At 39.3% G+C, this 288,358-nt stretch overlaps 1 protein-coding gene, 1 long non-coding RNA gene and 1 pseudogene across 6 annotated transcripts; 1 reads left to right on the plus strand and 2 right to left on the minus strand.

Annotated features, from left to right (window-relative positions):
* Nucleotides 1–36,021: 36,021 nt before the first annotated feature.
* Myh15 (myosin, heavy chain 15) lies at nt 36,022–178,185 on the plus strand. Of its 2 annotated transcripts, XM_030249245.1 has the most exons (42): nt 36,108–36,192; nt 40,104–40,210; nt 43,578–43,721; nt 48,006–48,162; nt 48,785–48,812; nt 49,662–49,751; nt 51,391–51,412; nt 57,251–57,343; nt 59,793–59,856; nt 59,940–60,035; nt 69,697–69,800; nt 71,276–71,414; nt 75,052–75,170; nt 78,702–78,851; nt 80,095–80,265; nt 87,886–88,062; nt 89,015–89,147; nt 91,687–91,754; nt 92,623–92,710; nt 94,833–94,950; nt 95,795–95,918; nt 98,570–98,706; nt 110,587–110,842; nt 116,096–116,338; nt 117,284–117,460; nt 120,004–120,149; nt 121,538–121,628; nt 123,665–124,054; nt 131,690–131,816; nt 132,077–132,195; nt 134,138–134,334; nt 138,281–138,630; nt 141,638–141,762; nt 144,408–144,523; nt 150,520–150,712; nt 151,552–151,755; nt 155,573–155,698; nt 161,458–161,628; nt 165,617–165,721; nt 174,117–174,212; nt 175,378–175,512; nt 177,150–178,185. In XM_030249245.1, exons 1-42 carry the CDS (start codon nt 36,108–36,110, stop codon nt 177,162–177,164), a joined length of 5,796 nt encoding a protein of 1,931 aa, XP_030105105.1. In that variant the 3' UTR covers nt 177,165–178,185. The 2 variants fall into 2 exon arrangements, with proteins under 2 accessions (NP_001159682.1, XP_030105105.1); NM_001166210.2 differs by lacking the exon at nt 51,391–51,412 and having other exon boundaries at nt 36,022–36,192; nt 49,662–49,755; nt 177,150–178,183.
* Nucleotides 178,186–189,261: 11,076 nt separating this feature from the next.
* Nucleotides 189,262–234,394, minus strand: 1700026J12Rik (RIKEN cDNA 1700026J12 gene). Of its 4 annotated transcripts, NR_166907.1 has the most exons (10): nt 234,321–234,394; nt 217,350–217,694; nt 214,724–214,803; nt 206,423–206,512; nt 203,567–203,674; nt 202,272–202,364; nt 200,113–200,208; nt 198,137–198,229; nt 195,456–195,545; nt 189,262–189,521 (listed from the first exon to the last, which is right to left on the minus strand). It is a non-coding gene; the product is annotated as an RIKEN cDNA 1700026J12 gene (long non-coding RNA). The 4 variants fall into 4 exon arrangements; NR_166908.1 differs by lacking the exon at nt 214,724–214,803; NR_166909.1 differs by lacking the exon at nt 202,272–202,364.
* Nucleotides 234,395–275,018: 40,624 nt separating this feature from the next.
* Nucleotides 275,019–277,223, minus strand: Gm5407 (annotated as a pseudogene).
* Between the last annotated feature and the right edge of the window lie 11,135 nt (nt 277,224–288,358).

Below are 288,358 nucleotides of genomic sequence, written 5' to 3' on the forward strand. Positions count from 1 at the left end.
CTATTTATACTTAACAACTTGAACAAATTCTTCTGTGGTAGTTTGCATAAAAATGGCCCCATAGGCTCAGGGACTGTTACTACTGGGAGGTGTGACCTTGTTGGTGTAGGTGTGGTATTGTTGAAGTGTGTTGTAGTGAGTAGCCTTTGAGGTCTCAGTTGCTCCAGCCATGCCAGTGGCTCGGGATCTCTTCCTGCTGTTTGCAAGTCCTGATGTGGAACTCCAGCACCTTGTCTGCTTGCATGCTGCCATCCTTCCCACTATGATGATAAGGGAATAAAACTGAAGAAACCACTAAGAAATCTCTTTGGGAATCCTCCAGTGATCTGTTTTGTTTCCTAATAGTTGCTACTTAATTTTGGTATTTTCTCTTGACCTCTGAAATGTTTTTCTATATGAGTTGCCATGGTCATGGTGTTTCTTCACAGCAATAGAAACCCTAAGACAGTGCTCTTAAAACGTGATTGATTAAAGTTTATTCTATGCTGCTTATTTATTTAGTGTGAGTATAAAGAGAAGATGGAAGGTTATGCCATATCTTAAAAAAGAAATCAGATTGGTGTTTCTTTGGATCTTAATGTCATAAAGAGTATGTGATGCTTGGAAGAAGTTTGTATCATAGGATAAGTTTGTTATTTTAGAGTGTAGGAGACAGAGTCACAAGTCACAACTATTAAACCCTGCAATAGTAGCAGAAAAGAAGCCTTGGACAGTCCATTAATAAATATTCCCAGCTGGGTTCTAAAAAACTTATTCACAAGACTGTCAATGATTTGTTAGTAAATGTTGAATTTACCCACTAAGAAATCTCTTTGGGAATCCTTCTGTGATCTGTTTTGTTTCCTAATAGTTGCTACTTAATTTTGGTATTTTCTCTTGACCTATCTTGTCTGGTGTCATTTACTTTTGTGTATTTATATACTGCATAACTTGTTAATACTGTATAACTAGGGCTGACTTATTCAATTCTGACAAATTATTTTAATTTCATTCTCCACTTAAGTATAATAGTTGTGGTCATGGTGTTTCTTCACAGCAATGAAACCCTAAGACACTGAACATTATGATATAGAATGCAAACCTTAACTTCAACTGACATCATTGTTTATGTTATAGTTGACCATGTATGCACATAAATAGTTCCTGTACAGTTTAGCTATATTTCCATTAAGTAGATAAGTGGAAAAACTCCACTTATCATCAACATTTTTATCTATTTGCATGTAGTTATTCAGAGTTGTTTTTTAATACCATGATTTGTGGATTTAGGAATAATAATCAAGTTGTAGGCAGAGTCAGCCAATATCTTCTTCCAGGTTTTATATATTTAGATTAAACTTTCTGTTTCTAAATCGATTATAAAACTGATGGTTACCAAATTTTCCCTTACTTTTTAATGTCTGCAATTGAACATGGTTCAACGTACGTAAGTAGATAAATGTAATACACCACATAAACAAACTGAAAGATAAAAACCAGTTGATCTTGCACTAGATGCTAAAAATTCCTTTGACAAAATTGAAGACCCCTTCATGGTAAAAGTCCTGAAGATTAAGAACATATTTCAACATGATAAAGGCAGTTTACAGCCAGCCGATAGCCAACATCAACATAAATGGAGAAAAACTCAAAGCAATTCCACTAAATCAGGAACAAGGCAAGGTTGTTCACTCTTCTCCATACTTATTCAATATAGTGCTTGAAATCTTGGCTAAAGCAATAAAAAATTGAAGGAGGTCAAGGGGATGCAAATTGGAAAGGAAGAAGTTAAAGTATCTTTAGTTGTAGATGATATAATAGTGGCATAGTGTCCTGGAACTACAGCTGATAAACAGTTTCAAGAAAAAAGCTGGGTACAAAACGCTCAAGAATTAATAGCTCATATACAAATGACAAACACTGTTACAGAAATTAGAGAAACAGCATGTTTCACGGTAACCTCAAATAGCATAAAGTATCTTGGGGTAACTAACCAAGTGAAAGACTTGTATGATAAAAAAAATACAGAGCTAATATCTTTCATGTATAAAGGAATCAAGAAAACAACCCATTTTTAAAAATGGAGTATAATATAAACAATCTCAGAAGAGGACACTCAAATGGCTGAGAAACACTTAATGAAATGTTCAACATTTTTAGCCATCAGGGAAATGCAAGTCAGTTGCTTTGAGATTTCATCTTACACCTGTCATAATGGCTAAGAGCATAAAACAAATGAGAGCTCATGCTGGTGGAAATGTGAAGGAAGGGGAATAGTCATCCATTGCTGATGAGAGTGCAAACTTGTACAACCATTATGTAAATCACAGTGGCAGTTTCTCAGAAAGAGGAGAATAGATATACCTCAAGATTGTGCTGGCATAGGATGCTTCATCCATGGTTGAGCAAAGATACCTGCTCAGCCATGTTCATTACTGCTCTATTCATAATAGCTACATATTGGAAACAACCTCGGTGTCCCTCAGGAGAAGACTGGTTTAAGAAAATGTTCCAGCCGGGCAGTGGTGGCGCACACCTTTAATCCCAGCACTTGGGAGGCAGAGGCCGGCAGATTTCTGAGTTCAAGGCCAGCCTAGTCTACAGAGTGAGTTCCAGGAGAGCCAGAGATAATACAGAGAAACCTTGTCTCAAAAACCAAAAGAAAATATTCCATTTACACAATGAATCATTACTCAGCTCTAAATTATAAAAAATAAATAAAAATTTAAAAGGTGGCACATGCCTTTAGTCCAGCACTCAGGAAGAAGAGGCTGGCAGATCTCTGAATCTGAGGCCGTCCAGGTCTGGCTGGTCTTGTTTACATCCTGGTCTACAAAGCAAGTTTCAGGACAGCCAAGGCTACACAGAGAAACAGTCACAAAGACAAAACAGAACAACAAAACAGCAGAACCCCCCCCCCCAAAAAAAAAACAGTAAAGAAATTACCAGATAAATGGATGGAACTAGGGGGAAAAATTATCCTGAGTGAGGTAACAGAAAGACAAAGATGGTATGTACCCTTTTATATGTGGATATTAGGTATAAAACCAATGATATCCAAGCTACAATCCATAGAAGCACAAGTATAGAATAAAGGACTAGAAGAGACAGATTTGCCTAGGAAGAGAAATAGATAGTTATGGTTTGATTGGTGGTGAGGACTGGAACTGGAGAATCAAGTGAAGAGGGGGAAGATGGAACACGAGGGAAGTAATACAGGCTGAGACAGCTAAAATTAAGGACCATTTAAGGGGTAGCCTAGGCACCTAATAAAGCTTCCAAAAATATATATGTGTACTCATAGTTCAGTGCCTTTTTCAGCCATCATTAAAGTACCTTTTCCTGCCTCCTGCAGGTGATGGGAACAAAGGCAGATACCCAGATAAGATGCAGAAAGTGATAGTCACTTTCAAAACACTCACTGATAAATGGGAAGTCTTCACCAGGTCCCGTACCACCCACCCCCACCCGCCATATCTCAAGGATCCCTGTAATAGAAGAGGCAGAAGTGTCAGTGCCAGAGGGGATAGAGGACACCAACACAACAAGGTCCTCTAAATCAACAGGATGGATACACATAAATCCACAGAGACTGTGGCAATACACATAGAGCCTGCATGGATCTGTACCAGATGGAGTACTAGAGCTGAAAGAAGTGGGCACATGTGGGAAGCCACATGTGCCGTTGCTGAGTGGCACTGACTACTGCTGGCCACCACGCATAAGATTGGACAAACAACCAATGTGTACATATGCAGTAAAGTTTTTTGCAAAGACACTGCCTGGCCCAGGCATGATAATGAGGTTCTGTAAGGTACTGAGAGTATAACCAATCAGATGTGAGACATGCAAATGAGGTATGATAATGAGGTTCTGTAAGGTACTGAGAGTATAACCAATCAGATGTGAGACATGCAAATGAGGTATGATAATGAGGTTCTGTAAGGTACTGAGAGAGAGTAGTCAATCAGATGAGGAACATGCAAATGAGGCTTAGTGCATAACCAATCCGGGTGTGAGACACGCCCCTCCTAGGCCTATAAAAGCAGCACCAGTTCTGGGCTCGAGGTCTTTTCGCCTCTACAATCAAGCTCTCCCAATAAACGTGTGCAGAAGGATCCTGTTGCAGCATCGTTCTTCCTGGCCAGTGGAGCGCGCGCAAGAAGTGGTGCCGAAAACCCGGGACAAGAAACATCTTCAGGCACGAGCGAAGACCCCCTGCTACAGGGAGGATTCAGAACTGCATCACGGGGAAGGAGCAGTTAATAAAGGTTCCCGCAAAACAGACTGCTGAGAAGGATCCAGCGTGGATTCAGAACTCTTCAGCTGAGGAACGGTGGTACCGGTGAGTAGAAAGAAATTAATGTGAGAGGCATGCTCTCCTACAAAATAGATCTGATAATTGTTGCTGGGGTTGCTATCTTTCTTGCCTTGATCTTATATCATGGCTTTAATTGTCAACTCCCAAAATGTAAAGATACAAAAAATAGTATAAAAAATAATAAAAAGCAGAAAATTAAGTCAATTTACCCTCCTCTCGAGGACTCTGAGTCGTTAGAATTGTCTAGCTCAGAGGATTCCGAATTATCAACAGGAGAGGAGGAAGATTTGAAGGAGGCTGCTGCGGAGTATGAAGCAGAAAGATCTGGTCCAATAGGGAGGAGTTTCAGTGCTCCCCCACCTACTCTGCCTTATGCAGATAAAAAAGCAATTGGCAATGGTCACTCTTTTTGCACTCCTAAAGGGTTGCAAAAAATATGGCAGGCTTTTCCTGTTTTTCAGGATCATGCTCAACAGCGATATTATGAGCCAATATCGCATAAACAAGTAAAAGAGCTAGCAGACTCAGTAAGGACCTATGGAGTTAATGCCTCATTTACTCAGTCCCAAATTGATAGATTGGCTCACAATGCCATGACTCCTTTTGACTGGATGAGTGTGGTAAAGGCATGTCTTACGATGGGACAGTATCTAGATTAGAAGTCTATATGGCATGATCTGTGTTTGAGTCAGGCCTGTGCTAATGCTACTGCAGGGCAACAAGCATGGAGCTTTGAAATGCTTACAGGTCAGGGTATATGGACAAACAATCAATTAGGATACCCAGTGCAGGTCTATGATCAAATTAATCAGACAGCAGTGAAAGCTTGGAAAGCATTGCCTAATCGAGGAGAGATATCTGGTAACTTGACAAAAATTATTCAGGGAACTAATGAGCTGTTCTCTGAATTTGTGGCTTGCATGATGGAAGCGGCAGGACGTATATTTGGTGATGCTGAGGCCGCAATGCCATTAATTGAACAATTAGTTTATGAGCAATGTACCAAAGAATGTAGAAATGCTATCACACCATGGAAAGGGAAAGGGCTACAAGCATGGATGAAAGCCTGTAGAGAAATAGGAGGACCTCTTTCAAATGCAGGGCTGGCTGCCGCAGTTTTGATGGTGCAAGCAAAAGAAATAACCTGCTATAATTGTGGACAAACAGGTCATATGCAAAAGCAGTGTACAAAGGGTAGAAAGAGTAGGTTTGAAAAGACAGAACCAGGTACTTGCCCAAAATGTGGGAAAGGAAGACATTGGGCAAATGAATGTAGATCAGTCAGAGATATAAAAGGAAGGCCAATACCTCAGTTTAAAGTGCAACAGCCAAAAAACGGGGTGAGGGGCCCCCGTCCCCAGGGCCCCCAAATGTATGGGGCATTTCAGACCACAGTGTCCATGAGGCCTCTGAGGAGCCTTTGCCCATTCCATGGCGTACAGAGGACACAGTGTGGGTGCCTCAGTGGCCTTTACCCTTTGAGAAGTTAAAAGCAGCTAAAGAATTAGTACAAAAACAATTAGACCTGGGACATGTGGAACCCACTCAATCACCCTGGAACACCCCTATTTTCGTTGTAAAGAAGAAGTCAGGTAAATGGAGATTGTTACATGACCTAAGAGCCATTAATGCACAAATGCAAGTTATGGGTCCTGTACAAAGAGGACTCCCCCTACTCTCAGCTCTACCTAAGGATTGGAGAATTATAGTAGTAGATATTAAGGATTGTTTCTTTTCCATTCCATTAAATAAGAAAGATAAACCTAGATTTGCATTTACCTTGCCTTCTATTAATCATATGGAGCCTGATAAAAGGTACCAATGGCGGGTATTACCCCAAGGAATGGCAAATAGCCCTACAATATGTCAGTTATATGTAGGAAAAGCTTTACAACCGGTTAGGGATGGTTTCCCCTCCTTAAAAATTTGTCATTATATGGACGATATAGTGATTTGTGGACCTGAAGAAGAAAGTATACAGCAAGCTTATGGCTTGCTTAATGAAACTTTAAAAAATAATGGCTTGATTATTGCACCAGAAAAAGTACAGCAGTCTAATGTTAGTCATTTTTTAGGAGCCACTATTACTTTACGATGTGTCACCCCACAAAAGATTAGTATAAGAAAAGATCATCTAAAGACATTAAATGATTTTCAAAAATTATTAGGAGATATAAAATGGATTAGACCTTATTTAAGGATCCCTACTTTGGAATTAAAACCTTTATTTCAAATTTTAGAAGGAGACTCACATATTACCTCATTGAGACAATTAACACCTGAGGCTTCTGATGTTCTTAGGAAAGTGGAAAAGGCGATCCAAGCAGCACAGTTAAATCGTATAAATGAGCAAGAACCTTTGTACCTATGCATATTAAGAACCATAAATTTGCCAACTGCTGTGTTATGGCAAGATGGTCCTTTAGTATGGATACATCCACATATATCCCCTAATAAGACTATAGAGCATTATCCCACCATGGTAGCAAACATGGCACACAAAGGGATAAAAACTTCAATTACTCACTTTGGAAAAATGCCTGATAGCATAATTGTCCCTTATACTGTCGCACAAATGCAAATACTGTGTGCTACTATAGATGAATGGGTCATTCTTAGATGCAGTTTTTCTGGTTTAATTGATAATCATTATCCTAAACATCCGTTATTACATTTTATGTTATTATATCCAGTAATATTTCCAAAGGTAACGGCTAATACCCCTATAAAGGGAGCCATTGATATTTATACAGATGGATCAAAAACAGGAGTTGGAAGTTATGTAATCAATGAAAAGGCTGTAAGGTTGCAATTTACACCAGGAGCCCCTCAATTGGTAGAATGTTTGGTGGTTTTAGAAGTTTTTAAAAGATTTTCTATGCCCATAAATATTATCTCTGATTCTGTTTATGTAGTTAATGCGGTTCTAGCATTAGAGACTGCCGGAAATTTTAAGCAGTCTAGTTCAGTATCTGAAATTTTGAGGAAAATACAAAATTGTATTTTGATGCGTGAGCATCCCTTTTATATTCAACATATTAGAGCACATACATCATTACCTGGACCTATGGTTAAGGGAAATGCAATTGCTGACTCAGCCACCAGAGACATGGTTTTTCTATTACAAAGTTCTATAGAAAGTGCAAAAAAATTTCATCAACTTTATCATGTCCCTGCTTCTACATTACGGCAAAAGTTTAAGCTCACACGAACAGAAGCCCGAGATATTGTCCTACAGTGTGGTAAATGTGTAGAATTTATTAATGCACCTTCTGTGGGTGTTAATCCTCGCGGATTGCGACCCCTAGATGTTTGGCAAATGGACGTCACGCATATCCCATCTTTTGGGAAATTACAATATGTACATGTATCCATCGATACCAGTTCTGGTGTCCTACATGCCTCTCCCTTGACAGGGGAAAAAGCAGTTCATGTCATATCTCACTGCTTAGAGGCTTGGGCTGCATGGGGCAAGCCCCTAGTGTTAAAGACAGATAATGGTCCTGCATATACTTCTTCTAAATTTAGCCAATTTTGCAAACAAATGCAAGTAAAACATATTACTGGATTACCCTATAATCCACAGGGCCAAGGCATCATTGAGAGAGCCCACCACACTCTGAAACAATATTTGCAAAAACAGAAAGGGGGAATAGAGGCTATGACGCCAAAGATGGCTCTATCCCTTGCAATATTTACTCTTAATTTTCTAAAATTAGATGATGCTGGAAGATCACCAGCTGAAAGGCATGGACAATGGCCTCAATCGCCAAATGAAATGGTCAAATGGAAAAATGTCCTTGATAATAAATGGTATGGCCCGGATCCTATCTTAATCAGGTCCCGGGGAGCTATTTGTGTTTTTCCACAGGGTGAAGAAAATCCACTTTGGGTCCCGACGCGACTGACAAGGACCATGAAAGAGCAAGATGAACCCCAAGATGATTCTCCTGCTCCTGATGATTGAAACCAGGATAAGTATACCTTTATGGGCCATAGTAAGATCATGGCCAGTACCTTTACCGGTACATTCCAATTCTTCTACCTAGCCTTTGTTTTTTGGAAAGGAATGTTTTTTGGATGTGCCTTATGCACGACAAACTCCTCAAGAGCCACGGGTGTATAAGAGTACTAGTTTTCATTTAAATTATACATTATGCTTTGTGCATAATGTGGATAAACCTTTTACACCCTGTATATTTTTTAAGAAAAAGATTATCTCTAATTGGGCAGATCAAATTAATACTGCTGACACTATAAGTCAGATAGCAGAAAAAATGTCTGAGGCATTGCTTACCCTGCAAAGGGTGGATTCTCATATCACCTCAGGGTTAATGTTAGTGAATCAGAGAGTGGATATTTTACAACATGACATGGAACAGATGATGGATGTCATACAAATGAGTTGTGTGGCATCCACTTTGCATGTGTGCATTACTCCCAATAGGTACATTAATAATTCTTTTATTAAAAGTACAGACCTATCGAATTACCTGAAGGGGAACTGGTCGCAGGAGCTGGAAAGGTTGCAGACGAGACTGCAGATGCAGATCCTGAACCTTAATGGGACCAGAGTGGAACCAGTGACCCTTGGAGACTTTACCTCTTGGCTTACCTCTGCTTTTTCTTACTTTAAGGAATGGGTGGGAGTGATTTTGTTTGGTGCTGCCATATGCTGTGGACTGGTGTTCATGCTCTGGTTGGTATGCAAATTCAGAACCCAACAAAAACGTGACAAGGTGATTATAACTCAGGCACTTTTAGCTATTGAAAATGGCTCCTCCCCTGAAATTTGGTTATCTATGCTCAAGAATTAGTCAGCATGAGATGGGATGAGAGAGACTCAATGATCATTGATCAGCCCTTGCTCATCAATAGGGTGATCATGATTTCCCCACTAATTCATTTTTTGGCTGGCCTCTTTTGCAGAGTTCGCCCTAGGTCATTTAGCAGTTATTGTCACACAGCACTGCGGTATCCAGAGACGGGCAACTTTCCTCGTGCACAGTCCAACCTAAGACATGGGGCCCGGTGGCGATAGGGTTACCCTATGACGGGTAAGGCTGTGACATTAGAGGAACGACCTAAAACAGGAGCCACGGCGGATGGGCATAATTGCACAGGCCTATTCCAGCCTCATTTTATTAAAACAAACAGGGGGAGATGTGGGAAGCCACATGTGCCGTTGCTGAGTGGCACTGACTACTGCTGGCCACCACGCATAAGATTGGACAAACAACCAATGTGTACATATGCAGTAAAGTTTTTTGCAAAGACACTGCCTGGCCCAGGCATGATAATGAGGTTCTGTAAGGTACTGAGAGTATAACCAATCAGATGTGAGACATGCAAATGAGGTATGATAATGAGGTTCTGTAAGGTACTGAGAGTATAACCAATCAGATGTGAGACATGCAAATGAGGTATGATAATGAGGTTCTGTAAGGTACTGAGAGAGAGTAGTCAATCAGATAAGGAACATGCAAATGAGGCTTAGTGCATAACCAATCCGGGTGTGAGACACGCCCCTCCTAGGCCTATAAAAGCAGCACCAGTTCTGGGCTCGAGGTCTTTTCGCCTCTACAATCAAGCTCTCCCAATAAACGTGTGCAGAAGGATCCTGTTGCAGCGTCGTTCTTCCTGGCCAGTCGAGCGCGCGCAAGAGGCACAGGTCTCCATCTCTAACCCACAAGACATCTTCAATTGATAGTCACTTACAAATGAAATTTTACTACTCTCCAAGGGAGTCTCCCTGAGGTAACAATCTACTCTTAATGGTAGATGGCATACCCAACAGCAGATGGCCAACAGTAAACAAACTCAATGGCTTCTTTAGAAGTTTCTTATCTCATAACGCTCTGTCAGGATATGTTTTTTCTTTATATTTATTTTTCTTTTTTTACTCTTCATGCCTTTGTCTATATCTTAAAGCTTCAATCTTAGCATTTTTATGAGATAGCTGAGTGTGCAAACAAGTGGGTCTGTACATCTACATCAGTTTAATTGTTCCTTTTTTTTAGTTCCTTTCCTTCTGCTTGTTTGTCCTAGTCCAATGTGTTAGTGCTAGTTCTATCTTATTTTATTGTTTTTTTTAGAGGCTCATTTGTTTTCTAATGAAAAACAGAATTGTGAAGGTCCTAGATGGAAGAGAGGTGGGGTGACGGAGGAGTAGAGGAAGTGGTAAACATAATATGGATAAGTGTATGAAAACAGTATCTATTTACAAAAAGAAAAAATTGAATGTTAATGACATTTTGATTTTCAAAACCATGCTGTCCACAGTGTATTTTTTCACACTTTCTAGTTTAAGGATTATTAAAACACGAGGTTTTATATATTTAGGTATCACATTCCTTTGTTTCTCAATGATTACCAATAATTATTAAATGTGTATTTCCTCTCTTGTAGATTAAGAAAATAATGATACCTTTTTAGCTTGCATTGAACTTAAATTCAAAATAATTGCTTTTTAAAGTTTGTACAATATAACTGGGTATTTTAGTTATGTAATTTTCCAATAACCCAATCTTTACAGGGTCTTACTATTTCAAAAGAAGATAGATAATCCTATAATACATTTAAAAGGGCTTCTAATGTGAATCTGATAAGAGAGTGACATTTTCAAAGTTAATAGAGAAGATTGGATCAGTTTCATTGTGTTATTAAAAACTAATTTTCCAGTAGCAGCATCATATTTGGCAGTGCGTTGCTAGTCAATATGAGTTTACTCTGTGGTACTTTCTAGAGATATTTTAAGAGTTGTGTTTCATTTTAATCTCTACAAGCCAAAAGATTTAAAGTATTAGATAGTGTATCTAGCCTTATCCTTTCCTCTGACTTCAAATAGGACAGCTTATGATTAAGCCCTAGGAAAAAACAACACTGTCCCTGCTCAATTATACCCACAAAGCCTATATAATTTGTGAAATGCCCATAGAAAGGGTTCAAAGAAAATAGTGTGTCCGAGCTTCTTGTGTCAGGAAAAGATCGTTAATGCTCATTTTGTGTTTAAGGAAAAATACTCCTATAATTTAAATACAAAGTACTGAATGCTCAAAATGTTATGAATATTCATTAGTTATAGGTATTTATTTTGAAATAGAATGTCCACTAAAATTTAGTCACAGTAGTATTCATTACAAATATTTTTATGGTAATTTAATAGTATATATATATATATATATATATATAAGGAAATTGATCAGTGTTAAATACAGTAACCTAGATTTTTGCAATATATGTGGATACATAAAATTGTTATGGCATATGGAACAAATAATAAATCAAGCTTTTTGAAAATTATATATATAACAGATATACATTTATATAAGTACATAATAAACAGTGGTAGATTCTTATTAATGACTGACTTTTGTCTATGTTCTAAATATTTGTAATACTTAAATCTTCAAAACTAATATAAATTTAAAACATATTTTGTAGTCATGTGTATTTGACAATTATGAAATAAAAATATTGACTAGTTCTGAAAAATATAGAATACTTTTATATTTTGGCATATCTAACACTCAGCCAAGATTTCATTTTTCTTGTAAAACTAAGAATGTATATCCATCTCACTAATAATCAAATTTTCCTTAATCTTTAATAAATGGTAAGGTTATATGTGTACCAAATATTTATCTCAAAATGAATTTCTTAATGAATTATTACTGCTAAATTTTTTGTTTGTATACTTGTTTTTAAAAAGTTGATTCCCTTATGAGAGTGAGACTGGAATGGGGCAACATTTCTTCAAGGTTCAAACAGTACAAAACAATTTTCGGCCTCTACCGATTAACCCAATCATAGCAAAGGCTTTGCTGAAACATTTCACTGAATGCCAGACACAAAGGCTTTACTATACATTTCATTTAAAGCCAGACATAAAGTTTTTAGTTTGCATGTACTTCATGAATAGATAAAGAAAATGTGGTGCATTTACACAATGGAGTATTACTCAGCCCTGAAAAAAATATGAAATCCATTAGTAAATAGTTGAAGCTAGAAAAAAAAAAAGGCATTATGAGTGAGGTATCCCAGGCACAGGACAGATATGGTATATGTTTGCTTATGTGAGGATATTGGCTATTATGTAGATGATAAACAAGCTGCAATCTGTGGAATCAATAGCATAGGTACAGAGTAAGAGATTCAATAGGTCTAAGGGAAGGGAAATAGAATAGACAATTATGTATGGATTCGGGCTGGGGACTGGAACTGGGGGATCAAGTGGGTAGGGGTAAGGCAGAGGGTATGAAGAAAATAATACAGACAGAGCGAAAAGTAAGGGCCATTTGAGAGGTGGTATGGAAACCTAATACAGAAGAAACTTCCTAAAATAAATACACATGTGATGGCAATCTAAATGAAATCTCCAAGTAATGAAGAAGACTGCCCCAACTGGGCATCTCATGTCACCAAATAAAGCCTCCAATCTCACCATTAGGTTATATCTAATTGAGTTGCAAGTCACAGGCATCCCATGGGAACATCCAAACAGCCCAAATTGTTTCCAGGATGTTGCTCTTCACAAACTGAGGGCAAGCTCCCATTGCTAAAGACAACACCTACACAGCTCACGCACGGAACATGAATTCAAACTGGTGCCTATATCTTCATGTGCTATCATTTTTGGTACAGGAATGTACTCTGTATGCTATCAAAAGGCAGCAAACAGCTTAGCCACACACCCTTTGATCTACCGTGGTGTCCTGCCTGAAGTACATGCTAGAGCAATGGTTGCTCAAAGCTTGTGGGAGTAAGCAGCTAATATCTGATTTGACTGACAGCTCACTCCATGAGATAGAATCCATACCCAATACTACTTGGGTGACCAAGAACCTGTGACTAGATAGCTCTGGGACCTAGGGTCAAACTAGGGAAAGTATAAATACATATTGCTAAGTGGAAAAGTATACAATGGAGGTGCAATCTAGGAGTCCAATTCTATGACATTCTGGAGAAGCCAAATCTATAGCAAATTGGTAGGCTGTGAGGTGATGGAAAGGGAAAAGTCAAACTGTCCTGCACAGTAATATATTGTTTATACCTGACACCCTCTTGGCAAAGTGTACCTTAAGAAATTAGATTTTATATAACAACTGAAATTGTGAGAAATATTTCAAGTAATTTTATTTCATGGTAGAGGGTGCACATACAATGTTCGATATAAGTCAGTTACTTAGCATGGCCTTGATATAATCAGGGGACATAAAAAAGCTTTCTAAAACTCTTGGCATAACAAAAAGTGAAGTACCCACTAAAATCCCCACAGTATAATAGGTATATGCTATGCTTTTCTGTGACCAGCTATTCAGTAGGTTTGTTTGCATGGGGATCATCACAAGCAATATATTATGCAAAGCTATGGGGACTCTGATCTCACTAAGCAATAGAAAATTTCACCTATTATGGGACCCCATGATATATGAGGCCTGTTACTAACAAGATTGTGAGATGGAGTATCTACATTATGTAGCATGAATACTGATAATATGTCAATATTGGTTACCAATTATAACAGGCCGCACTCAAGAGTGAAGAACAGTAGCTAATATACAACTCTACCTGCTCAATTCTATGAAGTTAAAATTTGCAGTGTTTTCTATTGTAACCTGTGGATTTTTGGGTAACAAAGTCTGTCTATACTTATCAGCAACATATGCAGCACTATTTCAGGGGCTGTTGATAACGGAAGAAGCTAGGTATGAGTTGGGAGGAGAGATCTGGAGAACCTTTATACCTTCCCCCCAACTTTCTGCAGCCCTAAGACTGCTCTAGAACTTTTAAGATCTTAAGAAATAGTTACCAGGTGTTCAAAGAACCAGAAAAATGCACCACAAATCAACTAACCCCAAAAGACTTAGAAATGACAAAGATGCCAGAAAAAAAAAACGCATAGTAATTACAACTGTATTCTATGTATTGAAATGAAATAACATGACAGAGCCTGGGATTACTGTTCTCATTCATGAAATGTTGACTAAGGAACAAAAATCATAGCATTCAGTAGAATTCAGCTGAGTAGTTATTGCTATAGGTTCCTGGAAACAGTTAAAGGTTTTTTTTTTTTTTAGCAAAATTTAGCATGAAAATACTTTATTTTAGAAAGGCTGAAAGATAATGAGATACAAGATAAAACTGAAGAAGTGACCAAGAGCAATTACAGGCATGAGTTAATTAAGGCAGCAGGGAAATGAGATTTTTTTTTTTAACTCAAAGGTCGGTTGTGAGAACACGGAGAAATGTTTTTAATTGGTGTTTTATTATTAACAGTACCCATTAGTAGCAAGCTCATATTAAGAATTAAACCTTGGCACTGAGGAAGCTAATTATTCTAATAGTGCAATAGTATAGTAGAAACTAGAACAAGGGGGAACAATCAGAGTTGATAGGGGAGCTTCATTATCACAAGAAACTCAGAAACCTTCAAAGGGAATAGAGCACATGGAAAGCGTCCTTGGATTTTTTCCATGAAAGATGAAATGCCTAATGATATAGAACATTGTCTACCATCTGCAGAGCCTCGGGCATTGTCACCACCACAGCAGAGGAGGGATAGAAGAGCTAGAGATCAAAATTAAATGTGTTCTCTACTGATTCTAACCAAGAAGGTATAATGTGACATGTTTAGTATTTTTAATTGACTGAGCTTCTGTGTGCCTACATAGTTGGGCAAGCATTCTGACTATGCTTGTGAGGGCTTATAAAGTATATCCTCCAACCACACTTAAAAGTGTTTGGTGGAGCAGGAGTGTTATTAATAATAACTGCCAGTTTAACTTAGGAAATGTGCTGTGTGTGTGACTGAGGAAGTTTCTCAACTGGGTTAATCAAGATGGGAAGGTAAACCCTCAATGTGGGCAGTACCATTCCATGGGCTGGGGTCTCAGACTGAATAAGTAGGAGAAAAACAGACAAGTACTGGCATCCATCACGCTGCTTCCTGAGTGTAGTCATGATGCTCCCAGCCACCTGCCACTCCTGTCAACCATGCTTTCTGTGCGCATGATGAAATATATGAACTCAAACAAAACCCTTCCTTACTTAAATTACTTCTTGTCAGGTGTTGTCAACAGCAATAAAAAAAAATGTAAATAATACAACAGTTTGTTGTCGTGGTGTTGGTGGTTTGTTTTGTTTTGTTTTGTTTCTTTTTTGTTGGGTGGTGTTGGTGTTCTTGGTTTTGTTTTGTTTGATTTTGCCTGATTTTAGTGTCTTACGTAGCTGTGGTGAGCCTGGAGGTTGCATTTCTATTTCAGCCTTTTGAATGATGAGATTATAGGTGTGTGCCAATGCATCAATTTAACTTATATATAAACAAAAATTGAGCACACTTTAATTCATGTATACATTGTGTAATGTTTACCTCAGAGCACACATGTCTCTCAACATTATTTATGATAGAAGCATTCACAATCCTTCCTTCTGGGTTTCTTGAAATACACAATACATTGTCATTATCTATAATAGCCCTGATATTAAGTAGTTACCTCAGTTTCCTTCCCATTGCTGTAATAGAACAGTCTGACCAAACGCAACCTGGAAGAGGAAGGTGTTTTTTTCAGCTTTTACTTCCAGGCCATAATCCATCATTGACCTAAGTAAGGGCAGGAACTCAAGACAGAAGCTTGAAATGGAAATATAGAGGAATACTGCTTACTGGCTTATTTTGTGGCTGGGCTGTCCCACATCAATCGAGATAGTCAAGCCTCATGGCCACCATCAAATATTATTTGGGCAACTCCTCAGTTGAAGTGCCTTTTTTTTCCATGTGATTCTAGATCGCAACAATTAATACTTCCCTGGACAGAAGTGCACTAGAACTTCTAGCTCACATCAGTAACTTACTACCCATTGGCCAACTTTTCCATATTCAATCCTCCCTCTTACTCTTCCCAGTCTCTGATAACTCCCATCCATACAAATGACATGGTGCAGTACCTGTCTCTCTGTGCCTGGATAATTTATATAACCAAATTATCTTTGGTTCTTTCCACATGTTTGTGTATAATATGTAAAAAAAAAACCTGATTAATAATTTATTATATGCTACCGTCAGTATTGGGCTGGACATCTCAGCCTACTGATTGTATTTCCACATGATGAATCACGTAGGCTAGCTCAACTTTTAAGTGTTTGAGAAAGTGTCCTTACTGTGTTGTATTCTAGTTTTGTTCTCTCACATTCCCACTCCCAGTGCACTTGAGTTTCCTTTGTAGCATATATTCACTAGCATGTTTGTCTTTGGTCTCTTCAGTAACAGACTTCCTTAGTTGGAAAGTGACATTTCATTGTGATTTTGATTTCCCTTTATGGATAGTGATGCTCAGCATTTTTTCACGTATCTACCACCCACTTGCAGATCTTATTTTGGAATATCTATTTACGTCTAGAGCACATGCTTTATTTTTTTCCTTTTGAGTTTTGGCAGTCTCCTGCAGATCCTTGTTAGACAAATCGTTTCAAAATATTTCCCCCCATTCTGTAGGTTGTTTCTAGATTCTGTGGATTGTTTTCTTTGTCTGCAGAAGCTTTTTGATACAATATCCCACTTGTTTGAATTTGCTTTCATTCCATGTGATTCTGATGTCTTGTCCAAAAATTCCTTACTAATTTTAGTGTTTTGAAACATTTCACTTATGTTTTCTTTTACTGGTTTTGTACGTATGGTGACTTAAAGTTGTCATTAACTCTTTTAAGTTGTTTGGGATTTTTTGTTTTGTTTTGTTTTGTTTTGTTTTGTTTTTTGTTTTTGCAACTATTGGGAATACATGTCTACTTATCATTTTTCTGCATGTGAATATACAAGTTTCCTATCACTTATTGAAAAGACTATCCATTCTAAAATGTATGAAGACAGAGTAAGGAGTATTTTTCCTAAAAGACCTGGGTACTTTGCAAAGTCACAAACATGCAAGAGCTGGGGCTCTATGTGGGAAGATAGTAGGTATACATTTTATAGAAATTTCCTCTGAACTACAATATTCCATCCTGGACCACAGCACCCTAAGTTTCTGAAAGTTCTGGTGGGAGGCTCCTTAGGACTTAGGAAGAAAATAGCTCACAAATCTCAAGATATCGCTAATATTTAAGAGATCCCTCACTCTTCAAGATTTTGTACATAGTAGGTACTGCTACTGAAAGACCAACCTCTTGACCTGCCTGCAAGTTGTGCAGAGTGTTCTAGGTTTCCAGATTACATGAGTCATCACCCATATTGGGGTGAAGTTTTCTTCTTTGTTTGTTTGTATAAATAGGTGAATACTATTCCATTGTTGAATATGTACATCTTCACTATCTTTTCATCTATTTTAGGACATTTAGATTGTTTTGATTCCTTGGCTACTGTGAATTCCTAATCAAAGAACCATAGGCAATAATGACTTCTAGAAGGACAGTAAACATCTCCCATGACAGTCTCTGGATGGCCTTTTCTTCAGCTTCCGCTCCACACTTGGTCTCTGTAACTCCTCCCATGGATATTTTGATCCCCCTTCTAAGAAGGACCAAAGTATCCACACTTTCTTCTTCCTTCTTGAGCTTGAATTGAATCTTATTTTAGGTATTCCAAACCTCTGGGCTAATATCCACTTATCAGTGGATGCATACCATGTGGTTGTTTGTTTGTTTGTTTTGTGATTGGGTTACCTCACTCAGGATGATATTTTCTAGTTCCATCCATTTGCCTAAGAATTTCATGAAGTCATTGTTTTAATAGGTGAGTAGTACTCCATTGTGTAAATGTACCACATTTTCTGTATCCATTCCTCCATTGAGGGACATCTGGATTCTTTCCATCTTCTGGCTGTTATAAATAAGGCTGCTATGAACATAGTGGAGCATGTGTCCTTATTACATGTTGGAGCATATTCTGAGTATATATGCCCAGGGGTCCTTGGGTAGTAATATGTCCAGTTTTCTGAGGAACCACCAAACTGATTTCCAGACTGGTTGTACCAGGTTGCAAAATCTTGAAAGCACAGGTTGAAATATATCTCAATAGCTGAGTGATCATTGCTGTCCAGAGACCCAAGCTTCTGGTCCTTACTCCCACTCCAGGGGATCGAACACCTTCTTCTGCCCTCTGAGAATACATACATGTACTGGCTGTTTTTGTGTGTCAACTTGACACAAGCTGGAGTTATCACAGCAAAAGGAGCCTCCCTTGAGGAAATGCCTCCATGAGATCCAGCTGTGGGGCATTTTCTCAGTTGGTGATCAAGGGGGCAGGGCCCATTGTGGGTGATGCCATCGCTGGGCTGGTAGTCTTGAGTTCTATAAGAGAGCAAGCTGAGCAAGCCATGGGAATCAAGCCAGTAAGTAACATCCCTCCGTGGCCTCTGCATCAGCTCCTGCTTCATGACCTGCTTTAGTTCTAGTCCTGACTTCCTTTGGTGATGAACATCAGTGTGAAAGTGTAAGCTGAATAAACCCTTTCCTCCCCAACTTGCTTCTTGGTCATGATGTTTGTGCAGGAATAGAAACCCTGATTAAGACAATACGTGAGCACACACTTACACAAACATTGCCTTAGTTACCTTTGCAATGCAATGAAGAGACACCCTAACCAAAGCAACTTATAAAACAAAGCACTTAATTTCAGTTTTGCTTACAGCTTGAGACCATTAGTCCATGACCATTGTGGCAGGGAGCAAGGCAACAAGAATGGTGCTTAAGCAAAAGCTTATTCAAAAGTGCGGGGAGGGGGAGAAGAGAGGGGCAGGGAGAGGCTATATGATGTCTGGGTCTGATATGGGTTTTTGTAACCTCAATGCCCACCCCAGTGATAGCTCCTTGAACAATGCCATACTGTCAATGAAGTCACATACCTTTCCAAACACGTTCCACTAACTATTGACCAAGAATTCAAATATCCAAACCTAATTAGAGCCCATTCTCATCTAACCACACAAGTGAAAATATTTAAAGCTATGCTATTTTTCAAAGAGTACTTGTCTAATTTGCTACTCTAGCAATCCAGGAGAAGAGAAGTGGGGCTCTGTTGTTTATGACATCATGTTGTTCCTATACTACACTGACAATGTCTATTTATTGCAATATCTGAAGCTCGTGGGGTTCTCATTGTGCCAGAAAAAAAATAAGTTTCTAGTTTAGTCTGCAGCATTGCATCTGAGAAAACTATTGCCTGTCCTCAAAAGCCTTGAAGGACTTGGCCTCTGTTTGAAGATCAATTCTTTCAGGCATCCATTTCTGGAAAGACGGAGATTTTGTCTACTTGGAAGATTTTTTTTTCCTCTGTCAAGTGATTTTCCTCTACAATCACATAATTTAGACTTTCTAAAACTTGGCTGCATTCATTACAGCATGTGAAGACTCATCACTAACTCTCACATCGTGATATGAGTGATGCTTGAATTGTTTAAGTCACCCACAGTTAGCAATATGGTCTCCTCTGCAGCTGTGTCTGGCCATGAGTGTCCTGATGGAGAGAGAAGTCCATTTCTGTATCTGGCCATTGTAAGTTTCTGTAGTATCTAATAAAGGCTCTACTTGATATTTTGTTGTAATCTCTCAATGCTAAGGAAGAAAAAATGTATGTTATAAAAAGACAAATCTACTTAACTTCGTTACAATATAAAACAAAACCTAAATAAATTGAGAAGGTAAATAATAGAGTTGGTAAATTAAAATAATACTACTAATAGAGATAGGATTAGGATACAAAATGGGGCTGGAGAGATGGATGGTTGGGCTGTTAAGAGCACTCGCTGCTCTTGTATAGGACCCAAGTTAATTCCAAGCATTACCACCAGAAAGTTCAAACCTGGCTGGAACCCCAGCTTCAGGAACCCTGACACATGTTCTGGCCTCTTGGGCAATGCAAGCATGTGCACATACATAGAAACATATGTGCACTTGAATAATAACAACAATTTTAGAAAAAAATACAAAATTGGTAAGGGACAATTGTATTTGAAAAATATAAAGCAATACTCTAATAGAAAAAAAAATGAAGAAAATAAACAGGTGACTCAAGCAAGAGAAACAAGTAGCAATCCATATAACTGATAAGTATTTTAAAATATTAGTAGGAAAATAAAATTAAAGTAATAATGAGATATTATTATTATTATTATCTGAAGTACCAAAAAGTTTTAAACAATGTCACCTCAGATGCCATGTCCTAAATCTGAACATCTCAGCCTTCTTGAAATAGAAGAAATAATTTTCTGTTCTTTAAAAATTACTCAAGTGGACTATTTTGTACAGAAGTATTAAGGAGGCTCAACCAGAGGCATGATCTGGATGAGAAAGCGACATTACAGAGATAGCAAAGTATACCACCAAGTTCAAGAAGAAAAAGTGAGATTTATACCTAAGGAGTCTAGCTTCCAAGGCTATCTGCTTTCTCATAAGTCAGCATAAAATTTATCTAGTGACATAGTTTTATAGCCCTTCCCCAAAGAATGTAATGTACATATTGAGAAATTCTGAGATATGTTCAACACAGATATGTTCAACAAAATAGTAGTAATGAAATATACCTCATGAGTTGCATAGGTATGGGACAGAGAACACATAAATACTATTTAGAGCAACATAAAAGCATAATCTTTCTCAATAAAACTGGCTCAACAGTTGAGATTTTTTTTTTTTTTTTTTTTTTTTTTTTGCAAAGAGTAGGCCGTAGAAATATTATCATGGAGAACTAGGCTAGGAAAAGAGGTACATGAGGGGAAAGCTTTGCCTCTTTTGGAATGTGATGAAGTGCTGGAAAGTATCACTTCCTAGCTCACTGGTAAATGGCTAAACAGGGCAGGCTGTCTAGATGGATATAATGCGACTTACTAGGAGTCACTTGCTTAATGGGATCTCTTTGCCTTCTTATTAGAGGAAACACCTCTACTCTAGCGTAGTTCAGAGTGCAATTGCTGAGAAGAAATGTGAACTAATTTTGATTCACTGCATTTGATCTATTTTCTAAATCTTCTTGATGAAGTAAAGGAACCAGAAACCTCAGCCCTCACCTTTCCCTCAGCTGCATAATTATGCTCCTTGACATCAAAGCAAAGCACTTTGGGATAGATCAGACGGCCTAGAATTTTTGACTAGGTGTCAGCAAATTCCTTCCACTAGAGAAATTCGAGCAAGGAGGGCAAGTACTGTGTTGACACGTGAGTAATTCAAACTGTGCTCTAATATTTTTTTCTAATTAGCTGGAAAATGTGAGCACTGCAATTATCAGCCTGTTTCAAGTAATTTGTAGAAGGGTTGAGTTCAGAGCTAGGTATTTCTGCTCTGGAGGTTGGTTTTCCTAAGGATGCCTTCTATGATGGCTTTCTGTCACTGAGACAAAATGCTTCTGAAACTAAAAGAATTGACTCAAAGCTACAGACAATTCAGTCCATGGTTAAGTAGCTCAGTGCCTTTTGGGCCAATGATAACACAGTCTACCATGGCAGAAGTATGTAATAGAATATGCTCATTTCATAGCGGCCAGAAAACAAAAGGAAAGGAAGGGGCCGGGGACAAAATGTACCTTTCAAAAGAACACAATAAGCAGCTTGTTCCAAAGTGGGCCCATCTCCTAAATTTTCTACAACTTCCCACTATCCCAGTAAATTATGAATATATAAATCAACGTCAGACCCTGAATGATCCAGTCCCCCTTGCTAAGGCCCACCTATGATTATGGCTCCTGATATTAGCTAGGACCCTCTCTCCAACACATAAGCGTCTGGGGTATTAGAGCTATAAAGCAAAACAGACACTTGCCTTATTTACTAGTGTTCATCGTGAGACAGGATAAGCACTAGCTACTCAACAAAAGGATCACACATTAAGACGAGAGAATATTAACTACACAAGAGAATGGAAATAGAAGACAGAGACGAAAGAAAAATATAGAAGAGGAACATTATTTCCAGACTTCAAACATAACCTTGTTGCTTAGTATACTCTATGCATTAAATACAAATAAAAATACTGTATCGTACTATATGCCTTGCAGCATAATTGGGGTACCTGATTTGTGTGTGTTAAAATTTAAATGTACTTGTTGGTGGCACCACACATTGATTAATAAATCAACTCTCTTGTGGAGAGTTACTCAACAAGGCTTTGCTGAGTGAGAATCTATATGGCCCATTCCTCCATTGGTGTTCAACTTCATCATGAGGAAAGAAGTCCTCTTGCTGCATGACATTTTTGAGAGATGCTTGAAATGGTAATGAGCAGCAGACATTGGTGAAATCTAATGTGAAAATCATCTTTTAGATCCAAAGACAGATAACAGCCCACATTATAACCCATGACATATGTGTCTTATATCTTTATTTCTTGAAGATAAATCTAACTCTTTTTATTTATCAATTTGTAAAGTTATTAGATGGGCATGAAAACATTTACCAAATTACTCCTTCACATCATACCACTCATTTAAAAAATATCTAGCAGCATCAACCCTTCTAGCTGAAAAGTGGATTTTTGCTGTTATTTTGTTTTCTCCAAGCAAGCTCTTCTTTCGATAATTCTACCCATTTCTCAATTGCTGAGATCACCGAGTTGTAGTTTGGACAATTGACATTTGCTATCTATGAGACAATAGAGAGCAGAAGGACTTTCTTCTGTTTATAGTGGCTCTGGTTTACTTGTGTTTGATACTTTCCAAGTAAGCAAGCAAGCAACACCTATTAAGACATTTCGCCTACCTGACTGTAGAAAACAAGAGGCTAAGAGAAGTAAATAAACTCAGGAAAATACTTTAAAGATAGCTCAAGGAGTCTCTCTCTGTCTCTCTCTGTCTCTCTCTCTGTCTCTCTGTCTCTCTCTGTCTCTCTGTCTCTCTCTCTCTCTCTCTCTCTCTATATATATATATATATATATATATATATACATATATATATATTTCATAAAACATAATGTCATGAAAACTTATATACATGTTTTACACCAAATCATTAGTCTGAAAATTATCACTTTGAAATTTTTTTGCAATGACACAATTAATTTTCCTCATTTTCTAAACAATTTCCTCACATTAAAATAAGTTTAAGGTCAGCTGGGATTAGGCCTGCCTCTATCAACCAGAGGCATATAAGCATCCTTTTTGTGTATATGATATTAACACAATTCGTGGACAGATGCTGGGCAATATAGCCTTGGAAGGCTCGGCTCCTTTTAGTCTTGTTTTTCTAAGTGTAAGTAGACAAAACGCCTGGATCACCAACAGAATTTGAACTGTAACTTTATCCTGGGGAATGGAAGCCATGATTATAGATCATCAAGATAGAAGATACTTGACCCCACATACACTTAAGAGCCCTGGATTATCTCCTTCCAGATTTCATAAAATAAATAAACTTCTGTCCTATTTGAGTCATTGTTATTTTGGGGATTTCAATTCTTGTGTACTGGCAAACAGCAATTCTGTTATTGTTAGCCTTGGTAACTAATACTGGGCTATCCACAACCACTGACTAAATATAACCATACATAATCCCCCAAGGATAAAGAGGAAAAAAATTACACCATAAAAAGCTAGATGTGCTTAAATTTTATTGATATGAAACAAACAAATTCAAATGATAAATGATAGAGTTGGTTAGTTAAAACAATAATGACAGAGATAGGGTTAAGAGGCAGAATTGGGGTTGAAGGGATAGTTTAGCAGGTAAGAGCACTTACTGCTCTTACAGAGCACCCAAGCTGAATCCAAGTGCCCACATCAGGCACCTGCTTATAACTCCATCTCAGGAACCCTGACACTTGTCTGGCATCTTTTAGCACTGCAAACATGTGCACATACAGAGACAGATGTGTGCATTTAAATAAATAATAACACTTTTAGAAAACATACAAAACAAACAAGGGACAATTGCATTTGGAAAAACAAAATCAAAGGAATACCCTCATAAGAAAGGAACAAAATAAGCAGGCAACTCAAGTCACATAGACAACAGACATGCCTGAAAGCAATCCACATGACTGATAAGCATTTGATAAATGTTTAAAACTATTCATAGGAAATTGAAATTAAAGTAACAATGAAACATTACTATTGAAATGCCCCAAACAATATTCCAATGATGTTACTTCTCAGCACTTTGGCTCAGATCAAGTGCAGTTTTTGTTGTTGTTTGTCACAACACTGGGCTAGCTAGGAGGCTCAGTGGGTAAAGGGGCCTGATGACGAACTGACTTCCTGAAACCTGTGTGACTCAAAGAGTGAGTGGAACTGACTCCTGCAAATTTTCCTCTTATTTTCACACAGGGGCCATGGTAAATGAGTATTCACAACCACACACACGCACACACACACACACACATGCACACACATGCACACAATTCACACACTTATATATATTCACATACTCACATATAATATATGATTTAAAAATTTGAATGAGAATGCCTATCACTACTAACAACAGAAGAATAACTTTGTGTGATGTACTACCTAGATATAGAAGTGTGACTAAAAGTACTGAGGACCAAGGGCCTCTCCTCCCATTGATGACTGACTAGGCCATCCTCTACTACATATGTAGCTTGAGCCATGAGTCCCACCATGTGTACTTTGGTTGATGGCTTAGGACCTGGGAGCTCTGGGGTTACTGGTTAGTTCATATTGTTGTTCCTCCAATGGAGCTGTAAACCCCTTCAACTCCTTGGGTCCTTTCTCTAGCTCCTTCATTGGGGACCCTGTGCTCAGTCCAATGGGTGGCTGTGAGCATCTCCTTCTGTATTTGTCAGAGCCTCTCAGGGAACAGCTATATTGGGCTCCTTCCAGCAAGCACTTGTTGGCATCCACAGTAGTGTCTGGGTTTGGTGATTGTATATGGGATGGATCTCCAGGTGGGGCAGTCTCTGGATAGTAATTCATTCCTTCAGTCTCTGCTCCACACTTTGTCTCTGTAACTCCTTCCATGGGTGTATTGTTCCTCCTTCTAAGAAGGATCAAAGTATCCATACTTTGATCTTCCTTCTTCTTGAGTTTCATGTTGTTTTTTGAATTGTATCTTGAATATTCCGAGATTCTGAGCTAATATCTACTTATCAGTGAGTGTATATCATGTGTGTTCTTTTGTGATTGGGTTACCTCTCTCAGAATAATAACCTCTATGCCTCAGGGGAATTTCAGGGCCAGGAAGTGGAAGTGATTGGGTTGGTGAGCAGGGGGAGGGGTGATAAGGGGAGGGGGCTTTTGGAGGGAGACCAGGAAAGGGGATACATTTGAAATGTAAATAAAGAAAATATCTAATAAAAATATTCAAAAAATAAATAATTGTTTAATTGGGAAAAAATAAAAAAATAAACTGCAATGTGGAAGTATAAGCTGAATAAACCCTTCCTCAACCCCCCCACCCACAAAAGTATTGAGGAAATCATTCTAACTGATTCACTGGAGGATAGGAGGGTCAGTAGTGTAGTGGGGTGCTTGCTTAGTACATGCAAGACCCTAGAATCTACTCTCATTAACACAAAATAAAGTGGTTAACTGAATTCCTCTATAGGAGGGGGTAACATATGATAATCTTCATGGAAGGCTCAAAGAACACAAGATTTGCTTTGGGTTGTCGCAAGAGAACAAAACCAAGGAGCCTTGAGTTTTAGAATGTGTCTGTCTTAGTTCCATGTAAAATTTCTAAGTAAATTTTAACAGGATTGATTTGTGCTCATTAATATATGAAAAAACTTCCCGTGGACTTCTATGTTAGCGGCATATTAAATTTTACTGTCAAATAAAATCTGGGGTTTTGATTATTTGAATATGGCAATTTGAGAGAATTTAGCTTTCCTAAGATTGTTAAAAAAAGATTTGATATACAAGCTCTTGTTTTATTATTAATCTCTATTCAGACCAAGGACAAAGTACCCATCCTCACACCCTCCTGGGGTTGGCATAATGATCTAGTAGGTCAAATCTGAATTTCCAATTCCATTACATGACTACCTATCCCATAGACATGGCAATTACCAAATACCAACTATTCACAGCACTATCTCACAGATTTCGTCTTGCTTGGGATATGTTTTCTAGACAAAGCCACCCACACCGCCATCACTATGTATTCTTCCCCTGTGACTTCAGAATCCTGGCTGATATCTCTCCTGACTGGTCAGAAATGGAAACAGGCTTACAATCTTTTAACAGCTGTCTCTCATCCATTTCAAATTAAACCCTTCTCAAAACCAGTCTGGTTAGTTTCCTCTGCATTTTGAATCATCAGCTCACTGAGGGTTGATGTAAGTCAAGTTGTTGTGTCTGTTTTATCTGGATTAATTCTTTTTTTAAAACATCCAAACACAGCACACCCCTCTTTTTTATTTCCAGCCTCAAGCACACATTACAATGGTTTCTGATCTTCCAAAGGTCAAATGGGGAACTTTAGTGTCTGTACCTTTCAAATCAGCAGCCAGCCAGAAGGGGCTTTCTCAATGCTCCATCCTGTCTATCCTGGGTTTCCGTGAGGTTTTTGCTGCCAGCTTATTCATTCTAATTAAATTACATTTCTGTTAAAAGAAACAAAGTTCATCTCAGCTAGAATGCTGTATTGGCTCATTTTCTGTCTAACTGGTCCTTTACAATGTGCAGGGTTTCAACATTTATTATTTGCTTGTTTCTTCTCCCTACACTTCCATACTAGGAAGGCTTCAGCCCAGCGTCTCTCTACTATCTTCTTTACCCCCTCAATGGTAAATGGTTAGTTCATTGGTTTTAGGGATTGAATAGTTTTGTAGAACTGGCCCACCATTAGTAAGAACTGGTTACATGAACTATTGTCTATTCAGGGTTTCACTTTTCAATCCCATTTCTACAACGTTATTTTAAATGTAGTTCAGAAAAATCTTTTGCTCCAGAAACCATTTCAGATTTCAAGAAACACTTTCAAATCTTGGAAGAGTGACTGGAAGTCAAGGACATTTGTAGCCTAATTTATTATTATTATTATGATTTTTTTTATCAGAACCACTAGATAACTGCTTCCCCTAGAGACTGAAGAAGAGGGTCCTACATGTTGGAAGAGACATAAATAGCAATGAATTTCCTTGGATGGATAAAGTCTTTTTAGAAGCTGAAATTTTGGTTGGGGGGGGGGGAGAAAACAAAAATAAAAATTTTATATGATCATTGAGTTGATAATTATACACCATAGTGGTTAGAAAAGAGAAAGTTTGACTTTCAAAATTTTTGATTCTGATCTTTTCTCATCAGCTCAGTTGAGCATAGTGGCACCCACTAGCAATCTTAACTACTTGAGGTTCAGACAGGAGAATCACAGGTTACAGGCCAAGTTATGCAATATAGTGAGAGCTGGTTTCAGAATTTAAACATAGAGTCCTTGTGTGTATCTCTGTGGTGGATCACTTGCTGAGTCTTGGTGAGATCCCAGTGTCAGTCAATTGTCACACTGAAGAAGTAAGTGAGTAAATAGTTATTAGTTTATCATCTTTACCTGTTTCTTTATTTGTAAACTAGGAAATAACAAAACCTTCCTTGTACTTTGTTTTGGGGTTGAAGTGAATGAGGCCACACATGCAGCATAGAATAGAAATTTGATATAGTGTACCATTAATACATTTTATTTCCTAGTATTCCCAATATGATCAAAATAAGTAGTACAGAATTGCTAGTATTTTCTTGCAAGGATTAAAAATGTTGAGACCATTAAGTGTTGGGCACACTAGAAGAGGCAACTCTAAAGCCAGGGACTCTCTTGTTGCTTCTCTTTTTAATATTGCCTAATCTCATTATGCAGCAAACATTTGGAGAATGGGTCAAATTAGCCTGTGGGTTTCATTTCTCTAAATGGAATTGTTTTCTGGCATCTCACAGACTTGTCTTAGAGACATTTTGGGTGCCAAATTCATATCCATGGGTTCAACTTCTCAAAAACCAGTAGACAAATTTAGAAACAATGTCAGAATTGACTGAGGTTGTCACTGTTGACCTTGACAGAAGTGTATAAAGTCTGGCTTAGCCCTGGGTATGTATTTCTTTTGCTTTCTGAAAGGTAGGTTTTTGTCTCTACACCAGGATATTAAGTAGCAGGTATGAAGGTTTGCTTTACTTACTAGTCTTTTACCCATGGCATTATTCATTATATGCAACATAAAATGTTAATACAGATGTTTTACAAAATGGTATGGTTAATCTGAGGTAAGAATTTTAACAACACAATTTGTTTTCAGTTATTACAATGTGAAGAATCAACCCATCATTGTACATATACTGAGGGCTATCTGTTGACAAGTTTCATCTTCTACTAAACTTAAATATGGAAAACAGAAGTCAAATGTTGATAGTTCTGGTACTCTAAGTATTATTTTTTAACTCTTAACATTTGATAAATATTATTAAAAGTGCTTGCTGAATTTCATTGGAATTAATTACATAATACCCTACTCTACGAGAAGTAATTGTATCATTAAATATCTGTGAAGATATGGATTACAGCTTTACTTAATTTTTAAAAAATCCCATAATTATAGTGAAATGAGGTCACAGCATTGATAATACATTCAAATAAAGAAAATGATACAAATAATAACATAGGTTTACATGAGCCTTTAAATTCACTAAAGATACCTAATGTGTGTCTTTTTGTGCTGAATAATAATATCAGCAGCTATACTACGCAGATTATGAGTTCTTGTTCTTCAGGCATATCATCATATTCTATTACGACCAAAATTTACTTATTTACTAATTGGTGCTTTGTGAGGGGGGAGAGAGTATATTTGGCTGCTGTGAAGAACAGACTTAAAAACACCCTGAGTCTTACTATTCCCTATGTTTTGTTTTTACTATATTTAAAATATTTTTTTTTCTGAATGACGTGGATACTTTCAACTTGGCTCTACCGCTGCTGGATGGTGAATTTGTGGGCAATAGTTTATTTGCTAGTCTTTTTTTTTTTTTTTGCTTACTTGTAAATTATAGAGCACTGCTCTAGCTGATATTAAAATTGAACCATGAAAAATCCTGAGATAAAACTGACTCTGAGGTTAGATTTCTGATATAGCTGTACTTGAGAGGCTGAAACAAGAAGATGGTGAGGTCCAGGGTTGCCTGGGAAATACAGTGAAACCCTGTCTGGAAGGGAAAAAGGGAACCTTTGGGTAATTCAATGCATCTTTCTTGGGCTGAATATATTTATTTAAAAATGAAGCTACATGCTTAAATATGTTATTCCAATTCAGTTTTCCTGGTGCAACCAAACAGTTGATTTTATCTTTTTAAAATTTATATTTATTTATTCATTTTACGTCCAATACCAGCTCCACCTCTTTCCAATACTCCCTCATGTATGTAAATCCTCCACCAGTTCCACCCTCACCTTGATGCTATCTTTAGACTTACTTTGAGTAATTGAATCATAGATCTAAAAATATTTTTTCATTTTTTATTTTTTATCTAAAAAATGAGATGGTGATACTTTTCAAATGTATTCGTGCATATGTGTGTGTGTGTGTACTGTGTGTACACATGTGTGTGTGCACATGTGTGATTATGTGTGTGGGGAGGTGTCATGGCTTCCAAGTCACATACGTAGAGGTCAGACACCTCTGCATGTCCTTGCCTTCCACTGTGTTCTCTTTTCTTGATTTTCTGTTGTGTGCTTGGAGCTAGCTGGCCTTGAAGAGTCTAAGCATTCTCTTGCTCCTGCTTCTAAGCTCCCTGCAGGAGTTCTGGTTTTTACAGAAGTTTATGCCCATGGGTCTGGCTTTCATGAGAGCTTTGGATTTAGATAGGTTACAGAATTGAAACTCAGGTTCTACTGTTTGTGAAATGAAAGCTTTTATCCAATGACTTGTTTTCTACCCCTCTCCACTTTTAAACTAAACACATCTTGCCTGTCTGCACAGGTTAGATCTTGTTTAGAGTCTTTGGAACCAAGAGCATGAGCACTTCTTGCCATGGCTATGGGCAACCCAGAGACCGGAAGAAGAGAGTAATTGGACACAGAAACACAAGACACTGGGTCCTCTTCAGGAATGAACATTTTGAATTTTTCTTCTGCTGTTTATGTGTCAGTTAGCCAGCTACTAAATATAGGCCTGCAAACAGAGCTGAAGAAAATCATCTTTTTTGACCTTTTTTCTGAGTTCCTTCTTCAGCACTTTCCTGTCCTTGGAGTCATATCCTTCACCCACCCTCCTTAAACATTATCTCAAGCCTACAGTTTCTGAGTCATATAGCCAAATTCAAAAGAGGTTTGTACCTAGGAAAGGAACAGCTGACCATTTAGACCCCAACACCACCTGAACTATATTTTGGCTAGGAGACACTAAAGTGTGGTGTTGAGAGATGGATTAATCTTTATTAGTTGGTTAATTTTCAGATGTTCATTAAGATCTTATCCTGTGAGAAAGGCTGCAATTTACTCTAAACATGTCTTACTATTGGATTCATAAGTTTCAGGCCAGGCTAGGCAATGTAAATTTAATATCTGACGAAATTTAATCAGAATTTTTCCCTACATAAATATTAAATTAGCACAGTACATGGACCTAAGATCTGAATGAGAGATGGAGAGATGAGGGAGTGTACAGAGACTGCACTGGATGGAAGACCCAGCAGAAGCTGGAAGAGGGGGACTAAAGGAGGGAATCAGCTGAACAGAAATGTCCACAACATCAATAGGGGTGGGTCCTGAATGTGCTAGACAGCGTTTTGTCACTGAGACAGAATACCTGAGAAAAATAATGTAAGGAATGAAGGACTTTTGTTTCATGGTTTCAAGGATTCAGACCGTGCCAGATGGTTCCATTGTCTCTGAGCCTATGGTGAGGGAATACAGCATAGCAGAACAGTATGATAGAGCTGAGCTGCTCTCTTCAAGGCAGCCTGGGAGTGGGGGTAGGGTGGGGAGTGGGGGTAGGGTAGGGAGTGGGGAGATAGTGGGGGGTAGGGGGAAGGGGAAGCAGAAAAAAAAGGCAGAATTTGAGAAGGGCGATCCTATAGGAGGACCAGCAGTCTCAATTAATCTGGACCCCCCAAGATCTTTCAAACACTAGACCACCAAACAGACCACATACACCAACTGATATGAGACCCCCAACACACATACAGTAGAGAACTTCCAGGTCTGTGTTCATTCAGAGATGATTCACCTAACCCTCAAGAGACTGGAGGCCACAGGGAGTTTGGAGGTCAGGTGGGGTGGGGGTGGGGGGTCATCCAGGTGGAGACTGGGTGTGGTGGGAAGGAGGTGTAGGATGTGGAGCAGTTGGAGGGTGGGAGGGGAGGAGTGGGGAATGGAATATGGAGTGTAAAAAATGAATTACAAATAAAATTAAATTATATATTTTTTAAAAAGGCATGTCTTTCAAGGGCATGTTCCCAATGATCTTCTTCCTCCTAGCAGGCTCTACCTCCTAGTAGTCCATTCAGCTAATTGAAGGTAACGTTTATCAATGGATTCATTCAAGGATAAAGTTATAGACTTCATATCCAATCACTGCTCAATGGCACCACCAACTGGAACCAAACCTTCAGCACATACACTTTTAAAGGCGTTTTTATACCCAAATCATAACGGTTAATTAGTACACCAATTACTTATTCAGAATTCTTTTTTTAAATTTTTAATATTTTTTATTACGCATTTTCCTCAATTATATTTCCAATGCTATCCCAAAAATCCCCCATACCCTCCCCGCCACTTCCCTACCCACCCATTCCTATTTTTTTGGCCCTGGCGTTCCCCTGTACTGGGGCATATAAAGTTTGCGTGTCTAATGGGCCTCTCTTTCCAGTGATGGCCGACTAGGCCATCTTTTGATACATATGCAGCTAAAGTCAAGAGCTCCGGGGTACTGGTTAGTTCATAATGTTGTTCCACCTATAGGGTTGCAGATCTCTTTAGCTCCTTGGATACTTTCTCTAGCTCCTCCATTGGGGGCCCTGTGATCCATCCAATAGCTGACTGTGAGCATCCACTTCTGTGTTTGCTAGGCCCCAGCATAGTCTCACAAGAGACAGCTATATCTGGGTCCTTTCAGCAAAATCTTGCTAGTGTATGCAATGGTGTCAGCATTTGGAAGCTGATTATGGGGTAGATCCCTGGATATGGCAGTCTCTAGATGGCCCATCCTTTCGTCACAGCTCCTAACTTTGTCTCTGTAACTCCTTCCATGGGTGTTTTGTTCCCAATTCTAAGAAGGGGCACAGTGTCCACACTTTGGTCTTCATTCTTCTTGAGTTTCATGCGTTTAGCAAATTGTATCTTATATCTTGGGTATCCTAAGTTTTGGGACTTACAATTCAACCACTTCCACGTTTCTCTTTAAGGAGATAACCTGCTGGAGGCACCTGCTTTTATTGAGATCCAAATTGCATATGAGTAAATATAATACAGGTATTATAGCTGCACGAAGAGGGTAGATTTGTTAATAAAGACTGAGTACTTATGGGTTTTCCATCCAGTAAATCTTTCTGAAGGAAGGCAAAAATGGGACTATTCAGCAGCATGAATATTAGCAGTCATCAACATTATTATTTTACACTGTACTGTCCCTAATTAAGAGCACTCCCCAGATTTGTAGTGTTCACTGGGCCTCATATTTCAAATGTGTTTCATTTCCTGCCTTGAGACATATACCCTAGCTTGTGTGGAATCATTTACATGCTTTAGTAATCCTCTTCTTCCTCTGTTGACATCTGGAGAAATCCATTCTCATTTCTTTTGGCATGTTGTCTTCCATGTGAAGAATCAAAGCAGCTTTGCTAAAAGATAATAGTGTTTACTCACAGGATGATTATTTAATTTTTTCTGCATTATTTGCAGCATGATTTCTTGGCACTGGAAACTTTAGAGGGAAACACACAGATCACAAATAAATCAAATTATGATAAAAGCAACATGGAAAACTATCACGGCAGCTGATATAAAACTCATTTGACTCTTTTATCAGTTTCTTAAGAGGTATCAAATAAATTTAGGCTCACAGTTAGGCACAGTTATGAAATTCTATCATTGTACACAGTTCTGCGTCCCCTTTCTATGAAACTTACTGCTCAGCTCCAATCAGGAGAGAGAGGAGTCACTATGGTTATCATCAGGAAGACTAAAGGGAATATAACCTAGGAAAGGGTACAATCCAAGAAGATTTTTGCTTTATTGTATTTACATCTACTCAACCGTAGCTGCCAGCTTTCAAATTTCCCTTTTTATTACTGCCATGGTTTAAATGTATGTGGAAAATAATTTTCAAGCTTATGATGATTGTACTCATGAATGAATTAACCCATTCATGGATTGTAGAGAAAGGTTTATTTATTTTTAATCACAAAAGCAGGGGTTTTACTTTTGGCATGTTTGTACTATCACATGATGAGTTTTTGTCATTTCAGGACATAGCAAGAAAACCCGTACTGAATGCTAATGATGATGACATCGTGTTCTTAAATTTCCAGATATCTAGAACCACAAACTAAGTAAATATGTATTTTCACTCTATGGGTTTGTGGTATATGCAGTTACAATAACAGAAAAGAAACTGAAACATCAATCTTTGCTACTATCCTCTGTTAATGATTTTATGTATCTTAAATCCGCAAAATAATTTAGGAAGTAAAGATACTCTCACATATTTAACATAGCACTCAGAAAATGCACAAATGTCTATTGAACAAGATTAATTAATTGATTAATTAATATTGTAAATTTTTATTGTGTGTGCATCTCTCTCTCTCTCTCTTTGTGTGTGTGTATGTGTGTGTGTGTGTAGATCTGATCTCTGTGGAAGCTAGAGAACAACTTAAAGAAGTATAGTCTTTTCTTCCATTATGTGGGCCTCAGGGATCAAACTCAGGTTGTCAGCTGTCAGTTGTCAGGGTTGTAAGCAAGTACCCCTACCACACACTGAGGCATCTTGCCGTTTACAAAATAATTATTGATAATAATGATGGATATTTATATGTATCAGACAATGTACTGACTCTTATAAATGTCCTACATTATTTAGGACAGAAAATGAGAACAAGGAAGTGTGACAATTACTTTATTTAAAGGTATTTTGATAGGAAATAAGAGAAACACACTCAGGATCACTTAAATTGAGGTTTAAAAAGGAGTTGATTGAGAGTTCATTGAATTTACAGGAAGCAAAACCAAGAACTGGACCTAAGTCTCACTAGGTTTCCTTGATAGGAAAGCTACCTCTCATTTTTTCCTTACTCTTGTGTGTTGCTTCTCCTCAGTATTGTGACTTCCTCCTTACCAATACCTCTAGATTAGAACACATGTGACCCTGATAATCACATTGGAGTGTCAACCTCAACCCTCAAGTTTGTATCTCTCCATTCAAGCAGGAGTTTGTCTTAGAGTGGCACCTAAGTTCCAAATCTACACTCTTGGAAATGTTATAGCTCTCCATTTGGAACATGTACTCAAGCATTATCCAATCATCTTGGCATAGACACACAGGCTGCATTACAGACATAGCTACATCTAGCCCATTAGTAAGGCCAGGCACTTCTCAGAGAATGGATAGGCACTGTGGTAATCTAAGCTGCCCCAAATAAAAGTGGATAAGGATTTGATAACTGTTGAAAAAAATACAATGTCGTGATTCATTGAGTATAGACAAGTAGAGGGGAAGAACCAGACATGACACCAAGGGTTCTACTTTTGGGAAATCAGAAAACCAAGGTCAAGGGAGGGACTCTTCCATTTGAATGTCAGGAAAGGATGGAGAGAAGGAGTATGTGTTAGAAGGTAGAGAGCAAAAATATTTTCAAGTATAAAGCAATCCCATCGAAAACATCTGCTCAGGACATGAGTTGGGGGTTTTGTCTTAATGAGTACACCTCTTCCTATTACTTAGTCTCCTTCCAGCCTCCTTCATTCTGACCTTGCTGCTCCTCATTCTATGGTGGGTGATTTCTGTATAAAAATTGCCTATAGTATAACCATGATTAAAGATGAAGGAATCGACAGACTTTAGGTTGACTTATTTGCCTGGCAATTTAGTCTTGCCAAATATTTCTTGACTCAGTAAACATTTTCACTCATACTTGCTCTAGCCTCTCACCCCAACCTCCTTCTCACTCCCAGATCTTGCTTTCTCTCTGCTTCTTTGTCAATCCTCCCTCCCCAGTGTCTACCAGCCTCTAGTTTTGTAAACTATCTGACCCAGATAGTCATCTCTGAGTGACTTTTTATTAGTTTATACTCACACTGAAAACAAATCTGAGTATCTCCCCTCCTTTGTCATCTTATTCTATGTATAATATTTGATATACCTAGAGGCCGTTAGAATCTATCCTCCATTCATATCAAGAGGTCTAGCGTCTGCAACTTGACATTTGTCAATTTCATCGATTTTGCCCCTTGCCGAAGTCAGAATTCTGTGGCCCAAGGTTATAATTTGACTTCTATCAGACTCAGAAACTTTGTCATTCTTGAGGCATTTCCTCTACAAAATTATTAAAATTTGGTTTTGAAATTTTGTTGGTATAAAGATAAAGAAAAGCTGGGCCGTGATTATTATATGTCAATATTTTATTTATATTTTTCTTCTGACATTTAAAGTCAGTCTATACATTTTCATAGATTCCTGAAAGAATGTTTTTGACTCTAGGCACTGAGCCTTCAATGCTTAATGAATGACCTGCCTTGATGGACTTAGATGTTCTTGAGATCAATTGTGCCATGACACAGACATAGAAGAAACATTCTTTGGTATATAATGAATGATTAATCATTTTAGAACAAGTGCCTCAATTATTTTTCTCCTCATATCTTTTTGCAGAACAAACCCTTTCACATTACCTGCAGCCCTACATTCCCCTGCCCTCCATCATCCCCCAGTGAATATTTTAAGAACGATGGATCTGTCTGAGTTTGGAGATGCCACAGCCTTCCTCAGAAGAAATAAAGCTGACCCTCTGTTCCAGCCACCAGCCTTTGATGGTAAGACTTTGTGGAAGCTGTTGCCTTGAGTTCATATTATTACTTCAAGATGGCAGAACTATTTGCTTGATTGCTATAAACCATCAGTTCTGGAGACTAACCTATTTAAATGGTGTGCCATTGCTATCAATCTAGGAACAATTAAAGCCATCAACGTGTCCAGGCCGGGAAGAGAAATTTCTAAGAATAAGAATTTTCTAAGAATAAGAAAAGTAGCTGGGAGTCCTCCCAGGCCCACACTACATTTATGTAGCCCTGAGACTAGTAGTCTCTTCTAGGTGTTGCCACAGGTCAAGGATTCCTTAGAAACCTATTAATTATCAGTGAGTACATATTTTAGCACTAAGAGGTCTGTAGCTTGGCTGAAAGTTGGTTTCTTTGTATACTGTGAAGGAAGGAAATGATGTTTGGCTGCAAGGCTGGAGGTGAGAGCTTGTCTACGTCTACAGACATTCCTGCTGTTGGAACCTGGTCTTTTGGCACAGGTCAGCAGGGTTTCTCAGCCAAAGTAAAAGAAAGATCAGTTAGGAGACTGACACTGGAATTCACAATTTCTTTGTGCTTCAAGCAAGGCCAAAGGTTAATGAGGCTTTAGCTTCAAATAAAAAGGCCAAGTTCTACATTAAAATTTCCAAATAAATTTAACCTTCACCCTCATTCTTTTTTTTATTTCTGGGCTGCATGATCATTCTCTAAATTTCAGCTAATTGGAGATTTGGAAGTCAGATTCACAGTGTGGTTTGGTATCAGGTCACCTACATGTCTTAATTCCAAAATTATTTAACAGTGCACTATAAAAACTGAAAATTGTTCTGGTACCCAGAATTAGTCAACATTAGATTTTAATGTGACCAATTATAATACAAGCCAATTATGAAGGAAATTGTATTTCCGTCACAGACCTACCAGCCCTGAGTCAGCTCCCAGTTTCCTGTCCTTGTATTTCATTAGTGAGATTGCATTTCAAAGTAGCTAATTATAATCCTTCAGATCAAATAGAATAACAGAAAACTCTCCAAAGTGTTCAGAAGTGGCCATGCAGAGGCATTTCACAGGCAGTTAGGCAACTAAGACGAGATGGTAATAGTGCTACCAGGGAGAAAAAAATCAAAATTGGGCCAACACAGTAGCAATAATTTCATCTATAGAGTCAACACTATAAATGAGTGCTTAAAATAGAGCAATCAATATAATCTTGATAAATTTTTAAACATACAATCCTTCTTTATAGACATTCACTGGCAGCAAATATTTTAAAAACAAATTACCAAAAGTTCTTAATCTCTCTGGGCTAGGTGACAGTAGGGTTTGTATTTAGAACTCAGGCCAAATGGAAACAATTTAATAATGAGTATTTGGCCAACTTGGATTTCAATTCCATGTTTGTGATCATCTATTACTTTATCAGTAGAACAAAGCATCTTGCTTTACTGAGTGTTCTTTTGTTCACCTGCCAAAGTTAGATAAACAAAACCACTTGTCCTGCCTACTTTCCTTCATTGCTGTTAGTACCAAATAGTGCTATAAGCTTGAAAATAAGTTTAAAGTAGTGTAATGATACCCAGAAAAGAAAACCAGGAGTGCTGGATGATAGGGAGGAAGACCAATGGTTTTCCAGGTGAACATTAAAAGAATGACACTCCAAAACCAAACCAATGATTTAATCCTAGAAGAGGTTAAGTTTTTATTTAAGATGACTATAAGTTTGAATATAATCTAACCCTAATTTTCTGTCATACCATAGAACAGAGCCCTGTAAGAAATGATACAGAGAAACAACATTGGTCACTTCTGAGCTTCTTTTGTTTGGTTTTAGTGTTTTAAAAATTTTTTTTATACATCTCAAATTTTTTCAATTAAATGTTGACCATCTTCATATTATATGAGATCTATAATTAGAGATGGTTAGCCAAAAGGAAATAATTTGGGGAAAATAACCTTCATTTATAGATGAGGAAACCAAGACTCCATAAGGTGAAATGGTTGCTAGACAACTCCTTAGTAGCAAGACCGGTACCAAAGTCTAGATGACCCAATTCAAATGCAGTGACATCTGTATCTGGTGTCTGCATTATTGATGGGCAGAAATAATTAAAAGTTGACTCATTTCATCTACTGTATTTTTTTTTTAAAGAAAAGTTGCTGTTATGGACTGTGTCTCTGGGAAAGACTTCTGAAAATTCCTCACTCCCACTGTTTCCTGAATGATGAAACAAAGAGCCTAACATGGGGTGGTAGGTGAGCCCTATTGAGAGAAACACAGGAGAGAATAGAGAAGCTAAGCACTTGTTAAAGGAAGCAGGAAATAAATGGAGTAAAACTAATTTAGGAGGCTGGTAATTTGATTTTTAGAGTCATTAGTCTAATCACTGCTCACAATTAGCTATGAATATGTTGGCACTGTGCTCAAGTCTTATTTTTCTTCCCAAGTTCAGAGACAGTCAGACAGACAGACAGACAGACAGACAGACAGACAGGAAGTGACAGAGAAAGACAGTAAGGGGTGGGGAGGAGAAAAACAGAAACACAGAAAGACAGAATCATCAAATTTCTTTTAAGTAATAATATGTTTTGAAATTCACAGCCTTTAATATGCTAAGGAAGTAATTTTAAAAATCAAATATATTTTCACATACTAAGATAAGAACATCAGTGATTCTTAAAAAGGAGTAAAATAATAAGTACAACACAAAAACCAGTATTCAAAAGCATAAAAAAGCAGAAAGGCAATGAGAACTGAGTTACAAGGGATTTTCACATCTGCTTACCACACAGTTTTCAGGGGAGAATTGTTTGTAGTTAGGGAAAGGGAGAACGCAGTGCATTGTAAATTATCACAGTAGGAAAATAGTGAGCAATGCATTTCTATGCAGAGACAATGGAGGGAGAAGAGGAGAGTGGTGCCCAGTTCATTTCCTCTTTGTATACTCTCATCAGCATGGCCCACAGCCCACCTTTAGGGAAAGCATCTGGTAAGGGCCACCTATCCTGCAGCACTACAAACCTGAAACATTGGTAACTCCTATTTTAGAGGTGGTGGCAGTAACCTAGTTGTCACTCCTGTTAGCATCATGGTCGAATGTAATTTTCATCAGTGCCCTCCCCTCACCCCTTTTCCTGTTTGGCTGAGAAACTCTCTTATAGAATGCCAAGACTCATTTTCTTTGAAGAACATATTTCCTATTCATCTTAAATGGCAAATTGCCCAAGGTGGACACCAATTTGGTAAGCATTTAAATGAACCTAGAGAAGTTTTTTTCTTGTATTCATAGGACTTCTAACTTATTTCACCTTAAGTATTTTATGGGTTACTTTTATGAAAGACTTCTTTACTTAGTGATAAAGCACTGATTAAGGGGACAGCAGGAGGAAAATAATATATGATGGGAAATATAAATCAATTTCATTATATAACAAAATAATGAATATTATCCTTCAATCTATTCAATTTAGCATGTCCTTCTCTTAACAAACTTTCATTCAAAGATTTAAATATAATATAAATAGAAACCCTTAAGGACAAATCCATTAACATACAGTTTTCCACAGATATAAATAGATCATTTTGGAATGAGCCTTTTGAGGGAATCTGGGAAAGAGTAGAATGACCAGGAGAGTATCCAGGGGTCCAGTATTATGGTAGGATGTGGAAGGTGAATTAGGTAGACAGTTTTCTTATAACCTAAGGGCCCATGAGGCTGGCAGAAATCTGTTTGCAGTGATTTATCTTGTTTCTTTACAAGCATGTATGAGTAAGCAGTCATGGTTAGCATTCTTTTATATATATATATATAACTTTTTGACTTATATTGATAGCTCCAAGACTTGGTAGAAACAACACTAGTTGGTATGAAAACGATCATTGGTGATACCCTTGAGTGCTGTAGTTATAACCCATCTTTTCTCTCTAGGGAAGAAGAAATGCTGGGTTCCCGATGGGAAGAATGCTTATATTGAGGCTGAGGTTAAAGAAAGCGGTGATGATGGACAAGTAATTGTAGAGACTAGAGATGGAGAGGTAAAGCCAGCCTTTTCCTCCTAGGGATGTCTGTGCTCTCTGCCTAATTGAGTCACTAAGTATATCCTTCTCTAATACGACACACCTAGCTAGGGTAAGGGATGTTGCTGATACACCTGGAGACCTCATTCATGTACTCTTTCCGTTACCATCAAAGACATTGAATGAATCTAAATAAGGTGGTTATGGTGAAAAATCTAAACTCTGGACTTCATGTTTTGTTAATATTTCAAGTTCCTTCTTTTTCCCCCGTGCCCTTCCTCTTCTTCTTTCCTTCTTCCCTTCCTCCCTTCTAGTAACTTCTGCTGCTTATTTTATTATTTTTTTTTAGGTATTTTCTTCATTTACATTTCCAATGCTATCCCAAAAGTCCCCCATACCCTCCCACCTACTCCCCAACCCACCCACTCACACTTCTTGGCCCTGATGTTCCCCTGTACTGAGGCATATAAAATTTGCAAGACCAATGGGCCTGCCTCTCTTTCCAATGATGGCCGACTAGGCCATCTTCTGATTCATATGCAGCTAGAGACACGAGCTCCTAGGGGTACTGGTTAGTTCATATTATTGTTCCACCTATAGGGTTGCAGATCCCTTTAGCTCCTTGGGTACTTTCTCTAGCTCCTCCATTGGGGGCCCTGTGATCCATCCACTAGCTGACTGTGAGCATTCACTTCTGTGTTTGCTAGGCCCCGGCATAGCCTCACAAGAGACAGCTATATCTGGGTCCTTTCAGCAAAATCTTGGTAGTGTATGCAATGGTGTCAGCGTTTGGAGGCTGATTATGGGATGGATCCCCGGATATGGCAGTCTCTAGATGGTCCATCCTTTCGTCTCAGCTCCAAACTTTGTCTCTGTAACTCCTTCCATGGGTGTTTTGTTCCCAATTCTAAGAAGGGGCAAAGTGTCCACACTTTGGTCTTCGTTCTTCTTGAGTTTCATGTGTTTTGCAAATTTTATCTTGTATCTTGGGTATTCTAAGTTTCTGGCCTAATATCCACTTATCAGTGAGTACTTATCATGTGAGTTCTTTTGTGATTGGGTTACCTCACTCAGGATGATGCCCTCTAGGTCCATCCATTTGCCTAGGAATTTCATAAATTCATTTTTTAATAGCTGAGTAGTACTCCATTGTGTAAATGTATCACATTTTCTGTATCCATTCCTCTGTTGAGGGATATCTGGGTTCTTTCTAGGTTCTGGCTATTATAAATAAGTCTGCTAAGAACATAGTGGAGCATGTGTCCTTCTTACCAGTTGGAAAATCTTCTGGAGATAGAAATCTGGAACCATAGATGCGAGCATCTGCTTATTTTTTTCTTGATATCCAGTGTTACTCTATGTTTTCTAGAGTGACCTCAAGCTCTGATCTGATATGATCCTTCTGTCTCCCAAGTGCCGAATCTAGCTGTGTGCAACATCAATGAAAAGGCAGAGTGGGGATGGAGCTCTTGCCTACGATGCATGAAGACTTAAATTTAATTTCTAGTACTTTCAATTTTTTTATTTGAAAAAAGATGTATGATGTTAATAGAATGTCATCATATCAGAATAACCGAGAGATAGGTAATGTCCAGCTAGGCTAAATAAAGGCTTAGATGGCAGAGGAAAGCTGTTTACCATACAACACCCAGGAAGCAAAGAGAAATAGAGACAAATAGTATATAGAGAAAATATATGCTTTCAAGTCATATATTCATATTCAATATTTCTAAGCTAGGCTCTATTAGCTATAGTACAAGCAGCTCAGAACTCCTCCAGAGAGCAATGTACTGATGAAATGATACTCTCGTAACCAAATTACCTCTCAATAGTGCTGCTAACCAGAGGCTAATTCTTCAAAAAAACCTTCTTCTTTTTTTCTTTTTCAAACTGTATCATGATTTTAATTATTTACAACTCTAAACATGTTCTCCGTGTTAGCTTAGCTGTGCTGAGAATCTTAATGGAAGGTGGCAACTAAATAGTGGGAGTGTGTGCGTAAGAGAGGCCTCACATAGCAAGATATGGAACAAAGAAGCTGGCCAAATGTCTGTCTGTCTGTCTGTCTGTCTTTCTCTCTTTTCTTTCTTTCTTTCTTTCTTTCTTTCTTTCTTTCTTTCTTTCTTTCTTTCTTTCTTTCTTTCTTTCTTTCTTTCCTTCCTTCCTTCCTTCCTTCCTTCCTTCCTTCCTTCCTTCCTTCCTTCCTTTCTCTCTCTCTCTCTCTTTCTTTCTTTCTTCCCTTCTTTCTCCCTTTCTTTTCATTTCATTTTCTTCATTTTATGTTTGTCTTTACATACTCACTTTACATTCTGCTCACTGACTCCTTCCCACTCACTGCTCCCACAATCCTTCCCTCTCCCCCTCCCCTCCCCCTCCCTTTCTCCTCTGAGAGAGTAGGTTTCCCCCTCCACCATATCCTCTGCCTGGCACTTCAAGTCTCTGCAATGCTAGATGCTTCTTCTCTCACTGAGGCCACACAAGAAACACAGTCACAGGGTATGGAACAGAGAGTGAGGAAATGGCCAACCAAATGTTTTTTTTTTTTTAAGTGATCTTTTCTTGAGAACTGACAGCCAGAAGAGAACTACTACCTAAGTCCACCCAAGTTCAGAATCCCAGTGTCCTAAACAAACCTTCTTTAGGTTGGACCTCTTCTGTGTCCCCTACTACCTCTCTATTTTGTTCTCCTGTAAATCAAGTTTCCAAAATATGTACTATTGGGGGAGATTCCCAAACTATATTCCAAACTGTAGCATTCTTTACCTAAAAGTTCATAAGGTTCTGATCTGGATTACAGTTCAAAGTGTACTAATTCAATAGTAGGAGTCACTTGGGTGGGGGCAGGACCAGGGCAGTACATTATGGTGAGAGCACCCACAGTCATAAACCTACCACTGTATGGTCTGTAGACAAAAGAGTGTGCGGTGGGAGCTGGGGCCCTACAATACCTTCAGTACCTAAAACTCTACAAGGGCATGTTTCCAATCACCTAAGAGCCTCTCTAGGCCACAATTTTTAAAGGTTTTACAACCTCTCCATAGAAGTGGGCATTTAGCATATGAGTCTTTGGGGAAACACTAAGGATTCAATGTGTAATAGCCTTGAAAACCATAAGGTGTATGGTTGTTTGTCTACTTTGAATAGTCTTTTCAAAAGCATATACATATATTCATAGGGGATATAGAAGAATAGATCTTTCCTTGTGTGTTGAAACAAGATCTCTTTATGTAGCCCTGGTTATCCTGGGATCACTAACACTATATAGACCAGGCTGGTCTTGAATTCATAGAAACTCCTCTTGCCTCTGCCTCTGCAGTATGGGATTAAAGGTGTGTGCTACAATATACTGTTAAGAACATACCCTTTCTTTTTCTATTTTTTTCAGATTATGAGAATTAAGGAGGACAAACTTCAACAGATGAACCCTGAAGAGCTTGAAATGATAGAAGATCTGTCAATGCTGCTTTACCTCAATGAAGCATCTGTACTGCACACCCTGAGGAGGCGATATGACCATTGGATGATCTATGTATGTATATAGACTTTACCAGGAAAAAAAAATCTCAGGTTGGAACTTGTATTAACTGCCTCAACTTCCTTCAGTGATATTTTACATTTAGTTATAATATCCTCATATGAACATTCATTCAGAAGTCACTCAACCTATTCTCTAGTTTCATCTTGTCAGCACACATGCCATTTCTCAGAGAATGCCACACTCCACCCCATAATCAGCATCCAAACGCTGACACCATTGCATACACTAGCAAGATTTTATCGAAAGGACCCAGATGTAGCTGTCTCTTGTGAGACTATGCCGGGGCCTAGCAAACACAGAAGTGGATGCTCACAGTCAGCTAATGGATGGATCACAGGGCTCCCAATGGAGGAGCTAGAGAAAGAACCCAAGGGGCTAAAGGGATCTGCAACCCTATAGGTGGAACAACATTATGAACTAACCAGTACCCCGGAGCTCTTGACTCTAGCTGCATATGTATCAAAAGATGGCCTAGTCGGCCATCACTGGAAAGAGAGGCCCATTGGACACGCAAAATTTATATGCCTCAGTACAGGGGAACGCCAGGGCCAAAAAGGGGGAGTGGGTGGGTAGGGGAGTGGGGGTGGGTGGGTATGGGGGACTTTTGGTATAGCATTGGAAATGTAAATGAGCTAATTACCTAATAAAAAATGGAAAAAAAAATAAAGTATGGAGAAAGTACCCAAGGAGCTAAAAGGGTCTGCAACCCTATAGGAGGAACAACAATATGAACGAACCAGTACCTTGTAGAGCTTGTGTCTCTAGTTGCATATGTAGCAGAGGATGGCCTAGTCGGCCATCAATGGAAGGAGAGGCCCTTGGTCTTGCAAAGATTATATGCCCCAGTACAGGGGAATGCCAGGGCCAGGAAGCAGGAGTGGGTGGGTTAGGAAGCAGGGCGGGGGAGGGTATAGGGGACTTTCAGAGAGGAAACTAGAAAAGGGGATAGCATTTTAAATGCAAATGAAGAAAATATCTAATTAAAAAACATAAAAAAAGAAAGTATGAAGCTTAGGAACTGATACAGTACACTCCATGTGCCAGCTCAGTTACTTATTAGTGTAGTTTTGTATAAAGATAAACCCAGGACACGCTTGTATTCATATACATGACACTTGTGTATTCTTACACAAATACGCTAGTGCTAGGAATGGATAAATCTATATCACATGCTCACATTCCTATCTGTCTAGAGACAGCTAGATAGTCATTGGGCATCTTCCATGTCATTCTGTGCCAGAGTTCTCAGGAAACAACAGCTGAGTGTCTTTGCATCCATGTCACAGTTGTTGCCATATGTGCCCTTTGAAGGAATGCTTGATTTTTCTATTCAGTACTCAATGAACCCTTGTATAATAAGTCAGTTAATGAAAAAGATAAAAAGGCTGGGTGTGGTGGTACAAATTTTTAATCCAGGCACTTGAGAGGTAAAGGTAGATGGGTTGTTGTGAATTTCTGCCCACCCTAGTCCACATTGTACATTTCCAGACAGCTAGGGCTATGTAGAGAGATGCTCTCAGAAAGCAAGCAAGCAAACAAGCAAACAAACAAAAGATAAAAATGCTCCATTTATGGGCCTGGAACACTGGTAAGTCCAGATATAGAGAAGAATTTGTTAAATACGGGCTTGAATTTGTATTCATGCGTATATACATACTGCTTTATGCATAGAGGTCCAAAAGCTTGTCCTGACACTGTGAAAGACACTTATTCTTAGAAGGACACTACAGCAAGCCCCTAGGGGAAGATGTGACTGTCTTCTTCAATGACAGCCTGTCCATGCTGCTGAGAAAGTATATGCAGTCCTAGGTGAAGATGGCTTTCTCTTCTCTCCATGTTTCCAGTCTTGTTAAACTCCTTGATGTTACCTTTCTATAAGAAAATGTGTTATTAATATTTGACTACACATAAAAGTTGAAGGATTACATTTAAAAAAAAACTAAGTAGAGCAGGTAATTCACCAGCACTTAGGAAACCATATTGGTCATTAAGTTCCAGATGGTTGGTTCCTCCTCTTTTTTCCAAACCGATGCATTAGAAGCAACACTGAGAACAGGCTGAGGTAGTGGCCATAGGGATCCAAGACTAGTCTTCAACTATCTGACTTACCAGAAGACTGTTTCAGTTTCTCTGAAGATTTGTCTCTCAACAAAATTGACATTGAATCGGTACTTTTTAAAAGTGTTTTCTTTTTTTTTTTTTTTTTTTTATTTTTTTTTTTCCATTTTTTATTAGGTATTTAGCTCATTTACATTTCCAATGTTATACCAAAAGTCCCCCTTACCCACCCACCCCCACTCCCCTACCCACCCACTCCCCCCCTTTGGCCCTGGCGTTCCCCTGTACCGGGGCACACAAAGTCTGCGTGTCCAATGGGCCTCTCTTTCCAGTGATGGCCGACTAGGCCATCTTTTGATACATATGCAGCTAGAGTCAAGAGCTCAGGGGTACTGGTTAGTTCATAATGTTGTTCCACTTATAGGGTTGAAGATCCCTTTAGCTCCTTGGGTACTTTCTCTAGCTCCTCCATTGGGAGCCCTGTGATCCATCCATTAGCTGACTGTGAGCATCCACTTCTGTGTTTGCTAGGCCCCGGCATAGTCTCACAAGAGACAGCTACATCTGGGTCCTTTCGATAAAATCTTGCTAGTATATGCAATGGTGTCAGCGTTTGGATGCTGATTATGGGGTGGATCCCTGGATATGGCAGTAAAAGTGTTTTCATTATTAATCAATTATTTATATTTCAACTGTTGCCCCCTTTCTGGTCCCCAATGGAGTTCTTCATCCAACCCTCTCTCCTTTGCCTCTTAGAGGGTACTTCCCCCACCCATCACCCACCCATCTACCCATCCTCACCTTAGTCCCCACCAACATCCCCCTTCCCTGGGGCATTAGGTCTTTACAGGATTAGCCCCATCCTCTCTCACTGAGGCCAGACAAGGCATTCCTCTGCTACACATGTGCCAGCAGCCACAGACAAGCCCATGTATGCTCTTTGGTTGGAGGTTTAGTCTCTGGGAGCTCAGAGGGTTCCATACTAGTTAATACGGTTGTTCTTCCTATGGGGTTGTCATCCCCTTCAGCTCCTTCAATCCTTTCCCTAACTCTACCTCTACCACAGGGGTCCTACCATCAGTCCGATGGTTGGCTGTAAGTGCCTGAATTTGTCTTGGTCAGCTGCTGGTGGAGCCTCTCAGAGGACAGCCATCTAGGCTCCTGTCTGCAAGGGCAACTTGAGATCAGTAATAGTGTCAGAATTTGGTGCCTGAACATGGGATGGATCGCAAGTTGTGCTGGTCATTGGATCTGCTCCATTTTTGTCCCTTCATTTCCTTTATATAGAAAAAATTCTGGGTCAAAAATTTTGAAGATGTGTGGGTGACCCCATCCTTCCACTGGAGATCCTGTCTACCTACTGGAGGTGGTCTCTTCAGGCTCCATCTCTGCACTGTTGGGCATTTTAGCTAAAGTCACTCCCATTGAGTCCTGGGAGCCTCTCACATCCAGGTCTCTGGGACTTTCTAGAGGTTCCACAATCCCACCCCCAGCTGCATTTTTCCACTAATTCTCCTGATCCTCTGACCTTCTCTCCTGGGTACTTTAAAGCAGTTTCAGTTCGCATAAAGTCCTGAAGGACATTCATCTCAAATAAAAAGAAAGCACTGGTGTTGTACTTCTTGTGAAAGTGCTAGAAGAAAAGGCTTTCTTGTCTTTTCAGACTTCTTAGCTACTGGTATTCATTGTATTTGTTTTTCCTCAGTCTCTCTTCAAGAGTTATATGTGGGAACTAGAGAAATGGCTCAGAGGTGGAGAACACTTGTGGATTTTGTAGAAGAGCCAGGTTTGGTTTCCAGTAACAATATGGAAATTCACGGCCATCTATACCTCCAGCTTAAGGAAATTTAGTATCCTCTTTTGGCCTCTGCTGGCACCAGGCACATAGGTATGCACATTCATACATGCATGCAGGCAAATGCTCATACACATAAAAATAAAAATCTTTTAAAGAAGAGACTTACACGTGTCAGATGTTTTAGCAGTTAGTTCATCTCCCAGAGATCAAGAGGCAATACGAGGTCTTGATGTCAGCTTAACCCAGATCTGTTGGCTTCTGTTAGAAATCACTTCTTTACAAGAATTCAAATCTCTCTCTCATCTTCCACGGTCTCTTACAAGCAAATAGTCAAGCCAGCATTGCATGACAGGGAAGCCCTGACAAACCTGGGAGTGTTGCTAGCCTATTTTCTGAAATCCACTCTGATCTCTCCTCAGACATATTCAGGTATCTTCTGTGTGGCTATAAACCCTTACAAGTGGCTCCCTGTGTATCAGAAAGAGGTCATGGCTGCCTATAAAAGGAAGAGGCGATCCGAGGTTCCCCCTCACATCTTTGCTGTGGCCAATCGTGCCTTTCAGGATATGCTTCGCAGTAAGTAGATGCCCTACAAAATGAAAAGGGAGAATCTCTGATCCAAGTTTTCTCCATGTCACTGAAGGATACTTAGGCATTGTGACAGAGCATGGCCTCACAGCTGCCTCATCTCTTGAAGCCTCTGTTTCCTTCCAGATAAAATGCAGGCAACATAGTATGGGCCTCCTATGGTTACAGGGACAATTAGCTTGTACCTCAGAGTGAAAGAATGCATTTGTAGTACTGGGACTGGAGGCTGGCCCAGATAATGCCCCCTGCAGATGTCTGCTCTCATTATACCAAGCATCTGCTATACTGTCTGACACAGAAGCCATTCTATAGCTGTTACTATGTGATGATTCTTAAAAGGCTAAAAATGTCAACCATTGGTTAGTTACTCTTTATATTTAGAGCTAGGAAATAGGCCTAGAATTAATATGTTCATAAGACTAGTGAAATAGGCATTTCTATTTTATACTGTAATTTTTAAAATGAGGGGTTTGCAAGTAGAGATGAAACAGATCCTTCTCCTTTTTTCTAAGTTGAAACTATTACTAAGAAAATTGTTAATAAATTCATGCCAGCATATAAGCTTCAAGTATAAATCTATCCCAGCATCTTCTTCCTTTTTTTTTTGTAGATGGAGAGAACCAGTCTATAGTCTTCACGTATGTGTTTGTTTCATTTTTCTTTTTGCCCTATGTGAAGTTTCATTGGAAATTGATACTTATGTTTCACTGAGAGTAAAACTTAAGTTTATCAAATTTGACTTGTTTAATCTTTAGATTAAAAAATGCATTTCAGGTAGGAAAAGATGCTCTGCAAAAGTCATACTGCTTTGGAGAGTTCTGTAAATATGATATAAGGAAGTCTGCCTCCGTCATTTAAAGAGACTCCTTATGAACTGTATTGTACAAGCTAGTTAATTCCTTCTCAGGGAAGAGCCCTTCAGTCTTGCGAATAGTCAACTTCAATGGTCTCCGTGCTCACTAATTAAGCAGAGAGGCTGACTGTCCATAGAGTTATGCCCATGAAACAGGCAACTTGCTGCTTTGAGAAGCCATGGCACAGTACACATAGTAATACATGCAGCCTTCAGACTTACTTATTGAAGGCTCATTTTGACGAAAAGAACGCCAAGTGGGCGTGTTATTGTGAGCAGGTGACTAAGATTCAAGGGGTAATGAGATGTTGTGTTATTGACTCTCTGTTGGTTTCTGTTATCTTAAAGGGAATGATAGGTTTTAGAATCTTAGAGCTAAGTGGCTAGTTCAAATTCAAATCTATGCTCTTTTTCAAATAGCAACTACTGGCATCTGAACTTCATTTACCTAAAGGCAGGCTTGAGCAAATGTAGTTGATTGTCGAAGGGAAAGGAGAAAAGTAAGGCACCGCTTCCTGGTGCAGTGATTGACAAGTCATTTTCTAAGAAAGGAGGCTGGGTATGACCAGAATTAGCTAATGTTCATTACATTGATCATCAGAAGCAGTTAACTATTTTCAACTTCAAACCACAGAGGAGAATCTGGTTCTGGAAAGACAGTGAACACCAAACTGATCATTCAGTATTTTGCCACCATGGCAGCCATAAGTGAGCCTAAGAAAAAGCTGGTAAGTGTCCATAAAACCATGAAAGGTGAGTTGGCCTCATCTACTGAGACATGGAACCTCTTCCGTGACCAGTATGGGGAATACAGAGGAGGAAAGAACCATAAAACAATTAGCAAAACTGTAGTAATTACTTTTCTCATTCTGTGACAAAATGTCTGATCCTGCAATTTAGGAAAAGAAAATTTTTTCTGCCACACCATTTGAGAAGATACATATTCATACATATATACATATATACATATATGTATACACACACACACACATATATGTTCAGCATGATCAGCATGATCTACAAGTGATGGAGGAAGTACCAGGAGCAGAAGGCTTGCTAGTCACATTGAATTATTGTAGTCATACTCAGGAAGCAGGAAACCAACAGGAACTGGAGCCAAGATAAGGCTATAAAATATTAAGGTCGGCCAATAGTGGCTCAGATTGAAGGATTTACAGCCAACTGAAACAGCACAACTAGCTTAGGATCACATTTCTAAATACATGAGCCTATGAACGCATTTCACGTTTATTCCACCACAAAAATATGGAAACCCAGAGCCAGATTCTGCCTGAGAGTGTCAACAGAGCATTCTAAACCAAACTAAAAGCACACATTTTTCATTTGCTTCAAAGAATAATTACTGGATGAGTCTCATTTGGTTTGCCCCTCTGGTCAATATTCCTTCAGGACCAAATCTTACACCAAGGGACCATAGCCTTCAATGTCCTCTTCTGATATTTCTAAATATCTTTAGCTACAATGCTATGTTAGACACACACACACACACACACACACACACACACAATCTATCTATCTATCTATCTATCTATCTATCTATCTATCTATCTATCTATCTATCTATCTATCTATGAAAGATGGCTTTCTTTGCCTAAACTCCTTTATCAGACCTCAAGTGCCCAATTAAAAATCCTCAACTTTAATCATGCAACATTGTTTCAAAGCTTTACCTTCTCTATTAAATGTTTTTAGCCATGGTCTCTTAATGTCATTTCTTGTTTGTGTGATAAAGTACTCTGACTAAAGTAACTTAGGGAGGAATGGATTTGGCTTATAATTCTAGGTTGTAGTCATTTTGAGGAAGTCAAGGTGCCAGGCACTTGAAATAGCTAGTCACATGACTCATTTATTTATTTATTTGTTTGTTTGTTTGTTTGTTTGTTTTTGCTGACTTCTTTTTTATTTATAGACATTTTCTTTATTTAGATTTTAATGTTTTCCCCTTGCCACCTGGTTTCCCCTCCGAAAATTCCCAATCCCCTCCCTGGCTCACCAACCCACCTATTCCTGCTTCCTGGCCTTAGCATTCTCCTACACTGGGGCGCAGAGCCTTCACAGGACCAAGGACCTTTCCTCCCATTAATGACCGACAATGCCATCCTCTGCTACATATGTAGCTGAAGCCATGAGTCCCTCCATGTGTACTCTTTAGTTGGTGGTTTAGTCCCTGGTAGCTCTGTGGGTATTAGTTGGTTCATATTGTTGTTCCTCCTGTGGGGCTGCAAACCCTCAGCTCTTTGGGTCCTTTCTCTAGCTCCTTCATTGGGGACCCTGTGCTCAGTCCAATGGTTGGCTGAGAGCATCCACCACTCTATTTGTCAGGCACTGGTAGATCCGCTCAGGAGACAGCCATATAAGGCTTCTGTCAGCAAGCACTTGTTGGCATCCACAATAGTGTCTGGGTTTGATAACTGTATATGGGATGGGTAGCCAGGTGGGGCAGTCTCTGGATGGCCTTTTCTTCAGTCTCTGCTGCATACTTTGTATCTGTAACTCCTTCCATGGATATTTTGTTCCCCCTTCTAAGAAGAACTGAAGTATCCACGCTTTGGTCTTCCTTCTACTTGAACTTCATGTGGTCTGTAAATTGCATCGTGGGTATTCCGAGCTTCTGGGCTAATATCCACTGATCAGTGAGTGCATGTGTGTTCTTTTGTGATTGGGTTACTTCATTCAGGATGATATTTTCTAAATTCATCCATTTGCCAAAGAATTTCATGAAGTCATTGTTTTTAATAGCTGAGTAGTACTCCATTGTATAATGTACCACATTTTCTGTATCCATTCCTCTGTTGAGGAATATCTGGATTCTTCCCAGTTTCTGGCTATTTTTAATAAGGCTGCTATGTACATAGTGGAACATGCGTCCTTACTACATGTTGGAGCATCTTCTGTGTATATGCCCAGCAGTGGTACTGCTGGGTCTTCAGGTAGTAATATGACTAATTTTCTGAGGAACCACCAAACTGATTTCCAGAGTGGTTGTACCAGCTTGCAATGGCACCAGTAATGGAGGAGTGTTCCTATTTCTCCACAACTGTGCTCATATCTGCTGTTACCTGAGTTTTTTATCTTAACCATTCTTACTGGTGTGAGATGGAATCTCAGGGTTGTTTTGACTTGCATTTCCCTGATGACTAAGGATGTTGAACATTTCTGTAGGTGCTTCTCAGCCATTTGGTATTCTTCAGCTGAGAATTCTTTGTTTAGCTCTGTACCTCCCCCCTTTTTTTATAGTGTTATTTGCTTCTCTGGAGTCTAACTTTTGTTTTTTTTGTTTGTTTGTTTGTTGTTGTTGTTTTTTTTTTTTTTTGGTTTTTTGAGACAGGGTTTCTCTGTGTAGCCCTGTCCTGGAACTCACTTTGTAGACCAGGCTGGCCTCGAACTCAGAAATCTGCCTGCCTCTGCCTCCCAAGTGCTGGGATTAAAGGCGTGCGCCACCACGCCCGGCTGGAGTCTAACTTTTGAGTTCTTTGTATATATTGGGTATTAGCCCTCTATCAGATGTACTATTGGTAAAGATCTTTTCCCAACCCACTGGTTGCTTTTTTGTCTTATTGACAGTGTCCTTTGTCTTTAGAAGCTTTTCAATTTTATGAGGTCCCATTTGTCGATTCTTGTTCTTAAAACAAAAGACATTGGTGTTCTGTTCAGGAATTTTTCCCCTGTGCCCATATGTCCGAGGCTCTTCCCCACTTTCTCCTCTATAAGTTTAAGTGTATCTGGTTTTATGTGGAGGACCATGATCCATTTCGACTTGAGCTTTGTACAAGGAGATAAGAATGAATTTATTTGCATTCTTCTACATGCTAACCACCAGTTGAGCCAGCACCTTTTGTTGAAAATGCTGTCTTTTTTTCCCACTGGATGTTATTAAGTACTTTGTCAAATATCAAGTGATCATAGGTGTGTGGGTTCATTTCTGGGTCTTCAGTTCTATTCCATTAATGTACCTGTCTGTCACTGTACCAATATCATGCAGGGTTTTTTTTTCTTTCACAATTGCTGTGTAGTACAGCTTCAGGTCAGGGATGGTGATTCCATCAGAAGTTCTTTTATTGTTGAGAATAGTTTTCACTATCCTAGGTTTTTGTTATTCCAGATGAATTTGCAAATTGCTCTTTCTAACTCTGTGAAGAATTGAGTTGGAATTTTGATGGAAATTGCATTGATTATCTAGATTGCTTTCAGCAGGATAGTCATTTTTACTATATTAGTCCTGCCAATCCATGTGCATGGGAGATCTTTCCATCTTCTGAGATCTTCGATTTCTTTCTTCAGAGACTTGAAGTTCTTATCATGCTTTTACTTGCTTACTTAGAGGCACACCAAGATATTTTTTATTACTTGTGACTATTGTGAAGGGTGTTGTTTCCCTAATTTCTTTATCAGCCTGTTTATCCTTTGTGTAGAGAAAGGCCACTGATTTGTTTGATTTGTTAATTTTATATCCAGTTACTTCACTGAAGTTGTTTATCAGGTTTAGGAGTTCTCTGGTGGAATTTTTGGGTTCACTTAAGTATACTACCATATCATCTGCAAATAGTTAGATTTTGACTTCTTCCTTAACGATTTGTGTCCCTTTGATCTCCTTTTGCTGTCCAATTGCTTTGGCTGAAACTTTGAGTACTATATTAAATAGGTATGGAGAGAGAGTGGGTAGCCTTGTCTAGTCCCTGATTTTAGTGCAATTGCTTCAAGTTTCTCTCATTTAGTTTGATGCTGGCTACTGGTTTGCTGTATATTACTTTTACTATGTTTAGGTATGGGCCTTGAATTCTTGATTCTTCCAAGACTTTTAGCATGAAGGGGTGTTAAATTTTGTCAAATGCTTTCTCAGCATCTAATGAGATGATCATATGTTATTTTCTTTGAGTTTCTTTATATAGTGGATTACTTTGATGGATTCCCATATATTGAACCATCTCTGCATCCCTGGGATGAAGCCTACTTGATCATGATGGATGATCATTTTAATGTGTTCTTGAATTTGGTTTGTGAGAATTTTATTGAGTATTTTTGCATCGATATTCATGAATTTGGTCTGAAGTTCTGTATCTTTGTTGGGTCTTTGTGTGGTTTAGGTATCAGAGTAATTGTGGCTTCATAGAATGAATTGAATAGTGTTCCTTCTGTTTTTATTTTGTGGAATATTTTGAGGAATATTGGTATTAGGTGTTCTTTGAAGTTCTGATAGCATTCTGCACTAAACCATCTGGTCCGGGACTTCTTTTTTTTTGGTTGGTAGACTATTAATAATTGTTTCTATTTCAGATTGTTAATCTGATCCTGATTTAACTTTGGTACCTAATATCTGTCTAGGCAATTGTCCATTTCATCCAGGTTTTCCAGTTTTGTTGCGTATAGGCTTTTGTAGTAGGATCTGATGACTTTTTTGATTTCCTGTTTCTTTTGTTATGTCTCCCTTTTCGTTTCTGATTTTGTTATTTATGATACTGTTGCTGTGCCCTCTAGTTAGTCTGGCTAAGGGTTTATCTATTTTTTTGATTTTTGTCAAAGAATCAGCTCCTGGTGTGGTTGATTCTTTGTATAGTTCTTTTTGTTTCCACTTGGTTGATTTCAGCCCTAAGTTTGATTATTTCTTGCCGCCTACTCCTATTGGGTGAATTTGCTTCTTTTTGTCCCAGAGCTTTCAGGTGTACTGTCAGGCTGCTAGTGTATGCTCTCTCTAGTTTTTTTTTTTTTTTTCTTTCTTTTTTTTTTTTTTTTGGAGGCCTTCAGCTCTATGAGTTTTTCTCTTAGTGCTGCTTTCATTGTGTCTCATAAGTTTGGGCATGTTTTGGTTTCATTTTCATTAAACTCTAAAAAGTCTTTAATTTCTTTCTTTCTTTCTTCCTTGACCAAGTTATTGTTGAGTAGAGTGTTGTTCAGCTTCCATGCATATGTGGACTTTCTATTATTTATGTTGTTATTGAAGATCAGCCTTAGTCAATAGTTATCTGATAGGATGCATGGGATTATTTCAATATTTTTGTATCTGTTGAGGTCTGTTTGTGACCAATTATATGGTCAATTTTGGAGAAGGTACAAGGTATTGAGAAGAAGGTATATCCTTCTGTTTTAGGATAAAATGTTCTGTAGATATTTGTAAAATCCATTTGTTTCATAACTTTGGTTAGTTTCCACGTATCTCTCTTTAGTTTCTGTTTCCATGATCTGTTCATTGATGAGAGTGGGGTGTTGAATTCTCCCATCATTATTGTGAGCAGTGCAATGTGTGCTTTGAGCTTTATTAAAGTTTCCTTTATGAATGTGGATACCCTTGCATTTGGAGCATAGATGTTCAGAATTAAGAGTTCATCTTGGTAGATTTTACCTTTGATGAGTGTGAAGTGTCCCTCCTTATCTTTTTTGATAGGCTTGTTTCTTGGGTCCATTTGCTTGGAAAATTGTTTTCCAGCCTTTTACTCTGAGGTAGTGTCTGTCTTTGCCATGAGGTGCATTTCTTGTATGCAACAAAATGTTGGGTCCTGTTTATGTAACCAGTCTGTTAGTCTATGTCTTTTTTTATAAGATTTATTTATTATTATATCTAAGTACACTGTAGCTGTCTTCAGATACACCAGAAGAGGGCGTCAAGTCTCATTACGGATGGTTGTGAGCCACCATGTGGTTGCTAGGATTTGAACTCATGACCTTCAGAAGAGCAGTTGGTGCTCTTAACCACTGAGCCATCTCTCCAGCTCAGTCTATGTCTTTTTATTGGGGAATTGAGTCCATTGATATTAAGAGATATTAGGGAAAAGTAATTGTTGTTTTCTGTTATTTTTGCTGTTAAAGTTGGAATACTGTTCATATGGCTATCTTTTTATAGGTTTGTCGAAAGATTACTTTTTTGCTTTTTGTAGGGTATACTTTCTTTCCTTCTGTTGGAGTTTTCCATTTATTAGCCTTTGAAGGGCTGGATTCATGGAAAGATATTGTGTAAAATTGGTTTTGTCATGGAATACCTTGTTTTTTTCCATCTATGGTAACTGAGAGTTTTGCTGGGTATAGTAGCCTGGGCTGGCATTTGTGTTCTTTTAGTGTCTGTATGACATATACCCAGGATCTTCTCCTCTCATAGTCTCTGGTGAGAAATCTCGTGTAATTCTGATAGGTCTGCCTGTATATGTTACTTGACTTTTTTCCCTCATTGCTTTTAATATTGGTTCTTTGTTTTGTGCATTTGGTGTTTAGATTATTATGTGACAGGAGAAATTTCTTTTCTGGTCCTATCTATTTAGAATTCTGTAGGCTTCTTGTATGTTCATGGACATCTCTTTCTTTAGATTAGGGAAGTTATCTTGTATAATTTTGTTGAAGATTTATACTGGCATTTAAGTTGGAAATCTTCACTCTTCTCTATACCTATTGTCTTTAGGGTTGGTCTTCTCATTGTGTCCTGGATTGTCTGGATGTGTTGGGTTAGGGTCTTTTTGCATTTTGCTTTTTCTTTGATGGTTGTGTCAATGTTTTCTATGATATTTTCTGTTCCTGAGATTCTCTTTTCTATGTCTTATATTCTGTTGGTGATGCTTGCATCTATGGCTCCTGATTTCTTTCCTAGCTTTTCTATCTCCAGAGTTGTCTCTCTTTATGATTTCTTTATTGTTTCTACTTCTACTTTTAGATCCTGGATGGTGTTGTTCAATTCCTTCACCTCTTTGGTTTTGTTTTCTTGTAATTCTTTAAGGGATTTTTGTGTTTCCTCTTTAAGGGCTTCTACCTGTTTACCTGTGTTCTCCTGTATTTCTTTAAGGGAGTTATTTATGTCCTTCTTAAAATCTTCCATCATCATCATGAGAAGTGACTTTAGATCCATATCTTGCTTTTCTGCTCTGATGTTGTATTCATGACTTGCTATGGTGGGAGAATTGGGTTCCAATGATGTCAAGTAACCTTGGTTTCTGTTGTTCCTGTTCTTATGCTTGCCTACTGCCATCTGATTAACTCAAGTGCTCCCTGGTCTCGATATATCTGATGGGAACCTGTCCTTCCTGTAATTCTGGTTGAGTCAGAACTCCTCAGAGTCCAGCTTCTATTTTTCTAAATTTTATGTCCCAAAGTAGTGCTTTATAAACTTTTTTTTTGGAAACTATAGGTCATTAGTTATTATTGTCAGGGATAGGGCTGGATATGCATTAGGGGAGTCTGCTTTAGTGAACGTAACCAGCTGTGCTTCTTTTCCATGATTTTTAGGGGAATTTAGAAGATCAAATTGTAAAAATGAATCCTCTCTTAGAAGCATTTGGAAATGCCAAAACTCAGAAAAATGACAACTCTTCGCGTTTTGTAAGTATCAACTTAGCACCTCAGAACTTAAAACTTTTAGGCTCTCATAGAATTCATGTCTGAGTACCTTGGTAACAGAATTCTAGAAGAAGGTTTTTGATTATATTCTAACATATTGTTACATCACTCAAAATGTTTTAATAGCTACAGCTGAGGGTAAGCTGCCTTTGTCTATGTATCTTCTGTTTGGAATAATACCTTCAGGAGGAATGTAGTTATCTTAAATCTCATTTCTTTACCTTGGTAGTAGAGAAGCACATCTAGTGAATGATAATAGTGTTTTATATATTTTACAGATTTGAAATTGTGCTCTTCTTAGTTTCCTGGATACTGAAGTCAATTTTGTAGTCACTTTCTAATTCTGTTAAGTATTCTTTCTGCTCTTATTTATGGACTCTTTCTTACTGCATATTTACAACTTTAACAGGAATTTTTTTTTTTTATTGAACAATGAGTTCCAATGTGTTTTTGATAACTATAAATCTTATAATAGAGGAAAATATTTGGATTTAAAAATCAAGTCTCATAAATCTATTTTGTACCAAGAATGAGTGGCAGGGATCCACTGTATAAGTTAAGGAAGACTGAAGGAAGAGTCATGTTTGACTATCTAAACTTACTTTAAAAAATAGACTCAGGTTAATTACGTAGATTCTGACCAAAGCCTAGTGATAAAGCATTAATGATTATATTTATTAACACATACTTTCACATTAACCAATTGTTACTTTAAACATTTTGTTAAGATATTGGTGCATGTTTTATGAAATATGAAAGACAGAAATATAGAATATTGAAGAAAAGTGAAAAATTAAAGAAAAGAGTAAAGGCTGGGGAGATAGATAAATGGTAGGCACTTGCCTTGTATGTGTTAGATCCTAAGATGAATCCCGGGTATGGAGGGACGAGAGAGAGAGAGAGAGAGAGAGAGAGAGAGAGAGAGAGAGAGAGAGAGAGAGAGAGAGAGAGAGGCAGAATAGGAGAATAAGAAATAAAATCAAATAACAAAGGAATGGGAAGGGCAGGAGAGGGGAGGAAAGAGGAAATTAAGGAGTGAACAAGAAACAGAGAGATGAAGAATAAAGAAAACTAGGATAAAGTTGGAAGAATAGGGACAGGAAGAAGCAGAGAAAATGAAAAGATTTTGTAAAGTGGGAGGAAAAAGACAAAAGGACATTCAATAAATCGAAGGCATCCAGATAAGTTTTCAATATTAATACTAGGTGTATCCATATTTACTTTCCACAACTATGTGTGCATAAAGGCATGTGTACAATTGTCTGTGTAGCAGACAGTGTGCTAGCTCAGTCCCTTGTTTCAGCCACTGTTTATCCCCTGGCATGTTGTTTTGCTGTGGTGCCTTCCTGGCAAGGAAGGACCTGAGCCAACCTTCAATTTTCACTCTCATCCTATAAAACATGGCTGCTATTGTACTTGGCATTTTGTCATGATACTGGCAGTCTTGGGAAGCCTTTATGCCTTGATAGAGTCTTCTTTTAGGCTTTAATAAAGAAGAACCCCTTGCCTTTTTGTTTATCTCCCAGTCTTGGTTTATAACCTCCCCCCCTTTACCTCCTAAACTACAGCAAAAGGGGCTCTTATTTTGATACAAAAACACTCCAAAATGTTCCCCTTGAATACATCATTAGGGTCAGGACCATGGTCTGTCTGTCTTTCTTTCTTTCTTTCTTTCTTTCTTTCTTTCTTTCTTTCTTTCTTTCTTTCTTTCTTTCTTCCTTCCTTCCTTCCTTCCTTCCTTCCTTCCTTCCTTCCTTCCTTCCTTTCTTTCTTTCTTTCTTTCTTTCTTTCTTTCTTTCTTTCTTTCTTTCTTTCTGTCTTTCTTTCTTTTTCTAAATAAGTTGCCTTTAATTTCTCAGGAGTTTCCTAGATTATGGCAGACAGCCATTGAATACTGAATGAGCATGCTGAGAAAATACTCTTTCTTCCTTTCCAAATAGGAGCACTGAGGTTCTCACAGATTCTACAGTGCACATAAAAACATACATACAGAAACTAGGAGTTGTGGCACTAGAAACTGCTGCAATCTTGCTAATCAATCGTAGTTCCCTCTGGCCCAGGTTCTCTACCTTTTTAATGATGCAACACTTTAATATTGCTGTCCATGTCATGGTGACTCCCATCTATAAAATTATTTTTTGTTGCTACTTCATAACTTTAATTTTGCAACTGTTATGAATCATAATGCAAATCCCCGATACACAGCATACCTGATACGCAGCCTCTGTATAAAGGTCGTTCAACCCTTAAAGGGGTCACTACCCACAGGTTGAGAACAGATGCTCTAGACATTATCTCATCTATCTCATTTCAAAAAACATCTTGCTTTTTATTTTTCAATCTTTGGGGTATGTAGTCACTTTGAGGATTATGCACATAAGGAGGCCTTTGCAACTGCTCAGCAGGGAACCTGTGTTCTGTTTTTACTTAGGGAAAACTCATCCGGATACATTTTGGTGCAAGAGGGACACTGTCATTTGCAGATATTCAGATCTGTAAGTAACCAATGAACTATATGGTTGCTTTTCTTCTAAGTTTTGCAAGTTTGTCGAAATATGAATCTTAATCCATTTCTTAGATTTTCTTGAAAAATCTCGAGTGGTTTATCAGCAGCCTGGAGAGAGGAACTACCATATCTTTTACCAAATTCTGTCTGGAAATCAAGAACTTCGGAGTAAGTACTAGACTGATTTATTCTATTAAAAGACAAATAGTTCTCAGTGAATTAAGAATACTTTTTTGTAAGTCTCTTAGTACTTTCAGACCATAGTTTATTCATCCCACAACAGGGAATTTGGACACTTGTATAACCAATGAGAGTAGAATAAATGGCAACTTTTTTTTTTAAATTTGAGATCAAAAGCAAGATGAGAATTTGCAGTGAATAAAATGATTTGGCAAGGTTAAGTGTCTGTGGGGGGTAGGGAGAGGGAGACAGGGATGGGAAGAGGAAGGAGGGAGGAAGGGAGAGAAAGGGGGAAGGAAAAAGGGAGAGAAAGAGGGAAGGATAGAGAAAAGGAGGGAAGGAGGGAGGTAGAGAGAGATATTAGATAATTTAAGGCCTTTACTGTTTAGAGCTATGTTGATGTCATAGGTAGGAGAACACAATAGAGTCACTGTTATATCCAATGGGAATTTTATAAAGAAAGGGTATATAGATTTGAATATGAAGACCAGATAGAGTCAAGAATCAAGGGTATTTTCTAAAACTATGTATACGAGGTCAGGTGAGGGCAGATGAAGAGCAGGAAAAGGATAAAAGCTGCTGGATTAGGAGATCTGCTTAGAGAAACACTGGGAAGTTATTGTGATAATTCTGCACATCCCGAGGTGAGTGTATGAATGGGTGTGTTTGGTGCTCCAAGAAGGTAGGTGGGATAATAGCAGGGTTCTGATTTTGTTGATGTCAGTGTGTAGAATGATTTAGCCCAGTATGGTGTTATGGAGGCATTAATATTAGAGAAGGGATTGCAGTAGTATTAGACTGAAAATGATAGGACTGTTACCCAAGATAGTGTCTATGGGGAATAAACTCATGTCTCATGGGTCTTGCCCATAAAAGTCTGCATGTGTGGCTGCTAGGCAACAGGCAGAGCTATTTAAGCTCCAGGGCTAAAGGGAACATAAGATTTCTTACCTTCTTTATCTTACATTCTGGACTGAAAGTTTAGCAACAATCAACATAGAAAGAAATACATAATTGCCAAATATTGGTAGGTCTAAAAATAAAGAACATCAAGGGTGAGAGAATGAGATTTTGTGGACCTGTAGGTGATTGGCTAGGATTAGATGAAGTAAACAGGAAACAAATATCTGGGGAGACACTATTCTGCAGCTGTATAAATGATGGAGTGATTGAGTATCCAGGCCGTTCCAGGAACCACATTCTCAGAGGAGGGAATGCTGAATGCAAAGGTCTCAAAGGCTAACGCTATATTGCTTATTAGAATAGGAGATGGCCAAGTGGAACAGCTGATATAAGGGGAGGTTGGCAGGGCCCAGATCGTGTGGCATTTATAGTTTATAGAGTTTAATTACTATTTTAAATGCCATGGGAAATCATTGTAAAGGAAGGATGACAAGCTGTTGTTGCATTTGAGGAAAACATCATGCATGCACCCATAGAAATGACTATGGATTGAGATAGCTGGTCCAGGTCAGCAAATTACTGGGAACAATTCCTCCATATTCAATCAGAATGGTATAAACTTGGAAGTGTTTTGACTACTTAGTCTTCAGCTTCTATGTGTTCCCAATCTGGGAAAAGATGTGTGAACTAGACAATTACACTCACCATGTGTTTGTTGGTGATAATGTAAGCAGCGAGTGTTTGCCAGAATTAACCTAAAACAAAATATGTGTGTGTGTGTGTTGTTGTTGTTGTTGCGCTGCTGTTGAGGATCAAATATGGAACCTCACATGTGCTAGGCAAGGCATCTTCCACTTTCATCTACCCCTCGCTGTGAGAGACATGACGCTTTAACCAGTGACAGGCATCTGACTCATCTTGTCTAATATAGGAAGCAGCTGAGGCATCCCAGGATATCCATGATTAATAATGTGCAGAACCATTTCAGGGCATCATGACAGTTATTATAAAAGAGAACCTCTGAGTAGGTCTCCTAAATTATGAGCATTTTCTTGTATTACAAAAAAAATTAAGCAGGAAAAAAAATCAGAGCAGAGCCTGGAAGAGCCTGAAAGTGAGGTGATGTATTAGCCCCAGTCAAGCACCATTTGATTTCTAAAGAGCATGGGGGCCCTTCTCCTCTGCTCCCAGTTGTACTTCTAGCACAAGTGCTTATCAAGTTCTAAAGGGTCACCAAGAGCAGTGGCAAGAGCTTATATCACTTTGGGGAGCCTCTAAGGCTTCCCTGAGCAACAAGGAGATATCCTACTCTGGCCCTGGGTTTCCTTTTAACTCTTGGCTTCAGGAAATTGTGCTCTCTAGTCATGTAAGGCAACTTTCCTTAATTTCTATTTAATCATTATAAACTATGCTTTTTAAAATTTGGTTATGAGATGGTGGGTTATGAGATAAGAGGCTTTTATGTATTTTATTCTCATAGCTATTTTGTTTAGGTGACCCATTTTCCATTCTCTTCTTTTCGTAGTCCTCTCACACATTCCTGCTTTCCAGTCCCCATGTATGCTCCCTCTCTACTTTTATATTCCAGACACTCTATTATCCCTCTCTTTTAAACTACACCCTCCACACGCCCTCTTTCCATCTTCCTGACTTTGTCTAAACTCCAATTTGAACATACAAAGTTAGCCATCCTAAGCTAGGATCCACCTAGGAAGGAGATCAAGCAACATTTGTTTTTCTGTACCTGTTTTACCTTTCAGAAAATACTTTCCCTAGTTCTATCCATTCATTTGAACGTTTAATTTTTAATTACAGTTAAACAAAATACCACTGTGTAACGTATATAACAATAATAGAGCAACAATAAACAAATAATGAGTTAAGTATCTGTGCCATAGGTTATTCGGCCTTTTGGCACATGCCCAGCTATGAGAGTGATGGAGCTGAGTAATGTGGTAATATCCTTACCTTTATAACACTCTCCATAGTGACTTCCATAGAGTGTACTGGTTTGCATTCCCACCAGCAGTGAATGAGGGTTCTTCTTTTTCCACATCCTCACCAGCATATGCTGTCATTTCCTTGATTATAGAGTCAGCCTCTCTGACTACAGTAAGATCAATTCTTGAAGTGGTTTTAATTTGCACTTCACGATGTCTGGGGATGTTGAGCACTCTTTAAAATAGTCTTATGACTCTGAATTTCTTGTTCTGTTATGTGATGGATTCCAACCAATCTCTAAATCCATTTATTTGGGTCCTCTCTTTTTTTGATATTGTTTTCTACTTGTTTGTTTCAATTTCATTAATCGGTGACCTACTTTTGATTATCTTCTCATAGGCTATTTTGAGTTTTATTGTTTACCAAACTCTTGAGGTACATTAAGTTATTTGTGATTTTTGTATTATTATTTCAATTTTATTCATTTATTTAACAATATTCCAATTGCTGTCCCCTCCCATAGTCCCTACAATTTTTCACTGAGAAGGTGGGCCTCCTAGGTTTCCCCCGACCTTGGGGCATCAAGTTTCTGCAGGATTGGGTGCATTCTCTCCCACTGAGACCATACAAGGCACCACTGAGACCATACAAGGCACCACTGAGACCATACAAGGCACCACTGAGACCATACAAGGCAGCCCAGTTAGGGGAATAGATTCCACAGACAGGCAACATCTTTAGGAATACCCCCACTCCAGTTGGTGAGGAACAACATGAAAAATGAGCTGTACCTCTGCTATGTGTTAAGGGGGGCCTTTGTCCAGTCCACGTATGCTCTTTGGTTCGTGGCTCAGTCTTTGGGAACTCCCAGGGTTGCAGGTTAGTTGATTCTGTTAGCCTTCCTGTGGAGTTCCTATTCCCTATAGGGCCTTCAATCTTTCACCCAACTCTTTCCTAAGGGTCCCCGGCCTCTCTCTAATGTTTGGCTGCAGGCATTTGCATCTGTGTCAGTCAGCAGCTGGGTAGAGCCTCTCAGAGGAGAGTTATGCTAGTCTCCTGTCTATAAGCATAACAGTATCATTTAGAGTGTCAGATACTGGTGCTTGCCCGTTTGAGTTGGGCTGGTTATTGGTTGGCCATTCTTTCAATCTCTGCTCCACCTTTGTCCCTGTATTCCTTTTAGACAGGACAAGTTTGGGTTGAAAGTTTTGTGAGTGGATTGGTGTCCTTATCCCTCCACTGGAGGTACTGCCTCAGTATAGGAATGGTTTCTTTAGGTTCTATATTCCCAAAGTTAGGCCTCTTGGCTAAGGTTACCTGCATTGACGCCACAGAGGCTCCCCCATCCCAGGTCTCTAGAACTTCCTAGAGATTCCCCCTATTCCCCTGCCTTCAACGGCTGTAGATTTCCATTCATTCTTATGACTCTCTGGCCCTCTCTCCTGTCTCTCCCCACACCTGATCCTGACACCTTCTTCTCCTCCTCACCCCCTTTCCCGCAAGTTCCCTCTCCCCCTTTGCCGCCTTCTTCTTCTTCTTCTTCTTCTTCTTCTTCTTCTTCTTCTTCTTCTTCTTCTTCTTCTTCTTCTTCTTCTTCTTCTTCTTCTTTTTTTAATATTTTTTATTAGGTATTTTCCTCATTTACAATTCCAATGCTATCCTAAAAGTCCCCCATACCCTCCCCCCAACTCCCCTACACACCCACTCCCACTTTTTGCCCTGGTGTTCCCCTGTACTGGGGCATATAAAGTTTGCATGTCCAATGGGCCTCTCTTTCCAGTGATGTCCGACATCTTTTGACACATATGCAGCTAGAGTCAAGAGCTCCGGGGTACTGGTTAGTTCATAATGTTGTTCCACCTATAGGGTTGCAGATCCCTTTAGCTCCTTGGGTACTTTCTCTAGCTCCTCCATTGGGAGCCCTGTGATCCATCCATTAGCTGATTGTGAGCATCCACTTCTGTGTTTGCTAGGCCCCGGCATAGTCTCACAAGAGACAGCTATATCTGGGTCCTTTCAGCAAAATCTTCCTAGTATATGCAATGGTGTCATCGTTTGGAGGCTGATTATGGGATGGATCCCCAGATATGGCAGTCTCTAGAAGGTCCATCCTTTCATCTCAGTTCCAAACTTTGTCTCTGTAAGCCTTCTATGACTATTTTATTCCTCATTCTAAATGAGATACAACCATCCTCGCTGGTTTTCTTCTTACTTCACTTCTTTGGGTTTGTGGGGTGTACTATGGGTATCCTGTACTTTATGGCTAATATCCACTTATCAGTGAGGACATACCATGCATGTCATTTTGGGTCTAGGTTACTTACTTAGGATAATATTTTCTAGTTCCATCCATTTACTTTCAAAACTCATGATGTCCTTGTTTTAATAGCTGAGTAGTGTTCCATTGTGTAAATGAACAACATTTTCTGAACCATTCTTAGGTTGAGGGACTTCTGGGTTGCTTTCAGTTTCTGGCTAATAAGAATAAAGATGCTATGAACATAATGGAACATGTTCCCCTGTGGCATGGTGGGGCATCTTTTGGGTATATTTCCAAGAGTGGTATAGCTGAGTCTTCAGGTAGAAATATTTCCAATTTTCTGAGAAACTATCAGATTGATTTCCAGAGTGGTTGTGCCACTTTGCAATCCCAGCAGCAGTGAGGGAGTATTCCCCTTGTTCTACATCCTTACCAGCATATGCTGTCCCTTGAGGTTTGTGTTTGTTTGTTTGTTTGTTTGTTTGTTTTTTATCTTAGTCATTCTGATGTAAGATAGAATCTCAAAGATGTTTTGATTTGCATTTCCCTGATGACAAAAGATGTTCAACATTTCTTTAAGTGCTTCTGGGCCATTTGCGATTCCTCTGTTAACAATTCTCTGTTTATCTTTGTACCCTACTTTTAAACTGGATAATTTTGTTTGTTATAACTCCTTGAGTTCTTTATACATTTTAGATATTAGCTCTCTATCAGGTGTAGGCTTAGTGAAGATTTTTCCTAATCTGTACTCTGCAGTTTTTTCCTATTAACAGTGTCTTTTGCCTTACAGAAGCTTTTCAGTTTCATGAGGTCCCATTTATCAATTGTTGATCTTAGAGCCTAAATCATAGGTGTTCTGTTCAGGAAATTGTCTCCTGTACCAGTGCATTCAAGGTTATTTCCCACTTTCTCTTCTATTAGATTCAGTATATCTGGTTTTATGCTGAGGTCCTTGGTGGATTAGGACCTGAGTTTTGTGCAAGGTGGTAAATATGGAATTATTTGAATTTTACTACATACTGACATCGAGTTAGATTAGCACCATTTGCTGAAGATGTAGAACTAGGGTACTAAAGTAATCTACTATTACTGTATTTGTATATTGTTGCTTAGTGCCTCATAGTGTGGGTTTTTGGTTTTGTTTTTAAGAAATTGAGCGTATCTAAGTTTGATGTGTATAGGTTTAGGATTATAATGTCTTCTTGGTGGATTGCTCCCTTGGTCAGAACTAGATGATCTTTATTGCCTCTTATTTGATTTGGGTTACAGTGTATTTTGTAAGACATTAGAATAGTAACACCTGTTTTTCTCTTGCTCCCATTTGCTTAGAATTTTATCCTTTCATTCTAAGGTAGTCTTCATCCATGAAGATGACATGTATCTTGTAGATAACATAGGGTTGGATCCTGTTATCAAATCTTATTGGCTATCTCTTGTCTTTTGATTGTTGTATTGAAACCATTAATAGTCAGACTTAATATTGAATTATATGCTTTAATTGCTGTCATTTTCATTGATTTTATAGAATTTGTTACCTTAGTCATACTTAGTCATACTAAATCATATTTTGCAAAAAATGCTATCCTGAAATCTTAGCCACTTCAGTGTACTCATCTTTTTCCTCAGTCTGAAATATTCTTCCACTACTCTCTGTAGAGTTTCTTTGGTCAGAAACTTCTTTAGTCATTTTTTTTCTCATAGAAAATCTTCATTTTCCTTTAATTATTATGGATAGCTTTACTGGTGGTAGTAGTAACCTTGGTTGATAGTCATGCTCTTTCTATACTTAAATTTATTGCTCTAATCTCTCCTGGCTTTCAAAGATTCTATTGAGAAATCAGCTGTTCTTCTGATGGGAAATGCTTTTATTTTATAAGTGACTTGGTTCTTCTCTCTTGATGTTTTTTAAATCCTTTTTGTTTGGTTTTTAATTTTTTTTTTAAATGTGACATGAAGATTTCTTTTGTGGTTCTGCCTATCTGATATTTTGTCTGTCTCTTACTCCTGAGTTGGCATCTCTTTCCTTAGATTTGGGAAGTTTCTTCTCTGATTTCCTTGAATACACTTTCTATGCATTTGAACAGGAATTAATTTTCTTCCATGCCTATAAATGCATGTCTTTGGATCTTTTCCCAAATGGTTTTCTGGAGATTCTGAATGCTCCCCTTATAAGTTTTAAAAACTTTATCATTTCCCTTGATTGAATGATCCAATTTTTCTACCTTGCTTTCAAGCTCTAATATTTTATCTTCTATATCATCTATGCTGTTGATGGTGCTTCCATTGAGATTTTTTTAAGACTTATAGATACTGTTATTTCCAGGTTTAGTTTGGATTTTCTTTAGTATCTTTAGTATTTCTATCTCTTGTATTTTCTTAAACTTCAATCAGGAATTTATTCATGTCCTCTTTAAATTTGTTCTTGTATTTGTTCATGTCATCTTTGAATCCCTTAAACACTTTGAAAATTCATTTGAGTTTTGTGTCTTAAGTTTGTCAAAGTTGTTCTCATTTAGGACAAAAATTATTGTATTGATAGTTTGGTGAAGAGACACATTCACTTTTTAAAATTATCATTGCTGTTTTTTTTTCAAACTGGGCATCTGGGTTAGGTTATTATTAGGTATATCTTTTGATGAGTTTTTCATCTGTCAAGCTAAAGTCCCCTGGCAGAGCAGCAAGCTTGGGCTAGTACTGTGGGGTAGAGCCTGTGGTAGTGGGTCTCTTTCAGGGTAGTGTAAACCACTCACTGCAGAATGTCCTGAAGGTGAGTAGTCTGGACAGCTTGGGAGCTTGGTGTGTGGGGGAGGACTGAGAATAATAATTCTGCTCCTGAGTCTAGCATAAATTATGGCCTGGGTGCCTCAAGAACATCTCAGATAGGAGAAGGCAGAGCCTAGGGTGAAACTGGGCTGTAGCCCTAGGTAGCATTCACATTACCTGAAGAGTCTATTGATTTCTTATAAAGGCAGGTGGGATTTGGAACACTCCAGGGAGGAAAAAGGCAGAGTGCCACATGTAGTATCCTAGTCTATGTTAGTTTAGGGGAGAACAGGCTGGAAGGGGTTTGGCAGCCCTGAAAACATGAAAGCAAAGGTTCTACCTGGCACTGCAGATCATATACATTCAATGTAAGGTAAGTATGCTTCATTTTATTTTTTAATCTTTATAAAATAGCTCAAAGCTAATCAGCTTCCTTCTTGGGCCACTCAACTTGCAACTAACCCCCCTCCCCCATTCTTTCCTAGGGCTTGTGCTTCTGGGTGGGTTCTTTTCCTTACTCCTTCTTAAGCCACCCACCAGGCTGCCTATCATATACTGAATCTATATGGGCAGCAGTGTCAGGTAGAATGAGCACTGGAGAGGTGGCTCAGCTATAAAAGCCTAGGCTTATAACAATAGTAGCTTTAAAGGAGAATCGTAATCTAAAGTTAGCTCCATGATTGAAATGCACATAATGCATATAATGCATATAATATACATGTATGCATAAGAAAGAATTACCACAAACACCACATACATCCATTGAAAAGTTTCCCAGGATAGTTTTCAATTTCTCTTTTCTTCCCTTTTGCATTGTTGGAACCCTTCTACCCTCATACGGACATGATAATTAGGTTGCATTTTCTATAATTTTATAATCCACAACATCATACACTGCATTCTCCTTTGGTCTGGCTGAATGTTTTGATTCTTTAATATTTTAATTTATTTCTTTATTTGATGAATAATAACTTAGTCTATGTAAACAATAGTTTTAGTAACACATTCAACACTCAGCATGCTAGCAAATAGAGCTGTTTATGAGCATTCCTGTAAGCCATTTTTGTTGTCCCTGAGATTTGTATTTCCACAAAGCAAATCTTCACTTCAATGGGTAATAAACAGAAAGTCAAGACCAGATTAAAAAAGCAAACAAATAACCAAAGGAACTAAGATCAAGTGTTAGGCAACATTCTATCAAGTCAGTTGATCTGTTGACAGCATTATGTTTCACAATTCATTGAATCATGTCAGAAGGGATAACCCACCAGTGGTACAATGACCACAATGTGTCTGATTTACGGATCCCTTGAATGAAGTGTCCTGTAAGTGAGCATATGAAGTAACAGGACTACATAGCTAATGTTCCCTGGTTGCTGATCTCAGACCTGGTTGTTCCCTATCTATAAACCTCAAGTCTGTTGTACTTATAATTTTACAGAACATTTTTATCCTCTGACGCTCTGTCATGAATCTAGGCCAAGTTCCTGCAATCATACTATCTACTTTTCCCTGCCAACCACCACCATTTTGTGCTGCTGCAATTGAATCTGCTTTTGAATTTGGCCAACTTGGTGATCTCTTGGAGGCCTTGACACATGACTGACTAGTTAAAAGAGGACAAAATAGTGATGATAGAGGTGTGCGTCTAGAATATAGAATTGGTTTTGGCATCTTTACAAGTATCTCATAAACTGTAAGAGTAACCTGAGTTTTGGTCAATTACTTTCTCAGGCCTTGTGTACTTCTCTAAGCTGTTTAATAAAGTATTTTCCATTCTAGACATGCTTCTGGTGTCCACAAATCCCTCTGACTTTCATATTTGCTCCTGTGGAGTGGTTGCTGTGGAGAGCCTGGATGATGCTAAAGAATTTCTGGCCACAGAAGTAAGACATAGTAGTTGTAGAAGTTAAGTCTGGTGAAGACAGTGAGAAATAAATCTAATATCAGACCACATCATCTGCAGGTCTGGAGACGTGGCCTTGCTCCTTTTGAAGGTGGAGGCTGCTTCTCTTCAAAGTTTACTAACAGTAGAAACGCATATTTTCAGTAGAGAGGCATTAAAACTGAAGAAATGTCAACAAATTTCAACTTAATAAGAAACTCTTTTTACTCTAAAGTATAAATTTTGCTCTCTATCTACATAGAGTTGCTTTGGTATTGTTATTTATTTATAACTACACTGTAAAACCATGTGGTCTATAGAGCTTGACTTTCCAATTTTATAAGCATTTTAGATAAAAACTCAATATTTTTTGGGTCAGGCATTTGTTCTATTGTTTATTGAACCATTCTTCCAAACTAGGTTTATCCTGTCAATATTTTAGAAACTCTTTTATGCATTATATTCATTCCCTTACATTTCTATAAATGAAGTTATTGAAAAAGAATATTGAATATAGACTCTTCCATTCTGTCTTTATATGTATTCTAAATTAGTTACTATAAAAACTACATTCTTCTGGGGCTAAATGCTTTGTCTTTTTAGGAAGAGGTGATATGGTGATATTGTTATGGAGGTAGAGAACATCTAGGGACCATCTGAACTCTATCCAGTTGTAATTAGCTGAATATTATTTCTTCTGGATCTGTCCTCAGTTACCATTGCTGGATTTGGGATTGAGGTCCGGGCTTTTAAAGTCAACTGTCACAAATACTTCATTTATGCAGAATTTACAGCTTTGTGAGGAATAGCCTCACTCCCCCAGTACACAGAGATAAGCAATCTTACATGAACCAGAGAAGTGGTTAATCCTTCCACAGCAGTCAAGCAGTTCTGGGGAGAGGGTGAGGAGTCAGGGCTGCCAAGTTAATCATTTCAGGAAGTAAGGTCAGAGACAAAGAGTTACTGAAATGTCTGCTTAGCACAAAATGGAGTTGCCCTTAGACATCACAAGATAACATGCTTTTCTTAACACCTTTCACCAGTTTCTAAAGTGAGCAGGCTCTGGAATAAAAGCAGTTGACCATGTGGGACAAGCCACCCACCCAGCAGATTCAGTGATAGCTTCTATAATCATGAAAGACAAAATAATGAGCCTCCTGTAGGCACCCAGTGACCTGTTGCTGGAAAAGAGCAGAGAGGAGCAGGGTGTTGAAGGAAACTCCTGGAGCTACTGGACACTAAATAAGTCAAATCCTAAGCTATCCTAACTCCCTTCTAAAGGACTGAGCAGACTCCTGGTGGCCAAGTGCCTACAAAGCCTATTTGTACTGCTTTGAGCCCAGCTGTCTCTGGGTCTGTGGTGTTCTGCCTCTCCTTCCTGTAGCCCACAGTCTAGTGCAGGGTTGTGTGACAAATGGCAGGTTTAGCCATCAGGCAAAGGAAGGCACAGTCAGCTATCTGTTTCTCTTCTCACAGAAAGCCATAGATGTCTTGGGATTTCTACCTGATGAGAAGTTTGGGTGCTATAAGCTCGTTGGAGCCATCATGCACTTTGGAAACCTGAAGTTTAAACGGAATCTCAGAGAGGAACAACTGGAGGCTGATGGCACAGAAAGTAAGACTTTATGAACACACAGCACATAATTTTGTTCAGACCTCACCTTCCAAGCTCACCTTATTTTATTTGCATTCACTTGATCTCTTTTTTTATTTGTTTGTTTGTTTGTTTTAGAGAATTTTGAGAATAATCAATACTATTTTCTTTAATTATTGTTACTTTTTTGATTTTTCATGTGGTGCTGCTGTGGTTGAATTTAGGGTTTCATCCCTATTTAGGCAAGCCCTCTACACCCAGCCCTCTATAACTGTGGCTAACTGCACTATGTCAGTCATTTTTCTATAGTATCTTCCTCTCACATACACGAAGCCTTTCTCTATTAATTACTGCTAATGTCAGTAGTTTTTTTTTTTTTTTTTTGAGCATTTGTGAAATATACTTTTAGCTTCTGGACTATTAAAAAAAAGGATGGAGCAAATTGTCCTAAAATTTATTGACTGGTATAAGGTAGGGTGGTCTGACCAAAGACCCTTGAAATTCCAAAGGCAAACTGACTCCATTCTGTTAAAACTATAATGCTTCATGTACTCGTCCTGCTTCCCATTAAAATAGCAAGTCAGAGTTCCAGCATGAATGAGAAAGGGGCTCTTAAGCACCCTACCCTTAGTGCAGGCCATTGGCAGTTAACTGTTGATGAGGGAGGCTCACTTTTCTTCGGGGAGGTGGCACCAAGTTAGTAATAAATGGGATCAGGGGGTGTATTTTAACAACAACAACAACAATAATAATAAAATTTTAAAAAGTTGTTGGTTCTCAATGGATATGGGGGGAGATGGATAAGATTAAAAGTATATGCATCTATGAAAACTTCAAAGAGTAAATAAAAATATGATGAAAAACTATGTACTTAATCGATTAGAAAGCATACAAGACAAATTACAATCAGTCATCTCTCTAAATTGATATAAAAGCAAAACATCACAATTATTAAAAAATCACAATGTTGCAATGATTACATTAAAATTTAAAATTTCATGTAAAAGAGAAGCTATATCCATTCAACACTTTCAAAGAAGAGTAGGTTTAGTTTTAAATTTGAATTGTGATAATATTTACAGAACAAAATTGATCACACCCGTCAAATCTGTGCATCTCTCTGAGATTAAGTATATTCACATTGTTATTTTCTGTCTCATTGAAAAGTAAATCACGTTAAGCTCTTTTCTTTATCTTCAGCTACTGAAGACCATAGTTGTAATTTCTATCTCTGTGAGTTTGACTAGTCTAGGTACTTTATGTAACTAGGACCACATACTATTTACATGTTTGTATCTGGTTTATTTTACTAAGCACCCTATCTTCAAGGTTGATATGTATTGTAGTATGTATCAGGATTGCACTTTTTTAAAAACATTAATTAATATTCTATTGTATGTATTTGTATTGTTTTCTGCATCCATTCATCAGTTGATGAAGATACAGGTTGCTTCCACTATTTGGCTGTTCTGAAGAAATGTTAATATAAAAGTATCGATTTCATTCCGTTTATTTCTTTTGTTTATCTATCTGTAAGTGGAATTTCTGGATTAAATGCTAATGCTGAGCTGCGCTTTTGAGGAGCAGCCACATTGTATTCTCAGTGGCTTCTTATAGTTCCACACACAACACACAAAGGCTCCCACTCAGATCTGTGCCTGAACTTGTCTTGCTTTTGATTTTATAATAACTATTCTGATAGAAATATAGTAGTGTCTCATTACTATTTTGATTTGAATTTTCCTCCTGATTAGTGGTGTTGAGCATTATTTTGTGTGTGTTTTTTAGGAATTAACATTTGTTAAGGCTCTTTTCTCAGTTTGTGTGACTGTGCTGGGTGTCCTTTTATTGTTTAGCCCAGTGCCAGGAATATTTTTGTCCTTGAGAATACATGGGTGAACAAGATATCATCTTGGCTCTGGGAGATACAGGTCAAACAAATATATATCTAGTGATAGTTCAGTGAAAGTACAACAGAATGAAAGAATAAGGTATATGAAGATATGGATGGGTGTGGTGTATACACTGGTCATGTGGTTTCTTCAGAAATGACAGCTTTGAACACATATGTGGATGAAACACGGAAAATGATATGAAGATCTGTACTCTTCATATGTTGTAGCACATCGGCTTTTGTTTTGCCCTGTTGCTTCTTTCATACTTGGAGACAAAGGAGTTATTATTCTTGCCCTGTTATCAGTTTCTGAGATTGAGCTCTCAACATGTAACTGCTTAAATTTCATGGCTCAAGTAAATTTTAAGCCTTCCAAGTAACTGGGACTACAGCTGTTTACCACTAAGGCTAGTAAGAAAAAGGCTACGTTGGCTTTGTTTTAAACACCTTTATTTATTAGTACATATTAATTGTATAAGATTCTAGGTTTTATTATGACATATTCATATTTTGAAGAGTTGTTCTTATTACAGAAGCCAGACATATTTACTAATAAACCAGAAATAATGATATTTCAAGTAACTAATCTTATCCACTCTGTCTGGTGACACATTTTCTAGTTCTTGCCATGTGTCTTTATCTTCCCAATTTGTACCTGTGTTAGGACTAAAAACAAACTTTCTATATAAAAATACAATTTGTGCATGTTTTCGCTAGTGTTAAGGACTTTCCCTCAATCTAGTTTTATCCACAAAGTTAATTCAAGTTCTCAGTATGCCATCCTACCTTAAAAGTTAAAGACAAAATAACATCCATTATTCTAGGGTTGCTTCTTAATCACATCAGAGAGCACCAAGTATTCCAAGATCCACCTTGGATTTATCTCAAATGTTTACATTATAGGTCACATGTGCACTCTGCTTTTTGGATGTGTCTGGAGAGAGGATAGTCAAGAGCAGAGGAGAAAATACAACAGTCGCACACACCTAAATATAAATTGTTTCACGTGCATTAAATTCTTAAAAGTCTTCAACAAAAAGGAGAAATATAATTCTACAAATAAATGTCCTTCTGATGTTTATAAAACATCTAGAAACATAGTGTTTGTGGCATTTATAAAAACGATTTCACCATTTTCTATAGTAGTTTTAGGAAGTTCCTACAACTCCCAATCATCTTCCTCAAGTCCTTGTGAATGAAGCCCTGTTGTACACTATGTCAGCCTTAATTTCTTTTTCATGTCATTTCTAATATATAAACATATTATATCTTATTTGTTTGCATCAGTTGATACGTATTTTCTACATTTTGACCACTATAATAATATTACTAGAAATACTGTGCACATTTTCTATAAATGTCTTCATTTTCTTAGATACATATGCAAGAGAGAAATTGCCAAGTCCTACGGTGACGCTGTGTTTAACCTCTAAGAAAGCATCAGACTGTTTTCTGTAAGGCCATGCAGCCCATGCATCTTCACCAATGCCTTTTACCAAGAGCCATTCTGAGCGACCTTTAAGTGGTGCTTCAGTGTGGTTCGATATGTATCTGCAAGAAGTAGATTCTTTCGTTTAGCAATCAACTATTTATTTAAAAGCTGCAATCTATATTTTTTATGTTGATCTAAATGTACTTCTGTCTTCTGGGCAGTGTATTTGGCCATGATGGAATCATTTCAACAGGGTTTTCTACCCTCTCTTACTCTTTGCCTCCTCTTTTCTTCTCTCCCTTATTGACATCTTTCCTTTCTTTTGTGAGCAGATGCTGACAAAGCTGCTTTCCTCATGGGAATTCACGCTTCTGAGTTGTTAAAAGGCCTAATATATCCTAGAATCAAAGTTGGTAATGAATATGTTACCAGAAGTCAAAACCTACAACAGGTAAGGTAAGACTTGAGGGCACTGTGATTGTGTGACCATGCACTTATTTTACACATATCATATTTACATATTTTCAACAACTGACAATGTTAGCAATAAGAGTTTCTGTGAAAGTAGTGAAGAGGGCTACTGTGATGAGTACTTCAAATGTTCTTAGGAAAGATGTTACAGTGTTAAGGAACTATGCTGAGTATTTTGACAATTTTCCCTTAGGTAACACTTGTTATTTATATATTGGTTGTCCAGCTAAGAAACTTTCAGAACTGTAGGGTATTGACATGAATCATATTGGAGCCAAAACACCTTTCCATTTTCACTTTCTTAGTCTAACTGGCATGCGGTTACATCAGTGGTGAAGAGGTTTCAGTGTGTATGTTGAAGATAACATTAGAAGGAACAAGAAGTTGAAAGCATACATAAAAGACATAAGTCTATGCTGATTTTGTTTGGTGTAAATGGCAAATGTTCTGAGAATAGCTGACTTTAGGCTTTTCCTCATGCACCAGAGCTGCTGAGTCGCAAGGCAATTTAAGCATACCAGCACATTTAAGAATAATTTATGTCTGTTTTATATATTAGTATGGTACAGGCTATGCTGTAGAAATGCATATACACCCAAATCTCAGTGCGAACAAAATTTTGTTCTCTTACCCAAGCCAAGTTTAATACCTATTGTAAGAAATTATTGCATTGAGTTCTTATGTTACTTTGGACCCACAGCCTGTGAAGTTGTGGACGGGAAAAAAAAGTCATTTGTGAAGGGAAGTTCTCCCACATCAACTTTGGGCAGTGGTGTTAGTACTTTCATTCATGTCCAGTGATGAGAATTTGTCAGATTGTCTCCTCACTATAGGAGAGGTGATGAATGCGGTTCTTCGGTAAAGAGAAATGGTATAGTAAAATCATAACCTTGTCTCTGTCACCCATAACACTCACGTATACACACATGTACACATACACAATATGCACACATACATACACATATGCACATGCTTACACACATGACACACACTCTCACACCCATACCCGCACACATACATACACATATGCACACATATATGCACATGCATATATACACTCATACACATTCACACACATACGTATATCCACATTTACACACATGAACACACACACATCCTAGTATTAGACATTGTTGATACTTAGGAATCACTCAGGTGGCAGGGGATTAGGAATCAGAATTCAAGATCATCTTTGGATGAATTAGTTTGAGGCTGTCCCCCCAACCACAAAAAGCAAAATACAAAAACAGTAACAAAAATACACTACATATAGTTGATAGACTGGATATGTGAAGGCTAGAGCAGGTTTGAACGTCATGAAATTACCTTCTGCCTCACTGAGAAAACTAGGACAGTGGCAGAGTTTACAAGGGGTAAGGAAAATGTTTCATCTACTTTACACTACTAATGCCATCTTTAAACTTAAGTCTAATAGTGAAAATGATGGTTTTGTAACTGTCTGTTTAACTTATCCATCTGGAGATGTGTCTCAGTAGTAGAATACTTGCCTAGCATAGATTTGTCAATGCCAACACACACACACACACACACACACACACACACACACACACACACACACACATACACACACACACACACACACACACACACACACACACACACACACATACACACACACACACACACACACACAGAGAGAGAGAGAGAGGCAGAGACAGAGAGACAAAGAGAGAGAGACAGAGAGAGATGTTTATCTTCTTCTAGTCTTACAGTGCTCAGAAGTAAGCAGACCAGGAATTTTATGACATTTTATTTGAGGAAACATTTAAGTTAACCTTGGTGACTTTTAAGGCCATAGATTATGTCCAGCATTTAGCATAGTGCTCTGTAACCTGGCAGGTGGTCTATAAGTATTAAAATAATTAACTTGGGTGGAAGTTGGGTCATATGATCGGAAGTATTTGAGCTACTTCCTAGCATTAGGATTAGATGTGTTTGCCAGTGTAATTGTTTCTTAGACATCCACCATAACATAGATGGGTGATATGCAGTGACTATAGATTAAGGTCTTTCTTCTTATACAGCTAATAAGCCTGTATGAAGACTGTAATTACATAGTCACCTCTTAAAATAATGTACTACAGGGAATTAATTTGCATCTCGGGTTTTACTCTAATAGAACTAGTTAAGAAAGCTAGTATGTAATTTTTCAAAATTAAAAACAAACTACCTCATCGTCTTTGAGACAGTAAAAGATAATTTTCTTAGCCTCACCATGACAGGAAAATCTATGCCAGGATGATTTCTCCCTGAGGGCATTCTTGATATACAAAGGTGAGGAACACACTGAGAATGAAAATAGTAAAACAGTTGGAAGTCAAAATTAGACAGAGTCTCCAAGAGCAATATTGGGATGGGACTGCTGGAAAGGTAGGTGGTGCAAGTAGTCATTCATTTTATCAACCAGCAGCATCAGCAATGGCCAAGCATATTTTAGGGATTATAGATGTTTAATATTAAATATTAACTCTTTAAAAACTTTATTGGACACAGTTCATTAAAAGAACGAAGTAGCCCAATATTTATTAGACAATGAGGGAGACTTTCTTCAGGACTATTGTAATAAAGATATTGCAACAGGAAGGTGACTTTGGACTCAGCTTTGCATGCAAGCCATGGCAAGTACAAATTTGTAGGTCAAGAATGGGAAAGGAGGGCACATTTCTAAGAGAAGATATCATGGAAAAGGGACCATGTTTGAAATGAATTAACAGATTTCTTGCTAAGGGCAGGCATTTATACATGACATGAGGAAAAGACACATCATCAGGTATTAAGGGCAGAAATGTTTCCATTAAATGACATAAAAGAATTTTATAGCAACTGGCTGGAGTGAATGTGGGAATAGTATTACTCTTCAGACTCAGTAGGTTGGGGGGCAGGGCCTGGGTCCTGATACCTTTTTTTTTTTTTTTAATTATTCCTCCAGATGATGCTAATGCTGACAGCAGGTCTTGAGATCACAATGTTCAGAACCAGGCTCTGGAGTATACCATCAAAACATACCTTGGGATGGTTAGCTAATTGTTAGTAATACCATCACTTCTATCATCTACACATTTGATAAGGAGGCATAGTGTTAACTTTTTCTAACCTTCTCATTTCCCCAACTCATTCTTGCTTTTTTTCTTCCTTTTTCTTCTCGTATTCACCAGACTTCTAAGACTATAGAAGATTAATAATCATACACTGGCTTGACTAGAAGATGTTTGCAGATATAAAATGCCAAGGATTAAATCAAACATTGTTGCAGGAACATGCTAAAGATTTACTTTTATTGTTTATCTGTATGAGTCTGTATATGGGTTGAGCACGTGAGACTAGAAGAGGGAATTGGATCCCCTGGAACGCGAGTTCTAAGCAGTTGTGAGCTGCCTGGGTGCTGGGAGAGTTGCAAGCAGTTCTAAACCACCTCGCCATCTCGCCACACCCCCTTTTCAAAGATTTATTTTTGTAATTTTTGAAGAAAACAATTAACTATGATTTCTAGGTAACCTATGCAGTCGGTGCACTGTCTCAGTCAATATATGAGAGGATGTTTCAGTGGCTAGTGGCACGCATGAACCAAGTCCTGGACGCCAAGCTGACAAGTCACTTCTTCGTTGGGATTCTTGACACCACTGGTTTTGAAATACTTGATGTAAGTATACGTGGTAAGAGTAAAATCAATGAATATTTCAAGGAGATTAGAAAATTCGAGTTTTGAAGGGGAACCATGGGAAAACATGATCAAAGCATGCTAAGAATAATTATACTTAATATCAATGGGCATGCTAATGTGGAAAGAGGAATATCTTGAATAACTTACAGGGTCTCATTCCTAGACAATAACTATAGGCAACTAAAGACTGCTCAAAGGAGAATTCATTTCTCCCAGGGATGAGTTTGGTATAGGTTGTCCATAAAACCATATACACAAGAGCAACAAAAACAGACTCTGCAGATTGTAATAATACATTTGTGCATACATATACACACATATGTATTTATTTAACAATAATAATCAGAGAAATAGAGGTGATCAACTTGAGAATGGGGGTGCATGCGAAGAATTGCAGGGAGGAAAAGGAGGGGAAAACTGATATAATTCTATTTCAATTAGAATATAGTAAGAAAACCAAATTAAAAAATAAAAAGAATCTTTATACCTAAATTCTAAGGACTATTTTTATTACAGAATAACTACAACTAGTAACATTTATTATTATTACAATTAGTGTTAACTATCTAATTTCTTAATCCATATTTAAGTCAAAGTAAATAGAAGGCTTCTGTGAATTTTTTTTTCAAGACAGGGTTTCTCTGTATAGCCCTGGCTGTCCTGGAACTCACTCTCTAGACCAGGCTGGCCTCGAACTCAGAAATCTCCCTGCCTTTGCCTCCCGAGTGCTGGGATTAAAGGCATGAGCCACCACGCCCGACTTCTGTGAATTTGTAATCATAGTTTAATTGAACATTACTTTATTGAAATAGTCATTGGTTTGGAGATATATCTGAAGGAGACAGGGACTTAGCTGAGCATTTTTAATGGTTAAGTATTCTTACCATGTTCCAGCTGCATATGTAGCAAAGGATGGCCTAGTTGGTCAACAATGGGAGGAGAAGCCCTTGGTCCTGTGAAGGCTCTTTGCCCCAGTATAGGGGAATTCCAGGGCCAGGAAGTGGGAGTGGGCAGGTTGGTGAGCCTGGGATGGGGGAAGCGGGTAGAAGGAAGGGACTTTCAGAGGGGGAAACCAGGAAAGGGGATAACATTTGAAATGTAAATAAAGAAAGTATCTAATAAAAAGTATTCTTGTCATCATGTGATAGTAACTATGATTTTTTCTCATTAACATGTATTCTTGCAAGTGGAGTTTTTAACCCTCTTTCCTACCTATTTATAGTATAATAGTCTTGAGCAACTCTGCATCAATTTTACCAATGAAAAGTTACAACAGTTTTTCAATCAGCAACTGTTTATTCTGGAGCAAGAAGAATACAGGAAAGAGGGCCTTGACTGGCTGTCCATTGACTATGGTCTGGATGTGCAAGCCTGCATAGATTTCATTGAGAAGGTACAGTATATATATATTTATCTTTCTTGTCCATTTTTATTTACAAACTATCACAGCTTATCATGATGATCCATCTCAGGAAGGGGCCTCTGTTAGGAGATGAGGAGTGGGTCTAGAAGGCTCCACCCATTCTCTCCTGGTGGCCTTTGTGTGCGAGATTCATGACATTGCAGCTAAACTTTCCTGTAACCTTCCATAATCCATCATGGGTAACACAGCCTGTCTGTACATTTGTATCTTATGCATGATCGCCATTGTTAAAATGCAAGGGGGCTTGTTTAAGATCAAATGGACAAGCTCTGTTTCTCTCAAGGGAAAGACATAGCTGAAAATGTGAACTCTGCAACATCTGCCTCATTAACAATGAGTATACCCCCATCCGGGAAAGCTTAAGGAAATTTGACAAATTAACTTGCAGGTAAACAACTGATCTAAATTCTTAAAGTTGATACCAAGCAGAATATTATTTGTTCATTTAATTGGGCCAGTACCAGTTAGTTTAAGTAATTTATGACAGTGTTTTCATGGCTTGTTAAATTAACTGTAGTATATGGTTTCTGAATTTTATGAGGTCTCCCTCTCCGCTATATGATATGGGTTTTGGTAGAAGGGTTCATGGTCTCTTTTCTGTTTCCTTGTCTACCAGAACAAGCATTGTCACATAGTAGGGACTCTGTGACTTGTTTTTATCAGGAGTTGCAGTACTCTTTGGAGACAAGTCTAAGCAGGTCAAAGACTTTGCCTTCCTGAAAGTTCTGATACTCTAACCTTTGATTGTCATCAGCCCTGTTAGGAAGGATTCAGAAATTAAATAAATGCAATGTTCTGTGCAGATAATCAAGGTTTTAGATAAAAAATCCTATTATTCTTAAAAGGAACATCACATTGATTTACTTTAGTCAGTGAACTTTCCAGTGGGGAGGAAAGGTTGAGTAAAAAAAAAATGGATTTCCAATATCACTTCAAACTTGTTAAAGTAATAGTAATAAACTAACCATACTACTTTAATGAATTGTGCGTGTGTTGATGTGTATATTTGTGTGTGTGTTGGTGTATGTTGGTATGTGTGCACATGTGTATGTTGGTGTGTGTGCATATGTGTTTGTTGATGTGTGTATGTGTGTGTGTGTGTGTGTGTGTGTATACACATGTATGTTGGCTTTCTGACTAGAGATAAAACAGAGCTTCAGACTGGCACAGAGAAAGAAAAGCTTAATTTTTTGCAAATGTCACTTCTGTCACCTGCTGACACTGCTGATAAGAAGGCACTATTTTCAAATAGAAAGGAGAGATGTAGAGAGCTTTTAGACCATGGTAGGTCAATGTCATTGACTTTCATTTGACCTGAGGTTATTGCCTCATTTATTCTGGCCTTGAGTCCTCCAAGAATATATTCTAGCAATGTCGATCTAATTTCTTGTTGGTTTTCTACTGGTTTGATAAAATGTGAAAAAATACTGACCAGGTGATAGAAAGCAAAGATAAGTCCTCAGCTACTTCAAAGAACTCAGGTCAGATTAATAGCAAGAACTCTTTTGAAAAATACAAAATTTTGAAAAGATCCAGCATATCAATTTGGAGAGAAAATTGTTTATATAATGGTAAAACAGTTCTTAATATAGAATAACTTATGGAATTTTTAAATTCAAAGTAACTACAGTACTTCAATATATACAAAATATGCTGTATTGTACATATGCTGAATATTTATAGGCAGAAGAATTTTCTTTTTTTCTCCCTAATTCATTTCTCTATGCTTTCAGAGACAGGCAAACCATGATCCTGCATCTCTGCCTCCTTCAGTTTTTCCTCTATGAACTTGAGATAAGGAGGTCAATGCAGTAAGGGTCATGCAACACAATGTGGAGTCAGACAGACTCGTTCTTTGTCCTTGCCATTGGCAGTTTAGCTTCACTATCAATTGGATAGTCTATGACCACCTCAAACTGTAGTTCCTTGGAACTATGATGAAGCCTATGTCAATTTCATGCACAGCATGAATATTTCTTTATTTCTTTATAACAGTTGTCTGGTCTCCCCTTCTTAGAAGGTTTCCAGACCACTACAACACAGAACAACCATGTTCTCCAGAAGGTATTGCTTTATATTGGTTTATTAACTCATTGGATGATATTACGGTTATTTTAAAGTGCATCAAGGTATTTTTTTTAGGTTATCTTATTTGTTTATTTTTAAGGCATTTTTAAATTAGATAGTTTCTTCATTTATATTTCAAATGCTATCCCCAAAGCCTCCTATACCCCCACTGCCCTGCTCCCTAACCCACCCACTCCTGTTTCCTGGCCCTGGCATCCCCTGTATTGGGACATATGATCTTCACAATACCAACAACAATATGAACTAAGCAGTACCCCCCCAGAGCTGTGTCTCTAGTTGCATAAGTAGCAGAGGATGACCTAGTCAGCCATCAATGGGAGGAGAGGCCCTTGGTATCTTTTAAAATATGAGTTTTTTACTTTTTAAAATATGAGTTTCTTGTGTTTTGCATTGGTTGTCAACCAATTAGCTGGACTTGAAAAGTTAATTTTCAAACATAAAAGTTGCATGTTTTTATGTTTACAAAAATATTTGACTCATACTGAATTTATCATATATTTTTAGTAGCAAGCTTAGCTATTAATTTATTTCTTCAAGCTTACAGTGACCTCCTTCCATGTAAATGCTGTGAACAAACCTATTATAGGATTAATTCACACTTGTTTTATTGCTGAAATATTGTAGTCCAGAAGTTAATTTACTTACTAAAGTATTATCATACAATTACATATTTATAGCTATGTATAAGGCTTCGTTAAAGAGATTATCCCTCTTATTTCTTGACAAATATTCCAAGTTTTGTGCTTGAGAGCTTGTTAGTCTTTCAGTATGTCTTTAAAGACTCTAATATTCTCCCGTAGGATTAAGATAAGGTTTTAGAATTATATTGGCTTCTAGAGAAAATTCACTTCAGGTTTTACCATCATAATAGATGCTGAGTGTGTTACACAGTGGATTATATTATTAACCTTACATGCCTCAGTTGGTCCAAATGAACATTTATTCTCCTACACTTGCCTATTTACCTTTTCATTAGTTCTTTGAAAGTCTTCTAGGATGTGTTTCGATCACACCCATCTCTCACCTAGCTCTTCCAGATCCACCATTCTTCCCTATCCACCCAAATTTTAAAATTTGTCTTGTGCTTTTTAACCCTTCAAGAGCAGTATGTGTTCCCAAACTATTCTTGAACAGGTGTTCTTCTGCTGGAACATAGTTGGCCTACCAGTGGCCACATTCTTACATAAAACTCATTGTCCCTTTCCCAGCTACTAACAATCTCAATAGGTCCACGGCGAGGGATGGATTAGCTTCTTTTTTGGAATAGTTCTGATTGCTGCTATATAGTGGTATGCTGTCAGACAATGACTTTCCATATCAGTAGGCAGCAAATATTCCAAAATTTTTCTTAAATATTTTAAACCCTGGTAATGTCCCAGCATTAAATAGATATTTCAGTCTCCAAAGAGGTATTCTTTGGTTACACTAATTTTGCTATTTTAGTATGAAATAATTAACATTAGTATCTGGTTATATCTTATTTGCCTGCAGATTTTTTAAAAAATATATAGCTTCGTGCTTTTTTTTTCCAGTTTGTCTATTGCTCCCAACCAAGTGGCCTAGGTTCCAGAATCTAAACTTCTCCACACTGAAGCATGTGTTCAGTGTTCACCCACTAATTAATTGTTCACTGGAAATGTCCTGAAGATTTAAACCAAGAGTGAGAAGGAGTATAGCCCTGGAAGGCATCATCTTTCTACTTAAGAAAATTCTCTTATAATTGAAAAGATGTCTTAGAACTAAGACTTTTCCCCACTACATAGATAAATCTACTATTCAGTTATATGTATCTTCACCTTGTTACTGAGGCATGAATAACCCTAGGTCATGTGGACAGATGAACATGCAGCTTCTAACACTGAGCAGAGTAGATCAACAACGTCTTTTTCATGGTGTTTGTATTTTCTTCATATTTTCAGGAATTTGACACCCCATACAGTTGAGGTCAGATGAAGGCTGCTGCTAGAACATAATGAGTAAGTAAGGAGTAATGAGTACTGAGGAAGGAAGGAAGGAAGGAAGGAAGGAAGGAAGGAAGGAAGGAAGGAAGGCAGGCAGGCTCTGAGGCAATAGGGTGATTTTCAATTTCTGCAGGAGGATGGGAAGATCATGTCTAATTACACTGCTAAGAAAGACTAGATGCTCAGGCCCTTTACCTGGTACATCTCATATAAAGGGTGATTTGCTAGGGGACCTAATCCGGGGTGTACAGTGGGAGAGGAACTTATGATTGGGGTACCTAAGCCCTTCTTGGTTTTCTCCAGCTGTCAAGGAACACAACTGTGGCAGATCTAAATTATCACACAGTAATGTGCAGATAATCAACCTAACTAATAAGTGCAAAATGGCTTTTAAAATTGCTAAATGTAAAATAACTATATTAAAAGACACAGAAAGAGAAAGGTCCACAATGGCCAGAAAATTGGAAGTTGCCTGTGCATGTAGGAATCGAAAGTCCAGACAAGAAAGGGGCAGTATTTAGGCTGGATCTTCAGGAATGGTTGTTAATTTCTGCAAGTTAAGATAGATAAATAGTGAGATGATGTGAGAACAGGCAAGCACAAACACATGGAGATAGGAAAGTTCTCCTCGGAAATGTCATGTCCCTACTTGGAGCCTCTAATATTCAAAATGAAATACCTAAGGGAAAAAAAAGGAAGGACAGGCGGTGAAGGGCTTTTAGTGAATTTATTTTTTACTTTAAGCAATGGAAGTAAAGATGGGTTCTGAGCCTAGCAATAGAGCAGTTGATATTTAATCTACTATAAAAGAGGAATGGTGGGAGGATACCTGAGAAATCAAAAGGTCTTGAGCCAGAGGCAGCAGAAATGCCTGTAATAAAACAATGATTTGTGAAAGATTTTTAAGAGAGAGAGAGAGAGACAGAGACAGAGACAGAGACAGAGAGAGACAGAGAGGCCATAGTACAAGCATTCTGAGTCATAGAAAGAGATTCAAACCATCTACTGTGAAATATAGGTGTAATATAATTTATTATCAACTTGATGCCTCAAAGCATATCTGTGAGGGATTATCTAGATTAACATTAACCTCTGAGAATGTCTGTGACAGGTTCTTTTGATTGGGTTAATTAATATGGAAAGAGCCATCTTAATTGTGAGTGATATAGCGTCTACGTAATACTCTCCCCTTCCTGACTTTGTGAGTAATGTCAGAAGCTGACTTAAGCTCATGCTGCTGTAACATCTCTACAGTGATGGACTGGAAAGTGGAACCCCTGATCTCCTAAGATGCTGTTATCTCAGGAGATTTCATTACAGTCACAGGAAAAAACAAAAAACAAAAAAACAAAAAAAAAAAACAAAAAACTAAGACAGTAATGAAGATGTTATGTGGTAGCAAATAATTATTCCTTTCCAACCCATTTGGAAGTTACTTTGTTGGAGAGCTCTGTATTCATTAGAAGTTCACACCTCTAGAGCAACGGAGAAATAAAGAAGACCTTGAAGACAGTAGTTTGCCCTTTTTCAGTGCTGTAAAACAATTACATTTTAAGCCAGGCTGTGGTGGTGCATGCCTTTAATCCCAGCATTTGGGAGGCAGAGAGAGGCAGGTGGATTTCTGAGTTCAAGGCCAGCCTGGTCTACAGTCCAGGACAGCCAGGGCTACACAGAGAAATCCTGTCTCAAACAAAACAAAACAAAACAAACAAACAAAAAACAAATAAAACCCCTAAAACAAAAACAAAACAAAGCAAAAGCATTACATTTTAAGGTGTAAATCTAGTTGGTTTACATCAACCTTCTGCTCACTAAGTCAGTTTTGACTTCACTAGGGACCAGAGCCTCTTCAGGTGTGGATACTGTGGGCAATGCCTGTTCTTATGAGGCTTTGCCATAGCTCTCTTGTTAACAGCCATCTTGTTAATTGTTAACAATGTTAAACATTGTTAAAACGTTTCTATTTTTTAAATGAGTCATCCCAGCCTTGGCTGTTGTTTGATAGGAAACTACACAGTATGAGATGGAGTTTGTTCTTCCAAATTTCCAAGTGATTGCATATGTGCATGAGTTCATCAGCTCTTTAAGTTATGGCATTCCACTTTTCTTTTCTCTTCTCCTGCTTTTCTTCATCATTCTTATTTTTCCTGTTACCAAGAACTCACAAAGCCAAGTATTGTATGTACAAGATGGGCATTTACTTTACATCGGATGCTTTGTGCTGACAACACCTCTTTTTTCACTGCTTTTCGTGTCTTGGAATAAATGGAAGAGACAAAAATTACTTTTGGAATGTCCAATGTACTATCTATAAAATGCATGCTGTGGGTCCATAAGAACAAAAAATGAAGGATAGAAAATCTGGGATCTGCTAGATGGCTTAGTGTATAAAAATGCTTGTCACAGAAGCCTGGCTATCCATTCTGATCTATGGACCCATTGAAGCCACACAATGTGGAATGAAAGAATCCACTCTACAAGGTTGTCCTACAGCCTACACACACACAGACACACACAGATACACACACACACACACACACAGTCACAGACAAACACACACACACACACACACACACACACACACACACACACACTGAGGTATGTGTATGTCTATCTCCCTGTCAAGCAAGTACACAATACTAACAATTTTTCAAGCTAAAGTATGGAAAACATTATACATATATTCATATGTGTGTGTATTAGAGCGACAAATAATTACAATTTCTATTTTCAAATATCTGATGAATTATTCTGTGGAATAAGAATGAAACTCATTCCTGTGGTTCCGGTGGTCTATTTAAAAGAAGGAATTTTAAGCATAAATAAAGTTTGTTTTAATACATTGTATCTCTGGAACCTTGACTCTGGTGTGATTTCTCTTTCTGAAAACACTTAAGCATAAGCTCTTGCCCTTAAAATGTAGCTCTGATGGGAATTCAAGGATCTATTAGGAAAGTTAGAACAGATCCGCAGTGTCTCCTCCAGACTCAAGAGGGAAAAGGGCTGGAGAGAGTCACAAGACCTGTGCTCTTGCAACAAGTAATCTTCAGCTTAGTGGTCATGGGCTCATATTGCACCTGTTTTCTAATGAGTTACGTATCTTTTTAGCTACATACTTCAGGGCTGGAGCCTATGTCTAAATCACACTGCCTTATCTCTAATCATCTGAAATAGTGAGGGATCTTGGAAAGCAATTCAAAGTTATTTAGATAGTGAATAGGCAAATGATATTAAATATATATTTTTCTACTTTACACAATTTCTTCAGAGCACATACATGGAACTAAGTTAATTCTTTCATAGTTATTTTCTCATTTTGCCTACTATCTCTGTTCCACATGAATATTATTATGGTGTGAAGCTCACTGCTGCCGCTGCTTGTGTCAGCATGACACTTCAGGTAACATATATTTACAGGACACATGGTGTGATTGGCTTGTTCTTTTCAACTGAGTTCTTTGTGATAGATTTATATCCACATACTACCGGAAACACTCTTTTCTGATGGTTTTTACAACTTACTCTTATTCCTCTCCCGCAGCCCATGGGCATCTTTTCCATCCTTGAAGAGGAATGTATGCTTCCTAAAGCTACTGACCAGATGTTCAAGACCAAACTCTTTGACCACCATTTTGGGAAGTCAGCTTACTTCCAGACACCCACATCTCCTGAGAAGAACTTTGAAGTTCACTTTGAACTTGCTCATTATGCAGGAGTGGTGAGTTAGTCCTACATTCCCAGGCCCACAGTTTCTGGTCTCTACAGCAAATGAATTTGTGTAAAATCCCTAGCTAATATTTTTTAGTATTGTTTAGATTAAATGATAAGATGAACAAGAACATCTCAGTGCCAGAAAAGAGGTGGTGTCTCTTTTAGTGCTCAGGAAATGGCATATTCATACTAAGATAGTTTTTACACAAATGTCAGAAATCTTAATGTAAACTCTGTCATCTGCTCTCAAAACATGGTAACTGTAGGAAGGCCTAGAGACCATTAAAGTCATGGGATATCTCTGCTTGTTTGTCTTTCTGTTAACTTGACATTGTGTTAGTCATTGCAGAAATTATGTTTTAAAAAATAGATAGTCTCTAAATATTTGCAAAAAACAATTTTTAATGATCCATCTTGACTCTCCAATGATTTTTCCTTTTTATTGCCAGTGATTGTAAGAGAGCAGATATATCTCCAGTGAATGATGACCATATACATCAACCTAAAATGATCTCCCAAGTGTTCTCAGAGAATTTTCTTCTTGATATCATGAAATATAGTTATAACAATATGTAAAATACCACTGTATTTGCTAACTTGGTCTGAGTATTCACTATATATCAGAGAGAATAGAATCATCTTTTTAGTGCTGCCTATAAAAGTTGCCAATATAAAACAGTTCTAATGGAGATAAAGGTCGACCCATTCTTCCTTGGTTCCTTTTTCTGTCCTTCCCTTTTTATCTGTCAGATCTTTTTATTTTATTTTCCTTTGAAAATGTAACATTCAAAAAAAATCTACTTGGGATACATGACAGCCTTCTGGAATGTTACTCAATATTGTTAATAAATTAATACAAAAGGATACAATTTGTGGAATTTTTTAAAGCAATGTACAATTTTCCATATTAATGTATACCTTTTCTTATTTTATTACCTGAAACCTGTGCCTTTCCAAAGGTCCCTTATAATATCAGTGGTTGGATTGGAAAGAACAAAGGGCTTCTTAATGAAACAGTGGTGGCTCTACTTCAGAAGTCTTCCAACAAAGTCCTGGCGAATCTCTTTACAAAGGACATCATTGCTGGTAGTGGTAAGTTAGTTTTCATACAAGTTTTACCTTCATCTCAGATTGATTGGTGGCCTGGCTTCTGCATGGGTCCTTTTTGCTTTCTCTTATAAGAATTTCTGTTTTCTGTGATGTCTTTCATGCCCTAGAGTGTTTATAACTAATCCATGCTTTTCTCTAGACTTACCTACAAAAGAGAAAAATGACAACATAGCTTGATGCATGGTTTGGGGTCAATAATTCTCAAATATATATCAAAGACCAATCTGGTTTTGTGAATCTTAGTTGGATTTATTGGTTGGCAGTCTAAAGCAGAACAAAATAAAAAAGATTCATGTTACACTAAACACAACATGAGTAAGAGGTGCTATTCATAGCCAGAGACAAAAAGATGATGTGCAAATTTGGAAGTTATTGAGACAGCCTTGTTAATTATACCTGGCATTTATTTTATTTGAACATGGTTTGAATAGTTGGCTGACTGTATTTGCCTAGGACTTGGCAACTTGCTCAGAGTTAGCTATAATTTGCTTTCTTATTAACTCACAGGCTACATCATACAGAGAAACATTTGAGCAAAATTCAAGAAGTTTTTAGGCAGCTTTGGGTCAAAGTTTGTGAGTGTGTGTGTGTGTGTGTATCTGTCTGTATTTCTATCTATCTATATATCTATGTATCTATGTATCATCTATCTATCTATCTATCTATCTATCTATCTATCTATCTATCTATCATCTTTGGTTTATACAGGTTGAAAAATCAAAATATTTCCCCAAGTCTCTGCATTAAAATGGAAACACTTGGTAAATATGAAATCTAGCAAGTTCACATTTCCTCCACACACATAGCGTGAAGTGTCTCTGCTCTTCTGTCAGTAGCACATGCACTGTCACTTCCTAACATTCTCACCTTTCTATTATTTTATACCCAGCTTTACATTAATTCCTGGTCTCTCTTATCCTGATCTAGGCCTCCTAGTTAACATGGTCAAGAAGCAGATGAAGAGTTTAGCTTTACTAGATTCTTCAGCACATGATGATATACTTAAGATGCAAGTCTGCTATACTTTTGGCTTTTATCAAGAGGAGATAAAAGTATTTAATTTCGATAATTTGGGGGAAGTACAGTTACCTTATTCTACTATTAGGTTTTTGTTATTGTTGTTTTCTGTCTTAAGGACCGTGTCTTGACAGTGGCTGGGCTCAAATGTCTTATCATTTTACTGCAGTCTCTGAGAAAACCAGGATGACTGAAACAGAATACTGTATTTACCTTTTGTCTCAGTCTTTTATGATGTCTAGAGTTGGTGAGATAGTAACTGCATAGTTTACAGTTCTTAGTTGGCTAATTGTCTGACAATTCATAAAAGAACCAGAGAGGAAGGATGGCCAGATAATTGGAAAGGAATTTGGAGTCTGTATGTTCAAGGTGTGCTGCATTCTTTTCATCCAGAAGGGAAGAATGGAAGGGAAAGGAGGATCTTTGAAAAAAAAAACTTATTCTAACACTTCTTGTAAATAATTGCTTCTAAAAATTCTAATTCATTCTCACATTAAATTGTCTACAAATATCCTTACGTTCTCATGACAAGTTGTTGTATTTTAGACCAAAGTTATAGTTTCAAAATGTTGTCAGGTCCCATTCAAAAACAGGTAAAATGGTGTACACAGAAGTCATGTGATCCACTTAAAGGACACGAGCCTCCCAAAAGGATATTCATGATTAAATTTTACGGCATATATCTCTACAGAGTTACTATTCAGATTCACAAAATATGTGTTTAAGCTTTCTCTACTAACTGGTGTCCTGTAGTGTCCAGATTGCCAGTGGCTTTTGTCTTTTCTGCTATTGTTGATCTGAGTGGGTTAGAGCTACAAAGCTGTTTGTTAGATATTTTAACTTAGTTTTGATTATTTTGCTTCAGTAGTAAGGAATGGGAAATAGATTTGCCTTTTTAATAAACCTTGAAAGCACTTGAGTGTTGGCATAAGCAGTCAATGTAGGAAAATTAAAAAGATCAACGTACAAGCACCTATCTTATCACACAGTAGGTAGCTATTAATAACATTTTGATTTGCAGGTCTCCCAAGATGTTTCATTCGCAGTCAATTATAACCTCACTGTGCTTAACACAACCAAGATAATGATATCTAGAATATATTCTGTAACTTCTTCTCTTAAAATAAAACTTAAAATATTTCCATATTTGTTATATGATCTACAAATTCATTTTCAAGCTTGGAGTATTCTACTGTATGCATATTTATTCATAATTTAACACATCTTAATAGACATTCCCTAAGTTCACTTTTGCTCAAAAATTTCCACAGTGACTAGATAATGGTTGAGTGAGGATCTGTATATAGATTTCTGACTATCTCTTTAGGGAGAAACATCATAGGCATTTTGTGAAGGATATACATGTTCCCAAAGCTTTTTGGTACATGTTATCATGTTTTAAAAACTTGTATGAATTTGTTTTTATCCAGACTATTATAACATTATATATTTTGGAAAAAAAAAAGAGTTTTAAATTTTTCTTTTTTCTTTTTTGCTTTTTAAGCTTCACAGTTTGGTGAGAAGACACACAAGAAAGGAACATCTTTCCACTTGATTACATCTCTTCATAAAGTAATTTACATCTTTTAAGTTGGTTAAGTAATTATCATTATTCTGTGTGTGTGTGTGTATGATGTGTGTGAACGTGCATGCCATAGCACTCATGCAGAGGTCTGAGAACAGTGCTGCGAACTCAGTTCTCTCCTATCATTATGTGGGTTCTGGGGATCAAGCTAAGGTGACTAGGCTTTCATGGAAAGGACATTTTCACTAAGGTGGAAAAGATGGAGCCACCTTGGTATTGTGAAGGGCTTTAGAAGTCACTAGTGGTGCACTGACTTGGTGCTTTGGTCAGCCCTGCACTATTCCTGTGTCTGGTGTGATTCTTGACTCATAGTGACTCCCACTGGGTGGAACTGTTCTTGGGCAATAGGAAGCTAAGGTACCTTAGCATCTACCTCTCCAGAGTTTGGGTCTCCAGTGCCTCAAGAGAGGACCAACTCTGGTGGTGCTGGGTGTATAGAACCAAGCCAAGGCTGAATCAGCACCACAGCCTTTTCTTCCCTTTCTCTATGCTGCTTTCTCCACTCTTTCAAATAAGTGCTTTCAATAATCTTGATTGTGATTTTGAAGAATCTGACCTAGAATAAAGGCTTTCAAAATAGAAAAGTGGAGAAATGACTTCTTTTGTAAAGAAATCTCATTTCTTAGCTTCAAAAGCTACAGCATTCAAATTCAAAGCAGGTGGAAATGATTCACAATGGAACTATGTCTGTTGGGTAAGTATTGACTTGCCACAGGGAAGAAATAATGTGTTTGGTAAGCATGTAATACTATTGAATTCATGTTGTGTATCAGATTCAACTGACAGATTTAGACTTTCTGGGGTTATTTTACAGCTTGAAAAGTGATTTTGTGTTTATTATGGCTTTTATTTTAGGAGAACATAAATAAATTGATGACAGATTTGAAATCAACAGCACCTCATTTTGTGAGATGTATAAATCCTAATAAGAACAAAATTCCAGGTAAGAACTAGACATCTTTACACTTTGCAATAGAGAATGTATTTTGGTTCAGCCCTGTTGAATGTATTTTGAAGAATTATTTACTATTTCCTTTATATATGAGTAGATTTTCTCATGGAAAGATGAGAGAAACTGAAATATGAGGTCTCTGGACCCTCATCCAGGCTTATTGAACTCAATTCTGGGTTGTTATACACAAAGATTTCCCAAAGTATGCTCCAAATTAAATTTTTCTTTGAATTTTAGGTTAAAACGTGGATGTGCTCCTATTTAATTCATTAAAAATAGAAACTATTTTTAAAGGGATTGAATATTAAATCAGGATGATATTTTAGCACATGAATAGCACTTGCTCTTCATTTTCTAAACTGACCAAAAAGATCATTTCAGAAAAATGTTGAACATTTTCTCTAGTAATCTTTCCAATATTATCTTCCTTAGCATGCCTATTTACGTAATTATGTACTTCTGGATGGTAGATACTTTTGCAGTGAGTTAATGACGGAAGGATATTAATGAGAGAATGGTGGTAATTTTCCCATTTGTAAATCTCAAAAAAAATTCAAATTAAACTATCTGGACCACAGTCCTGAGGTCATAATTTAAAGCTTTTCAGCAAACTCTTTGGAATAATAATATTCTTAGAGCTTTAGTCTGAGGTGCTTAAAGGAACCTATATATAACAAGCACTGTGTCTTTGGAGCATCAGATACTCTTGGAACTCATATCATAATAGTGCTGATTATGATTTGTGTGGGTCTACACTAGCTTGTATTTTTATTAATATACTATAATTAAGAAACTAATCTTGAAAGACTATGATCTAATTAGGTAGACTGTGATTTCAAACAATGTTACTGGAATTTTTATATGGAGACATTTCAACATTATAAGTTCATTTGTGTGTGTGTGTGGGTGTATGTGTGTGTTTGTATACATATCTATAGCTTCATTAGTTCTTATAAGTTGTTTTTTTTATTGGCATGTGATTCTGAGTGTGTGTGTGTGTGTGTGTATGTGTGTGTGTGTGTGTGTGTGTGGTATTAGGACTTCCACACATTCTAAATAAAGATGCCATATTTGAGCCACATTCCCAGACCTCAGCTAGGTTTCTGAATGCATCTAAGGGTCCTGCTTTGGTCTAGCAAAGAACACAATCAGCTGCCTCTGAATTTTGGCACAATTCTGCTACCTATTAACTGAATTCTATTAAATCAATGAGAATTTCATCAAGCTTTCAACAAAATCTTTATGCTATAAAACAATCCTTCGTATGTAATAAAGGGGATGAGTGGGTTTGATCTTAAAGTGTCAGAAGCTTCTAACCACCCATGACTTATTATAAAAGATCTAGTCCTTACCATGAGGATTGGAGTACTGACATATGGTTTAGCTTAGGTCTGTGATCTAAGATACAGAGACATAGCAGACCTTTTGTACAGGGAATGGTCCTTGGTTTTGTCCAAAGTACTTGATGAAGGTCACATATACTGGTCCCTTGGAAGGGTTTTCAAAGGCTTCCATCAGAGATTCGAACCAACAGCATAGAAGGGCTGCTCTTTTTGAATAAAGTGGTGATAGAGGAATGCTCACACTATAGAATAAATGAAGACACTGGCAATATAATAAGGGGAAAAGGAAGGCCAAATGTGGCCAAATTCAGTCTAGGCATAAATGTAAACAGAATTCTGTTGTTAGTCCACCATCCCCTTTCATTTCACATATCCCGCCTGTATTCCCTACCTCCTCCTGCTGGAAACAGCAGCTCACTTTTGTGCTCTGATCACCCTCTTTGGCTGCTTTTAGTCATAAAACGCCTGGCTTAAATATATGATGTCAGCCATTACAAATAGCCAAATATGTGATCTTTTTTATGTTCCTTGAGAAATTGCCTATGATGTCTTCTATATCAGTATGTTGTACATTAGAAAAAATTGTAGGTAAATCATGTCTATAGGATCCTTCCTAGTAGAACGAGTACTGTAGGTGTCATTGGGATGGGAGTTAGTGAAGTCCTGTGGATACTCACACCCAGAGCACTGAATTCAAATGTTTTTATACCTGAGATGTAGCAATGAAGGTAATATCTGGTATGATAGATGTTTGTATACCCCTCTTTTAGGTGTAATGGATCCTTTCTTGGTTCTCCAGCAGCTGCGCTGTAATGGTGTCTTAGAAGGCATTAGAGTATGCTGTGAAGCATTCCCAAGTTGGATGCTATATGATGACTTTAAGCAAAGGTAGACATATATTGGAGGTTCCAAAATTCTAAAGCTGTCTCTTCTGTTTCCTCTGCATGGAGTGTTTATGCCTACATTGTTTATTTGCTTGGTGTACTCCACTCTATAAACTGATTTTTTTTTGTGGTGGTGGTGGTGGTGAGATAGATACATGCTAACATAGTTCCATATTATTTGTTCTTAATACCGATATCTATATAGCTTTGGTGCCTTTAAATCTCCTTTAGTGGATATTGCACACATATATAGAAGAAATATATATGAAAGGAAGATGGAGAGCCTGCAATGCATCTTGGAAGTGTACATGCTTAGTGGTAGCTGCCACCCAGTCATGCCAGTGCTGTTTTAGCAGCTCTGAAAAGAAGGATGCCAGCAATGCCAGTCAGTAGGTGGTAGCAGGCAGGGGAGACATCTCTACTTTCTATGTCCTGAATTTGAAAAGTGAAAACCATCATGTTTGTCAAGGAAACTTGAGCAAAATATGATAGAGCAAAAAGAGCACCTGTCTGGAAACTGAAAGATATGTGCCTACAGTTCATCATCAGGGTGAAAAGCATTTACAAAAGTCAACTAAACCTTTCAGTTTCCCCGTCAATATAATAAAGATCCTTACACGCTGCCCATTCCTCTCTTCTAACCCAGTAAATTAAGTTGATCACCACAACACTGTAAAAATACAAACTGACCCATTGGACCGATCACTGATACCATTTTCACTAATTGTGACCAGGAGTTTTGTTATAGTTGAGTGTATAGGAAGGTGAGATAGACATCTGTACTAGCATTTTCTCACTCATTTCCGCATTACTCCCTGTGGTATGACCCTGGTTCCATCTCATACTAGGTACTGGATTCTAAACCCAAGAATCTTTTCAAAGAGCAAGTTTGTGAGCAGCAGAAAAGCAACTGAAGAAGTGCTTGACTTCTTGGAGATAGACCATCCCCATTACCAGTGTGGAGTCACCAAGGTAACCCAGAATGTCCAAGAAGGTATTTGGAGGGAAGTGGGAGGAAATGTTGAATATTTCAAAATATAGGTAAATGCTTCATTATTAAATAAGTTCTTTAGCTCCTGTGAAGAGAAATAATCAAAATAGAGGCAAATTCACAAACTTCAATTCTGTTTGAGAAAGATAATCCATATTTGGTTAAACAAGTCAAGATTTCATTTACTTTATTTATTTCAGCCTTCAGGGTTAAATCTAGGACCTTGAACATTCTAGGCAAGCACACTGTAGCTGAGCTACACTCTGTGTTGCAAATAAATTTGTATAACTAATTGTCTAGCCAAATTTGTGCCAATCTATAAAACACTGAATTGACCTTTCCGAGATATAAAACAGAGTAAGAGAGTGTAAACCAGGTTCTCAGAGATAATGCTTGCCTATGTGAAATGTCTTACATAGTCTGCTGCATCGGAAAAGTGTATTACTTGAATGATTTAGTAACTTCAAAAAATCATTTATAAACCAAAACCAATTTATTGGAAACATGATTATATAAATTCTACATTGCCCAAGAAACCCACATATTTTTGGAAATTGCTGGGTAATAGGCTTGATCTTATATGGTAGTCAATACCATGTTGTTCTTAATAACATCCATGTAAGACTATTTTTCTTTTGAAGGAGAATGGGAGAATACAGGATGAAGAGTTTTCCATCTGTCTAGTTTCTGTCTATCCATCCTCTCGGAGCTTTGCCATATCAGCATCCTGCCTCAGCCCCCTGAGTTGCTAGGATTTTAAGTGTGTGTAACCAAACCAACCCCTGCAGTATAGTTTTATGAGTGTTACTTGATATTTTGAATGTTACTTATGTTTTCAGTATCTAGGCATCCTGTTAATTCATGGTTTCTTCTTTATAGCTCATTGTTTTGTCATATGCCACTCACCAGGGCTAAAGTTCACATGAGCTAATGAGAATCCTAAGTGACCTACATTTAGAAGGGTTTCATCATGGATGGGCAAATGAAAGTGAGAGGGACCTACTGGCAAGAGGGAACATATTTTAAGCAAAGATTCACTTTTACAACTAACTGTTCAAAGTACCTCTAAAGAAGGGCCACACGTTTTCTTCTATGAAATTTGTGTCTTAAGTAGCTGTTTACCTCACATTTTTTTCTTACTGATTATTCACAGGAATTTCCAAGTTTCTCATGTGTGGGACAAAAGTATCTTCTAGTGCATGAGTCAGTAAACTGTGGTGCTACAACTATATGGGCAGTTTAAAAATCACTTCCAGTATGCTGGTATCCCTTTCTCATTTAGTACCATGGTCCCTTTATGTGTACCTGGTTTCTGTGATTACTCCATTCTGTAAACTCACATTGGAGAATCTGGAGCTAAGAACTGCAGATGAGAGAGAACATGTGACTTTTGTTTTTCTGGGTCTGGGTTACCTCACTCAATATAATCTTCAGTAGGTCCACCAATTGTTTTTACAAATCTCATGATTTCATTTTTTCTTTATAGCAGAACAGTATTCCATTGTGGTACACATCACACTTTCATTATCCACACATCTGTTGAAGGACATTAGGGTTCTATTTCCTGGAAATAGTAATATCAATGGACATATTATTACAGAATGAATAATTTCATGGGGTTCCACTCATACCCAGAGAACCACTGGCAACTAACCACTGTCAGATGAAACGAGGCTTTCCTAGGGATAAGCCCTCTTATTGGTTATAGAGGGGATGTCTTCTCTGAAGCAATATATACACAAACAAGAATAGTGTATGTAATAGGATATATCTATATCTATCTATATCTATATCTATATCTATCTATATCTATATCTATATCTATATCTATATCTATATCTATATCTATATCTATATCTATATCTATATCTATATCTATATCTATATCTATATCCATATCCATATCCATATCCATATCCATATCCATATCCATATCCATATCCATATCCATATCTATATCTATATCTATATCGGTGTATATGTGTGTGTATGTGTGTACTCATGGGTACATGAGTGCATACATATGGAGAAGGAGAGGAAGAGGTAGTGAGAGAGAGAGAAAAATATGCTATCAGTTTGGAGGGGAATATTGGAAAGATTCAAAGGAGGACAGCTAGAAGGAAAGGGATGGGAAGAGGCATCTAATTTCCTTTTAATTAAAACATATTGAAAAAATAAAATCCACTGCCAGCATACTAAAATAATTTTATATTTTAAAAACCAGACAAGTGTTCAACATAACTGTTGATGACTCACCATCCCAGAAATATTTTTTGCCCTGTCCTTCACAGAGATAATTGTAGATTCTGCCACGTCCTTTGGAGTGCTGTGTGCCTGAGTCCATTTTAAAAGTTAAATCATGTTCTTTAAACATTATTATTATTAATCAAGGGGAAGTACAGAGGAAATGATCACGTTGCCAATGTATCCAATATACAATGTCCTTTAAAACCTTTAAAGTTAGAAAATGAAATTCCCTGGGATAGAAATTTTACACAATGAATAAACATGTACAAAGACATAGGATTGGTACATAGCTCTCCCAGAGACTATGCCAGTTGTCCATGGCATCTTTCAAAAGACTGCCAAATTCATCTGATAAGTGAAATTGTATATGATTGACTTCTTTTAGGTGTTTTTTAAAGCTTTCATCCTGGACCAGTTAGAAGAAAGAAGGGATGAAAAAATATCTAAAGTCTTCACTTTGTTCCAAGCCAGAGCACGAGGAAAACTTATGCGCATCACATTCCAGAAGATTCTAGAAGAAAGGTATTAACTCTCCCTGCTCTTATTCTACTTCAATTCATACCTCAACCAATACGACTTTATTTCAGTGCCCTATAATAGTTTGTGGTACATAGCCTAGTCTACTGAGTCTGAGTGTTGAAAATCTCCATACCAAAAAAAAAAAAGACAGTATAAAGGACCTTTCTGTCTTCCCAATGATCTAGACATTAATGCTGTTTCTTCCTATCTTCACTTTGGGAAGGATAGTTAATGTTTAGGATTATGGGCTTTGGAAAGGGAATGTGTTTCACAGTTATGCCAGTAGCACACCTGAAAATATGGGCACTCACCCAAACAAGACTAAACAATGGTAAATTTGATAGACATGCCGATGTGGAAGGAAAAAAAGATCTGGGGACCTCACCCTAAACAATAATAGGCAACTATCAATTGCTGAGACAGTGGGAATTATTTGTCTTTCCCAAGGATAGGCCCCATAAATGGATATCCAATATAGAACAGTCAGCTCTAAAATCATATCTATACAATCAGACTCAGCAGGCTGTATTTGTATATTCATGCATATACATGTAACAGCAATAATTAAAGAAAAATAGACAAACAACTTGAGAGAGAGAGAGAGAGAGAGAGAGAGAGAGAGAGAGCGCAAATATGATAGAGATTGGCTGGAGGGAGAAAAGAGATGGTGAGATGTGATATAATTGTATTCTAATAAAAATACATTTAAAAAATTGGTACACATGCACTAAACTAGCACAGTAGAAGTAAAGTCCCTATGTGTGTGTGCATGTGCACACGCGCACGTGTGTGTGTGTGTGCTATGCATGCTCACACATGTGCACACATATGTCCTCTGGCCACTCTTACTTTCACTTTATCAGCAACTATGGATCTTAATGACTTATAATTGTAGCTCTCTTGTTTCATTTCAGGCATGTTGAATAGAAACATTTACGATTATACTTGGACAATTTGGTGTCAGGTCTTTTTTTTTTTTTCTAATTTTTTTAGTAGAACCATGCAAACAAAGCTAATTAATTCTTTAAATGAACAAATCATGAACAAAAAATTCAATATTGGTTATAATTTTTCCTTAGTATAGTTTAACATCTGGAAGAAAGCTCACAAGGCTTGGTATAAGTGGTTTGGTTTATATTTTGTTAATTCTTTTTGTCCAAAGATGATCAAGACCATAAAAATTATTAGTGAGGCAACTCCTGAGGATCTTTTGCAACTCTCTTATCAGTGTAGCATAGGAATTTAATTGCAAGGAACATGTATTTTAAATTATTTTTGTTTGCTTAGTTTTGTTGTTACTTGAGAGAGAGTATTATGTCAGCCCTGGCTAGCCTAGACCTCAATGTGTAGACCAAGCTGGCCTTGAAATCCTAGTAATCCTTTATCTCTGAACCTCTTAAGAATGCTGGGATTGCAGGGAAGGAGGGATGGTTCAATATATGGAAAAACACCAATATAGTCCACTATATAAGCAAACTCAAAGGAAAAAAAATATATGATCATCTCATTAGATGCTGAGAAAGCATTTGACAAAATTCAATATCCGTTCATGATAAAAGTCTTAGAAAGATCAGGAGTTCAAGGCCCATAAATAAACATAGTAAAAGCAATATACAGCAAACCAGTAGCCAACATTTAACTAAATGGAGAGAAACTTGAAGCAATCCCACTAAAATTAGGGTCTAGACAAGGCTGCCCACTCTCTCCCTATCTATTTAATATAGATACTTAAAGTCCTAGCCAGGGCAATTAGACAACAAAAGGACATCAAAGGGATACAAATTGGAAAGGAAGAAGTCAAAATATCACTATTTGTAGATGATATAATAGTATAATTAAGTGACCCCAAAAATTCCACTAGAGAACTCCTAAACCTGATAAACAGATTCAGCACAGTAGCTGGATATAAAATTAACTCAAACAAATCAGTGGTCTCTCTCTACACAAAGGATAAGCAGGTTGAGAAAGAAATTAAGGAAACAACACCCTTCACAATAGTTACAAATAATATAAAATACCTTGTTGTGACTCTGACTAAGCAAGTGAAAGATCTGTATGATAAGAACTTCAAGTCTCTGAAGAAAGTAATCAAAGAAGATCTAAAAGATGGAAAGATCTACCATGCTCATGGATTGGCAGGGTTAATATAGTAAAAATAGCCCTCTTGCAGAAAGCAATATACAGATTCAACGTAATTCCCATCAAAATTCCAACTCAATTCTTCACAGAGTTAGAAATGGCAATTTGCAAATTCATCTGGAATAACAAAAACCCAAGACAGCGCAAACTGTTCCCAACAATAAAAGAACTTCTGGTGGAATCACCATCCCTGACCTCAAGTTGTACTACAGAGAAATTGTAATAAAAACTGCATGGTACTGGTGCAATGACAGACAGGTAGATCAATGGAATAGAATTGAACCAGAAATGAACCCACAAACCTATGGTCACTTGATCTTTGACAAAGGAACCAAAACCATCCAGTGGAAAAAAGATAGCATTTCAACAAATGGTGCTGGTTCAACTGGCGGTTAGCATGTAGAAGAATGCAAATTGATCTATTTTTATCTACTTGTACAAAGCTCAAGTTCAAGTGGATCAAGGACCTCAACATAAAACCAGAGACACTGAAACTGATAGAGGAAAATTTCCTGAACAGAACACCAATGTCTTGTACTGTAAGATCAAGAATCAACAAATGGGACCTCATAACATTTCAAAGCTTCTGTAAGTCAAAGGACACTGTCAATAAGACAAAAAGGCAACCAACAGATTGGGAAAAGATCTTTACCAATCCTAAATATAATAGGGGGCTAATATACAATATATACAAAGAACTCAACAAGTTAGACTCCAGAAAACCAAATAACCCTATTAAAAACTGAGGTGCAGAGCTAAACAAAGAATTCTCAACTGAGGAATATTGAATGGCTGAGAAGCACCTAAAAAATGTTCAACATCCTTAATCATCAGGGAAATGCAAATCAAAACAATCCTGAGATTCCACCTCACACCAGTCAGAATGGCTAGGATCAAAAACTCATGTGACAGCAGATGCTGGCGAGGATGTGGAGAAAGAGGAACATTCCTCCATTGCTGGTGGGATTGCAAGCTTGCACAACCACTCTGGAAATCAGTTTGGCAGTTCCTCAGAAAATTGGACATAGTACTACCTGAAGACCCAGCAATACCACTTCTGGGCATATACCCAGAAGATGCTCCAAGATGTTCATAGCAGCCTCATTTATAATAGCCAGAGGCTGGAAAGAAATCAGATGTCCCTCAACAGAGGAATGGAAACAGAAAATGTGGTACATTTACTCAGCTATTAAAACCAATGAATTTATGAAATTCTTAGACAAATGGATGGATCTGGAGGATGTCATCCTAATTGAGATAACCCAATCACAAAAGAACATGCATGATATACACTCATTGATAAGTGGATATTAGTCCAGAAGTTCAGAATACCCAAGATACAATTTGCAAAACACATGAAACTCAAGAAAGAAAACCAAAGTGTGGATACTTTGATCCTTCTTAGAAGGAAGAACAAAATACCCATGGAAGGAGTTACAGAGACAAAGTTCAGAACAGAGACTGAAGGAATGACCATCCTGAGAATGCCCCACCTGGGGATCCATCCCATAAACAACCACCAAACCCAGACACTATTCTGGATGCCAACAAGAGCTGGTTGACAGGAGCCTGATAAAGCTGTCTCCTGAGGGGCTCTGCCAGTGCCTGACAAATGCAGAATTGGATGCTTGCAGCCATCCATTGGATGAAACACAGGGTCCCCAGTGAAGGAGCTAGAAAAAGTACCCAAGGAGCTAAAGGGGTTTGCAGCCCCATAGGTGGAACAACAATAAGAACTAATCAGTACCCCAGAGCTCCCTGGGACTAAACCACCAATCAAAGAAAACACATCGTGAGACTCATGGCTCTAGCTGCATATGTAGCAGAGAATGGCCTAGTTGGTCATTAATGGAAGGAGAGGCCCTTGGTCTTGTGAAGACTATATGTCCCAGAATAGGGGAATTCCAGGGGCAGGAAGGGAGAGTGGGTGGGTTGGAAAACAGGGGGAGGAGAGAGGGGGTAGGGGATTTTTGGAGAGGAAACTAGGAAAGGGGATAACATTTGAAATGTAAATAAAGAAAATTTCTAATAAAAAAAAGAATGCTGGGATTGGTGATGTGTACTGCCACACCTGGTTCCAGTTATGCATAAAGTTTTCAATTTCTCCATATTTATTTCATTTATTTATAAAACGAGGCCATTAAAACCCATTGTTTCTAAACCATTTATCAGAAATTATTGTGAATTGTATAAGATTCATAAAATACAGATAATATAGTACATTGTCATGGCACCATCATCAAGGAATACTGGTTCCCAACTTTTTTATATAATTGCTGACAATTTAAAAATTAACTGCCACCATTGAAGCCCTTGAATATTTTCATCCTTGATGCAAATCTATTTTCCCCAGATCACAAATTGTTTATTATTTTCTGTCACATGTATAAATATATAATTCATGTAAAACTATAATTGCATTCTTTAGTATGTAGAGAGCTATTTTTCTTTTTCTCAAGACAGGGTTTCTCTGTGTCAGATATCCTTAACTTGCTGAATGTTTTTACATACTTACCTCATGTAAATAATTTTCCTTATGACATTTTTTGTCTGTTCTCAAAGCCCCCTTTGAAGTAAATCTGTGTTGATGAATGTAGGACTCATAAAATCAAGATCATTAGTTTTAATTGCCATAGAGTAGCCCATTGCTTACATATACCACCATGTATTCCTTAAATAGCACAAACTAAATTTGTGCTATTTAAAATGTCATGTGCCATTACAGTGTGTTGCAGTTTTCCAGTGATATTTTATTATTTCCCCATTCTTTACATAGATATTCTGAAGATGATATAACTTACAGTGTTCTATCCTCTGATTAGTTAATGACAAAGCACAGATAGGGACGGCAATTCTCAGGGTTTTAGGTTGCCTCCAATTTTGACTTTGTAGGATACTGTTTTCTGATTTACAGTTCAGCAATTGTCCATAAGATTCCCCTTGCCATATACTTTCACATATGTGGTATATTTCTGACATTGGCAAAAGCTATCATTTGCATTTAATAAATGATATTAAAATTTTTGATGTATTGTTTAAAGAGTATTGCCGTTTGTTTCATTTTCTCTTGTAGAGCATTTAATTTTCTTTTTTACATAAGGAACTGATTAAATTTTTTATCTGTATCTGTTAACACATTGTCTCCCTAAATTAACCTATAAATGTGTTGAGTTTTGATAAATCTTTACAACACTTAACCTACTTTGATTCACACTGATACATTTTGTTATAATTTTACAATTAAATTTTTAAAAATGAGTTTACTGGCCTGAAATTTTATTTAATCTATATTGTGCTATATAAGCTTAAACAAATATTATTCTAAATCTGTAAAAGAATTAGAGAATGTTTTCTTTTCCCATACAGAATTTTTTTCTAATTTCATGTTGCAATTATCTAGTCATTTACCCTTAGAAACATTTGCCTTTAAAATAATACGAATTTAATGTTTTTTGGTGGATTTCATAATTCTCAATGTGCTCAACATATTACATTTTGAGTCAGATTATAAATTATTATTGAAAGAGGCCCCTTGGTCTTGCACACTTTATATGCCCCAGTATAGGGGAATGCCAGGACCAAGAAGTGGGAGTGAGTGGGTAGGGGAGCAGGGCAGGGGGAGGGTATAGGGGACTTTTGGGATAGCATGTGAAATGTAAATGAAGAAAATATCTAATAAAAAGTTAACGCATGAAACTCAAGAAGAACGAAGACCAAAGTGTGGACACTTTGCTCCTTCTGAGAATTGGGAACAAAACACCCATGGAAGGAGTTACAGAGACAAAGTTTGGAGCTGAGACGAAAGGATGGACCATCTATAGACTGCCATATTTGGGGATCCATCCCATAATCAGCTTCCAAAAGCTGACACCATTGCATACAGTAGCAAGATTTTGCTGAAAGGACCCAGATATGGCTGTCTCTTGTGAGACTATGCCGGGGCCTGGCAAACATAGAAGTGGATGCTCACAGTCAGCTAATGGATGGATCACAGGGCCCCCAATGGAGGAGCTAGAGAAAGTACCCAAGGAGCTGAAGGGATCTGCAATCCTATAGGTAGAACAGCAATATGAACTAACCAACCCCCCCTCCCCCCCCAGAGCTCGTGTCTCTAGCTGCATATGAATCAGAAGATGACCTAGTCGGCCATCAGTGAAAAGAGAGGCTCATTGGTTGTGCAAACTTTATATGCCTCAGGACAGGGAAATGCCAGGGCCAAGAAGTGGGAGTGGGTAGGTGGGGGAGTGGGTGGGGGAGCATGTTGGGGACTTTTGGGATAGCATTGGAAATGTAAATGAAATAAATACCCAATTAAAAAATAATAAAAAATTTAAAAAAATTTAAAAATTATTATTGATTGAATAACTGTGTAATATTATCAATTATTTGTTTATATCATACATTAATCAATTATAACTCGTAAGTATTTATTATATCTATAATTGTAATCCCAGAAAATAATCCTCAATAATTCCTAAGTCATTATTCCTAGTATTGCTTATTTTGTTCTCCTCCCTCCCTCCCTCCCTCCCTCCCTCCCTCCCTCCCTCCCTCCCTCCCTCCCTCCCTCCCTCCCTTCCTTCCTTCCTTTCTTTCTTCCTTTCTTTCTTTTATGGTATGTATGTATATGTATACATATATACATATATATATATTTAGTGTATCACATGATAACTTTCATTCCATTTTCTTTTTCCCCTTAACTTCATTAATTTGTTACCTCATGTTTGTGAGATGTATTCGTTTTCAATGTACTTGGTTCTTTTTTTCTGGTGTTTTTGAAGGTTTATTGAAAAATTATATGTTTATAGTATATAATCTGATGTTTTCATATGTATGCATTTTGTGCAATGATTGCTGCAATCAGGATAATTATCATATCACCTTATATAGATATATTTTGTGTGTGCTGAGAACATTTAAGATCAACTGCATTTAACTAGGCAAGATATTGCATGCCTGCAATTTCAGTATTGGGGGAATGGAGACAGAAGGAAAGATCAGGACTTCAAATACAGTCTGGGTTATATGACATGCATTTCTTCCATAATATGTATTTATAATATATTCTCCTCATCAGCTACTCTTCTCATTGCTGTGATTAAATATCTGAGTAAAAAAAGTTAATGAAAGGAAGGGTCTACTTTGGGTTGTTTCTAGAGAGGTTTCATGGAGTAGGGGCAATCCACCCTGAATGGGTGGAGCAACACCATAGGGGCTGAAGTTCTACACCCTCTGCTTCCTGCCCTCAAAGAAAGTGTGACCCTCTCCCCACCTCATGATCCTGCTTCTTAGAGTTCCATCATTATGAACTCTAAATCCCCAAACAAAAGTGATACTCTAGTATTTTTTCAATTTATAAGTGTGTGATTTTTTTCTATGTATTTGAATCTTCTACAGTTCATTTCATTAATATTTTAATTTTCTGTGTACAGATATTTTTACTGTTTTATGATACAGCTATAAATGGAATTGCTTTCTTAATTTCTCTCTTTTCCTTGTTCCATAAATCTATTTATATAACTGTTCTGATTGCGTTTGTTAAAATTCTCATTATTTTATATATCAGGTAGAGTAACTTCACTTTAGTTTTAATTATGGTCTGTATTCTGAGGACCAATTTTCAGCCCATCTATGGTTTGGAAGATAAACCACTTTGTCACAGGCTACCTTCATTCATTAGTAGTGGAAGTAGAATTAAAGTCTTAAATCATTCTGCTTTTTCTATTGGGTGCAGTGTTAAAAACGATGTTATTTTTAGGTCTAAGTTATGGTTACTGTCCTTTGTCAATATTGATGTCAAAGCCCTTGAGTTTAGATGAAAAAGAATCCAAGTTTTCTCTGTAAATCCTAGTAATACAGGGCAGAAACTATTTTTCTAGGATCTTTTGCAAGCCTGAGTTTTAAGGAAGTTTGCAGACTTCTGGCAGTAAACGTTTACAACCTCCTGGCTGTAAAAATCCTGTATTTCCAGTCTGCATGGCTCTAAAGCTTCTCTCTAGCTAACCCAGTGCTTTCTGTGCTGGTATGAGATCACCTTCTCTCACTGAGTTTCTTGGTCCTTAAGGCTTTCTGGGTCTAAGTGTTCTTCTCTTAGTGGCATGTCATAAATTTCTTCTTGAGCATGCTTTCTTCTTCTTCATTGTTTTAAAGAAATATATGATGGTCTTGTTTCAAAAGACTCATCTTCAGTTTTACAAAGCACCCTTTTCTCTTTGGCTTAATGCGTTGCTAAAGCCAACCAGTTTTAGTTTAGATTATTTTTAACTTTTATTTTTATTTTTATTTATTTTTTTTTAACAATCCAGTCGTTGCCTTCCCCCCCATCTTCTCTCCCATAGTTCCTTATGCCACTCCTCCTGTCCCCTGTCTCCAAGAGGATGCCCTCCACCCTCACCTGGCCTCCTTACTCCCTGTGTCCTTAAGTCTCTCCAGGGTTAGGTAAGTCTTCTCCCACTGAGGCCAGACCAGGTGGTCCTCTGTTGTTTATGTGTCAGGACCCTCGGACCAGCTGCCTGATTGGTGGCTTAGTGTTTGAGAGATCTCAGGGAGGTCTGATTAGTGGAGACTGCTGGTCTTCCTATGGGCTTGCCCTCCTCTTCAGCTTCTTCCAGCCTCTCTTAATGATTAAGTTCCTCACTGCCAAGACTTCTGTTTAGGGACTTCTTTCTGTGAAAATTCTCATTCAGCTCACGAATTATTTTCTTTTTTTATTGGTTATTTTATCTATTTACATTTTAAATGTTATCCCCCTTCCCAGCTTAAGCCCCCATTCCCCCTCCCATCCCCCTGCTTCAATGAGGGTGTTCCCCCACCTACCCCCTCCTGCCTCAGCACACTAGCATTCCCCTAGGTTGGGGCATCAGGCCTCCACAGGACCAAGGGGCTACCATTGATGCCAGATAAGGTAATCCTTTGCTACATATGCAGCTGGAGCCATGGGTCTCTCCATGTGTACTCTTTGGTTGGTGGTTTAGTTCCTGAGAGCTTTGAGGGGGAAGGATTGGTTGGTTGATAGTGTTGTTCTTCCTGAGGGGTTGCTAACCACTTCAGCTCCTTCAGTCCTTTCCTAACTCCTTTATTCATGTTCCCAGGCTTAGTCAGACGGTTGGCTACATGCATCTGTATCTGTATTGGTCAGGTTCTGGCAAAGCACCTCAGAAGACAGCTATACCAGGCTCCTATCAGCTAGCTCTTGTTGGCATCCACAATAGTTTCTGGGTTTGGTGGTTGTTTATGGGATGGATCCCCAGGTGGGGTGGTCTCTGGATGGCCTTTCCTTCAGTCTCTGCTCCATTCTTTGTCCCTCATTTCCTTTTGGCAGGAATAATTCTGCATTGATATTTTTGAGATGGGTGGATGGCCCCATCCCTTAACTGGGAGCCGTGACTATCCACTGGATATGGTCTCCAGTAGGTTCTTCTCCCCCTTGTTGGGTATTTCAGCTAATGTAATCCCTGTTGGGTCCTGGGAACCTCTTGGGTCCCTGGCATTTGGAACTTCTTAGTGGCTACCACCAGTTCCCCATCCCTAACTGCTACACACCTCCATTCAATTTCCTGACCCTCTGTACTTCTGCCCCCATCTCTTCCCACACCTGATCCTGATCTCATTTTTCCCTTCCCCACTTCTCTCCCTCCTAGAACTCTCCCACCCTTTACCTCCTTTGATTATTTTTCCCCCTTTCTGAGTAAGACTGAAACATCCACACTTTGGTCTTTGTTCTTCTTGGACTTCATATGGTCTGTGACTTGTATTGTGGGTATTCTGAGCTCTTTTTTTTTCTGATATCCACTTATCAGTGAGTGTATACCATGTGTGTTCTATTGTGACTGGGTTACCTCACTCAAGATGTTATTTGCTAGTTCTATCCATTTGCCTGAGAATTTCATAAAGTCATTGTTTTTAACAGCTAAGTAGTACTCAATTGTGTAAATGTACCACATTTTCTGTATCCATTACTCTGTTGAGGGGTATTTGTATTGTTTACATCTTCTGGCTATTATAAATAAGGCTGCTATGAACATAGTGGATCATGTGTCCTTGATATATGTTGAGCATCTTCTGGGTATATACCCAATAATGGTATAATTGGGTTCTCAGGTGGTACTATGTCCGATTTTCTGAGGAACTGCCAAACTGATTTCTACAGTGGTTGTACCAGCTTGCAATCCCACCAGCAATGTGGATTGGCAGGGTTAACATAGCAAAAATGGCCATCTTACCAAAAGCAATCTACAGATTCAATGCAATCCCTATCAAAATCCCAACTCAATTCTTCACATGGATAGAAAGAGCAGTTCTCAAATTCATCTGGAATAACAAAAAACCTAGGATATTGAAAACCATTCTCAACAATAATAGAACTTCTGGAGGAATTACCATCCCTGACCTCAAGTTGTACTAGAGAGCAATAGTGATTTATTTCACCAAATGGTCTTGGTACAGGGACAGGCCAGTAGATCAATGAAATAGAATTGAAGATCCAGAAATTAACCCACACACCTATGGTCACTTGATCTTTGACAAAGAAGCCAAAACCATCCAGTGGGAAAAAAGCATTTTCAACAAATGGTGCTGGTTCAACTGTTGGTCAGCATGTAGAAGAATGCAAATTGTCTTATTTTTATCTCCTTGTACAAAGCTCAAGTCCAAGTGGATCAAGGATCTCCACATAAAACCAGATACACTGAAACTATTAGAGGAGAAAGTGAGAAAGAACCTCAAACACATTGGCACAGGGGAGAATTTCCTGAACAGAGCCCAATGGCTTATGCTCTAAGATCAACAATTGACAAATGGGACCTTATAAAATTGAAAAGCTTCTGTAAGGCAAAGGTCACTATCAATAAGACTAAATGGCAACCAACACATTGGGAAAAGATCTTTACCAACTCTACATTCTATAGAGGGCTATTATTTAATATATACAAAGAACTCAAGAAGTTAGACTCCAGAGAACCAAATAACCCTATTAAAAATGGGGTACAGAGCTAAAAAAGAATTCTCAACTGAGGCATCTCTAATGGGCATGAAGCACTTAAAGAAATGTTCAACATCCCTAGTCATCAGAGAAATGCAAATCAAAATGACCCTGAAATTACACCAGTCAGAATGCCTAAGATCAAAAACTCATGTGACTGCAGAGGATGTGGAGAAAAAGAAACACTCCTCCATTGCTGGTGGGACGAATTTTTTTTTTTTAATTTTACTAAACTCTTCTGTATCCCACTGACTACCCTTGGAGTATTTTGAATTCCTCCTTAGGAATTTAATAATCCCTTGATGTTGAGCTGCATTTCTGGCTGTGTCACATTTTTTTTTCATAGCTGTGAGAAAGTACTTGAGCTAAGTAACTTATAAAGAGGATATATTTATTTTAGCACATAGTTTCAGTTTCTTCAGTCTATAATTAGTTTTTTTTATCTCAGGCCATGAAGCTGGGTGATAAATGATGATAAGTAGCCTATTGTAAATGGCACTATTCAAATCATGGAAAGAGAAAGGAAGGTGCAAGCATCTCATCATATCCACACAACCTGACTTTGTTGACTCTGTGTCTAGAAATAAATAAAGTTCTTCTAGAGTATCATATGTTTAGTTTATAAATGTTCATAGCAGTCTTTATATCCCTTATAATTCTTTGGGGTCACTTGTGATATTTTCTACTTTATTTATAATTTTACTGGCATTTATTTCTATAGTCTGTCTTAACTTCTTTTTCTTTTTTCAATCATACTTTAGGGATGCCCTTGCTTTGATCCAAGAGAACATAAGAGCTTTCATTGCTGTGAAGAACTGTCCCTGGATGGGGCTCTTCTTCAAGATCAAGCCCCTTGCTAAGTCTGTAGGAGCTGGAGAGGAGATAGCTGGCCTGAAAGAAGAGTGTGCACAACTACAAAAAGCTTTGGAGAGTTCAGAATCCCAGAGGGAGGAGCTGAAAACAAAGCAAGTCTCCCTTGTCCAAGAAAAGAATGATCTACGTCTTCAGTTGCAGGCTGTGAGTGCTCCCCACCCCTTCTTTATAGCTAGCTTTCAATTTGACTAAATAGTTCCATCACCATTGCCCAGTTGAGAAATATATCAGAAGCATGCACTAGTTTTTTCCTTTTTAAAGAGTGTAAATGCTTATTAAACAGAGACGGTGGAAACATGTAAACAAACAAACAAAAAAAACCCTTTGTATCAAAATGAAGTGATTTTATTGGTAGCACATCTTAGAAATAGAGTAAACCGGGGCTGGGGAGATGCTCAGTTGACAAAGCACTTGCCACAAGTGTGATGACAGGGATTTATATACCTATGGACTATGAAAAAGCTTAGCAAGTAGAGTGGCCAGCAGTATCTCCATAATAAATTCAGAACACTGAGATGAGAGATACCTGTGGCAAATAGTCTAGTTAGTTTAGTTGATTTACGATCTCTGGGTTCAACTGAGAGACCCTGACTTAATTAATAAAGAAAAAAAATCTAGGAAGGCACTGATGTCGGCGTCTGACCTCCACATATATGTACAGGTGCCTACTACACTCATATATACATGAAAAACAAAAAGAAGGAAGAAGAAGAGAAGAAAGAAATGACAAGTTACCAGTGGGTATTTTGTGCACAATATTATCACAAGCTCTTATGAGACCAGGGAGATCTAGGTCTTTGATTTTGAGAGAAAGTCTTTCTCTGTGGCTCAGGTTGGCCTGGAACTTACTATGCAACACAAGCAGGACTTGAACTCATGGCATTCCTCCTACATCAACCTCCTAAGTCCAGGGATTAAAAAAATGAGCCATTATATCCTACTGTTGCTCTGGATCTTAACTGACAGTGACCCATTAGCAAGTCAGCAGATGGGATTTTAGTTGGTCACCCAGAAGTTTGACAGATCTCCACAGGTTTTTGGTATATAATACAAGTCATATCTCCTCAATTTTATCTTCTGCTTCCTCCCCTATATGATAAGTCATTACTAATTAGCTTAGTTCTTTAAAGATCCTTCTCAACCTAGATATAGTAACAAACACACCTGTGAAGTGTAGATGGAGAGAAGATACTAAGGCCTTATTCTCAGATATTTTGGTTAAGTAGAGGATATATGGATGTAAAGAACCTGCATATATGATTCTGATTTTGCCAGGAATATGAACCACCATTTTAAAGAAGACATGCTGTGTTCCTTCTGAGGTTCCTTCTGCTCCTGTAACAGGTGCATTTTAGTTTCTAAATTCCCATTCCAGGCACACCAGCCTTCATTTTTAATCTGACACCTCTATACAATTTCCAGTCTCCTCTCACATTCTTTCTCTATAGTACTTCGGATTACTGTGACCCCAAATACCCACAAGGGCAGGGATGCAATTTTACCTTTATTAAACTCTGCAAACCACAGTGCTAGGCTGAATAATCCTGGGTTCAAATACAATTATGTGTAGTTTGATTTGAAGATCTTGCTACTCCAATCTACAGAAAACAAAACTAACTGAAAACAAATATAAATAATTACTTTCAGAAAGAGGCCATCTATTATTTTGTTTTGGGATATTATTTGCCAATGCACTCATCAGGCTGTATCATAAGTAACACTTTATATCCAAACTGACATTTCTGAAATGTATTAAGCAGAACAGTTATTCTAGAATTTTAGTGTGTGCCAGCCACATTTTTTTTTAAAAAATAGGAATTCCTGGTTCCCATTCCAAATCTACTTATTGATCCATACTGTTAAGAAAAAAAAAACCCTGCCATTTTGTATCATTTTTAGAAGAAATCTGATGCATTAGTTAATTTTGCACCACTGTTGTGATAGAACACCTCTGACCAAGAGCAATTTGGAGAAGAAGAGATGCATTTTGGCTTATAGTTCCAGGGGGGATAATGTTCTTTACTTCAGGGAAAGGTAATAGGAGCAATGAGGCAGTCCTAGCATCCCAGAAGTTCCCTGATCACATTTTATCTACACATGATAAACAGAAAGAGAAGGCAGGAAGTGGAAGCTAGACACTAAAACCCCCAAAGTCTCTAGACATATTTCCTCCAGCAAGGCTCTGTTTCCTAAAGGTTTTATAGCCTTCCCAAACAGTACCATTAGCTGGAGACCAAGTGTTCAAACACAGGAGCCTAAGGGAGATGTTACTTTTCCAATCCATGTATCCAGCTTCTCAGTTTGTATCTGAGAGATCTAGAATGGTCTGTGAGACCTAGGGAAATGCAAGAGATAAAAGGGCACAGCTTGTGTAAGGGAGTAGTGAGCAAAAGAGTTGAGACACATCTTACTGGCCATTGTGGGTGACATTGAAAACATATGGAAGCAAATTCCAAGGAAGCCACATAAGTCTGCTCGAGGTCATGTTGTAACTGACAATATAATGTATTGGCAGGTCTATGGGATATTTTGTCATCATTTATTTTTAAAGGATACAGATAGACAAAATGGTACAAAAAGACAAAGATTTTTTTTAATCCATTACTTACTCACACTACAAGAGAACTAAGGGAACTGTTTACCAATTTATAATGGTTTCATAGGAGAGAATATGAACAGAAAGAAGAAAAGTGCTCCAAACGGTTAAGCTGCCATATAGTTGCCAAGGTGCCCCTCCTTTCTCCTTAACAAGGGAGTAGTGATCAGTGGACCGACCTCCTTCTTTAGTGTTGAGTGCCACATCCAGGGCCTGTTCACATGCTGAATGGACAGAAGAAAACATATGTTTTTCATGTCAGCCTGAGGTGGGGAGATGAGATGTTCTCAATATTTCCCAAACACTGCAAGCTTCTCTTGTTTTGTTTTGGCAATTACTAAGTGACCTGGTGATGTTTTCTAAATTGGCTTTATGCTTTGATTCTTGGTAAAGGTTTAGGTTTATTATTTTATCCTTTCAATATGTGCCCTTTGAGCCCTATTTTTTTAGCTGGAGTTGTCAAGTTAGGAGCTACACGACATTAAAAAAATCGATTTTTATCTCTATGCTGTTTTTTAATCTTCTTAACTGACATGACTTGGGTGTTGTAAATGAATAGCTAATAAATTTCCAAAACTGTCACTTCAGTTTAAGATGCATAGTGAGGTCTGAAGATGAAAGATGAAGCAGATGGTAATGGCTTCCTTTGACTATAATTAGATACCCAAGATGATTAACTTAGGAATAGAAAAAATTTTCTTTTAGCTCATTTTTAGGGGTTCAAGTCAATGCTCAGAAGACCTACTGCCTCTGGGCTTCTGCTGGTGGCTTGGGTGAAAGTGTCAGGGTGTTCAAGTAAACCAGTGTAACAAAAGACAAAGGAAGAGATGGGCACATAGATTGCCCTTGGGAGAACAGCCTTGGGGACCAGAGGGTCTTTCATTAGACTCTACTGAAAGTTCTAGCTAATAGTTCCTACCAAGTTACATCTCCATTGCTGTGAAAAACACTATCTAAAAGCAACTTGAGGGAATAAAGTTTTTGTTTTCTTCAGAGTACTCAAAAAAGTCTTTCTGGCCCAAAACTTCAAAATATGTCCATAACTGTTCCCCCCACACACCCAAATATAATCAGGCCTAGACTCCAGGTACCAGTCTTGCTTCTGGTTTGCTTCTTTGTAGCAATGACAAAATACTGAACAAAATCGGCTTGAGGGAGGGAAGACAGTCTATTGCATCTTAGAGGTAAGAGCCAGTCATCACCGGAATCAAGGCTGGAGCCAAAGGCCAGATAGGACTAAAACCGACACCAGGGAGGAATGCTGCTTCTGTGCTTGCTTCCAGGCTCATCTTCAACTACGTTCACAGTATTCTATTAAACATAGTACTTACTAGTTATTTACCTATTTATTTATAGTTTATTCTATGTTGTGAGTGTTTTATCTACATGTATATATGTTCACCACATGTATGTCTGGTACCCATGAAGTCAAGATGAGGACATTGGATTCTATGGTACTGGAGTTATAGACAGTTATGAGCTGTCATGTGGATTCTGGGAACTGAATGTGGGTCCTCTGCAAGAGCAGATGTCTACTCCTCCTAAGTCTTACAATATTTTCTCCCTCTTTTCCATAATAATCTCTAAACCTTGCAAGGAGTGTGATATAGACGTCCCATTTATAGATCAGCACTCTAGTCTCTTATTTGCTGCCTGTTGACCAATAGTCGGTGTCTGTATTAATATATACTTCAAGAAGAACTTCCTCTGATGAAGGCTGAGACATGCACTAATTTATGGGTACAACGAATTTAGGGGGAAGTTTATTACTACACTCATTTAGCAAAATAACAGTACTAGGCTCTCCCATAGAGCCTATGATCTGGCCAGCAACAGGTTTTTGGTCTAGTTAATGGCACCAGGTGTGGGTTACATCTTACAAAATGGGCTATAAATTCAACCAGAAACTGTTTGGTTATTCTCATAGTATTTGTGCCACTATTGTGCCCTTTGGGTGTAGCTTTCCAGGCCAGTCATTATTATAGCTTCTAGTGGTCACAGCTTGGCAAGAGTGTACATGACCTTCCTCTCTCTGGTAGTACTCATAGAACCTTCCAGAAGCCTCCTCATCTTTACTTGATGTAAAACATAGGAATAATGAGAAACAGTGATATTTGGTGACAGTACATTTGAGATATGAAAAATAAGCAAGACTTATGTTCTATGTGTATAATTTGTGGAATTTGCTGCTGACAGAGTCAATGAAGCAAAAATTTTAGTTGGAATTAATAGTAAAAGTTAATGACTTGTAAATAAATTTATGAGTTCTAAATTCAACCTATGCATAAAAATGTACTGCTTAGCCCAGTTTATAGAAATGTATACTAAACAAAATACATCAGGGCATTTATAATGATGTTATAAATATAATAGTGTTATAAATATTATATTGTACAATATCTCTTAGATAGTATTCTAAGCAGTTGTCAGTCTGTGCACCCACACCAGTACTTCTAGGTGCTTGATTTAAATAGTACACTTTTTGCTTTTGATAGCACACTTTTTGCTTTTGGAAGCATGCTAATTCTCTCAGGCCACCAGGCTTCTATTAAGTGCCTTAGAAGAGCTCACTTAATTTACTAAATGGGCTTGAAATATGGAAAGCTCTTCCAAACACAAACAACACATCTCTACTTTTCAACAACAGGGTTAGGAACCTGGAAATGATATTTCAGCTGCCCATGAAAGTCCTGGGCGGAGGGCAGGCAATTATCTCCTTACTGTGGCAAGCAGCACTGTCACCAGCTGATGGATGACTTCTAGTTTGCTGGCAACAATTTTCTCCTCATCTCTCGTGGCAGGAACAAGAAACCCTGGCAAATTCCGAAGAGCAGTGTGAATCACTGATTAAATCCAAGGTAGAGCTAGAAGTCAAAATCAAGGAGCTCTCTAGGCAGGTGGAGGAAGAAGAGGAGATCAATTCTGAGCTGACTGCCAGGGGCCGGAAACTGGAAGATGAATGTTCTGAGTTGAAGAAGGAAATCTACGACCTGGAAGCAATACTGGCGAAGTCAGAGAAGGGGAAGTGTGCAGCGGAGCACAAGGTACTCATTCTGTGGTGTCAGGAAGACTTGGTTCTTTGGTACCAGAAGTGTTTTATTTATTAGCACAGCGGCCTGCAAATTTATAGTGATGGGAACTGGAATCATCAAAAAGTAAAGGGTCTGATGAATTGTATAGTTCCTATTCAGACTTCCAGTTTGAATGCATGGGACCCCTTTAATGTCCTGAATGAACTATTATTGCACCCACAATCTAATAGAGTGAACTGTTTTCATTGGGCCTCTGAGCATCACTTTTGGAATGAGACTGAAAATAATAGCCTTTGCTAAAAGGTAATTTGGGATAGTTCTAAATCCCCAGCTTTAGCAATGATTCTGAGCCTGGCCTTGAAGCCATCTCCTTAATTCCAGTTAAAGACTTGGGCTTTTTGCTTTAGCCGTGGGCTTTAGTTTGTGTGTCTACATGTGGATTGACTTGTGAGGAGTCTGAATGAAACCTTTGACAAGCAGCTAATCTCCAAGATGGAACTGTCCTTTGCGGATAGTTCAACAATCCCAGCGGGGAAGCCAACTTTTTCCTTCACATGTACTGTTTGCTGGAACTCTTCTTGAACAGCTACACTATGGGGACATGGAGGCATGATGTGCCAGCACATGTTCCCCCAGATCCTCAATGATCATTAATAATATCATTATACAATAATAAGATCCAAAATAGCTTACAAATTGTGCTTTAGTGACCAGAATATTCCACTTCCTGACCATGGTAGATTAAGGATTTACTTATTTTTGTGGGAAAATTGAATTTAGAGATTTTTTTAAATGGTTACTGATGACATTAGATTGATGACATTAGATATCTCATGAGTATTTTCAGCTATGAGAGAGAGAGAGAGAGAGAGAGAGAGAGAGAGAGAGAGATCTGTGGTGCTACATCAGCTTTCCAGGGGTGACTCTAATGACATTGCCTTTGTCATCTTCCCACAGGTCAGAAACCTGACAGAGGAGGTGCACTCTCTAAATGAGGAAGTCAGTAAACTTAGTAGAGTAGTGAAGGATGCTCAGGAGACCCAGCAACAAACCCAGGAGCAACTTCACATAGAGGAGGAAAAACTCAGCAACATGAGCAAAGCAAACCTGAAGCTGGCCCAGCAAATTGATGTGGTAAGCAACAGTGGGCTGTCTGTCTGTCTGTCTGTCTGTCTGTCTTTTTGTCTATATATGTTACATATGTGCAGTGAACAGCAGTGGGCTGGCCAGAAGTCTGTCTTCATATATGCATCTCTAATTTTTACGTATTAATTTATCCTAAGCGTTACATAAAAACTCAGTAATACAGTGAACTCCTTTTATTATTTACCAATAGAGGATTGTTTTATTCTTTCTATTATTTATTTGTTTATTTTTGATTTTTTTTTTTTTTTTTTGAGACAGGGTTTTTCTGTATATCCCAGGCTGCCCAAGAACTCACTCTATGGACCAGGTTGGCCTCAAACTCAGAAATCCATCTGCCTCTGCTTTCTAAATTCTGGGATTAAAGACATGTGCTACCGTGCATAAATGTTTTATTTTATTTTAAACATGTACTTGTATTTTAAACATGTGGTGTCAGGAAGACTTGATTCTTTTGTACCAGAAGTGTTTTATTTATTAACACAGTGGCCTGCAAATTTATAGTGATGGGAACCAGCATCATCAAAAAGTAACACTACAGTGTGAGTTTAAGATACTTAAATGCAGGCTTAGTTCAATTCTGAAAAACGGGAGAAAAACATTGGGGTAATTAATTAAAAGTGGTGTATTTCATTGATTGATTCGTCCCCATGATTCTTGGGAAGTTTATTATTATGTTCAATTTTGTGTGTGTATGTCTATAGGGTCTATGTTAAGTATATGGAGATGTTTCCAAAGGCCAGACAAAGGTATCAAACCCCTGGAGCTAGAATTATAGGTAGATTTTAAACACCACACATGGGTGCTGTAAATTGAACTCAGGTATTACAGAAGAACAGAAAATGCTCTTAGTCACTGAGCCACCTCTCCAGCCTGAGAACTTGTTTAGTAAAACTGGTGATTTATTAAAGACCATGTTGTTTCCATGAGTGTGCTGAGACCAATCTTCTATTAAAAGGTTATATAAGTCCATGTAGTCTTCTATCTATACATACACTTCTGACAAATTCTTGTCCGATTTGAAAGGAGATGTGTTCTGCCAAGTACACCACAAAATTAGAAGTTTAGGCCAGTATTTTTAATTTCTTTTTTATTTTCATTTTTTATTTTTCTCTCATACATTACATCCTGGCTGCAACTTCCTCTCCCTCCCCTTCCCCCCACCTCCCCTCTGCCCCATATCAACTCCTCCTTTGTTTAGTTTTAAAATGAAAGGTTGTAAGGAAGAAAAAAGGGAGAGAGAAAGGAAGAAAGAAAGAAAAAAAGGAGAGAGAAAAAAAAGAGAGCATTCCTCCCAGGGATATGCACCTAACATGGCCTAACTAGACATAATAAGACAGGGAAAACCCCTCATATCATGGCATGGCCCAATAGGAAGAAAGAGGTCCTAAGCACAGGCAAAAACATCAGAAACATTCTTCATTCCCATTGTTGGGCGTCCCACAAGAACACCAAGCTATACAATCATAAGGTGCTTGCAGAAGACCTAGCTCAGACCCATAGAGGGTCGATATTTGTTCCTTTAGGTTCTGTGAGAATCTCTGAACTTTGTTTAGTTGTTTCTGTAGGCCATGTTCTCATGGTGTCCTTGTCCCCCCTGGATCCTGCTTTCCTCTCCCACTGGCTCTGCCTCATGTTTGGCGTTGGGTCTTGTTATCTGCTCCCATCAGTTGCTGGGTGATGTATATATTCACAGTTCTTCCTTTACCCAAGCTGACAGAGTATATGCAACCACTCTCTCACTAATCTGTATAGCTTGGTCTCTACAAAACTGCCGATAGGAGTCCTTTGGCTTTTGTATTCATCTACTTTTTTCCTGTTATTTTTCTCTATCACTTGTTCCTTGTTTCCCTTCTCTATTTTTATGGTTTCCCTGACTCATACAACCTTAATGTAAGAAATTACAGATATTTGTGTGTGCACATGAGCAAACACATGCACACTCATGTGGCCCAGTCCATTTCAGTTGCTTTAGCATATTTGCATAGACTTCAGGCTTATCAATGAAAGAGATTAGTTTCCCACACTTCTGGTGTCTTGGAACTCAAATCAACATGTTGTGTCTGGGCAAACTGGTCACTCGATATTGGTTGTTATTCTAGGACAGATCTTATCTATAATCTGTGGAACTTTCACCCACTATTGATTTCTCAATTTTCTTCGTAACCTACTTGTGTAATTTTTATTTAACTCCTTAAATTTTTAAAATGATGCTTACCCATTGATTTATTTGGTTTCTGTGTGGTGGTGGTAGTGTACATTCATGCATGGGGTACATGCAGAGCTCAGATTATAATTTATGAGAATTGATCCTTTCCTTCTAGCACATGGATCCTGGGGAATTGAACTCAGTAGATTTGTCTCAGCAGACTTTGCCAAGCCCTGTTTGGATCCCTAAAAATGCTTCTATGCATCAGTTGCAGAATTTGTTCTTATACTTTTCCTTTTCCTTAAAGAAAGTGGTTAATTTAAACACCTCCAATGTGGTATAAACTCTGCCTTCTATTTGGTTAAACAGTCTTTCTTTCCAACAGTTGGAAGGTGACCTTGAACGGGAGAGGAAAGCCAGAATGAAGTGTGAGAGGGAGAAGCGCAAGCTGCAAGATGAGTTAAAGATGAACCAGGAGGGTGCTGAGAATCTGGAGAGCAGCCGGCAGAAGCTGGCAGAGCAGCTGAGGAAGTAAGCATCTTTCCACTAACTGCCAAGGGATTCTGGGAAAATCTCAGCGCTGGGAGGAGCAAGGCTCTCATTTCATTTAGCAATAGGTTTCTAGGCCAGAGCCAGATAGCTCAACAGCCAAGACAGTGACTAGAAGGTTGGAAAATGGAGAGGTTTTACTTGGTGGACTCTATTACATAGTAGCAAAAATAAAGACATAATCCACAGGATATAACAAAAAGAAACCACCTAGAAGATGAGAATTTTGGAAGGTATAAGGCATGTGAGAGGTGAATTATGGGTATAATTGAGTGTACAAAAATTGGTTGATTGCTTTTACTTGTGATAAGACCAATAGCAACATGAACATGCCCAAATCCTGAAGCTTGAAAAGCTGTATGGTCACTTAAATAATATCACCTTTTTGTTAGATACACCTCCATTAATACTTATGTTGGGTACTCATTTCCAAAATATGTAAACATTGATTCCTAAAACCTAAAATTATAATTACACAAAGTGATAAAAGTTATGGAAAATTTCAATAAGTTCCCTTGCATTTCTTGTACCATATGGAAGTGATGGGAAGATGACTTCCTGTTTGGATAATACTTAAAGGTTTAGATTCTACCAAAAATAGGAAAAGTGATTTTAAGATACAAGGTTAAGACTGTAAAACATATAAAAATTGGGGTCAACTGAGCAGCTTGAGTTTTTAGCTGCGTTTGCATGCATGCATTGGCCTCAAGCCTGTTCTTGGTGATGCCTGACTAATAGTCTCCTCTTAATTTAGTATACATGACATGTGTCTGGGCTTACCTTAAGAGTGTAATGGAACAGTATGATAGAAGATGATGACAGTGTTTTCTTTGCCATCAGTTTTGAAAATTATGTCAGTTTGGCAAAGTGACGATTATACTCCATGCCTCTGTAGGCAGTATGTCAGTGTTTGAAAATGTTGAATATGTTTCATAGGCTTATTATAAAGCAATTTCCATGTGGGACCATGTAGAAGCATGCCCCTTAGATTGTTTGGGTCTTGTTATGCTATATATCTGTACATAAAATTCATCCAATATTATAGATTCTACAGTAAAGAAAATGGAAGTATCTCTAGTATTACACAGACATACACATAGAAACACACACACACACACACACACACACACACACACACACACACCATTTGTTGAGTACCTAGGGAAAAGTTCAGAAGGACACACACCAAACATGTGATCATGGTTTGTAGAAAGAGATCAGGAATTATGTAGTACTCATGATGACTTCAGATGTACATGGAATGATTATATTTTTTAAAGTAGGAATTCATATGTTATTCCATAACTTCAAAGTATATAAATATGTTTTATTATTCTGATAGATTATCTTTGTCATATTTCTCAAAACAGGAAGGAGTTTGAAATGGGTCAGATGAATTCAAAAGTGGAGAATGAGAAGAACCAGGTGTCTCAGCTTCAGAAGATGGTGAAAGAGCTTCAGGTAACCAACTATTAGATAACTCTGTATGTACACCACTGTTTAGATCCATGAAGGATGGTTTGCACTCCACAACCCATACCCTTGGCAGCAGCAGACAGGGAGTAAAGAGCAGCAATTAAGAAGGCAAAAGGCATCCCACCATGCATGACTCCAGAGGGATAATTACCTCTTAAGCTTAAATTCCTTTCTACTTAGAATAATAAGAAATAGCTTGTTCTTTGAACTTTTGCCATGAACTATGCATTGTGCTAAGTCCCAACCATATAATTTTTAATGTATTAATCTGGACAACATTGAGCTCAAATTATTAAATTCAACAAGATGTTTGTGTGGGAAAAACAGTACATGATCCGCTGTGTCATTAGTTTAGTGTTTGAATTTTTATGGTTAGAAGCAATTAATTTAAAATTCAGTAGATTCTATAGCTATGCATAAACCAAAGCACTATTTGATAATGGATAGCAATGTGGAAGTTTTAAACTAAGTGGTTATTTTATACTACATCACCATGTTATAAAGCAACTAAAAACACTGTTATGGCTATACACATATACATACATGGTGTTACATATACATACATATAAATGTTTTTATGTCACATTAACATCTCAATAATGCTTTTTTGCTGCTGACCATCTGGTATATTTTAAGCCCAATAAGAAAGTTATTCTCATTGAGAATGTTGCTTTGTTTTCTTAAACAACACTAAGCATTGGGCTTTCTGGGCATATCTTCACATGACACTTGACTTTACCCCAAATAAAATAAAGTAAAATAAAATAAAATAAAACAAAACTTTCAATTTATCCAAAAGAAACATTCTTGTACCTTAGTGACTCTCTGAAGGTTATTTAGGAAGAAATGCTTCTGATGTTTTTGAGCCAAGCATAGTATTATTTGAGATTAACATTTCAGATTCAATAACCACTTTTCAAGAACCACATTTACTTGTAGGTAGAAATTGAAGCTTTTTAAGTACTCTCCCTGAGAAACCTTGACTACAAAAGTGGTGGATGGCTTAGCTGGTATGACCCAGAGAAATAGCTTTCTCTAAGCCAATTTATTTAATGTAAAGGGAAATATTTTCTAAATAGTCTTCTCCACTAACCTGAACCTAATTATGTAAGACATTGCCATTGAACATCACTGGCCTCACTGCCCTGAATACACTGGCTCTATGAAGATTTCCAGAACTTTTTACCACTGGAGGGTCCAGAGTTCTGAAAAATTTATCAATACTTTTCTTTTCTAATAACCCTGTCTGGAATAGTATCCAAGGTCACTGTTCATTCACTTTAGTAATCCCCACTCCTTCACCAGTTCTAATTCACCACTGTGAATCTACTACTTGGAATCTGAAAACTAAGAAGCCAATGGACTATGCCTGACATGTGTGTAGGGCAGAGTAGATGCTATTTCTTAAGGGCAAGTTGCTTAAATGGGCAGTTATTCTGTGATCAGAGTTTTGAAGACTTTAGTTATTAAGATGGTTAAACAAATTCCAGATGGAAAGATTTTTTTTGCATACATGAGTCACTATGATATATTTTTATAAGCCCCTTTTAAAATTTCTTCTTGGCATATGAAAGAAGTTTTTTAAGTGTTTCTTTTTATGAGAAACCTGTTTCCTTTTTATTGAAAATAGATTTTGTTTATCCAATATATTTTCATCACAGGTTCCCTTCCCCCAATTTCTTCCAGATCCCTTCTTACATCCTTACTGCACTTGCCCTTTTTTTGGAGGGGGGCTCTCTTAGTAAGAATCTCCCCCCATGTGCACAATTTAAAGATTCTGGTTATAATTTAGGGCTGGGGAATCTGGAAGTACTGAAAATTGTAATTATGCTTCTTGGTATTGATTTGGAGAAAAAAAATCACTTAATTTCAAGGTGTTCAATTTCCTTTAGTTATAAATTAGGAGTGAAAAATGTCATGTTTGCTTTTGAAGTTGAGACAAAAATTAATGTAATAACCTTGTTGCATATAGAATTATGTTACAAGTAATTATTTCATGTCATAATTATTTATTTTCCCAGACTCATATATTAAATTTGAAGGAGGAACTGGAAAGTGAAAGGACCATTAGAGCCAAGGTGGAAAGAGAGAAAGGTGACCTTGTCCAAGACCTAGAAGATTTGAATGAGAGGCTTGAGGAGGCAGGGGGGACCAGTTTGGCTCAGATGGAGATAACTAAGCAACAGGAAGCAAGATTTCAGAAGCTTCACCATGACATGGAAGAGACCACAAGACACTTTGAGGCAACCTCTGCCTCTTTGAAAAAGAGACACGCAGAGAACCTGGCTGAGCTTGAGGGCCAGGTAGAACATTTACAGCAGGTCAGGCTGGTGCTAGAACAAGACAAGAGTGACCTGCAGCTTCAAGTGGATGACCTCCTGAACCGCGTTGATCAGATGGCCAGAGCTAAGGTAGAAATTTCTAAACTTTCCTTATCGAAATCTTGATATAGAAGTAGTAGAGTAGGGGAAGGCAGAGAAAAGTCAGGTTAACTGAAAATGCTTACTAATGGACAGTGCAAGTTTTTCCTCTGCAACATTGTAGGGATTAAACATGCCTGCTTCACAGGCAATGCAAGTTTTCTTTTGCTGGGTAGAAACTCCAGCCATATTGGTATAGCTAAATTTTGAGATTAGGTCTCATCAAGTTGCCTAGGATGGACTGTAGCTCAAAAGGGCTTTGAAATCACAACTGGTCTGAAGTCATGGTGGTTTCTCTGCCCAAGCAACTCTTGTAAGCATTACTAATTATGGAGAATCAAAATTTTCAGCTGCAGCAAAGCTCATGCTGTTCTCTCTGAACTTCAAAGCTCTCCAAAACACACTTTTAATTTAACGTGGATATAACTACATCCACATAGTTCTTGTATTGTGATCCTATACAGTAAATACTGTGTGGATGCCATCAAAGAGTGCCTGCTGAGTTGTTGGTTTGAGCCACATATGGGACGACAGGAGAAAAAAGCATTGGCCTGCAGGCTGCAGACACTTGGAATATCCCGAGTCCTGAAGAGGACTTCCAACAGAGGCTTCCTCTCTGAGCTTCTTGCCACTGGAGGCCTTCACATTCTGGACTTGTAGATGAAGAAACAAATAAGAGGCCAATGCACTAGCTATTTTAATTGGCTATACAATGAAATATGCTTAAATTCGTGAACACGATGGTTACCGAGAATTAGCAAATACATAAACAAATGAATTTGTTCACCTAGAACATGAGAAGCTGCTGAAAATATCAGATAACTACTTTGAAAACTCAAATCACATTAAAACATTTGTGCTACTTTTTTTTTTCCTTTCCAAGTGGGATACATATACAGCATCCATTACATCCCCTGGATCTGTCTTTATTTCCCCTGTCTCTTTTGAAAGTGTTGCCTTAAGTGGTTCTCTCAAAGATCCTTACTGGCCATATTTTCAACAAGTCAACATATGTAAAATCAAGCCCACCACTTTCACCTGCAGCAGGGCACTCCCTTTGTGCATTTCTGTCAGGGACACCCAGTTCTTCTCATCAGCCAGGCACTAGGTCTGAGTCACTTGCTTTTTCTACTGTTCTTTGCTTTCCATTTCAACATTGCAGCAAGTCAATGCTTCCCCATCTTTTTCCTCCCCCCCACCATTCTCATGTTGGTTTCTTACCTTGCAACTAGACTATCACAGTTTCCCAGATTGTTGTTTTTGTTTCCAATCTTTCACGATGCCAATCCATCCTACACAATATCTATACCATACTTTTCTAAACTATGAATTTATGGAATTATGTCCCTACTGACAAATTAACTCCACATGGCTGCTTTCAAGATAACTCATGGACTGTCATTAGGTTCAGCTTCCATTGCCACCAGTTCAATATTTCATTAATTTGAACTATTTTTGTTCAAATATAAACGTTTATCTTTCACCAAAGTATCAATTTCCCCATCAGATTCTCAATCTCTCTCTCTCTCTCTCTCTCTCTCTCTCTCTCTCTCTCTCTCTCTCTCCTCTCCTCTCCTCTCCTCCCCTCCCCTCTCCCTCTCTCCCTCCCTCCCTCTCTCGTTATTTCATTTTTATTTTGTTTTGAGATGGGCTCTCATCATGTAACTCTGGCTTTCCTGAAACTCAATTACTCAGTATATAGACCAGGCATTGAACTCACAGAGATCTACTTGCCTTAGCTTCTCAAGTACTTCAGACAAAGATGTGCGCCACCTCACTCAGCCACCCATTTTTCTATAGTAATTTTCTTCTCTGGAACGCTCAAATTCTTTTTCTGTTTTAAAATTTTACCTGTTCTAGAATTCTAGTAGCACTTTGGATATTTCTTACACTGTTTCAAACCCCTTTTTTTTTTTTTGGTTTTGGTTTTGGTTTTTTCAAGACAGGGTTTCTCTGTACAGTCCTGGCTGTCCTGGAACTCACTCTGTAGACCAGGTTGGCCTTGAACTCAGAAATCCGACTGCCTCTGTCTCCCAAGTCCTGGGGTTACAGGCATGAGCCACCACTGCCCGGTTCTAACCTTTCTTAAAGGAAAAACTTCTCTAAAGTAGAAAGCAAATCTTATTTTGTTCATATTTACAGTGATTTGAACATTTTCTGCAGTTGCTGGCATTAGCATCCACATATCCCCTTTGCCCAAAATATCACATTTAGACAGAAGAGATAGACTTCATCTCCTAATTATATGCATGCATGCACATGATCACATTCTGTTGATGCTGTAACTAATTTTGATAAAAATATATTGGTTCTGGAGCTGACAAAGTAGCTCTCTAGGTAAAGGTGCTTGCTGTCTGCCCTGGTGACTTGAGTTCAGACTCTGGGGCTCACATACTGGAAAAAGAGAACTGACTTCAGCAAGCTTTTCTCTGACCTCCACATGAGCTCTGTGGCAGTTGTGCCTATGTGTGTTCACATGCCTGTGTGGGTATGCACACATGCACGCACAATTTAAATTGTGTTCACTCTTCCAGACATAAATATTATGCTGAACTTTTATATGAGTTGTTTTCCCAAGTTATAATAGCAAGAATGCCATTGATCAATGAAAGCTAAAGCATTTTCAAATGCAAGGGATTCTGATAGAAATTCTCACACTATTTTGCATTACCATTGTTTTTTTTGTTTTTTTTTTTTTTTTTTTTTTTTGCATTTTCTGGGCTATAGCATTTTTAGTCATCTTAAGAAAGAGAATTAAGGTGATCATAAATCCCATTAGCTTCCTCTTCCCCCAAATCAAAGTTTAGTATTTATCTTTAGGTTTAAAATGAAGTTCTTTTGAAGCTATAATTCTTTTGCAAGCTATATTTCTGTGTGGGCAACTTGTAGATACATATCCATATGGTCTATTGCAAATCCTGCTTATAAAGTGCTTTATTAGTTAAAATACCATTTGTCTTAGTCAGGGTTTCTATTCCTGCACAAACATCATGACCAAGAAGCAAGTTGGGGAGGAAGGGGTTTATTCGGCTTACATTTCCATACTGCTGTTGATCACCAAAGGATGCAGGACTGGAACTCAAGCAGGTCAGAAAGCAGGAGCTGATGCAGAGGCCATGGAGGGATGTTCTTTACTGGCTTGCTTCACCTGGCTTGCTCAGCCTGCTCTCTTATAAAACCCAAGACTACCAGCCCAGAGATGGTCCCACCCACAAGGGGCCTTTCCCCCTTGATCACTAATTGAGAAAATGCCTTACAGTTGGATCTCATGGAGGCATTTCCTCAACTGAAGCTCCTTTCTCTGTGATAACTCCAGCTGTGTCAAGTTGACACAAAACTAGCCAGTACAATTGACCCCTTGTCAACTTGACACACAAAAACATCACTAGTAAGCCTCAACCCTTACAATCTTATTCATCCCCAAGATCTAAATAACTTTAAAAGTCCCACAGCATTTCCATATTCTTAAAATTTCAATCTCTTTAAAATATCCATCCTTTTTAAAATCCAAAGTCTTTTTATAATTAAAAGTCTCTTAACTGTGGGCTCCACTAAAACAGTTTCTTCCTTCAAGAGGGAAAATATCAGGGCACAGTCACAATCAAAAGCAAAAGTCAATCTCCAACTGTCCAATGTCTGGGATCCAACTCACGATCTTCTGGGCTCCTCCAAGGGCTTGGGTCACTTCCAGCCATGCCCTATGTAGCACACACATCATCCTCTAGGCTCCAGATGCCTCTACCCCACTGCTGCTGCTGCTCTTGGTGGTCATCTCATGGTACTGGCATCTCCAAAACACTGCATGACCCCTTCAGTCCTGGGCCTTCAATTGCAACTGAGGCTGCACCTTCACCAATGGCCTTCCATGGCCTCTCACAGTACCGAGCCTCAGCTGCTTTGCGTGACCCCTTCATGCCTTCAAAACCAGTACCACCTGGGTGACCCTTACATATTACCAAGTCCCGCTGCAGCAGGAGTACAACCTTGGCCATCTCTGGAACACAGCATCTTTGTGCTTTCACAAAACACTTCCCAGAAGATGTCACCTCAATGATGCTGGTCTCTTCTTAATCACCGCTAATTTCTTAGCTCCAGCTAACCAGCATCAATAGTCCCAGTAATGCAAAGTTTTTGCTTTGGTAGTTCTGGTATCTTGTTAATCACAGCTGATTCTTCAGCCCCAGCTAACCAGAACTACAGAATCTTCACAATCAAAACAGCAATGGCCCTGAAAAGAGTCTTTAATTTTCCCTCTGAAATTTCACAAACAAGAGCTCCATCTTCTGCGGTGTTCTCAACATTATCTTCCAAGCTCCTACACGACATCCGACAGAGCTCTTAACAATGGATGGATCTTCAAGCCCAAAGTTCCAAAGTCCTTCCACAGTCCTCCCCAAAACATGGTCAGATTGTCACAGGAATACCCCACTCTGCTGGTACCAATTTGTCTTAGTCAGGGTTTCTATTCCTGCACAAACATCATGACCAAGAAGCAAGTTGAGGAGGAAAGGGTTTATTCGGCTTACATTTCCATACTGCTGTTGATCACCAAAGGATGCAGGACTGGAACTCAAGCAGGTCAGAAAGCAGGAGCTGATGCAGAGGCCATGGAGGGATGTTCTTTACTGGCTTGCTTCACCTGGCTTGCTCAGCCTGCTCTCTTATAAAACCCAAGACTACCAGCCCAGAGATGGTCCCACCCACAAGGGGCCTTTCCCCCTTGATCACTAATTGAGAAAATGCCTTACAGTTGGATCTCATGGAGGCATTTCCTCAACTGAAGCTCCTTTCTCTGTGATAACTCCAGCTGTGTCAAGTTGACACAAAACTAGCCAGTACACCATACTAGTTTCTAGCACTACTCCTAGGTACCCAGCATGTGAAGCTGTGTCTAAAGGAAGCAGTGCCTTTTTGTCTCCCCAGGTGGGTTGAAAATTTGCAAGTATGTACAGCTCAGCTACATGTCATCACATGAATGTATCCTAAAATACTACCACACTGTGGCTCATTTTCTTGCTTTTTTCCAGCAAGATATCTTATGGATATTCATCATTCTTCACTCTTTTAAGAGAGATATGTAACAGAGTATACTCCAAGGTATGACCAGAAGTGCATGTCACAACCCTCTCTGCTCTTCTTAAAAACAGTATCTTTTATACTCAGTAATATCTTATTTCTCATAAATCAGCACATGTGAATCTAAACCCATCACCTCCTCCTGAAGCAGCTGTTTCCTTTGGCACTTCTCTATCACCTGCTTCTTTCCTGGTCCCTTATTTGATTAGAGTCATTTCTCATTGGAGATTTTAAAATAGTATAGTTTATATAGTAATGCACTTATCTGTTCTTCTAAGTGCCCCAGGCTTTGGACAGCAAGTGTCATTTAGTACATCTAGTGATTTAATTTTTTACATCTCCTTTATGTGATAAATGTCTTACTTCTTCATGTGATAGATGTCTAAGAATTTAATATTTTATGTTTTCTTATATATTGTTTTCTTTGTAACTACATCCACACAGGCAATTTTAGTTCAAATTCTAATCTGACACTTACTATCCTTCTGAATGTGGGCAAGAAACTAAGCCTCTGGGATACTGTTTTCTTTCATAAAATGAAGCCATCTTCAACCTCTGAGGGAGATTGTGAGGAAAGAACGAAATGTATCAACTATAATTATCAAAATCATTTTTGGATATGTGAGAAAATATATTCCACACTTAAAATAAGTTTTACAATAGCCGGTGACCTAAAAATAGTTACATTAATCACGATTCCATCTTCTTTCATTGTGTGTAGTGTGTAGATAATTAAACACACCTGGGTATTTACCATGAAAGCTATGGCCACCATTATGTGGTAGTATTGTATGAGAACCTGGTTATTGAGTCTCTGCCAGGCTTGGCTTTCCTACTACCAACAAGCCTGTATGCACTTTACAAAATCCACGAGTTGGAACCTCATGGTGTTCTCTGTCAGCCTCCCAATAGGCATATGCTGGAATTCTGCTCCACCTCCTCCTCCCCCTGCTCCTCCTCCTTCTAGTTCATCTTTGTCTTCTTCATCTTCATCTTCCTCACCTTCTTCTTCCTCTACTTCTTCTTTGTCTTTGATAATCTGGAATATCCTATCCAAGTAAGAAAACCAATACTTGGGTTGTATTTTATGAGGAAAGTTTAAGCATGACTTCAGTCTGTAAACTCTTACTAAGCTCTACAATAGTTTGAATGTTGTAGGCATTTACTAAGTACCTATTTTATGCTAAGTATTCATTTGGTACAAGGTAAAAATTAGTAATTGGTTGTGAAAAGTTTAGAATACTAACTAGCATAAGCTTAAAGAGAGTAATCTATAACACCACAGAGGCTCCATCTGGAAATGTCTAAGAGTTTTGTTGGCTCAGAAGCTTCCCACTAGTTTTGCCCTGGGGTGCCTCTAAATTTGCCTGATGTTGACCAGTAGTGTTTTATAACAATTAAGCTAAAATTGCAACTATGAAGTTTACCGCCATCATTCACTGTTTCCCTGGGGCTAGGTGTTTCCTCAAAGGCCAGAGGAAACCATCTCTCTTTAGAGAGATAATGAATGTATGTGATTGTTACAGAAATTAAAATTTAACATATAATCTAAAGAGCCTAGTGAAGTGTTAACTTCTACTGTAGTTGTTTTTACTATTACTGTAATCAGTAGGGAAGACAGAAGGGTTTCACAAAACAAAACAACAAAAAACCCTCACAATTTAAAGTCTATAGAACCACAGAGCACACCAACATAATTTATCATCTCTAGTCATATTAATCATGAGAGTGCAAGCTATAATTAATTCTTAGGTGGCCGTCCCACTTCATTCTTGCATCTACTCCTCTCTGAGGATCATGAGAATCAAAATGACTTGCATCAGTTTCCAGATTGTGACAAGAATCTGGTGATTGGACTTGATTACTTGTTACTTACATCAGGGAAGAAGGCTGATGTATTCCTTTTACTGAGAATGAAAAGCCAATTCAGAGAAGCTAGAGTTGGAACCTGAAATGCTAGTCAGCAGGATTGTCTTGAACCTCAGCCCTCTAGGTGAGAGGCTACAGTTATTTACACAGATGTTGTACGGAGATATTGGAGCTCAGATCTATCCAGTTCCTCCTGTTAACCCTGCTCGCCCTTCTAAATTTTCTTCTATTCCTTTTCCCTCCCTATCCATTTTTTCTTTCTTTTTCTCCTCTAATACATTTAAGCTTTATTTTAAGAACCAAGTATCTAAGACTGAGCAGAACATTTATCCCCAGGAAACACAGATTATTGGAAGAGAAAGATGAATATTTAATACCGTATCATTATATGATTATATCTGACACTACATTGGCACATGACATGCTGCCTTTTCTAGAGGACTGTAGAATTCTAGAGAGGCTCTGAGAATCCAGGCAGTTGGATTTGAGTACTGAGAAGCTTTGGGGTTTATTTTTCAAGGTGTTTAATTTAAAAGATACATTTTCTTGAAGCTGGCTGTCGTCTTTACTCCAGAAGCAGAAGTCATACAGGTCCTGGAGAAAGCATTGCCACCCATCCTAAGTAGCTAATTTATTGTGGATCTTCTCTGCCAAGACTAACCCTTCTTTTGCAACTCACAGGCAAATGCTGAGAAACTCTGTGGTCTGTATGAGAGGCGCTTGAATGAAGCAAATACAAAACTGGATGAGGTGACTCAGTTGGCACATGATCTGACGACACAGAAAACAAAGCTACAGAGTGAGAGTGGTAAGAAGATGTGTTGCTGCCTCCCTAGTAATTTTCAACCAGAAAAACTGACTTACTGCTAAAGACCAGTTCTTTTAGGGTTCCCGTCTGTGTCAGGGAAAGGCTCATTGTCTTGGTTTTGATAGTATGCTCTTGGGTGTTCTCCAAATGTAAACAGTGTTTGTGTGGGAGTCCTTGTGATGGTCTTGAAAGTCAATAAACAGGAATAGCAATCACTGAGAAGGGCCATAATTAATTTATCTTATGGAATCTTTCCCTAGGTGAGTTCTTTAAAAGACTAGAAGAAAAGGAGGCCCTGATAAGCCAACTTTCCAGGGAAAAGAGCAACTTCACTCGGCAAGTTGAAGAACTGAGAGCACAGCTGGAGGAGGAGAGTAGGGTAATGTGGCAATCATGTCTCCCCAGTCAGGTGGCAGATGTTTAAGAAACAAAACAAAGCGAACCAAAAGCAGTGCTTGGATGGTGAGACTCAGTGTTTCCTCTTGAAAAGGAGCACGGGAGAAACACTCAGCACATAGTGGCCTGTTGGTCTTTGTGCCGGGAAGACCGCTGGTACCTGAAGGAGTTTCCATATTATTAAAATTACATCTGTAGTTTGTCAGATTTAGGTCAAGAAAGGTGTGTGGTTCTACCATGCTATTTGAGCTGAAAGTCCTCAAGTGTCAAGCATTTAATCGTCCATCTCCAAGTGGTACATTTCCAGTGAGTTTCCCTCTATGGATGTGTAAGAATTTACTCCTGTTTATTGGATTCTGATCATTTTATATATTCTCTGTCCCTTTCCATCTCTCTTCTGGTTTACTTTTGATGTTTGCTGATTTTCTGTTGTCATAAAGTTTTATTATTTTTAAAAAAATATTTTTGTAGACTTACATTACAATTGAGATTTATTATATATGTGCAACACATCATTTATCCCCCTGGAGAAAAGTAAAGAGACATCTATCCACCATATGTAGAGAGGGTACCAACATATCAAAGAGAAAAGTTCTTCCAGGTCCAGTATGATGGACCAATGAGTTTAATGTGACTACCTACAGGAACATGGGTGAGTGGAAGATACCACCAGGAAACCCTTGGGATGTGTCTGGACAGCTACACCATTGAAGCATACCTCTCACAAAAACATGCACCATTGAAAGTCATACCAGGTGACATACTGGCAGCTACACACCCCAAACTCCCTACCCTGAGACAACTTTCCATGTTCTTTATAACCTTAAGAAGTAGAGGAACCTTGTAAAGCTATCACAGAGTCATAAGCACAGTCACTCTAAGTCTCATAAGCCCATGGGCCTTTACTCTTCCTCTACAACATAATGCTAATAGGCCCAGGCTCTAGAGGGTCTCCTGAAAGTGATAATAGCTGCTCTCCTCCAAGATGGCAGTAGTCATGTCCTAATCAGACAAAACAGTTGCACCACTGTGTATGTGTGCTTTCATAATGGTACCACTGCTCTTCTATAACCACATATTTTCCTTCATAATGATGCTACTGTTCTCGGCTGTGTGGAGCTTCATTTCTCTGTAAGTCCTCTGTGCTTCCTATGGAACCAGTCTCACTCACAATGGTGAGTCCACTCCCCTTTGCTTACCTTGGATTGTCTTTATTTCTCTTTAATGGTTGATGGATTCTTTCCTCAGAACTTGATCATATCATTCCATTTCCTCCTGGCTTGTAAACGTTCTGCTAAGAGTCTGCTATTAGTGTAATTGGAGCTCCCACAACGTGAATTAGTACTGCTTTTCTAGATTTATAACTCTCCCTTTGCCTTGGATTTTTAACTTAGTTGAGTATGTTCTCATGCTACAGACTTGTATTGGCCAAAACTCTTAGGGATCTTTCAGAACCTCTTAGAACCTGGTGCCTGTTATCTTCATATTTCTCAAGACTGGTGAGATGCTACAGAAAAACTCATCATACCCCTGCCCCTTCAACCTGGATGCTTATGGAATTCTCATAATCTGAATATTTTTATTAAATGATATTTTATAAATCTCTAGAGTTTTCTTCAGAATTCTGTGCTCATCCTCTCAATATCATTTGGTGTTGTTGCTCCTCATTCACCATGGGGATATGTGGCAGAGGATGCCATTAGCTCATCCATGTGCTCCCAAATGGACCCTTGCCTAATAAAGTGCTTACCTCCCTGGGTTTAAGTTCAACTTGAATTTTATAGATAGTGTTGGCTTTACTTGAAAAGACTATGTCCCTTCCAAAGATTGCATTGCTAATGGTAAAACAGGCATGTGTGTGTGTGTGTCTGTGTGTCTCTGTGTGCCTCTGTGTGTGTGTGTGTGTGTGTGTGTGTGTTTTACAGTCTCAGAGTGCCCTGAGCCATGCCCTGCAGTCAGCCAAGCATGACTATGATCTTCTGAGAGAGCAGTATGAAGAAGAACAAGAAGTCAAGGCTGAGCTGCACCGGGCTCTATCTAAAGGCAACAAGGAAACAGTGCAGTGGAGAGCGAAGTATGAACATGATGCTATGCAGAGAACTGAAGACTTGGAGGAAGCCAAGTGAGTAGATCAAGGCTATGCTCAACCAAGAATTTGTCATGTACAGGAGAATGAGAGTAATGCCATGTCTCCTCATGATGTCGGCTTAACAAATCCTTCTTGAGATTTTTAATAAGCCCAAGACAAAAGCTGAAACAGTTACTTCTGGCAAGAAGCATATAATATAGAAAAGCTAAACTATTGTAATATAGGTTATTGAGGCTATAAAAAGGTCTTAGAAAAAGAAAAAGGCTCTTTCTAGGGGCATAATAAAAATACTTCTAGAGTTCTGGGACTTTGAGTTATGCTTTAAAAATTGGGCCACTAGCACTTGTTGCTGGGGACCAGCTCCAGTAGAATACAGGACCTGAGGAGGGTGGACATAACAGGTGACTCAAGGATTGCTCCAACAGCAGTCTGAATCTTTCCTGAGCTTCTGAGAATGTATCGTCGGTGTCTGTACTCGAGAGACAAATTACGGAGACTGAAGCTGCGTTCCCAGGGCCACAGGGTTCATTTATATTTCTTACAGCAATAATTACAACATTTCATATTTGCATTTCAAAGGATTTCTAATACATAGCTATTCAAGGAGAATGAAACAAAACATTTTTTAAGTGGTTATAGCCTAAAGTTCAATGGTCACATATCCTGTGCTAGCTAGACAAATTTTAGCTAAGGCAGGGAGGGAAGGCTTTAATCTCCGCCCCCCAACACCTCCCTCCCAGTCAAAGCTTTGTGGTTACCGGTGCTAAACTGTTTGAAGTCTGAGAAAAGTTAACCTTTTACATTTGATTTTAATAAGCAAAGCAAAAACTCAATAAGCAGAATTATAACCTATTTTAAGCCTTTTTATTTCTTATTTTCTTTCTAGTTCTTGTTTATGTCTTTCCATATACTTTTTAATCTCATCCCACCATTGTATGTGAGAAGAGTGTTTTAGGGCCTCCAAAACTTCTTTATACATTTGTTTTACTAAGGGTAATTTTTCTTCAGCTCTTCTACAAGTCTATGGGGCCAGGCAGTCTTGTGTACCAAGCCTTTCTATGAAGCTAGAAATTTATGCAAGCCATGTCCCTTTTTTTGTACCAAATCTTAGTCTCTCCAAAGTTACTATCCTTATTATTATAATATTCTCCAGTAAGATGCAGCAAGACTTCTAATGAATAGCCTAGCTTCCCTGATACTTGGTTTCCTAAACTCTTCTGAATATTATCTTTCTATAAGCTTACTCAGACTGACATTGTCACTACAGGATAAACAGGAAATGTTTCCAGATCTATTTGAGGGTTTTTACACATCCACCGTCCTGGTTTCTGTTCCAGTTTACAAGGGCAAGGTAAAGACTTCCTGCTTAATGGTTTAATTAAGTTTATTTTTGATCCAGGAATTAATTCCTGTTCTATTTCTCTTCTCCAGACCATCTCAGACCACTTGTGGTCTTATTTAAAAAGGAAACTTATTTAGAAACAAATAAGGAACACCAGAAAGTTATATACATTATTTTATCCCAAAACTCCCTAGGCCAGGCACCTCTCTGCTGAGAGCCAGAACTTTGTCATTCTGTCTCATCTGCATGTAGAGGAATGGTTTTGCCACCTTGTAATCATACACTTTACTTGGTACAACAAATAATTGATTTCATATATGTATGTGTATCCATTATGAGGGGCACTGGGTCTTTGGTATCAGACTTGGATACTATGAAGCAGTCTGTAGAGATGGGACAACTAAAAACCTGGTAACATTTATTATCACATTTATCCTTTTGTCTTATGGATCAAAGGCCCCTTTTAAATAATCCATCCTTGGGATACTCCTAAAGTTAGAAGACTACATTTATAGCTAGGACACACAATAGTTTTGAAGGCTATTCTAAGAGTCTTTAGGAGCTGGGAGATCAGCTAGTCCAAAAATCCAGCACCAAAGAGTGCTTATTGGCTTATGGATTGAGTAACCGCGTGTGTTTGAGAGAAATCATAAAACTGACTCTCCAGCTTACAGCCATTAAAGGTTTCATCTAAAGAACATGGTTTGGTAACTTGGCAAAGATCCAAGAATGATCAATACAATTCTTTTTTTGCATCAACCGGAAAATAATGTTCAATTCCTCACCTGAATTGCGCGCACACTTACAGCATAGCTGTTATGCTGTCTCCCAGAAGGAAACCAAGTAATCCACCCTCTATCCCCGGTAGCTCAAGAAGGGCTTAGGAGTGACAGGTACTAAAAATACCCACAGTAGGTGTTTACAAAATCCTGGATCCCAGAAAAGTGGAGAGCTGACTGGAAAAAACCGATTTATATCCAAATCTGGCATTCACTTCTAAATAAGCTATTCTTATTTTCTTGTTAGTGACTGAAGATCCCAGGTGAAAGTGTCTACTCATCATTGTAGCTGATAGCTGGTTCTTTGTATGTTAGGAGGGAAGGAAGGAATGTAGATAATGCGTCTGACCACATGTGTTTGTAGTAATTGATTTCATAGTAGGTGATGGACAAAGAAAAATTCTGGGTAACATGCTAATATTTGCATGGTATTGTTTTTGCATTATTTGAATACTAAATAAATATACTTTTCCTCCTAATAACCCCAGGAAGGCAAGCAGCTATAGAGAAGTGAAAAGTCCTGGGATTTTCAGTTGGAGAGTGAAAGATCCTCTCTTCTGTGCCTGTTTTCTGTTTCAGCTCTGAGAATAACATTTTTAATTTCTTATTCTCTCACATCTCTTTTTATAAGGTAGGCAGATGAGTAAGCATGTGCTGTTGGAAAGTTAAAGCACAAAACAGGAATAGTTGCTATTAAACATACAGCAAATTATCAATACAATAAAGCGGTCAGTGTGTCCAGTTTGCTCTGGGATTTCTCAGACGTTATATTAAATGTCTCCAGTCTTACTAAAAACTCTCAGTCCTGAGAAAACCAGAATAGTTGGTCTCCAAACCAGAGCAGTTTTCTGGTACCAGTCATAGTAGGCATAATTAAAATACATATGATGATTTTAGCAGCCTACTCTTTCAGGCTGGTGTGCCAGAACTTCTTATATGAAAGTGTATAGAAGTATGACATTATGAAGCCAGTGAACACTGAAGGAGTAGAGCTCATGGCCTTCCAGATAACAAGCACAGACTGGATAGCTTTAGAATCCCCCACACAGGGAGCCATGTTACACTGCTATAGGGCTAATTGTGTGGTTCTTCTGAAATACTGAAGCCCTTTCTCATATAGTCACAGTGGTACCTACAGTTAGTTTCATGAAAGAAAAAAAAAATCTACTTATTTTAATGAAGGAGTCGAGTGGTGCAGCTGCATTTCTGCGGGACACTTGGGCAAGAAAATGTAGTCCATGCATTAGAATTCCCAAGAGTTTTGTGCCGCCTGGACAGAGGAGGTACGCTGAGCATGTCACTCTAACATGCAAAGTGTTGGAGGGAGGTTAAAACAATGAGACATGCTAAAGGAGCATTCTATCGGTGGATCTGGGATGGATGCAGATTTGGAAGTTCAAGATGCTGAGGAAATGACAGAGAAGGGGGAGTTGTAAGAACTGGAAAGCAAGTGATAACAGGAAGAGGCTGAGCAGGAGAACACAACAGAGTTCTCTGGAAGACACATCCAAGGAACGCTTTAGGGATTCTGCCAACATGCCTAAGTATTTGTAAGCAGCTTGTTGTTGGTAAGATGCTCAAAACAAACTTGTTTGTCCTATTTCTTAGGAAATATCAGTAATATTTTATAGCTATGAAAGTGTTAGGATAAGCAAATATTAGTAGGAGTCCAAAGAGAGTCCGAATTTCAGATCGGGGTGGTAAAGGACGGTAAGTAGCATCCCTGTGGACACAGAGGCCAGAGTCTGGGCATTGGTACGAAGCTGTCTCTGTGGACCAGACGCTTTGATGCTTGCACCATGCACATAGAATGCCCTGCGTTGGTCTCAGTCACCGAACCCTTTGGCTTTCTCCTCAGGAAGAAGCTGGCGATTCGATTGCAGGAGGCTGCAGAAGCCATGGAGGTGTCCAATGCCAAGAATGCCTCCCTGGAGCGGGCCAGGCACAGGCTCCAGCTGGAGCTGGGGGATGCCCTTTCTGACCTGGGGAAGGCTCGCTCTGTGGCAGCGGCTCTGGGGCAGAAACAGCAGCACTCTGACAAGGCACTGACTTCCTGGAAGCAGAAGCTGGACGAGACCCAAGAGCTGCTGCAGGCTTCTCAGAAGGAGACCCGGGCCCTCAGCTCTGAGGTCCTCACCTTCAGGCAAGCCTGTGAGGAGAGCACCGAGGCACAGGAGACCTTGAAGAGGCAGAACCAGGACCTTCAGGGTACTGTCATCTGGGCTCATAGCTAAAGCAAGACAAAGGTTTGGGGAGAGCCTGGCTTCAGGGCAAAGCTGTCTTCCTGGGGTGGGGAGCCTTGGCATTTTCATGTTCTCATCCATGTTTGACTTTCAAAGTTTTAATACTTCATTCTGAAAATAATACTGAAGATGTTATTTGTATTGAGTTAATTCTAAAGGTAATATTAGGGCCACACCTTTGATCTTATTCTTTACTATAAAGAAACCACTCTCAACAGTATCTTCATTTCCATAGCCTTATTGAGATTTCCCGCATACATATTCATAGGAATATATTGCCCAAATTATACGTTTTCTGTACCATTTATCTTTCACTTATCAATACATTTTGAATATATTTAAAATTTCCATAACCCATCTTGTATGTTAGGTTCATGTACATCCATTTATTCATAGTTCAACTGTGAGATTACTCTTCATTTTAATGTCCTTATCTGCAAAATACAAGGTTAGGTTACTTGTCTGAATTTACAGTTCATAAGTTATAGATCTGGGATTTGAGCCCAACCATCTGGGCTCCTGTCTATGTATACTTTACTGAGCTATGCTACTGTCCTATGCACCTTGTGGTTCTTAGCATGCCAGGCCTTGGAGACAAGCTACATTGTTAAAAAAAGAAACTGCATAATACTTCATAGTAAGTATAACTCACACCTAGTTAACTACATCTCATTAATTTTAAACCTGATTATACACAATTCTGAATAATTATATACTATACATTCCTACACATGTATTTATGCATATTTAAAATATTTCAACTGGATAGATCTCTAGAAGTGAAATTGATGAGTTTGAGGAAATAGACTTAAACTTTCTGATATATTGCCAAAGAGCAACTCAAAGAGACTGCCAAGTTATTTCAAAGCCTACAGTGATATGCAAGGAAACCCTGAAGTACCCTGGATGTAAATCAGTTACTCTCGGAGGCATGAGTGAGTCTTTTTGGTGGCCTTGTGCAGTCCACGATTAAGTCACTGATGGGTCTGTGATGGATCAGTGGCCACAAAGTTCAGTCGTGTTCCACCTGGGAACTGACAGCAACACCTGCTATAGAGCTCCTGATTCAGTGGATCTGAGGTAGAGCTTATGAATTTTCATTTTTAATAAGCTCTCATTGAGGCCAATGGATTCCATGTGTGGCCTGGGATGGGGCTTACATTACTTTTGGGCTTTCAATTTAAAGCTCTTAAGATGATCATACAGTTTAGTGAGAGTTGAAAAGAGCCTGCTTTGAGTTTTTTCTAACTATTATAATTCATATAATCTTCTACCTAATTTTTTTGCAAGAATTTTGGAATCCTTTAAATCATTGTTCTGTAATAATTTCAAGCATTTATGTAATATATTTTAATCATATACATCCAACATTATCTCCTCCCTTATCTCCCCTCTTTCTGTTGAAGCCTCTCTTTTCTGGAACCAGTTTGTCTCTTACATTTCTGCCTTTACAGTTGCTGTCGCTAATAGGCTGGGTTTCATTAGTGAAGCTCCCATGGGCATAGACTGGACATTTACTTAGCCATGGGCACAAAATCAGTGATCTATCGACATGACTCCTCATTCCCTTGTAGCCGTTGACTGCTTACAGATGGCCAGGACAGGTGGAGCCTTATAAACTCCTCCCCATCCATGATGGGTGGTCCCAGTCTTGTGCATGTCTTGTGGCAATGTAACAGCAAGTGCTTTAGCAAGGCAGCAGGGTCAGTTTTCTCACTGGGGCCTGTGATTGCCCCAACAGTTGACTTCTGACCAGGTTTATAGTACCAGATATGACTTTCCTATTGTAGAGTGAGCCTTAAATCAAATCAGCAAATGTTAGGTTACCCTCGTAACCGTCATGCCTCTGCTGTGCCAGTGAGTGTACTTTTCCTGGAAGGTCAGTATGAGATCATGCAAACTTCACAGTGAGAGCATTGATAATTTTCCTCCCAGAAATCTATAATACCACCTTCTGGAAATTTCCAGCCCATTTCCAGCTTGCTTCTCTATTTCCTGAAATGGGAGTGTTTAATGACTCCAGAAATAGGGTTTTAGAGTTCAGTTATGGTAGTGAGTCAAGACATATGTCAATAGCCTGTGTCTTGGGGAGATCTCCGGTCTCTCCACCAGCGTCTTATAGAGATATCGTTCACACCTGGCACTGAGACTGACTCATTTCATCTTAGGCCAGAACTGAGAACCGGAGGAACAGGTGATCTGTTGAGTTCTCTCCATGTCTTGGTAAATCCCCAAGCATACCGTATAACATTTAGGGCCTAAAGCCTCCCTCTGTGTGAATTGTCAGACCCAACCACAAGATAGTGTCAGGTAGTGGAGGTTCCTCACTGCTGTGACCTAATTTGTCACAGACTTTGCGTCCATGAAAGTCTAACCAGAACTGTCATTTGCCTGAGTGACAACTATTGTCTTCCCAGAGCCTCGTCTGCTTTTCTGACTGTTGTAGATGATAACCTGGTGTATGTTTAAGTGCTCTGTTCCGGTGTTGAGTGGTGTGGCTGGGACAATGGTAGCCAGTGGTGTTGACATTAAAACTTACCCACTGAAGGGCAGGGATTCCTGGTGTGTGTGTGTGTGTGTGTGTCTGTGTGTGTGTGTGTGTGTGTCTGTGTGTGTGTATGTGTCTGTGCGTGTTTGTATGTGTCTGTGTGTGTGCATGGGGGTGGTGAGTGGATCTCCAGGTGGACTCAGCCATGGTCCCAGCAAGCAGAAGCGCCTTGTCAAGTTACACAGGCTTTCCAATGTACAAGACCCCAAGAAGCACTGTGTTCACTAACTGTTGAGGTCAGCTTTTGGCAGAGGACAAAGGAATACACTGAAAAAGTGTTTTCTTTTGCCCTAATCCCAAATAAGGTTCTCTATAGATGAGAGTTAGCTTTCCCAGGGAATTGCCAAGGGCTACGTGGTCCCAGTAAAAAGAGATGTGTGTGAGAGTGGGTTTCCACTAACATACTTGATCTTCCTTCTTTCAGAACAGATTTGTAGTCTCACAAACCAGGTGAGAGAAGGGATCAAGAATTTGGCTGAAGTGGAAAAGGCCAAGAAGTTGATTGAACAAGAGAAGACTGAAGTCCAAGTGAGGCTGGAAGAAACAGAGGTAGATTCCCAGGGAGCATGAAGCTCTCATAGGGCAAAGCAGATCTGCCACGGTTAGAAATGTGGCACAGTGTGGCACTTACTCGGGTGTTTGCTATACGCAACATGCTTTAATCACACCATCAAACCCTTGTTTCCATTTTACAAAGGAAACAAACAGGCTTAGAGAGCAAGATAGGCACCTATAAATGCAAGTCCTCCAGTCACAGTGCAAACAACCACGATGTGTTTATTGACTTTGTCCCCCGCCTACACCCTCACAGACCATGTACATGAACATTTAGGGGCTTGTTAGACGTTCAGAATATCTTTCCTGTCCTCAACTTTATTGAATCAAAATCTACATTTAAACCAGGTCCCTTGGTGTTTTCTGGGATATATTCATGGAGATACATTTGCTGGAAGACTGTGGGCCCATAAGATACTCAGTAAATATTTATCCAAAGTTGCAAGTTTAAATTCACTTGTATGTAAGTGTGCCTTCTTAAAACAGTTAAATGCACCCTCCCCCACCCCATATCTGTTGGTAAGATGACACTCCACATGAAATGCTCAGACACTCCATCCTTGTAAGGCCATTTATGTATAGAATACTCAACAGAGGTGTTTTCTGCATTCTGGAAACATCTCGTGCTCTGTCCCTAGATGTGGACCAGGTGATTGACAGGGCCACTGAGAAGATTTGATGCTAAAGAAGATGGTGTGTTCCGCAAAGGAAGTCCCCCTTCCAGAGTCACTAGGTGGTCGATCCGTCGTGAGCTCTGGAGAGACTCTTTGCTCTCAGCTGCATTTCATCTTGAAGCAGCCCCTGAATGTCTATCTGGACATATTGAAATACATGTACCCTTCGCATGGAGGAAATGAGTTTTGAAAGATGTGGTGGACTGTTTTAGATGGGGCCTCTTGGGCAGTATGGTAGTAGAAAATTATGCTATGAGAACTTCTCCATCCAAGCAATTACTGCTCGAGCTGCCTCACCTCTCCATCTCAGTAAGAAACTGGCAAGGCAGATGTACCACACCTCGGTGTGCGCCATTGACGTAAGCGCACTTATTGCTCCTTCATGCATAAACATTTCCCGAGGATCTCTTCATTTTATTGACAAGCCCTTTAGTCGGCAGTGATACCCCCTTGGGAAGGTTGGTTTGTACAAAGTTGAGAACTTTGCTTAATTTACTTGTCTTTGCGTCTCTGGCTACTCTAGCTGGGGACTTTCTAAAACCACCACGTTAAATAAGAGAAATAACTTATTATATGTATTTAAACATTATAGCATTAAAATATGATTTGGGGGCAGTTTTATTTTTGTGTAATATATTGGGATAGTTGTACTTTAAAAGAACTAGAAACCATAGCAAAGCTGTATTGAGACCATAACACTTGTACCGCTCACTACCACTAGATGGCAGCACACCTCACTCTCCTCTTGTCCAGCTGTAACTTCAGCCTCACAGATGCATCACTTTCCACACATATTTGTAATTTGAGATTATTTCTTTTGGGGGCTGTGGCTTTATGAAAAACTCAATAATCCCTCCAAAGCCATAAGACTGAATTGATTTGAGGTCGGTTGTAATGATTTCACTTTCTCAGTACATTCTAGAGGGTGAGTTTCCCCTGAAAGAAACTCCTCATTCCCTCTGCAGAGATTGCTGCAGAGCATTTACGTTTGATTTATGTCTGTCAGGACATAAATATCCTTAATATCCCCAACAGCTCATTTTTGTTGTCATCGTTGCTGTTTAGCGGTGTCTACACAGTTCACTCTGCAGTAGATACAAAGCACTCCTCAGAGAAGGTGCAAGGCTATCCCTCAGTCTGGACTGTCCAGATTTGGCTGGCTGGCAGCTGGCAGTGCGGTGCATGCTGCTGCATATTCTTTGAGTATTTTGTCATTTGCTCATTTGCACTCCTTTGACACATATTTTCCTCAGAAAAGACTTTGAAGATTTTTTTAAACCAAATTTCTACTTTTAAAATTGAATGACTCTTTAAGAGCATTCTTGGAAATTAAGTCCCCTGGCCTTTATTATCTGAATACTCAGTCCCTGAAGACCTTCCTACACAGTAACACTCCCGTTTGTAGTAATAATAATAATTGCAATTAAGTGGCTCGCTTTGAGAACACTTTCCAGGTGTCCAAAATCAACAGTGACTCCGAGCAGGTGACAGCCCCGAGCAGGTGACAGCCCTGAGCAGGTGACAGCCCCTCTGCTATTCTAACACCGAAGCTTTCATTCACTCACCCCAAAAGATGGAGTGAACTAGAAATACCTGCGAGTATTGTCAGCAATTAAATAGCAAGTACAGTGACAGAGCTCATTGAGATTTTCTATTTAAAAATGCTTCGCCATTTTAGTTTTGGAGCTATGTATTTCTTCCCTAGTAGTACTGAGAATGGAACACAAGCCCTCACCTATACCAGGCAAAACCTTTATGATTGAGCTGTCTCTCTGCTCCAGCCATAGGCTAGATACAAAATGATGAATGCCTTGGCTTGTCCTACTGTAACCTCAGGGGCCTGACTTGAACCTAGATTTCATCCACTGACTCTAAAGAGAACTGCGTTCAGGGTATATAGGTTTTAATGGAAGAAGACACAATTTTTGTTCAAAAGGAGACTTCCTTGGGTGCTTTCTGTTACAGGGAGCTCTGGAACGGAATGAAAGCAAGATCCTTCGTTTCCAGCTCGAACTCTCAGAGGCGAAGGCAGAGCTGGAAAGGAAGCTGTCGGAGAAAGAGGAAGAAGCAGAGAGGCTGAGGTATTTAGGATTACGTTGCTGAACAACAGCCATATACGTCAACGTCCCAGAATGAACAGAAGTCATTGCGGGGCTGCTTTCATGACGCCTGCCAGACCACAGTCAGGGACACTCGGTCTATCTTGACATTAGAGTTTCCCATTAAGTGCATCACTGTTTAAGGAGGAATACTTACCTATAGACATTGCCTGCTCTTGTGGTTTTTCTGTTCTCTGGTGTGGGGAGGACTGTATTAGGAGAGACAACCTGTGATGTGTGGGTCAGTGTCTGGCAAATCCCATTCAGGGGCAGTTAGGAAACTGATATGCTGAACCATAGAAGCAAGGCCAGACTGTTTGGCCCTGAGCTTTTAAGCTGGTGTTGGATCTGAGAGAAGGAAGGCCTGTCCCCAGGATAAAAGCAGAGTTAGGAAAGAGCAAGGCTGTTTGTTGAGACTGCAGAGTTTCACCTGCCCAGTCTCTGAGTGAGACAAATCTCCAGTCCCTGGAACTTTTCTTTACTTTTTGGCTGATAGCGTTAGACACTCTACTGCTTAGATTTTCAGGGAAGGGAAAAATGGCCCCACATGCCACAGAAGGTGGTCGGGGTGATCAGAAAGCCGATGCTGGAAAAGTGCGTCTTATTCTACAGATCTACAATAAACACTCACAGTTAGGGATGACTAAATTACCTCTTTGGATCTTTTGTTCCCTTAACTCAATGTTTCTCAACCTTCCCAGCGCTGCAGCCCTTTAATACAGTTCTTCATGTTGTGACCCCCCCAAGCATAAAATGATTTTCATTGATACTTCATAACTGTAATTATGCTATTGTTATAAAACGTAGTATAAAAATCTGTGGTTTCCACTGGTCTTAGGTGACCCTTGTGAAAGGGCAGCTTCACGTTCAGAGGGGTCACAACCCACCAGTTAAGAACCAATGCCTTAACCAAGGCCATAAGTCTGCAGAGAAGATCATATATTGGACCAAGGCTCAACTGGCCACTTGTTTTCAATGTCTTTGTTAAACTAACAAAACAAGCCAATGCCATGTTAATGCTGTCTGTTGAACTAGGCTTTTCCCCCATAGCTTGTTTTCTATGTAAACTTCCAGATGGCCAATATTTAGGGAGGCTTTGGAGCCAAGTTTATTCTTCTGTGTGCTCTGAGTTAACTCAACCCTTATTCACAAGCATTTTCCTGGAACTGGCAGTAGTGAAAAAATCTGATGCACTTATGAGTATCTGAAATAATTCTTGGGTAAAGGGGAAAACAGATAAACCCCTAATATTTGTGCCATTTCTGTACAAAAGGAACAAACATGATCATTTCCTTTGGTAGTTAAAAAAAAAAAAAAGCTTTATTTCAGGTAACGTCAAACCTCAGCTATAAATAAACCCTATGAGGAAACTGAATCCGCAGAGAGTCTGTGTCGCATCAGGTACATCTGAATGTCGGAGAACAGTTCCCCAATTATAATCATCAGTGCAAAGGAAGTCAGAGATCCAAACAGCTAAGGATAAGAGGAGAAAGCTGAAGGGATCATGAGCTGTGATGGTCGGGAAAAGGAAGGGGCGGCTGAGGCTCTGGCATGAACTCAGTATACGAGCGTTAGCTGATGACTCACAGTGGCTATAATCGGTACATCCATAAAGGACAGATGAGCATCTCACAAAACAGTGCGCACCACCCCAGACCCTCCCTGCACTGTACGAGTGCAGATGGCAGCATTCGGGTGATTCAGTCTGAATCCAGGGCCGGAACGAAGTGGAGAATACAAGGGGAAATGTACTCCAAGCATAAATTTCCAGGTAACGAAGAATATTAAGTGTAAATTACAGACCTCATAAAAGTATCATCTGAGGGCAGGATGATGTTGAAGGTCCTATGTTAACATAAATCGTGTCCATCACCACAAAAGACTGAAGATGTCTATTAAGAGAGGAAGCAGGAAGTGGAAGGAGCTAAGAAGACCAAAGAGAAGGCCAGGATTTTATAATACAGCGCCTGTGGATTCTCCCCATGTAGTCGCCACTGCTGAGTCTTCTGTGAGTCTGGTGAGGAGGAACTCTGAGTGAGTCCCGGAGAGAGCCCCATCGGTGAGGAAAAGTCCAAGCAGCTGGCCCGAGAGATATTGACTTCTAACAAATATTTGAGCTCTCAGTGTTGGCAGGATGCTTTGCGTAGTGTTGTAGTCTGGCCAGCCAAACTCTAGGATGTTTTGGATCTCTTTTTATGTCTTTATTTTATAAGATAGAAATAACTCAGTTTTTAAAAAGTTCCATTGGCTTGGTAATATTGTTATAATAGACAGCCTTTAAGAAATCTATGATAATCTAAACACAGAAGCAACAGCCAAGATACTGAAAGCCCTGAGTTTCTTCAAGGATAATGTTGTTCACTGATTTATTTATTTTTAATTTTTAATTTATTTTTGAGGCTTTCATACACGAATGCTGTGTTTACATAACTCCCATCCTCTCTTCTTCCTCCAATTCTTCCATTTTACCCCTTGAATTCAACTGCCTTTTAAATTCACGATTATTATCTCCTCCTCTCCTTTTCTTCATTATCATTATCATTACCAGACAATGACTGAATCTTCTGTAGCTGGAGATACAGGAAGTCCTGAGCTGCCCAATGTGCTGGGAATCAAACTTGGTTCCTCTGCAAAAGAAGCAACAGCTCATAAACCATTGGTCTATCTGTGTAGCTATCAGTTTCTCTGTCTCTGTCTCTGTCTCTGTCTCTGTCTCTGTCTCTGTCTCTGTCTCTGTCTCTCTCTCTCTCTCTTTCTCTCTCTCTCTGTCTCTCTCTCTCTCTGTCTCTCTCTCTCTCTCTCAGCTATGCTTGGGGGTTTGTTTAACCCTGTTGAGTCATGTTGACTGTGTTGTAGTCTTCACTTAGGCCATTGTCATTGCCATTCTCCTTAAACCATAGAAGTTCTTGCTGCTCAGAAGCACTTATGAAGTTTTGCAGATAGCTACAGGAAAGCTAGCATTTGAAACCCCCTCAGTTTGCTGAAACAGGATGGATTTGTTGACAGAAGACTAACGGTAGGCCACAGAGGCTTCAGTGTTCCTGGTAAGGAGTGTTACCTGAAGCAAATCAGGGAGTTCCCCGTGGGGAAGCAGGGCAGCTTCTTCAGGACTTAAGTGATGTGGAGTATGCTTGTTATTAGTTTATTAGTTTGCAAAGGGTGCTGTCAAAATAAAAGAAAAACAAACAAAGAACAAAAAACAAAAATCCCACAGACTGGATGGTTTATACAATACAAATTCATGTTTTTCACAGTCTGGACACTATAAATTACAGATTGCAATGTAAACAAGGGAGTTTTCCCTAAGGCCTCTGTCCTCATCTTGAAGGCAGATGGTTGCTCTATATCCACATGGTATTTCTTCTGTGAGTATATATTCCTGCTGTCTTCTTACATCTTTGTGCTAGTGGAATAGGGCCCTTCCCCGGCAGCTTCATTTTACTTGCATTGCCTCTTTAAAGACACTTATATATGTCTGTGAAGCCTCATTCACAAGCACAGTATTGTGTTTCTGGGGCTTAAGGCTTTAGCATTATAATTTGGAGGCCACCCACATGATTTTTATATGTCTACAAGCTGACAGGACTCTAAACGGTGAGGTGTATGCACAATACCTAGGGATACGCACTAAATGTAAGACAAGGGACCAGCTTTAACACTAGGCTATGAAGTCAAAGTTACTTCCAATATTTTCTATAACTACTTCTGAGGCCCTTCCTTCCATAACGAAATGTGGTCATGTGAAGTAGAGTCCTCTACCTGAGAACCACTTGCAAACCCAGACATAACTCTACAAACAGTGGTGCTCTTCTGACTGACATGAGAGGTCTGGACACACTCTATGGCAATTCGGTGTGGAATCTAATTTGGACCCATAACAAACACATGTCTGCTGTTTGTTGTTACAGCCTCTATAAGGATAAAAAAAAATAAAAGAACTCTATCTTCTGCTTATCTATCTAGGACAAAGGTTCTGTTGCAATGGTGAGCTTCAGAGGACATGGATGTCTGATAGCTGTTGATATGTCTTGATGAACAACCATCAAATATGGAGGAGTTAAAACAGGAGAAGTTGGTGTTCTTTTTTGAAACTAGACTCTGAACTAGGGTAGAATGGGGAGTAAGTCACTAATCAAAGTTGTTCCAGAGACCAAAGTCTTTCCTACCCTGTGGTACTGCAGGTGAGGAGAAGTTGTAGATTCACACAGTCTGTGTGGTTTGACATCTTATGAGAGAGGCTTTTAATGGCCCACTGCACTACAGTCCCAATAAATGAATTAGCAGTTAGTCCTATGGTGCTGAACTATCTGCAAGTGTTGCCAAGGGAAAATTCCCAAGATTTGTTCAAATTTCTCTTTGCATTGTTGAAATCAAGGATATTAACTGAGCTGGTATCACTTTACAATTATAGTTTTGTACAGACCTTTTGTTTTTTACAAAAGGATATTGAAGTATTTCTATACTATATAGGATTTAGTTTTCTCAATTAACCACTGTCCTTCAAACTCCTAAGAAGATAAGGCAAAACAAGACAACACAAAATTCCATGCCATTATTGGAGGTTGTCTGTGCTGTAAAAAATTTTAATTCCAATCTAAGGTTTCTACCTCACCTTGATCATTTAGTTCCCAGATAAAAGACACACAACTTTTATTAGTTACAATAAGACTTAAACAGCACAAGAGCTTGGCATATATCTCTGTGGTATTAGAATCTACTTTCCTATCAATAACCCTGAGTTATTACTTACTGTGTTTCATCTGGGCTGCTCTTAACTCCAGTTGGCCACCCTCAGGGACACATTTTCATGAACTGACCTAATCTGTAGCAGGGTCTCCTTCCTTCTCACTTTCTCTCTTGTCCCGGTTCCCATCTGAACCCCAAAGCCTGGGAACCCTAAACCCCACCTATGTCTCTTCTGCCCTGGTATGGGCTGTCAGCATCTTTATTTACCAATCGGAAACAACTTGGGGGGGGGGCAAGTCCGATAGTGTCACTTGGGTCTATGTGTGGACTCTCTCATCTTGGAGCAACCAGGTCTTGGGGACCTGTACTTAGCATCACAATACACAGCAAAATCTCAACATGCCCATAGACCATTAGGGAATACAGCTGAATCTCTGGGCTTGTTTTAATCTCATCCTTGGTCTCTCTTTCCTGTGATGTTTAGACCTTTTTTTTTTTTTTTAACATTTGGAAGTAGTTTAAATATTATGGTTATCTAAAAGAACATATATTCTTCCTCTGTAGACTTCCAAGGTAATCTAGAATTTATCATCCTTGTCTTGTCTTGGTTAGGATTGCTATTGCTATGATAGAACTTCATGACCAAAGCAACTTGGGGAAGAAAAGATTTAGTTCACCTTACAGCTTCTAAGACTATCACTGAAGAAAGTAGGGGTAAGAACTCAGGACAGGGATTATAGTTAAAACTATGGAGGGATGCTACTTGCTAGCTTTCTCCTCATGGCTTTCTCAGCCTGCTTTCTTATACCAACCAGAACCACTAGCCAAAGGGTGACACCACCAACAGTGAGCAGTGCTTTCTCATATCAACTGTCAATAATAAAAGGAAATGCCTCACACCTTGCCCCTAGGCCAATCTGGTGGTGGCATTTTCTCAATTGAGGTTCTCTCTTCTATTCTACTTTGTGTAAAGCTGACATAAAACTACCCAGAACAATCTTTTAATGAGTCTTAGACAAAGCTAACACAGGACCCTTGAAATAATTCTAGTGTTTTTATAATTCTATGTCGAATCTAACCTCGAAGCCTTATTAGTCTGTTATAATGAGAACAGACTCATCAATCTAATGCCAACATTTCTGTTTATAAGATGAAAACCCTTTAAACTCATTTGTTTTTAACCTCTGAGAGTTATTTTTAATTTTAATGTGCTTCCCATAACTTGAAAATAAGAGATACCTGTTCCTAATTTGGGTGTGTGATGTTCTCCACACGTGTTACTCTGAAATCAGGGAGAAGCATCAGCAAGCTATGGGGTCCCTGCAGTCTAATTTGGATTTGGAAGCTTCCAGCAGAATTGAGGCCACCAGACTGAGGAAGAAGATGGAAGGGGACCTCAAGGAAATGGAGATCCAGCTTTGTGCTGCCAACCGGCAGGTGTCACAGATGACCAGAGCCTTGGGCCAGCTTCAGGGTCAAATGAAGGTACTTTGCAACAATACTAAAGGACCAAGATAGTCATAAGCTAAGTAGCAGAATCTACTGAACAGTGAAAGAGAAAACCACAAATTTCACCCTTCCAGAGAGGGAACATGCTTATCTGAAAATAAGTGAAGTCATGCCACAATGATGCAGGCACAGGGACACATCTGAATTTGTGAGCAGGTCATTAAATAAGAAAATGGAATGGACAGAGCCTTGGCAGCCATCTACTTCCAAGTCACCATTTGGGGTATGTCAGGATGACAGTTCCATTCAGAGCTTCCTCTTGGTGGAAACAATAGGTTGGGTAGCAGTGTTTGAGGCCAACAGCAGGGGATTTTTTTGTCAAACAGACTTCCTTGAAAGTAAATGCTCTCCTGTACTAAAGAAGATTGCGTTTGTATAACCTAAGGCCCAACCAAAGCCACTAGGCTAGAAGAAATTAATAAAAGTTAGAAACAAACTAAGGAGAAATAACTGACTCCTTAGTGAACCATGCAATACACATCCCCAAAGCTCTACCCTTCAGGACAGTTGCTTGGATGCTGTGCTGGTCCTGCCTGCTGTCTGACTTCTAACACAGAGAGTTTAGCTTCTTGGCCTTTTTTTTATATCCCAGTCCTGTTGGTGGTTGCTGAGATGAACAGCTTTCTGCCCTGTTGTTCAAGACACTTGGATTTCAGTAAACTATCCTAGAGCTGCCTTCCAGGGTTACTTAGAAAATCTTTTATCTCTGAGATGGAGAACTTGGAAACTTGTCTTTGTATGGTGGTCATCCCCCTGCCATGCTAACAGTTGAACTAAGAGGTATCCATGCCCCAGGCCCATGTTTTCTCTTGTAGGATCTTCACCAACAACTGGATGACAGCATTTACCAGAACAAAGACCTGAAGGAACAGGTGGCTCTGGCTGAGCAGCGCACCGTTCTTCTTCAGTCTGAACTTGAAGAGCTGAGGACCTTGCAGGAGCAGACAGAGCGCGGGAGAAAGCTGGCCGAAAAGGAGCTCCTAGAAGCCACAGAAAGAATCAATCTTTTCCACACCCAGGTAAGACCCTTGAGTTCTCTCCATTCGTGCAGTTGGCTGGTTGAAAGAAGCAGTTCCCAACCCTGAGTCAGGTAGGATAGGTACGGCAGCCATGTCGAGTCTTAGCTGTGACATAAGAGGCACAGAAAGCTGTGCAAACGAGGAGCTGGTCACACCTTTCATTCCAAACATTATGCTTCCAGAGCATGCGTAACAACGCGCCACCAACTGATGTCTTTAAACAAATTTATTTCTTCATAGATCTGGGTGCTAGTTACCTAAAATCAAGGTATTTTAAGAGCTATGCTCCCTCAGAAACCCACAGGAGACTCAGCTTGTGTTAGCGTCTGAGGGGTTTCCTGACTTTCTTTCTACTGATACCCTGTTTCAGTTCCTTGTTCTCACATGGTACTCCGCTTGCCTCTTTTCTCTTGTGAGTGTGTCTGTGTCCGAATTCATCCTTTATATACAGGTACACCATAAGGAATTATGGACAACCTTAGTGACCCAATCTTAACTTGATTAACTCATTTAAAGCCTTATTTTCGAATCAGGTTATATTTTGTAAAATATGGCTAAGGGGTTCAATATAAACTTTTGTGGACATGGTGGGAGTATAGTGCAATTGTAATGCTAAGTTTCTTCATGGAGAATGGACTGTCAGGGCATCCTCAGACAGGATGGCAGAGGACAGAAAGAACATTTCTTATTGGTCTAAAAGTATTTGTTGGCCCCTTATTCCCTTGTTCTCTGTCAGAGACTTGCTTCCTAGCACCCTGGAATATCTAATATCCCAAAGGGCTTCTGTCAATGTTCTGGCTTCTTTTGAAAGTGTATGTAAGTGAGAATTAGCAAGATTCCCAAATTATTCCTTGATCATTCGATCATCAATAACAGGGACAGATGCCTAGAGCAACTGTGTCAAGCACCAAGCATTTTTAGGGCACATGCTACAACTTAAATAAGTATTGCTCAATGTGATAAATAATGTCCTTACTGCTCCCAAAAGTAATGACAAAAGTAAATAAATCATAACTATACTGTTATGAGTCTATATGGAACATACAACACTACAGAATGTCCTTAGTGATCCTAGATAACTAATGTTATCCAGAGGCATAATAGTTTTCTTCCTAGTCCAGAAAGACATGGGAACGATGGGACAAGGTGGATGAAAGAAAAAGTAAGAAAGTGGATGGAGTCAGGGACTTTGGTGGCCATTGAGAAGGATAGACTAAAAGCAGTTGAGGACAGACTGACACTCTGCAGAGTGCTGAAAACATCTTGGGTCATTTTAATTGCTACATTGACTCAAAAGCGCCACTGGCATTTTGTAGGCAGGGTCTAGAGACCTCCTTTGAAATACCATATGATCCCATATCACAAAAGTACCATATGATTCCCACATCTTGGAGTCAATGTTCCCAGAATGTCAGTAGTGCCCTCAGGGTGTTACAATTAGTCCGTGTCTACATTAAGTTTATGCAATGACATCATGTTTCTGGGTGCCATGGTTTAAGAACAAATATGCTGTAGGGTATGTATGATTGTTAGCAGGTTAACAAATTTCAACACTTGACTTTGAGGGTCTTGGTCAGTGGTAGAGCACTTGACTTGCGTCTATGAAGCCTTGAATTCAACCCAGCTGCAATAGAGAAAATAAAAACAAAAACAAGAAACATCACGTTTTTTTTTCCTCCCTTAAAGTTTATCTCAATAATAAAATGTGGCATATTGGATCATTTTTTTAAAATTATATTATCCATTGTCTGCCATGCATAGTAACTACTGGTGACAAGCTATTTGATATGAACGTTGTAACTGATAATGTACTGTGCTCCATTGTGAAGAGGACAGAAGGAGAGGGGGAGAAAAGGTGGGGGGGGGGGGAAGGGAAGAAGAGAACACAAAGACAACAACAGGATATGGCTTGGAGGGAGGACACATGAAGCAGTGTATTATAGTATGTTGCTTAGGTTTTTTTTTTGTTTTTTTTTTTTTTAACATGACATAAACCAAAGTCACCTAGAAAAAAATACATCAGTTAAGAAATTGCTTCCTTTCGCTTGGCCTGTAGGCTAGGCAGTAGGACATTTTCTTGATTAATGATTGGTGTAATAGGGGCCATCCCACTTTAGGTCCTGGGCAGGTGGTTCTGGGTTATATAACACAGCAGGCTGAACAAGCCATACCCAGTAAGCAGCACTCAACCATGGCCTCTGTGACAGTTCCTGTCTCTGAGTTTCCTGGATTTCCTTGAAGACTGACAGTATAAGCTGAAACAAAATCTTTCCTCCCAAAGTTGCCTTTGTTCAGTGTTTTATCACAGCAACAAAGAAGCCAACTAGGACACTTAAATAATAGTGCCTTTGTCCTGAAACTTCAAAGAGTCATTAGCACGAGAGTTCCAGTACTCAGGTCTCACGTATCTATGAGATCCACAGCTCGGCAGTAGATCGCTCAACAAAATCTCAGGTGCTGCCCCTGGTCACAAGACACTTGTCTAGCATTAATCCAGCAGGCATGGCACTCCTCTTAAAACCCTCTTCCTTGGAACATACAACTGAGTATAACTCACAGAAAGGATCCTCTCCACATTATACCTTAAACCTCTTCCCTCTGAAAATGGAAGATGGGGAGGCATTAAACTTGCAGACATGATAAATGTCATTTCTGTAGGAAAGTTTAAGTGATTGGTAGGCAATTAAATCACATCAGTTAAATCAGTGTGTGGACTCGTGCAGTCCTTTGCACTGAGAGAGCACCTATGGAGTGGGCACCCGTAACACTCCAGGAATATACACTCCGTTCCCCCGGACCACACTGAAGGCAATGGAAATTCTGCAGAGCACAGGGCCTGCCCCTTCACAGGATGGAGAAAAGTATTCTTTATGGTGCCGGTACAGGGCAAGCAGAACCTGTGAGGCTGGGATGCCTTCTTTCTCTGTTTGAGGCTCAATCTGCCCTGAGAAAGGCTCTAAGCAGAGGGAAGGGAAAGGGCAGTGTAAAAGGGTGAACTGAAAGGAGAAACAAAAAGCGGGCAGCCCGTGCTTGTTACAGATGCTCTTTGTGCTAAGAGTTCCCATGCTCACAAAAGCTCTACTTCAAATGCAGGGCAGATGCTGCAGGGAGCTTGGCCTCCATAGAACAATCAGGAAGGAATTGGGGCAGTGAGGCTGTGGAGCACAAAGGCCCTTCCTTTAATAGAGTTCTAGGGACTGGGGCTGAGCTTTCTGCAGTCTGTTTATCCACCGCCATGACCACCTCATCTTCATCCTCCTCCTGCTCCTCCCCCTCTTTCTCCTCCTCTTTTTCCTCCTGCTCCTCCACCTCTTTCTCCTCCTCTTTTTCCTCCTGTTCCTCCTCTTCCTTCTCCTCCTTCTTGTCTTCCTCCTCTCCTGAGAGTGAGAAGGAAGGCAAGTAGGCAAAGAGGGGATTGGTTTTCCTCATGTAGCAGTGTACTGGAATCCTCCAGGTGGCTACAGGTGACTCTGACTTCTGCTCTAGGACCCTTGTTTCTATCACATTGAAAAAGGCAGAAAAACATTCTTCAGTAAGTTAGAAACTACATCCACGTTCTGGCTTTGTCATATTTCGAATCCTCCTTTCTGATCCAGGCATCCATCTCTTTTCTTCTGAGCCTCTAAATAAAACTCCTTTGTTTGATCTGCCTTTTGTGCCCAAGCTACCAGCCAGAGCTGGAGATCTTGCTTAACTGCCTAGGGCTAAGTGTGCTCAACTGTATAAGGCCGACTATGCTCAATCGCTCCTACCCAGAGCTGCTTGCCTGTGCTTTGCTGCCCTCAGGTTACCTAACTGGAATGCTGTCCCTCCTTAGAACACAAGCCTCCTCAGCCAGAAGAAGAAACTGGAGGCCGATGTTGCTCAGGTGCAGAAGGAAGCTGGAGAGATGTTGCAGGCATGTCAGAAGGCAGAAGAAAAGGCCAAAAAGACAGCTGCTGAGGTGGGTCTGTTGTCTGCCTGCCCACTTTTGGCCTATGGAGTTCACTCTAGCTACAAAGCTTACTATAGCTCACTGTAGCCCAAAGGCATGGCCTGCTGCAGCCCAAATGGATTCTATTGATTCCCTATACAATCAGGAGGGAGTTAGCTGACCTTGCGGTTTCTCCATTAGCTAGAACATTTAGGCCAATTGGCAGTTGTCTTCTAACCCACCTTGACAATGAGGAGGGATGATTGAATGGCTGAAAGCAAAATCCTGTGGGGGGAAAAGTCTTTCTTTTTAAGTTAGCTATTTTTCAATTGTGAATCAATATAGTCAGTTTTTAGAAAGAATTCTTCCTGTGCTTCCTTACAAATTTCCTTAAAAATTTCCATTTTTCTTCAGCATGTAAGGGTTTGATGATGATGGTGGTGATGATGGTGATGGTGATGATGATCTGAAAAGAGTGGCTAAGCCACTTACAGTTTACAATCTATACTACTCCTGGGGTAGCAAAAGCAGATGGGAAAGGAAGTGTTTGGGACTGGTGAACTGTATTTGTGAACAAAAAGTTGTTGTTGGTGTTACTTTTCCCAGTGGCACTAAGGGCAGTGCTAGTTGCCAAACCCAACAAGAAAAGCTCAAAAAATTGCATGCCCCCACCCCAACCTCTATGAGCGGATGCTATACTTCTATCAAAACATATAGCAAATGAACAGGTCAATTGAGAAAAAGCTATTAATGGAAAAAAGTGAAGTTTGTGTATTTAAGGACCCAGGGTGGGAAGTTTCAGGCTTATTAATTGGGCCTGAGCATGATTTCAGCCTCTGCTCACCCTCTGAGGTTAAGCTTTTCTGGAGTCTATCAAATGTGCAACTATATGCATCGTTCTAACCCTGCTTTATGACGGGAAGGCAATCATCTTGCTTAGAAAGTTGTGAGAACCAAAGAGACAGGACTTTCTGCTAGGTTTTACACCAACAATTATATTAATGATACAACTTTTCAGAAAAGTCAATGTTTGACTATGGAATGTCTCCCGCTGGCTTATGTTTTCAAACAATGGGTATATAGCTGATGGTGCTGTTTGGGGATGCTGGGAACCATTAGGAAGGGAGGCCTATCTGGAGTAAGTGAACTGCTGGGAGATGAGCATCCTGGACCATCCTGTTGCTTCCTGACTACCAAAGTGATGTAACCACCCTTCTGTTGTGACATACAAGTACCAAGGAGGGAGGCTTTAAGAAAGAGTTAGAAAACTCAACATTTTGGACAAATATTAAGGAAAGTGTCTTACCCGCGTTCTCGCGACCGGCCAGGAAAGACGCAGCAAACCGGAATCTTCTGCGGCAAGAGCTCTATTGCTTACATCTTTAGGAGCCAGAGAGCAAGAGAGCAAGAGCAAGAAAAAGAACAAGAGCAAGAAAGCAAGAGCAAGAGAGAGAAAAAGCAAGAACAAGAGAGAGAAAAAGAACAAGAGAGGGAGAGAGCAAGAACAAGAGAGAGAGAAAGCAAAACAAGAGAGAGAAAAAGAATGGCAAAACCCCGTCCCTTTTAAGGAGAATTATCCTCCGCCTAGGACGTATTACTCCCTGATTGGCTGCAGCCCATCGGCTCAGTTGTCATCACGAGAAAGGCAGAACACATGGCGGGAAAACTGCCCCTGCACGTGTGCAGATTATGTTTACTACTTAGAACACAGCTGTCAGCGCCATCTTGTAATGGCAAATGTGAGGGCGGCTCCCAACATCTCCCCCTTTTCTTTTAATAAGAGCAATAGGCCACCCATATTAATGAGAGTGGAGATAGAGGTCAAATCCCCAGTGTGCAGGTAAAGGAGCCATGTACAGGATTAGCTCTTAGGCTCACAGGCTTTTACCCAGAGCAACCCTGACCTGCTCCCGTGTCGTTTTTCCTGGGGGAAGGGAACTAGGACACTGAACCTTCATGAAAGATGACATGTCTCCCTAGAATAGGCTCATATATGCCGCAGAGCCCTTCTACTGCAGTGCTTAGCCGTGCAACTCTCTTGGGCTGCTGAAGCACACTCACTCTATCCCGTGCAATGAGACTAGCCTCGTGGGGTGCAAGAGCTGAATGGCCAGCGACCTATTGCTTAAGCATAGATATATCAGGGGAAGCACCATGTTCTAGTACTGCAAGTGCCTGGGCAATAACCACCTTGTCTCTCCTAGTTTGGGCCTTAAGCTTACAGACCAACCAGAGAAGCAACACTAATCCACAGCAAAGTGTATCTCCAAATAATATCAATCCCACCCATACCCATTCTTTAAAGAAGGAAAATGCTGAGGAGATCCAATTGAGTAATCCTTTGGTCAGGGACAGGTCCAAGCGCGTGGAGTTGACCTGAATGATGGCAATTCTCAATTCCCGAAGGGTCTGTTCAAATTCAGCCGTCCAATTCTGTAACATATACTGAGAAAGACTTTTTGACAAATTAGCTGCCCTAGTAAATTTCTCATACTGAATGGAAGTAACGCATAATGAGGGGTCCCCCAAGCTCCCGACAAACCCTGAGCCAGTCTTGTAAACCTTTGTTCTTTCTTGGGGCTATGGCCGCTCTGCATTCCTGCGTGGCTTGCTCATAAATAAGCTATTCTACCAGAGGTGCGGCTTGCTCTGAATCTCCAAAAATACGCTCTGCTGCCTCTGTCATTCTGGCCACAAAATCTGAGAAGGACTCCTGAGGTCCCTGGACGATCTTTGTTAGTTGTCCAGTGGCTTCACCTGCTCGGGAGAGCGCCTTCCAGGCCCTAATAGCCTTTTCATCTGATTCAGAACTATTAAGAACTGGCTCCTTGAGCTCACCTAGTGATGAGTATAGGCTTCTTCTCCTAGAAACCTCCGCTAATTGATCTTTTTTCTTTTCCTTCCTTCTAATCTCTCCCCAGGTATTCTTACCTGACCTAAACTTTTCCTCGGGTTCAAGACCCGTGGAAAAGCCTGTATACTTATTTTGTGCGCCATGTTTCCTCTTTGCTCCTACTCTCTCTCCCCGCTTTACTTCTGATAGATTGCCCTGAATTTCATCCAGAATTTTCAGCCCTGCCTTAACCACTTGATAACATGTGAAAAGGAACAAAAAGGCTAACACTAGAAAAAGTTCAAGGCCAAACATACCTTGTAAAGCTATTTCCCACTTTACTTCTGATAGACTGTCTTGAATTTCGTTAGAAAGTTCAAGACCAGACTTACCTTGTAAAGCTATACTTACGGGTACCCTGTTCCCCAGCTGAAGAGTTCTGAATTCACGCAGTTGAATCCTTCTCAACAGTCTGTTTTACGGGAACACTTCATTACCACCATTCCCCAGCTGAAGAGTTCTGAATTCACGCAGTTGAATCCTTCTCAACAGTCTGTTTTACGGGAACCTTTATGACCGTGACCCGCAGTTCTGGTTCCGGAATGAGGGATCTTCCTTGCGCCGGTGATGGTAACCATCCCAGGTCTTCTCGTCCCAGGTCTTCTCGTCCCAGGTCTTCTCGTCCCAGGTCTTCTCGTCCCGGGTTTTTTCGTCCCAGGTCTTCTTGTCCCAGGTCTTCTCGTCCCAGGTCTTCTCGTCCCGGGTCTCAGCACCAACTCTTACACGCTTTCACGCGACCGGCCAGGAAGAACGCAGCAAACCGGAATCTTCTGTGGCAAAACTTTATTGCTTACATCTTCAGGAGCCAGAGAGCAAGAGAGCAAGAGCTCTATTGCTTACATCTTTAGGAGCCAGAGTGCAAGAGCGCAAGAGCTCTATTGCTTACATCTTTAGGAGCCAGAGGCAAGAGCCAGAGCAAGAGAGCAAAAGAGCAAGAAAAGGAACAAGAACAAGAAAAGCAAGAGAGCAAGAATGAGAAAACAAGAGAGAGAAAAAGAATGGCAAAACCCCGTCCCTTTTAAGGAGAATTATCCTCCGCCTAGGACGTATTACTCCCTGATTGGCTGCAGCCCATCGGCTCAGTTGTCATCACGAGAAAGGCAGAACACATGGCGGGAAAACTGCCCCTGCACGTGTGCAGATTATGTTTACTACTTAGAACACAGCTGTCAGCGCCATCTTGTAATGGCAAATGTGAGGGCGGCTCCCAACAAAAGTGTACTGAGAAAAAAAAAACATAGAAAGAAGAAAAAGGAAAATGACACTTTTCTGAGCAATTCAGAAAAATGAGCAGATGTATGAAGTTGCATGGCTGTGGTATGGAAGTTACTGCCTAGGAACTCGATTCTTCCCAAGGGAGCCTGGGAAGGAAAGTATGGTATCTCATTAAAGAGAAAATTATTCTACTCATCTGCTCTTCATCATGACCTAGGACAAGTCTTCCATCTTAAAGGTTCTTCTCTTAGCCAGTGACTGATTCCACCCAGATGGACTGTTGAGTCTTCACCCAGGCCAGAGTCTATACTCTTAACCAGAAGACTATTTTACTCTCATCTAACACTGTCACAACTGCAAGTAGTTCCTGCCACCATGCCTTCTCACTATGTGGACCTGTCTTCCCTGAGCTATAAGCTATAATAACAACTTCATCATTTAACAGATATTTCTGTCAAATATTCTATCATGGCAACAAGGAAGTAACTAAAACAAATAGCAATTTCCTATTTTAGTCATGAACCTTGTTGCTCTAGAAAAATTATGATATTGTATGACTTTATAAAGCAAAGGAGATTTTTAGCTCATGGTCCTGAGAATTTTCAGAGGCTTGGTGCTAATTATGCTATGGAGAGGAATTTCTGGTGGAAAGCATTGCATTGGACAGAACACAGTGGGAAGAAGCTATAATTTTATCAGAAAATCAAAGAGCCACATTCCCACAATTCAATTTGAGATATCTCCAGTTTACCTAAGGATCTCTCGTTAGGTGCTAACTCTTAAAGATCTTAGCTCCCAATAGCACCGTACCCAAACCACACACAGAGGCAACAAGATAGGCAGAAAGGATTTGCTCTTGAATAAAGCACGCAAAAAGAGAAAACAGCTTGAGTTATATTAAGAAGCTAAGCCATTGTGCACAGAGCTAAAGACCAAAGGAGGAATCACAGCCTACCTTCTTTGTAAGTTTACTTGTAAGATTATTTGTACACAGAATATCCGATACTATCAAATTCTTGGAAACTACATATGTTTACAGTAGTGAATCAGAAAATACATATTTTATATGTATTTTAGTAGGTATTTTACTACATCTTTCCTGGTGTCTTATATGACAGCAGTTATTTGTACTCAGTTACATGCATTTTATGGTACTTTATTCAGTTAAAAGTCATTGCTTCACTTCGCCCTCTTGCTTGCCGCATATCTGCTGTCTTTATGTACATGACATTTCATCTTTGACTTTTTCCCATCACCACTCACCCAACTCTGCTTCCATGACTACTGACTGTTTTGACAAAGAAGCAGAGGGATTAGAGGGACCGGGGTGTAAAGAGGTTACACATATGGAGGCCAAGCAAAAAACCCCTCCCCCCATAAGATTTGGAACCAAAGCTCATTGGAATATGATAACTTTCCTACAGGATTAGCCAAGTCCATTTCCTTCCATTCTTCTTTTTAAAAGATTTATATATTTTTACTTTATGTGTACGATTCTTTGCCTGTGTGTGTATGCGATCCACAAGTGTCTAGTGCCCACAGAGCCTAGAAAGAGAGCATGGAACCCACCAAAGCTGGAGCCTTAGTATGGGTTCAAGGAACCAAGCCGGAATCAGATGAAGAACAGCAAGCACCCTAACCACTGAGCAAGCTCCCCTGTCCCTCTTTCTTCCTGTCTTAGGCAGCCAACATGTCAGAAGAGCTGAAGAAAGAACAAGACACTAATGCTCACTTGGAGAGGATGAGGAAGAACATGGAGCAGACAATTAAAGACTTGCAGAAAAGGCTGGATGAAGCAGAACAGACTGCTGTGCTGGGGAGCAAAAAGCAAATCCAGAAACTGGAATCCAGGGTAGGCATTTGCTTGGGTAATGGCGGGGGCCTAACAGCCTGCATTCAAGGCCTTAATGTCCTGGAACATCACAGCTCATCACGTTGTTTAATGGCACGTTCAGATGCTGGCAGCGTATGTTCTGAATACATGTGCTTATTATTGTTTGACCTTGGGCCTGCTGATAGGGTTTTTCTGGGTCTGGTTGGAAGTTGTCTTCCCTCTTACTGATGAATGACAAAGCATCTTCCCCCATTCACCACACCGGTTCTAGCCTCTTCACAGGGAGGATGGCCCACTCTACCCAAACACCCCCTTGCAGTCTTGCTCTTGCACTGATGTTCCCATCATTTTCTCTAAAGAGAACACCTCTTTCCTAACAGCTAATGGAAGGGGAGAAAAACAAACCCATGATCCAGACAGGCTCTGTGCAGATGCAGCAAAGGCTGGCATGAATGATATGAAATCTACCTTAAGGGACTTTAACAGCACTTAATGAAACCACCCTAAAAATGGGATTTTTTCGGATTATTAAATCAATTCCAGTGAATATGAGTATAGTAAACTTCACAAAAGTTAAAATACTATTCTGCAGGGATTTAATGGCTTAAAGGGGGCTCCAAAAAGAGATGTATACACTTAGGCGTATTTCTGGCACATCTCTATAATGGGATATCAATACAGACTCAATCAATACAGTGATATTGGCTAACAAAATGAGGAAGGTCTCAGTAATAGATTCTGGAGATCATAAGTAATAATATAAAGATAGTAAGAGTGTTACAAAGTGTTTATAATCTTCTGATCAAGAAAAATAGTAACAGGATAAAGACTAATAAAAATAACTAGCCCTAAGAAGAGATCCAAAGAGATGTAAGTTAGACCTTTGAAATTCACTGGTTTTGGTGTTTTGATGGAAGAACCATGTAATTTTTATGTTTCAAGTCAAATAAAAACCAAGTTTATTTCAAGTAGAAAAAAAAAAAACTGGGCTTGAGAGAAGGCTCTTCCAGAGGTCCTGAGTTCAATTCCCAGCAACCACATGGAGACTCAAAACCATCTACAATGGGATCTGATGCTCTCTTCTGGTGTGTCTGAAGACAGCTATAGTGTACTCATATAAATAAAATAGATTTTAAAAAATCCATCCTTAAAAATTAATACTAATTGTAAAAACAAATATATATGTGTGTCTATATATATATATACATATAATCAAGCATAAAATATAAACAAAGAATTATTCCCAGTGACCTTTTGCATATTGCTTTTTAGTATAGCCCTTATGGAATATGCCTTAGAGGTAAACAGGCAAAACTCAAATTCAAAGCAAAGCAAATAAGCAAACTATATGTTTCATTTCAAAGTAATGACTTTAAAAATATTTTATTTAATATTCATATATGCATATAATAATGTGTTTGGGTCAAATCCACCCCATCTCCTCTCTACCAATTCCTTCCCTATCTGCCTAGTACTTTCCCTTCCTAACTTCACATGTGCTCCCTCCCCTCTATCAAATGTTCACTGCATCCACTTGGTGTTGCCTCTATGGACATGGGTAGGGTCATCCTTTGGAGCATGGGTAGTCTCTCAGGATCTGTGTCCCTGTAGAAACAAAGTAACAACTTCAAATGGTAATGAAGTGAATATGATATTTAATCCATAGCATATACGGAACCAAGATTTTAGTAAAGAAGAAAAGCATTTAATTATGTTGTTCCCTTAAAAAAAATACATGAATTATACTGGCCTTTTCATCACCCATTTAATACAGTAGGTTTTTATTTTATTTCCACGTCTTAGCATTTTATTGCTGTGAAGAGAGCAGGAAAATTCTTATAAAGGAAAGCATTTAATTGGGGCTGATTTACAGTGTAGAGGTTTAGCGTATTGTTGTCATGGTGGGAAACATGGTGGCATGCAGGCAGACATGGTGCTGGAGAAGGAGTTGAGAGTTCTACATTGGATCTTCAGGTAGCAGGAAAGAGAAAGAGATACTGGGTCTGGATTGAGCATTTAAAACCTCAAAGCTCAACCCCAGTGATGCAAGGCCACGCCTCTTAATAGTGCCATTCCCTAAGAGGCCATGGGGGCCATTGTCATTCAAACTACCACACCCACAATTATTATTTGTTAACTCTTATCTTAAATCAATGACAACTAGCAGTGAGCTGATAACAGATGACACTGAAGAATTATAGACTTAAAAATATAATTAGAATATCATTTTTATCAATTTTCAGTCTTATAACAAACTATCTGAGATAAGCTGATTTATAAACAATAGAATTTTATTTGGCTCATGCCTTTCCAGTCAACAGCGTGTTTCTGGTAGCTATTTAGCTTCTAGCCTTCTAACCAGGGCCTTCTTGCCACAGAATAACATCGTAGGGGGCATCACACGACATGACAAGTCAAACAAGGTCTCTTGTACTAATGTCACAAGATGGGGTTGGTTTGGACCTTTATTTACCTCATCTAACTTTAGTAAACTTCAAAAGCGTCCCCCTCCCAATATACATGAAAATTGGGAGTTTAAATTTCAGACACATAGACTTTTGGAGGGATACACTCACACAATAATCATCATTACTCTTTAGAAATACATCGAAAGGTCATTACAAGTGAAAATAAATGGCAATTAGGATTCTCTTCAGTGAAGCACCCATTACTGTGAGGTGCTCTATGGATGTTTCACAACCAAACAAAAACCAAAATGCCTTAAACACATCCTTTTATAAAGAGTTCTGTTGGCCCGTATCCTTACAAATAGAACTGTGCAGATCCTTACTGGCTACCTGTCCAGAGCATCCCGAGCAGATGTACTGATGGTCTATCCACAAGGAAGCTGCACATCTGCTAACCTGCCTGCATCTTCCCAAGATGCAGCAAAGAGGGTAGCTTGGCTTAAATGGCTGCAAGAAGTCCTAGCAGGAAGAGGGATCAGCCTGAAGAAGCTTTTTCATGCCTCAGCAGGACAGACCTCAGTTCTAAGATGGCCATCAGACCTTATGAAGAGGTGGCATTTTGATCAAGGAGAAGCCAGGGAGTGAAGCATGAATGTCTGAGAGAACGTTCCATCAGCAGAAACAGCAGTTTGCAGCCTCTCAAACCAAGGCTCAGGCTGCTTGCCTGCTGATTTCTCTCCACAGCAGTTGACATCCTTCAACGGACTCTATTGTGATTTGTTGAGTTGGCTTTACCTCATGAGCAAGTATGCTTATTCACGGGAGAGATTTGTGCCTGTTTCCTTCATTGTTCTAGCACTGGGGTATAGTGAATAGTGGACACTGTTCTCAGTGAAAAACATGATAATTTTACTTGTACGACTTGATACACAGGAAGTTTCCTGCTGTACTTCTCCTGCAAAGCAGAATTGTAGGCCTGAACGTGGCATGGATGTGACAGAGACCAAGGGCAAGAATCTGAGAGGAAGATGGAGAAAGGACCCCAAGATAAGGAAGTGTGGGACAGAATCTTCAACACTAATGCAGGCAGCTTGCTGTTCGTGCTCACAGACAGCACCAGCCCTCTCCCCAACCCCGACACAGACAGGCACACAGACACAGAGCATGCATATACACACACAGAGAATACATGGACAGACAGACAGAGAGACAGACAGACACAGAGCATGCATACACACACACACACACGCACACACACACACACACACACACACAGCATACACAGACATACACACACAGGCACAATTACATGTGCACATACCCATACACACATTTTTGCAATGTTGCAATGTAAGAAGAGAGGCTTCTCCTTTAATTAGGGTTGTTTTTTTTTTTTTTTACCATGCTTTTATGAGCTCGCATATGTTAAGAGCCTCATCTTGGGTGACTTTGTTTGTTTTTGTTTTTCCAGAAAGATTTCTTATTTAGTCACTACCAGAAAGAAAACGGGCATACTTTCTTAAACTATTTCATTCTTTGGTATAACTGTAGGACAACCTTGTTACCATCCTGTGGGCTGAAGTTACCTCTTATTATAGGTGCGGGACCTGGAAGGTGAACTGGAGAGTGAAGTCAGGCGCAGTGCGGAAGCCCAGCGGGAAGCACGAAGACTGGAGAGAGGCATCAAAGAGCTGACCTATCAGGTACTCCAGGAAGCCATTGTCTAGGATATGGTTAGGGTCCTCCTGCAGCAGTATGAACCTTCATGACTGAAATGGCCTTCTGGGACTCTGCAGTTGTGTCAGTAGTGAACATTTTCTTGCCCTGTCTTTTTCTCTCCATGGCTCAGGTCTATCCATTCTCAGAGCTCATAGGGAGAGGCGGCAAGGTGCAATTGAGGTGAAAAGCTATTTATGCCATCTCTGTTTTTTTTTTTTCCAACATAGTGTTAGTGCACTGTCAGAAAGATGCTGATTGAAGATAACATGAAAGTGAAGTGATTGGCAGGCACTAAGAGTGACCACCTCACCTGCTGATTACATGGGATGCTAACTGGACTCGACTCTTTTGAGGAGTTTTATTCCTGGGGCCAGATGAAAACATCTGTAACGTGACATTTTTGCTGAGGCTTACTGGAGCAAACCTGTAAACTAACATTAACATATGCTTGAAGCAAATACTTGAGAGTGGGTAGACAAGTTTCCTACTTATAAGCAATGTAGTTCTAAGTCCACGACATTCTTCCTCATCTACACTCTGACTTCCCTTTCTCCCAAGACCTCTGCTGTTGAGTTGGAAGTCTGCTGTGCTAACCAGGCTGTCCTATACCTTATGCACTCCAGCAATCATACTGCCCCAGCCTCCCAAGTGTTGGGACCAGGGGACTGAGCCACCACATTCAGCTTTTCTTTCTAATGGAACAGAGCCCCTGATCTGATCAAGGCAGAGGGCATTGACTGTTCTCCACTCCAGGGCACAGCATCTTTCTAGCACCCAGTTGGGATGTATACATACTTGCGTTGCTAAAGGACAAGCATCTATTTTAAGAAGTAATGTTAGGGAACATGGCACTTTAGTGGTGATGTGAGGTTCAACAGAATATTACAAACCTAAAGCCTGTAGTCTAGCACACAGGGAAGTTGCTCTCACACTAAAACCTACACAGCATGATACTGTACTTAGTTTGTCACAATGTGCCACAGTGCTAAATAGATGTTTATAAGCACATCTAAGCTTAGAAGGCAAAGAAAAACATGATATAAAATGTTTTTATTTATTTATATAATTTAAATTATTTTATTTATTTACAGTCCAGTCATTACCACCTTCAGTCCCCCTCCCACAGTTCCTCATCCCATTCCTTCCTGTCTTGTCTCTGAGAGGGTGCTCCACCACTCAGACCTCCCCTGTCCCTGGGGCCTAAAGGCTTTTGAGGATTCGGTGTATTTTCTCCCATTGAGGCCAGACCAGGTAGACCTCGGCTACATTTGTGCCAGAGGCCTCAGACCAGTCCCTGTGTGCTCCTGGTTGGTGGAATCTCCTTGGGGTCTGGGTAAGTTGAGATTGCTGGTCTTCCTATGGGGTTGTTCTCCCTTTCAGCTTTTTCAATCCTTCCCCTAATTCAACTATAGCTGTCCCTGACTTCAGTATAATTTTGATGAAAGTATCTGCTTCTGTTTCAGTCAGCTGATGGTAGGTCTGCTCAGAGGGCAGCCATGCCAGGCTCCCACCTTAATTATATCATAGCCAAGTAGTGTCAGGCCTTGGTGTTCCCCCATGAATTGGATCCCAAGTTGGGTCAGTCATTGGACCACCTTTCCTTCAGTCTCTGCTCCAGTTTTGTCTCTGCAGTTGTTTCAGACAGGAACAATTCTGGGTCAGGAATTTTGACTGTGGATTAGGAACCCTGACCCTCCACATGAGGCCCTGTCCTTCTACTGGAGGTGGACTCTTAGAGTTCCCTTTTGCCAATGTTGGGCATTTTGGCTAAAGTCACCCTCAGTGGGACCTGACAGTGTCTTGATTCCTGGGTCTCTGGTACTCTGTAGAGGGTTCCCCACTCTTGGCCATCTGGGATTCTCTCCTGTCCCCTCCCCACATATCAGATTCTGTTCCCCTTTTCCTTTACCCCTCCACTCTCCTACCTGGGTCCTTCCCTCCCTCTGCCTCTGGTGATTATTTCTTTTCCCCTTCTAAGTGGAGTTGAGGCCTTCTCACTTGGTTATTTCTGTTTGTTACAGTTCTTACTGTCTGTAGGTTGTATCCTAAGTATTCTGTACTTTTTGGCTAATATCCACTTAGTGAGTACATATCATTAATGTCCTTTTGGGTGTGAGTATTCTCACTCAGGATGATATTTTCTCGTTCCATCCATTTGCCTGCAAAATTCATGATGTCCTCGTTTTAAATAGCTGAATAGTATTCTATTGTGTAAATGAACCACAGTTTCTGTATCTATTCTTCCATTTAGGGACATCTAGGTTGTTTACAGCTTCTGGCTATAACCAATAAGGCTGCTATGAGACTAGTGGAGCATGTGTCCTTGTGGTATGATGGAGCCACTTTTGGGTATATGCCCAAGGTGGTTTAACTGGGTCTTCAGGTAGAACTATTTTCAATTTTCTGAGGAACTGTCAGATTGAAAATATTTTTTAACGCCCTAAAAATGACATCCCTTATACATAGGGGATTATTATTAATGGATCTTAAAGAATTGAAAGTAACTTAGCTGAGAAAACATATGGGTTCTGGACATAACCACACAGTACTGTGAACTTAATCAGTACAGTATATTGGCTACCATGGATTTATGAAACAATATTTTTAGTTTTCCACAGCTTAATGATTTAGTTTATAAATTTTAAATATATTTTAATTTTTTGACTCCTAGTAACTCCCAGTTCGTAAGCACTGTATATTTCCTCTTTTATATCCGTTTTGTTTATTTTTTTCATTAGCATGCACAATAATCAGTTTCCTTATGGCATCTTCATACATAAGTTCTGCTTTGTTTTCTCCACCGTGTTTTTCCCCCACTCCATTTCCCATCCCCTAGCCCCACTCAGCTCTTCCATTCCAAATAGTCCCTTTCTGCTTTCCTATCACACATGTTCAGTTACTCTCTCCACCTGTCAACTAGTGCCTCTTTGTTCTCATTCCTACCTTCCTGGTCTCTACCTACTCAACCTCCACATAATCCATGAAGATTTATAGGTAGAAAATAATAAATATATCTCAGAAGCTAGCATCTGTGTATGAGGGAACATATGGTGTTTGGCTTTCTGTGCCTGGGTTTCCTCACTCATATAACACTGCCAGTTTCATCATTTTCCCGAAAATTTTATCTTCTTTATAGCTTAATACAGTTCTACTAAAAATATGTACTATACCTTTATTATCCATTCTTTTTGTTTTTGTTTCATAATTTTTTAATGTTCTTTATAAGCATATATTAAATTATACAGAGTATGAGGTCTCATTATGACATTTTCATACATGACCATAGAGGATTTTTACCTTATAATTATCTTGTTGTTAAGACACACATGTTAGGGGCTGGAGAGATGGTTCAGCAGTTAAGGACATGGGCTGCTCTTCCAGAGGACCAGAGGTCAATTCCCACCACTCTCGTGGCAGCTCTCAACTGTCTGTGACTCCAGTTCCAGGGTTCTGACCCCCACAGAGATATACATGCAGGCAAAACACCAATGGACATAAAATAAAAACAAATTATATAAGGAGAGAGAGAAGACACATGCATTAGCCTAGGCCTATATTGGGTCAGGCTTGTTAAATAAACTTGTACCTGCACATCTTGAACCACTCTGACACCATCAGAGGTTACACATGTGGACTTTCATCGCATGTGACTGTAACTGCTCCTTCTGAAATACTCTCTGCAAGGCTCCTTTTGATTTTCCACTTGAGGAGGGGCCTCTCTCTTCAGAAATCTGTCCATGGTGATTTTCTTGGCTTCTTTTTCTCATTATATATTTGCTCGTCTGCAGATAATGATCATGAACATTCTTTTGTGTTCACGTAAACCTTTGAGTGTTTCAAGCTTTGTAAGGAGCATGTTGAGGTCTCAAAAGCCTTTGTTAAATTCACAATGGCCTAGGAATTGTCTTAGGGCTCTTCTGCATTGGCCTCTTGCCCTACCTTTTCTTCAGTCACACAGTCAGTAGGAAATAACTTTTCAGCTCTGTTTTAACTGGTTGACTACCAGCATACCCACAGGATGTCGGTGACCAAGCGGTTCTTCAGTGTTTGACTGTTTTAGTGTTGAACACATACTCCCCAAGGTTCCTTCTACTTTTGTCACATTATGCAATATAGCTTATTCTGATAAAAGGCCAAACTCATTTTAGGCAGATTGTTAAAGCTCCTTTAACAATGCTAATGCAGGGGGTTAGGGTCCTGATTTTAGTTCTAGAACTGAATAGAAATGTCAACATCTTTTTCCCTACAGCAGGAAACAGTGTTCTGAAGAAGGTACCAAATAGTCTAAGCTAAAATTAAAACCACTTGGACACTTGTTTAAATCTCTCTCTCTCTCTCTCTCTCTCTCTCTCTCTCTCTCTCTCTCTCTCTCTCTACCTATCTATCTATCTATCTATCTATCTATCTATCTATCTATCTATCTATCTATCTATGTATCCTCTATCTATTTTTATTTTATGTGTTTTGAGAGTTATATCTGCATGTACATATATACACTGTGTGTATGCCTGGTGCCTGAGAATTTCTGAATAGGGAGTTGGATCCCCTCGAATTCTGGATAGTTCTGTACCATGTGGATGCTGAGACAGAATCTATGTCCTCTGCAAGAACAAAGAATGCTCATAAGCATTGGGACATCTCTCCAGCCACTTGGACAGTTGCTTTCTGAATACATGGTTCTTTTTCTGAGATGAGCTTGACATTGTTTTAAGCAATGATCTCTGGAAGTCAAAGAAATGTTCCAGAAACGCAAGGTCTAAGACCAGTAGCATGACTAAAAAAGTAACCATCTTAGAGACATGGTATTTTGTGACTCTGTACTACATTTGAGAAACTGCCAATTATGATGGAGTGGGACATCATTTGTTAATAATGTATTTTTTTCTTGTCCATGGGCTGTTTTTATTGTTTCCTTTGTAAATGTTTCATTATAGAACAGTGGTTCTCAGCCTTCCTAATGCTGTGACCCTTTAATAATTCCTCATGTTGTAGTGACCCCTAGCATTAAAAGTATTTTGTAGCTACTTCCTAACTATAATATTGATACTTTTATGAATCTTATGGCAAATATTTAATTTACAGGATGGTCTTAGCTGACCCCTATGAAAGAGTAGTTCAAGCACCCCCCCTTAAAGGGGTCGAGACCCACAGGTTGAGAACTGCTGTAATAGAACAAAGCACCAAACCTATATTTTATTTTCATTTCCATGGAGAGTGCATTTTTGCTCTGCTACAGATTAATTTGGTTGTTTTTTTTTTCTTCAACATTATTGATGTTTCTCATGCTCTATATTTTACAGTTGTGCTTTGTTTCCTTATTTTTTTCAACTCATGTTCTCATAAAGTAGCTTTCAGGCTCCGCTGTTCACACGTGCCCTGTGGCTAAGGTGAGAGTCCCAGGGATTCCATAGGGTGCATTTCTCGTTTTTCCTATGTGCCTTTGCAGTGCTTCAAGTGTACTCATTTAGTTGCAGATGCCTTCCCACCATGAAGTCAGACGATACCTACTGAGCAGTACTTCTGCACTAGAATAGAATCCTGGGAGTTGAAAGTGGTCTAGAAAGATCCTCACCCTGATTGATAGTCATGTCTGTTTTAGTAATACTCAGAGTTGATTCCAAGTCCATTTAGTTCCTTCTCTTAACACCAAGATACACTTTGGACTATAAGGCAGTATTTTTGTGACAGACCATTCACAGGTGTCACTTGGGGGTGGGGGTTGGGGGATGTCATTTTTAGAAGAATACAACTACGGTTCTCTTTTCCTAGTAAACTCCTCTGGGAAGAGTCTATAACTGTGTACTGGAAAAGCAACCCAGTGTGTTCTTATTCTAAAATAATGGCTGTCCTCAGTCTCCATTTGTTTTTTCTGTGTCTCTGGAATATAGAAACTTAACAGCCTACAGAAATGTTCCAGAAACGCAAGGTCTGAGACCAGTAGCATTTCAGTGTCTAGAATGTAAAGCTTGTCCCTGTCCCCTTCACTCCTCCCTCAGCTACCTCATTTTGTCTCTGACAACCCCCTATGTTCAGGAATCTGCGCATGCATGAGCATGGGTCCCACTTTAAATGTGTTAGTGGAAACACAGCATCTTTGTTTTTAGGGACAGAGAAGTAAAAGTTGGTAAAGTCACAGTGTTGGGTCTATGCTTAAGGCCAAGATGACAGGATGGATTTTCAAGTGCAAAGGGTTCTCTGATAGTTACAGCTCTGAAAAGTAAGATGGACTCCAAGCAGGTTCTGGCAGATGGAACCTCAAGGTGCAGGCTGACATCCACCAAGTGTGAAAGGAAGGGTGGCATAGAGCGAATGAGCTTCAGGTAGCTCCAGGAGGCTCTGGGTAAATACAGAGAACATTTCCAGCACAGAAATTGCCTAGAGAGGAGAATCATGTCGTGCAGAAATGGCCACACAGCAGTAGTTTCAGTTGGCTCATCTGTTCCTCTAAGTCCAGTTATTGCCTGGAGCTATTTGACTCTGTGCCATTGATGTGACTGAACCCAAAAGGCCCTATTTGTGATAGTTGTCATGTGATGGCCTTTTCTTCAGCTGAATGACAGGTTCTTTTCTGGAAGGGACACCCAATCCACAGTCGTGGCTACCACAGTTAGGTAATGTCTGAAAGGGGAGACATGAGCTCAAGTCTCATTATGAGGCTTAACCTTCGCAGTGAGATGAGAATCATTAGCATAAGCACCCATTTGTAGCTGATTTTCAGTTTACTTCTGCTTGATCTCCTTTATTGTGTCTGCCTCCTCAGTAAGTTAATGGGAACTAACTCTGTATTGGTTTTAGAATTCACTGTATACAGATAGTGTTGTAAAAATTTGAATTTCTTAAGGTTTCTAATGTAAGGCATGTGGTTGAAAATGGAGGAGAGATTTTATTTAAAACACAGGTTAGCCTCAGCCCCCTAACCAGGTTGAGCCCTATATGTTTCTTTGGGGTTTGACTAATCTTAAGATTCGTATCAAATTGTAGGGTCAGAAATAAAGTTTGTAGAGAGGTTGCTTTCAGCTATTGGAAGTATGCCAGGTAGAAATAGGTGGGTCTCTGTGAGTTTGAAGCCAGTCACATCTACAGAGTGAGTTCCAGGATAGCCAGGACTACACAAAGAAACCTTGTCTTGAAAAACAAGCAAACAATAAAAATGTGGTCAGGAGTAGGAAGTAGCTTAGTCAAACCAATACAAGAAAGAGCAGGCAGAATGCTGCGGGAGGGGGGACAATCCTATACACAGTGGGATTTTATGGGGTAGTAGAAGGACCAATGCCACACTCTAAAGTCAACTTGTCATCACTATGACAAAGTACTTTAATGATTCATGATGTTGTTCTTGTTGCTTTGGGGGACAGAGCAAAAAACTGCTAATCTCAAGGCTAGGAAAAGATCTGAGATCCACTGTTCTTTCAGAGATCCCATTTCCAATGACTTTCTATTAGAACCCCTCTCTTAAAGACCATCTTGTTCTAGCCTGGGCCCAAGTCTTTACCACTTGACTCTTATGTCTTTGGGAGAATATACTAGATAGAAGAAGTAAACTACGGCCAGTTTAAAAATGAGCTTAGAAGTGGATCTTGATTAGATTGGTCTCTCATTCTTCAGAAAAGGCACTTGATTTGAAAATCCTGCAGTGTTTCCAGGGGTGTGGGAAGATGGTCAGGAGGATGAAGAGTCCCACCCATGTGCTTTCTTAGAATGTCAAAGACTCCGTGGAGAACTGTTGAGAAACCCTACCTCCCCATGTCTCTTTTCTCCAGCTGGAGCCTAGACAATGACAGAGCTGAAGATGGTGGCCATGGTTTGCAGAATCCTGCTCACCATCTTTACTGATGCCCATGACATAATTCCAAGAAACGTAGCTTTCCTATAGTTTATTACATAAAGCCAAGCACCAATTCAGAAGCTCAGGGGTTCACTTGTTTTGACTGAGGGATTTTTGGATTTCCATTTTGCATAAATGGCTTTTGTAAAAATAAATTTCATTCCTAGTAAGAAATCCCAGGTAAGTGTAGCTTATCTGGAATGAAAAGACTGAAGAATATATTAAACCTAATGGTCTTGACTTCCATTTAAGCAAAGGGCTGGCTGTAAAGATCAAGAGAAAAGTTGTTGCCATTTCTCAGAGCCATCCATTACTGTCTCAAAACTCAGGATGAATGGGGTTAAATGTATCTTTTAATGCTCTGTTATCAGATTGTAATATATATAATATATATATATAATATATATATTATATATATATATACACACACTCATATATGTGTGTGTGTGTGTGTCTGTGTGTGTGTGTGTGTGTGTGTGTGTGTGTGAGTGTACATTTAGTGCACACTGTTGGATCCTCCAAATGACTTTCCTATGCATGCCTATGCATTTCAGGCAGAGGAAGACAAGAAAAATCTGAGCAGGATGCAGGCTCTGTCTGATAAACTTCAGCTGAAGGTGCAGAGTTACAAACAGCAAGTGGAAGCAGCGGTAAGTGCCAGTTGAGCATCGTGGAGTTCCTGGCCACTGCTTTTGGTTAATGCTCTGAGCTTGTGAAACTGCTCAGCAGAGGCACCAGCTGCATCTGCCCATTCTCTGCTTTTATATAAATTAGCACTACAGCTTACAGGAGGGGAAACAAGAGAGGAAAATTGTGCTGTTCTTCCCTGCAGGAAGCCAGACCCCTCTCCCTTGACCTGATGGCTAGACTCAAACATATACGTTAGCAGAAATGAGCCATGTATAAAATAAGGGTGCCATGCAGGATTAGATTGGCAAATTTTTTTTCAGAGTTTCATTTTAAATCTCCTTCAGCTTTAGACTTTGGGTGAACATAATTGAAACTTGTAATACATTTTTTTTCTGATGAATCTGGCAACAATGTGAGCAAAACCACTATCATCTAAATATCCTTCTTCTTACTCCTTAGCTAATTATTTTATTGGCCTCAGTTCAGATTTTCAATAACAAATATGTTAAAGGTTAAGTGGCATGTGTATTAGTTTACACATAATATTTTAAGAATTTTGAATTGTATGGCTTGCTATTGTGTCCAAGAATTATTGATGCATAATTTGAAAGGGCAGCCACCTGTTTCCAAGTGTAGGTAGAATATGAATCTGATATTAAACCAATAACTATGATTGCTCTAGTATATAAGTGTGAGAAAGTTATACAATTGGTGGAAAAGAACACCCATTCTGAATTCCCAGAGGACAACAGCTGTAAAATGAATCTCTGTTCCTATTCTTTAAAAAAAGTTCCTGATTTCATTCTTCTTTATATGTATTGGCACTTTGCTTATATGTATCACTACATAAAGTTTTTAATATAAAGCTTTATGTGATTTTCTGGTGCCTAGATTGGCCAGAAGAGGGCATTAGACACTCTGAAACTGTAGTTAACAGGCGGTTGTGAGCTGTATTCAAAGGGAAAGCCGGGTCTTCTGGAAGAGCAGTAAGGACTCTTAACTGTTGAGGCATCTCTCCAGCCTCCATCCCTACTCTTAAGTCTTGCTTGTATGTCTTAGACCAAAATGACACATTCGATCCAGTGCTGGGTTTCTCTCTTCTTCTGTTTTCAATTATTGTTTCAGAGCAGAGACTACTACTTAGGAGGGGCCGTATCTTCATGTTCTGTGCTTTCCATTTGACAGGAGGCACAGGCTAATCAATACCTTTCCAAGTATAAGAAGCAGCAACATGAGCTGAATGAAGCCAAGGAGAGGGCAGAGGCCGCAGAATCGCAAGTCAATAAACTCAGAGCTAAAGCAAAGGAACTTGAGAAAAAGGTACAATCCCTTTGAAATGCTGTACAGCCTGTTGCTTCGGGCCTTGGGGGCATCACATGGATTAGTATAGCAAGGAATGTCTTGCTTTTCTCTTTAAATCTTTTTTTTTTAATAGCCAAACAAGCTCAAATAAAGTTCTTCCCCCACTTATTAAATTCTACGTGTCCAGGGAGTATGGAATTGATAAACGCTTGAAGTGGAAAAGCATTCTAGATTTATATTTTTTTAAGCCCTTCATGCCAGGCTAACTTGTAAGCTCTGAGCGTTGGACCTTTAACTTATTAGTGCAGAATACTGAGCAATTCACGGAGCAAAGGGGATTTCAAAAGTACAAAGGGACCTTGGAATTTGGAGTGAATTCTTTCCACAGTAGCCAAGCAAGTGAGTTTGAATTAGGTCAAACTGAAAACTAGGAGGAAGGTGGTCAGAAGTGAGCCAGGGGTTGGTACCAAATTCTGGAGTCCTGCTTTCTAGGTCCCAGGATTCAACTTCTGGCTCCTCCCTGAAGCACAGAAAGGTCTTTCCATGTCTCTGTCAGGAGGCCAGTGCTGTATACAGAAACTGGAAGAAACAACAATGAACTCAGCCATGGATGCTGGGCAGGGACATCTCTGCTTCCTCACTGAGAGTTTCCTTGAAACATGGTTTGTAAATGGCATCTGCCTTTAGGACAAGGGAATTAGAAGAAATTGGATAATAGAAGTAGCTACCTTTTCTACAAGGCCGGAAAAGCAGTGAGCACGGCTCCCAGCACCGGTGCTCCATTTGCTCTCAAAACTTGGTTCATGTTGAGCCTGCTCATTTCTGGTAAATGAATTACTGGTAGCCCCTCAAGGTACGCTGATAGGATTGCCAATCATAAATATCGACCTTGTCGAAGGAGGCTAAAAATTGGCTACATGGAAGACACTGAGATCTAAGTCTGAGAAGGCTGAATCATTGGTAGCTCTGGAAAGATCCCACTGCTGCCTGGACAGCAGTCTCAATCATAAGGGCCAGTTGGAGGGCTCTAGGGAAGTGGTTTGACTGGTGGCCTCGGCTGGAGAAGTGTCACCCCACTGTTTCAGGGTGTCCTGTGCAGAGCCTGCCCAGCAAGGCCATAGAAAGGATTTTCTTAGGGAGGGGCCTCCCCTGTGCTTCAATTCTCAACTTCGGGAGGTCATGGGGCCTTCAAACCCCACCCACATTTCACCTTGTCACAGCTGTTTTTTAAGAACGAATAAAACAAGTGAGTCAGAAATTGCTTCTGGCAGGAAATGAATAGGGAAACCTTGCTGGGCAGTGTGATGACTCACTGCTCCCGATTCACAGAAGAAGAGCCTAAAATCCTTCAACTGCCATAAATACAGGGAAAGTTTCCTGATGCACTCTATGTCTAGAACAAACCAGTGATATGATTGCAGCATCTTTTCCAGTGGGGGAGGGGAGGCAGAAATGGAGAGTGACAAAGTATGTCCTTGGGGTGAGTCACCTGAGCCTGCTCTCTGCTAGCAGGTAATTAATTGCCTGACCCCCTTGCCTCCCTTTGAAGCCCATGGAGAGCTGCTGAGACCTGTTTCCCTCTGGAAAGGGCTCACATGGGTTTGGGACATCCCTGGAATGTCAGAGCACACACAGACATACATTCTGTTTTCCAGGTTCGAGAAGAATAAGGAGTTTCTCTTCATTAAAAAAAAAAAAGACAACTGGAAGCAAGCCTTTAAGAAATAAGTATGTGGCAAGAATAGCAGGCTAAGGAGATGATGAAGAAAATGTTCTGATCCAAAGGACTATAACCACCTCTTGGATTAATGGATGGCTTTTTGATTCTCAGTGGCATGAGACATCTCTCTACTACAATTTCACACAAAAGACTTAACAGATGTAAGAATCAATTTTGATGTTAGAAGCAGGCACACTTCTCCTTTCCTCCATTTCTTCATGCATAGCACTCAGAGAAGAGCCCTTAGTATATGCTTCATGGAGTCTGGTCCATGATGAGGAAGGGATATTCAAGTTATCTAACTTTGCTTAACTGGTCCCTGTATTTGGTGACAATTGACAAAAATGTCTCTTAGCACTGTGGAGCAGGCATTGCCATAGTTAGGTGCTTTGAACTTGTAGGTAGACTATCCTAATCAAGAAACATGTAGGATCCACGCTTATGTGGACTATAACCTGAGATGGGTTGTACAGTTGTGGCCATGGAGCTAAGGAAGATGAGCATGTTCTAGAATTTCTTTCCTTGGATGGTTCTAGACTAAAGTTGGGAACAAGCAAAAAAATCTGTCACAGAGTGAGTAGTTAAAACCAGAGGAGTTTCTACTTTATGTGCATAAGGTCACTATAGAGCCCCAAGCAGTAGGACAGTTGAAAACTATTACTTCAGGCCCAAGGTAAGTTCTCAGTAACCAGCTACCTTGGACCTTTTCTTCCCACTTCCTGCCAGTCTCCTTCAACTTGGCAGGCATGAATAAAGTTCTAAGGCAAGCAGCACCAGCTTCACCTGGCCATGGCCTAGAGACTGGGCACGAGGACAGTTTGGAAACAGTCTGTCCCTTACAGGATTGTTCCATCCTCATTGAAGGCAAAGCCCCCCACCCATCCCTGTGTGACTCACTGCAGCCACTTGAGGCACAGCGGCCACAACTGTGTAAAGATGATGTCTGACAATAAATCCTGTTCTGTGTGATTCTCGGTGGCTCTGCCTCTCTATCCAACCACACTCACACAGGGTGGGTCCAGCGCCACCAAAGGAGCAGGGCCTGCTCGTTTGGCATCCTCTGCATGTAGGCTTCAGCGTTTATATTCACCTCTCATTGTTGACAGAGAGCCTCAATGATCCTCAGAATTCTCTCCATGTCTATTCTCTCTCTTTTTAAAAACCAGAACTCTCCCCGAATCGCCATATAGGCTTCTTCCTATCCTATCATTCAGACTTCCTAGTCTTTCTGAGGCTCACCCTGTGTGTTGAGGCAGCAGGAGGTTAAGGGCTCTGGTTGGCTTAAACAAGTTCAGGCTGATCCTTCTGAATTCCGAGGTCATACCAAGCAAGGTAGACCAAATTAGAGTGTCGAGATATGAACATGCGGTCTGAGGAGTCAGTGAGTGAGGGACTAGAAAGCTTATTATGCTGGATATAAAGCAGTAAGTTCCTCACTACTGAGCACAGCCCTGTCAGAAAATGCTGCACATTTAACATGTGTCACAAGTACTCTGGAATAATATTTAAAATCACCTGTAAGACTAATTTTTAGAATTATATTGTAGTAAGCTAATATGCCATTTAGGAAACATCTCTGTGTCTTAAACCTGACAGTAGAGACTTCCCGTATCCACCCTGCCAATTCAAAAATATGATTATTAATTGTTTCTCCACACTTCACACACCACCAGAGGAAATCAGAGTATCATACAGTGTTCAGCTGGAGACGACTAGATGTCCATTTTTTTTTCCATTTTTTATTAGGTATTTAGCTCATTTACATTTCCAATGCTATCCCAAAAGTCCCCCATACCCTCCCCCCACTCCCCTACTCACCCACTCCCCCTTTTTGGCCCTGGCATTCCCCTGTACTGGGGCATATAAAGTTTGCAAGTCCAATGGGCCTCTCTTTGCAGTGATGGCCGACTAGGCCATCTTTTGATACATATGCAGCTAGACTCAAGAGCTCCAGGGTACTGCTTAGTTCATATTGTTGTTCCGCCTATAGGGTTGCAGTTCCCTTTAGTTCCTTGGGTGCTTTCTCTAGTTCCTCCATTGGGGGCCCTGTGGTCCATTCAATAGCTGACTGTGATCATCCACTTCTGTGTTTGCTAGGCCCTGGCATAGTCTCACAAGAGACAGGTATATCTGGGTCCTTTCAGCAAAATCTTGCTAGTGTATACAATGGTGTCAGCGTTTGGAAGCTGATCATGGGATGGATCTCTGGATATGGCAATCACTAGATGGTCCATCCTTTCGTCACACTTCCAGATTTTGTCTCTGTAACTCCTTCCATGGGTGTTTTGTTTCCTAATCTAAGAAGGGGCAAAGTGTCCACACTTTGGTCTTCGTTCTCTTGAGTTTAATGTTTTTAGCAAATTATATCTTTTATCTTGGGTATCCTAAGTTTCTGGGCTAATATCCACTTATCAGTGAGTACATATTGTGAGAGTTCCTTTGTGATTGGGTTACCTCACTCAGGATGATGCCCTCCAGGTCCATCCATTTGCCTAGGAATTTCATAAATTAATTCTTTTTAATAGCTGAGTAGTACACCATTGTGTAAATGTACCACATTTTCTGTATCCATTCCTCTGTTGAGGGGCATCTGGGTTCTTTCCAGCTTCTGGCTATTATAAATAAGGCTGCTATGAACATAGTGGAGCATGTGTCCTTCTTACCGGTTGGGGCATCTTCTGGATATATGCCCAGAAGAGGTATTGCTGGATCTTCCGGTAGTATTATGTCCAATTTTCTGAGGAACCGCCAGACTGATTTCCAGAGTGGTTGTACAAGCTTGCAATCCCACCAACAATGGAGGAGTGTTCCGCTTTCTCCACATCCTCGCCAGCATCTGCTGTCACCTGAATTTTTGATCTTAGCCATTCTGACTGGTGTGAGGTGGAATCTCAGGGTTGTTTTGATTTGCATTTCCCTGATGATTAAAGATGTTGAACATTTTTTCAGGTGCTTCTCTGCCATTCGGTATTCCTCGGGTCAGAAATCTTTGTTCAGTTCTGAGCCCCATTTTTAATGGGGTTATTTGATTTTATGGAGTCTACCTTCTTGAGTTCTTTATATATATTGGATATTAGTCCCCTATCCGATTTGGGATAGGTAAGATCCTTTCCTAATCTGTTGGTGGTCTTTTTGTCTTATTGACGATGTCTTTTGCCTTGCAGAAGCTTTGCAATTTTATGAGGTCCCATTTATCGATTCTTGATCTTACAGCACAAGCCATTGCTGTTCTATTCAGGAATTTTTCCCCTGTACCCATATCTTCGAGGCTTTTCCCTACTTTCTCCTCTATAAGTTTCAGTGTCTCTGGTTTTATGTGGAGATCCTTAATCCACTTAGATTTGACCTTAGTACAAGGAGATAGTACTGGATCAATTCGAAATCTTCTACATGATAACAGCCAGTTGTGCCAGCACCATTTGTTGAAAATGCTGTCTTTTTTCCACTGGATGGTTTTATCTCCCTTGTCAAAGATCAAGTGACCATAGGTGTGTGGGTTCATCTCTGGGTCTTCAATTCTGTTCCATTGGTCTACTTGTCTGTCATTATACCAGTACCATGCAGTTTTTATCACAATTGCTCTGTAGTACATCTTTAGGTCCGGCATGGTGATTCCACCAGAGGTTCTTTTATCCTTGAGAAGAGTTTTTGCTATCCTAGATTTTTTGTTATTCCAGATGAATCTGCCGATTGCCCTTTCTAATTCGTTGAAGAATTGAGTTGGAATTTTGATGGGGATTGCATTGAATCTGTAGATTGCTTTTGGCAAGATAGCCATTTTTACTATATTGATCCTGCCAATGCATGAGCATGGGAGATCTTTCCATCTTCTGAGATCTTCTTTAATTTCTTTCTTCAGAGACTTGAAGTTCTTGTCATAGAGATCTTTCACTTCCTTAGTTAGAGTCACGCCTAGGTATTTTATATTATTTGTGGCTATTGAGAAGGGTGTTGTTTCCCTAATTTCTTTCTCAGCCTGTTTGTCCTTTGTGTAGAGAAAGGCCATTGACTTGTTTGAGTTAATTTTATATCCAGCTACTTCACTGAAGCTGTTTATCAGGCTTAGGAGTTCTCTGGTGGAATTTTTAGGGTCACTTATATATACTATCATATCATCTGCAAAAAGTGATAATTTGACTTCTTCCTTTCCAATTTGTATCCCCTTGATCTCCTTTTGTTGTCTAATTGCTCTGGCTAGGACTTCAAGTACAATGTTGAATAGGTAGGGAGAGAGAGTGGACAGCCTTGTCTGGTCCCTGATTTTAGTGGGATTGCTTCAAGCTTCTCTCCATTTACTTTGATGTTGGCTACTGGTTTGCTGTAGATTGCTTTTATCATGTTTAGGTATGGGCCTTGAATTCCTGATCTTTCCAAGACTTTTATCATGAATGGGTGTTGGATTTTGTCAAATGCTTTCTCAGCATCTAACGAGATGATCATGTGGTTTTTGTCTTTGAGTTTGTTTATATACTGGATTACGTTGATGGATTTCCGTATATTGAACCATCCCTGCATCACTGGGATGAAACCTACTTGGTCAGGATGGATGATTGTTTTGATGTGTTCTTGGATTCGGTTAGCAAGAACTTTATTGAGGATTTTTGCATCAATATTCATAAGGGATATTGGTCTGAAGTTCTCTATCTTTGTGGGGTCTTTTTGTGGTTTAGGTATCAGAGTAATTGTGGCTTCATAGAATGAGTTGGGTAGAGTACCTTCTGTTTCTAGTTTGTGGAATAGTTTGTGAAGTACTGGGATTAGATCTTCTTTGAAGGTTTGATAGAACTCTGCACTAAACCCATCTGGTCCTGGGCTTTTTTTTGGTTGGGAGACTATTAATGACTGCTTCTATTTCTTTGGGGGATATCGGGCTGTTTAGATCATTAACCTGATCTTGATTCAACTTTGGTACCTGGTATCTGTCTAGAAACTTCTCCATTTCATCCAGGTTCTCCAGTTTTGTTGAGTATATCCTTTTGTAGAAGGATCTGATGGTGTTTTGGATTTCTTCAGGATCTGTTGTTATGTCTCCCATTTCATTTCTGATTTTGTTAATTAGAATGCTTTCCCTGTGCCCTCTAGTGAGTCTGGCTAATGGTTTGTCTATCTTGTTGATTTTCTCAAAGAACCAGCTCCTCAATTGGTTGATTCTCTGAATAGTTCTTCTTGTTTCCACTTGGTTGATTTCACCCCTGAGTTTGATTATTTCCTGCCATCTACTCCTCCTGGGTGAATTTGCTTCCTTTTCTTCTAGAGCTTTTAGGTGTGTTGTCAAGCTGCTAATGTATGCTCTGTCTAGTTTCTTTTTGGAGGCACTCAGAGCTATGAGTTTTCTTCTTAGAAATGCTTTCATTGTGTCCCATAAGTTTGGGTATGAAGTGGCTTCATTTTCATTAAACTCTAAGAAGTCCTTAATTTCTTTCTTTATTCCTTCCTTGACCAAAGTATCCTTGAGAAGAGTGTTGTTCAGTTTCCACGTGAATGTTGGCTTTCTGTCATTTATTTTGTTATTGAAAATCAGCCTTAGTGCATAATGATCTGATAGGATACATGGGACAATTTCAATATTTTTGAATCTGTTGAGGCCTGTTTTGTGACCTAATGTGTGGTCAATTTTGGAGAAGGTACCATGAGGTGCTGAGAAGAAGGTATATCCTTTTGTTTTAGGATAAAATGTTCTGTAGATATCTGTCAGATCCATTTGTTTCATCACTTCTGTTAGTTTCAGTGTGTCCCTGTTTAGTTTCTGTTTCCATGATCTGTCCATTGGTGAAAGTGGTGTGTTGAAGTCTCCCACTATTATTGTGTGAGGTGCAATGTGTGCTTTGAGCTTTACTAAAGTTTCTTTAATGAATGTGGCTGCCCTTGTATTTGGAGCATAGATATTCAGAATTGAGAGTTCCTCTTGGAGGATTTTACCTTTGATAAGAATGAAGTGCCCCTCCTTGTCTTTTTTGATGACTTTGGGTTGGAAGTCAATCTTATCAGATATTAGGATGGCTACTCCAGCTTGTTTCTTCATACCATTTGCTTGGAAAATTGTTTTCCAGCCTTTCATTCTGAGGTAGTGTCTATCTTTTTCTCTGAGATGGGTTTCCTGTAAGCAGCAAAATGTTGGGTCTTGTTTGTGTAGCCAGTTTGTTCGTGTATGTCTTTTTATTGGGGAGTTGAGACCATTGATGTTAAGAGATATTAAGGAAAAGTAATTGTTGCTTCCTGTTATTTTTGTTGTTAAAGTTGGCATTCTGTTCTTGTGGCTGTCTTCTTTTAGGTTTGTTGAGGGATTACCTTCTTGTTTTTTCCAGGGCGTTGTTCCCGTTCTTGTATTGGTTTTTTTCTGTTATTATCCTTTGAAGGGCTGGATTCATGGAGAGATAATGTGTGAAATTTGTTTTGTCGTGGAATACTTTGGTTTCTCCATCTATGGTAATTGAGAGTTTGGCTGGGTATAGTAGCCTGGGCTGGAATTTGTGTTCTCTTAGTGTCTGTATAACATCTGTCCAGGCTCTTCTGGCTTTCATAGTCTCTGGTGAAAAATCTGGTGTAATTCTGATAGGCTTGCCTTTATATGTTACTTGACCTTTTTCCCTTACTGCTTTTAGTATTCTATCTTTATTTAGTGCATTTGTTGTTCTGATTATTATGTGTCGGGAGGAATTTCTTTTCTGGTCCAGTCTATTTGGAGTTCTGTAGGCTTCTTGTATGTTCATAGGCATCTCTTTCTTTAGATTTGGGAAGTTTTCTTCAATAATTTTGTTGAAGATGTTTGCTGGTCCTTTGAGTTGAAAATCTTCATTCTCATCCACTCCTATTATCCGTAGGTTTGGTCTTCGCATTGTGTCCTGGATCCTGGATATTTTGAGTTAGGATCTTTTTGCATTTTCCATTTTCTTTGATTGTTGTACCAATGTTCTCTATGGAATCTTCTGCACCTGAGATTCTCTCTTCCATCTCTTGTATTCTGTTGCTGATGCTCAAATCTATGGTTCCAGATTTCTTTCCTAGGGTTCCTATCTCCAGTGTTGCCTCACTTTGAGTTTTCTTTATTGTGTCTACTTCCCTTTTTAGGTCTAGTATGGTTTTGTTCATTTCCATCACCTGTTTGTATGTTTTTTCATCTTTTTCTGTAAGGACTTCTACCTGTTTGTGTTTTCCTGTTTTTCTTTAAGGACTTGTAACTCTTTAGCAGTGTTCTCCTGTATTTCTTTAAGTGAGTTATTAAATTCCTTCTTTATGTCCTCTACCATCATCATGAGATATGCTTTTAAATCTGGGTCTAGGTTTTCGGGTGTGTTGGGGTGCCCTGGACTGGGCGAAGTGGGAGTGCTGGGTTCTGATGATGGTGAGTGGTCTTGGTTCCTGTTAGTAAGATTCCTACGTTTACCTTTCGCCATCTGGTAATCTCTGGAGTTAGTAGTTATTGTTGACTCTGTTTAGAGATTGTTCTTCTGGTGATTCTGTTACCATCTATCAGCAGACCTGGGAGACAGATTCTCTCCTCTGAGTTTCAGTGCTCAGAGCACTCTCTGCTGGCAAGCTCTCTTACAGGGAAGGTGCGCAGATATCTTGTGTTTGGACCTCCTCCTGGCCGAAGAAGAAGGCCCAAAACAGGACCTTTCTCAGAAGCTGTGTTGCTTTGGCAGGTCCCAGAAGCTGTCAGCTTCTGTGGTGCAGACTCTCACCTGTGCAGACTAATTTCCTAAGTTCCGCGGAGTCCAGGAACCAAAATGGCGACAGCTGCTGCTGAGGCTGAGGCCGCCTCCCGAGCCAGGCGGACACCTGTCCTCTGGTCCGGACGGTGGCCGGCTGTCTGAGGCCCGCTAAGGGTGCTGCCTCAGCGGCTCTGTGCTTCCGCCTGTCCCAGAAGCTGTCTGGTTCTCTGGCGCACCCTCTCACCTGTGCAGACTAAATTCCTAAGTTCTGCTGAGTCCCGGAACCAAGCTAGATGTCCATTTTTAAAAGTTTTACTCTTGTATGCGTGCATGTGTGTGACTAGAAAGGTGTAAGTCACGTGAGTGTGGACGGAGTCTAGAAGTCACTGAGTCCAATAGGCAGGCTTGGGACTAAAGTCCAGACCTCTAGAAGGTCAGCAAGTGCTTTTAACTGCTGATCCATTTCTCTACCCCCAAAGGCATTCCATTTTAATTTACTATTACCTATTCATTTATTAAAATTCATATGAAAAAAATTTAAGTAAAAGGAGCTAAGATTACTGAGAAACTTAAATGTTATCTCCTTGCAGTTTTTCTTTACCCAGAGGCTTTCATAGTTTACTGCTTATGAGCATTTACCACACATCTTAGTATTAGTGCGTAAGAATGAACAAACTGTGTACAAAGTACAAGACTGTGAATCTCCAGTCAGTTGATAGAAAACTTTAGACCAGTTGGCAATTACATCATATTTCAGGTTTTTTTTTTCTCATGAACTACAGAGTTAAAATCTTGAAAAGGTTACAGATAGCCTAGTCTCAGTAATGAGTTAATAAGCATTCACATTAGACACTTGCTTGCACATAAATTATATATATGCATATATATGTATATGTAGGTATATGTATGTAATAGCAATTAATTAGGAGGCCATAAATTTTTAACAGAAAAAAAAGGGTCTATGGGAGTGTTTTGAGGTAGGAAAGGAAATGGAGACATGGTATAATTATATTATAATCACAAAAATAAAAGAAAAACCCCTAAATTTAGGGGAATATCACATTGCCAATAGCTGACATATCTTTTCTCCCTATATAAAATGTATATGTAAACCTAAGCCGATAAGAGGGCTAATTACCATAGTGTCCATAATTCAGGTATTTATCATGGCTATGGTCACCAGGTTTGCTAGCGTTGCCTTTCCAGTTGTAACTCAACTCCAGACAAGTCAGTCTTTGAGTGGTCAGGTCTGTCCAGGGCATTCCTAGAGACACAGGCACTGATACTGTCTGGGATTCCCAACACTAACCATCCTAAATGTAATTGGTTATCCTGAAACAACCATGTATGCACCAAAGAGTAAAATACACCACTGAATCAACCTTTGCAATCTATGGCTATGGCCTTTCACCTTTTCCCTGGTGTGACTTTCATTTATTCTCACTAATTGTTGGATTTTTGAATCAGCCCATAGTAATATATTTCTTCTGGTGATGTACTTCTTCTGGATTCTAGGTCAAAACCTTAACATCGTTTCTCAAGAAAATCTTTGCTTCTTTTCCTTGCTAAGATGGAGCTCTTTGTCCATACCCTATGTCAAGGGCTTTTGAAAATACAGCAATTAAAAAGGGAGTAAAAGAAAAAAGAAAACCACAGAGCACATTACACATTGCACAGGAGACTAAATCCATGGCCCCCAGTAGGCTACACTGAGTTGGATTTCGTAAAATAGCTCTAAATGTAGGTTCAGCCCATCTAACTGTTGTTGTCCTACTCCGGCCAGCAACAGGAACGACACAGACACCAAGTTGGGTTCACGCAGCAACTTTACTTCGGGCCTTTTCTTGTACAGCTCTCTTCCCCAGCAGCTTCTTCTTAGGGCAAGGGCTAAACTACTCTTTTCTACTACTACTGGCTTCTACCTAGGGCAAGGGCTAAACAAACTCTCTTCACTACTACTGGCTTCTTTTACAACAGCTAGCTTCTACCACTTACAACAGCAGCTTCTACTACTCCACCCTTCTCACAGCAAGGGCTAAACTCTTATCCCTACTCTGGCTGACTCCTCTCCTTCTAGCTCCACCCCACCTCATCCAATCAGAATTCACACACACACACACACACACACACACACACACACACACACACACACACACACGCTCCAGGCACAAGCTTAGGTCATTCACAGATAGGCTGACAGGTCTGGATCACGAGGAGCTGTCCAGGCAGCCCATGCATGCAGCCTCATTGCGCATGCTCGGGCAAGGCAGTAAACAAGTGGGTTTCACGGGGCCTGCAGCCACACCTGCTTCCCGCATCTAACTACAAAATGTAGAATAGTGGTCTACTATTATTGTTGTTGTTGTTGCTGCTGCTGGTGTGATGGTGGTGGTATTGTTATTACCTGGGAAATATCCTTCATAGATTTTACCTTCATCTTCAGACTCATCCCCCAGATCCAGAGCCCTTTCTGCACATGGACTGAGAGGCTCACAGCATTGGCCTCTATCAGAGCATCTCTTTCCTTTGGCTCACAGTCTCAGGTTCCATTGGGTGTTGTTCTTCCAGCTCTTTCCCTTTAAGGTCACGTTGGTCTGGCTGATTTCTTTTACTGAATGTCACTGGCCTACCAGACAATGATGTTTCCATGATTCCCTCAATCCATATTATGGGAACTGCCCCTGATGTCCTTCTGACATTAAGTTTTAGTCCCCCTGATTCAGGTACTCTAGTCAGTTGAGGAAGATGGATGCTCTCTCTGTCTTCTGGTCTCACCTTGTAGTTTGCAACAATTCATGTGTTTCCTTTTGGACCCTAGCAATAGACTTCTAATATAACTATTCTTCTTAAGCTGTATATGACAGTAGATATTATTACATTAGACAAGAGGTGCCATTTGAAGACAGCTTAGAACCAACTATCTCTCACTGCTTTGCCCAGCTAGGGACAGAAGAAACAAGCAAGGAGACAAGTCCCCTATTTCACAAATGTTCACAAGGTCACACTGGTGAAATGCATCCTCCAGACTGTCATTGTTTCTCAGAAACCATAATCTCTCATTCTTCGGGGTGGGGGTGGTCAGGCTTTCATGATAGACAAATAAGAGCCAAGAAACCCATGGGAAGGACATGGAATGTTGGTTAATCCCCAGGACACCCTGGACCTTCTCAGGGAAGTGATGGAATAAAGACAAGTTCCTTGGAGAAAAGCCTCTGACACTAGTTGGCCTGGATGTACTTCAAGGTGCACAGACATCTTCATGGCCTTTCTCAGTACCTGAGCCACCTGACACTTAGATTTCCACTTCTTGAACAGTCAAGTGTGGAGATGAACCAGATCTCAGTTTTGTACAAGTTGCCTTACATTCAAATTTTGTTCCTAAACTCAAAAACTATTTCAAGTTCTCTAGTGACTATAGCATTTTAAGGTGTCCTTTTATATGCTAGTAAAAATTCCTAACATGCCATTTAGATGATTTTTTTAATGTTATAGATTATTAGAATAAACTAACTCACAAGAATTCTGCACCTTTAAGCAGCACCAAACAGACTAAGCTTGGAGACATACCTGTGCCAGAGGGTCTTATAGCAGTTGTTTCAAGACTCTCTTCTCTCCACATAGTTGTCAGTGTCGGGTGGAAGGAGCCTCATGCTACTTGTTATGATGCCTAATACATTTTTTTGTGGTTAAAAGCACATGTGATGCTTTAACATGAATCAGTTACTGTTTGTTATTTAGTGGCTACAATAGGAAAACTAAAAATGGTTGCTTGTGCTTAATACACTGTACTTGTACATAGCTTAGAAAATCTGACCATGCAGTCATGATCAGTTTTTAAAAGTAGGTTATGTAGAAATGTAGGACATTTGAAAAGATTTGATCAAAATTTGCAGATGACTTTTCAGGAGATCTGTGTACCCAGCAGCTTCATGTGTGTTGTCAAGATGTCATCTTTAGTACTAAGGACATGATGTACCTCTGGATAAAGTCTAAGCTCGGTGTTAATGTGAACTTCAGTGTATCATCTCGATATAAAGGAAAAGTTTATCATTAAAATCAGAAAAGTCAAATGGTCAAAGCCACCAAAGCTAGAAACAAAAGAATATGGAAGTAGTGTGTTGCCTCAGTTCTGTGTAGAATAGGATCAATGAATTGGAAGAAAACATAAGCAGTAGTTCTCGGGGAGGGGTTCAGATATCACATTTTTAGTTATTTTTGTGGAAGGCAGAACTCAACAAAACAAAATAAAACATAATAGAAATAACCTTCCTTCTAAGATAAAGCCAAGAGTCCAGACTAGACAGGAGTGCTTGTTGTGGACACCAAAGTCTCCCAGTTTCAGTGTCTTGGTTAAGGTGAAGGTCAAGAGGGAGGAGAGATTCAGTGAGGCTATTGTGGATTTTTAATGTTTTTATTGTTTTCTGTTACAATCAAGGAGTTGACACTTTTTACAAAGTAATACGTCTACAAACTAGCCTCTAGTCAATATTCTAGTTGAAACTTGAAGGAATGTCAAAGTCCACACTGCCTTGGGCAAAACAGTATCCTTGGAGAGCAATCAGCTGGCTTCAGCGATGAGAAAAGCAAGGTGACCCAGTGGCACTTGGAACGTCTGGCATCTTGCTCTGGACTAGAGATGGTTGGATTTAGTATTCCTAAAGGTAGACATTTGGAGATCTTGAGTTACTAAAGACACACTTAGCTCATCTTGCAATCTGTATTCTACCAGTTAGTAAGAACTACAGAGCATAGAGCTAATTCAGAATGAAAAGCTATTCCTGGGGTATTCTTTGAAATGAGTATCTCCATCTGCATAGAGACATCAGCTTTATGAATATGTTCTTATTACTTATGAAGTAGCATTTCATATGCCATGCAATATTGATCTGTCTGCTTTTTTGAGTCATTTTGAAATTCTTTACTCTAAAAGGAGTGACTAAGATGTTCTGCTGCCTTTCTAACCTTGGCATACCTTTCTACTGTAGGGCTGAGGGAAGCTCGCAAGGTTATAGGTGCCTCTCAGTTTCCCTTCATACTAAGCAATATCCCCAAGAAACAGGAAGGATTATTTAATCCATTTAGCATTACACCAGTTTGGCTGAGCAGATCTCTAGGCTCGTGTGTAGCTTTGTGGTTGCTCATTCTGGTCTCTGTCCCACTGGGTATGTTAATCTCATAGATTTGAGAAGAAAGACCACCTACTCAAATCATAATGGCCAAATTAATTAAAGTAAGTAATTAATTAATGCAAACTTTTCTTCATGTGTACACAGGCAGCATCTTTCTCTCTCTCTATTTCTATAGCTCAGGGATGGGGGGATTTCCAAATGTATTTGACATGAAAATATGTGGTGGGATTAGATTACAGAATCAGAACATAAGCATAATGCAAGCAAGGTTGTCATAAGGTAGTCATGATGTCATAAGGTAGTCATGGTACCATAAGGTAGTCATGATGTCATAAACTAGTCATGATGCCATAAGGTAGTCATGATGTCATAAGGTAGTCATAATGTCATAAGGTAATCATGATGTCATAAGGTAGTCTTAATAGTGGATGTTCATAATAGCAGGTGACACGGTTGTCGTTTCCTGGAATAGGCAGCACCAAACCATTTGTAATTAAGGTTTCAGGTGGAACATAACCAAACCCTTGAGAAACAGAGGTTGAATCATAAACAAGAATGAACCTGGTTTGTCTTTATTATAAGATGGCTTTCGGGCTCAAGATGGAGGCAGGCAAGTTTATTAGCTGCTCCCACTTCAGGCTTCATGGAGGGTTTGGGAAGACCTTCCTAGTCTGCATTGGCTCAGGTTTATTTGAGAATGAGAGGTTGTGTGGGAAAACCCTTTTCTTTTCTGATGAGATTGGAGGCTTAGACATCTCTCTGGGCAGGAGGTGGCATGACTTTCAACTAGCTTCTTCATGATACATTTCCTCCAGTCCAAAAAGAGTCTAATACAAGGCGGCCGTTTTCAGTGTACAATAGAGGCCTTGGCTGCATTTTGCCTAAACTGACACTTTCAGAGAGAGGCATGCACCTCATGGGCTTGATCCCCCCACAACCCCATCAGCACTTCCAAGCTCAGCCTCTCCTTGGAAAGCGTCCTGCCAAGGCTGTAGAGCTAGGCTCAGGGTTCTCATCACCTACGTACCACTTACTTATTCTCCTATGCACTCTTTCTTAATATATTTCAAAACTTTTAAAACATAATTACATCATGGTCTTTCCTTTTCCTCCCCCTTACCTCTTCCAAATGAAGGATTAAAAAATAAAATTAAAAACCTAAAGCATGATGAGGTCCAGCAAACTCAAGTATATTTATTGAGCAGATCTGCCAAGACATTCCTGGTGTCTCAGTGATGTGAGAGTTATAGGAGGCAAACAAGCCACCTAGGCAATCGACCTCACGGAACACTTTCAATCACTATCTAGTTAGGACTTATAGTTTAAAGAATGAATTTTGTTAACTATCAAGAGAGCAAAGATGAACAGGACCATGACTTCGACTTCAAATATCACATGGTGACTGTTTGCACCAAGTTAGTAGACATTGCCCTGTTTCTCAGCATTCCACAGGGCTCCAGTTCCATCTTCCCACTGTGCCTAGGCCTTAACTCCTAACCTGGGCTCTATAGCACATATACTACTACACAGTTGATTTTTGGCTCACAAATTGACTGAAACATAGGTTTCTCCTTATTTTTGAAATTCTAAAAAGGTAATTCTGTGGAAGTAACACCTTTTTTTTTCTTTGTTTTTTGTTTTTTTCCAAAACAAAAGTTGTGTGGTCAAAAGAAAGAAAGTTGTTGGCAATGAAGGCCCAAAGCATTTACTAAGATGCTGTTCAGGGGGCAGGGAGTAATAAAATATTCTTTTAAAATACCTAACTTCTTTTCCTCTTATCAAACTGGTGGTACAATAATCCCCATCTACACTCCCTGTGGCTTGTCTACACATGCAGTGTGTGTTCTTAGTAAAGAAATCAAACAAAGAGCCCCACTGTCTGAGGGAGGGGTTATGATCTATCAAAGTCACAGAGAAGTCCCTCTGAGTGGAGCCTTTTAATGGTTATGAGGAGCTTAAATAAGGAAAGGGGACATGTAGTTTTCATCCTGGCCCATGTAAGGCTGACATCTTGGTCGAGTATAGGAAAGGTGCCGACAACGTGATGTGGAATCAGAACATGTTCTCTTTGAGTTTACTAACAGCCATCCAACAACTGAATGGGAAAGAGAGCATGGGTGGGGGCAAAAGTGTCAAATGATTCTTCTAAGCTGCACGGAGAAGGGAACTGGGACTGTCAATAATGATGCCTTTTGATAGCCACTTCCTGGAAATTGATGAAGTATTTGTCCTGCGATTTCACAAAAAGAAGGATGCATGGTCTGTTTCAGTTTCTCCCCAAGACTACATTATGCCTTAGAGCAGGACAGCATGACATGCCTGCATAATAACCTTGATTCCATTCAGGATGTTGTCTTCAATGTGAATGTAATTTTTAATTACATTTATGTATTTGTGTGTGTGTGTGTGTGTGAGAGAGAGTGTGTGTTTATGTGTGTGTGTGTTCTCACTCATGCATGCAAATGCTTGTAGATGCCATAGAATGTGTGTGGATGCCAAAGAGCAACTTGTAAAAGTTGGTTTCTCTTTGGGCCATTTCACAAACATGATCAGTAGCCTTTAGTTGACTTCAAAAGGCAGTGTTCCTCAGGGATCCCATTCTTGTTATCCTGCCTGCTCCCCATGTCTTCCTTCCTTCCTTCCTTCCTTCCTTCCTTCCTTCCTTCCTTCCTTCCTTCCTTCCTTCCTTCCTCCCTCCCTCCCTCCCTCCCTCCCTCCCTCCCTCCCTCTCTCTCTCTCTCTCTCTCTCTCTCTCACACACACACACACACACTCTCTCTCTCACTCTCCCTCCCCCTCCCTCCCTCTCTCCCTCCCTCCCTCCCTCCCTCCCTCCTTCTCTCTCTCTCTCTCTCTCTCTCTCTCTTTCTTTCTTTCTTTTTTTTTCCTTTTTTTTTTTTTTGGTTTTTTGAGACTGCGTTTCTCTCTATAGCTCTGGCTGTCCTGGAACTCACCCTGTAGACCAGGCTGGCCCTGAACTCAGAAATCCACCTGCCTCTGCCTCCCAAGTCCTGGGATTAAAGGGGAATGCCACCACTGCTGGCATAAGTATTTCTTTATTGTATGGACTCAACTACTTGTCTATAGTTAGACAAGTTCTCCTTTCTTGCGTGTAAGTCACATAATGTGTGCAGACAATCCTGTTGGACTAGGTGTTTTACAAGAGGGGCTCGCTCTCAAGCTAAAAATTCTCAAGAAATTCCTTTTCCTAAAGTGAGAGCATTTAGACAAAAGCCACTATTCCCTTGGGGACTTAAGAAGATAGTTCCTACTTGCTAAAAGGCATAATTTTCCTTATCTCTGGCAAGAGGAACATATGGTTCCTCTATTAACCTATGCCTAAAGGTGCCTATTTAACAGAGCACAGCAAACTCTGGCTTTCCTTCTCTCTGGGCACCTCCAATACCTGTTTATGGAATCCTGGCTCCTCTCAGTACTTTTCACCTGGATCCCTGAAAGCTCCAGACCCCAAGCTTCAAGTCCCTTCCCTCAGCTTCTCTGATCCTTATATAACTTCAGCAATTTTGGCTACGTGTCCTTTTGCTCTCTTGACCTCATGTTTCTTGTTGGTTCTGCCAGTGGATCTCCCCTGATCCCCTCTCTTGTCCTCTCTTCTCTTCTTCCCTTTCTCCTCTCTCACTCTTTAATCCCACTCCCCTCCTCTCATGACCTGGTTAGTCCACTAATGGCATTCAGTCTTGATCCTTCCAAATGCCTCTGGCTGTGCTCTACCTCACGTCTATAGTAAACTTTCCCCTCAAGTCATAAATGTTGTCATTTTTCCCCTTCAATTCTTCAGCTTCTTCTGCCCTCTGCGTCCTGCAGGCTAAACTCTGTGGTCGGCTCCACATAATTTTCCTTGGATTAGTTTGCTTAGGAGGGTTAAGGATTTTGCCTCCTTTGGTCAAGTCCAATTCCCCAAACTACACAAGGCAGTCCAAATATCCAAAAATGAGAGCAACCTAGACTATAGGAGGATTTCTGGTTGTTAGATAAAAGCCAACATTCCTGGGGGACTTGTGAAAACATGTCCTATCTGCCCCAAAGAGTCATTTCCCTTAGCTCTGGTAGAAGGGACATATGGGTCTCCATGGACATGTACCTGTGGTCGAATATTGAACCCAATGGTGGCCTGCTGTCTTCCTCAGTATCACAAGCACTTATTATACATCTCAAAGTCTTCACTCTAGCATAATGGGTTCTCACTTCCTCAGGCTTCCCTCCTCCCAGATGCACATCTCCTCTCTTTATGAAAGCACTGTCATTGCTTTTGCAATTCACCATTCCCTGCTGCTACTACCTCTCTCACAGATAACCCTGGCTGTGTTCACTGTCCTTTCTGGTTTGTTTGTTTGTTTGTTTGTTGTTTGTTTGTTTTTGATTTTATTTAATATATTTGAGTACACAGTCACTGTCTTCACACACACCAGAAGAGGGCATCAGATCCCATTACAGATGGTTGTGAGCCACCATGTGGTAACTGCGAATTGAACTCAGGACCTCTGGAAGAACATTCAGTGCAATTCACTGCTGAGCCATCTCTCCAGCCCCTCAATGTCCATTCTCAGAGCTATGTTCAGTTTACTCCTTCCTCTTTTTGTTCCGGCCTCTTCTGAATGCCTCTGGTGGTTCTGTCATATATTTAGTAACCATATCATGGAATGGTCATGTCAGCAGTTTCTTTACTATCTCCTTTCTTTATACATACATCTTCATGTTATTATCTCCTCCTAAGATCATCCTCTTCTGCCTTCTCCTGTAAACCCCGGGCATTTCCCTCCTCTAGGCTAATGGGAGCTACCTTCCTGCTTTTCCCTGATTATTTTTTGACATTTTATATATTTTTATAATATATATTTATTTTGTGTGCACATGCAGCATATTTGTGCTGTGCCCAGGAGGTCAGAAGATGTTTGACTGTCTCCCTGCACGTAGACTAGACTTACAGATGTTTGTGAGCCACCTTGTGTGTAATTGGGATTAAACCTGGGTCCCTTTGAAAAGCAACAAGTACTCTTCACTGCAGAGCCATCCTAACTTTTTTTGGTTAAAATAGGGTGTCAGTTCCAGCACTCGGGAGGCAGAGGCAGGCAGATTTCTGAGTTCGAGGCCATCCTGGTCTACAAAGTGAGTTCCAGGACAGCCAGGGCTACACAGAGAAACTCTGTCTCGAAGAAAGAAAAGAAAAGAAAAGAAAAAGAAAAAAAGAAAGAAAATTGGGTGTCAGAGTTAGAAAAGATATCATAGAAATTTTTTCTTGTATAGGATCTTAGAGTTCAGGATGTAGCACCCACATCTGATGGGTCATCTGTAATTCTAGCTCCTAATGGTACTGACACTCTTGGAGATACATGGGCATTGGAACACACAACTTTTTATATACAGACACATAAACATATGCATAAATACAAGAAAATCATTTCTGTTTCATTTTAAAAATTAATATGCAATGACATTTACCTTGAGAGCCAGTGAGACAAAGTGTGAAACTCGGGAACAAAGACAGCGCTGCCTGCACTTTTGTGTCTTATGGAAACCCTATCATTGGGTCTGTCAAAGACAAGCAGAAAAGTCATGCTGTAAATTTTAAATGTATATAGAAATTAGGACTTAGTATCTGACTCCAGGAAATTAAATCATTGTACGTTTGTATCATTTCTTTTGTAAACATGAAACCTGCTATTATCTAGGCCCAGCATATGGAAATTCTTAATATGGAAAAAATATTAGATTATTCCAATTTTTAGATAGTGTAGTTTTTCTTTTAAGGCACACAGACTTTTTCACACAAGAGCCTTGAGAGGTTGATCACTATGTATACACTAGAATGTCAACTTTGCATGTGGGTCTCACTCACTCACATCTGGATCATTTCATATTGTATGGAAGCTACTAGAAATGGCTGCTAGCGAATACACACTTGGTATTGATTTCCCAGTGCTTCTCCAAGTAAGAGCTTTCTCGCTTACAAGGGTTACTACCTGTGACACATAATGCTTTTGTAGTAAAATATGCTAAAGTTAATTCAATTCATATGCCAATTGTATTAATTATGGCTTTAATTATATCACTACTCATAAAATATAGTACAAACCAAAGGCAGCTGTTGTGACCATGGTTCTCACAGAACTTCTCAATACTCAAGAAAATGATGTACATGGCTGTCAATATTCATGCACACACAATATAGTGAGTATACATACGGTATACCTGTCTCTTGTTATTCCAAGATTATAGTTTTTAGTCTTTAAGAAATAGCTACTTTAAAGGAATGTTTACAATTATTTTAAATTCTCTAAAAGAAAACTTAAAGGGAATCAGTTAGGAGAGCTACTGTCACCAGAATAAATTTAATTCTGTGGTGGGATAGGAGAGTTTAAAATGACTAACACTGTCCCCCAAAGCAATATCAGATTTTTATTTTATTTTTTCAAAATAAAACTAAATAGGTTAGTCATTTAAAGTTTCATGTTTATAGTTTTTAAATATTAGAAAAAATGATTGAAATGATTGAATATACAAACTCAGAAGAGAATCTTCCCAACGTGACTATTCATTTTTTATTACAGATATAGTTAGATAAAGAAAGAATTTAAAGTTCATGATATTAAAACACAACAAATAGAGAGAATGTGATGCAGCTTGTCAAAGTTATTGCTGTAACAGCTTCCCTCTTTCCAGAATAAATCACTGATTTTTGATAAAGGGGAAAATGTAAAACAATACTCATTTGAAAATAAGCTCTTCATATGTATTATAAGGAAAATGTAAGTAGAGATACCACATTGATTATTTCTGAAGACTGCATACACTACCAAAGTTTGTTTTTACTCTAACAGTAGATCAACATAGGCACCTCAACAAATCAGATCAACAGCAAAATACCTTTTCTTTCATAAGCCATTAAATAAATATTAAAACAAGCATCATAAAGAAAAAGATGGACAGCTTCATGATGCTTAAATGTAATATAATGGCACCTCATTCCCACTGTCCCAATCTGGGACACATCATTACAAACATCCCCTCTCTTATGCACTCTAACATTTAGTACCTTTGTTTAAAGTTCCAGCACCTCTCTTGCTAATTTCCAGGTCAGATGAGGTTCTTATTTCATTTACAGCTATGATTAGTGTTTGATAATTAGTGTTTCCCAATTCTTTGGCTACTAATTCCTCCAACTCAATAATAGATGTGTCCACTCTTTCTTTTTCTTCTACTGCTCTTATCTAAAGCTTCTTTTGTCCCCACCTTTCTAATTCAAGGACTCTGTCTCCACAACCATATCCCCTCCCTACAGCCTCATCATGTTTACACTATTGCTACCAAATCATTTCCAAAAGTACAAACCCTATGCTTTTGTATAAAAAAGACAAATACCTCTAAAACTCCTTAGAATAAACAAATTTAGTATGCAGGATGCAAAATAAACATATAAAACCCAGTATCCATTTTATATAGCAACAGCATTGCTCAAAAAACAAAGCCAACAACAGCCAGCCAACCAAACAAAATAAAATGTTATGTCATTGTCAGTATTTCCAGAATAAAAATGTCTAGAAATAAGTGAAAATCAGAAGATGAGAGACTTCTTCAATGAAGGTTATGATGGAGTAACAAAAATCAATAAAAGCCCTGCACACAAATGGGAAGACAGTCCATGACCATTAAATGAAACAATCATTAGTAAAAGAGTTTATATTACACAAAATGATGTAGAGATTTAACACATTCATGTCAAAATATCAGTCTCTTCATAAATATAGAAGTGTGCCACCAAAATCCATACTGTACTACAGAGTATCTTAAATAGCTCAAATAACACTGAGCATTACAATAATATGCCAAAATATTACAATACCATATAACTTCTGTCTGCATAACAAACAAGGCACCTCAACAAATCAGTAAAGAAAACTAGCATACCCTTTGACCCAGGAATCCTGCTATTGAAGGAGTGGAATTTACAGTATTTATGCTGTTAGCACATCTATATTCACATATTTATTGCAACACAATCCCATAGTCATGTTGTCTGTAATACATTTCTGTGTCTCTAAATTGGAAGAAACAGCTAAAGTTTGTTACAAGTTATGAATTTGAAATACTTTGCAGAGGCCATATAAACAAGACTGACTTACCAAGCCATTTCATATAAATTAGTCCAAATAATTCCACTAGAGTTATTATGGCCAAACCTGAAATTAGAAGGAGGCCGTATTTTGGTACACAGTCTGTAAAAACAAAGAAATTGCATATTATAAATGCAAACAAACTGCTTATAGAAATAAATAAATAATATCAAATTTTAGTGGAAGTAATCATTGTTCAAGAGATAAAAATTTATGCATGCTAATTATCATTAACTGTTAACAAAATGATTCCAAATGGTTTTAAGAAAAAAGCTCACATTTGTATAACATAAAAATCAGGACTACTAGGAAATGCTGTCCCCAAACAATTTGAGTCTGGCGAATTTTAAAGTTCTTCTGTGAATCTAGCCATAATAATTTGTATTTCTAGAGGATACTCATGAGGTATGTATAAGCAATATTCTTGTACCGGCATCAAAAGCATAAGCCCCACTGGAGGAAATATGATATCAGATATCAAAAAAGAAAATCTTAAGCCAGAAAATGCGAAGCATGTGAAGAAATGTAAATTGCTGGTGCTGGCGATGCAAAATGCTGTAGATATTTTCATAAAACAGTTACAAAACTACATTCTTAGCCAGGACTAATCCATTATTTATACAAATGAAGTTGATAAGGTACATCCATAGAAAAATAACATGTATGTTTATAGCAATTCTGTTTATAGTTACAACAAATTTCAAAGCAAGCAGGATATTCTTCATTAGGTGAGTATATCAATAAAAATCCTGCTCTATGTCCTCACGAATATTCTGCACTTGGTAGTAGTGAAGTATGAAATCATGAAAAGCATGGAGAAAACACAGATGTCCATTTCTAAGTGAATGAAGACTATGTCAAAAGGTTACATGCCAAATGTACCTAAATAAAACACATTCATAAAGGGACTGTAGATATGGCTCAGCAGTTGAGTGTACTGAGTGCTCTTCCAGAGGTCCTGAGTTCATTTCCCAGCAACCACATGGTGGCTTTCAACCATCTGTAATGGTATCTGATCCCCTCTTCTGTGTCTGAGGATAGTGATGATATACTCACATATATAAAATAAATAAATCTTTAAAAATATTAAAATGCCAATCAATAGAGATACTAAAAATATCAGCATTGTCAGGGATCTGTGAGGATAGAAAAATAAACAGGTAGTGAACAAGGGATGTGTACCCGTGAAGGTAAAATGATAGTCTATACGATAAACACAGGGAGTAATACATCTCATGTGCATTTGCCACAGGCAAAGGAGTCACAATGTAATCTGTAGATAGTGGTCCTTTAATAATAGCTCATAAATTAGAAAAACAATGTCCCTGTACTGAGGCATATAAAGTTTGCAAGACCAATGGGCCTCTCTTTCCACTGATGGCTGACTAGGCCATCTTCTGATACATATAAGAAAATACCTAATTAAAAAAAAAAGACTTGGACTTGTTTAGTATTATTAAGGTCATTCATGTGAAAAAAAAAGAAAGAAAGAAAAGAAAAAAAAAAGAAAAGCAATGTCTCTAATCCCAGCACTTGGGAGGCTGAGGCAGGTGGATTTTTGTGTTCGAGGCCAGCCTTGTCTTCAGAGTGAGTTCCAGGACAGCCAGGGCTACACAGAGAAACCCTGTCTCGAAAACAAAAAAAAAGAGAGAAAGAAAGAAAGAAAGAAAGAAAGAAAGAAAGAAAGAAAGAAAGAAAGAAAGAAAGAAAGAGAAGAAAGGGAGGAAGGAAGGAAGGAAGGAAGGAAGAAAAAAGGAAGGAAAGAAAAACAATGTGTTGTGAGTTGTCTGGTTGGTGATAGTAAGGAAGATGTGGCTCTGCAGAGTATTATGTAAGAGACACAATTTATAGAAAGTGTGCAATGGCCATTGAACTTTTCATGAACCTAAACCTCATTTTTAAAACAATGAAGTTTATGTATAAAGAAAATTAAGAGCTCTGTCAGAGAAATATAAATCAAGAGTACAGAAAACCATGACTCTTACCAGATGCAGTGAGATATAGTCCCGCCAGAGTGAGTACAGCACCCAGTCCTTGAGCAATGGTGAACATGATCACAGCCTGGAGGGTCCTCCCGATAGCTAAGAGGAAGAAACGGGTGTGGCAGAAGCACATTGAGAATGACAATGAAGCAGTAACTTCTGTTTGCCTTTGGTATACAGCCAACAACAAGATCCTATGACCAAAGTCTGGCTACTGTAAGTTTTCAAATGACAGATACCTTTCCAGTGACCCCCACCCTTTCCAGCAAGCTTGGCTCCAGATTACTCAGGCAGCAGATAAGACACTTGCTGTCATTGTCTTCTGAATAGGATTCAAACTTTTAACTGTAAATCTTAAACCAGTGCTGCTTTGGCTGTCTTTGGGCATCCTACATCATGAATGGTCACTACTCATGACGTGGTCAACTCTATTGTGCAATTTGAGGATCTGTGCTTTTAAAATGGAACCTTTACAATATAAAGCAATCCAAGAGAGAGAGAGACCCTGGATGGCACACACTTTTAACTGATGAGCCATCTCACTGGCCCAAATGTGCATTTTTAATAATAACAAAAAAATATGCTAGTGGTTAAAGTGTAAAAAAATACTGATTTATATTTTGGATATTCAAATTTCTTCTTAAGACTTGTGTTAAGATTTGCCAACAACAACAACAATAAGACACATGCACACAAAAGTGTGCTCAGTGTTCTTGATTTGTAACCATGTCTAATAGAAATAATCATGTTGATGCAGAGGCATGTTGGAGAAAATGGCATATTCAAAATCTGTTTATGACAGTACTTCAGAATGTAAAGATAATCTTGAGCTATTGAAGGCCAAACATTCCTAACACAAAAACTTGAAGTTGATATTCAAAATTTTCCCATTTTGGAGCATACTGGATGCTGGCCTTCCTGAGTATGGCTGTTTGAACAGCACAGTTTATTCAGATATCTCAAACTCTGAAAAATTGTTCTAGTCTCAAGTATATCAGAGGAGAGGTACTTCAGTTGCATGTATGAAAATCACTTTTTTATAAAATAAAAATACATTGAAGATCTAAGATGACATTAAAAATTATCCTTATGGGAAATGCCATTAAGAATAGCATGGAAAATATTTTCAATAAACCAAATTTGATGAAAATCGGTATCAAAACAAATGGAAAACTTCCCCTCCGCTGGCTAGTTTTCATAGTGTCACAAGATGCTATGTATATTTCTGGGGTATGGAAGCCATCAGTGATCTCCAGTATAGACCCTGCATGCTACCATAGCAACCTGGCCTAGCAAGATTTACTTATTGGTGCAATAGTGGCACAACTGTTATGGGACTTGAGACTTGGTCAACAGGAGGACATTTCATGCTTCATATAACAATACTGGTCAAAAAGCCATTGCTGGAGTGTTCACAGGTCTTAGGGTAGAAACTGTTATTGCAATTTTACTAAATGATCACACTGGCAAATTGCCTTCTGATAATTTTATACACCTGGATTGCTCTCTACCTTTGTCAGAAAGTTTCTTCCCTGCAGTGAGAAACTGTCAGGTGAGAAGAAGAGATTGAGTTCTCAGACCTCCATGGGTCATCTTTATCACCTACCACCACCAACCAGTAGGGCCATGAACCTTATGGAAGGATTGGAAACAATGTTGGAGCCTGATGCTCGGAAAGGCTGCCATGAATTGCTGTCTACTGGACATGATGTGGCTATCACTTTCATGAACTCACAGTCATTGGTGTAAGACCAGCAGACAATCAAGACAGTCAAAATCCTGGACTACATAGCAGAAGTGTTTTCTAGGATCCACCCTTACTAAGGAGTTACTGGTGACTGGTTACTGCTGTGGGCTGTAGAATTATTCTTTTGAGGCTATGGCCAATGGTGGGTTTCCAGTGCTCCAGTAGGTGGCCTCACATTCATGCCCATATGGCTAGCGCTAAATGCACTTAGTAGGCTATCAATTTTTAAAAAAATGAGAAGACATGAATTTTGATAGGAACGTGGTGGGGGATATAGGGATGCTTAGAGGAGGAACTGGAGGAGGGTTGAGAAAAATTAGTTAAAAGAGAAAAAATAAGAATAACTCTCTTTCCCCAAAATACTGTCTTTGAAATGAAAGGTATTTAAAATCAGGTTAGAACAGCAAATGCTTACCTGGCTTAAACTTATGGTACTGAAGGAACACAGGGATCACTGAAGGACTAATGAAGAAAATAAGCCCATAGCCTTTCCTTTTTGAATAATTACCTGTTAACAAACAGAAATTTATTTCTCTGTGTTTTCCTACTGCTCGAGAAGTTAATGTACTGAATTTATTAAATTCATTGCCCTGGATACTGCACTCATAAACTATGAAATGTTGAAAATATTTTCCTCCAAATTTACAGTGACTCAACATTTTTCAATCGCCTCAGACCAAAGTGAATAACCCTAAATCTTAATGTCAGAGTCTCCTCACGTGAGAACCTCCGCTTGGCGTTAACTCTTTAACTGCCTTACGTAATTCCACATGGTAAACCTGCCCTCGCCTTCCACCATCCACTCATTCTCAGTATTCAGACACCCGTGTTTCTTCAGTACCATCAGTTTAAGCCAGGTAAGCATTTGCTGTTCTAACATGTTTTTAAATACCTTTCATTTCAAAGACAACATTTTTGGGGAAACGATCCCAAGCCAAATCAGCTGCTCTTCCACCTTGTCTCCTGATTTCTTCACCTCCCGGGGCCTGGACGCAAACATTATTAAACAAATCTGTTCCAAAGATCCTCTCGTGCCGCAGCGTCCCCAAGAGACGGCCTGGCATGCTATGGTCTGCCAGGCTAAGGTCCGGTCTTTGCTTTCCTTCCCATCTCCCTGCATTTCTTTCCCCCTCACAATTTCCCCTCTCAGCTGCAACGAGCACTTCAGACAGACATAGCTCCGGGTTCACTCCCATTACCACATTTTAGCTAGGGAGCATTGCCTCCATAGTGGACTGAATGGTGATCCCATTACCATTACTTTATCCTGTCCTCAAAACTTCTTAGCTCACATGACAAAGATGTAATAAAGTTAAGGGCTTAGAATGAAGATCCTAAACTGAGTTAAACGAATGTCTTTAATTTCAATGGCATTGCCAACACACAAACACACAAACGGAGCACAGAGAACGGGTTGAGGGAGAAGATGGAACAGAAATGGGAGCTACTCTGCCAGAGGCAAAGCAAGCCAGACATTTCCTGCAAACACTGGAGGTTACAAGAGACAAAAGGTAAAATAGCGCCCCTTCGCCCATGCTGAGGACACCACAGTTTCAGGCATAGGTAGAGGGTTTGGATCCTTGAGGAATTTTCTGTTCTTTGAGGCCACATCATCTGCTGCAGTTTGTCTCAACATCTGTAGGAATCAGTACATTCCCTTCCGGGATTTTCCTCACATCAGCCTCTGACACCACAGCCTGTGTGTCTTACCTGGGATATAAAGGGCGGCTCCAACAGTGACAATTATGGTGAACAATAGTCCAGAAGTAGATAAAATAAGAATTTTCCTATTCACAGGGTTGGATTTATATTTTTGCACTTAAAAAAAAGAGAGAGAGAAATAATCACATAAGCAATCAGAAACAAAGGTATTTCTGTAATATATAAGGTGCAAAGACAAATTAACAACTCCGGGAAATTAGGTAACCCTTAAATAAAACTGATACCCACACCACTTACAAGTAATTGATAGGTAGGACCATGACAACACGTATATATAGCATGTGAGTGTGAGGGTGGCACTTAGTTCTAATCTATTTTACAGATCGAGTTATAACAGTTTTCTTAATTGGGGCATTTTAAATTTCCAGTGTCAGTCTTTTTGTGTGGGGATAGGTCTGTTACATTAGAACATTGAACGGAATATTTAAATTCCACACAGTAATATCTCCCAGTTATATGCCACTCTTAGATATTGTTAATATTCTCTGACAAGCAAAGTGACTCCAGATTGACCACACTGTAGCAATTTGCACAAAACTGATAAGCAGTAACCAATTAATCAGCAATATTAGAAAAAGAGAACCAAGCCCCACACTGTACGAAATGAGTAAAGAATCTAGAAATGTAGGAAATTTGTTTTGAAAAAGAACAGCTAGTAATGAGAAAATCATATGCTGGTTAGATTCTTTTTTTTTTTTTTTTTTTTTTTGTTTTGTTTTGTTTTTAGAGATAGGGTTTCTCTGTGTAGCCCTGGCTGTCCTGGAACTCACTTTGTAGACCAGGCTGGCCTCGAACTCAGAAATTCGCCTGCCTCTGCCTCTCAAGTGCTGGGATTAAAGGCGTGCACCACCACCACCCGGCTGCTGGCCAAATTCTAATGAAAGAAAATGCCCAGAACATATAGCTAAGATGTTAAACACAGACACCCCCCCACACACACACACAGACACACACACAGAGTTCAAGAGTATTAATAACAGAAATCATTGCTCCTAACATAGGCTCGTCCTCACATGTCCACATCCTCATGTGTCTGTAGTTTCTCTGAGACAACAGGCTTAATAACACGTTCTTTTCCTCTTTATTGGACATTTTGTTTGGTTAAATGAGAAATTAGTTTATGTACACAGACACACACACACAGACACACACAGACACACACACAGACACACACAGACACACACACACAGAGTTAAAGGCTACCTAATGTGAGACTCAGAGGCAGAGAACTACAAGGCATTTTGAATGAAATTCCATTGATAATTCCAACACGCACGAATGTCTCCTTTTTGGTATTCAATGGGCAATGGCAATCAGAGGAAAATACTTAAAATTTTGGTTTTCTTTGACTTTTATTCAAATAAAATGAATAGATTAAATGTATCAAAATCATTAAACTACATAGTAACCATGATTTAAAAGAAAATCCATGTTTCAGTATGATACAGCCACGTGTAAAAGTTTTATTATCATACTTACTAATCTTCTGAGGGTTGTACCTCCAGTGGGCCATGAAACTCTTCCAGGCCCCATCACTTAAAAATATTACCATCATTTATGGGTTTACCACACTTAATGGATCCTCTAGCACTCCAATGATTAAGCCTCTAATCCAAAGCCTTTGGGCAACAAATTTAAACCACATCCAAGCCACTAAGCTAAAACTATAAAAAAATCAATACTGAAAAAGTTTGTAGGTCACAAGAACATACCAGTAATTTTTCTAGATAATTTTTTTCTTGATTGCTTCCTATGTTATATTATATAAGGTGACTTGTATTAACTTTTAAAAATAAAACTGTAAAAAATATAGCTGACTCTGAACTCATTGATTATGGATCCATTCCAATAAAATAATTTTGCCTGTTAAATACAAGTCCTGGACTCGGACATGAAGTAGTAGATACAGACATCAGTGTCCTAGGTCTTCACAAAAGAGGACCTGCATTTGATCCGTAATTTTGAAAACAGGTAAGAAACTTGACAAGACAAGGGATGCTCACAGTAAAGAGAAGGCAGTGGGAGGTTAGAGAACATATAGAAATAGTGACATTTATGAAGGAGGATGCAATAGAGGTTGAACAGAACCCTGAACATCAAAGACTATCAGCTCCAGTGGACTTTGCCCAGGTAAGCCTCACATCTCAAGTAAATTTCCTCAAACTACAAAAAAAAAAAAAAAAAAAAAAAAAAAATTGCCCTAACTGGGGATCCATTGCTCAGATACGTGGGTCTATGCTCCACATTTCATATTCAAACGATATTAGTTTGTGATGAAAATTCTTAACTGTTCATATAAAAATAAGGTACAGCATGAATTTTTGCCCCCCAGAGATTTGATTTTACGTAGCATCCAAAGCAATATCACAAAGCACAATTCCCCCCTGGCTGCTGCAGGAACCAGAGAGCTGCATCATAGAATAAACAGGGCTTTGTCTGCAGAAAAGTGCTAACTGGGAAAACGAACTGGTATCCGGCCCCAGAGCATGGGGCTCTGTCTTTACCCTATTTCCGTCTCTGACCATCTGCTCACCAAATAAAATTATATTTGTTAGTATAACAGTGCTAGAGGGGTTTTAGGTGGTCTAAATAGTATTACCAGCATTCTCTTTAAAGCATTTTAAAAGTACAATAAAACATCTTCTTATAAATTCAACAGTAGCAGTATGTCAAGGACAATATATAATTCGTGAACACTGTTACTATTCAAACAATGTACATCTTATTTATCAAAATATGACACTTCCTAGAGCAGCTGAATTACACAGAATAGTTCATATTAGTGCTTCTAACATAGCAGTTTTATCACTCAAATATAAATGAAAGCTAGAAGTAAACACTTACTTAAAATACCAAACTGTGCCCAGAACAGAAGTACAGTCAAAAATGGGAAAATAATAATGGGAATATTTTCACTTAAAGTAAACCATGAACCTGAGGAGAGAGCAAAACAAAAATCATAGTTAGTAGTTAAAGACCATTAACAGTCTCAAATATATTTTTATTATATACCTAGAAGATTAAAATAATTAAAAACTGGGACCACCGTTTATATACAGTTATATACAAAACAAATTTTACATATGATTTACTCTTACAACAACACATGTTATTTAGGATGGCCAAAGCTCTGGTTACTTGGATGTTTTTCCTTCCTTCTGACCTGTGTTGTGTAGAAGGGCAGCACAGCTACTGAGGACAGGCCCTCACACGTTCAAGCCTGGAAATGAACTCTGGCTCACAATCTGTGAGGATAGACGGCATCTGTGCACCTCTGCTTGTCACTGTCCTTAACTAGGAAAGACACTGGTTGTCTCTACCCCTAAACAGACAGCTCTGAGTTGTGACAAGGATAATTCATGTAAAGGGTTTAAAGCAAAGGTTGGCTTTTTATTCTTATTGAAAATAGGTTCTTTTCTCATACAATATGTTCTGATTGTAGTTTTTCTCTTTGCTCCATTCCTCCCTCCCAGCCCCTCCTTCCTCCCTTCCCGTCTAGATCCACACCATTTCTATCTCTCATAAAGAAAAAAAAGTTTCTAAGCAATAACAACCAAATATAACAAAATAAAATATAAGATGAAGCAAAAATTATATCAATGCTGGACATAACTACACAGCAGGAGGAAAAGAGTCCCAAGAGCTGGCAAAAGAGTCAGAGACACTCTTGTTTTCAGTCAGGAGTCCCATAAAAATACCAAGATGATAGCTGTTGTGGGTCTGTGAGTCATCTTGCCGCTGGAGTGTTGGAAATGTCACTTGGGCAGGCAGAAAGAGGAGGGCTTGACTGCATTTACCCTGTGCTGCTGCTGTTGGGTGCTGGGCTTGAGCGAAGCCCTGAAACACCATTCACAGGATGGGAAAGCACAACCTAGCATGTGGGAGGCCGAAGCTGGGATTCTCCTACTCTCAGACATCCAGTAGCTGCTGGAAAACCACACAGAGGAGTGGGACAGAGGTGAGGGATCCTTGGGCCTGTGATGAGGAGCCAATGGCTCCCAAACTCCTGGACATTCAGGCACCTCTGGTCCGCAGGGAGTTGGAAACTGAGTTGGGGGGGCTAAGGGCAAAGATAAGCCCAGGGGCAGAGGAATGGAGAACTCCAGCTTAGCTCATCAGTGAAAGCCCTTACCTTGCTAGTTGCTGTCTGGGAGTGCAGAGGGTCCTTCTACAGAAAAGTTAGGCTGTGGCTCTGTAGGAGAAGGCCTTCTCCATAGTCCCCATGGTGGTTTTGATGGAAGAGACAGTTCTTGGTTCCAGACTGTTTATTGATTGTTCATTGTGGAAAATGGGTGCATACCAACTTCTCAGGGTGGACCAAGATTAAATACCTTTTGCAAGGAGGAATGACTGGGAATAGAAGTTTATTGGCTAAACCCTCAGGGCCTCTAGATATGTCATTATCAGGGATAACTCTGTTTTGGGCTATGTGACCAATGTTGGGAGTGTGCTCACGAGTTTGAGGCCAGGAGTCTAGTAGGGAGCAGGGAGATGCCTACCATCTCAGGTGAGTGCCTGGGTCTTGGGTGCCTGGGTCTTGGATCTACTCAATTACTCAAGGCCTACATGACTCCAGGTCACACATATATATATGTGAGCTTGCAGCTCCAGACTCTGAGCTCATATGTACCCTGCTTAGTTGACTCAGAGAATCTTGTTCTCCTGGTGTCCTCCATCCCCTCTGACACTTACAGTCTTTCTTCCTCCTCTTCCATGAGATTTTCTGAGCTCTAACTGGAGGGATTTGATGGAGACCTCCAATCCCCCCCCCCCTCTCCTCATAATGTCTGGTTCTGGGTGTCTGTGTTTGTTCTCATCTACTGCTGGATAGTCTCTCTGACAATGACTGGATAAGGCACTGGTCTGAGTATAGCAGACTATCATCAGGAATCATTTTATTGTACTGTTGTGGTGGTTGTAAGATGAGTCATGTTTGTAGGCTGCCACTTTCTCCAATGGACAGAGTCCTTTGCCTTACAGAAGCCTTTCAGTTTTATGTGGTCCCAGGTACTGATTGTTGATCTTAGTTGCTGCACTATCAGTGTTCTGTTAGGGAAGTCAACTTCTATGCCAATGCACTGAAGGGTATTCTCCACTTTCCTTTCTATCTGGCTCAGGGCGTCTGATTTTATGTTTAGGTCTTTGATTCACTTGTACTTGAGTTTTGTGCAGGGTGATAAACATGGATCTATTTGCATTCTTCTACATGCAGATGTTTGGCTTAATCAGCATCATTTCTTGAAGATACTTTCTATTTTCCAGTGTGTATTTCTGGCTTCTTCAAAAATGCTCAAGTGTCCATATATTTGGATTTATTTCTGGGTCTTCAATTCAATTCCATTAATCAATGTGTCTGTTTTTATGCCAATACCAAATGGTTTTTATTACTATACCTCTGGAATACAAACTTGAAATCGGAAATCTATTATTTTATTGTTCAGGATTGTTTTAGCTATCTGGGATTTTTGTTCTTCCCTATGAAGTTGAGAATTGTCCTTTCAAGGTCTCTACAGAGTTTTGTTGGAATTTTGATGAGGATTGCATTGAATCTCTAGAATTCTTTTGGAAGAATAGCAATTTTTACTACTTTAACTCTACAAACCTATGACTATGGGAGATCTTTCCATCTTCTGGTATTTTAAGTTTCTTTCTTCAAAGACTTAAAGTTTTTATCATACCAGACTCTAGATTGCTTGCTTTCAGTTATCCCAAGATATTTTATATTATTTGAGGCTCCTTTGAAAGGTGTTGTTTTCCTGATTTCTTTCTCAGTTCATTTGTCATTTATATATAAGTGTACTAATGTTGTCTGTCTGTCTGTTTGTTTGTTTGTTTTGAGCTAATCTTGTACCAGTCACTTTGTTGAAAGTCTTATCAGCTGTAGTTTTCAGGTGGAATTTTAGGGTCACTTTAGTGCTTATCATATCATCTGCAAATAGTGATACTTTGACTTCCTTTCCCATTTGTATCCCCTCTATCTCCTTCAGTTGTCTTACTGCTCTAGCTAAAACTTCAAGTACTATATTGAATAGATATTGAGAGAAAGGACAACATTGTTTTGTTTCTCATTTTAGTGGAATTGCTTTGACTTTCTCACCACTTTATTTAATGTTGGCTATAGGCTTGTTGTAAATTGCTTTTATTATGTTTAAGTATGTCTCTTATATCCCTAATCTCTTCAGAACTTTTATCATGAAGGGGTGTCAGTTTTTGAAAAAAAAAAACCTGCCTATTCTGAATCTAATGAGATGATCTTATGGTTTTTTTCTTTCAGTTTATTTTTATGACAGATCATGTTTAGTGATTTTTCATATGTTGAACCATCCCTGTATCTCTGGAATGAAGTATACTTCATCATGGTAGATAATCCTTTTGATGTGTTCCTGGATTCTTTTTACAAGTATTTTATTGAGTGTAGGAGAAACAGTCTGGCCACCTCTGCATAAACACTGGGGCTGCACAGTCGGAAAGGTATCTTCTGCAGGAGGACCCATTTGAAGACTGTCTGAGAGACCAAGGATTGCTGACACAGACAATGCCAGCATATAAGTGATGTTGGGGTGTGTTTCTTTGATGTAGCAGAAAGGTGGATTCTGTTTTTCATTCACTCTGTTAATCTGTGTCCTTTTATTGGAAAATTGAGATAATTTATATTGAGAGATCTCTATGAACAATGATCGTTGATTCCAGTTATATTGTTGTTGGTGGTGATAGTGGTGGCAGTGGGGATGGTGGTAGTGGTATGTATACACCTGTATGTGCTTCCTTTCTTTTGGTTTTGCTGGTATGAGATTATTTGCTGAGTTTTCATGGTAGTGGTTAACTTCTTTAGGTTGGAGTTTTCCTTCTCACACCTTCTGTAAGTCTGGACTTAAAGTTATTATTTAAATTTGACTTTATTATGGAATATCTTCTTTTTTCCACCAGTATACAGTGACTAAAAGTTTTGCAGGAAATTGTAATCTGGGCTGGCATTTTTGGTCTCTTAAAGTATGAGATACATCTGACCCTGTCCTTCTGGCTTTTAGAATCTTTACTGAGAAGTCTGGTGTAATTCTCATAAGTTCGTCTTTATGTGTTACTTGATCTTATTTCCTTGACTTTTAAATATTTTTTAAACTTTTAAATATTCTTTCTTTGTTTTGTATATTTAGTGTTTTGATTATTATGTGGCAAGGGGGACTTTCTTTTCTGGTCTAGTCTATTTGGCGTTCTGTAAGCTTTTGGTACCACTATAGGCATCTCTGTCATTAGGCTAGAAAAATCTATGATTTTGTTAAAAATATTTTCTGGTCTTTAATATGGAACTCTTCTCCTTTCCCTATTCCTATTATTTATAGGTTTCATCCTTTCATGTGTCCCAGACTTCCTGGATGTTTTGTGTCAGGAAATTTTTAGGTTTAACAACTTCTTTGACCAATGTAGCCATTTCTTCTATGGTATCATCAATGCCAGGGATTTTTTTTCCTTCTCTTATATTCTGTTGATAGAATGTGCTTCTGGAGTTCCTGTTTAAGTTCCTAAATTTCTACCCCCCAAATATCCTCAGATTGTGCTTTCCTTTATTTTTTCTATTTCCACTTTCAGGTCTTGAACAGTTTTATTGGTCTCTTTCAACTTTTGTTTACAGTTTCCTGCATTTCCTTAAGGGATTTATTCATTTCCTCCAATTGTCCAGTTTTGTGTTTTCCTGGCTTTCTGTGAGGGGTTTACTCATAATTGTTTGTGTTTTCCTGGATTTCTATAGGCAATGTATTGTTTCCTCTTTAAGGAGCTCTATCATTTTACATAGCTGTTTTTAAAGTCTTCATAATGTCTTTTTCTTGTGCTTCAGCTATGTTGAAATATTCAGCTCTTGTTGTAACAGAATAGCTGGGCTATAGTTGAGACTTCTTGCCTTGGGTGTTGTTGATGTTTTTAAGTTGGCTTCTAGGAATCTGGGTTTGGGGTAGTTATAGGCCTAGGTGTGGGTTTCTGGATTTTTCTTTGTTGAGTGGGTGTTTTATTCCTTGGATTCTGTTGTCTCTCTAGATTTTTGGAGAGTGTGATGGTTCTGTGGTGCCTCTCTTACTGGTCTGCCCAGCTAGTATGTTTACAAGAAATGCCTGCGGGTGTTGGAAGTTGGGATGCAGTGGCAAATCAGGGAAGGGACATTAGGAGGGATCCCCTGTGGGATTCACAGGAGATGTGTGGGGATGGGGTATAGGGAGAACATCTGTGATCTGTTGGTCTGGTGATCTGTTGGTCTTAGGAAACAGTGAAACTGAGAATGTCTGCAGACAACTTCCAAAGGGTGGCTCTTATGATATGCTAGGTAACTATTAACTATGATTATCATTGTGTGTTTATATGTTGACTACCTGTGTGTGCAAAGTTCGAAAATCCACTTGAAGCAACAATGATGTGCTTTTACAAAGTCTGACCCTGAGGACAGTGAGTAATTGGACAGCCAGCCTGCCCTCCCCTTACTGTAAATAAGTGCAAGAAAGACAAGCCGACAGAAAATTATGCATATAGCTAGTCATGTAACATGCTGAGATGCATATTTATGCATAGTCCTCAAATATGAATTAACCTGCCTCTTAAGCATCACTTATTCACAATGAAAATGTTCAAGATTTCTGAACAATATATTATCATTATATCACCTACTATGTAATAGAATATCAGTACTTTTTTTCTTATTTGCTTTTGTGATAGTTGACACAAATTTTCCCTGCCCAAACCCTTCTACACCTATCTGGTAACCACTGCCTTCTTAAAATTTGCATAAAATCCAAGGTTTCTAAGTTCTACCTAGTGTGGTCTTTCCATTTTGCTTGACTAACGAGCTCTCATTCCATTCAAAGTGTTTCAACTTATTTAGTGTTCACTGGAAAATGTCATAGTTTGAATTGGGAATGCCTCACCCACCATACTCATAGGCTTATAGGCTCATGTATACTTGGGCCTCAGTTGGCAAGGACTGTTTTGGGAGACTGTGGAAACTTTGGAGAGGGAGGTATGGCTGGATGATATAGGGCATAGGAAGTCAGTCTTTAAGCATCACCAGCCATGGATGCTTCACACACGGGTATGGTGAATCTTCCATGAAATCAAGCATCCCTATGAATGTAATCACAGATGGGCCCAGCACTTTTCTAAATCCCACCAATCTGACAGGATTAGCTATTATTGGCATCGGTAAGAAATGTGGTAAATCTATTTGTACTTTTTGGGGAACCTAAACAGTTTCCATAATGGATGTACTAATGTATGCTCAGTGCGACAGCTGTAAGGGTTCCCTTTATGCCACAGCCATGGTAGCCTTTGTTAGTTAGATACAACTACCCTAACTAGAAGAGCAGTAATATTTCATAGTGGCTTTGATTATGATTTCCCTGATGATTGTTTATGCTAAATATTTTTCATATACCTATAGCTTATTTGAATGTCTTTTTAAACAAACTCATGCAACTACAACTACATTATTATTATTATTATTATTATTATTATTATTATTATTATAAATGCTATGAGTATAGACCAAGGCAAACACTGTGGAAATTCCTCCGAAAAGATGCACACTGGAGAAAAGACAGCTTCTTCAACAAACGTTGCTGGGAAAACTGAATCTCATGTTGAATAAAACTAGGACTTCCCCTTTACTATGCCAACAATAAGCAGAAACTCTAATAGCACCCAGGAAGCTCACTGAATAAGGCCAACAAGTGACAGAACAATATATTATCATTATATCACCTACTATGTAATAGAATATCAGTACTTTTTTTCTTATTTGCTTTTGTGATAGTTGATACAAATTTTCCCTGCCCAAACCCTTCTACACCTATCTGGTAACCACTGCTACCAGATAGGTGTAGAAGATAGATGATGCTATCTTCTGTATAGCAAATGAAGCCACTGTCGACTGAGTAAAGATGCAGGCTGCAGAATGAGGGAAAGTGCTGACCACTTACACAACCAACTATATTAATATCTAGAATATAGGGCTAGCCGCAAAAATAATCACACACACACATACACACACACACACACACACACACACACACACACACACACACACACACACACCTTAAAAATAATGGATTCTGGCACCAAGTAGAGTGCTCAGAACAAGATACATCAGAGTATGATAATGAACACTTCAAAATGGCTCAACATCCTTGGCTATCAGGGAAATGCAAATTAAAACTGCTTCAAGGTTCTATTTCACTCCAGTCAAAATGACTATTATCAAAGAGTCAAATGGCATTAGATCCTAATAAGTTTGGAGACAAAGGGGACTTTTATTCACTGTTAGTGGGGGTGTAGACCTGTACATACACTATGAAAAGTGATATGATGATTCTCCCCAAAGAATTCAAATAGAACTACCATATGATGGAGCATATAGCCAAAAAACTCTATATTCTACTACAAAGATGCTTGCACATCCATATTTTTATCCCTCTATTTAGAATAGCTAGGAAGCAAGGCCAGTTTAGATGTCATCCATAGATGACTCACTAATGAATATGTGACACATATAAACAGTGGAAGTCTAGTTAGCTGTAAAGAAAAATGAAATTATGAAATTTGAAGGTAAGTGAAAAGAACTGGAAAATATTATAGTGAATAAAGTATCCCTCAGAGAGACAAGAGTGACATGTTCACTCTCATACATGGGTCCTAACTACAGAGTTTTCGATGTAATTTAGAGTATCTGTAGAAGCCAATAAAGTTGAAAGCAGTCCTTGAAGGGGGATATTTTGAGGGCTGCATCTTAGTAGAATATAGATGACATAAAGGCAAAGAGGAAATGCTTGGGGTAGACATGTTGAAGTGATGAGTATTTGGAGAAAGAATGGGGGTGATGAAATAAAGTGAGGAAGCTACGAAACACCATTTGGAAACCTAAGGCTTTGTAAACTCACTCCAGATAGAAAAATACAAGTGAGATTTCCTGTGTGGGTGGACATTGTTCCTCCTAGAAGCCATTGTTTATCAAACAAACTTCACAGTGCTGGATTATAGGATTCCTTCTTAGGATTATCATGTAGGGAAGTCCCACAGGCTCCCCAAAACAGCACATGCTGTTGTTCCTACTCTTGTCTGCCCACCAGAACCAGATGATACGACCTTATTTCTAAAGATGCCACGTACCTTGGTCAAAGACAGGAGAACCCAGATGAGACTGAGTAGCACACTTCCTCCTTTGAAACCGCTAATTGGTGGAGTGCAGACTGTTGAGGGAAATAAGGCATCAGTGGTCTTGCTCATCTGTCAACCCTTCAAGCTACCATGCCCATCTCTCAAGCAAGATGTGCCCACTGGTGCAATATGGTATGACTATCCTGGTGATAACAAAATAATCTCTGATCAAATTAAAGGGCATCTCCACAGAAGGAAATGCATGTCCAGTGCTGAGAACCTGGTGAAAACTGCATGATTGCAGGGATGATAGGTTCAAGGGCAGAAACACCATCATTTGAACAAAGTTTATGCCTACATAATGGGAAAAGATTTTCACCAATTACACATCTGAGAGAGGACTAATATACAAAAATATATAAAGAACTCAAGAAACTAGATATTAAGAAAGCAAACAACCCAGTTTTAAAACGGGACAAAGAGCTAAACAGAAAATTCTCAGCAGAGGACTTAAATGGCTGAGAAACACTTAAAAGAAAATTTCAACATCCTTAACCCTCAGGGAAATGCAAATAAAACTACTTAGATATTTTATCTTATACCTGTCAGAATGACTAAGGTCAACAAAAAACGTGACAGGTCATGCTGGAGAGGATGTAGATTAAGAGGAGCACTCCTAGATCTCTAGGAGAAATGCAAACTCATGCAGTCACTGTGAAAGTCAGTGTGGCAGTTCCACAGGAAGATAAGAATGGATCTATCTCAATATCCAGCTATTCCACTCTTGGCTGTACACCCTAGTAATTCTTCATCTTACCATAAAGACACAGACTCACACAGACTCACTCACTCACACATTCACTCACTCACTGCTTTTCTATTGATAGAAGTCAGAAATTGGAAACAACCTAGATGTTGGTCAACAGAAGAATGGATAAAGAAAATGGGGTGCATTTACATAATGGAGCAGTACTCAACTATTTTTTAAAAATAACATCATGAACTTGTCAGGCAAATGGATGGAACTAGAAAAATCATCCTGAGTGAGGTATCCCAGAATCTGAATGATAAATATGGTGTGTGTCTATGTATAGATACCATCTGTGAAGTCAGTGATAACCAATCTACAATCCATAAAACCATAGAGGGTAGGTATAAGTAGGTACTAGAGGGACAACATCTCACTAGGAAAGTAAAATAGAATAGACAGTTATAGATGGATATGTTGGGGTGGGGTGGGGATGGAATGTGAGGATCAGGTGGAAGGGGAGAAGGGGACTGTGGGAGGGAATACAGGGAAAGAGTTAAAATTAAGGGGTATTTGAAGGAGAGTATGGAAACCCAATGCAGTAGAAACTTCTTAAAATAAATACATGCATGAAGGCAGTCTAAATAAAATTGACCAATAATGGGTCAAAATTCTGACAACTATACAATAAATGTGCAAAGTGAATTTCAATTTTAATGAAAAAAAAGAGGAAATCAGATAGAAAGGATTACTTTAATGATGAAAGGCCTTGCACTGTTTCCTTTCTGCTGAGATAGAATAACGCAGAAGCTACATAAGGAATGGAGGTTTCTCATTAGTTCAGTTTTGTGGGGAAGCAGGTGAGGTGCTGGAGACAGGGAAGTTAAGGATGGTTTTACCAGGTGGGGGTGGGGCTTTACATGACAGCAAACCAGAAAGTAGACTGTAGGACCAGAACCAAAGGCAGTTACAACAATCAAGACCTCCCCCTATTTTTCCCCAGATAGTCTGTATTATTCAGAGGTTCTGCCACCAAATAATCTATGCTGCCAACCAGGGACCAACTGGTCAAATACATGAGCATATAGTTACCCATTTCACACTGGAACCATCACAGATATTGTATCAATACCTGATAAGAGCAGCAAAGTGATTTGTTTTTCAAGTATAGTTTTTTAGCTCATTTCCCTCCTTTCCAGTAAGATCAGTTGTAACAGGACATAGAAAAAGGAAGCATTTTTAGGAACCTATTTTTTTTTAAGTCTGAATTCCAATGCTGTAACAGTCTACCTGAGACTAAGAATTTATAAAGGACAGAGCTCTATTTTGGTACATAGTTTTGGAAACAGATAAAACCACAGTCATGGCATTGGTATCTTCTTAGCTGCTGCTTTCCCCAATTCAAACTCCAGTTGTTTTCTGTGCATATGCATACGTCCAGTTTATGAGTCTCTTAGTAAGCCTGGAGTTCTGTAATTGTCCAGGACTACCTCACTACAAGCTCTAGGGGTAGAGCTGTGTCCACCCTGATCTTCATGCTGTCTCTGAGAATATAGATTCAAGCCCAGAGTTTTGTTTTATTGGGCATTGGAGATCTGAACACAAGTCCTCACACACAACTTGTAGACACTTCTTTAATTGGGCTGCATCTCCACAGGCTCTGATGACATTGCCTAGCATACCTCACACATTTCATGACATTTACTCAAAGAGGAAATGGCACAGTCCACAGACGCTTCACAACAAACTCTGGATGGCAATTAACCCACTCCTCAAAATAGAATTAACAACCTCTACCTTTAATTCTACCACCAAACTTGGCCCCAAGGTCAATCACGATTTGAGATGTGTTTACAAGGAGACAAGTCCTATTCAAAGCGCGTCACTTACCATCACTATATTTTAGCTCCACAGTGTGTTTCCCCTCCCTGCTCAATTCTGTCACTTCACATGTGTAGTTTCCTGCTTTAGCTTCATTCTTAGCCAACGTCAAAGATGCATTTCCTTTTAGAAATTCGGAGGGGAAAATTTGTGCACTTGGAAACGTATAAGTTGTAGATTTGTTTGCATGCCCATCAAAGACAAAAATTATATCTTGTCCAAATTTCCACTTCAAAAATAATTCATTGATGTCTTGTGCCTCTATGTTGGAGACATAGCATGGAATAAGAACAATTCTGCTGCAGTTGCTAGCCTTTACAGAGTTAATATTTTTAAAGGTTAGCTGTGCCAAACCTGGGAAGAAAAAAAAATTCATATCATTCTGTAATTCTGTATTACCAAATCTCAGAACCATCACAAACACTTAAGGAACAATACTGCAATCATTAATTGATGCCAACATCTTAAAAAGGAAGAGACAAGGAAGGTGAAAGACAGTATCAAGTAATTCTAATGTTGACTTTTACAGAGGGTAGAAAACATTACAAATTTTCTTCATTCATTCTCAGCAATATCAAAAATACATCATCATGTATTTTAGTAAAAAAGAAATGCAACAGCTGTGTTGGAACATACAGGTATTATAATATCTTTGGAGATGTGGAAGCAATTATTTCTGTCAAATAATAAGTACATCTTCCTTATGATGGGGAATTTTTAAACCAAAAATTACCCAGATACCATGTTCATCTTCAGTATACTTGAAAATATCACTTGCTGAAATCTTGTGAAATGTATCTCTATCTATACTACATCTGCATAACAAGTGGCCAGTTTTTTTTTTTTTAAAGTGGCCAGTTTTTACTGTACTTTAATATTCAAGTAAGTCTGATCAACAAAGTTCAATCTGCCCTCTAGGATGAAATGTTTTAAAGAATATCAGGAAAAAGTATTCTCCACAGCTACTTCCCGTTGCTAAAAATAAAGCAAGAGTCACTTTCCCTACAAGTCTGACAAAAGGTTATACACAATTGACTGGCCTACCCAATGAATGTTCCTACCCAACATTTCATCAAATCTACTGAACAATCCCCAAATATAGATTACAAGCATTTCTTTCTCCAAGAAACCCTTAACTACTCGAAAGTTCAAGGAACGAGTTGAAATCAAGAGCAGATGATGCTAACAAGTAGGAAATACCCCTTGGCTCTTCTCAATGTCACAAGCCACCTCTGACTGCCCTGCCATACACACACAAGGCTCACCAGTCACTCAAATGACAAAGATGTGGAAAGACCAGTTGTCTTCCACATCACTCATTTTTCAGGACTTTCATCTAGTTTGTTGATGACTTTTCCCTTAAAAAATGTACTAATAAATACAAAACACTAACTTTGTTAATCCTTAATTTGTCTTCCTCTTATACAAACTAGAAATAAAATCAAGGGCATGAGATGTTACTCTAACAGTGTAATTACTTATCATCAAATTGAATATAAATACCCATGAGTTGAATATAAGCATCTATACTTGAATAGGATCTGGACTGTATTAAAAAAAAAAAAAAAACTCATGACAAGTCCTTTGCCTGTCACATACTGCAGGGCAGTCCTAAACAATTCACTTTTCTATAGCATGGTTTAATAAGGAGGATCCATGCAAACAGTGAGTGACTTCTTAGAAGTGGAGTACATCATAGGAGAAAACATTTAAGAAATGCTCCCCAAGCCATACCAGAAGGCGCTAGTGGAAATATGGACAGTGGGCCACCTACTATAATGAGCTGGAACCTTCTCCATGGTACTAAACATATGCTACCGTAAGTATTCTTGGGGCTGTCCATTGTTCACCTTTCCTAACTCTCTACATTTTCTGCCACACAAATATTAGTAACTCCCAGGCAAAATATAGGTATCCAAGTACATTCTCCAAAACATTGGAGTTGTGATTTATTTCTTTAGAGAAAAAAAATTACTGGATATAGGAACATAGTGTACAGGGGAGAGAGCAAGGAGTTTGGTATCAGAGCCGTAAAGGAAGCCAAGCATTGGAAAATACCCCCAAATGGTTTAGAAATGGACAGAAAGATCCCTGGGGCTCCTGTCAGTGTGGTTGGGAACTGTCTAGTAGGTTCTCAGAAGTCCATTCTACAGGGCCTATGCTTCATTTAACTTTGACTGAGGCATCTACTATTTTGTTAGTTGGGGATAACTGGGGGGGGGGGGTAGTAGATAAGACATGTCCATAGAGATATAAATCTTGTGTGTAACTAATATCTGCCTGGTAGAAGAGGGTAACAAAGGATGTTATTCTATTGCTTTGAAGCTGCAAAACCAGTTTCACATTAGTTAACCAATTCAGGTTAGCATTCTTTTTTCTATATAGATGAACCTCGTGATCCAATTTTTTTGATCTTTGATTTCTCTTTCTCTTTATTATTATTATTATTATTATTTATTAGATATTTTTATTTACATTTCAAATGTTATCCCCTTTCTTAGTTTACCCTCAGAAAATCCACCATCCTCTCTCCCTTCCCCAATTCTTTTAGATGGTTTTGTAAAAAATTTTTTTAGTTTATTTTCTTCAATTAGGGAAAGAAATAAAAAGCGTGACATATGTCTATTTTACAGTTGCATGAGTCATTTAAAAAAATCTCACATATGTGTCTTATTTTATCTTGACTTTTCTGTAATTCTCAAATAAATTCCTTGTCTTCTCTACTCTACCATACTCCAGTTCTCAAACTATTCCTTAGCTTCCACTAAATGTCAGTGTTCCTAAGGTGGTCATAGTTGGCAACTTTTCTCATTTTTGTCTTCACTGATGTATCTTTAACAATTTTTTCTTACTGATCTAGTCCCCACCTCTCTTCTAATTGCAAGCCCTAGTCAATGTTGTGAAATAATGATTTTTAAATCAAAACGCTCAAAAAACAAAACACACTGTTAACTCCCTCAACTGTTTGCAATTATCTGCTACCCAAGCAGACCTGGACCCAGCAATCAATGAAGATTCCCCCTCTCTCTTTTTAGTCCTGGAGAATTTCTGATAGGCTCTCCCTATCTAATAGCTCCTAAATATAATGCATATTTATTGAAGGAATTACATTTATATCCTTGAACTGTTCCCATATATCTGACCTGGATTCCTGTCTTTATCGATATTTCTTCATGTCAACCTTGGTGCATTTTTATAGTCCTCAAAAATGACTGCCTAAATGCAATTCATTGCCCACTATCATCCTCCCCTTCATAACACTGGCCTCTTTTCTCAGACCACATTACATCTTAACATGGAACCCAATCAGGACCCTCCAAGATGCATTTCCTCCAAATATCTTGTGTCCACTCTCTCATTTCAGAACTAAACTGCCCATGATCGACCTTCCTGCAATCCCATGAATAAGCAAATGCACTTCTCTGCCAGCCTTAGTCATGTTCCACAGCTCATCTAGGGTTGTAACTTTGCCTGGTGTAGAATACGTGCTGTGATTAAGATCACACACACTTTGAAGACATATGCTACATTGTAGTAGAACCTTAGGCAAGATACTTGAACTGAGTCAGTGTCCTCACATACAAAGCGTGAGATTTTGTGAAGATTTAATGAGAAGATTAAACACAACACTCTGACCTTTTGCATTCTTAGCAACTACTCAATAAAGACGCAGATATAGTGTGCCTACTTCCATTCTTCTTGCTATAGCATCACGGAGTGGATAACTCTTGCCCCTCTGAATACCATCCCGCCTGTTTCTTACTGCCTCTTGCTCAGTGTTCAACTGCTATCACTTTACCTACTACCAAGTGTTAGACACATTGATTTGCTTAACCTTGCAGTAGTTTCAAAAGCTGGAATGATTTCTGCATTGGAATTTAAAGGAACACACTAAGCATAGAGAAGAAGGTATACCACACATACCTTAGGAATGTGAGACATTTAGAGCAAAATTTAAAAATTCAAGCAAAGTGTAAAAGTCTTCACTTTTCTTTCTTCATGGGAAGTCCCTAATGCTCCTCTCTACCTGTTTACAGAAGTGTGGCACTATTTACTCTAATGAGAAATCAGCTGCCTGCGTGGATAGAAACATTTCTCGAAAGTCTGCATAAGTGAATGATCTACTTATAGGGAGCTATTAAAACTGGATTTGAAGGATGCTCAGGAGTGTTGTGGTAAAGAAAGTGCTCTCTGGGATGTTTCAGTGATGTGTGTAAAGGAGCATGTATGTTAAGAAATTTTTTCAGGGGTGGGATCTAAGAATTGGGATTGGAAAAAATGAACTTTTAAAAATCTGGAAAGGATTCTTTGAATTTCAAGATGAGCAGTTTAAACTTGACAACATAAGGTTCAACTTGGACTTTTTTTAAAATTTATTTTTATTTGTAATTAAATTTTTACACTCCATATTCCATTCCCTACACTTCCCTATCCACCTTCCAACTGATCCGCATCCCACACCTCCTCCCCACCCCACCCCATCTCCATCTGGATGCCCCCACCCCCCACCCCACCTGACCTCTAAATTCCCTGGGGCCTCCAGTCTCTTGAGGGTTAGGTGCTTCATCTCTGAATGAACACAGACCCAGCAGTCCTCTGCTGTATGTGTGTTGGAGGCCCCATATCAGCTGGTGTATGCTGTCTGTTTTGTGGTCCAGTGTTTGAAAGATCTTGGGGGGTCCACGTTAGTTAAGACTGCTGGTCTTCCTCAGAATCATCCTTCTCCTCAGCTTCTTTCAGCCTTCCCTAATTCAACAGAAGGGGTCAGCTGTTTCTGTCCATTGGTTGGGTGCAAATATTTGCTTCTAACTCTTTCAGCTGCTTGTTGCTGAAAAGAGGGCAGTCATGATAGACCCCTTTTTGTGAGGACTCCATAGCCTCAGTTATAGTGTCAGGCCTTGGAACCTCCCCTTGAGCTGGATCCCACTTTGGTCCTGGAAAGGCTTCTTTTCCTCAGGCTTCTCTCCATTTCCATTCCTGTAATTCTTTCACACAGGAAAAATTATGCGTCAGAGGTGTGACTGTGGGATGGCAACTGTCTTAGTCAGTGTTTCTATTCCTGCACAAACATCATGACCAAGAAGCACTTGGGGAGGAAAGGGTTTATTCAGCTTACTCTTCTACATTACTGTTCATCACCAAAGGAAGTGAGGACTAGAACTCAAGCAGGTCAGGAAGCAGGAGCTGATGCAGAAGCCATGGAGGGATGTTACTTACTGACTTGCTTCCCCTGGCTTGCTCAGCCTGCTCTCTTATAGAACCCAAGACTGCCAGCCCAGAGATGGTTCCACCCACAAGGGACCTTTCCCCTTGATCACTAATTGAGAAAATACCCCACAGCTGGATCTCATGGAGGCACTTCCCCAACTGAAGCTCCTTTCTCTGTGATAACCCCAGCCTGTGTCAAGTTGACACATAAAACCAGCCAGTACAGCAAACCTATCCCTTACTTGATGTCCTGTCTCCCTGCTGGAGGTGGGATCTATAAGTTCCCTCTACCTACTGTTAGGCACTTCATCAAAGGTCCCTCCCTATGAGTCCTGAGAGTCTCTTACCTCTCAGGTCTCTGGTGCATTCTGGGGGTCCCCCCAACTTCCTATTTCCTAAGGTTGTCTTTTTACATTCTTTCTTCTGGCCCTCAGGGCTTCGGTTCTTTTTCATCACCCAATACTGAATGAGGTTCTCCTCTACCCCCACTACCCCCCCCCACCTCATCCACAGTCCTTCCAAGTCCCTCCCTCTACCCCTCCCTCCTCACTTAGGATTGCTTTCTTCTCTCTCCCAAGTGGGACTGAGGCATCTTGACTTGGGCACTTCAGCTTGTTGAGCCTTTTGAATTCCGTGGACTGTTTCTTGACTATTCTGTATGTTTTTTTTTCTTTTTCTTTGGCTAATATCCACTTATTAGTGAGTATATATCATGCATGTCCTTTTGAGTCTGAGTTACCTTGACACTCAGAGTATTTTCTAGTTCCATCCATTTGCCTGCAAAAGTCAGGATGTCCTCTTTCTTAATAGCTGAGTAGTATTCCCATTGTGTAAATGAACCACATTTTCTGAATCCATTCTTCTGTCATTGGACCATCTAAGTTGTTTCAAGCTTCTGGCTATCACAAATAAGGCCACTATGAACATAGTGGAACATGTGCCCCTATGGCATGGTGGGGCATATTTTGGATATATTCCCAAGAGTGGTATAGCTTGTTCTTCAGATAGATCTATTTTCACATTTCTAGGAGCCACCAAATTGATTTCCAGAGTGGTTGTACCAGTTTGCAATCCCACCAGCAATGGAATAGTGTTCCTCTTTCTCCACATCCTCTCCAACATATTGTCACATGAGGGTTTGATCTTAGCTATTCTGACTGGTGTAAGGTGGAATCTCAGGGTCGTTTTGATTTGAATTTCTCTGATCACTAAGGACTTTGAGCATTTCTTTATTTTCATCTTCAAAAGATAACCCTTGACAACTGTATGAAAGGGTGACAGAGGGCAGGAAGGAAGCAAAGGGAAAGAAGGCATCAAGAACATAGTGCCACAGTCTGGGTAAATGACCACTGAGGAGAATACCTAAAACCTAAGAAAATGGCATTTAAAAATGTAAAAACAGTAAAATCAACAGAAGTTACATGAGAGTTGAGGGAGAGATACAAAAAGAAAAAAATGAAAATTGGCAACTAAAATAGACATAGACCTAACTGATGGTAGATTAATTATATGGAAAGGAGACTGAAGATTCAGGGAAGTTATCCTTTCAATATTTCAGCCTGATCATTAAAAACGCCAGTAGTACAATGAAGTGGCCATGTCCAGTAGATCCCCAGATATATGACTTTGGATCTCAGAGGAAAGGTCAGAGCTATAAAGACTAGGGAATCAGCAGGAACATCGCTGGTAGTTGAAACTGTCAGTATAAAGAAGATTGACCGCAGGGTCCTTGTACAGCAAACAGCAGAGAACAAAAGCTTGGGAGCATCGATGTTCATGGAAATAATTCTCAAAGTGTAAGTCGGGGAAGAAATCAAAGCGAGAGAAGCAAGCGACGCAAACAAAACAAACCACCAAGGTTATATGACCGACTCCAAGGCAGGGTCTTCATATGGACAAAGTAGATATAAACAGTGTTAATGGTGAAAACCAGCCTTGGGATTGAAAATTAGCTCTGTTATCAGTAGCAATGTTGAAAAACAAATGGTACCACATGGAACTTGCACTGAGGTGATAAAAAAAAAAAGCAGCAGTGATTCTCATTCTGTAAACCTGGAACAGGGCTCAGTAAAGTAAAATGCTTGCTACTCAAGCTCGGGACCTGAGTTTGATCTGCCAGAGCTCATGTAAAAGGCAGGCATGGTACCATGTGTCTAATATCTCAGGGCTGGGGATGCAGAGACAGGGGGATTCCCGGGGCTCCCTGGACAGTCAGCATAAGTTCCAAACCAATAAAGAGACTGTTCAAAACAAAACAAACCAAACCAAACCAACCACCAAACAATGATAATAATAATAAATGTTAAAAGATGGCCAAGGTGAGCTTAACCTCTGACCTCTACACATATCCAGAAGCAAATACACACCAAAACAAAAATGGACCTAGCACAGTAAGAAACTCCAACAAGTAAGTGCAGAAGTTTGGACAAGGCAGGATTTTTCTTGGATCTTCTTTGGCTTCTGTTTTCTTTTATTGTTATGAGATAAAACTTGATCTTGTAAGCTTAGGGGAAGGAATGAATGGCAAGGGCAGGATCTGGGATACAATGCTGAGGGCCAAGGGGAAGGAGAAGTTCTCAGAGTGGTGGATATGAAAGAGGAGAAGACAGGGCATAGTTCCCTTGGACCAGTGAACTGGGGTTCTTCTGAAGCAGGGAAGTGAGAAGTAGGTTAGGATGTTACTGTTTACAGTATCAGGAGGACATCTGGGAATATAATCTCTTCAGTACTATTGTTGCAGCAGAATTTTAATACATCCCTGTAAAATGGACTAGGCCATGTAACAAGACCCTGGCAAAAGCAGTTTAATGGAGGAAATGTTTGTTTTGGCTTCTAGTCCCGGAGGGCTCCAGTCCTTCATGGGTGGGAAAGCATGACCCTGAGGCCAACCAGTGCCATTGCATTGGCAATCCAGAAGCAGGAAGCAAACAGATGTAGAGGCAGGCCAGACCATAATAAGTCAAGTCCTTGCCTTGTGATAGCTTCCTTCTGTGATGGTTCTAGAGGTTCCATGGGCTTCCTAAGCAGTTCCACCAGCTGGGACAAGGCATTCAACACCTAAGACTGTGGGGGGACAATACTCATTTACACAACACACTAACTCTCTAAAAGCAACCAGATCATCAAGGCAGTTAAAAGTGCAGCACTAACAATGGAGGAGTGTTCCTCTTTCTCCACATCCTCGCCAGCATCTGCTGTCACCTGAATTTTTTATCTTAGCCATTCTGACTGGTGTGAGATGGAATCTCAGGGTTGTTTTGATTTGCATTTCTCTGATGATTAAGGATGTTGAACATTTTTTCAGGTATTTCTCAGCCTTTCAATATTCCTCGGGTGAGAATTCTTTGTTCAGCTCTGAGCCCCATCTTTTAAGGGGGCTATTTGATTTTCTGGAGTCCACCCTCTTGAGTTCTTTATATATATTGGATATTAGTCCCCTATCTGATTTAAGATAGGTATAGATCCGTACAACCACTCTGAAATCAGTCTGGCGGTTCCTCCGAAAATTGGACATAGTACTAGCGGAGGATCCTGCAATACCTCTCCTGGGCATATATCCAGAAGATGTCCCAACCAGTAAGAAGGACACATGCTCCACTATGTTCATAGCAGCCTTATTTATAATAGCCAGAAGCTGGAAAGAACCCAGTTGTCCCTCAACAGAGGAATGGATACAAAAACTGTGGTACATTTACACAATGGAGTACTACTCAGCTATTAAAAAGAATGAATTCACGAAATTCCTAGGCAAATGGTTGGACCTGGAGGGCATCATCCTGAGTGAGGTAACCCAATCACAAAAGAACTCAAATGAAATGTACTCACTGACAAGTGGATATTAACCCAGAAACTTAGTATAGCGAGATATAAGGTACAATATGTAAAACATATGAAACTGAAGAAGAATGAAGACCAAAGTGTGGACACTTTGCTCATTCTTAGAATTGGAAACAATCACCCATGGAAGGAGTTACAGAGACAAAGTTTGGAGCTGAGACAAAAGGATGGTCCATCTAGAGACTGCCATATCCAGGGATCCATCCCATAATTAGCCTCCAAGCGATAACACCATTGCATACACTAGCAAGCCTTTGTTGCAAGGACGGTGATATAGCTGTCCCTTGTGAGACTAGGCGGGGGCCTAGCAAACACAGAAGTGGATGCTCACAGTCAACTATTGGATGGATCACAGGGCCCCCAATGGAGGAGCTAGAGAAAGTATCCAAGGAGCTAAAGGGAACTGCAACCCTATAGGTGGAACAACAATATGAACTAACCAGTACCCCAGAGCTCTTGACTCTAGCTGCATATGTATCAAAAGATGACCTAGTCGGCCATCACTGGAAAGAGAGGCCCATTGGTCAGGCAAACGTTATATGCCCCAGTACAGGGGAATGCCAGGGCCAAAAAATGGGAATGGGTGGGTAGGGGAGTGGGGGGGAGGGGGGGACTTTTGGGATAGCATTGGAAATGTAATTGAAGAAAATACGTAAGAAAAAAAAAGAAAAAAAAGTGCAGCACTGACAATATTTAAAGTTGCACTTCCTAGTTAACGACTCCAGTACAGAAACTGCTGTTCTTTTAAACAAAGTTTAATTGGACATACAAGGAAAGAGCGTGGCCATTTGTTCTGTATTTTGTAAACCGTTCCAGTAGGCTTCGGTCTGCCTTTAATTGGCTGAAATGGGTATTAGCAGTTACTTCCTTTATAACAGGGGTCATGGGAACTGGAAAGGTTACCAAACATGGCTCCCGATTACCAGTTTCATTATATGTGAAGCTGAGAGCAAGATCAAACAGATTTCGACACAAATGAGTGCTCAAACCTATGGTGTTCTAATTCTGTCTAGATTAGAAATTCTGTCTGTCTGATCCCTCAGATTACAATTGCTTGTGTTCCGAGACTGTTATCACGTCTTTCTATAGGTCCTCTTGAAGCCATGTACTATATATGCACAGAAAACACCTTTCATTTTGACAAACATTTTTTTCTCATTTTACATTCAATACCCAACATAGCCCATGCCAAATGCTTATGCTGTTTGTAACTCCAGATGAATAATAAGTACAGTAAAGCATTATAAATCCTTAACTATGGGCCTCAGAAGAATCCAGTCTTGCCAATGCTCTAAGAAAATGAGTGTCAGTTAAGTGTGATCTTAGCTATACCTGGTGAAGGCATTCCAGAGTTTACATCCCTCAAAGTTACATCGTAACAGTTCTCTTTAATCTAGTTGAAGACAAGACTCTCATCTTAAAATCAGCACATGGTTTGTAATGTTTATATACAATGGTCTCCCTTTGTGACAGTCTCTTTCAAGTTTAAGTCTAGTTCAGTATGGGTATGACTGTATGATATCTAGTATAAAGGAGTTAGTTTAGCTTTAATGATGGCAATGGCTACCTAGCCACTCTGAGGAAGCTAACAGTTAATGAATGCTATGCAAAAGCTTAGCACTTAGATACTAGAGATCTTGATTACTAGATTGCAACATTCCAGGATATAATGGAGGAAAGGAAGCAGTCATCAGGCACATAAGGGCAACATGAAAACAGTGTGCAGTCATCAGTTATTATAGAGGTTGTGACAGAACCCCACCAAGTTAGGACTGTTCTAGCAGGGAATTCTTATATAGGAGTAAATAAAGACTAGTGTTGTAATCCATGACTCACCTGCACAGGCTAGAGTGGCCTTTGCTAAGTTCACGGAACAGAAGAAAGAAAGAGATTTCATTGGGGCAAGAAAATTTGTATGAGGTAATCTCTGAGAAAGATCGGTGCCACTCATGATATTGCACGAGTGCTGACAAGCACTGATCAGTGAGTGGCCACAGTCACTTCATCAAAGCAGCCCTAAAATCATAGTTGGCCATACCCATCAGCTGGTAGGGGACATTAGGCTTAAAGTGATAGAAAGCTGTTTCATTGCACTGACCTGGGAAAAAAAACACTTCCTGGAAAAAGGTCTGGGGAGTGTTCCCCCACTATTGTCAGTTGGATGCATTTGAGTGGGGTTGGATTGCAACAACTTCATTTAGCATAATGATTTTCCCATTATTCCCACTTAGGTCAAGATTTTTGTTCCCAAAGCATTGCTGACTAACCAGTTTGTGTTTGCATTTTCATTATCCCTTAGTGTCAGACTGAATCTGCCTTGTTTGTCCTGGCTCACATTATAGGAAAATGATGAAAGCCACTATTATGACCAAGGCCACATTTGAGCAATGAAGAGACAGTAAGAAAAGCAGTCTCAGGGCAGGTCTGTGGTACAGTCAATGCAGGATTTCATTTTGTTACTCCCACGGGCAGCCCACTAGACAGCACTGAGCTAATACTCTTTTAAGAGGCTCTGCCGGAGCCTGACCAACACAGATGCAGATGTTTGCAGCCAATCATCTGACTGAGTGTAGGAACCCCAATGGAGGAGTCAGGGGAAGTATTGAAGGAGCTAAAGGGGTTTGCAACCCCATAGGAAGAACAACAGTATCAACCAACCAGATTCCCCCCTCCCCTACCCAGAGCTCCCAGGGACTAAACCACCAACCAAAGAATACACATGGAGGGACTCATGACTCCAGCTGCATATGTAGCAGAGGATGATCTTATCTGGCATAAATGGGAGGGGAGGCCCTTGATCCTGTGGAGGTTTGTTACCCCATTGTAAGGGAATGCCAGAGCAGTGAGGTGGGAGTGGGTGGGTGGGTAGAGGAACACCCTCATAGAAGCAGGGAGGGCAATGGGATAAGGGGTTTGCAGAAAGGAAACCAGTAAAGGATATAACACTTGAAATGTAAATGAATAAAATAACCAATAAAAAAATCACTACTGCCCCCCGAGGACTGGCTTTCTAAGGATTTGATAGGCAACAAGAAAAAGCCTGAAGATCATAGTGTAAAATATAATACATAACAATACTAAAATGCAGACTGCCAATAAGTAGGCTACAAAGCCAATCATGAAAGTGCTTCACTGTACACATCAATTCCAGACACACTTCATGAGACCTCTTGGTACCACAAGGCTTGGTTTTCTGTGGGGAACTGCAGACTGGTCTCCAGTTGAGCTGAGGTCTGAACCCCGAAGAGTGATAATTCACCTTCATGAGCGTTCCCTCATGGTCCTAGAACTCTGGCTCCTGCCTAAGTTACCATCCCCCACGGCCCCCACAAAAGAAGCATGGCTAAAAGTCAAGTAGGCAATGGCCCAAGCTTCTGATCTTCAGGCTAAACACCTCTCTAGTTACCTAGCAACAGTAAAGACCATAAAAAGGGCTGTTCAGCCCCTGCTTGCTCTCTTGTCTCTCTCTTACCCCTCACTCTCACCCTCTCTCTCTTTGTCTTCTTTCCTCTGTCCTCTCTTCTCATCTCTTCTCTCCTCTCTCTTACTCTCTTGCCTTCCCCCTCTCTTCTACTTTCTCTCTTTCCCCCTGCCTTTCTATAATAAAGCTCTAAAACCATAGACAGTCTCTACTCATCAAGGCTGTGCTCACTCTCGTCAGTGTTGGGAACCCCTTCCCTCATCCCTCTCTCCCATAACACTGGTGGCTTTAGCAAAGTAGCTCTGGGAATCCCAGGTAGGGCTGCCCCTAGCCAACCCCCCAAAGAGTGGATCAGAGGCTTGAATGCCCACCCGGGGATGAGTGGAAGGTAAATAGCAGCCCTTCCACTCATGACAGACCAAAGAATAGATAAAACTTTGGTGGGGTGTGAGTATTCCCTGTCCCCATCTTCCCCAGGGCCCCCTTTTTAGTTCCCAACAGTTTTCATTTTCATTTCATTTCTTTTCTTTTCTTATAAGATATTTTTTTCTTGTGCAGCTAATTCAATGAAAAGTACACAAATGTTTCTTTGGTTAGCTAGTAAGCACTTTAGAGCTCTTAGGCTATTTGAATCTAATACTACCAAGAAGATCTAGAGAAGTTTGTTGGACTATGGAAGGCAAAGCTATTGAGTCATTTATGTGTTAAACAGCTAGGGATGCACTCCTATTATGTTACGTTGATAACCACAACTCAAGAACAACAAATCTGACAACTGAGATCTGTACTGTTGAATTTATATCTCTGGCTCCAGTTTCATTGGATATGATAATGCCATGTAAAAGGAAGAGCCAGTGTTCTGATTGGATCCCAAAATATCACAGACTGCATTGGGTCCTCCTTTTTCTCTAACTGAGGCATTATGTTTCTCTGTGTGTCAAAGACTGGATACACTCCTCAAAATAAAAACATTCTATTGGAATGTAGCTGATGATCTCATATATGATACTTTGCATATTTGTAGTTACCTGTAGTGAGATATGACTAGTAACCTTGCAACATTTATTACAAGTCTCTCTACTAAATTCCTAGAGATCATCACCAATTTATGGACCAGGGATATAAGTTTGTGTGCTGTCAAATCCTACACAAAACTTTTATTCAAACTGTAGTTTTTGGCTAGGGTTTTTTGTTGTTGTTGTTTTTTATTTTTTTTTTTGTAGACTTTAATCATGGTGAAGTGAAGAATGGATCTCAATATTTAATATTATACAAAAGTCCAAGTCTATCATTTGCAATTACAAGTAGATCAGTTATTAACTTAGTAATATTAATTATTGCTTTACAATATTAATCAGAAATAATTAATTAGTTAGAATAATATTGATCACTACTTCAGAAATATTAATTAAATAAATGATCCACTTATAAGGTTGTGCAGCTGTAACTTTATAAGGTAACATAGGTTATTTGGTAAACTGTGGGTTTCTTTGCATCTTTAATAAATCCGAGGTTTTGGTGAAAACCCCAGATCTAGATCTTAACAAGGTTCCTCCCTTCGGTGATAGATAGAAAAATGTAAATGGAAAGAATTATCTTTCCTAAAAGAACAGAGCCAGATAAGAGAGCAACTGATCATGGGGTGCCCATATCCATACGGTGTCTGCAAAACATTCTCTACCTAAGGCTCAGGGAACATTCCAGAAGATGGTGGAAATGGGGGTGGTATGAGCCAGTGAAATAGCACATCTTTTGCAAATGACATTTTTTAAACACGGTAGGGAGCGGCACCCATGAGATCTCAAGAACACAGCCACTTACACACAAACTGCACCATGGCATCACAATTCACTATCCCAAGGTGGATGGGTGAAATCTCTGAAGGCCTCAACTCTATTTGAAGAGATGTAGGCATTAATAGCTGCTAAGAGAGGAAGAATCATTCATCTCCAGAAACAAGTCTTCTGCTTGACTATCCAGTCTCCCATGCTCAACCCTAACAGGCCATATGATATATACATATGAGAAACACTAGACAGACTCTGTGTGTGTGTTTAACAATAATAAGGAAGAGTTCATAGATTTGAGGAAAACAGACACAGAAGGAGTTGAAACAAGGAGAAGGTGAGGTGAAATTGTATGAAATAGGCTTTATGAAACCGAGGGCAAATGTGAATTGAATTTACCTGATATGACACAGACATTACGAAGCTCGTTTACGTTTACATAATTAAATTTTTTTAAAAGTTTTATTTATTTATTTGCTTGCTTTTTGTTTGTTTCTTTGTTTGTTTTCCAGAGCTGAGGACCGAACCCAGGGCCTTGCGCTTGCTAGGCAAGTGCTCTACCACTAAGCTAAATCCCCAACCCAATTTAAAAATTTTAAGTTACATTAAAAGTTTACTAGAAATGTTTATCCCATTTACATATATCTATCATATTTATTTTTAAAAATTATCCCAAGATTGTCATTTGCATGAACTTATTACCAGACAAAGATGGCCTTTTATCTTTGCCTTCAAAACACTTAAAAGACAAGCAAGTGTGTCTGGAGCAGAAAAGCTGTAGACACTGCTTTATTCTCTCACCCAAGGAAACTCACAATCTTGTGTTTTTCAACATCCAACAGAGAAAACTAAATATACCTGAGTTACCGTTAATGTTAACAATATCGATTATATGCTTGCTCTAAATGGACTAAAAATATATCAACAATTTTTAAACCCATAGTCTCATGCATTTGAAAAACAACTGAATTTGGATGAACTATTAGACTCCTTAATCAGATGCTTGATTTAAGTGACTAATGTTTTTTTCTTTAGGTCCTTAAAGCTCTTGCTCTTTCACATGTTTTGGCCAAACAAAACAAAACAAAACAAAACAAACAAACAAACAAACAAAACCAAACCAAAAAAAACCAAAAACATACAACATGCAGAGAACATGCAGACCTCCAAATGAATAGCAAAAACCAGTTTGCACTTTAAAAATGCAGTCCAGAGTAAAAACTAACAGTATAAAACCTTAAATGAAGCAATGCACATGACCACTGGATAAGAACTGCTGTAGGAGTCTGGCCCACAAGCTGGAGGCATCTTTGCATGCACAGCCAGACCATGGTTCTAGAGCGAGGATGAATGCTGTGTGTGTGTTTGTGTGTGTGTTGAAGTCACAAGATGTTCTGTAGGTTATTTTTAGTCTTAAACCATCACTACAATGATAAAACTGATGGAATGAAACTAACCTGGCTGAAATGAAGGTATTTTAAGAGATGATTGTTTTTGGTTTTGGTTTTTCAAGACAGGGGTTTCTTTGTGTAGCCCCGGCTCTCTTGGAACTAGCTATGTACACCAGGCTGTGCTGGAACTCACGGAGATCCATCAACCTCTGCCTACTGAGTGCTGGGATTAAAGGCATGTCCCACCACTGCCAGCTCAGAGGTTAAGAGCTCTTGTTCTTACCGAAGTCCCAGCTTCACATAGCAACGATGTGTGGGAAACAACCTTCTCTATCAATAGATCTAGATCCAATGGCCTCTCTTTGGCCTGTTCAGGCATCAGATGTACACAAAGTATGCACACATACGCATAGGTAAGAACTTACACTCATGAAATAATCAAAAATTTAAAAAAGAGAGAGATGGTTTTATCCACCAGTTGACTATCAGACTATCAAAACAATGGGTCCTACGAAACTGAAATTTACCCAAAAAATCTCGTGCTGGGAAAAGATAAAAGGCTGAAGTGTAGGGCCACCTTGCTGGAGAAGCTCCCCCAGAGCGGACAGTGAGAGGTGATGGGCTGACATTGACAGAGACTGCTTTGGTTATACACATTTCTTGCTCTTTACTTAAACCTAAACCTCCTGTCAAGGCCTTAAAGATAGGTTTGGGATAAAGGATTACTGGTAGTAAAGATTTGTTCCTTTTCCTGACGTGGCCACATGGGAAAAATCATCTTTGCTTTTCACTACTAATCCCTTACTAGTTTAGGTGGCTTCCAAAGTGAAGTCTGAGAAGCCTACTTTTTAGAGATGCCATGGCCCAAGGTCTGATTCTAAAACTTACAGATGAGTATGTCATGGTGCTTACAAGATAATAGCAAAGTTCGTTTGTGATGGACTTCACTAAAACCTCCATTCACTCCACAACAAGAAGCCAGGGTCCTCCCTTTCTTGTCCTTCAACCCATAAAGCCAAGTGACTGTCCTGAGGATAGTGTGTGTGTGCGTGTGAGTCGGGCATGGGGGTGGGGTAAGTTGCTCCTTGAGCTTTTGCCTTTTGAATCATACCCCACACGCCTTGATATTCAGGTTTGCAGAACGGCAAATGGTTTTTACTGGGCTGTGCGGAGAGAGTAAGGCTCTCTACCCCTTCTCTCATCTTTGTGAGGGGAGGAGGCAGAGGGCACCCAGTCTCCGTAGAGCCCTCTCAGGTCTACACTCTGGGCAGATGCCTTGTGGGGCTGGCAGGGCACAGCCCACAGGCCTCAGGACTGAGAGATTGGAGTCACTTACCACAGTGAAAAGAACCCAAAAGAAGCGCTGCCACCACGGGCCACATATGGAGGTAGTTATTACCCCGAACTGCTGCTGTGAGCACGCGCTCTCTGTCCATCTCAACTGTTAGCACCTCGAGGCATAGGACTCCAGTACATTCTCTTTCTTCCTTCTTAGCTGGTTAATAATTTCAACCTTTGAGCAGGGTAATGCAAGCAAGTAGCCCCTTGCATGGCGAACGTCTTAAAATTGGGCAAATAACAAATGCGTAGGGAAAAACGGTCACCATTGCAGACAGATCCAGGAGCCCCTACCAGAAGTGTTTCAGGAGCCTTGGTGCAGACCTCTGTGCTGTGCTTGGAAAGTAGGTTGAAAATGTGGCTCCAAGCCACAATGTGAGTAACCAGAGTCAAACCCTTCATCCTGATCCAAGTCTTTCTACAGCTTTTATCTTTTGTAGTACGAAGTGACCTGGCCAAAAAGCCAGACCCTAGAAGATTCTCAGGAGTGTACATCCAGTTACCATTAAGCATGAAATGCGCATTGGTTTTCTTTCATCTGCTGCAAAAGATCCATTCTTACAGTGCCATCCAATACCAGTTCCCTCAGCCATGGCCTCCCAAATGCCCATGGCAGCAATACATTCAGAAACAAAATCACCATTTTCTGGCATACTGTCTCAGTGTGTAAGTGTATTTGATTTTTAAAACACATTAATCTTTTCCCCGAGCATTATCATTTTGTAAAAATCACATGGGGCACTACATCTCTTCTTCAGGATCTTTCATTAAACTGGGCAAACAGAAGGTGTGGCAGATAAATTCTGTTGCTTCGATAAAATACCCCACCAAAGCATCTTAAAGAAGTGTTTATTTTAGCTCACAGTCCAGGGACACACTTTATGATGGTAAGGGAGCCATAGCAACAGGAGCTGTGTCACTCCATCCAGAGTTTAAAGAAGCAGACTGATAAATATCAGCCCACCTTGTTTTTATACAGTCCAGAATTCTAGTATAGGAAATGATGCCATCCACACTGTATGCATTTCCTTCCCTTAATTAACTTGATCAAATCCCTCAGGTGATCCTAAACTGTATCAAGTGGATTATCAAGATTAACCATCATGGAAGGTATTTTAATAGATGTCCGGATATGATCTGGGGATAGAATTGCTTTGTAAGATTTGATCATGACCCTTAGCTAGACTCACTAAAGGGCACAGGGACAAAATCCTAATTAACAAAATCAGAAATGAAAAGGGAGACATAACAACAGATCCTGAAGAAATCCAAAACACCATCAGATCCTTCTACAAAAGGCTATACTCAACAAAACTGGAAAACCTGGACGAAATGGACAAATTTCTGGACAGATACCAGGTACCAAAGTTGAATCAGGATCAAGTTGACCTTCTAAACAGTCCCATATCCCCTAAAGAAATAGAAGCAGTTATTAATAGTCTCCCAGCCAAAAAAAGCCCAGGACCAGACGGGTTTAGTGCAGAGTTCTATCAGACCTTCAAAGAAGATCTAACTCCAGTTCTGCACAAACTTTTTCACAAGATAGAAGTAGAAGGTATTCTACCCAACTCATTTTATGAAGCCACTATTACTCTGATACCTAAACCACAGAAAGATCCAACAAAGATAGAGAACTTCAGACCAATTTCTCTTATGAACATCGATGCAAAAATCCTTAATAAAATTCTCGCTAACCGAATCCAAGAACACATTAAAGCAATCATCCATCCTGACCAAGTAGGTTTTATTCCAGGGATGCAGGGATGGTTTAATATACGAAAATCCATCAATGTAATCCATTATATAAACAAACTCAAAGACAAAAACCACATGATCATCTCGTTAGATGCAGAAAAAGCATTTGACAAGATCCAACACCCATTCATGATAAAAGTTCTGGAAAGATCAGGAATTCAAGGCCAATACCTAAACATGATAAAAGCAATCTACAGCAAACCAGTAGCCAACATCAAAGTAAATGGAGAGAAGCTGGAAGCAATCCCACTAAAATCAGGGACTAGACAAGGCTGCCCACTTTCTCCCTACCTTTTCAACATAGTACTTGAAGTATTAGCCAGAGCAATTCGACAACAAAAGGAGATCAAGGGGATACAAATTGGAAAAGAGGAAGTCAAAATATCACTTTTTGCAGATGATATGATAGTATATATAAGTGACCCTAAAAATTCCAACAGAGAACTCCTAAACCTGATAAACAGCTTCGGTGAAGTAGCTGGATATAAAATTAACTCAAACAAGTCAATGGCCTTTCTCTACACAAAGAATAAACAGGCTGAGAAAGAAATTAGGGAAACAACACCCTTCTCAATAGCCACAAGTAATATAAAATATCTCGGCGTGACTCTAACGAAGGAAGTGAAAGATCTGTATGATAAAAACTTCAAGTCCCTGAAGAAAGAAATTAAAGAAGATCTCAGAAGATGGAAAGATCTCCCATGCTCATGGATTGGCAGGACCAACATTGTAAAAATGGCTATCTTGCCAAAAGCAATCTACAGATTCAATGCAATCCCCATTAAAATTCCAACTCAATTCTTCAACGAATTAGAAGGAGCAATTTGCAAATTCATCTGGAATAACAAAAAACCGAGGATAGCAAAAACTCTTCTCAAGGATAAAAGAACCTCTGGTGGAATCACCATGCCTGACCTAAAGCTTTACTACAGAGCAATTGTGATAAAAACTGCATGGTACTGGTATAGAGACAGACAAGTGGACCAATGGAATAGAATTGAAGACCCAGAAATGAACCCACACACCTATGGTCACTTGATCTTCGACAAGGGAGCCAAAACCATCCAGTGGAAGAAAGACAGCATTTTCAACAATTGGTGCTGGCACAACTGGTTGTTATCATGTAGAAGAATGCGAATCGATCCATACTTATCTCCTTGTACTAAGGTCAAATCTAAGTGGATCAAGGAACTTCACATAAAACCAGAGACACTGAAACTTATAGAGGAGAAAGTGGGGAAAAGCCTTGAAGATATGGGCACAGGGGAAAAATTCCTGAACAGAACAGCAATGGCTTGTGCTGTAAGATCGAGAATTGACAAATGGGACCTAATGAAACTCCAAAGTTTCTGCAAGGCAAAAGACACTGTCTATAAGACAAAAAGACCACCAACAGACTGGGAAAGGATCTTTACCTATCCTAAATCAGATAGGGGACTAATATCCAACATATATAAAGAACTCAAGAAGGTGGACCTCAGAAAATCAAATAACCCCCTTAAAAAATGGGGCTCAGAACTGAACAAAGAATTCTCACCTGAGGAATACCGAATGGCAGAGAAGCACCTGAAAAAATGTTCAACATCCTTAATCATCAGGGAAATGCAAATCAAAACAACCCTGAGATTCCACCTCACACCAGTCAGAACGGCTAAGATCAAAAATTCAGGTGACAGCAGATGCTGGCGAGGATGTGGAGAAAGAGGAACACTCCTCCATTGTTGGTGGGATTGCAGGCTTGTACAACCACTCTGGAAATCAGTCTGGCGGTTCCTCAGAAAATTGGACATAGTACTACCGGAGGATCCAGCAATACCTCTCCTGGGCATATATCCAGAAGAAGCCCCAACTGGTAAGAAGGACACATGCTCCACTATGTTCATAGCAGCCTTATTTATAATAGCCAGAAACTGGAAAGAACCCAGATGCCCCTCAACAGAGGAATGGATACAGAAAATGTGGTACATCTACACAATGGAGTACTACTCAGCTATTAAAAAGAATGAATTTATGAAATTCCTAGCCAAATGGATGGACCTGGAGAGCATCATCCTGAGTGAGGTAACACAATCACAAAGGAACTCACACAATATGTACTCACTGATAAGTGGATACTAGCCCAAAACCTAGGATACCCACGATATAAGATACAATTTCCTAAACACATGAAACTCAAGAAAAATGAAGACTGAAGTGTGGACACTATGCCCCTCCTTAGAAGTGGGAACAAAACACCCATGGAAGGAGTTACAGAAACAAAGTTTGGAGCTGAGATGAAAGGATGGACCATGTAGAGACTGCCATATCCAGGGATCCACCCCATAATCAGCATCCAAACGCTGACACCATTGCATATACTAGCAAGATTTTATCGAAAGGACCCAGATGTAGCTGTCTCTTGTGAGACTATGCCGGGGCCTAGCAAACACAGAAGTGGATGCTCACACTCAGCTAATGGATGGATCACAGGGCTCCCAATGGAGGAGCTAGAGAAAGTACCCAAGGAGCTAAAGGGATCTTCAACCCTATAGGTGAAACAACATTATGAACTAACCAGTACCCCTGAGCTCTTGACTCTAGCTGCATATGTATCAAAAGATGGCCTAGTCGGCCATCACTGGAAAGAGAGGCCCATTGGACACGCAGACTTTGTGTGCCCCGGTACAGGGGAACGCCAGGGCCAAAGGGGGGGAGTGGGTGGGTAGGGGAGTGGGGGTGGGTGGGTAAGGGGGACTTTTGGTATAGCATTGGAAATGTAAATGAGCTAAATACCTAATAAAAAATGGAAAAAAAAAAAAAAGAAAAAAAAAAAAATTTGGAAAGGGATCTACTTATATCTGCCACATCAAGTTATAATGATGGTGTTTTATTGTTATTTCAGCTGTATAATATTTCCAGAGCTGTATAAGATATAATGAGTTAATTTAAGTCCTAGAATCTATTACCTAGAAACTTAAAGGTAGAATATTCAGATTAAAAATTGTTAAAGTTGTATATTCCATGTATAATCAAAATAACCTGAAATGACATCATTTTCCTGATCTTGAGATATAAGTCCTAAAATTGACAAAGGAAGAAGACATTTACATGTATATTGTGTTTGAGCCTATCTAAATGTACTGATTGATTAATGCAATAAAAATAACAATGGAGTGAAAAAAAAAAAAAAAAAAAAAAAAAAAAAGATTTGATCATGTCCAGCAGCCATTTCAGGAAGGAAATGGTTAATCATCATGGTGACAATGACTCAGATGGCAACCTTGGCAAGGCTATTGAAGGACCTAATGGGGTCTCTTCTGCCTGTTGCTGTGGTAGATGCAAAAGAGACACCAAGGGCATGTATCCCAGAGCAGTTGGCTGCCTAAGTCTGTCAGCTGGGCATGGAAGCAGTCATCCTCCCAAGAGCTGAAAAGTGAATAGAAAAGACTGTGCACTCTGCAGAGGGGGAGATCCAGAGATGCCTTGTATTATGTTGGGAAGCACTGGGCCATGTGCTTAACTGTGCATGTTAATGAAAAAGAGGCCTATGAATTTGAAGCAGAGCAGAGAGGAGTGTTAGAGAATGGTGTGGATGGAGGAAAGGGAAGGGAGAAAGACTGTGACTAAAATACAATCACAACATTAACAGAACACCCTTAAAATGTAAGATTGGAAATAAACATGTCATCTTGCCTGATGTCTCCAGCAGTGTTCAACCACAGTATTGCTCTTCATAGAGATTCCATGGCTCCCTGCCTTCTCACACCCTGACATCTTCAAATGATTCAAAACAACTCATCATTGATGAGACTCCACTCAGTCATAACTTTAGGCAACTTTTTAGTTCACTGTAGCTCCTCTTCAGGGCCAAGGTACAGAAAGACTCCATTCTTTAAGACTGCTTTTTGTATCCTTAGAGGGTCAAGTTTTCCAGGACAAGAAGCATGAGTGTGCTTTGAAATTGGCTGCAGAGTAACTGTCTACAAATTGAACTTGGAGTGCCTCTCAGAGTGTTGGTCACAACCTTATAGATCACATAACTGAATGTGAGGTTGTAAAAAAATATATATATATATGGTTCCGGATATGCAACAACCAAAATTCATTCAAAATCTAACATGTATTAAATCCTTGTGTTTCTCAAAGCCCTAAGCTAGGTGGTACCAGGTGACATCATTGCAAGCCTCGAGTATGAACACACAATATGCTCTCTACTCTGTCCATGCTATTATAGCACCCAGCACTAACACTGCCAAACGGATCCCAGCTCTGACATATGCAATGAACTCAGTGCTTCACTGTACATAACAAAGATTTCTGTCTTACAGAAATATGATTTAATCACAGAAAGCAAAGGCTTTTAACACATTAACATATTTCCTCATCACTTAAGTTCAAATTAGTGTATTTTGAATTTGTTTTGCATCACAATGTTTATATTTAGAATTTTATATTTGCAATGCTGAATTGAATTCATGAGAAGAGGTTAAATGAATTTTGGCTTGGTATCAGGACAGAATCTCCAACAATTTCAGAAATGGCCATAAACATATTTCTGCCATTTTTGTCTTGTATATTCATATAAAACAGCATTGGCAATTATAAAATCAAAATATCAGTCCACTTTGAAAAAATCCTGCAGTATTAAATGTTCAGTCAAGACTTAATTTATCATGTAAAATTAAGCAAGCACATACATTAGTATATACATTTGCTTTTGTATTTTACTATCTGGGAAATTTTTACATATACTAAAGAAATATTTTAAAATAAAACTCTTTGTTATGTATGTATGTATGTATGTATGTATGTATGTATTTGTAAATGATTAATTTATATGCATGTTATACATACTTAGGATCTGGTGGGTAAAAAAGAAGTCCTGAGTTATATAAGAGATTGTCAGATCACCAAGAGAAGGGATCCATAGTATTATAAATGCATACATATACTGCAAGTGACTAGTCACTTAATAACAGCACCCTGCTGAAATGGGGAAGACATACTGTGAGTATATATATATATATATATATATATATATACATACACACACACACACACACACACACACATGCAAGTGGAATGGAAATAGATAGAGAGATAGATAGATAGATAGATAGATAGATAGATAGATAGATAGATAGATAGATAGATAGAGATGGTTGGATTTGTTCTATACAGACAGACTGTACAGCTTCTGATAGACTATAGTATATATTTACTTGCTTATTCATATTTTACAGTTGCATTGTATTTGTGCATATTTATGAAATACAATGCTATTTTGTTTATGTATAAATTTAGTACTGGGATGGTAATATAACTATTACAACACAATTTTTATCATTTCTTTGTGATTGATACAACAGGTTATCACCCTCTACACCCCAAAATTCACTCTAAACACTTGGGAACAAAGCAAAAGCTCTTTAATAGCATGCATTGTGTTCTGGCTAACGCGCAGAGAAAGGCATGCCCAGAACAGGGTGTTTGTTTGTTTGCTTGTTTGTTTGTTTGTTTTTTACTAGCTTATACAGGCCTTAAGCTTTAAACATGACATATACAGTCACTTTAAAATGTCTTTCAGGTCCTAGCCCCCAAGTCACACTTGGAGTAGTTTAAACCGAAACAGGAGACTGCAAGTCTGGCTATTTTGGTCAAGGGGGACATTTTTACAATGACAATATTGTCACAATTACATTTCAAGTAGGCCAGTGTTGCTCTTTTCCAGTAGTTGTTACCAAGGGTTGTCCTGGCAGCATTATCCTTTTCCTAATAAGAAGACTGGGACTTAATGTTAGACTCAGATTTAATGAGCCGAGAACCTGTTACCCAGTATCATCCTTTGAATTGGGAATAGGGCCTAATTGGAGGCAATCTTAGTGAACAAATCTTAACAGAAATAGTCTCAACATGCCTAAACTTTAATTTTGTTAGAGGTACACATTTTTTTCCTACAGTTTCTAACAAGACTGTTTGTATACTATCTGTTAGGTACAAATGAAAATTCTAAGCACCCCAAAAGGGAAGACCCACTATGTCCAAGACGACATAGTGGGCTCAGGTCCAGCTGGACATTAAGAGATTAAAATAAGAGGGATTGCTGGCTGATAGAGAAAAGTTGGCTCTCCAAGACCCGTGAAGTGGGTATCTGCCTGCCTGCCTGAAAGGTCACTTCCTTTGTCTCATACCTGTGGTCACCTATCAAAGTCCATGCCACCCTTAGGTCCCAACTGGCATGCACCTGTGTGGATTTCAAAGTCTGCTAGGCTCCTGGGTCTTCTCACCTCCTTCTCTACTCTAAACTCCAAGGTTATCCCAGTTTCCAGGATTCCCTCCCCTTGGCTTCTTGTCACCATAAGTTACATTATTTTCCCTGCCCCATGATTTTACCACACCCAGCTTCTTTAGCCCTGATGCTGGCCAGTCTGTTTCATTTTCTTTCTGCTCCAGACTTTTCCAGATGCCTCTGACTGCTCTCTGTCTCTGTCTCTGTCTCTGTCTCTCTGTCTCTCTGTCTCTCTCTCTCTCTCTCTCTCTCTCTGTCTCTGTGTGTGTGTGTGTGTTTGTGTGTGTGTCTCCAATAAAAACCTTTCCCCTAATCATAAGGTGATCAATTCAATGGTTTCTTTACTGCACTCTTGCTTATATTACCTGTTCTTCAAGTTATGTTAGAAGCAAAGCTTCTTTGGCTAGATTTTACTTTGTAAACTTATTTCCTAACAAGTTTATTTGTAAATTGGTAAATCTTTTTGTCTTAGACACTGCTCTATTGCTGCTCCAAGACACCATGATCAAAACAACTATTGTAAGAGAAAGCATTTAATAGGGGACTTGCTTACAGTTTGAGAGGTTTACTCCATTATCATCATAATAGGAAGCATGGAAGTGCACAGGTCAACATGGTGCTGCAGAAGCAGCCAAGAGTTAAATCTTTATCCATGAGCAGAGAGGCTTGGCATGGGCTTTTGAAACTTCAAAACCTACTCTCAGTGACACAATTCCTCCAACAAAGTCACACCTCCCAATCCTTCTAATCCTTTCAAATAGCGCCACTCCCTGGTGACTAAGCATTCAAATATATGAGCCTATGAGTGCCATTATTATTAAAGCCATCACTGCTTTATTTCATTAATTTATTTCTTCAAGTTTCTTTCTATTTTACATGAGAGCATTGAAATTAATTTATTCTATGAATATTGTTAATCACATTTACCCCACTATACTGTAGACTTACAGAAAATACCATTTTCTCCATCAAATGATAAGGCTCTTCTTCTTTTGGATTAACTCTCACCCCCTTGTTTCTCCACTTTCCCGAGTTTTTGCTAACCACAATTCCATTTTGAACATCTGGGAGATTAAGTGCTTGCTTCTGTCTATGAGTAAGATCATGTGATTTATCTTTCTGTGTCTGACTTAATTGATTTACTGCCCTGCAAGTCTATCCAGTGGCAGAATTTGCATTTTCTAAGTGGCTGAATAAACAGGCACAATCCTCACTGTATGCACATGCCAGAATTTCTCCATCCATTTGTTCATTGATGGAAATTGAGTTTGATTTCCTGTACTGTTGAGATGAGTGTTGCCACTGTCAACAGTGCCATAATAAATTGGAGTGTAGATGTCTTCTCTTTTGGATATGTAACAAGTAGTGAGCTGGTCGGATCAAACAGTTGATCTATTTACAAAATTTCCAGGAAACTCCAAAAACTTCTCCACAAAGAACTAATTTATGTCACTGTGTACGGTACATGAGCTCCTTTCTTCAGACCCTTTTCCTATTTTGGTATTTTCTGTCCTTTGATAATACTGAGGGCTGTAATTTGAGTTTGCCTCTGGAGGCAGTTCTCCACAAATGTCCAAGGCTTGCAGTCTGCTCAGGATTCCCACATCATTTACCCCTTTGCACTCAGACACCAAAAGTTGTTTAAATGCAAATTGTTTTCCTGGAGGTACATATACTGCTATTCACTACTCTCTAGGCTTTGATGCATTTATCAGCTTAGAAGAGAATGTGCCAGGTCTTCGCATAACAGAAGCAGGGAGCTATGTTTTAATAGTGACAAGTGAAAAAGGGAAGGGTGGATTCTGAGATAGTACAGAGACTGTAGCCAAGGAAGAGCAGGAGATGTTGGTGACAAGGTAGGGATCGTGATGAAAGAAGGAAGCTTGAAAGCAGACACTGGGGTGTCTTCTCAAGCCTGCAGGTTGCTTATTCCTAGACACCGTCTATGAGCCAAACCGTTTGTAGAAACTCCTGATTGGATATAGATAAATTTCACAAGTTTCAAGGCATCAACCTCTGAGGACTTGTTCATCTAAGAAACCCATGAGCCATATACTGGGAGCTATGGGTGTGGGTGGTGATCAGGAAAACAGAATGGGCAAAATCCTACCCTATGGAGCTTGAATTTTATTGGGGTTATGCAGAGACAGCAGACACACCACATAGGAGGGTTTACTACATTAAATGTTATCACAACTGTGGAGAAAATTAAAAAAGAAAGGCTGATGTTTTACTTTGCTCCCTCTCTCTCTCTCTCTTTCTCTCTCTCTCTCTCTCTCTCTCTCTTTCCCCTTCTCCCTCTCCCTCCCTCCCTCCCTCCCTCTCTCTCTCTCTCTCTCTCTCTCTCTCTCTCTCTCTCTCTCTCTCTCTCTCTCTCTCTGTGTGTGTGTGTGCAGATATATGTGTATGGCTATGTGCCTATATATCTGGGGCTTGTCAATTAACATAAGCTGTGTGGCCAGTGAATACCTCAGCATTGGAGTTCCAAGTGTACACTAACTCACCTAGCTTTGCATAGGTTCTAGGAGTTCTGACTGAGTTATCTGTCCATTCCCCAAGGCTACCATTTTTTAAATAAGATGGCCAGAGAAGGCTTTCTAGAAGGTGACATATGGATGAATGAAGAGTGGACAAGCCAGGGAGTACAGTAGCAATGCAGTGTCTCATGGCTTGAGGTTCCCTTTTCATAAAGTCAACACTCAGTCTTGATTACCTGCCAACCCATGTAACTCTAGGCAAATATCTCATTGTTCATAACCTTGAGTATAGTTGTGTCCAAAGATTTGCAGACAGAAAAATGTGGTTTATTTCATATTATATGTCATTTTCATAGTATAAATTATAAAGATAAGAACAAACATGATTATAGAGTATGATGTCCAAATTTATTTCATAAGACTTACTTTAAAGTGTTTTTGCTCTTGACAATTTATTTCTATAAAGCCTAGACTGGCCTTGAATTTATGTTCTTCCCATGTCAGCTTTTGGTGTCAACTGTTCCCAATTCTGGTGATAAGAACTTGTGTTTAGGCCATTGTTGGATGCAATGCTTCACAATTGAAGCATTTGCTCTCTAAGACAGTTTAACCTCATTGTTTCTCTGTAGCTCTTTGTCTGGACGATCTGTTGTGATTCAGGCTCTGCCTCCTGGACCTTGGTAAATGACACAAAATCACTACTAATAGATACTGGGAGAGGAATTGAGGCCGAGGTGGAGCAGGACAGCCAGGAACAGGAGCCAAGAGACTGCAGGCAGTTATCATGGTGGGAAAAGACTCTTGAGAGGCCATTTAAAGTGGGGGAACAAAGGCTATTTAAATCTTTGGGGGTGGGTAGGGGCTTTCAGGGTGAATGTACATCATTGGCTAGGGCCAGGCTGCTGGGATGCCTCATTAGCATAAGGAGGAACTATAGGTGCTTCTGGACATGACCTTCTAAGGGAACTTAGCTACTGGGCTACATGTCCTCCTGGGGAGGGCAAAGGTGGGACCCACAGTCTATCTGTGCAAGGACAAGCAGAACCCATGCAGCATGGAAGTCATATTCTTACCAATCTCAGGATGAGATTTCCAGGGTTTGGACACAACACGCTGGACTCCATTCTTGGTCCAGGCCTGCTCTGAGACTCCTTTGCTCCTTCTTGGCCCCACAATTGTCTTGATGAAAATTAGATATTGAAGCCTCAAACTGTTACTGATTTAGAGTTTATTTCTCTTTTTAGATGTAGTAATGCTTGCTTTATATAACTGGACACCCCGATGTTAAATGAATATGTATTGACAATAATTTCCTCATCGATCCTGTTGTCATCATACAGTGACATTCTTTGTCCCTTTCTAAGTTTTTATTGAAGGCCTATTTTATTTGATATAATCATAGTTGCTCCTGCTGCTGTATAACTCTCCAGGATTGATGTAAGATGAACATCCACCTTTGAAGTGAATCAGTGCAGACAATCAGAAGAATAATGTGTACAATTCATCTTGATTAATAGGAAGATTTAATTAGGTGTGAATTTTGAAACGATGAATGACTATATAATTATGTTTCCAAAGTCTCCAACTTCTGGTTACCAAACTCTTATTTTATATGGGTTCAGACTTTTCTGATATCAGCAAACACTGTGCAACCATGGAAGAGTAGCCTGCTTAATGGAGGCTTGTTGCAGGGAGGGAACTCTGACTAGGGTTCAGAGGACTGGTCATATTACATCTGCAGTTTATAACATTTTCTTGGTACATATTTCTCCGTCCTTTTACTAAAGGATGTAATCACTGGTGAAGTAAGTGTCTCATAAGGCTGCATGCCTCTTACTCCAATTTTAAAAAAGCTATTCCGCATTCAGATAGCAAGTCATGTCCAGTCTCATGTGAGCTTGCAAATACAGCACTTGTAGTGGTGAAGACTACGGTATTATTGGGACTTGTTTATAGAGATAATCACTTGTACTAAAAGGGAACATCAGCTGTCAGTAAAAAGACAGATTGGTCAATGAGCTGAGACAAGATTAGACGGTGGGACATCCAGTCGAGAAAGAGGCTTCAGGCTGAGACAAAGAAAATGATAGTTGTATGAAACTGAGGACCAGATGAAGATATGAGCTCGTCAGAGAACAGAACCAGAGCTATGAGCCTCAGCCTTTATTCATACAGAAGCTCAGAGTTGTTATTTCAGGAAATTCCTGCACTGGTGGGAAAGCTCGCAGTTACACTTGTTGGCTGCTACCAACTCCAGGCTTAGGGAAAACGCTGCCTCAATGAATAATGTAGAGAGGAGGCCACATGATGCCCTCCTCTGGTTTCTGTGTACAAACATAGGCACTTACACTTACTTGCACACACATGTTTGTATATATATACCGACATATTATTCACTCACTCACATATATACATAGATATATAACAAACAAATACCCAGCTAGATTATTTTAAAGGCTTATCTTCAAGCCCAGGAGGTCATCCTTTTAGACTAAGGGTATAGTCTAAACTCACATAAAGTTCTGAATTTCATCCTTACCACCATACATATATCAAAATTCTTTCTTTTATCTAATCAGTTTTGCTGTAGAAGAAGCTTTTAGTTCTACTTTAATTTACATCTATTAAGTTCGATTGCCTCCCAACATTCTTATTGGCTCTATTTCATCATCTCTCTTTGTCGAGTCTCTCATGCATATCAAGAATTATCTAGTTATATTCTCATATTTCATTAAGTCCTTAAAATATTCTTTTAAATTCTTCATTAGGATATCTGTCAACGTCCTTTGTCTTTTAATGCCAGTTAATAGACAATGTGCTTGTTGGGGGGCTCCTGTTCTTATCTATGTTTCTTATATTGCCGTAGTGGTATGTGTGAGTCTGGTGGTTTAGTGGTCTTGCTCATTTCCAAGGTGCCTTTTTAAAGAAGACTTTCTGGAAATGATGTGAATTTGGCATCATATTTATATGCTGTTTTGGTCTTGGGTCCAGATGAAGGATTTAGTGAGATATCTGTAACTAGTCTTTTAGCTATTTAGTGGGTTCTTTTTCTTCTAGCCTTCTCCACCTATTTTCTTCCACCCTTTCAATTCTCTAACACTAGACAGGAGAGAAAATAGGCTAGAGGTGGAAGGGGGCAACATTATCTTTAGACTATGTAGGCATAATATTTTTGTATGCTGTAAAGTTTACCCTTGTCCTAATCAAATGCTGATTTTTCTGCCCTCATATCTTGTTACAGTGCCAGACATGGCATTGTTATGGTTATACCAAGACTCTCCTATCTCAAGTTTGTGTAAATCTGCCTTGTCAATAATGCTGATCATCCAATGGCTGGCAAAAAGAGAGAATAGGGTGAAAGCTTCTGCCAGATAGGGGAAAGGGGAAAGGGAGGGAGGGAGAAAGAGAGAGAGAGTTTCAAATTTTCCAGGGGGATAAAAGGATAAGTCATGAGGAGAGGGTCTGAGAAGACAACATGGGAAAAAATATTTGAAACCCAAAGAACTAGATCAATAATAATATGGTAGTATCATGGGCTGTGGCTGGGAGTTAGCCAGATTAGAGTTGACGGTTAAGATAGATCATTTCATTGCTCAACTATTGAGGTGTAGATTGAAATAAATCTGGTTTCTCTGTGTGGTTATTGGGGACTAGCAAGGGTAAAGAAATATAGCCAACAAATTATTTTACTAATTGAATTTATATTAAAGTAATTAATTTTACAAGACTACTTCCTGCTGATTGGAGGCATTGAGTTACTTGGGGCAAGTTTGATCTTCACCAATCAGCTTATCTGATTTCTTCATGTTTCTTCTTTGCAATGTGACTACTTAACAAACAGCAACCAACAGCAACAAACTACCAACTAATAACCCACCACCAAAACCAATTGCCTACAACTCTCAGGGACTTTATATACCCTCTGAAAAGTCCCCAGAATTCCAAACATCACACAATTGCAGAAACTATTGGCCAGTGGCAAATAGCAAAATCATGCCCCTGCTAGAGCATGAGGTAAATCATAGTCAGCTGTTGTGGAACAGCCCCATACTCCACACATGGGATTAAAACAAAACATATTCCATAATATTTGTGTGTTTTCCTTAAGAAACCAACATTCTCACCACAGATATCCCTAGACCTTATTAATCTATTTGGTAAGGTCTGCAAGTGAAGAATAAAGATTGATCACAGAGGCAGATAGTGTTGGATTGTACCAACAACTGAAATACAGCTCCTTTAGTGTACTTATTGTCATTCTGTATGGCACCTCCACATGTTTTGGCTGGCTCAGGTCAGTTTCTGTGGGTCATAGAGAATGGGACCACATTGGTCAACTAAGCTGGGTATAGTACAGCATGCCTGCTGCTTATGGAGGGGAAGGTTGTATGGAAGCTACATTACACCAAGGGATCCACAAAAGGCATCTGTCAATGTTTAAGGGTTACTTGAGGAGCCCATGGTGTTTCTAGTGATTAATCTGTATATGGAATGATTTCCAGCTGATTTCTCATGTTTCTCAGGACCTCAGGAAGGTGAGATACTGGAGCTGAGCTGCTGAATCATTTCTTGGAATTCCAAGATCAGAAAAGAGCCTGGTTGCTTCTTATAGAAGGCTAAATCATTTAAGACAAGTTATTCAGTGACCTTGCAGGATGGTGGATACGTGGGAAAGGTCAGTATTGTGTTTTCCAGAACCTCTGCCAGCTGAAATGCTCAAAGTGGGCAATCACATTATGTCTTTAGAGATGAAAGGAGTTGACAAGAATTGTGTATCTAGTATCTTGTACAATCTGTTCATGCCTGGTTTCTCGTCCTTTCCCTGAGATGAGGGTAGTAGGATAGGGAGTAGGATAGCTCCCATGAGTGTGAGCTATCCTGAGATATAAATAAGAGGAAGTATGGAGGACCACCTTGATATTTTCTGAGAGTCTATGCAGCCTGACTGACTCAAGGTAGGCTTCCAAGATACTAAATGAGTAGAGAGATGATGGGCAGTGGTTTCTGGTTTATTCAAAGGACTGGGAATATGAAATTATTTTTGATAGTTCATTAGAATATTTGTGGAATTACATAGGTATGATAGCAAAGTGTCTTCATGTATCAAGAGCCCTTTCCCCACCAATAATCCAAAGTAGGGCATCTGTCAGTATTCAAAGGATGCATCAAGAAACTGAAGAAAGAGTCGAACAAACCTGTCTAGTAGATAAGCTTCCTGCCACTCTTTTAAGGCAATGGGAAGTCAATTCAACCAATTCAATAAAACATTTCTTCATTTAAGACTGGTCCCGAAAAGTACACAGTAGATCGGTGAGCTTAGTTCCTATACAAGGCTGCCATGTATTTCTGCATTCTTTTGTTACATCTTTGTACATTCCTACTGTTCCAATACTCTGATTCAACAGTCCTGTGAGATGGCTGTTGTCTCTCCCTGTTCTTTGCTTCTGTGCAGAGAAAGGTTCACTAAGAACTTTTGGTCAACCATCTTTCTCTCCTGATTCCCAACTTCTATCCTACTTAGACCGTTCTCACTTAGAGTGCACCTTTTCCTAGCTTGTCAACTTGCATAAATAATTTTGTTATTGTTGTTCTCCTTTGAGAACTAATACTGGAACTATGAAGTGGATATGAAGAAATATCCACTATACACAACCCTTCATGATATTCTCAAACAAAATGAAAATTTCTGCAAAGATAGCTAACTACATGGAAATACAAAACAAATGTTACCACATGCAATTCAGAAAAGAAAAGATAGATTGAGGTAAAGTAACAATAATGACAGAAAATTAATATTCACTATGGGCAAATAATAATTAGAAACTACAAAGGAAGAACAAGTACTCCATAAAGAAAGAAGCAAATAAGAACCCAGAAAATCCAACTCATTTGAGAAGCAATAACTGATAGGCATTTGAAAAGATGCTTAAATTATTTAATAAGGAAATAAAATTAAGGTAATAATGAAATACTTAATTCCTGTGGGACCATCAAGTAAGAAATCGTATTTAATTAGTACATGAAATATGAAATAAATGAATTTCTTTAAAAAAAATCAGTAATTCAAGAAAGGGCACATTCAGAAATGATTGATGACATTGTTAATTGTTACTGCTTCTTTGGAAAGTAATCTAGCATCTTCAAATTTTACATGTCAATTTCCTTTGATTTAACATTACATTCCTGGGACATTTTCCCAACTAAAGAAAAACATGAGTAATGGCTCATGTATAAGCATTTGATTCCAACATTTTTCATAATGGCAACAAAATCTAGAAGCTTCAGTGGAGAATTATTGAACAAATTATGATCCATAAGTTGTGTTCATTTGTAATTATGATCAAAATATCATAATGAGATATCACATAGCAATTAAAATAATAAATTAGAGTTGTAGCAGTTAATTTATTTTTTTGAGTGAGAAAAAGCCAGATGTAGAGGCCTATATATAATAGATTCTATTTTGTTAATCAATGCCTGGCAATATATTACTATTCATGTGAGCAGATACATATGGAAAAATTATTGAAGAATTGCAGATTATTAACCTGAACTGTGCATTGGATGGGTAAAACAACAGAGAGGAGACAGAGTAGGCAGACAGCAGAAGAATGACAGACTTGTTATTAGGGAGAGAAAATAAAAGCCAGCCAAAGCCCACTAATAGTTTACAATGTTTGGCTTGCTTATAACCAATATAGTAATAGAGACTATGTATAGATGATATCATGTTTATTTATAGAAACATATGCTCAAGTCCAATCCATATTGATTGACCAACATCGTTATTGCAAAATAATTTATTCTATAAAATACATATTTATTCAAGAAAATTAGCAATGTAGGCATGCTAAATTCTTTTTAAAACTCCACAATACCATGACTGATAGATAAGCACTTGTAAACTTTATTACTGTTTATTATGTTTAAAAATGTAGTAAGTAATATTATATACTTTATATATTGATATATCTAGTACAGCTCGATAAATCATTCTCATTTAGCTATGATAAAATCATCAATAACTCATTCTTTTCCAGAAGTACAGGATTGCATACTCTAAAAAATACAAAGGTATTAACTTGTGTCCACACAAGCCTTTCATAAATGGTCTCAAATGGCAAAATTAAAAACACCAAGAAAAGACAAGCACTATGGAATAAGGAGGATTCAAAAGTTTTCTTTGGGACTTTCTGTAGATTCTCTGCTCCCCACCCCCAACTGCTACATATTTCTATTCAGTTTCCTGACCCTCAGGACTTCTGTCTCTTTCCATACCTGATCATGACCCCCCTTTTTTTCTCCCCCTCTTCTCTCCCTCCTTATCCCTCCCTTCCTCTATCTCCAGTGATTATTTTGTCCCCCCTTCTAAGTAGGACTGAAGCATCCACACTTTGGTTTTCCTTCTTCTTGAGCTTCACGTGGTCTGTGAATTGTATCTTAGGTATTCCAAGCTTCTGGGCTAATATCCACTTATCAGTGAGTGCATGCCATGTGTATAGTTTTGCATCTGGGTTACCTCACTCAGAATGATATTTGCTAGTTTTATCTATTTACCTGCAAATTTCATGAAGTCATTATTTTTAATAGCTGAGCAGTACCCCATTGTGTAAATTTACCATATTTTCTGTATCCATTCTTCTATTGAAGGACAACTCGGTTCTTTCCAACTTCTGGCTATTATAAATAAGGCTGCTATGAACATAATGGAATAGGTGTTCTTGTTATATATTGGAGCCTTTTGGATATATGCCCAGGAGTGGTATAGCTGGGTCTTCAGGTAGAACTATTTCCAGTTTTCTAAGGAACCACCAGATTGTTTTCCAAAGTGGGTTTACCAGCAATAGAGAAGTGTTCCTATTTCTCCACATCCTCGCCAGCATCTGCTGTTGCTTGGCCATTCTGATTGTTGTGAAGTAGAATCCCAGGGTCGTTTTGATTTGCATTTTCATGATTACTAAGAATGTTAAACATTTCTTTAGGTGCTTCTTGGCCATTTGAGATTCCTCACTTGAGAATTTTTTGTTTAGCCTGCATCCCAATTCCAGTAGGGCGTCTAACTTCTTGAGTTCTTTGTATATTTTGGATACTAGCCCTCTATCAGAGGTAGAATTGGTAAAGATCTTTTCCCAATCTGTAGGTCCCAGATGCCAGGGAAGCAAGATATTGTCAGGACCCAGTGAGAATGACATTAATGAAAATACCTAGCAAATGGGAGACTAAACCTGTAGAGACCACCTCCAGTAGATAGACACTGCCCCAAGTTGTGGGGTGGGACCACCCACTACCTCCAAAGTTTTAACCTAGAATTGTTCCTCTAAAGAAAAGATGGGGACAAAAAAATGGAGCAGAGACTGAAGGAAAGGCCATCCAGAGACTGCCAACCTAGAGACCCATCCCACCTGCACACACCAAACCTGGACACTATTGCTGATGCCAAGAAATGGTTCCTGGCAGAAGCCTGGTATAGCTGTCCCCTGAGAGGCTCTGCCAGCACCTTACTAATAAAGATACATCAAATCATTGGACTGAGCACAGGGACCCCAATGGAAGAGTTAGGGGAAGGATTAAAGGAGCTGAAGGGGATTGCAACCCCATAGGAAGAACAACAATATCAACTAACTAGAACCCCCAGAGCTCACAAGGGACTAAACTACCAACCAGAGTACACATGGATGGGTCAATGGTTCCAGCTACATATGTAGCAGAGGATGGCCTTATCTGGCATCAATGAGAGGAGAGGCCCTTGCTCTTGTGGAGGCTTGATGCCTAGCATTGGCAGATGCTAGAAAGGTGAAGTAGAAGTGGGTTGGTGGATAAGGGAGCACCCACTTAGAGGCAGAAGGGAGGGGAATGGGATGGAGGGTTTGCAGAGAGGAGACTGGGAAGAGGGACAACATTTAAAATGTAAATAAGAAGAAATCTAATATCTGCATTTGAAGATTCTTCTTCTGTTTATAATATTAGTAGGTTTTACATCTAAAGCACAAAAATATTACAAAGAAATAGCAAATCCCCAGAATTCCCAAAATAGTCAATATTTCAGTAAGCAGATCCATGCAAATAAAGAAAGGAAATTTCCTTTCCCCTTACTTTTCAGTTTTTGAAATACATATGCAAGTCTTACATAGGATATATGCATTGTAAATATTATTTTGTCCTGTAGTTAATTTGTTTGTTTTTGGAGCCAGAAGTTTTAATTCTCTTTTGTTTTACTTTTCATTCTTAGGGATCAAACCAATGCCACACACATGTTGTGACAGTGCTGTACCACTAAGTTATGTTCCTAGCTTCCGAAATTGAAAATTTTATTTAGTGTAAAATTATTCTTTTTTGTGTTTTGATTTGTGTTTACCCCAAATAGCCAGATGTTCTTATAATTTCTTCTAGTACTGATTGTAATAGTAATTTTTATTCCCTAGATAAATTGTCATCTAGGAGACTTACTGCTGAATAAACTCATTCTTTCTAGTTCTTTCTAAAAATAAAATAAAATAAAATAAAATGTAAATAAATAAAATAACCAATAAAACAAACAAACAAACAAACAAAACAAAAATCAAAAGTCTTCTTTGTAAATTGGTGGCAATGTACAAACATCCTCATTTACCCCTTTCAACTCCCTGCTACATTCTGACATAGTGTATAACACTGACCATTTAGTCTGGGTAAGAAATAATAAAATGACTGTAGTATAAACTATGTTTGAAAGGAAATTAGAAATCCTGTGGCTTTGAAGGGATTTAATAACTATCTGTAGTCACTGCTGCACAATGACTTTGAATCTGTGCTCTGTGTATTACAGAATTTGTTCAACTGTAAAATGATTTGTGATGACCATTTGGATGTTGCAAATGGTTCACAGAATATAATTCTCAGCTGTTTTTTTATAGAAATATATTACTTACTTAATATTCATGTCCCCATTTTAATCTGTATTCCTTGTTTAATCCAGGGAAGAAGTTATCCTGACTTATAGCTCATGGGTAGTAATAATGATACCACAGGACAAATCTGAATCTTCAGCAGCCACTTCTAGCTTCTACTACTACCAAATGCTAACTAGTCACATCAGCATCTCTTGGTAGTTTCTTTTTCCTGTTAGATTTCTTTCACCAAAGTTTCCACCATTGTCCTCACTGTATATATCCCCCTTCTCCTCTACACATGCCCTTGAGGTTCTGAGGTTCTAGGTCTCTCTTCCTGATTAGCCAGGAATGGAAACATATTTATGACTGCTGAGAGCTGCCCCTCTGGCCTTGTCATCTGAACACTGGATGTACTTAGTCTTCTTTGCACTGACTTATTGGATCTTTAGAGTTCACGGAAACTTATGATAAACTGCTTTATTTGGGTTGACCAGTTTCCAAATGTCTTATTATAGCTGCAATTCACTTCTCCTTAGCTCTAAGCACAAGTTAAAGCAGCCTAGATGATCTCAAAGGAAAACTGGAAGATGTTCAAGTCTATATCCTACAAACCAACAGCAGCCTAAAGGCTGATTCTCTCTCAATCACATATTGCCTGGGATTTCTATGAGATGAACGTTGACTGTCAAATTAACTATGCTTGTTAAATAACATTCCTGGAAGCAATGAAGATCATCTTGAGTGGATTGTCATATTGGATCATTTGGGTATAAACTGATGAATTAATTGTAATTATGCACCATTATCTTCAGCATTTATTTTTGCCCATTTCTGTCCCCCCCCCCAGCTGTTAGATAATAAACAGGGGAAGGATAGGAATCTCTCTGCTATCTTTTCTTTTCTTTCAATCATAACAGAATATAGTGAAGTAGTTGGTTTGGGAGAATAGTTATGGAAAATTGGCCCAATGTAATGAGCAGTGGTTCTGTGAAAGATACCTGTAACTGAAAAACTTTAAATTTTTCATTAATTCTCAAATTTATTATAATTTTTTTCATAAAGTCTTTTAGCCCAGAGAGACATTTTCAGGCTTCAAGTTTGTGAGAAGTGACTCAGACTCAAGGCTGTAATGGGGCAGTCCCTCCTTTGGTAATGCTTTGTTAGTCACTTGCTAATTCATGTAGGTACTTGAAGGCACAGAACATTTGATAGATGTTGGAAGCGATGGACAGCTATGTGCTCTTGTGGATATACAGAACATATTCTAAATTTTCATGTTTAAGTGGAAAGAATTTAACAGAATTACCAGAATAATTGTAGATTGCAATAATTGCAAGCCCAGCTTTCTAACTTCAAATCTTGTATTCACTGGGTCAGAGGAGATGACTCAGTTGGCAAAATAGGACATGAATTTGGTTCTCCAGAGCCCAGATTAAAAATCTAAGCACTGTTCCCTGTGGCTGTGGCTCAAGGCCTGTGGCTGTGGCCTGTGCCTATAACCCCAGAACTGGAAGGGTAGGGACAGATGGAACTCTGAAGCTCATGGTCCAGCCGGTGAATTAATAACTTTAAGTTAAAAATATAAAGATGGAGAATTATAGAGAAAAGAAATTGTTTCATAAAACCTAAATATAAATTAATAAACAAATAAAAGGTAAGTAAATAAATACATGTTTATTAAATTTAATTGAATACATAATACTCTAATTTTGCTTTAGGCATATCTAAATATCTGTGAAGGTATAGTGCTTATTTATAATTCACATAATTATCCTTGTAATAACATAAAATTCAAAGGATAGAAAAACAATGAGTATATAAATGATAGCATAAATTTATATGTTATATGACTGTTAGCTTCACTAAATGAATTTAATGTACATGTTTGTGATAAACTTCAGCAATCACAAATTAGATATTACTTTTATTCAAATTATGCATCAACAAGTCTAAGGAATACTATTACAGCTGATATTTAGTCTCTGACTGAGATATTTACTGGATTATGTGGAAGAATATATTTGCCTTCAATATTAATGTAAAAAAATATTGTCTTAAATTCCAGTTTTATTCAGATTGTTTTTATAAGTCTCTGTCAACAACTTTTCCTGGACTCAGCTATATCCTTTCCAAGCCTTCATTATAGCCACAGTCACTAATAATAAATTCAAGACAATCATCTATGTATTTCCTTATGATATAATGATCTGTAAATCATGGTATCCTGGGATCTGAAATATTAAAGAGATTCTAGCTCTAAAGTTATAAGGATTCACAGATATTGGGATAAAACAGTATGTATTTCTTGACATGTATTTTCATCAAAATTGAACAACTTATTTAATTTTTCCTAGCCATTTCAGTCTTTTTCATATAGTCAAGCAGTTGATTTTATATATTCATTATACATCTAGATTTTCACTTCCCATCCAACATTGAGCATGAGGTATTAAAGAATTTTTAATTGAGTATATGTTTAGTGTAAGAAATATTGCATCATGTGGTAGTTACATACTTCTATCTGTAACTGCAGTTGGAGTGGGCCTCTAGTCAGCAAATGAGCCATGAGGAAGAGAAAGAAAAGCGAAGGGATCCACCAGAGGGCAGTAGAGAGTCAGATGTTCCAGAGGATGAGCGGCAGTACAGACTGAGTCCCCATTTGGAAATACTTCTGGGAGATGTACTGTTTCAATGGGGCCCTCACAGGAAATGCCAAGACAGTAGGCTGGGAAAAGGAAGAGAGCTTGAAAGGGGGCCAGAATTTTGGAGTATAAACTACATTGCCTGGAGACCTAGAATCCCAATACTAATTACCAGTCAAAGGGAAACTTTTAGAAAATAATTTGTGCCATGCTCTTGATTTGTAATTCAATTCTACATTTTAGCATTCATCTTAAAAAGAGATAAAGCTACCTTTAGCTTCTGCATCTATAGACATCTAAGCTTCTGTAAATAAATACAATGTATACCTTACAGCTACATAAATGGTAGGAACTTGTGCATATACGTGAAATACTTAGGAACTTTGAGTTGGTGAACCTTTCCGAGTGAAGGTGGTAATGGGATTATAGATTAGCATGATTGCGAGGCATCAGGTTTGCCTGTGTAGTGTTGCTAATTAGGAGCCTCATGTAACATGTACCTAGAGTTGTTACGTTCACCAAGTTTTATGATTCAAGCACACTCAGTTTGCCACTTCAAGGCTCCAGCGTGTTTGGAACAGTTCGAGTGTTTGGTAATTCTCCTTTCTCTGCAGAAATCTAGAGAAATACATTCTCATTTACAGGCATTTTGTCTTTATTTTTAATAACAGAAGAAGCTTTGTCAATAGATGCTCTGCGTTTGTTTACTTGGAAGAATATTAATATTTTTCTTATTACTTGCATCATGTTTTCCCAGCAATGGGAAGTTTGAAAATAAACACACGTAATAAAGAACCTTGATGAAGACCTCAAGGGAATCTAATCAATTATAATGAGGCCATCTTGAAAAACCCATAGGGGTTCCTAATATGAAAATAACTTAATTCTTAACAATTTACTTAACAGCTCTCAATACTGCTTCTGCTTATTGTTAAGGCATTAAATCCTAAAACACAAAGGCACACTTCCCCCATCTAAAATGTATTACTTATTTCTGGTTAAAAGAGATGAGATTGCTCTAGCCAGCAGGGTTAGACCTAGGAAGAGGAGGACCTCCCAGGAGAGATAACCATCCAAACAGATGATCCCTTTGTGTCTAATCCTTCTGCCAAGGTACAGCCATTATTTTGCCCATTTCCCCTGTTGTCTTCTGCTATGATTTAAATGTGTCCCCTAGTGTTCATGTGTTGGAAACTTAATCCCCAAATTATTACTGGTGTTTTGAGAAGAGATATTTCCATAGTGACTCAGTGACGAGAGCAGATTCTACTCATGGATTCATGATTTATTGAGGGCATGTGTTTCTTATAAAAGCAGCAGACCCTCTCTGACACACTTGGGGAGATTTTTGATAAGCTTGCTTCTGCCATTTTGAGAAGCATCAAGGCCTCAAGAGATGTACAAGATATAGGCACTTTGCTCTCAGACTCTCAGTTTCGAGAACCCTGGAGTAAATAAGCCCTTCTATTATATAATTTCCCAGTCTGTGTTACTTAATTATAACAACAGAAAACAGACTAAGACTTTCCTGTGAAAGGGTCCTGTGTTGCGGTTTGCATGTCCCTCATTCCCTAAGCAATTTACAAAGCGAAGCTATTCACCAACTTATTGGACACAGGAATCAGAGTGTACAAACATTTTCTGAATAGGAATAAGAGTAGTTAACACTAAATAGGAATAAGAGTAGTTTACAGTGCACTAGACAACGTGCTGACTTTTAAATATAATCTTTAGGCCATATTAAGAGATAAGATAAGAACCAGTAGCCTGCAAAAGACTGAAATAAATCATTTCAGTTAAAGATATTTTGGTGGCAAATATCGAAAGTCCTCAAAATTATTTAAAGTTAACGGAAAGGACTGGAAATTGAAGAGAAATGGTACATTAATCTAAGGTGGGGCTTGGTAAGTATCAGAGACACTATCAATGGGAAAACTATTTAGGACATGAGCAATCCTTTTCTCTTTCTTTGGTCTCTTATTGTTCCTCACATCTTCATGATTCCATCTCTACTAATACTTTCACTGACTAACCTCTGCTGTGGTTCAGATATTAAATTTAACCCCTAAAAGGAGGAGGTATTGAACATTTTGTCCTTATCTGTGGATACAATTACTGAAAGTTGATGGCACTACAAAGCTTCCCCCTTTATCAGTGTATTGATCCATTTTTATAACCTTATCCCATCATTGGGAGATAGTTAGAGATTGGGATTGGCTGAAGGAGGGAAGTCACTGGGAATGTGTGTTTGAGAAGTCTATCTGCATCTAAACAAGTCCTCTCTGTTACTGCTTCTTGGTTGTCATTAGATGAGCTATCTTGCTTCACTGTGTACTCTATGACATGATATTCTGCCTAATCCTGGGTCTAGAATTAGTGGAAGCAAAGGACCATAAGATTTGCATCACAATGTCAGTGAGAACCTTCAGGGTTACTTTACATAGACTCCAGACTGATCATGAACCTAAGTCCCTGAAAGTGTGCGGGCTCAGGAGAAACATACTTCCATTGACCTGATAGGAACTGATGAAGGTGAGGAGGAGCCTGTGAACGAACAGCATGGGCAAGCGCCCCGCTCATTGGGGAATTAATTCTGCCCATAGCGTCTGCTCAGAATGCTGAGCTGGAAGTTGTGGCTACATGTTCTCACCTCCTCCATTCCCTTTTCAGCCTCCCATGTCCACAGTACTTTGGAAATTGATATACTACTGTCAGCTTGACAAGAACTACACCAACTTCTGTGTATGTCTGTAAGTTCTGTGAGGGAGATTCTAGATTAGGTTAATTGTGGTAGGAAGATCTAAATCTCCTTAATGAACTGTACCCTCCAAGTGTTAGCTAAGCCACCTTTGTCTGATATTTTGTTGCATCAATGATAAAACTAATATAGTCCTTCATTTGGACTGCCCATGTGACTTGTTTCACCAATCCCCAGAGGTAAAGACATACCTCTCTAAATTTACCTAGAAATGTAACCATAACTCAGTACTGCCAAATTCCTACCTTCAGCCCAGTCCAGTACTCTGAAAAGACAGAGTTTATTCTGCCTATTGTGTATACCATGGCTCCTGTGTATGTTTCTAGACAGCCAGTCAATATATGTAGAATGAGAGACTGGATGAGCATTTTTTTCTCCGCTAGTTTTATGTTAACTTGACACAAGCTAGTATTATCTGATGGAAAGGAACCTCCAGTGAGAAAATGCCTCCATTAGAGCTAACTGGAGGGCATTTTCTTACTAAGTGATTGATGAGGGAGGGCTCAGTCCACCATGGGTAGTGCCATTGCTTGGGTAATGGTCCTGGGTTCTATAGGAAAACAAAATGAGCAAACCATGGAGCAAGCTATTAAGCAGCGCCTCTCCATGTCTTCTACATTGATTTCTGCCTCCAGGTTCTTGCCCTGTTTGAATTCCTGCTCTCCCTGCTTTTGTGGATAAACTGTTTTATGGAAACCTTAATGAAATAAACTCTTTCATCCCCAAGTTGCTTTTAGTCATGGCATTTCATCACAAAAATAGTTACCCTAACTAAGATAAGTTTTAGTTTGATAGCAAAGGGATTGAAAAATGGGGACAGTGCTAATTTTGGAAATTCCAGGTGTTCACTGACAGAGAAGAGCAGATATTTGATGTGAGTCTGCAGATGTTAATTATGGAAATACAATATTCTAAAGAGAAATATGTTTCTAATGGCTTTAAGAGGAATTTCCTGTGTAATAATCAGATCCATAGCCAGTTTGTCCCTGGAAGCATCCTGGCATTATCTGGCACCTGGGAGCATCTTCCTTTATGATAAGGAGACAAGGCACATTTCAGTATTAGGAAGAAAGGTTGGGAACTGGGAAACTCACAGGCTTTTGGGATTAAGGTCCTGAGAGTCTGTGCTCTTCACCCCATGAGTAATACTATCATTATTTGAGTACCTGTTTGGAAATGTACAAAATAGCACACACACACACACACACACACACACACACACACACACACACACACAGAGAGAGAGAGAGAGACAGAGACAGAGACAGAGACAGAGACAGAGACAGAGAGACAGAGAGACAGAGACAGAGACAGAGAGAGAGCACAACTTACATAAAATAGTTTTCAAGGTAGGTATTATTTTTACTATTACATTTATTTATTTATGTGGGGGGCACACATGTGGAGGTCAGAGAGCAAGTCGAAAGAATATATCTCTCTAATATTTAGATCTGGTAATCAAACTCAATCACTAGATATGTCTGTAGGTAACTTTAGTGGCTAAACCATCTTGCTGGCTCTAGATATTTTATTCTCAAAATAACTGCAGAGTCTAGTCCTAAAAGTAAGTGGTCGAGGGCAATTTGTCCCAAGAATTATTTCCTAACAAGATTAGCTGGGTTTTGATCAACACGATCTTCTTCATGGGGATGTGGAAAACTCTTGTTTTAACTACATTATTCATAGGAGGACTGGCCTCCTCATGTCCTCTTCTTGAGTAGGTAACTAAAGTACACTGGAAATTGAAGCATGTCATTGAAAACCAGAGTTGGGGTTTATGTGCACTGAAAGCCCAAACTCTAGAAAAGGATGATCTGTTTGGCTGATCTTTGTGCTAAATGATATATGAAAGCAAGAAGATCTAAAGTCTCTCTGAGTACATCTTCTCATAATCATGATCTTGTCTACTTTGTGAAACACTGGTACAAGGAGTCCAGGCTTTGTAGTTATTAGAAAGTGGTACCTTATTGTCCACACAGAAATGGTCGATCTAGGGCTAAGGAGATAGGTTAGTTAGTAAAGTATTTTCTTATAATGTGATTTGAATAAGCATGACCCCCCATAGAGTCACATATTTGAATACTTGATCTCCAGGTGGTGAGACTGTTTGGGAAGGATTAGAAAGTGTGGATTAGATTCCATTCCCAGTCTCTCTCCTCTCCTCTCCTCTCCTCTCCTCTCCTCTCCTCTCCTCTCCTCTCCTCTCCTCTCCTCTGTCTCTCTGTCTCTCTGTCTCTCTGTCTCTCTGTCTCTCTGTCTCTCTCTGTCTCTCTGTCTCTCTCTATCTCTCTATCTCTCTGTCTCTCTCTGTCTCTCTCTGTCTCTCTCTGTCTCTGTCTCTCTCTTCCCCTCTCCCCCCTCCCTCCTATTCACAGATCAAGACAAAAGCTCTCAGCTGTTCCTGTAGCTGCCTTCTGCCTGCTGTTCCTTCCTGCCTTTACTCTGCCATCATGGACTCTGACCTTCAGAAAATATAAGCCCAAATTTAATACTTTCTTTTATATGTTTCTTTGGTCATGGTGTTTTATCACAGTAACTGAAAAGTAACTAAGAATTGTGTAAACATTAGGGCCTCAGGTTAATTCCCACACTCCATGTTTAAAAGAAGAACAAAAAGGAAATGAGGTACAGTGGCACATGCTTGTAAACAAAATGCCATGGCCGCAGAGAAACCTGGATCCTTGGAGTTCACTGGACAGCCAGATAGCCTACCTGATGACCCCTGGGACAAAGAGACATTCTGTCACACACACACACACACACACACACACACACACACACACGCACACACACATCAAGTTAGGTGGTTGGTCCCAGATAATGACACTGAAGGGTTCTCTTAGGCCTTCAAAAGTATGTGGGCACATGCATTCTCACATACACATACACATGTATACATACATACATACATGCATACATACTTACATACATACATATGTGTTCATTCCCAGAAATCAAAACTTATGAGTGGTGTGCTCACATTTCTCTTTATTTCAGATCATGCCAGCTGTCCTGATTTTAATCATCAGAAACACCATTTGTTCTTATAGTTGTCCCAGCATAACTGAAATGCATCCTTCTTGAGATGATAGGTTATGTGGTGACTCCACTGAGAAGCATGACCATGATTTCCAGAACCCAATCATTCAGTCTCCTTTTCAAATCAAGCTCCTGTATGTTTGAGGGGTGCTCCAGGCATGCACGGAAGCATTCAGTCAGCTCTTGTGCTGTTGCCCCATAAATACAGGCACTAGCAGAAAAGGTTCTCAATGGCCAACTACAACAAAAGACAAGCTCCTAACATCATCTCCTCTCAAAACATAGATTAGCTCCTCCATCCAAAAGAACCACTTTCCATTGTGCCTTCACCTCTGATTCCTTATCTTGAGTGCAATACAAGTCTTTGTTATTTGGCTTCCTTTGTTTGTTTCCTTCCTGAGAGTTGGGCTCTTTACTTTCTATTGCAGGCATTGCTATGCATCACTGGCAAGAATTTTATTCTGTGAAGTTCTGACACTACATATGCAATTTGAAACTAAACAAATTTGGAGAGCAGTAGGACATAAGGGATTGCTGAATGATGGAGGAGGCTAAGGAAGGAAGGAAGGAAGGAAGATTCAGATCCTCATTTGTGAGAAATTATTTTTTGGACCTCATCTAGCTGTTATTTTAGTAGTTGTCAGATTCTCCCTACTCCTGGAATCTGCAGTTTCCAACTGACTAGTGCCTGCTCACATGTATTCTATTGCATGTATACTTTCAAATATGCCAAGTGCTCTAAACTTGGAAGGATATTTACCCAGCTGTGCAATGTCTGTCTTCATGTGCTCTCCTTTATATCCACGGATCTTATAGCTACTTCAACCTCTGAGCATTGATAGCAAAGAAACACAGCACAAACAGAGACATAGGATGGAATTGAATGAGACAACATTTTTTCTTCCCTCTCATTCATGTTCCCACTCTCTTGACATATATCTATTTTTTTTTTTTTAGTATACTTCTTTGAGATTTTGTGCACACACATTTAGATATTTCCGGGGCTGGAGAAATAGCACACATGTACTGAAGAACCAGCCTGACTCCATCTTTAAAGCTTTAAAGCCATTTTTATAGTAACAGAAAACTGGGTTCATTCCTGTTATGATTATACCTCTGTTTCTCAAGGATTGGTCTATGCCCTCACTTGTATTCTTTATTACAAATGGTTCTGTATTGGATATTCCAGAAATGGCACTTCTGTCTTTGATTATAACCATCTTGAAACCCTACCTTTGTTTAAAAAGGTTCTATGACCACCTATGACTAATTTGTAAGACTGTCTGTGGTTATAACTACATTGTTATGTCCACCTTGCAACCATGTCTTTGTTTCAAGAGGTTATTAGGGCTAATGTATATACTTATATTCTGTTTCTATAACCCCGCCTATTTTGCCTACCAAATCCCCCATTTGGAAACCCTCTCCCCTTGAGCTATAAAATCCTTGTTATCCTCACATCAAAGGCTGATTTCTCAAACCCACTGTAGGGGAAGGCAGCTTGAGTACACGAATAAAAAAGGCTTGCTTTAATTAGTTTTAATTAATTTGGCCATAATGATTTGGATCAGTTATCTTTATCATTCCATCTTTGGAATTAACAGTATGAAAATTGTCCTTGGGCTGGAGAGATGTTGCAGTAGTTAAGAACACTTGCTGTTTTTGTAGAGGACCTGAGTTTAATTCTAAGCACTTACATAGCAACTTAATACTGAGTGCAACTCCAATTTCAGGGACTCTGACACCTGCTCCTGGCCCTTGCTGGCACCATTCACACATGGTACACATACAGGAGAATACTCATACACATAAAAATTATTTTATAGGTCTTTAATGAGTTAAAGAAAAAGATATTTCCTCATCTTGAGTGCAAGCCACAAGGATGTTTTACACAGGAAGCAGGAGAACAATACAATCATCTCACAAATGTATGCACACAATTGTCTTCCCAACTGTAGCCTCTCCTGTGTTGATGGACTCAGACATCCCAGTGGATTCCACCACTTTTCTACAATGTTATTCTCTACACGCCCATGTCCGGATGGGCATGGCATTTTCCACCATTTATCTTTAAACTCCTTGGTGAAATGTTCAGAGCTCTCTTTACCATATGCCTTTTTTCATCTATTTCAATGACTACTAATATCAGTAATATTAAAGTGCTTACAAATCCTATGCTTGTATCTGAATAGTCATGGGTTTGAAGACCATATTTGCCTCTTTGTTTTTTTAATCCTTTCAGTTCAACGTTAGTTCTGCCCACTTTAGGGGATCCTTTTGAGAAGAGTGCACCAGTCAGAGCTTGGAAAAGATGATGTCTTCCACAGAACTGAGGCAACCACACACTTACTACCATCCATGGCATTTAGTGGTGAGGTTTGTGATAGCCTCTGACATCAATTTATTTTGCTCTCACAAATTGGCAATAAAGTTAGGAGAAACCATCCGTTCTGTGTCTAAGTTCACTGCTTAGGGTGTGAGCAGCTTCCACGAATCTCCGACTGTGAGCAGATGTGGTGTAGCTGTACCCAAACACTGTTACTCTATTGATTCCGGTGGTGGCAGCAGTGCACTCCTGCTACCCACCCCAGTGTTTTACATGAGAGCTATTTTGATATGTCTAAAACAGCTCAATGGCCAGGCTACTTCCTAACCTCCTGTGAATCCTATGTCCACATGTAAGACACTGAGAGAACTCTGCCCACAGTTGGTTTCGACTGGTTTCGACCAGTGGGCAATGGTTGGGCAGGGAGAAAGCTCAAGGAACTGAGGAAGGAGAAAGAAGGGGAAGCCACTATGCCTGGAAAAAAAGGAGAGATGTCACACCTGAAAGGTGTGGAACAGAGAGCATAGCTGCCATGTAGGAGCCAGGGATCATGGCCCAGGAGGGCTACATGTCAGGGTCTAGGGCAGCAAAGATAAAATATAGATTTGAATAAATAATAACACAGAAATATCAGAGGGGGTGGATTAGCCTCGTGGAGGTTAGAAAGTGCCCAAACATTGAGCAGTTTTAGGCATATCAAAATCTAAAATATATATGTGTCTTCCATTCGAAAATATATGACATTGGGGTGGGTAACAAAAACGTGCCACCGCAGCCACAGGGACCAATTGAGAAACATGAATTGGGTACTGACTGCTACATTGAGGAGCTCAAAGTATTCCATGTAGGAACAGAGTACTTCAGGGAAAATTGGGATGGCTCCACAGCAGCACAGCCCTCTTTCACTACAGGTGCTGTCTTTCAGGAGCTACTATTTCAATAGAACTCCAGGATAGCACTCATGACATCTCCCTCTTTAACCTCTTAGTTTGCAGTGCATACATAGAAGTGGGGGAAATATTATCTATGTGATGTGTGATGTTTGAACACTGTCAGGAAACAAGGTAGGAAAGACCGGAGAATGAGAATTTGTGACTGGGCCTCTCAGACTTTCTCAATAGAATTTGACCAATGGAACGAGGCCCCCAGGTCAGTAGGATCTCTCAGCCAAAAAATAAAGAAAAGAAGCTCAGAAAAGGATTCTGTAACTCAGTTTCCTGGTACTTTCAGGGAAGGCTAAAGGCTCACACTGACTTAACCTGAAGGGGAAGAACGGATCCTAAATTAAAATCTCTAAACAAATGTTACTCTTCACTCCTTTTAAACATCCAGGCTGCATGCCCAACTTCAGCTAATTGGGAATTTGGAAGTCAGATTTACAGTGTGAGTTAGCATCAGGTTACTGTGTGTCTTAATTCCAAAATTATTCAGCAGTGCACCATAAAAACGGAATGCTGTTCTGGTACTCAGAGTTAGACAACATTAGACTTTAATGTGACCAATTATAATTCAAGCCAGTTATGTAGGACATTGTGTCTCCATCACAAACCAACCAGTCTTGGATCGGTTCCCAGTTTTCAGTCACTGGATTTCTTTGGCGCAATTGTATTTCCATGTAGTTAATTATAATTCATCAAATCAAATACAATAACAGAACAATCCCTGAGGTTAGAAGTGGCTATGCAGGGACATATCATGGGTAGTTAAGTAACTAAGACAACCTTGTGATAGCCATGCTGGGTAGATTAGAAAAATGGGGCCAAGTATTAGAGATAAATGAGTGATTCATTTAGTAGGATTGGCCTTACAAACAATTACTTAAAGTACTGCAATTCATATAATTTTTAATTAGCTTTTTTTTTTTTTTGGTCCATAATCCTTCCTTACAGAAATGAACTATCAGCCAAAAGGTGAAAGCAATACAAAGTTGCTTCTCCCCTGGGACTAAGAGACTGTGGAGTTCATGGCTTTGAACTCAGGCCAGATGAAAACAGTTCCATAATCAGCATTTATCCCAGAGCCTGGGGTTTATAGACACTGTATATTCCTTCATGGTCACAGCCCCTCTCTATATTTAGATCAGAGACTATTTCACCTTACTGAGGCATCAGTTTACTCAGCTGTCAAATGGGGATACATCAGTCATGCTGTCCATCATCCTCAAATGACACGAGAGCTAAGTGAGAAGATGAATTGAAAAAAAAAAAAAAAGAACCTCAATACCTTATAATGGTAGGTCTGGAATGAAAAACAGAAGACCAGAGTTTCAGGAAAGACGCTGGAGTCTTTTAAGGATTAAAAAGCAAACACATTCCTATTCTAACGTGAAACATAGATGCTTTGTTACATTAGAAGAAGCAGAATGTCTTCTACCTAAGATGACTCACTGCTGCTTGCTTGCTCCAGCAGAAGAACAAAACAGTTTTGAGGCATGGCTTTCAAGCACTGGCAAGATGCCTGTGCACTGGGAAGTGGTGATTCACATAATTGGAATGATCCTCAGTAGACAGAATGTGCAATCTCTGAGGTGTGTGCTGACTTGACCAGAAGCAAAAGGAAAAAGAAATGGAAAAGGGAAAAGGCAGCTTGCATGCCTACAAGACACCAAGAATCACTCCAAGAAAAACACCATGTGGTGGAGATTAAAAGACAAGGCTCGTTTCCTCCTGAGAGTCCACCGGCCAATCGTTGCCTTGCACAGTCCTGTGATGGTTAAGTTTCTTCCAATCAGTATTGAGCCAGGAGTGGAGGCTGAAATCACTGTTGCAGATGCCTAAGTCAACTATTTTAATAAACTGATTGAACCACTTGTAAAAACCACTTAACTAGTATAATACTAGCAAGCTTTTCCTATTATAAAATACCTAAGGTAATCAAAGCACACAGGAGGAGAGTGGGGTGTGTAATTGTCTAATGATTGCAAAGGTTTTAACGTGTAGTTACATGATACTATTTCACGGGACCACAGTACCTTTTTGTACCAATTTTGTGAACCCCCAAAGACCACTAAGGAGCCAACTCTTTATTGGAAACTCAAGCTTGGGCCACACTGCCTTCTCTAATGAAACAGAGCAGAAGGGGGAGCTCCGAGCGCTCAGCAAGACAATGTTTTATAGGAAACGGGAAGCAAGCAAGAGGGATTTCTAGCTGGGCACACATCGGATTGGGGGCTATTATGGGATTTTATTGCCCTTTAACATAATTCGCTGGTGCTAGGGAGCCAAACCATAAACTTAAAACTCCTGTTTCCCTCCTGATTGGTGGTTGTTAGGAAGTGGAGTGCCAGGGGCAGGCTTGGAACCTGGAAACTAGTGCTAGATGATGGCTTGTTGGGGAGTAACCTTGAAACTGGTGCTAGGTTCAGGCTTTTTAGTTAACTATAGTTCGATTTTAGGTCAGGTTCCCTAAGATGGAGTCTAGACCCAAGATCTGATCTCTCACTTCCAAGCAGAAGGAAGTTACAGGGAAGCTATGTTTGCTTCATGCTGTCCAATCAGTTAGGAGAGAGGAAACCTAGGCACTGGGCTCTTTATACAGTGGTTATCAACTTTTGGGTTGAGACCTCCCTTGCCAAACCTCTATCTATCTCCAAAACTATTTACATTACAATTCATAACAGTAGCAAAATTACAGTTATGAAGTAGTAACATGAATAATTTTATGGTTGGGGTGGATCAACCACAACATGAGTAATTGTATTAAAGGGTCCCAGAATTAAGAAGGTTGAGAAGTGTACGGTTCTCTTAATATGTCCTTCAAGGGCTTAACCCCTCCAGCCCTAACTTTCTTCCCCTAGATCCTACACTCCAAGGTTTCCATAATTTCTAAAGGTAACACAGGCTGGCAAGCAAGCTTGTAGCACAGCCTTGTCATCAGATGTCCCCCAAAGGGGGACACTCCATACTCAAATTATAGCATTCAGCACTCCATCCCACAGACTTGTATTCATCTCACAGATAAAAGTCCCTCAGGCCTAAATTATTTTAGCACTGGTTAAAAGTTCAATCTAAAGTCTCTACTTAGTGCTCCAAAGAAGCTCTTCACTGAGAGCTCTGTCAACAATTTTAAAAGTTAAAAAAAACAATAGTTGTATATGTTTAATAACCATTAGCACAGGTTAAACATTCAAGTATGGTATCCTCACCACTTTAAATTAAAATATAATAAACCAAACAAACAAACACCTCATTCCCATTCCAGAACAGAGGATGAGAGACATAAGAAGTAATCATTAGAAAAACACAAGACTGAAACCCAGTACAGCAAACATTGAATCCTCAGTCTTCATAGCTGATGTCTAGGGTACCTTGTCATAGAATATGTGTTTCCAAGCACTTGGGGACACCTCCCATACCGCTTTGTTGGCTGATTAACATGGCTATTCTCAGACTGGATACACTGATTTCGTATAGCTTTCCTTGACATTGTAAGCCTTTCATACCCTCTAATTCTGAAGTCCCCTGTGTTGTCCACACAGCCTCAGTATTAGTCACCTAGCCATGGGATACTTCCAGGAACTCTGAGCACACCACATAGTACATGGTTTCCCAAGCTTTCCTGGGAAATTCCTTGTTGAAACCCTCACTATTCCTGTATTTTGTGTTCTGGGTGGTTGCAAAGGTAGCTTCACATGATGCTAATAAAATCTGTAACCAATGGGAGCTATATATGGGCACAGTTGAACTACAGTTGAAAATATCTTTGAGTGTACTGGTGACTGCCTTTGCAAAACCATATCACCTTAAAATAGTTCACTAGGCCAGCTCATGGAAACAAGTTACCCCAAGACTCTCTTTATAAAGGATGGTGTTTGAAGGGAGTTTATAGGTTTACTGCATTGAATCTGCACTAGGTAGGGTCTCACTGATTCTCTAGATCCACTGAATACATCTTTTCTATCATTCCTGTAGAAACTCTTTCTAACGTCACTATTCTCTTTAGAACATTTTTGGCAGTACCTTCAAACACATTTCCTTTTCAGCTATAGCTCAAATTTTCAGTCTTTCTACTCTGTTCTTTCCTGTTGGTTCTTGAAGTGATTAAGGCCCCCAAAGCACTCAGTAAAAAACAATGGTAGAATCTGAACACTGTCTGGAAATTTCATCAGTTAGGTAAGAAAATCCAATTTGTTTTGGCATCTTTACAAATTTAGTTCAGAAAACCTCTCATGTTGTGGATAACACATAGCCAAGTCATCTAGTAAAGTGTAAAATGGATGGCCTGTAGTCCAGTTCCCTAAAAGGTAATATTGTAATTTGAAAGTCCATCAGTGTAGTCTCTGGTGTCCACATTTCTATGTGAATTCTGGATCCCTGGTGGTTGCCAGAATAACTTACTAATCTCTGCTTATAAATTTGTCAGTGGTAAATAATATGCCAGCATTTTTCAGACTGCTCCTATAAACCAGTTCCAAACATTTCCAAATGGCATTATTAGCTATCCTCACAGCAAGGACCCCACTTTTTGCTACCTATTTTCATTATTATTTAGCTCTCCTTCACCATAATAAAATGTTCCATAACAAGTCACATCATAAAAATATGTAGTTGCTTTCCTCATGTTGTCTTTGTATATGAAAAATTTATTATACAAGTCATTGCCACTGTAGTTATAAAATTCTGGATGCTACTTTTATAAACCATGATTTAATATGCCTTTCCAACAGACAATATCTCTCTATATAAATTATTCTGGTAGGTATATTTAGCCAATGAAAAGAATTAAAGAAAGAAATTGGTCCTGATCAATAGGAACATAAGTAACCAGGAAATGTCATATCCAAATTTAAAATGGTCCTCAATAGTGAAACTTGCCAGGGGCCAATTTGTACCTTTCTACAGGAACTTGCCTTGTGTTCAGTAGTAAAAGTAAAATATCCTGCTTTCAAAGAGAGACAGAAAGACATTTTTAGGACACCTGAGGAAACTTGAATGTAAACTAGTTACATTAAAAATTAAGGGGTATTAAAATTAAGAAACTTTTTGTTAATTTTACACATGTGATGAAATATTGTCTGAAAATAAATAGCCTCTATCTATCAGGATGGCTTTAGTTTAGGAGGTACTTAGAGTAGTTAAGGATCAAAAATCATGATAGCAGGCTTGGGATATGGCTCAGGAGCAGAACGTGTCATGCAGGAAGGCCTGAGTCTGATTCCTGGTACCACAAAAACAAGTCATGATAATTACTACTTGCAATTAATAATTGAACAAAAAGTTAAATAGGATGATAGATAGATGGTAGTTGTGAAGGTAGAGAGACATGATAACTGTTTAGGTAAAACAGTCATGAAAAATACTAGTTATTGAATCTAGTATGTAATTGTGCAAATATTTACAAATTATAGTTTTGTGTTTGCATATTTTCAAAATAAAAATTAAAGCTAGACCATGGTTTTATTTTAGATGACTCTTTAGACATTTAGCTTGTCAGCAGCACCTATTAAAAAAGAAAGAAACTGTTCTGAATGTGTTCTATTCCCCATCACTGTTTGTGTCAACTTAATAAACCCCAACAGATTTATTGAGCCAACATCCAAATGGCACATATTTCATCTATTTACTTCATCTAAGAATGGTAACACATACCTATAATTCAAACAATTGGGATGGCAAGGCAGGAGAACCCGAAGGTATATGACAGCCTGGGTTACAATTGCGAATTTCGTCTCAAAAATTATAAATAGAAAACTATTTCTTTTAAAGATTCTGATGTATTTAAATAATTTGGCCAAGACACTGCTGCCTGCTGAGAGGCCCCTGAGACATTCCGGAGGAACATCCTATCCTATCCACCAAGAATGGACTGGCGGGGAATGGGCCTTCCCCCTTATAAGCACACTCTTAGTAAGCTGGGGGGCCTTGAACAGAATCGTGTCTTGGTCTCCATTAATTTCTCTCGCAGTCTAAGTCTCTTTCAGCCCCAGCCTGCCTTCCAGGTGTACCCGGTTCAAGTAGACCGCGGGCGGGCCGGCTTACAACAGATTGGCTTCCGAACAGGGACATTGGGAAATGTGGGGAAACACTGAGGGAATGCTGCTTGGTGTGGAGCTCCACGGGAAGGAAAGAATCAGAGGATCGTATTGGGCATGGTGAGCAACAGGCCCATTTTGCTCTTCCAAAGACTGCATTGCCTTTACTGAAGGCCAGCTACATCGATGGCACACCACGTGAACATGATGAGTCGTCCTGTGTAGGAACCAAGCCATCTGCAATACAACCACTGTTTGGAAACTTCATCTTCTTACTGAGCTTGGCTGTTTGCTACATGCTCCCTGTGGAGTGGAATATCCACAGACATTTTAAAGCTACAGCTTTCTGTCCCACCAAAGCTCCTGGCACGACTGACTTTGGATCTGTGGGCAGTATTTGGATCAATAGTTGTATTGTTGCCAATTGAAAAATCAGAGAGACGCACACACATGTACCCCAGGTGCTGATGACTGAACACAAGGACTCATGCATCATATGTGGGTAAGCTCTCCCATCTACCACCGAGCTTCAGGTTTTTCAGCCACCTCTCTAGCATACACATTAAGCATTTGAAAATCAACACTACTGATACTGGATGATAGCAAGGTTCAGAAGACCTTCTTGAGGATTTCTAGGATCTTCTCTCCTTAAGGAATCGATTACAGACTTTTACTTGCAGAAAAAGCAAGAATGGCTGATTAGGAAAAAAGATATTCTCAAGAGAGGAGTTGGGCAGGAGGAAAGAGATAAGATGGAAAACCACTCTGCCATAAGAACCTGGGCTCTTCTGGCTCATGGCCACCCATCATCGCTTATCTTAATGGGGCCCTGGGTGCAGCTTGGATCCTTACACTTACTGGCAAGTTCTTGGCCAACTGAGCCATTCCCCCAACTCTGTGTTGTCTTTTCTATACGTCCTCAAGCCGCTATAGACAAAGAGAATTGAGACGTTTTCTCTCCCTAAATCTGAGGCAAACTATGGCGATACTGTTTCCTTTTCCAGTGTGTGCTTCAGTCTGTAGTAGGGATCAGGAGTGGACCTGCCTGACTTCCCATTTACAGTAATGCAGAGTAGCTTCAATGACAAGTGGCCCCTTGTATATCAATACGTTTCTCCATTGATCCTTCTTTACAGCTCAGCTGGACACAGCTCAACTGAGCTGCACATATATTCTCCCTCTACAACCCACTATAAAGGAGTGGATGCTCTCTGGAACGTTCTAACTCCACTTCAGAGGCCCAGAACAGAGTAACGATCACTGGTGTGGACAGTATATCTAAGGCTTAAACTGGTGAGTCACACCCTCAACACCTGCTTCTCAGGTCACCTAACAAACCAGGTTTTATTACTATGCCATAAAAGAAACAGGAGACACCAGATCTTGTAAAATGTTTAAATAACTTTAAACTTTATTAAGTAAAAATTGCATAAACACAACCATAAGATAATGAATAGAAAAGCTAAATATGAAGTGTCACATGTAAAATAGATTATTACATAAGTGGCGGTTTCAACCCTAAATATTAAATACCCAATTTTCCACATGGGAATATTAATCTAATGAGAAAAAAATTCAATTTCATCTTAACATATGCCAAAACTTTTTAAGAAAAAAATGTAAATTAGAACTTTTCAAAAACAACAACAACAACAAAAAACAATTCAATACAGCAATAGATGGGGTTTGTAGTCAATGAGATCTGAGATAGAAATGGACTTTTGCCATTATAGTTACTTCAAATCAACTTCCAAAACTAAGGCAGGTCTGGGAAAGGATGAGCCTTTAAATGACCATGGTGCTTTTCTTACTAGTCCTGGAGTCCAGTCAGTATTTTGGCTGCAGTTCTCCATCCTGTCCAGGTCCAGCAGAGTACAGTGGTGCAGAACAGCACCGGTCTGTGCAACTCATTTCCATTTCTCATACTATTTTCAAACTTAAAAAAAGAATATTAAAACAAAAACACCACCACTATCCCCTGCTTCAATTTAACAGCAGACAACTCTAGCATTAGGGATTCTAGTGAAGAGCTTCTGCCTCTTCCCTCTTCCTGCTGATGTCCCTCCTGATCTTCAACAGGAAATGGCACCATGAAGGGCATTTCTTTCAGAAATAGTTCAAACAAATACTATAGGATTGGAAAATGACATTGGCCAAGGTTTGCAAATGAGTAAAGGAAAACAGTGGGGTAGGGCCAGGAAGACAAAACCAAAGAAAAACACAAACAAAATATAAAACTGAAAACACAAAGAAAAAACAAAACCACAAACAAAAAACAAACAAACAAAAAACAAATGAATAAGAAAAACCAAAACACAAAAACAACCAAAAACAGAAACAAAACCAAAAAGAACAAAAAATAAAACACAAAACACAAACAAAAACAACAAACAAAACCAAAAACACAAACAAAATACATAAAACAAAAATACAAAAAAACCCAACCAATCAAAGACACAATAAAAAACAAACAAATAAAACACAAATAGACAACAAAAACAAACCAAAAACCACAAAACAAACAAATGAACAAACAAACAAACAAAAAACAATAATTGATTGACTAAATCCAGCATTAAAACAGGATTTCTTCAACACATGGTCTCCTGTGGGTTGGGCAGCAGCATTTTCTAAGCTTGCAATAGTTGCATGCATCCTAGAGATGGCATTAGGGCATCAGTCCCACATCCCACCTTAGGACTATATTGAAGAGAATGGGCTTCATCCAGTCAGGCAGCTCAGTACCTGTTTTTAATCTCTTCGCCTCATCCTACCTGAGGTATATTAGAAACAGCGATGGAAAAGAACGGGGATGGGGGACCATAGCAACCAGGTGGATGTTGTTATAGTAATTGACTGTGCAGGATTTCCCAGACCATCCTCTTCCTGAAGGTGGGCATGTGTTGCTGAGAAAAGGTCACAGGCTGGTCCCTAGCGATGTAATCTGCATATTTACAGGTAAACATTCCACAGTCACTCCCATTCAGTTGCAGAGGAATCACCTCTGATGTCATACTGTACTGCTTCCACTCCAAAGGGTCCAGCTCAATGCTCCTGCGTGTCTTGCTCTCGTTTTGTAAATATTGGAAGATGGTCTCACAGATAGACTTCCCTGTCTGTCCCAGGGAATCGAGGTATACGATACTTCGTTTTCTTAAATCAATTACTACCAGGCTCCAATGTTGTACCATCTGGTGAATAGGCATCAAGATGAGTTCTTTTTCAAAGAGACTGATGCCTCGAGTCCATCTTTTCACGGAACTGTAACTGCTATGCTTTAGCTTGGGGTAAAAGAAAGTGCTAAAGACATGAAGAGGTGGATAGCCTTGGTTTTCATTTCTCTCAACCGGAAGGTTCATGTAGAAATTGATGACCTCATCATTGAGCCACTGACTGTTCTCCAGGGTCTGGATATCTCTTCTGGTGATTTGCAACTTGAATCTGGAACTTAGAATTTCCTCTTGGGGTCCTGGACCCAGTGCATTCTCAATTTCCTTCTCCATGTCCTCTGTATTATCAAGGATTGGATCCATTTCTCTGCCCCTTTCTTGGTCTGTGAGAGGCTTTTCCTCTGCCACAAGTACTGCCATCTTGTTGGGGAGTAAGCTACTGCCTCTGTCACTATCCAGGATGATCTGAGCCTGTGTTCCCTGTAAATCAGGCTCCAAGCTGTTCCCCCTTCATCCTTCACCCTTTACACAACCTTTCTTCTCTGTAACAGATTTCTTCTCAGAACACCAGTTCTCTCTCTCCTCTGGTGAAAGACATTCTTTTAGAGCCATAACAGTAGATGGTTCTCGATCTCTCTGAGTTGTTTCTGATCCATTACTGTCTCCTGACTCGCCCCCCTTTGATCTTCCAGGTGTTTGTAAGGAACAGGTGAAGCCTGTGTGGGTCTGACCTCACATCTTGGTCGCACTGAAGGTGTTGAAGCAACCTTCTGTACTTTTCCTTTTGGGGGCTTTGTTCGTTTTCCTCCATGATGGAATAGGGCCGCTTGCGACCCTTGCCACCATCAGCAGGCTTCCTACCAGTCACAGCCTGCTCTGGAGGACCTTCGGTCAACTCTAGGGGTTTTAGTTGTTTTGGAGTCTCTCCCTGGGGTTTCTGTATCTGACCCTTGCTAGGCTGTTCTCTCAGAAGCTCTAGGTCTTGAGTCTCCTGAGGGGTCTTCTTTTGAGCCTTGACAGACTCTTTAAATACCATCCCTGTTCCATCCTGGCATTTCCTTTTTGGACCTTGTCCCAAAGCTTCAGACTCTATCTCTGTCCCACTTTCATCCTGGTATTTTCGTTTTTGCCCTTTTCCTGAAGCTTCAGGCTTCATCTACAACCCAGACGGTTTAGGTTGCCACATGGAGAACTGCTTGGACGGCCGGGGGTGTTGACTCCGGTATAGTACTGCCATTCTAATTTCCAAGCGAAAGCAACCTTATGTTTGACTCTGGGTGGGTACTCTTGGATCGTTTACTCTGATGTCCGAATCACTTCTAGTAGATGGTTGGTCCAAAGTTGCAAACCTATGAGGCTCCTTTGTAAACAGTTGACTTTGCAGGTCAGGGTCAGTCAAAGAATGGAGATAATTAAGCTGTCAATATCGGAGACCGATTGGTGAATAGTCAGAGGTTGGCAGGGGTCCACTCTGAAAAAGTTGGAGGAGTTCTAAGACTACTTCCTCAGAAGAATCCTTCTTGGGTGCTGTAACCAGCTAAATATCTAAAACTTCGAAATCGGACTAATTGTCCTAGTTAATCACTAGTAAGACACCAGGCCTAAACCTAGCAGCTACCACATCGGACGCAACCTCACGAATGATGTTTAACTCAAAGACTTGCCCCTAGACACAGACTACAAGGTTCCATAGCTGAGTGTGATGTCACCTGAAAGAACACTAAGCAAAGTTTTTGGAGGGTGGAAGCCCTCCCCAACCCCAACTTAGTCCACGGTTTCAAAGCACTCCCTTGCCCGAGAGGGAAGTTTGAATGTCTAAGTTCTTTGGCAGAGCATAGTGTTACCTAAATGCTCTCAGCATAGTTCAGCTGGTCCTGACTAGTACATTTGTCTTTTAGGAAGCTGTCCCATCATGGTCAATTATAGAAATTTAAGTACTCTTCTAAATATCTTCTCACACACAATATGCTTGCTAATTACAAAGAATAAATAGAATTTTACAGTCATAAAACCTAGTAGGAAGTGTTGTGTGACAAAACTTATTTCTCCTCTGCATAAGGAACCCAGGACAGACCAAAGTGCCTATACCACCAAAGTCCTACTTGGTGAACTGATAAAATTTTGTTGGGGTTACATATAGAAATATGGGTGAGGGGTTACTTACAGGAGCAGAAATGACTCAAAAAACAGCTGCATGGACAAAGCCTACCCAGCATGGGTGACAGCTCACAAAACCTGAGAACTTGGGGAAACTGCACAGCCTGTAGATGGCTCAAAGGGCTGGAGAATGTCTTTTCCAGGTACCTCAGTTGGTCTAAACTTCTTCAAGACAGGTGGTATAAGGGTGGCTCTTTTGAGAGTCTTCTTTGCAGCTCAGCTTCCTTTCGTATGAGAGGGACTCTCAGCTTTTATTGTTCTCTGGCAGGGAAGGAGCCTACTGAATTTGATCAGTTTCAGGGACCATTTTGAGATCTTTTGAGTTGCTGTCCTGCCTGATGAGCTTCCTTTCATAGAGAATGAAAGGTGGAATGGTTCAATGTTTCAATATTGGAGGAAACTTGTGAAACTGGAACCATTTCACAAAGGATCAATCCCAAAGAGAATAAATATCACCATTGTCAATAGGATCCATTGAGAAAGATGCATCACTGCTTTGGTTACAATCCTAGCAATAACACAAACCCTGAACTCTTCCCTAGAAAACAGTAGGCAGAATTCAATTGTAGCTGTAGTTACAGAGGTGGATATTTTCTGTGGGTGCTGGAATCTGAACTCCAGCCACCATGATTAAACAGCAAGCACTTTACCCTCTGGTCCGTTTCACACACACACACCACCACCACCACACACACATTGAGCATCTCTTTGATCTACCCTCAAAGGTATGGAGATATTTTTATAAAAATGTGAGAAAAGAGTTGAGACACAAATTGTTTCCATTTTTGCACTGAAAATATTAACAAAATGTACACATTTATCTATACCAATGTTTTACTGTAAGGAAAAAAAATGTATCTTTTTTTTTTCTGTAAAAGGTTTGAATTTCTTGTGATTGCTATTTTCCCAAATAAAATTTTCTTTGTACCAGAAAAAAAATTGGCAATCATAATGTAATTTGAAATTATTTGTCATATATCAAGATATGTCCACTGGCAATCATCTCTCTTCTTTCCAGCCACTGACTTATCTACTTTCTGTCTCTATCCATTGCATATAAGTATAATACATGTTCCTTTGTGCCTGGTTTCTTTTTTTCTATATTGGTCTTCTTTTTTTTTCTTTAATCAATCATTTTATTTATTTACTTTACATTTCAAATCTTATCTCACTTCCTGGTCTTTCCTTCATGAACAACCCACACTTTCCCCCTCCCCTTTGCCTCTAAGAAGGTGCTCCCCCACCCACACACTCCTTCTAACCCCTCTAACATTCCCCTTCTCTGGGGCATTAAACCTCCACAAGATCAAATGCCTCCCATCCCCTCTGATGCCAGATGAGACAATCCTCTGGTAGCAGGATCCATGGACCACCCAATAGAGGGATGGGGCTACCCATCCATCTAAATTTTTTTAACCCAGAATTGTCCGTCTAAAGAAAATTCGGGGGCAAAAATGGAGCAGAGGCTGAAGGAAAGGCCACCCAGAGACAAAACCACCTTGAGATCCACTCCATCCATTGACACCAAACCCCGACACTATTGATGGTGTCAAGATGTGCTTGCAGACAGAAGCATGATATGGCTGTCCTCTGAGAGTGTCTAGTTACTTTTATTCAGCACACTGATTTTTGAAGTCCATTGATTTCATGGTACATATAAATACCTTATTCATTTTCTTCTACTATATGGATATAAACTTTTTTGCTTATGGTCCCATCAGTACCCACTTAGGTCCTTCCCATACTTGGGCCATTATGAACAATAGCAAGCACAAGGACATTTTATGGATTGTATTATGTATCTGGGAGCAGAGTCATTGGGTCATATGGGAACTCTATGTTTAGCATTCTGAGAACTGAAAACGTGTTTTCTCAAAGTAGAAGCGTCATTTTCCATTCCACCAAGCAATGTACAACATTACAACTTTACTATATCCACAACCAACAAATGCTGCTATCTTTTTATCACAATAATTATTGTGCACGTTGAAGTGCATATAATAAGTAATTTGTAATGTGTAATGTATAATATGTAGTATCAATATATAATAAATAAATACTATGTAGTATGTAGTATGTGGTATAATATATAATGTGTGTATACACAAGCATAAGTGGACATACACACATATGTTCATATTTAGATGTCTGAAGTCAATATTAACAGTCTTTTGTTGCTCTCTACATTAATTTTTGATATAGGGTTTCTTACTGAACCTGGAGTTTATTGATTTGCTGTCTGGCTGTCTAGACAGCCCAGAGCCCTCCTTGTGGTGGGATCACATGACTCTTCCACCGTGTCCAGCTTTTTTGTGTGAGTACTGGGAAACCAAACACAAGTCCTATGCTTGTACAGCAAGCACTTTACGCACTGAATAATATTTCCTACCCATTAAGTAGAATAACTATGCCATATTTGCATTTCCTAGGTAACTAATGTTGTCAAACATCTTTACATTGATTTATTGACATTTATATACTCTCTGAAGTCAGACATTTATTTTTATTTTATTTTTTATTAGTGAAATAATTTATTTACATTTCAGATGTTGTCCCCCTTCCTGGTCTCCCCTCCCTGAGTCCCTATCCCCTTCTCTTTGCCACTAAGAGGATGCTCCCCCATCCACCCACCACTCCCACCTCATCCCTCTAGCATCCCCCTTCTCTGTGGTATCAAGCCTCCACAGGACCAAGCACATCCCACTGATGCCAGGTGAGTCAGTCCTCTGCTACATATGTATCAGGGACCACAGACTGGCCTTTGTATGTCCTTTGGTTGGTAGCTTAGTGCCTGGGAGTTCTGAGAGGTCCAGTTAGTTGATAGTGTTGTTTTCCTATGGGGTTGTAATCCCCTTCAGCTCCGTCAGTCCTTCCCCTAACTCTTCCATTGGAGTTCCCAAGGTCAGTATAGTGGTTGGCTGTGAGTACCTGCGTCTGTCTTAGTCAGGTACTGGCAGAGCCTCTCAGAGGACAGTCATGCCAGGCTCCTGTCTGCAAGCACATCTTAGCATCAACAATAGTGTTGGAATTTGGTGTCTGCACATGGGATGGATCCCAAGGTGGGGCAGTCTCTGGATGGCCTTTCCTTTAGTCTCTGCCCCATTTTTGTCTCTGCATTTCCTTTAGACAGGAACATTTCACAAGCTCTTTGCTCATTTTCAGTTGGGTTTTTTATCGCCTTTTCATTGTTGAATTGTAGGGGTTCTTTTTACCTTCTTGGTACAATGTCTTTATCTGATATAGTGCACATTTTCTCTCAGTCTATGTGCTTTTCTTTTCTTGATTGTGTCTAAAACAATTTGATTAGGCCTCTAGATGTGTTATACTCTTCTGAACAAAATTTTCCATAACTACTGTCTCATTCTCCAAAACTACTATCTCACAGTAATTTACATGATTTATGATTGCAGTGTGGTTACAATTCTGGTTTTTAAAATAAAGCAGAAGAAGAATAGCAGGCACAGCATTATGGGCGTAAAAGGTTGATTTGAAAGCAGTTTATTGTATTTAGTTTGTCCTACCACAGTGCTTGGAAGGTCTCACTCTTCCAGTTCACTGTTTGATGTCTCCAGGTTTCCCCTACCTCATAACACAGGGGCCAGGCCGCATTTGCAAACATCAGCAGAGGCACTAAAGACAGCTTGTGTGCAAGTTCTTCTCACAGAGGAAGGCTAGTAATGAAGTAAGGTGGGGAAGTATCAGCCTGGAGGAAGAAATGTTAGAAGTACTCTACCTCATTATGAAGGAAGGATAGGGCATCCTGAAATATAAAGTTGAAAGGAGTGAATAAACCATGAGAAGGTCATGTCTGAAGGGACTGAATACAATGTGAAAAGGTCCTTCTTGCAAGAAATGGATTCAGATTATGAAGGATGTGAGAGCCTTGAAAGAAGCCTTCCCCACCTCTGTGAAACGGGGCAATGGTTTGCTCTCAGTATTTACAAATTGAGAAATGGCTACAGAAAGAACATTAGGAGAGACTGGGGTTGTGTCTAAGCAGCAAAAAAAAATTTTCCTAGCAGCGTGCATGCACATGCACACACACACACACACACACACACACACACACATATGAAGTTATTAAGAAACTTTTGAGAAAAGAGGACACGAACTGTTTGATAGTAGAAATGCCCCCTACTAATCAAGATATTAATATTTGTTAACTAATTACCATGTTTCATATCGTCTTGGAAAACACAAACAATTCCAGTGATTGAGTGGAACACATCAGATAATACTTCCTTCTCTATGACCTAAATATGAAACTTCTAATTTGCTGAGACAAGGCCTCCATCTAGTCTCAAATGCTCAATAGTTGGTTACCAAAATCCCTGTAGGCGGTTTTTTTTTTTTTTTTTTTTTGTATTCTCACTATCTTAAAAAGCTGTGTGTGTCAGATGTGAAAGCAGTTAGCAGACACCCTAGGGCTGTAGAGGGAATCTCAGGTCCTGATATTGGCCTAACCCTGTTTTGTCAGCTTCAGTTAGAAGTCCCTTTTTCTCAAGAATTCAGATCTGTCCTCTTCCTCGTTCCCTTATAAGTAAAGAGTCAAGCCAGCATTATATGACAGGGAAGCCCTGCAAACCTGGGAGTGTTGCTAGTCTATTTTCTGAAATCCACTCTGATCTCTCCTCAGACATATTCAGGCCTGTTCGGTGTGTCTGTAAACCCTTAGAAGTGTCTTCCTATGTATCAGAAAAAGGTCATGGCTGCCTATAAAAGGAAGAGGTGATCTGAGACTCCCCTTCACATCTTCACTGTGGCCAATCGTGCCTTTCAGGATATGCTTCGTAGTAAGTAGATGCCCTACAAAATGAAAAAGGAGACTCTCTAATCAAAGTTTCCTTCATGATATTAAAGGACATGTAGGCATTGTGACAGAGCATGGCCTCACAGCTGCCTCATCTCTTGAAGCCTCTGTTTCCTTCCAGATAAAATGCAGGCAACATAGTATGGGCCTCCTATGGTTACAGGGACAATTAGCTTGTACCTCAGAGTGAAAGAATACATTTGTAGTGCTGGGACTAGAGGCTGGCCCAGATAATGCCCCCTGCAGATGTCTGTTCTTATTACTCCAAGCGTCTGCTATAACGTCTGACACACACACACAAAAAATCTATTCTATAGCTTTTATTATGCAATGATTCTTAAAAGGCTGAAAGTGTCAACCATTAGTTAGTTACTCGTTATATTTGGAGCTGGGAAATGGGCCTAGAAACTACCATCATATGATTAGAGCAAATAGACAAATCTATTTTATCCTGTACCATTTCAATGATATTTTAGTAACTATAAATGGACCCTATATCCTTTCCCTTGTGTCTGATTTCAAATGCAGACAATGGAAGTTTGAATAAATCCATGGCAATGCACGAGCCTTTAATATTCTGGCATCTCTCCTTCTTATATAAATTGATTTGGCCTGTATCCTTTATGTAACCATATGTTATGGTTCTCTTTTTCCTGCACAAAATAGCAATAGAAAAAACACACCTGTATTTCATCGGGGATAAAAGTGAAATCTGACATCTTATAATTATTTTCTCTTTAGATGTGGAATATATGCTAAGTGTGAATAAGCTACTTGGAAAATTTATGACATTTTGTGAGAGGATTACTATAGGTGTTATGTAAAGGAAATCTCTCTCCATCATTAATGAAACCATTAGAACCACAGTGCACACATTAGGCTCAAACGTTTACTTGGTGGCTTAATATTTCAAAGTGACCACCATCACAGCCCACAGCACTAGCTAATTAATAATAGCAGTTCCTGGGAATACAACAAATAAGACCATAGAATGCATAACGTGAGTTGCTAGGCAGCCAGAGGGAGGAGATGTGGCATAGTTGGTACAGTAATACAGGGTGTGGCTTTGAGGAAAAGAGGGTGAAGAAGAAGAAAGAAAGGACCTCAGTAACACTTCACTATATGCTTATTTGTATCAAAAGAGCATCCGTGGGACAAGCAAATGCCAGCAGGCGGCTGAAACCTAAGGGGCTGTGGATTCTTAAGCCCCTGGACTTCCTTTGCAATGATGATGCTGCCTCGAGTATTTGATCTTCCTTTGATTTCTACAAGCTCAAAGGAGATCACAAGGTATTAGAACCTTAGAGCAACCTAAATAGTTTGAATTCAGCCCTTTCCACGAGTGTGGACTGCTTTCTGGAGTTTCATGCATGTAGATAAAGGCGGCCCTTCATGCTTTGGATGAGCAAATGAGGTTGGTCATCAAAGTGAGAGCAGAAGCTGAAAGCATGGCTTCCTGGTGAAGTGATCACTGGGCCCTTTTCAGAGAAGAGGATTGGGTCTGGCCAGAATTATTTAACTTTCATTACGTTGACAATCAGAGCCAGCTGTGATTCTGAATTCCAAATCACAGAGGAGAATCGGGTGCTGCAATGACTCTCAACATCAAATGTAGCATCCAACATCATTGCCACCATAACAGCCATTAGTGGGCCTACGAAAAAGCTGTTGAGTGTTTCTTCAGCAAGACAGGGAAAGTCGTTGACTTCTTTGAGCAAGACATGGGGGATTTGCTCTGACTTCTTAAAGGGAGTAAGGTGGTGGGGGAAAAACACAGAACAATTAGCAAAATATTGAAAAGTCTTGTTATTCATCTTCCCTCTACCCCATTGAAAGACCATCAAAATGCTCCAATCCTATAATAGGGGAACATAAAAACAAACAAACAAACAAACAAACAAACAAAAAACCTATTTCAGTTGCTCTCAGAGAGGCATGCGCTGTCCTGGTTTCTGTTGGTTAGGCTCTATGTATTGTAGCTTTCAAGAAGCAAGTCATTTCATTTCAAGTCATCAGTATCTTGAATATATATTGTAGTTGATCTTAGTCTCATTGCTACAACCAAATATGTGACCAAACCAACTTAAAAAAGCACAAATTAGCTTGTGTTACAGCTTCACGGGAATAAATCTATCACCATAGGAAAAGAAAGCCAGGAAGAAGCAGGAGATGGCTGGCCACACAATGTGGTGCCCATAGTCAGGAAGCCCTGAATTCGAATGGAATGATCACCACAACCTATAGAATGGTACTGTGCATAATTACAGTGAATCTTCCCACCTCAATTGACCCAATGTAGATAATCCTAAACAAACACAGCTGAAGATCTGTTTTTCTGGTGGCCCTTAACACGATAAGGTTGACAACGAGGAGTAGATCAGAGTTACTTTTGATATTTCTGAATTCATTTACCAATGGTGAATGTATGCAGAAACAGAAGGCTGCTTCTCTTAACCTTGACTCCCACATCTAATCCTAAATGTTGGATGAATAAACCCTTGACTTTAACCACATTTAATTTGCTAACCATTTTGTATTCTATCTCTCTAATTTTATTTATTGACTGCTTTTTTTATGTGTGCTGGGAGTCAAACGTTGAAGATTCCAATGGTAAGCAAATACTGTCATTGAGCACCAACTCTAACCTAGTGGCAATGTTTTAGTTAGATGACTTCATTTATCCCTACACCAGATTAATGGACTTCTTATGGATAACTGCATAACAGACGATGGTGTGTAAAAAACAAAAAAACCTTCGATGGAATTTAAAACCAATTTCTTATATGCCAACTTATTGAGCAGTTAGATTATCTCATTATTGTAATTTTGCCTTTTCAATTTGATGGTACATGCTTTCTGATAATTTTGCAAATCAAAATGCACGTGAAAATAGACACTGGTTTAATTTTAAGCTATAAAAAGTTTCCTTTGTAATTACTACAATCGAATTTGATTTATCTCTTTTGGTGGCATGAGATTCTATTATTCATTATATATAATTACTTTTGTATGCATTTCAGTTTATTACTGTATTCATAGCTTTGTTCTAGCCATTGAGTCTTCTGATAACATATTCCATAATGCATAATGCTTCCAAGGAAATTATTGTTTGCACAATTCTTTTACTTATCTCAAAGATTTATACTACATAAAGCAGATCTAAATGTTTATGTGTATGCACACATTCACACACATATTCATATATATATGAATTTCATAAACTACATATTAATTTCCATCACATGGGTCTTTGAGGAGAAATGAAACAAACAAACAAACAAACAAACAAAATTCCAAAACCATGGTTCTCTGTAGATGACACAGTGGGCTATTCAGGCTTACTCTGAGTAGATGACCTGTTTCTGCCTACTGGATTGTTTTCATATTCCATTCACATTAAGAAAAACACAAAGCCTTCTGGTTTCTATATGTACCCAGAGCTGACCCTGTGCCACAACTCTCTATACCCAGGTCCCGCCGGGAGGCAGCTAGTCTCCCAGGAGTGCTAACACACCTGTGAGCACATGTAGGACAACCACTTCTGCTCTAAGGGACCTCCCAGAGCCCTGAGGACACAGGAAATGAGAAGCAGCCTGGGACAGGATCCTTCCAGTTTCCATTTGTACCTGGAGCTGACCCTGTGCCACAGTTCTCTGTACCCAGATCCTGCCAGAAGAGAGCTGGTTTCCCAAGAGTGTTAACACACCTGAGAGCACAGGTGAGACCACCACTTCTGCTCAAATTCCTGGCCCAAGAGGGACCCTCCCAAAAACATCAGAACACGGGAACCAAGAAGGGCCAGGGATAGGATCCTTCTGGTTTCCATCTGCACCCCAGAGCTGACCCTGTGCTACAGCTCTCCAAACCCAAATTCCTCCCAGAGAGAACTGGTCTCCCAGGAGTTCTGACACACAGGCTTAAAGGAGGGACAAGGTATAGTCAGAGACAGCAAGACCAGCTAACATCAGAAATAACCAGATGGAGAGGGGCAAGGGCAAAAACATAAGCATCAGAAACCAAGGCTACTTGGCACCATCAGAACACAGTTGTCTCAACACAGCAAGCCCTGGATACCCCAACACACGGGAAAAGGAAGTCTCTGATTCAAATTCACATCACATGATGATGATAGAGGACTTCTAAAATTATTATTAATTAACTAATTTTTTAAACTCCATATTTTATCCCCCTCCCCGTTCACCCTCCAACTGTTCCACATCCCACCCCTCCTCCCCATCCCACTCCCCACCCCACCTGACCTCTAAACTCTCTGGATCCTCAAGTCTCTTGAGGGTTAGATGCATCATCTCTGAATGAACACCAACCCGGCAGTCCTCTACTATATGTGTGTTGGGGACCTCACAACTGAGTTATCTCAAATGGCTGAGAAACACTTAAAGAAATGTTCAAAGTCCTTAGTGATCAGATAAATGCAAATTAAAACGACCCTGAGATTCCACTTTACACTAATCAGAATGACTAAGATCAAAGCCTCAGGTGACAACACATGTTGGAGAGGATGTGTAGAAAGAGAAACACTTCTCCACTGCTGGTGGGATTGCAAACTGGAAATCAATTCCACTCTGGAAATCAATCTGGAGGTTCCTCAGAAAACTGGAAGTAGATCTACCTGGAGACCCAGCTATACCACTCTCAGGAATATACCCAAAAGATGCCCCACCATGCCACAGGGGAATGTGTTCCACTATGTTCATAGTGGCTTTATTTTTTTATAGCCAGAAGCTGGAAACAACCTAAATGTCCCACAACAGAAGAATGGATACAGAAAATGTGGTTCATTTACACAATGGAATACTACTCAGCTATTATGAACAACGACTTTATGAAATTTGCAGGCAAATGGATGGATCTAGAAAATATCATCCTGAGTGAGGTAACTCAGACACAAAAGCACATGCATGCATAGTATGTACTCACTAATAAGTGGATATTAGCCAAAAAGAAAAAGAAAAAAAGAGAAAGTACAGAATAGCCAAGATACAGTCCATAAAACTCAAAAAGATCAACAAGTTGAAGGGCCCAAGTGAGGATGACTCAGTACCACTTGGGAGAGAGATGAAATCAATCACAAGTGGAGAGGGAAGGAGGAACCTACGAGGGAAAGTGGATGTTGGTGGGGGTGGGGATGGAAGTGGGGGGAGGGGAGAGGGTACCTGATCTGGTATTGGGTGAAGGAAAAGGACTGAATCCCTGAGGGCCAGCAGAAAGAACAGAAACAGGCAATCTCTGAAGATAGGAGGTTGGAGGGACATTCCAGAATGCACCAGAGACCTGGGAGGTGAGAGACTCTCAGGACTCAGAGGACCTTTGATGAAATGGCCAACAGTAGGGACAGAGAGCTTATAGAACCTACCATCCGCATGTTGATAGAGAACTGTAAGAAGCACGTAAATAACTCCCTTAAAGAAATATCATCCTGAGTGAGGTAATCCAATCACAAAAGAACACACATGGTTTGCACTCACTGATAAGTGAATATTAGCCCAAAAGCTTGGAATACCCAAGGTACAATTCACAGACCACATGAAGCTCAGAAGAAGGAAGACCAAAGGGTGGGTACTTCGGTCCTTCTTAGATGGGGGATAAAAATATTCATGGGAGGAGATACAGAGACAGTGTGGAGCAGAGACTAAAGGAAAGTCCATCCAGAAACTGACCCACCTGGGAATCTATCCCATATACAGTCACCAAATGCAACAATATTGTGGATGCCAAGAAGTGCATGCTGACAGGAGCCTGATATAGCGATCTCCTGAAAGGCTCTGCCAGAGCCT

Source organism: Mus musculus, chromosome 16 (assembly GCF_000001635.26).
Source record: "Mus musculus strain C57BL/6J chromosome 16, GRCm38.p6 C57BL/6J".
Lineage (NCBI taxonomy): Eukaryota > Metazoa > Chordata > Mammalia > Rodentia > Muridae > Mus > Mus musculus.

Coding starts and splice junctions, on each gene's coding strand:
- Myh15 (XM_030249245.1), top strand. CDS start 36,108: ATGGATCTGTCTGAGTTTGGAGATGCCACAGCCTTCCTCAGAAGAAAT. Junction 57,344..59,792: donor ATGACAACTCTTCGCGTTTT/GTAAGTATCAAC, acceptor GTTTTTACTTAG/GGAAAACTCATCCGGATACA. Junction 91,755..92,622: donor TGATTACATCTCTTCATAAA/GTAATTTACATC, acceptor CTTTTATTTTAG/GAGAACATAAATAAATTGAT.